This window comes from Callorhinus ursinus, unplaced genomic scaffold (assembly GCF_003265705.2).
Source record: "Callorhinus ursinus isolate GAN/ISIS: 27379988/994484 unplaced genomic scaffold, GSC_fseal_2.0 scaffold12, whole genome shotgun sequence".
NCBI classification, from domain to species: domain Eukaryota; kingdom Metazoa; phylum Chordata; class Mammalia; order Carnivora; family Otariidae; genus Callorhinus; species Callorhinus ursinus.
The window spans coordinates 37,716,426-37,967,758 of record NW_027397074.1 but is presented as its reverse complement, the minus strand read 5'-3'; the positions used below and the strand labels follow the sequence as shown (position 1 = coordinate 37,967,758).

General features: G+C 38.0%; 1 protein-coding gene, 2 long non-coding RNA genes and 1 pseudogene across 5 annotated transcripts; 1 reads left to right on the top strand and 3 right to left on the bottom strand.

The window, feature by feature from the left end:
* Positions 1–8,796: 8,796 nt before the first annotated feature.
* SP4 (Sp4 transcription factor) lies at positions 8,797–95,464 on the bottom strand. 2 transcript variants are annotated; one of them, XM_025872996.2, is made up of 6 exons: positions 95,271–95,460; positions 94,738–94,865; positions 92,673–94,227; positions 50,376–50,604; positions 42,824–43,023; positions 8,797–12,218 (listed from the first exon to the last, which is right to left on the bottom strand). In XM_025872996.2, exons 1-6 carry the CDS (start codon positions 95,275–95,277, stop codon positions 11,971–11,973), a joined length of 2,367 nt encoding a protein of 788 aa, XP_025728781.1. In that variant the 5' UTR covers positions 95,278–95,460; the 3' UTR covers positions 8,797–11,970. The 2 variants fall into 2 exon arrangements, with proteins under 2 accessions (XP_025728781.1, XP_073755042.1); XM_073898941.1 differs by lacking the exon at positions 50,376–50,604 and having other exon boundaries at positions 95,271–95,464.
* A 14,168-nt stretch (positions 95,465–109,632) lies between these two features.
* On the bottom strand, positions 109,633–147,452 carry LOC141373870 (uncharacterized). 2 transcript variants are annotated; one of them, XR_012380246.1, is made up of 3 exons: positions 147,263–147,452; positions 144,451–144,633; positions 109,633–109,899 (listed from the first exon to the last, which is right to left on the bottom strand). It is a non-coding gene; the product is annotated as an uncharacterized lncRNA (long non-coding RNA). The 2 variants fall into 2 exon arrangements; XR_012380247.1 differs by lacking the exon at positions 109,633–109,899 and adding an exon at positions 139,749–139,793.
* A 9,153-nt stretch (positions 147,453–156,605) lies between these two features.
* On the top strand, positions 156,606–206,038 carry LOC112824966 (uncharacterized). Its single transcript, XR_003208578.1, has 3 exons — positions 156,606–156,774; positions 205,465–205,674; positions 205,775–206,038. It is a non-coding gene; the product is annotated as an uncharacterized lncRNA (long non-coding RNA).
* On the bottom strand, positions 196,584–197,572 carry LOC112824965 (5'-AMP-activated protein kinase subunit gamma-1 pseudogene; annotated as a pseudogene).
* Positions 206,039–251,333: the final 45,295 nt, after the last annotated feature.

Genomic DNA, 251,333 nt, shown 5'->3' with positions numbered 1-251,333 from the left:
GGAGCCGAGGCGCGGGCTCTCAGCTCAGGGTTGCCATAAACTGTGATAGGTGACAGTTGGGCCACTGCTCCTCCAGCAGGGACCCAACACGCGGCATAGCCAGGGAGACTCCCCTTCCTCCTCTGGGGGGAGCGGTGCGGGAGCGCACCGCAGGAATCTGCTGGGTTTGGAGACTCCACACGGGGTCGGGTGCCAGAGATAGAAACGCTCGGTCACAGGCCGGGTGAGCACGGAGTGCGGCTGGAGACCGGGGAGACGGGAGTGATTGACTGCTTTTCTCTGGGGGCGCACTGAGGAGTGGGGCCCCGAGTTCTCGGCTCCCCCGGGGCGGAAATTGGAAGCCGCCATTTTCACTCTTGTCCTCCAAAGCTGTACCGAGAGCTTGGAGGGAACAAAAGCTCCTGAGAGCAAACCCAAGCAGCTTGCTTAGCCCGGACCAGCAAGGGCGGGGCAATTCCAGCTCCGGCAAAGACATTTGGGAACCACGGCAACAGGCCCCTCCCCCAGAAGATCACCACGAACAGCCAGCAAGCCAAGACCAAGTTTACCCATCAATGAGAACGGGAGAACTCCAGCGCTAGGGGAATACTGCACATAGAATTCATGGCTTTTTTTTTTACCATGATTCATTAGTCTTTCAAAGTTAATTTTTTTAACTTTTTTTTTGAATTTTTCTTTTTCCCTTTTTCAACCAACATCTTATCAATCCCTTTTAAAAAAAATTTTATTTTTCATTTTTAGAGTCATATTCTATCCCTTCATAGTAGTTACCCTTATTTTTGGCATATATATATGTTGTTCTCTCTTTAAAATTTTGAGATACAGTTTCTTCTAACAGATCAAAATATACCCTAAATCACTAGTGTACGGCTTTGTTCTAGTCTCCTGCCTGATCACATTCTCTCCCTTTTTTTTAAAAATCTTCTTTCTTTTTTCCAACAACTTCTTATCTTATCAATTCCTTTTATAAAATCTTTTTTAATTTTCATCTTTACAGTCATATTCCATCCCTTCATTGTATCAACCCTTATTTTGTACATATATAAGTCTTTCTTCCTTTAAAATTTTAGGAGGCACTTTCTTCTAACAGACCAAAATACACCCCAAATCTAGTGTGTGGCACTGATCTATGCACCAGCCTGATCATATTTGATCCTATTCTGTTTTTTTTGTTTTGTTCTGTTATCTTTATCTTTTTCTTTTTTTTTTCCTCTTTCTTTTTTCTTTCTTTCCCTTTCTTCTCCCCTGGTTTCAGGTCTTTTCTGATTTGTTTAGAGTATATTTGCTGGGGACGTTGTTAACCTGTTAGCATTTTGTTCTCTCATTCATCTATTCTCCTCTGGACAAAATGACAAGATGAAAAATATCACATCAACAAAAAGAACAAGAGGTAGTACCGTCTGCCAGGGACCTACTCAATACAGACATTAGCACGATGTCGGACCTAGAGTTCAGAATCATGATTTTAAAGATACTAGCTGGGCTTGAAAAAAGCATGGAGGTTATTAGAGAAACCCTTCCTGGAGAAATAAAAGAACTAAAATCTAACCAAGTCGAAATCAAAAAGGCTATTAATGAGGTGCAATAAAAAATGGGGGCACTAGCTGCTAGGATAAATGAGGCAGAAGAGAGAATTAGCGATATAGAAGACCAAATGATGGAAAATAAAGAAGCTGAGAAAAAGAGAGATAAACAACTACTGGATCAGGAGGGCAGAATTTGAGAGATATATGATAAGATGAAACAACATTAGAATAATTGGGATCCCAGAAGAAGAAGAAAGAGAGAGGCAGAAGGTATATTGGAGCAAATTATAGCAGAGAACTTCCCTAATGTGGTGAAAGAAACAGGCATCAAAATCCAGGAGGCACAGAGAACCCCTCTCAAAATCAATAAAAATAGGTCAACACCCCGACATCTAATAGCAAAACTTACGAGTCTCAGAGACAAAGAGAAAATCTTGAAAGCAGCTCAGGAGAAGAGATATGTAACCTACAATGGTAGAAACATTAGAATGGCGACAGACCTATCCACAGAGACCTGGAAGGCCGGAAAGGACTGGCATGATATATTCAGAGCACTAAATGAGAAAAATATGCAGCCAAGAATACTATATCCAGCTAGGCTGTCATTGAAAATAGAAGGAGAGATAAAAAGCTTCCAGGACAAACAAAAACTAAAGGAATTTGCAAACACGAAACCAGCCCTCCAAGAAATATTGAAAGGGGTCCTCTAAGCAAAGAGAGAGCCTAAAAGCAGCATAGACCAGAAAGGAACACAGACAATATAGAGTAACAGTCACCTTACAGGCCATGCAATGGCACTAAATTCATATCTTTCAATAGTTACCCTGAATGTAAATGGGCTAAATGCCCCAATCAAAACACACAGGCTATCAGATTGGATTAAAAAACAAGACCCATCAATATGCTGTCTGCAAGAGACTCATTTTAGACCCAAAGACACCCCCAGATTGAGAGTGAGGGAGTGGAAAACCATTTACCATGCTAATGGACACCAAAAGAAAGCTGGGGTGGCAATCCTTATATCAGACAAATTAGATTTTAAAACAAAGACTGTAATAAGAGATGAGGAAGGACACTATATCCTACTTAAAGGGTCTATCCAACAAGAAGATCTAACAATTGTAAATATTATGCCCCTAACATGGGAGCAGCCAATTATATAAGGCAATTAAAAACAAAAGCAAAGAAACACATTGACAACAATACAATAATAGTGGGGGACTTTAACATCCCCCTGACTGAAATGGACAGATCATCTAAGCAAAAGATCAACAAGGAAATAAAGACTTTAAATGACACACTGGACCAAATGGACTTCACAGACATATTCAGAACATTCCATCCCAAAGCAACAGAATACACATTCTTCTCTAGTGCCCATGGAACATTCTCCAGAATAGATCACATCCTAGGTCACAAATCAGGTCTCAACCGGTACCAAAAGATTGGGATCATTCCCTGCATATTTTCAGACCACAGTGCTTTGAAACTAGAACTCAATCACAAGAGGAAAGTCGGAAAGAACTCAAATACATGGAGGCTAAAGAGCATCCTACTAAAGAATGAATGGGTCAACCAGGAAATTAAAGAAGAATTTAAAAAATTCATGGAAATCAATGAAAATGAAAACACAACTGTTCAAAATCTTTGGGATACAGCAAAGGCAGTCCTGAGAGGAAAGTATATAGCAATACAAGCCTTTCTCAAGAAACAAGAAAGGTCTCAAATACACAACCTAACCCTACACCTAAAGGAGCTAGAGAAAAAACAGCAAATAAAGCCATAAACCCAGCAGGAGAAGAGAAATAATAAAGATCAGAGCAGAAATCAATGAAACAGAAACCAAAAGAACAGGAGAACAGATCAACGAAACTAGGAGCTGGTTCTTTGAAAGAATTAACAAGATTGATAAAGCCCTGGCCAGACTTATCCAAAAGAAAAGAGAAATGACCCAAATCAACAAAATCATGAATGAAAGAGGAGAGATCACAACCAACACCAAAGAAATACAAACAATTATAAGAACATATTATGAGCAACTCTATGCAAGCAAATTAGATAACCTGGAAGAAATGGGTGCATTCCTAGAGATGGATCAACTACCAAAATTGAACCAGGAAGAAATAGAAAACCTAAACAGACCTATAACCACTAAGGAAATTGAAGCAGCATCAAAAATCTCCCAAGAAACAAAAGCCCAGGGCCAGATGGCTTCCCAGGGGAATTCTACCAAAGAAGAATTAATACTATTCTCCTGAAACTGTTCCAAAAATAGAAATAGAAGGAAAACTTCCAAACTCGTTTTATGAGGCCACCATTACCTTGATCCCAAAACCAAAGACCCCATCAAAAAGGAGAATTACAGATCAATATCCTTGATGAACGTGGATGCAAAAATTCTCACCCAAATACCACCCAACAGGATCCAACAGTACATTAAAAGGATTATTCACCACGACCAAGTGGGACTTATCCCTGGGCTGCAAGGTTGGTTCAACATCCACAAATCAATCAACGTGATATATTACATTAATAAAAGAAAGAACAAGAATCATATGATCCTCTCAATAGATGAAGAAAAAGCATTTGACAAAGTATAGCATCCTTTCTTGATCAAAACTCTTCAGCGTATAGGGATAGAGGGTACATATCTCAATATCATAAAAGCCATCTATGAAAAACCTACAACGAATATCATTCTCAATGGGGAAAAGCTGAGAGCTTTCCCCCTAAGGTCAGGAACGCGGCAGGGATGTCCACTCTCACCACTGCTATTCAACATAGTATTAGAAGTCCTAGCCACAGCATCAGACAACAAAAAGAAATCAAAGGCATCCAAATTGGCAAAGAGGAAGTCAAACTCTCACTCTGCAGATGATATGATACCGTATGTGGAAAACCCAAAAGACTGCACCCCAAGACTGCTAGAACTCATACAGAATTCAGTCAAGTGGCAGAATATAAAATCAATGCACAGAAATCAGTGGCATTCCTATACACCAACAAGACAGAGAAATTAAGGAGTCGATCCCATTTACAATTGCACCCAAAATCATAAGATACCTAGGAATAAATCTAACCAAAGAGGCAAAGGATCTGTATTCAGAAAACTATAAAATACTCATGAAAGAAATTGAGGAAGGCACAAAGAAATGGAAAAACGTTCCATGCTCATGGATTGAAAGAACAAACATTGTGAAGATGTCAATGCTACCTAGAGCAATCTACACATTCAATGCAATCCCCATCAAAATACCATCCACTTTTTTCAAAGAAATGGAATAAATAATCCTAAAATTTGTATGGAACCAGAAGAGACCCCAAATAGCCAGAGGAATGTTGAAAAAGAAAAGCAAAGCTGGCGGCGTCACAATTCCGGATTTCCAGCTCTATTAGAAAGCTGTCATCATCAAGACAGTATGGTACTGGCACAAAAACAGACACATAGATCAATGGAACAGAATCGAGAGCCCAGAAATGGACCCTCAACTCTATGGTCAACTAATCTTCGACAAAGCAGGAAAGAATGTCCAATGGAAAAAAGACAGTCTCTTCAACAAATGGTGTTGGTAAAACTGGACAGCCACATGCAGAAGAATGAAATTGGACCATTTCTTTACACCACACACAAAAATAGACTCCAAATGGTTGAAAGACCTAAATGTGAGATAGGACTCCATCAAAATCCTAAAGGAGAACACAGGCAGCACTCTTTGACCTAAGTTGCAGCAACTTCTTCCTAGAAACATCGCCAAAGGCAAGGGAAGCAAGGGCAAAAATGAACTATTGGGATTTCATCAAGATAAAAAGCTTTTGCACAGCAAAAGAAACAGTCCACAAAACCAAAAGACAACCGACAGAATGGGAGAAAATATTTGCAAATAACACATTAGATAAAAGGCTAGTATCCAAAATCTATAAAGAACTTATCAAACTCAACACCCAAAAATAATCCAATCAAGAAATGGGCAGAAGATATGAACAGACATTTTTCCAAAGAAGACATCCAAATGGCCGACAGACTCATGAAAAAGTGCTCAACATCGCTCGGCATCAGGGAAATCCAAATCAAAACCTCAATGAGATACCACCTCACACCAGTCAGAATGGCTAAAATTAACAAGTCAGGAAATGACAGATGTTGGCGGGGATGCGGAGAAAGGGGAGCCCTCCTACACTGTTGGTGGGAATACAAGCTGGTGCAACCACTCTGGAAAACACTATGGAGGTTCCTCAAAAAGTTGAAAATAGAGCTACCATACAATCCAGCAATTGCACTACTGGGTATTTACCACAAAGATACAAATGTAGGGATCCAAAGGGGTACGTACACCCCGATGTTTATAGCAGCAATGTCCACAATAGCCAAACTGTGGAAAGAGCCAAGATGGCCATCGACAGATGAATGGATAAAGAAGATGTGCTATATATACACAATGGAATATTATGCAGTCATCAAAAGGAATGAGATCTTGCCACTTGCAACGATGTGGATGGAACTGGAGGGTGTTATGCTGAGTGAAATAAGTCAATCAGAGAAAGACATGTATCATATGACCTCACTGATATGAGGAATTCTTAATCTCAGGAAACAAACTGAGGGTTGCTGGAGTGATCGGGGGGTGGGAGGGACGGGGTAGCTGGGTGATAGACATTGGGGAGGGTATGTGTTATGGTGAGCGCTGTGAATTGTGCAAGACTGTTGAATCACAGATCTGTACCTCTGAAACAAATAATGCAATATATGTTAAGAAAGAAAAAAGAAGATAGCAGGAGGGGAAGAATGAAGGGGAGTAAATCGGAGGGGGAGATGAACCATGAGACGGTGGACTCTGAAAAACAAACTGAGGGTTCTAGAGGGGAGGGGGGGGGGGGGATGGGTTAGCCTGGTGATGGGTATTAAAGAAGGCACATTCTGCACGGAGCACTGGGTGTTATGCACAACAATGAATCATGGAACACTACATCAAAAATTAATGATGTAATGTATGGTGATTAACATAACAATAAAAAATTTAAAGTAAAATATAGGGAACATTGGGACACCTGGGTGGGGCAGTTGGCTCAGGTCGTGACCTGTGTTGTGGGATTCAGCCCCAGGTCGGACTCCACGCTCATCACGGAGTCTGCTTAAGTTTCTCTCTCCCTCTCCCTCTGCCCCTGCTCTTTAATAAATAAACCTTTTAAAGTATATATAGAGAACAAAAAACCCCTATGAATTATGTTTACATTGAACAAAAATTTGAAACAGTGCCAGCTATGCTAGGGGAGTATTGTTAATTGGGGGAAATCCAGCTACTGTTTCCCTGAATAAAATTTTTTATTATGGTATTTTGTTTTTATGGAATATTTCACATATAAGGTTACATGGAAATTTTGCTTGACTGTCACCCAATTTTCCTGGTTGACTTCACTAAGCAACGTACAATGTACTTAAGGCTTCAGTATCTGCACTTGACTGTGGGCAGAATAGTGATACATGATTTATCATAAAACTACCTTTTCTGTTTAAAGAGAACAGATTTTTATGTCTGTATGGTCTAATACATGCACTGCTAATTCAAATCCTTATTGTAAATAGTTGCACTGTATGTACATGCATACTTAAATTCCTTTTCTGGGCCAAAGTATTACAAGCAGCATATGTATTTTTTTAATACATGAAAACTTGGGAGTATTATTAAGATTCTGAAATCTAGTAACCTAAACTTAATTGGACATTTTTTCTTCCAGGAGAAATTATCCAAACTATTACGTTAGACAAAAATACAAGGTTTACAAGATCTATCTTCTTTCCTCTCTTCCCCTCTCCTTTTATTTGTACTTGAGATTACTCGCAGGTATCCAAAAATAAATTATTTCATTGCCACCTGCTATTAGGAGGAACACAGCCAAAGATGCTTATTAGCAAATCTGAAAAGAATGAAAATACATACCTTAAAAATCCTGCTACACAATTACAAATTGGTTGTGTGTATATCAAACATATTGCTTGGGTAATAAATACAGTTAACACGGTTCAGATGTATTTAAGAATAATTTCGCATTTCTTGCACACACGTTAAATCTCTGCACCCCTTAAGCATGTGAGCTTTTAAATACTAAACAAATGATACTCTCTCTTTCCCTGCCTTGCGGTTATCCTCACCACCAGCACTGTGAACCACACCGTATTATAGTGCGGTCTTGCTCTCAGCATTGCTTCAACTTTCCCAGCTTATTATACCCATGTCCACAATCTAGGAGAAAGTAAAAAGCATTACTTTCGTGGTCTTTTCTTTCACCCATTTTTGTTCATAGTTATGTGGCTGAAGTTCCTAGAAATCCCAAGAATCCATCTGGTACTATCATATTAATAATTAAACAAAATTTTAATTCTCTAATTTCATTATCACCTCTTTTATGTAGTATCCTGAAGCTTCCAAATGTGAATTTTTCTAATAATTTTATCATCTTTCGTTTTGATATCAATTTTTTGAAAAATTTCTTAGTGGTCTTGTTTGGCAGAATAGCATAATTTAACTGTTTCTCAATTCAGGCATTGTTATGAACACATATTACATTACACGGAGTTGTGACATAAACATACCTTTACCTTCGGGCTTTCCTGTACAAGGCAATCTCCCCACACACTATTTAGCTCCCGATTACTATAGATGTAAAAAGACTCTTTGTGGAATCTTCTATCAGTGAGTCAGTGTACTTCCCCTGCTGCATAACATCCCCGGCCCCTCGCGTGGCTATATCATCTAATCTGGCCTGGGCTTGGAAATCTGATAACTGAAGTTGTTACAATAATGTATTCATTATGTTAGCAAGGTTCTTCATGGTATTTGCTGGGTTCTCCCCTGAGGAAAAGACAACAGCTTTTGCTTACAGATTTTGTGGCATTTATGTGGCACACACTGCTTCTCAGTGTTTCTTTGAGCTTAAATATTTTAATTATGTTTTCATTTTTAGCTCTTCCTACAATGTCCTAACATTTACTGCTTAAAAATATTTAAGTAAAAAATGTCCCTAAATCAAATTTTAATTTCCATAAATGTCTAGAGCAATGGCTACAAATTAACATGAAATCTGCATTGGTGTTCTTTGGCAGTATGTTCAGAGAAATGGTGACCAGATCTTAATATCAGGCATTACGAAGAGTTGCCAATACGTTTTCTAGTGAGAAGCATTTTACTTCCTAGTGTTCATCGTGATAAGAAGGTTGATACTTCAAATAATTTATTGCTGCTTTATAGTATACATAATTAAATGAAGAAACATGTTAAACTCAAGGGAATTTTTAATAGTTACTTGCAATTGTTATTGCAGGCAACAACTTGTACATGATTTTATTTCCAAATCCACAAAAAACAAATTTTATACAAATCAGCACTGTAAAAATGTCAATTACAGCCCCAGAGGCTTTGCTGGCAGAATAATTGTCTAAATTCTAGGATATGGGAAACAGGTTTTTTCTGGATTCATTTTTTTCATTTTCAATTTTTTTACAAAAAAAATTTACAAGTGAAATGTTACTACAAAACTTTTTATAAGGAATTTTTGTAAAACATTTACATTTTACCATCAACTATCTGTTTTAAAATCATTATGTAGATTTAATACCCTATGCTGCACATCAATTTATGTGGGATGACAACTTAGTGACATGCATAAAAAAACACCACAAGGCATTAAAATGAAGACTTAAATACAAATATTGTTGCAATAAAACAGTTATAAAATTGAAAAATAGGACCTAAACATCATGCTTATCTAAGTTTGACAAATTAACTTTTTCTCCTAGATTACACACTTTTATTACTGCTCTCATGAGAGTGTGATAAATAATGACTTAACATCAAGTTCTAATGTAATCAGCAACACATACACAAACCTAACCAAAGAAAGTATACTGTAAGAAAAAACTATTCTAACACTGGAGTTCTACCATGATAAATACGTATCTTTGCACTGATAATTACAATAAAGAAAAGTTTTATAACGGTGGCAAAGGGAATGAACAGTGAAATGCCATTAAATATGACTCTACTGCACATCTGTGCCCTATTACTTATAACAGCTATATCCCACTGAGTCAAATAAAGGACATTGAAATTTACGATTCTTATAAGACAGAAAAGTGGATTCAGAATGGTATGCAGAACAGACTGTCAAAATATTTCTAATTTCAGTGGTGAAATGTGCACCTGCTAACACAAATTAATATATTTTATATGCTATAAAGCTATCCAGATTCAGTTTGTTAAATTTATAATAGGCCTCATTGTTGATTAAAAAATAACTTCCATTTCTGATGAGCATACACAGGTATGTATTAAAACTGGTTCATGGAATAATGGTGCAGAGAGCTCATACTTGGTATTAACAACAACAAAAAGTGTCACTTTGAGGAAACATGATTCAAACATTAGGAAAGTTTCTTTGCATAAAAAAATTTATAGCACTGATTGTGTAGCATAATGATAGATAAAATATATATTTGATGTTTCAGCTCCTATATAATAAAATTAAAATTAACACTACCAAATGCTCCTCTGTACCAAACAAAACAACAAACTGATTCTGATGTTTTAAAGCCAGATACATCAGTTGTTAAGAGTACATTAAATAAAATATACAAAACAATTTACAAAATCCAACTAAAATTTAAAGACTTTGTTACAAGTCTACAAAAGCTTTAAGAAACTTGAAATTTATAACCACAGTGTAAAAATTTTTTTTCCTTTAATCTCAAAGCTTTTTTATACAAACTGAAAGCACAAAAGACCTTCAGTTTTATATAACGCTACAAAGGGCTGGCCTAAAGTGTACATAGTGTAAACAGTGATCATTACAGTATTTCTCCTTCATCAAAAATACAAGAAACATTATAATTTTGGAAGAGAATTCGCATGAGTAGTACTTTTCCTGAAATAATAGAGAATGCACAAGAAAACACGTACCTTTATTCAAACGGTTCCCAAACTAATAATGTTAATAAACCAGGCAGTTAAAAATTTTAGTTTTCCAATGGTCAATTCCAGTTCCATTAATGTTTCCATGTAAATACATTTTTAAAGTAAGAGATATCTTACTAATACATAAGCTGTTGGTATAATCCAAATTTTTTTCATGAGACTTTTGGCCATCTTTCCTATAAGACCCTTGCATAAACAATAAAATACAATTTTTTCCTTTAGTCACTTATTTGAACATTATTCTGATTTTTTAAAAATAACTTGCTTCGTAATATCACATTGTTATATATTTGTTAGGCTGTCTTTTTAGGGAAAATTCAGTTATCGGCATAACATAAAGACATTTCTATGTTATAAATTCGTAACCAGCCTTCTAACAGAGTTCTAGAAATAAATGAGATTGGCTAAATTTTAGTAGAGAGGAAAACAGAATTTGAAATGTAGTTAAAAGATAATTTTCTGCTGGCCTTAAAAAAAGGTGTGATAATTCCTTCTTTGGCTACCAAGTCAAAGCATAAAGAATTCTGCACATTGTCAACATAAATCATATTTACAGAATATGAAACTACAGAATGATTTATACTCTATGCAAATATTTCCAATATAAACATTTAAAATGAATTTTGTGGTTCAACCTAGGGTTAGGAATATAATCAATCCTAACTTCAAAACCTTACATGTTAAGTTGCCTCATTTTATTTTTCTGAAGCTATTATGAGTTTTGTTTTAACCACCCTCCCCACCCCAGTATTTTTCTAAGGTTTCAATCTAAAATTTAACCTAAAGTTTAGCTCTAAGTTCCTCTTGTGTCTCCAAATGGAGAAAGTAATTGGACTTCACTGATTGTCTGCATACACACTACTATAATGTAGTGGTCATAAAGATCTGAGCTGCATCTCAGATTACTTTTTTGGAACTTACTCTAATTCAAATGTTGAAGAATTTCTAACATTTAGAAAAGACGGCCAAAACTATTTTCAGTTGATTTTCCAAAAACAAGCTAAGGAAATAAAGTATTATCCCTATCATTAGTTAACTGTTTTCTGTGCTATACGGAAAAAAAAAAAACCCTACATAAAAATATTACTGACTGAATTTGTAACAAAGTACTTCCAAAGAAAACAAGTCCAATTAAGGTCCAGCCTGCAAACACTGAGGTCTGTCTTTTTAAACATGTTAACACATGATGTTAAGAGAGGGGGAAGATTCAGTTTAAGGATTATGTGATCTATTTCCAAATAACTACAACTTATAGTATGGAGGAAATACTTTTCTGTTTCTAGTACATCAGTTTGCTTTTTGTATTTTTAAAAATTCAACATTTTATGTGTTGACCCAAAATCTTGGAATACTTAAAAGAAGCCAAGAATGAAAACATGATTTCCTACTCTGTAATCCACTTGACCAGCCCATTTCCAGATTTTCAAAGGTGTGTAAACTTAAGTGCAGCACTAGAGGTCTCTGTTATAAATAACTTTTCAGAATTCTTCCATGTTGGTTGAAACATTGGGAGTTGCTGGGTTTGAATCTTGAGAAATGGCTGCAACTGTGACAATTCTTGGGGAGCCAAGCACCTCTGTAACAGATGAGTCCAGTTCTCCCGAGGTAACAATGGCAAGAGCTGTCCCACCACCTTTCTTATTCTGGTGCGTTTTGACATGTTTGGAGAGATGATCACTCCGCATAAACCTTTTGGAACATTCTGGGCATTCAAATCTCTTTTCACCTAAACAAAAAAAATAGTAATGAAATCATACACATTTTATTTAAATGAAATTATAATTTTAAATAATTTCTCTTCAGATCATACTTTGCTTTTGTTTAACTTTTGACTAGTTGCAAAATACCTTCTTTCTGTTTTTATTTGAAAATGCCATCAAACAAGGGGTGCCTGGGTGGCACAGTCAGTTAAGTGTCCACTCTTGGCTCCGGCTCAGGTCATGATATCAGGGTTTCTCTCTCCCTCTCCCCACTGTGCTCCCTGCTCTCTCTCTCAAATAAATAAATCTTAAAAAATTAATAAATAAAATGCTATCAAACAAGCAGTGCAGTATAGAAGAGCATGTGATGGGGAATAAATGACCTGTGTTAAAATCCTGATTCTACTAAGGCCTGGAAGTAAAAGCTGGAGCAAGTTAAGTACCACTCAGTTTCCCCATCTACGAAACAAGAGGATTTCTCTTTTTTTAAAGATTTTATTTATTTATTTGAGAGAGACAGCGAGAGAAGGAACACAATCAGGGAGATTGGGAGAGGGAGAAGCAGGCCTCCCGCTGAGCTGGGAGCCCGATGTGGGCCTTGATCCCAGGACCCTGGAATCATGACCTGAGCCAAAGGCAGACGCTTAACGACTGAGCCACCCAGGTGCCCAAAACAAGAGGATTTCTAACAGATGATCCCAAAAATCTCTTACAGGTGTAACAATATATAATGTTCGAGGCTTATGTCCACTCTTCCTTAAAAACTACTGTCTCCAGGGAACCTGGGTGGCTCAGTTGGTTAAGCAACTGCTTTTGGCTCAAGTCATGATCCCAGAGTCCTGGGATCGAGTCCCACATCGGGCTTCCTGCTCAGCGGGGAGTCTGCTTCTCCCTCTGACCCTACCCCCTCTTGTGCTCTCTCAAATAAACTAAAATCTTAAAACAAAACAAAAAACAAGCTATTGCCTCCATTTTAAGTATAATACCTAGAGGCATAAACTATCTTAGAACTACTTAAAATCAGTTAACAATTTAATACTGTACCAAGTTTCTTCACAAGGGAAAAACGAGTCTGGCAAATACTCCATTTCAGATTTAATAGAGTTTTGAGGTGTCACAGAATAAGGCAGTTAGGCTCTTGTATACAAATTGATCCTTACATACGCTCTCCTTAAGATGTAAGATAATTCCACTGGAACTAACTACTTCGCTATTTTGGAATAAAAACTAAATTTTAACTAAAAAGAAAAAATGCATTTCACTTCTGTATATAACGGGTGGAGTGCACAAAAATTTGGTTAAGTGGTATATCATCATGTTCACAACAGATCAACTATTAGCTTTACTCCTTCCCTCTAAAACTTGTTACTTAAGGGAAAGAAATGTTTTCAATCTGATACTAGAATTTGAATCCTAAGAAAATTGAGTTTGGCTGACTTCTTTACTTAGCCCTACTTTTGACTTATCAGTAGAAAATCTAGAGGCTCAACTTTGTCCATATCAGATAATCCCCTCTTCTTTGTGTTTGCTTTTATTTTTAAAAAATTACACTGACAGTATTTCATTAAATTTTTCTCTTTCAGTCTTGAAAAATTAAATGAAAGGATAAATATATGGTTTAAGCAAAATTCTCAAAAACATTTGCATTTTCTGAATGCTGATACTTAGACAAGGGCAAAAAACGATTAAATGCGGGTGTTAAGGTTAAGATAATCTTGAATTCCCCAACCTTTCAAGTCTCCCATTTTATTACAAAAGAAAAATTCACAACTTACAAATTTTAAAGTTAAAAGAAATCTTAAAGATCTTATTTCACATTTTTCATTTTATAAGTTGAGGCTCAGAAATTAATTAATCTTGGGAATCATACAACTTATTAATATCACAGTGGGATTCAAGGCACTGTACTTCTGGTTTGTGCTTTTTGTTCTAATCATCAAAGTGCAATTATAGACCTCCTTTCTTTATAGCAACAATGGCCAAGGATAATCAGAAAAAAATCAGGTGGTGATGGCTCCAAGACACAACATCATTTAGTAAGCACTGAATCAACTGGATGATTAACCTGCACATAGCTGTTTAGTAAGTCTTCGTTAGCTGTGATGCTCATGAACTCAATCATTTTGAACAAATATTTGTGCAACATCTACAATGTACCAGGCACCAGTGATACAAAAATGAACAAGTGAGAGTCTGACACTTTAAGAAGATTCTATTATCTTGAGATAGTCATTTGCAACCATGTGGAGCTATCAACACCAATTAAGAAATTTAAGTCCCAGCCAATCTAGTGGCAAACTGGGATATCATGGTGACAGGGTATGTATGTGGACCTTTTAGTCTGTCTATTCCTAACTGATGTGGGTGTGAATTAATTTTAAGCAATAAAAGTTGGCTAGAATCTCAAATTAAGTAAATTACATTGCACAATTAAACTAACATTATGGAAATGACATTTCAGTTTGCTACCCTTTTCCACAAAGAAGTGCGTTTTCTGTAGTATCAATTTCTAAATTTCTTACTATTAGCAAACATTATTATCCTTTATCTCAAGGTTAGAGTTCTTATACTAATAGACTACAGTATCTTCCTTATATTTATAATTATCTTATTTTATAATTATTCTCAGGTTAATACTTCTGTAATTAGTATAACTAATTATTGAAACTTGATACTAGTTACTTATGATAAGCAGGAATGGCCATGCCTTAATCCTTGGAATTTGTGAATATGTTTTATTACAGGGCAAAGGGATATAATGAAGATTACAGATGTTAATACAGAGAGATTATTCTGATTTATCTGAGTGGGCCCAACCTAATCACATGAGCTCTTAAAAGCTGAGTTTTCTTCAGCTGGAGTCAGAGTTGCAGCAGGAAAAATCAGAGAGATTAGAACTGAAAGGGACTTGACCTGCTATTGCTGGGAGGGTGCCACATGGAGAATATGACAAAGAATATGGACAGCTTCCAGGAGCAAACAACAGCCCCCAGGTGAAAGCCAGCAAGGAAACAGGGAACTGCGTCCTACAACAGCAAAAACAATTTGGTTGAAAGTGTCGATGAGTTTGGAAGCAGATTCTCCCCTAGAGCCTTTGACAAGGAGTAGCCCAGCTGACACCTTGATTTTGACTTTGTGAGATGCTAGGTGGAGGACCCAGGCCAAGCCTACTCAGATTTCTGACTTGAAGAAATTGTGATATAATAAATGTTCTTTTAAGCTGTTAAATTTGAGATAGTTTGTTGTTATGGCAGCGACAGAAAACTAAGAGATATATATGCTATAATCTTGAAAAAAGTAAGGCCTAATAAGGAAATAAATGATAAATGATCTATCACATGATCCAAAATCTGTGAAGTATTTTCATTACAAGTATCCAAAGCATGTCAAGGACAAATCCCATATTTTACTTCTGTAAGAAAATATCAAGAACATAACCCAAACAATTTTGGTTTAATAAACTTGAGTATAGAAAAAAAGAACTGCTTGGGGTGCCTGAGTGGCACAGAGTCAGTTAAGCGTCTGGACTCTTGATTTGAGCTCAAGTCGTGATCTCAGGGTTGTGGGACTGAGCCCCAAGCTGGGCTCTGTGCTCAGCGCGGAGTCTACTTGAGATTCTCTCCCTCTCCCTCTGTCCCTCCCATTCATGTTTTCTCTCCCTCTCTCTAAAATAAATAAATAAATGAATGAATGAATAAATAAATCTTTAAAAAAAGAAAAAAGAATTGTTACTTTGACCTAGGTTATCAAGAGAATGCCATGTTGTATTACATGACTGTAAAATATAGTCTTTAAGGGGACGTAAATAGAAGACTCATATTTAGAAACTACTTTAGATTACTCCCTAGCATAATATTAAGAGTAATTTCTCTCAGAAAAGCTGCTGAGATTGTCAATGGAATCACGGATTTGAATAAATGCAACAAATCAGATTTTTTTAAGCTTTATTTGAAGTACCATCAAGAGCCAACTATCTTGCTGTCACAGTTCTGCCTGTATTCTGGTTTTCAACATGTTGCCCTCAAATCAAGCTAATACAATGTATAAAACATACCTTATGAATTATTTGTCATAACATATTTATAAATTAAAATTAATTTTTATTATATTTATAAATTAAAATTTACAAATTAAAATTAATTCCAGGAGCAAACTAAATGACTGTATTAGTTTCCCTGGATTTTTTTTTTAAGAAAGTAACACAAATTGGGTGGCTTCTAACAATATATATTTATTCTCTCACAGTTCTATATGCTAGATGTCCAAAATGAAGATGTCAGTAGGACAATGCTCCCACCAGACTCTAGAGAAGAATCCTTCCATGCCTCATCCTAGCTCTGGTGACTTCTGGGCAATCCTTGGCATTCAGTGGCTTGCAGCTGCATCCCTCCAATCTCTGCCTCTGTCTTCACATAGCCTTTCCCTATGTCTCTGTGTCTTCTTCCCTTCTTACAAAGATTATCAGTCATTGGATTTAGGGTCCACAGGTCCTGAATTTTAGGCACTAGGCATGGTAAGACCTCATCTTTAATTTTATCTGCAAAAAACCTATTTCCAAATAAAGTCATATTCATCAGGGATTAGGACTTTGAACATCTCTAAGAGACACAATTCAACTCACTACACAGGGACACTTTTAAATGTCTGGCATTTGTTACAGCTAAGTAAAAAACATACCCCTTGGCTCATGAATAACTTTCACCAAATATCCATGTATAGCATATACAGTTGACCTTGGAACACCAAGGGGTTAGAAGCACTGACCCCCTATACCTGCAGCACAGGTGAAAATTTGTGTGTAACTTTTCACTGCCCCAAAACTTAACTACTAATAGCCTATTGTTGACTGGAAGCCTTACCAATAGCACAATTAACACATATTATATACTGTATTCTAACAATAAAGTAAATCAGAGAAAAGAAAACATAACTAAGAAAATCATAAGGAAGAGAAAATGCATTTGCAGTTTATTTAAAAAAAAAAACACAAATCTACGTATTAGTGGACCTGCACAGTTCAAACCTGTGCTGTTCAAGGGTCAACTATATACAATTTTTAAGTAACAATAACCACTTTTATAACCCACATTAAAGAAGTAATTTTTTTATTTGTTCTAAGAAGCCTAGTTACTCAAACTGTGAGGCTTGTTGGATTCCTCAAGCCCACCCCTCCAACACCTTCAACTTATTAGTCTCTCCTGGACACTCTTCTTTTACTTACCCAGCCTAGATCTAAATGAATCTTTTCATGAGTACCCTCAATTCTATTTTTACCTGTGGATAAAAGTAAATTAAAAGGGGGAGCAATGGTAATTTCCAAGAAGTTCCATGGCTTATATTCTTGATGTAGAAGAACTGGGAGTAAAGGAAGGTTGAGTGGGAAGGGCAATGGAAATAAGACTTAAATATTTTTAAGTAATCTCCACCCAACACAAAGCTCAAACTTACAACCCCAAGATCAAGAGTCACATACTCCACCAACTGAGCTAGCTAGGTCCCCCAACAAAATTTAGATAATTATTAAAATAATGAGGAATCTGACCAAAAAAATAATGTAATGCTATTCTGACTGATGGGCTGAGATTTGAGTCTATGACTTTATAGGGACATCAATTTGCAAAATGAGTAATTTTTCATTTACTTCTTAAGCAATTATCTATTTGAATATAGAAATCATTTGATCAATTTTATCACAAATGCTTTTTAAAAGTAATCTTATCCACTCTAATAGTTTTAACTATGATCTATAAAATGGATAATGGCATCAAGATTCAGATTCCTAAATCAAACTTAATTTCACATCTCTTATATGTGCCATACACATCATTCAATGTGTCACAAAATTCATCACTGTTTATTAAAGGAAAATGGCTGAATCTTGATTAGTACAGCAAATTTTATGGTATTTTAACTTCCCTAATTCCATTTTAAATTCCCCAGAAGCTTAGCAGCTACCAGAGGGAGAACAGAGCTGGAACTCTTTCAAAACCTCATTTCCAAGGAAATGATAATGGGATCTGTCTGTGGTTCTTCAGAAGACCTCACTTAAAAGACTATTGTATTGACCCTGACTTGGAGACAGCCCAATGTGAAAAGTCTTTTTCCAGGGATGGAAAAGAACGCGTGTTTGTCTAAAACAACTGTAGGTAACTGTTTTAACTTCATGGATGCCCAGGGCAATGGATAATACTTGGGACAAACAATAAAAAGACTTAACAAAAAGCTTAAAAGGAAAAACTGGGAGTTAAAAATATCCCATAGTGGCTTTGAAAAGTTCTGGCACACTCCCTGGAATCTAGATGACCACATACATGCTTTAAAGCTGTGAGCATGCTCAGGAAAGACCTGAGAAGGCCCAAACTCTCATGTGTGCTTAACTGTTGAGGGTCTGCATAGGCAGGAAGTGAAAGCTAAGGCAGAGTTGTCAATTGAGGGCTGAGGGCATTCCAACATACACACAAAACCTCTCAGCAAGGGGGAGAGATTTACTGATCCAAGATATTTAAGAATATCTGCAGAATATTTACAAATATTTGCAGAAAGGATAGCCAAATACTTCTCAAATTGATGAAAAACATTAATGTATACATCCAAGAAGCTCAATAAACCCCAAGTAGGTTAAATGCAATGAGATTAACACTGAGATATATCATAAACTGCTTAAAGTCAAAAAACAAAGAGAATCTACAAAACAGCAAGAAAAGTGATGCATCACTTACAAGGGATTGTCAAATAATAATAGCTGATTTTTTACTGGAGTTCATAGAGGCCAGAAGCAGTGGGATGATACCAGATGAAAGGAAAATCTTGTCAACCAAGAATTCTATATACAGCAAAACTATCTTTCAAAAATGAGCATGGGGGGGGTACCTCAGTTGTTCAGTCAGTTGGGTGTTTGACTCTTGATTTTGGCTCAGATAGTGATCTCAGAGTCACGGGATCAAGCCCTACATTGGGCTTCTCACTCAGCAGGGAATCTGCTAGAGATTCTCTCTCTCCTTCTGCCCCTACCCCAGCGTGCTCCTTCTCTCTCTCTCATATAAATAAATCTTTAAAAGAGATGAGGAGAAATTGAGACATTTCCAGATTAATAAAAACTGAAAGAATTTATTGCTAGCAGATTTGCACCTAGACTATTTTAAGATGTGAACTGTAATCCCCAAAGCAGGCAACCACTAAGAAAATAAAATATTATATTAGTATTATAGAGAAATAACAAGGGGATTAAAATAACACACAAGGAATATTTAACACCAAATGCTAATAACATAGGAATACAGGAACAAAAAAGAAGACACGTAGAAAACAAATACCAAAATGGCATTAACTCCTCATCAGTAATTGCATTAAATGTGAATGTATTAAATGTTCCAATTAAAAGGAAGAGGTTGCCAGAAAGAATTACAGAAAAATATGATCCAACTATACACTATCCTAAAAGAGGTTCACTTTAAACTCAGACATGAATAGGCTAAAAGTAAAAGTTAGAAAAAAGATATACCATGCAAAAGAGAGCTGAAATAGTTATATTAATAACAGACCAATATGATAAAAATAGTTACTACAAAGACACTTTACAATGATAAAAGACTCAATCCATCAAGAAGATATAGCAATTATAAATATATGTGCACCTAACAACAGAGCCCCAAAACAACCATGAGAAACAAAACTGAGAGAACTGAAGGAAGGTAGACAATTCTACAATATACTTATCCTTCTGTAGTCTCCATTTCAACTGGTAGCAGTTATCACTGGTACCTATTATCTCTTTTCTCACATTTAATAATCACCAAGTCCTGTCAATTTTATTACACAATCATTTCTTGACCTGGTCCCACATACTCTTAAAACTTTAAAAAAGAAAAAGAAAACCTTTTGTTCTAGTTAGGATCGTCAACAATAGCTATTGTCTTCACTAAATGGTCTCAAAATTATTCCCTATAAATCTATTCTTCCTATATATACCAAGTGGTCTAAAATAAAAAGATGACCAATCTGATTAACTGCTGAAAACTTTCAGTGGGTCCCCATTTCCTAAGGCTGTGAAAAAAACAAAGTTAAATAGTTTATAACATACAATGGTAACTAACCTCTGCCTATTTTTTTTTTTAACCTATTGTCACAAATATTATGGTTCCAAACACTGAACTGCTTGCAGGTCCTGACATATGATACTTTTGTTTTTCGTAGGAATTGGATTCTAGCTCAGGATTAAAATCTTGACTCTGCTCTACCTACCAGCCATGTAACTTTGGGCAACTTCTCTCGCCAATTCTCAGTTTCTTCATTTCTATTTTTTATTTTTTTAAAAGATTTTATTTATTTATTTGACAGAGAGAGACACAGCGAGAGAGGGAACACAAGCAGGGGGAGTGGGAGAGGGAGAAGCAGGCGTCCCGCCGAGCAGGGAGCTTGATGTGGGGCTCGATCCCAGGACCCTGGGACCATGACCTGAGCCAAAGGTAGACACTTAACGACTGAGCCACCCCGGCGCCCCAGTTTCTACATTTTTAAGTAGGAATAACAGAGATACCTATTTTGTGTTACTGTTCAAAGGATTAAATGAGAAAATGAATGAAAAAGAGCATTTAGAAAAATTCCCACACAATGAAAGGACTCAGAAATGTTAGCTGTGACTGTTATTGCCTGTCTTAATTTGTTTACTCTATGAATCCAATGGCTCATTCTTACTCATCACTAATCACTCAACTTAGTTCAAGAAACTAAGTTTGGGCCTTAGTAAAGAAATCAATCAACCTCCTAAGACTTCAGTTTAGTCCTTATTTATAAAATGATAGGGTTGCACAAAATCGTTTTTAGGTATTCCTCTGGCTCTAAATACTATTATTCCTGGAAGAGTTAAGAGAAGTACTGTATGTTACTGAGGCATATATATGAGGCTGAAAAGAAAATGGTTTTGGATTCTCAAAAAAGAAGAAAAATCTCTCTCCCTTTTTACATTAGAATTTCTCAAAAATGAGTTTGTCTCCCACTTTAAAACCTTATGTTTTCATTTATACAAAGTAAAATTATTCTTTTTGGGACACAGCTCTATGAGTTTCGACAAATATATGAAATCATTTAGTCATCACCAAAATAAAAATATGGAAGTTATGGCTTTCAAAAATTCCTTCACGATGCCTCTAGTTGAATTCTTTTCTCCCTTATGCCCTAGAAAACAATAATCTGTTCTCTGTCTCTATGGTTTTTATTTTTCCATATATTGTCATACATAAATAGAATCATACAATAGGTAGATTTTGATGCTGGGATCATTCACTTAACAACGCATCTGAATTTCATCACTGTGGTTGTTTATATTAATAATTCATTCTTCTATGTTGGAGAGCAATACTCTGTTGTATATATCTATATGTTGGTACACCAACTGGCCCTGTACACAAAGGGTAAGGAGAAAACAAAAGAGGCAGACCATTCCACATTGGTAGGTGGCAATTTTATAAGAAAGGAAACTTGGGGCGCCTGGTTGGCTCAGTTGGTTAAGCGACTGCCTTCGGCTCAGGTCATGATCCTGGAGTTCCAGGATCGAGTCCCGCATTGGGCTCCCTGCTCAGCAGGGAGTCTGCTTCTCCCTCTGACTCTCCCCCTTCATGTACTCTCTCTCTCTCAAATAAATAAATAAAATCCTTAAAAAAAAAAAAAAAGGAAAACTTATGAGGCTTGTTTTGGATGGCCACCAGATGAATATATCTCTACATCTACCTGCCAAATCTTAAAAGTTTACAAAGCGGTCTTAACGGGGTTCAGTCATATATACTGTCCAGATGGTTTCAACATCTTTCTCTCTCAAGGTTACATCCTTCTAACAGCTCCCATTATGGGAACAGTGGGCAGAAAGTATATTCTAAGGACAGGGGACGGGGTGAGAAGCCTCTGATTACCCAGGTCCAACCTGCAGGTCAACCAGCAATCAAGTCTGTTGGATTACCTCCTCCAGCAAAATACCACAGTTCTTTAGCCATTCAACCAGCTGAAGAATATTTGGTTGTTTCCAATTTGGGGTGATTATAAATAAAATCTGCTATATATATTCATTGCTTTTTGTGTGAACATTGTTTTTATTTCTTTGGGGTGAATACTCAAGAGTGGATTGCTAGATCATAGCCTAAGTATATGTTTAAACTTTTATAAGAAAATTCCAAAAACGCTGTGCCATTTTACATTCCCACCAGCTTGGCATTCTTGCCGGTTCTTCTAATTGTCAGGATTTTGGTGTCCTTGTTTTTAATTTTAGCCATTTTAATAGATGTGTACTGGTTTTTCACTGCAGTTTTAATTTGCATTCCTCAAATAAAGGTGATATAAAATATCTTTACTGTGCTTGTCAGATGTACATCCTCTTCAGTGAAATGTCCAAATCCTTCGCCAATTTTTAAAAAATTGGGTTGTTTACAAATTGTTGAGTTTTGAGAATTCTTTATAGATTCTGGATGAAAGTACATTGTCAGGTATGTTTTTCAAATGTTTTCTGTCTCTGTCTTATGTTTTCATTTTCTTAACAGAATCTTTAACAGAGCAAAAGTTTATAGTTTTTATCTAGTCCAATGTATCAGTTCTTTTATGGATTGCGCTTTTGGTGCTGTATTAAAAACTCTAGCATACCCAAGGTCACAAAGATTTTTATATTTTATTAAAAAAATTTATACTTTCAGGTTTTAGTCTGAGTAATTTTGAGTCAGTTTTTGTAAAAGATATGAGGTATGTAGCTCAAAGTTCTTTTCCTGCATGTGGCTTTCCAATTCTTCCAAATCATTTATTGAAAATAATTTCTCCATACAATTATTTTTGCATGATATGTGTGTGGGTTAATTTCTGAATTCTCTATTTGGTCTTATCTATGTGTCCTTTTTTTCACCAGAACCTCATACTCATAGCATTGAAATACTGTAGCTTTATAGGAAATCTTAAAATCATTTAGTGTCAATCGGCTGACTTTTTGTATTTCTTTCAAAACTGTTTTGACACTCTAATTGCTTTGCCTTTCATATAAATTTTAGATCAGCTTACTATTATCTACAAAATACTGCTGTAATTTTGAGAAGAACTGCACTAGATTTGTATATATATCTGGGAGAACTGACATCAAAACAATATTGGGCCATGGAATCCACTAACATCATCTTCAATTCTCTCATCAATATTTAGTTTTCAGTATACATATCTTGCATATATTTTGTTAGAGTTACAGCAAAGTGTTTTACTCTTTTCACCTTATTAAAAATGACAGTATTTATTAAGCTACTTGTATCCAGTTGTTCATTGCTAGTATGCAGTAAGACAATTCATTGTGTATATTAACCTTGTAATCTTGAAATATTACCAAACACTTATTAGTACAAACAGCTTTCTTGTAGATACCAGGGTGTTTCTAAATAGACAACCAGGTTGTCTGCAAATAAAGACACTTATTTCTTTCTTTAGAATCTGTGTTGTGCCTTTTTTTTTGCTTTATTGCACTAGGTAGGACTTCCATACCAGTGCGAAGAGAGTGATAAAAATCAGTCATCTTGAGGCACCTGGAAGGCTCAGCTGGTTATGTGTCCAACTCTTGATCTCAACTCAGGTCTTGATCTCAGGGCTGTGACATCAAGCCATGTATTGGGCTCCATGCCAACTTAAAAAAAAAAATCAGACATCTTTGCCTTGTTCCTGACCCTATGGATAAGTATTAGGTCCTTCATCAGTAAGTATGATGCTAACTATAGTATTTTAACAAATGCCCTTTACTTGGTTAAGGATATAACCTTCAATTCTTAGTTATGTGAGAACTTTTATCAAACTGAATGCAGATTTTCCCAAATACTTTTTGTATATATATTTAAGTAATCATGTGATTTTTTTACTTCTCTTGTTCATATGATAAATTACATCAACCGATTGATTTTGGAATGTTCAGACTTCCATTCCTGGAATAAACACAACTGAGTCATGATAAATTATTCTTTTAATGTATTACTGGACTTGGTTTGCTATTTTGTTGGGGATTTTGAAATTTGTATTTATGAGGATACTGATCTGTTAAGTTTTTTTCTTTTTCCCTAGTAATGTCTTTATCTGGCTTTGGTATCATAGTAATGAAGGCCTCATAAAATAGTTAACAAGTGTTCCTTCATTTATTCTCTAAAAAAGATTGTGCAGAATTGGTATCATTTATTACATAATAAAGAACTTTCCAATAAACGATCTGAGCCTAGAGTTTTCTTTGTTGAAAGTTTTTTGCTAAAATTCAATTTCTTTAATAGATACAGTACTATTCATATTATCTATTTCTTCTTGAGCAAGTATTGGTCAATTGTGTCTTTTAAGGAGCTGGTCCATTTCACCTAAGCTCTTTAATTCAGAGTGTAGAGTTATTCATAGCATTCCTTTATTATTATATTGTCTATAGGGGCTCTAGTGATATGCCCCCCCCTTCCATTCCTGGCATTGACTGATAAATTTTCTTGGCCAGTCTAGCTAAAGACTTATTAATTCTATCTTTTCAAAGAAAAACAGATTTTGGTTTGACTGATTTTCTCTATTAGATCATTTGTCTATTTTCAATTTCATTTATTTTTCCTATTTATTGCTTCCTAACTTCCTGTTTTGGGTTTAATTCGTTTGTTTTCTAGTATTTAAGATAGAAACTTATTCTACTTAAGAATTACTGAGGGATGCCTGGGTGCCTCAGTTGGTTAAGTGTCTGCCTTTGGCTTAGGTCATAACCCTGGGGTCCTGGGACTGAGTCCTGCATCGTGCCCCTTGCTCAGTGGGGAACCTGCTTCTCCCTCTCCTGCTGCTCCCCCTGCTTGTGTGCTCTCTCTCTCTCCCTGGCAAATAAAAAAAATCTTAAAAAAATAATTACTGACTAAAACCTTTGTTACTAATAAAAGCACTTACTGCCATAAATTCCCTCCAAGCACTGTTATACCTATATCCCACAAATTTTGATATGTATTTTCATTCAGTTGAAAATATATTTTCTAATCTCCCTTAAGGTATCTTCTTGACCCAGGGGGTTAATCAGAAGTGCGGTGATTAATTTCCAAAATATGGAATTCTCAGTTATTTTTGTTACTGACTTCTAGTTTAATTCTATTAATATCTGAGAATATACTTTGTTAAGGTGTAACTTATGGCACAGAACAAAAGTTTGAGAATGTTCCATGTATTTATGAAAAAAAGTATTCTGTTGCAATTGGCTTGAGTACTCCATGAATGTCAGTTAGGGTAAACTGATAATGTTCTAAACCCTTTCTACTTTTCTGTCTACTTGTATCAATCACTAAGAAAAGAGTGTCAACTCTACAAGAGTAACTGTGGATGGCTTTATTTTACCTTTTAGTTCTGTCAGTTCTTGCTTTTTATATTTTAGAGCTCTGTTGTTAGGTGCCTATTACAATCAAAATTGTTATCCCTTCATGTAAAATGAGCCATTCCATCATTATAGAATGTCTTGTCATATCTAGTACTTTTCATTGTTTTATCAAGTCTATTTTGCCTGTTATGTTAATATAGCAACTTTGGTTTTCTTTTGATTAGTCTTTATATGGCATGTATGTTTTTCCTATCCTTTTTAATTTATCCATATAATATTTAAAGTGGGCTTTTTGTACACAATATATAATCTGGTGTTTTTTTAATGCAATTCAACAATATATATCTTCTAATGTTAGGTTTAGACCATTAACATTATATATAATTACTGATTTGTTTAGATTTAAGTCTATTATTTTGTTGTCTGTTCTCCATTTGTCCTCTGTTTTTTTCATTTTTGTTTTTCCCTTCTCTCCTTTCTTTTGGATTATGTGAATATTGTTTAGCATACTATTTTAATTTATTCCCCTTTCCCCCCTGAATCTCTGTATTTTTGGTAATTGATAAAGGGATTACAATATACATAGCTAACTTTTCACAATACATATACACTGTGTTCTATATTTTCACCTGAAAACAACCATACGGGTTTCTTTACCCTCCCCACTTTATTTTATATTTTATATTCACATACATTGAAAATCCACCACTACTAAAATTTTTTACTTTAAAAAACATATTTTTTTAAAACTTAAGCAGAGGATTAACAGCCTGCTATATTTACCCAGGTATTCACCATTTATTTTGTTCTTCCGTATTAAATTCCCAATTTCCCGCTGGTATCATTTCCCTTCAGCCTAAAAAACTTCTTTAGCCTTTCTTTTGTGGCGCAGATCTGATGACAAGAAATTCTTAAGTTTCTCTTCATCTGAAAATCCCTTTGTTTTGCCTTTCTTATTGAGGACACTTTCACTGGATATAAAATGCTGAGCTGGCAATTCTTTTCCTTTTCTGTCCTTCATAGTTTCTGAAGAGAAATGATTCATCATTCAAATTTGTATTCCTCTATACATAATGTGTCATTATCTTTAGGCTCCTTTCCAAATTTTTTCTTTACCTTTAATTTTTAGCAGACTGATTTTCATGTATCTGGGCATGACTTCCTGTCAATTCCTGTTTGGGATTCAATAACCTTAAGTCCATAATTTATACCTAATATAGGAAGTCTCAGCCATTATTTCGTCAAATATTTTTCTACACCGATCTTTTCCTTTCTTCTGGACTCAAATGACACTAATTTTGTAAGTTCCACAGTTCCCTGAGACCCAGTTAATGTTTTCCTCCTGATCTTTTTCTTCTTTGGTCTTCAGACTGTATAATTTCTAGTGATCTGTCTTCAACTTCAGTGACGCTTCTATTATCTCTGTTTGCTCCTGAGCACACATAAGGAATTTTTAACTTTGCAATAATGCATTTTTTTTTCAGTTCCAAGATTACCATTTAGTTCATTTTTAGAGTCTCAATTTTGCTTCTGAAAATTTCTGCCTTTCTTTTTATTTCAAACATGTTTACCTTTACTCCATGGCTGATGGTTATAATAGCTGCTTTATAGTCACTGGCTGGTAATTCCAACATGGGGATCATCTTGACACAGTCAGATTTACTTGGATTCATAGTCTGTTGAATAATTTTGGGTTGTATCCTAGATATTTTGGATATTATATTGTGGTGACTCTGGGTCCTGTTAAAGAATCCTCTGCAAAATGTTAAGTTTTTGTTTTAGCAGGTAATTGATCCATTCAGTTTCATACTAGTTCTATCTTGCCTTCTTTGGGCATGAGTTCCAATATTAATTCATTTTCAAGGACTTTGTTATGTTTACGTCTGCTCAGCATATGCTGGCAATCAGGTGATGGTTTATAAGATAGTTGAATTCTTGAAGCCTTTGCTATGGTTCTTTGGGTCTGTTCTGTGCATGTGCAGCTCAGGAATGAGCCCTGTATTTTTGTTCCATTAATGAAATTAGGGATCACCTTTTACAGATCTCTGCAAAATTTTCCTCATGCTTTCTCAACCTCCAGGTGTCCCTTCTTCTTGGTTCCTCTGGCCAGAAAGAATTCTTGAGGCTTCCTATACCATTCTCCACATACATATGACTGACATAACTGTCAGAGTAAAATGGCAAGAGAAAAATAATAGTGATTCCCTAACATTCAATGGAAAAGAAGGTTCTGGTTCCTTTGGCCAGAGATATGGGTATTTTCTCAGGTTTTTAGTGTCTCTGCTGCCACTACTGCAGTGGAAAGTACAAAGAGGGCTGGCCTTAGAGCAAAGGGGCCTTTTTTCTCAGTCCTCTGGCTGGATATGTATGGTGTTTACACCTGCTATTCAGGGCCCACAGGGTCAATGCTAGGAGACAAAGGAGGAAAAAAATCCTGTGAAACTCACTTGTGTTATGCAATGTTATACAAGTTTTGATTGCATCAAATTTCTGCAGACTAGAACAGAGATTATTAAGAGGATATATCTAAAGAGAGCCAATCTGTCTTCTGCAGAATTATGTAGAAGTCTCAGACTCAAAATGGTGAGAGGGGGATATAAAACATAGAAGAGTAAATTAAAGTCTGTACATGGATTATTAATCCTACTATCGAAAAATTGGGTCGGAATATTTGATGATTTGTATCCACAGAAATGTGGTCCCACAGTTTATTACTGTATTTTGGTAATTAGGTATCTTGCAGCATAACTCACAGTGTCCCTGCCCAATTGTCTAAAATGAAAGTCACCAGTCCATAAAGCTTTCTCCTTTACTTAAACATAGTTATCAATCATCAGCATCAACTTGAATAAAAGCCAAGGACCACTGCACAATTCAGGAAAGCCTATAACATCAGAAAAAAGCAAGGTACAGAGAAAAAAATTACCTTGGAAGAAACATAAGTATTAAGAAAAAATATCTAGCTGGAAAACTCAGAGATTTTCAGTGAGCTCCTGCATCTCTACAATGAGAAGAGTATGCTATAAAAAAGGAAACAATAGGGGCGTCTGGGTGGCTCAGTCGTTAAGTGTCTGCCTTCGGCTCAGGTCATGATCCCGGGGTCCTGGGATCGAGCCCTGCATTGGGCTCTTGCTCGGCGGGAAGCCTGCTTCTCCCTCTCCCACTCCCCCTGCTTGTGTTCCTTCTCTTGCTGTGTCTCTCTCTGTCAAATAAATAAAAAATCTTAATAAAAAAAAAAAGGAAACAATAGAAAGCACTCTTGGAAATTAAGAAAAAATTCAAAAGAAATATCTGAATATAAAGTTTAGAAATCTCACAGAAAATAAAAAAAGTAAAAAGACAAAAAAAAAAGAAAAGCTGTAAGATATAAAAAAAAATCAATATAGGGAGGTCAACTTACACAAAGACCGCAAAAAGAATAAATAAAAAAGGGAGAATGGGGGGTTAGGAAGGGGATGGGGGAAAAAGAGTTGAAGAGCCCAACCAGTTTGCACAATAAATGAAAAACTACGCAATGTACATAATTATGAAATTAATAGAACATAAAGATTAACAGAAGCTCTTATGGTTAAAACAAACAAACAAACAAAAACCCAGGAGTATGTCAAAAGGACAGAGGAGGAAATCTAAAACGACTTCCAAATGACCAAAGATGGAACAATTTGAGCAAGAAAATAATGACAATATTGAATTATAACCCAAAAAATAAAATACTCATGGGTCCATAATGGATTATAAATAAATGATTAAATACACAAATAACTGGGGAAGAAGGTATAAATCTTCCCTGCACAAGAATCAAAACTAAACTGTACAAGCAAAGAGGGAAAGAGAAAATGACCTTTAAAACAAGGTAATTGCTGTAGGCAGGAAAACAATGAGGAATGCTAAAAGGGAAACCTTAGAATTATCTTGACAGAGAAACAGGATATTTGCATAGACTCAAAGAATCCACCCTCTCCACCCTGCCCCACACATTTACTAATCAAAGTGGTTGTTTTACAGTACATCCATAAATTCCTTGCCACTCCTCCCTCCAAGAGGTGGAGCTTACTTCATTGCCCCTTTAGTATAGACTGGACTTTAGTGACTTGCTTCTAATAAACAGTGTATGGAAAGGAAAAAACAATAACTTCACAGTGGTGATACCTGGCGCACACTATCTTAACCAATTCACCAGCAGTAAGACACTGACATTGTCTACTTCCTAATATGACGAAATGAAGAAGGGCAATGGTGTCTGTGATATTTTTCCTAACAATTCATAATCTCAGTCTAATCATGAGAAAATAAACCCAAATTGAGGGATATTCTACTAAGTACCTAACTTTCAAAACTGCCAAGGTAAGAAAAAACAAAAACAATAACAACAAAAAGTAAAAAGAGTAAGGAAATTTCAGATTACAGGAGATTAAACAGCCATGATTAATAAATGCAATATGGTATTCTGGATTGAATCCTGGAACAGAAAAAGTATTATTTGTGGAAAAGTCAGTAATTTAATTACTAGTATTATACCAATGTTAACTTCTTAGTTTTCATAAATTATGTGGATATGGAAGTGGTGTAGTATTAGAGGAAGCTGTGTGAAAGGGATAGATGAACGCTCTATACTATCTTTACAACTTCTTCTGTAAATGTAAAATTATTTCAAAGTAAAAATATAAATAAATAAGTAAATAAGCTCTTAAAAGTTGACAGGGGAAAATTAGCTCACCTACAAAAAAGGAAGAAATGGACTTCATATTAGTAAAAGAGCTGCAAGAAAACGACAGAGCACTGCCACTAATATTTTGAGTATCATTTTCAACCTAAGATTCTGTATTAGCCAAGCCATCTATTAAGTTGGAAAGCAGTATAAGGACACTTTCAGACCAATTTACTCCCTAGAGCTTTACTGTAGGAAGTATTTCACAATGTTTTTCAGCAAACAAGTAAACCAAGAAAAATGAAGGCAGGAGATCTTGAGAATAGTGGATCAAAACCAATACAGCAGGGAAGAGAAGTCTCAAGATTATACCTATGCAGCAAGAAGAATCAGACTGATTAGAAAGCTGGAACCTCCAAAGAAAAGGAAAAATTGGATGAAGCTGATATTATTCTTTAAAAGGCGAAATAACAAAAGGAGGTGACAAAGTTAGCCAATGCAAGGGGGAAAAAGGCAATTAGAAACTTCAAGAAAAAAGAGGAAAGGATATGTAATTACACTCACCACATCAGAGTCATATCGTAATTATTGTTTATTGGTTTTCCATTTTACGAACTAAGCTACTAGGGTGCCTAGGTGGCTCAGTCAGTTAAGTGTCTGCCTTCAGCTCAGGTCGTATCTCCAGGGCGAGTCTGGGATCAAGCCCCAGCCCTGAAGAGAAGCGGGGCTCCCTGCTCAGCAGGCAGTCTGCTTCTATCTCTCCTTCTGCCCCTCCGTTCCCCCCTCACCTCCCCACCCCTGCTGCTCATGCTCTCTCAAATAAATAAAAGCTTAAAAATAAAAAAGAACTAAGCTACTAAAAAAAGGAACAGTGCTTATTGGAGAGAAAGTAAACATTTTAACATCAAGAGAAAGAGAAGAGAGATAGTAAAATTTATGTAATTCTCGAGAAGTTAAGAGGTGAAACAATATGGAATTAAGGACATACATGCTAATATCTGTACCACAGAGTGGTGAGTCAAGAGATAGTGTTAGGCCTGCACTCAGTTAAAAAAAATGTGAATGTTGTCGGATGGTGTAAATTGAGGTAAATTCTTAACTCGCAATGCAAGAAGTCAAGAGACAGTGTCTACTATTGATAGATCAGTAACAATAAGCATATTTAGCTATATAACAATCATCACAGGAAGAATACAAATGCAAAAACAGTTACAAAATTAAATATGGTTCTCTTGGGTATTAAAACAAGGGATGGGACAAAGAGTCCCCTAAATATTTATAAATGACATATCTAAAATATATAAAGAATTCTTAAAATTTAACACCAAAAAAAAAATCTGATTTAAAAAATGGGCAGAGGACAAGAATAGACATTTTTCCAAAGACAACATACAAATGGCCAACAGATACATGAGAAGATGCTCAGTATTACTAATCATCAAGGAAATGCAAATCGAAACTCCAATGAGCTATCACCTCACAACTGTCAGAATGACTGGCATCAAAAAGACAAAAAATAATTTTTGATGAGGATGTAGAAAAAAGGGAATCCTCGTGCACTGTTGGAGGAAATGTAAACTGGTGAGGCCACCGTGGAATATAATATGGAGGTTCCTTAACAAACTAAAATAGAAATACCGTACAATGCAGTAATTCCTCTCCTGGGAAGAAAAGGAACACTAACTTGAAAAGACATATGCTCCCCTACTTTTACTACAGCATTATTGACAACAGCCAAATCTGGAAGCAACCCAAGTGTCCACTGACAGATAAATGAATAAAGATGTGGTACAGACTGACAACGGAATATTACTCAACCAAAAAAAGAATGAAATCTTGCCTTTTGCAAAAGATGGATGAAACTAGAGGACGTTATAAGTTAGCCCGAAGACAAATACCACAGGATTTCACTTATATGTGCAATCTAAAGAACAAAACAAACAAAACAAAACAGAAACAGAATCATAAATCCAGAAAACAAACTGGTATTTGCCAGAAGGAAGTGGGGTGGAGAGAAATAGGTGAAGGAGAGGCAAAATAAGTGAAGGGGATTAAAAGGCACAAACTTACAGTTATAAAATAAGTCACAGGAATGTTAAAGTATAGCAGAGAAAACAGTCATAACTGTACAGTGACAGACAGTAACTACTTACTGTGGTGAGCATTTCATAATGTATACAAATGACAGATCACTGTGTTGTACACCTAAAACTAATATATAATGTCAACTCTACATCAAATAAAAAAATTAATTAATTTTTAAAAGCCCCTTAACATTGTAACCTCTGATTTAAATTTTTTTGTATATTTTATTTTTTAAGTAAACTCAACATGGGGCTTGAATTCACCACCCTGAGATTAAGAGTCCTGTGCTCTACTGAATAAGCCAGCCAGGTGCCCCAATGATTTGATTTTTAAATACCAGGTACATGTATCATTTGGAAATTAAAAAACATTTTTTTCCTAAAAAGCAAAAAAATTGGCATTATTTTCAAAAATGAATAAAAATAACTCATACCTTCATTCACAGTAGGTACTGAGTTTCTACTCAGTGTAGTGGTTGGCCTTTAAATAAAACATCGTTCTTGCAATGAATGGCCAAGGCTTTCAATTTAACTTTTAAATGCTTAATCAATACTTATTTGTTTCAAAAGATACTGTTTCATATTCTCTTCAAAAATTTTAATAAATACTTAGAAGTTACTATATTCAGTCACTAGAAGTCATTTAAGTATACTGACATAGAGCTTAACAGTTTTCAACATAACGTTTAATTACACAATTTTGTGTATGATGTATTCAAGATGTTTGAAACACTGAAAGTAAGCTTAAAATACATTCAATTCTGAATTATTCCAGCTTGTAGATTATAATGGTGTGAATCATTAAAAAAAAAAGAAAATATGCCTTCAAATCATTAGTAATTTGATATTGAAGTATATGTGTTTATAAATCCTTGGATAAATTTTTGTGTATCTCTATGAGTGTGGACAGGGATAAGAGAGACTTTAGAGTCTCATATTTCTCAAATAAAATGATGAAATCACAATGTGAGTTTCCAAATCAAAGAAAGCAGCAATTTTTCTTGTCTTCCTTAACTTGTCCCACTGCTAATCCAGAGTGGAAATATTGCATCCTAACATAATGACATAAACAGCGGAATATTTTTTTTAAAAACAGACATCAATACTGTTATGGGATTAATCACAATATATGTGCCAATATCAATGGTGAGGTGGCATTATTAGAAGCCCCAATGCAATACCATAAGGAAACCTTTTAAAACTTAAAAAAAAAAACAAACTAAAATTCTTAGTTTTAGTATTATGCTAACTCAGGAATTCAGCCAGTATACTGAGACTCATTTGCCTATTAATTTATTTACATATCAAACTAAACTTTTAATAAATTTAACATCTATTTTTTGTTTTCTGAGACAATTATCTGATCTGTAAAATGAAGCTAATTATCTATCTCATAGTGTTACTGTTAGAATCAAAGGAGATAATTTATTTGAAACATGTAATGCATATTAGCTGATCAATACATGTCAATTCTATTTCCTTTTCTATCCCACATGTACCTAGGTATAAGTTAAAGGTTAAAGTCTAATTAGAAAATTTATCCAAGGGGAGGAGCAAGATGGCGGAGGAGTAGGAGACCTAAATTTCGTCTGGTCCCAGGAATTCAGCTAGATAGGTATCAAACCATTCAGAACACCTATAAACTCAACAGGAGAGCGAAGAAAAGAATAGGAGCCACTCTCTGAACAGAAAAGCGACCAGTTTCTGGAAGGTAGGACGAATGGAAAAGTGAATCCGAGGCGATATTCGGGAAGACAGACGGTGGGGGGAGGGAGCCTCCATCAGCCAGCTACCGGCAAATGATAGAGCAGCGGAGCACAAAATCGGAACTTGTAGAAGTTTGCTCCACTGAGGGATGTCGCTCCAGTGACTAAGCGTGGGTGAGGGGTGGAATCCTCGCTGGGACAGTGTGGTCTCAGGACCCTCGGGGTCACAGAAAGACTGGGGTGCCTGACTGTGGCAGAGCTCCCAGGTATCAGAGTGGGGAAGCCGGCTGCAAAGACGGAGCCGAGGAGTGGGCTCTCAGCTCTGGGTTGCCATAAACTGATCCGTGGCACAGTCGGGCCACTGCTCTTCCAGCAGGGACCCAACAAGCAGCCCATCTGGGGAGACTCCCCTTCCTCCCCTGGGAGGAGCAGCAAGGGAGCGCCAAGCAGGAATCTGCTGGGTTTGCAGACTCCAAATGGGGTCATGTGCCAGAGACAGAAACGCTCAGTCACAGGCCGGGTGAGCACGGAGTGCGGCCGGAGACCAGGGAAACAGGAGTCATTGACTGCTTTTCTCTAGGGGCGCACTGAGGAGTGGGGCCTGAAGCTGTTGGCTCCACCGGAACCAGAAATTGGGAGGCCGTCATTTTCATTCTCGTCCTCCAAAGCTGTATAGAAAGTTTACAGGGAACAAAAGCTACTGAGAGCAAACCCAAACAGATCACTTAGCCTGGCCCTGGCAAAGGCTATGCAATTCCGACTCCCACAAAGACATTAGAGAATCACTGCAACAGGCCCCTCCCCCAAAAGATCAGCAAGAACATCCAGCCAAGACCAAGTTTACTGATCAATGAGAATGGCAAAACCCTAGCGCTAGGGGAATATAGCACCTAGAATTCATGGCTTTTTTCCCATGATGCCTTAGTCTTTCAAAGTGAATTTTTAAAAATTTTCTTATTTTTTTCTTTTTCTGTATTTTTTATTTGAATTTTTCTTCTTTTTCAACCATCTATCAATTCCTTTTTTAAAATTTTTAATTTTTCATTTTTACAGTCATATCTCTTCATTGTATTTAACCTTATTTTTTGTATAGATGTAAGTTTTTCTTTCTTTAAAATTTTGGGATACAGTTTCTTCTAATAGACCAAAATATACCCTAAATCTAGTGTATGCCGTTGTCCTAGTCTCCTGCCTGATCACATTCTTTTTTTTAAAAAATTTTCTTTTAAAGATTTTATTTTTTTGAGAGAGAGAGAGAAACAGCATGAGAGGGGAGAGGGTCAGAGGGAGAAGCAGGCTCCCCACTGCACCGGGAGCCTGATGTGGGACTTGATCCCAGGACTCCAGGATCATGACCTGAGCTGAAGGCAGTTGCTTAACCAACTGAGCCACCCAGGCGCCCCTCTTTTTTAAAATTTTTTTTCATTCTTTTTTCAACTTATCAATTCTTTAAAAATCTTTTTAATTTTCATCTTTACAGTCATATTCCATCCCTTCATCGTATTTACCCTTATTTTTATATATGTAAAAGTTTTTCTTTCGTTAAAAATTTGGGAGGCAATTTCTTCTAACAAACCAAAATATACTGAAAATCTAGTGTGTGGCTCTGTTCTATTCACCAGCTGATCATATTCTCTCTCTTTTTTTCCCCTCCTTTCTTTCCCCTGCCCGTTTTGGGTCTCTTCTGATTTGTTTAGTGTATATTTTTCTGGGCTCATTGTTACCCTTTTAGCATTTTTTTTAGCATTTAGTTCTCTCATTCATCTATTCCCCTCTGGACAAAATGACAAGATGGAAAAACTCACCTCAAGGAGAAGAACAAGAGGCAGTACTAACTGCCTGGGACCTAATCAGTACAGACATTCGTAAGATGTTGGAACTAGAGTTCAGAATGACGATTATAAAGATACTAGCTGGGCTTGAAAAAAGTACAGAAGACACTAGAGAATCCCTTTCTGGAGAAATAAAAGAACTAAAATCTAACCAAGTCAAAATCAAAAAAGCTATTAATGTGGTGCAATCAGAAATGGAGGCTCTAACTGCTAGGATAAATGAGGTAGAAGAGAAAAATAGTGATATAGAAGACCAAATGATGGAGAATAAAGAAGCTGAGAAAAAGAGAGATAAACAACTACTGGATCACGAAGGGAGAATTTGAGAGATAAATGACACAATAAAGTGAAACAACATTAGAATAAATGGAATCCCAGAAGAAGAAGAAAGAGGGAGGGGGGCAGAAGGTGTATTGGAACAAATCACAGCAGAGAACTTTCCTAATTTGGGGAAGGAAACAGGCATCAAAATCCAGGAGGCAGAGAACTCCCCTCAAAATCAATAAAAATAGGTCAACAACCTGACATCTAATAGTAAAACTTACGAGTCTTAGAGACAAAGAGAAAATCCTGAAAGCAGCTCAGGCAAGAAGTTGGTAACCTAAAATGGGAGAAACATTAGACTGGCAGCAGACCTATCCAGAGACCTGGCAGGCCGGAAAGGACTGGCATGATATATTCAGAGCACTAAACGAGAAAAATATGCAGCCAAGAATACTATATCCAGCTAGGCTGTCATTGAAAATAGAAGGAGAGATAAAAAACTTCCAAGACAAACAAAAACTAAAAGAATATGCGAACACGAAACCAGCCCTACAAGAAATATTGAAAGGGGTCCTCTAAGCAAAGAGAGAGCCTAAAAGTAACATAGACCAGAAAGGAACAGAGACAATATACAGTAATAGTCACCTTACAGGCAATACAATGGCACTAAATTCATATCTTTCAATAGTTACCCTGAATGTAAATGGGCTAAATGCCCCAATCAAAAGACACAGGGTATCAGACTAGATTAAAAAAAAATAAGACCCATCGATATGCTGTCTGCAAGAGACGCACTTTAGACACAAAGACACCTCCAGATTTAAAGGGAAGGGGTGGAAAACCATTTACCATGCTAATGAACATCTAAAGAAAGCTGGGGTAGCAATCCTTGTATCAGACAAATTAGATTTTAAAACAAAGACTATAATAAGAAATGAGGAAGGACACTATATCCTACTTAAAGGGTCTATCCAACAAGAAGATCTAACAATTGTAAATATCTATGCCCCTAACATGGGAGCAGCCAATTATATAGGCCAATTAATAACAAAAGCAAAGAAACACATCGACAGTAATACGATAATAGTAGGGGACTTTAACACGTCCCTCACTCAAAGGGACGTATCATCTAAGCAAAAGATCAACAAGGAAATAAAGGCTTTAAATGACACACTGGACCAGACGAACTTCACAGATATATTCAGAACATTCCATTCCAAAGCAAAAGAATACACATTCTTCTCTAGTGCACATGGAACATTCTCCAGAATAGAACACATCCTGGGTCACAAATCAGGTCTCAAACAGTACCAAAAGATTGAGATAATTCCCTGCATATTTTCAGACCACAATGCTTTGAAACTAGAACTCAGTCACAAGAGGGAAGTTGGAAAGAACTCAAATACATGGAGGCTAAAGGGCATCCTACTAAAGAATGAATGAGTCAACCAGGAAACTAAAGAATTTAAAAAATTCATGCAAACCAATGAAAATGAAAACACAACTGTTCAAAATCTTTGGGATGCAGCAAAGGCGGTCCTAAGAGGAGAGTACAGAGCAATACAAGCCTTTCCCAAGAAACAAGAAAGGTCTCATATACACAACCTAACCCCTACACCTACAGGAGCTGGAGAAAGAACAGCAAATAAAGCCTAAACCCAGCAGGAGAAGAGAAATAATAAAGATCAGAGCAGAAATCAATGAATTAGAAACCAAAAGAATAGTAATACAGATCAAAAAAACTAGGAGCTGGTTCTTTGAAATAATTAATAAGATGGATAAACCTCTGGCCAGACTTATCAAAAAGAAAAGAGAAAGGACCCCAATAAATATAATCATGAATGAAAGAGGAGAGATCACAACCAATACCAAAAAATACCAACGATTATAAGAACGTATTACGAGTAACTATATGCCAGCAAATTAGATAATCTGGAAGAAATGGATGCATTCCTAGAGATGTGTAACCTACAAAAACTGAACCAGGAAGAAATAGAAAACCTGAACAGATCCATAACCACTAAGGAAATAAAACCTCCCAACAAACAAGAGCCCAGGGCCAGATGGCTTCCCAGGGGAATTCTACCAAACATTTAAAGAAGAATTAATACCTATTCTTCTGAAGTGGTTTCAAAGAACAGAAATAGAAGGAAAATTTCCAAACTTATTTTATGAGGCCAGCATTACCTTGGTCCCAAAACCAGACAAAGACCCCATCAAAAAGGAGAACTACAGACCAATATCCCTGATGAACATGGATGCAAAACTTCTCACCAAAATACTAATAGGATCCAACAGTACATTAAAAGGATTATTCACCACGACCAAATGGGATTTAACAACTGCAAATCAATCAATGTGAAAGAATACATTAATAAAAGAAAGAAAAAGAACCATATGATCCTCTCAATAGATGCAGAAAATGCATCTGACAAAGTACAGCATTCTTTCTTGATTAAAACTCTTCACAGTGTAGGGATAGAGGGTGCATACCTCAATATCATAAAAGCCATCTATGAAAAACCCACAGTGGAGTATCATACTCAATGGGGAAAAAGTGAGAGCTTTTCCCCTAAGGTCAGGAACACGAGAGGGATGTCCACTATCACCAATGCTATTCAACATAGTACTAGAAGTCCTAGCCACAGCAACCAGACAACAAAAAGAAATAAAAGGCATCCAAATCGTCAAAGAAGAAGTCAAACTCTCACTCTTTGCAGATGATATGATACTTTATGTGGAAAACCCAAAAGACTCCACCCCAAAACTGCTAGAACTCATACGGAATTCAGTAAAGTGGCAGGATATAAAATCAATACACAGAAATCAGTTGCATTTCGATACACCAACAACAAGACAGAAGAAAGAAAAATTAAGGAGTCGATCCCATTTACAACTGCACCTAAAACCATAAGATACCTAGGAATAAATCTAACCGAAGAGGCAAATGATCTAGACTCAGAAAACTACAGAATACTCATGAAAGAAAATGAGGAAGACACAAAGAAATGGAAGAACGTTCCATGCTCATGGATTGGAAGAACAAATATTGTGAACACGTCTATGCTACCTAGAGCAATCTACACATTTAATGCAATCCCTATCAAAATACCATCAAGTTTTTTCAAAGAAATGGAACAAATAATTCTAAAATTTGTATGGAATCAGAAAAGACGCCAAATAGCCAGAGGAATGTTGAAAAAGAAAAGCAAAGCTGGTGGCATCACAATTCCAGACTTCAAGCTCTATTACAAAGCTGTCATCATCAAGACAGTATGGTACTGGCACAAAAACAGACACATAGATCAATGGAACAGAACAGAGAGCCCAGAAATGGACCCTCAACTCTATGGTCAACTCATCTTTGACAAAGCAGGAAAGAATGTCCAATGGAAAAAAGACAGTCTCTTCAACAAATGGTGTTGGGAAAACTGGACAGCCACATGCAGAAGAATGAAACTGGACCATTTCCTTACAACACACACAAAAATAGACTCAAAAGGAATGAAAGACCTAAATGTGAGACAGGAATCCATCAAAATCCTTGAGGAGAACATAGGCAGCAACCTCTTTGACCTCAGCCGCAGCAACTTCCTCCTAGAAACATTGCCAAAGGCAAGGGAAGCAAGGGCAAAAATGAACTACTGGGACTTCATCAAGATAAAAAGCTTTTGCATAGCAAAGGAAACAATCAACAAAACCAAAAGACAACCGACAGAATGGGAGAAGATATTTGCAAATGACATATCAGATAAAGGGCTAGTATCCAAATCTATAAAGAACTTATCAAACTCAACACCCAAAGAACAAATAATCCAATCAAGAAATGCGCAGAAGATATGAACAGACAATTCTGCAAAGAAGACATCCAAATGGCCAACAGACACATGAAAAAGTGCTCAACTTCGCTCGGCATCAGGGAAATCCAAATCAAAACCTCAATGAGATACCACCTCAGACCCGTCAAAATGGCTAAAATTAACAAGTCAGGAAAACACAGATGTTGGAGAAGATGTGGAGAAAGGGGAACCCTCCTACACTGTTGGTGGGAATGCAAGCTGGTGCAGCCACTCTGGAAAACAGTATGGAGGGTCCTCAAAAAGTTGAAAACAGAGTTACCCTATGACCCAGCAATTGCACTACGAGGTATTTACCCCAAACATACAAATGTAATGATCCGAAGGGGCACATTCACCCCAATGTTTATAGCAGCAGTGTCCACAATAGCCAAACTATGGAAAGAGCCTAGATGTCCATCAACAGACGAATGGATAAAGAAGATGTGGTGTATGTGTGTATATATATATATAGGTGTATATATATATACACACCTATATATATATAATAGACACTATGGAATATTATGCAGCCATCAAAAAAATGAAATCTTGGGGGGGGGGTGCCTGGGTGGCTCAGTCATTAAGCATCTGCCTTTGGCTCAGGTCATGATCCTGGGGTCCTGGGATTGACCCCACATCAGGCTCCCTGCTCAGCAGGAAGCCTGCTTCTCCCTCTCCCACTCCCCTATTTGTGTTCCTGCTCTCGCTATCTCTCTGTCAAATAAATAAATAAAATCTTATAAAAATTAAAAAATGAAATCTTGCCATTTGGAATGATGTGGATGGAACTAGAGGGTATTATGCTAAGCAAAATAAGTCAATAAAGACAAGTATCATATGATCTCACTGATACGAGGAATTTGAGAAACAAGACAGAGATCATAGGGGAAGGGAGGGAAAAATGAAACCAGACAAAACCGGAGAGGGAGACAAACCGTAAGAGACTCTTAATCTCAGGAAACAAACTGAGGGTTGCTGGAGTGGAGCGGGGTGGGAGGGATGGGGTGGCTGGGTGATGGACATTGGGGAGGATAGATACTAATGGTGAGTGCTGTGGACTGTGTAAGACTGATGAACCACAGACCTGTACCCCTGAAACAAGTAATACATTATACGTTAATTAAAAAAAAAAATTATCCAAATTATTAATCTATTCAACAATTAAATAGTGAAACCCAAATGTATATCAGACACGTTCTAAGTAAAAGGTAGTTGTTCTATGCAAAACTTAGAAAAAGAGACGAAACTTACAAAAAAGAAAACTTTAAAGCCATTAGAAGAAAATGTTTTTAAAAAGTTTACGATCTTGAGGGGCACCTGAGGGCTCAGTCGGTTAAGCATCTGACTTCAGCTCAGGTCGTGATCTTAGGGTCCCAGGATCTAGCCCCAAGTCGGGCTCCCTGCTCATGCTCTTGCCTGCACGCATTCTTTCTCTCTCTCTCTCTCAAATAAATAAAATCTTTAAAAAAAAAAACAACTTTATGATCTTGGGATAAGAGAGGATTTCATTAAAAATAAGGAAAGCAAAGGACAAGAAAACATATCTGACTAAATAAAAATGTACAACTTCCATGTGGGAAAAAATAGCAAAAGGACTAGCAATACAGGGGGAAATTTCAACATGTAAATCAGTAAGAAAAAGGAAAACAACCCAAAAGAAAACTGAGCGAGGAAATAATGAACAGAAAAAAATATATAAATGACCAATAAACATGAAAAGATGTTTTAGCTCATGGATAACCAAGAAAACTGCTACTTTAAAAAATGAGAAACCATTTTAGATTTACAAAAACTTTTTTTTTTAAGCAATGCACATGTTTTTATTTGTTTTTTAAAGTAGTTTCCACACCCAACGTGGAGCTTGAACTCACCACCGTAAGAGTTCCATGCTCTACCGACTGAGTCAGCCGGGTGCCCAGACAACAATTTTCAAAGGCTAACACTACTGAGTACTGGTGAACACACAGAAAATTGGAAACTCTCAGTCACTGCTAGTGAGGCAGAGGTGGTTAACAGCCATTTTAGAGATTCTTTAGCAGTTATCTAGCAAAACACATAAATTCTCTGTGATCCAATAATTCTACTTCACATACATGTTCACTGTATGTTCACATCAGCAAAGTTTGTGATAGCAAAAAGCCTAATCATAATAAGCAATAGAGGGAATGGATTAATACAGTATGGTAGAGTCAGGTAACAGCATACTATATAGCAGTAAAAAAGTACTACAAACATGTATATATTCATTTATATGTATACATATATGAGCTCAGATCTTAAAACATAATGATAAATGAAATTATACTATATCATTTATGTAAAATTTCATAACACATAAAATAATATTTTACACATATGTCTATGAATCATATATGTAAGAGTATTAAAAACAGTACTAAAAACTTACACTTTAAATTCATGGTAGCTATTTTCCTTGAGAGGACAAATATAATGTCAACTTTGTATAATTTGCCTTATTAAAAAATAACACATAGATTAACAGCTGTCACTTCTAGGGGAGAGGTATATATTTGTTATATTAATCTTATACTTTAGTCAATTTTCTAAATTGTAAAAAAATGCAAAAATTAATAAAGGTAACCAATAACATTATAATTCAACTCTCTTAACCTATTTAAATACTGACAAAAACAAATATATGTGAATTCAACCTGCTAATACAACAAGATAAGCAAATGGAAATGAATATATTTCATGTTACATAATTATGCTGATAAACCTTACAAAAAGTAGAATAAAATATATCTCAGAAATGTTGTAAAAAAATTTGATCTTAAACATCTTTCATAAAATCACTAAAGTGAATTGTCTTTAATTTGTATATTTCCAATTTGATAGCTAAACTATCTTACAATTTTCACTTAAACACTAAAAAATAAGTAAAATGTACAAGCCCTAAAAAATAAAACAACTAACCTGTATGGGTTCTTCTATGTCTCTGAAGCTCATCACTCCTTGTGAATCTTTTGCCACAAAACATCCAGTTGCATACAAAAGGTCTTTCTCCAGTATGCCAGCGAAGATGTGCTCGTAGGTGAGATGTTTTGCCATAAACTTTTCCACATCCTTCAATATGACAGATATGCTGTTTCTTTTTTCCTGGTTCATTACTGCCTCTAACAAAAACAAAAACCAAACGTTAATTACACCCCCAAACACCAAGCTTGTAATTATGGAAAAAAAATAAAAGGGAATCAAGGTTCCTAAATGATGCATTTCTGAATGGGTTTTTAAAATCATGATGCCACAACTGTAATTCAAAATCAGAAAATTTTAAATTAAAAAAAGTTATGTACTAAACTCAAAACTGCTATGAAAACATGTTTATCCCACAGAGTTCATGTTCTACCATGGACTTCATGTTCCTTCCCTAATAGGCTCTTCCCTTGGGGGGAAAAAAATCTCTAAGCTTTTCAAGACACTTGAAAATTCTTCTCTAAATACCCAAAGAATGGTAATCCCCATTTAAAAAAGTAAGATTCAGAGTTTCACTTCCAGCAAGACAGCCTGAAGAGTTTCATGGGCCTAGTCCCCAGTGAAAATTATTAAAAAACAAACAAAACAAACAATGAATCATGGAACACTGCATCAAAAACTAATGATGTAATGTATGGTGATTAACATAATAAGGAAAAACAATTAAAAAAATTTTTAAAATAAAAAACAAAACAAATACCATATACAATCTCTGGAAATGGTTCTATTAGCATACAGCACATAAATAAATAAATATTCAAGAAAATAAGAGTAAGAATGGTGAGGGTCTGTAGTAACTGAACCAAAACCCAACCCTCTCTGAGGGTCTGTCCCGTCACCTCCTCCGACATAGAAACACTCTAGATGGTGCAGCCAAGAGCAGGGTTCCCTTTTCTCACCTCTCAGTTGGAGGGTTATCTCCCCAGGAAGGGGCAAGATGTCAGAACTTCTCATTCTACTCCCAGTTATCTGTTGCTAAGGCTAAGTTCCAGGCAAGTATGGCTGACAGATAGGGAACTCTGTTCTCCATCCAAACCCAACTCCTGAGACCTCGGCTCTGCCTTGGATAGGGCACAATGAGCATAGTGCAGTACAGATCATCCTTGACTCAGCTCATTTTTAGTGTATACAGTAGAACTGCCAAGTCAGCAGAGGCAAGGCAAGAAAACCCGAGGCTACTGCTGCTCACTTGCCACCACTCAGCTCCTAGAGCAGGGATGCTGCTCAGAGAGAAATGTGCCACTATCCCAACCCCAAGTTCAGGAGCCATGACAAAGAGATCTTGGCCAGGGAGAGAACACAGCATAAAATATAACTCCAAATCTCTTCCCAAAGGAATTGAATTCATTTGCAAACAAAGTGTGAAAAAGTTTGAGCCTAAGGGCGCTCACAGCGGAGACTGCTGCAAAACACAAATGGGAGGAGACTAATAGATACACTGGAGAAACAGGCAAAACTATAGGCCGACTAGGCTGTCAGAAAGAAGGGAAAAAAGAGGCAGCTGGGAGTGGCCTTCCAGAGTCAGAATAAATCTCAAACACAGACCTGTTGATCTAGTCCTTAAGAAGAATCTGCATAGATCGGTCTGTAGAGTAATATATGTTACAGGGCACTGTTGAAAACAGTAGAACAATCAGCTGACAGTGGAGTTTAATAGCTGGGTGTGGTCAGGGACAGGACAGTCAAAGTCCCTCCCGAACCACTGTCATCCAGGGTCACTAAGCATACCCAATTCTGCATCCACTGAGGAGCAACATGCTTCATGGGGCGGGGAGGGGGGGCAGTAGGGGGCATTCACCAAAATAACCCAGCCAGTCACTAAATAAGCAAGCAAACAATAACAATAAGCCAGGGGTGGGGAAAGGCAGGGGAGGCAGTACAAAGTTGCTACAATATATTAAACCATCCAGTTTCCAACCAAAAGTATGAGACATGCCAAAAGTAAAATAGGGGAATATGACCCATACACTAAAAAAAAAGCAAGTAAAACTATGAGAGCAAACAGATTTAACAAGACTTCAAAGCAGCCATTAATAAATATATTTAAATAACTAAAGGACACCATGATAGAAGCGAAGTATAATGACAATATCACATCAAATGGAGAATATCAATGAAGAATTACAAATGATTTAAAAAAAGGGGGGGAAATTGTGGAGATGAGAAGTACAAGTGAAATGAAAAATTTACTAGAGGGACTCAAAAGAAATAGCAAAATTCAACACAGATCCATAGAGATTATGCAATCCAAAAACAGACAAGAAAAAGAACAAAGGAAAATGAACAGGGTGCCTCAGAAATGCAGGACACCAAAGTAATGAGTGAGGGGAACAGAGAGGAGAGGAGGGGAGAGGGGGAAGAGAGAATGCAGCAGAAAAAATATTCAAAGAAATAATGGCTGAAAACTTTATTAAACTTACTGAAAAACATGGATCTACATATGCAGGAAGCTCAACAAACTCCAAGTAGTATAACTGCACAGATCCACAAATAGACACTTTATATGCTAAAAATCCTGAAACCCAAAGACAAAATCTTGAAAGCAGCAAGGGAAAAATAACTCCTCATTTACAAAGGAACTGCAGTAAAAGAAAGAACTGACTTCTCAGCAGAACAATGGAGGTCAAAAGGCAGGGTGAAAACGTGCAAAGTACTCATGAGAAAAAAACTGAAACAAGAAGACTCTATCCAGCAAAACTACCTTTAAAAAATGAACGTGAAATAAAGATATTCAAAGATAAACACAGAATTTGTTTTGAGCAGACCTACTTTGCAAGAAACTAGACTAAAGAAGTTCTTCAGGTTGCATTAACTGAACCCAGAAAGTAATTCAAATGTACACAAAGAAACAAAATAGCACCAGCAAGGGTAATTGTGTAATTATAGAGGACAGTGTAGTGTGTATTTCTTGTCTTACCAGATTTAAAAAGTAGTTTTATAAAACAATATGTGTAAAATGTATTGTCAAGCCCATAACATAAAAATGTATATATTTAATACATTTGCAGTAACAGCACAAAGCATTGGGAGATGGGAGCAAAGCTGTAGTGGGCCAAGAATATGATGCCAGAAAGGAACTCAAATATCAGGAACAAATAAAAAGAACTAGTGATAAAATTAACATAGCAAAAGTTATATATACTTGCTCATCTTCTCTCAACTTCTTGCCCCCCCCCCCCACCCCCAATGTCAGAGTTCTTGGTCAGGCATGAAAACACTTTAAAACAAGTCCTTGGCAACCTCCAGATTATTCTTGGTGATCCTATATCCCTCTGGCCTCTCAACTTCTGTTAAAGATACAACATTATATAAAGTAGTAATTTATAACAATATACTGTTGGATCTGTAACACTTACAGATATAATATGTATTATAATAATATACATATTACACTATAATAACATCACAAAAAGAAGCAAAAGGGAACAGACTTATAAAGAAATAACTTTTCTATAATTCACTGGAATTAAGTTACTATTATTATGACAAGACATATATGGTAAGGTCAAGAGCAACTACTATGGAAATAACTCAAAATAATATAGTGAAAAAAATCATTAAAATTAAAATGCTACTTTACAAATTAAAGTGCTATATTATATTCACCTAACGCAAAAGAGGGCAGTAAAGGAGGAAGAGAGAAAAAGACATGAGACACAAAAAAAAACAAAAAGCAAAATGGAAGACATAAATTCAACCATATCAATAACATCAAATGTAAATGGATTATATAATCCAATCAAAAAACACATTTTGTCAGACTGGATTTAAAAAAAAAAAAAAACAGGAGCACCTGAGTGGCTCAGTCAGTTAAGTGCCCATCTGACTCTTGGTTTTGGCTCAGGTCATGATCTCATGGATCATTGGATCAAGCCCACATCGGAGCTCCACACTCAGCAGGGAGTCTGCTTGAAGGTTCTCTCCCTCTGCCCCTCCCCCCACTCTCATCCTCATTCTCTCTAATAAATCAATCAAAAAAAAAAAAAACCAAAACTAAGATCCAATTCAAAGACAAAAAAATACAGTGAGATTAAAGTAAATCAATTAGGCAGAAAAGCAACAAGGAGACAGAAGACTTTATGATAAACTTGACCTAACAGACATCCATAAAACACTCCACCAAACAGTAGCAAAATATACATTCTTTTCAAGTGCACATAAAATGTTCTTCCAAGATAAATCATACACCAGGCCATGAAACAAACCTCAACAAAAGACAGAAATAATGGCACAGTATGTTTTCTGACCACAGTGTCATGAGAGTAGAAACCAGTTATAGGAGGAAACTGGAAAATTTACAGATATCTAGAAATTAAATACACTCCTAAATAACCAGTGGGTCATAAAAGAAATCCAAAGGTAAAGCAGGAAATACTCTGAGAAGAATGAAGATACATCATACCAAAATTCATGGGATACATGTAAAGGCAATACCTAGAGAGAAATTTTTAGCTGTAAATGCCTACATTAAAAAAGATCTTAAATCAATAACCTTCCATCGTAAGACAATGGAAAAAGCAAATTAAATCTAAAATAAAGCAAGCGGAAGGAAATAAAGAATAGAGCAGGAACTAATGAAATTGAGAATACAGAAACAACAGAGAAAAATCAATGAAACCAAAAGCTGATGTGACTTGATTTTTGAAAAGGTCACCAAATTGAACAAGGCTTTATTTAGGTAGACTGACCAAGAAAAAAAGAGAAGACACACATTACTAGAATCTGAAATGAAAGAAGACTCATTACCAACCTTACAGAAATAAAAAGAATTATAAAAGAATACCAAGAATAATTGTATGCCAATTACTTAAATAACTTAGATGAGATGGATAAATTCCCCAAAAGACACAAAGTACCAAAACTGACTCAAGAATAATCAATCAATCAATCAGAAAAAACCCTTACCAGTAAAGAGATTAAATTAGTAGTCAAAAAAATACCCGTAAGAGAAGCCCAGGACCTAGACAGTTTCATTGGTGAATTCCACAAAACATTTAAAGAATTATTACCAGTTCTTCACAAACTTTTTCAAAAAATAAAACTGGAGGGAACACTTCCCAACTCATTCTATGAGGCCCATATTACCCTTACCAAAAGCAGACAAAGACATTATAAGAAAACTACAGACCAATTATCTCTCATGAACACAGATGCAAAAATCCTTAAGAAAATACTAGCAAACTGAATATAGCAATACATAAAGAATTATGTACCACGACTAAGTTGGATTTATTCCACAAATGCAAAAGTACTTTAACATCTGACAATCAATTAATATAACACACCATACTGACAGAATAAAACACAGAAACTATGTGATCATCTCAACAGATGCAGAAAAGCATCTGACAAAATCCAACAACCTTTCATGACAAAAACACAATGAAGTAGGAATGGAAGGGAGCTTTCTTCATCAAGGGCATATATGAAAAGCTCAGAGCTAATACCATACTTAATGGTGAAAGACTGGACCCTTTTCCCCTAGGATCAGGAATAAAACAAGGATGTTTGCCACTTCTATTCAACGTTATACTATAGGTCTGGACAGAATAATTAGGTAAGAAAAAGAAATAAAAATCATCCAGAGTGGAGAGGATGAAGTGAAACTATCTCTATTTGCAGATGACATGATCTTACATATAGAAAAACCCTAGTGAATCCACTTAAAAACCATTAGAACTGATAAAAAGAGTTCAGTAGGTTATGGGATACAAGATCAATAAACAAAAATTAACTGTATTTTTATACACTTGCAATGAACAATAAAGAAAAAGGTTCCATTTACAATAGCCTCAAAAAGAATAAAATAGGAATAAATTTAACAAAACAAGTATAAAACTTATAATCTGAAAACTACAAAATAGTGTCAAAGGAAATCAGAGATCTAAATAAATAGAAAAACACATATCATGTAAAAGGATCAGAAGACAATAGTGTTGAGTTGGCAATATTCCTCAAACGGATCTAGAGATTCCATACCACCCCCCCATCAGAATCCCATCTGCCTTCTTGGTAGAAAGTGACAAGCTGATTCTAAAATTCACAAGGAATTACAAGTGTCTCTGTCACTATCAAGAAAGTAAAAAGACAACTCTCTGAATGGGAGAAAATATTAGCAAATCGTGTAACTGATAAGGGACTTGTATCTAGAATATATAAGGAGCTATTACAATTTAATTTAAAAAAGCTAATTTAAAATGGGCAAAAAAATCTTTTTTTTTTAAGATTCATTCATTGTAGTGAGAAAGAGAGAGCACCCAAGCAGGGGGAGGGGGAGAGGAAGCGAAATCCTCAGGCAGACTCCCCACTGAGCGTGGAGCTCCACACGGGGCTCAATCCCAGGACCCTGAGATCATGACCTGAGCTGAAACAAGAGTTGGATGCTCAACCAACTGAACCATCCAGGCATCCCTCTTTTTTTTTTTAAAGATAAAATGAGCAAAAGATCTTAACAGACATTTCTCCAAAGAAGATATACAAATGGCCAATAAGCACACGAAAACATACTTGACTAATGAAGTCATCAGAAAATGCAAATTAAAACCATACTGAGATACCACTTCACATACACACCAGGAAAGCTGTAATCAAAAAGCCAAATTATAACAAGCGTTGGCAACAACTGGAACCCTCATACACTGCTGGTGGGAATGCAAAACAGTACAGCTACTTTGGAAAATAGTCTGGCAGTTCCTCAAATGGTTAGACCTAGAGTTACTATACGGACCATTAATTCCATTCTTAGGTATACACCCAAGAGAAATGGAAAACCTATGTCCACACCAAAATTTGTATAAAGAAGTTTAAAGCCAACAGATGGGAAAATTCCAAGTGTCCAACAACTGATAAATGGATAAGTAAAATACTGTGTATCTATACAATGGAATGCTATTTGTTCATTTAAAAGAATGAAGTACCAATACCTAATACATGCTATAATATGGATAAACCTCAAAAATACTATGCTACGTAAAGGAAACCAGGTCATGAAAAAAATCACATATGATTCCATTTATATGCATGTCCAGAATGGCAAATACATAATGAAAGCAATTTGTTTAATGGTTGCCTAGAGTTGGGAGGATTGGGAGTGAGGGGGTGATGGCTAAGAATACAGGGGTTTCTTTTCGAGGTGATGAAAATGTTCTAAAATTGTGATGATAAATGCACAGCTATGTGAACATACTAAAAACCAATGAAATGTAGACTGAGGGAATTGTATGGTATGTGAATTTTATATCAATAAAATTAAAATTTTTATATAATAAATGAAACAAGAAAACCATTAAGAAAAAGTATAAGGTACATGGTAGAAGACCACTAAAACTCCATTCCTAGACTAGTTCAATTTAATCCCTGTCAAAACAACACTGTATCTCAATTTTGCGCTACAAAGCTAGTGACATTCTAGTGATCAAAGTACCCAGCCAATGGCTTGGTTTTAACTATTTTATGCCTTCCAGAGAGATAAAGTTGGTAACAGAGCATTTACCTTCCTTCTCCTTCCCTACAATTAGGACAGGAACAGGCAACTCTTCGAAGCCTCTTGCCAGGCTGCACCTCTTGATCAGAAGCTTGCTGGCCTTGCTGCAAATGCACTTGTGTGAGTTGGTCAGGACTAACAGCACCTATCGTTGCGTTAGCAATTCCTCCAACTGCTACAGTTACAGGAGCTATCGTGGCTTGTTGGACCTTTACTCCATCTTGTCCTTGCTGCTGACCTAAAAATTGGGGGGGGGAGGGGGAAAGAGTATTATAATGTTTTCTATTTCTAAAGAAAGGATTAAAAAAAATTCCATGTGGACATTTTAAAGCTAACATATTTGTTCTAACAGTTAATCTGTGTAAAATATAATAGCAAAGGGGTTAATGATTTTTACTATGCAAATCCTCCTAAAATATAATATTCTCATTTAAGTAGCTCAGGCTGCCTCTATATCGGGTTGGTGGGACTATACATAAATCATTTAACCCTCTGGTGGCTTCAGTTTCTCCATCTGTAAAATGAAGATAGTAATACTTGCCACCTACCTACCTCACCAAAGTGCTGTGAGGATTCATGAGATATTATTTGAAAAGCACTCTGAGATCCTCAGATGAAAGATGTTGTATCCATTTCCACAGTAAGCAACATATCTCATTCACTCCAAGAATATAGGAATGAAAAGTAACTAAAATGATTAAGTTTTATAGATATTTCTCATTCCTCCATACTTTAAAATTAAGCAAACCTCTTTTTGAGGAATCTTTTTTTTTTATAATGCACAGTGAGTTAAGTAGTTTTTTAAAATGTAAAACCATCCATGATTATTACATACTATCACTATAATCATAAAACAGACATTTAGGGTATTACTACTTCATTCACTCATGTTAGGTAGCTTAGACTTACTTTACTTTTCAGGTTAGTACGAATACCAACTTGGCATCTTCACTTAAAGAAAACTATGATAAATAATACATAATATGACCAAAAGACCCCATCTACTTTATCTATGGTTTAAATTGATCCTGAAGTGCAAGTGAGTATGCCTTATAATGAATGATCCTTTCTTTCAACATGGTTCTCTACATCAGGTATGGAACAGCAGAAAACACCAATTTATAAAGTAATGCTCTCACCTCTGAGAGTTGATGTAAGAATTAAGCAAGTTAATTTTTATAAACCCCTTACCACAGTGCCTGGTACAGAATTGTTCATTTGTTAGCTATTATTGCTGAGTCTCCACTGAGTTAGGTGGCAACACAAGAATAAAATATGGTAGCAGAAATAAACATGTGAGTACTGGGTGTAAAATAAAAGGGCTTATTTTAAAGCTGCAAATGTAGTACTTTAAACATGGAGAGCAACCAAGAAAAGAATAAAAATTAACGAGTGAGCAAAGAGTATACCCATTTTCTAAACAGAGCTAAACTTCTGATTGTCTCAGCCAAAGTCAATCTCATTCACCTCTGTGTATTGAAAACACTCTGAAACCTTTGGAATAGCACCAATAACTATAATACAAATAAAAAAATGTCTTTTGCACTGTTTTAATAAGGATACATATTTTAGTTTTTCTACTAAAATTTAAATTTCTGATCATCTTTGAATTAACATACTGTGATAGGTAAAGCAATGCAAGTAAAGTCAGATGTGAATTCATGTGCCATTCGATGACCATGCACTTGAGTATCCTCAAGTTTCCTCACCTCTTAATAATGATGACCTCCCTAAAATTCCTGTCTCCTACTTCAGAGAGTTCTTTATGAAGATCAAGGTGATTTCCTAAAGGGTAAAGACTCTGTAAACTGTGAAACAATACACCATGTAGAGTGTAACTCTTATACCCCTATGTATCTTCTGAATACTTAATTTTTCCAGCTGTTGTTCATACAATACTAGGTCATTCCTTTCAGGCTGCAAAGGTATTTAAGATGTCCTTCATTATGTGAAAGAAGTGCTAGGAATCCCCAATCAATGGCTCATCATTCTCAGATCCCTTGACCATTTCCTTGATAGACTCCTCAACGCTTCACACTATGAACATTTATTTGTTCAATGCCTAAACAACTTGGCAAGTTATTCCAATGAATAATACCAAGCCAATCATATTTGAATTTATATATTTAAGCCTGACAACTCTCTTGACTTCTTCACCTAGCTGTCCTAGACAGTTCAACATAGCTCAGTATCACTTTTCTTTCATTTCCACTACCAGTCAAGTATAAATCACCAAATTCTTTTTATTTAAAAAAAATTTTTTTTAAGATTTTATTTATTTATTTGGCAGAGAGATAGAGAGCACAAGTAGAGAGAGAGCACAAATAGGCAAAGTGGCAGGCTGAGGGAGAGGGAGAAGCAGGCTCTCAGCTGAGCAGGGAGCCCGACGTGGGGCTTGATCCCAGGACCCTGGGATCATAACCTGAGCCTAAGGCAGCCGCTTAACCGACTGAGCCACCCAGGTGCCCCTAAATCACCAAATTCTTTACCAAGGCTTCCAGGCCCTCCTGCTCCAGTTTAACCCTACACCCTCAAACCTCATCACGTATTATCAGTCTCTCCCCTGTTCACTCTGCTCCTGACACATTGGCCTTTTCCCCTAGCCCTCAAACAAATCAAGCTCATTCCTTTCTTAGGGCCTCTGCACATCCTCTCCAGTCTGGGTAGGAATGCCTTGGCACCCAAATCTTTGCACAGCTGATTCCTTAGTAATATTCTAAGTTCAAAACTCTCCTCTTTAGAAATACCACTCCTGATCACATCATCTAAAATGGTACCCTTTAGTCCATTTCTGTATCATCACCAAGTTTTTGTCTTACTTGGATTAAATTATCTTGTCCTTTTTAACTTTTTTGTCTTTGCCTCACTTCTGAATGTTAAGTTCCATGAGAACAGGGATCTTGCCTGTCATGTTCACTGCTGTCTCCAGCATGTGGAACACTACTCAACACCCAGAAGCCACTCAATAACATAAGCTTAATAAAGGAATGTTTAAAAATTAATTCATCTTCAAAACTTACTCCTATTAATGATTCTGTTTTGGTAAATGCTAAATACTACTCTCCCTATTAACTACAATCAAAACATTAAAACATCATCTTTTAGGCTAAAGTTCTCCTTTACCCATTAATTACATCCATATGATAGCCAGGTTAAAATGTACATAAAAGCATAATGCTCCTGCATTCACCTTACCTTTCTGTTGCCAGAACCATCACCCTGGTCCAGGTCCTTATTATTTCATGCCTCTAACAGCCTACATGGGACCCACACCTCCTATCTCATCCTTCAAACTGTTGCCAGAAAATTTTTAAATGCTGTTCTGATCATATCACTTCCCTGCTCACTAACTTTCAATCATTCCCCATCAGACAAAGTCTAGCATTCAAAGGACTCCACCACAAAGACCTAACTCCTGGCTCTCAGACTTCCTCCTTATGGCCAAATCCAATCTGTATTTTCTCACTGCTGCATGTGACACAATCAACCATTCTGTTCTTCCTAAAACTTGACTGAATGAGCTGTAATTCCTTACATTCTGAGAAACCCCTTACTCGCTATTAGCCATTATCAGCATTTAAATCTAAGCTTGTATCACATTTTTAGTTTTTTGAAAGATTTTATTTTTAAGTCATCTCTACACCCAAGATGGAACTCAAACTCACAACCTCGAGAACAAGAGTCACATGCCCCACTGACTGAGCCTGCCAGGTGCCCCTGTGTCATATTTTTAAAAGATTTATCCACACTGGTTGCCTTTAGTCCACACTTCCCTTTCCTCAAACTACTAAAATTGTATGTCCAACCCATTACTCTACTAAAATCATGACAGAATTATCAATTCGTCTAGGAATGAGACCAGTTATCCCACTCTCCTAAACTAGTTCCTTCTCATTGCCCAAACTGAAAACTTGAAGCCATTCTTAACTCTCCTCCATCTCCTTCTACCCCTACAATAGCAGCTATCATTTTATACTTAGCTACTGGATGTCTTACATCTGTTATTTTACCTATTCCTCACATCCCTATGGATTGAGTACTGCCGTCCCTATTTTAAGTTAAGAAAACTAAAGTTCTGGGGGAGCCTGGGTGGTTCGGTCAGTTGGGCGTCCGCCTTCGGCTCAGGTTGTGATCCTGGAGTCCTAGGATCAATCCCAACGTTGGGCTCCCTGCTCAGTAGGGAGCCTGCTTCTCCCTCTCCCTCTGCCCATTCCCCTATTTGCGCTCTCTCTCGCTCACTCTCTCAAATAAAAACTTAAAAAAAAAAAAAAAAAAGAAAACTAAAGTTCTGAGAGGTACATAAAACACCCAAGGTCACAAAATAGCTAAGTGACAGAACTGGGATTTGAATCCAGGTCTAGCTAACTCCAAAAGCTATTCTCTTTCCACTGCATGTATTACTTATATTGATCAGTAGTCCTTGTTGAGTATATCTCTTCAAAGTATCTCAAGTTTGTCCATTTTCTCCATCCTTATTGCCTATACATTAGCACAGGTCCTTTTCACCATTATGCCAATTCTGCCCTTTCCAATCTCATAATGCAGATACAAATCTGGTTCCCCAAAAGTCAATGAGTCTTCAAAGCATTCACAGTAAAGTCAACATTTCTTGGCACAGGATGTAAAAAGCTCTTCATAATCTAGCTTTTGCTTACTTTATTATAGCTTCATCTCAGTAATCCTCCTCCATCCCCACTCTCAACACCAGCTACACTGAACTCCTACTTCCTCTAATGTTCCATGCTTGATTGTCTCTGGGCCTTTGACTAATGTAGCCAGTATCCAACATATTTTCCCATTCCAAATCTCCATCTCTGTTGGTCTGACAAAAGCCAATTCATCTTACAGAACTCAGTTCATGTGTCATTCCCTTTGGGGAGTCTTCCTGAAAGGTGTCTTTCTGAATCTAGGTCAGAAAACTCTTCTTTCTTTTCCCATAGATATCTTGTGCATAATTTTATTATATCAACAGACAAACTATATAGTGAACGCATACTGTAAATGCTTGTTTTGTCTTTCCAAAAGGTCATATACTCTTGTCTCTGAGGAGCTAAATACACCTCCCTTTTTTCCATTCCTAAAAATGGATTGCCTGAGTATGTTAAGACTTAAGAACAGATGATTGGCCCATGTGGTAGTGGATGCTGTCACTGTGTCGAGTTGAAATTATGAGTACAAAAATTTCTCAAGTGTCATTTATAGGGTAAGTTGGGTATAGGATGACTTATAAACCAGACAATGAAATTTGCATCAATGAGACCACTACTTTACTTACAATTCAATCTGGAAAGTTAGGACTATAATAAAAAAAATAAGCACAGGAAAAAGCTCTTATGTAGGAAAAATAGTTGGTTTGTTGCAATGACTTTGTGTTCAATTTGTCAAGGAAAAGTTAATAATAAAGATGCCCAAAAATATAAGAAGCTGTGCTAATGATATTGCTGGTGAAAATGGGAAAGACAAGTAATTATAGAAACTACACATTTATAGTTATTAAAATGTCTGAAGGAAAAAGTTATTAATGCTCTTTTAAAATTCTAGTCTCTAACCTCTGTGTTATCACTTAAACTGTTTTATAACATAATCTTACAAATAACTCAAGGTTTCTTGGTCCTATAACTATGCATCATGATGGAATATAGAATGACCCTTCTTTTCTTTTCCTTACATGCTGTCAGAGGTAAAAAACATTTCAAGGCTGCCTGGAACAACCAAGCCATCTTTCCTATTTCTTTCCTTTTTTGTTCTGCTCCCCGTTTTCAAATACAAAAACTGGGCCAAGGGTAATGGGGGCCAGATGCTTGGTAGGTGACATGATATTAGATCGCTAGATACTCAAGAACATCTAGAATGGGTATTTAGGAGAAACTGTTTCTTGCACATTTTCCTTTAGCAACAGCTGGAGTGGTCTTTTGTCTCAAAATGGTACTAAAAGACTTGACTTTAAACTTAGAGGAAGAAAGGAAAAAGGAGATTTAACGAGTAAAGAAAAACAGCATGTTCCATATAGACTAACCTAGTTCTCTGAATTTTGAGACGGGGGCCTACACCTAAGCCAGTAATGTATTACTCTGACTTGAGTTTCAGTATATTTAGATCCCTAAGAGACCTTAGGGATTGAATTAGAATCTCAGTATTCCTGGTTTCTTTTATCAGATACCCTCTCATTCCATCACAGTATTAATCACAAATTATTCCTAACAAAAGCTGCTCAGGACATAGGGCCTCTGTGTGGTTTTCCGTCCTTTGGCTAGCAAAGTTCCTGGCACACTGGGAGTACTCAGTTTCTTAAATAAAGTGGATGGCAATCTAAAATCCATATAAACACAGCAAGCTTTCTTATTAAAGTAGGCCAACATCAGGTCACAAGGCTACTAGATGATACCAAGCTTGCAAAAGACCTGTAACATGGGTGGCAAGTCAGTAAGAAAGAGAGTAAGTGTACATTTACCACAATCATCTCCTGCTTCATTGATACAGAATTCAGATCATTCAGGAGTACATCCCAAAGTATAAGTCACAACTGCCACTGAAACTACTGTTTCTTTTCTCTCACATATATGTTTTACCATATGACAGGTGTTACCCACATTCAGCAAAACCTTTTTTTGAAGAGTATAAGAGTATACTTTAAAAAAATAATTATAACCAATCTTGACATTTAATGAAATGGGCTAAGATTTCTTCCTTTGCACATTATTTTGAAGAGGGTAAATACAGTTTTGTATTACAGATATATACACTTTTAAGTTTTTTCTTCTGATTTTAACAATGCATACTCACCACAGAAAAATATTAGGAAAATAAAATCATCCATATATTCATTATTCACAGATTACTATTACCATTTTGATGTATCTGCTTCTAATCTATTCTGCATTTTGATAATGATGCAACCCTACTACATAAAAATTCTGTTGTATTATGTTCTTTTTTACTTATTTAATAATGTAAGTGCCTCCAAGTTATTACAAATTCTTTTAAAATAGTATAATGATTGTATAATATTCCATCATACACATATATCAGAACTTACAAAACCATTACCCTAGTATTAGACATTAAGGTTATTTTGAAACACACAAGTAACCCATAGCAATATAAATAATGAGCAACTTGAACAAAAATATTTGTTCTTATTACTTCCAAGAGATGGAGGCCTAGAAGTGAGATTACTTGTTCAAAGGATATGGAAACACTCTTAAAATTTTATATACAAATTAAAAAATCATAGGAGCATATATAAAGAGCTGCAGTCATTTAAATTTCCACTAGAAGTATACAAGAGTACTTTTGCATCTCATGTACAAGAGAAATTCAGTAAGATTTTAAAAAAACACAATAGAAAAAAATTGGTATCTCACTGTGGTTTTTAATATAAGTGATTCCTACTCTTGTCTTTAATCTTCTATATATTGTGAAGGTGCAAGTCAATGCAATAAGATAAAGGAATAACAAATCTATATGAGAAAAGAAACTCTAGAAAATCAACAAATTATTAGAACAAATAAGACATTTCAGCAAGATGGCCAAATACAAGATCAATATAAAAAATCAACAGCTTTCCTCTATAACAGCAATAACCAATTCAAAAAAATAAAAGAAAAAATAAACCACGAATACCCAAGAATCAATCCAATTAGAAATGTGCAAGTTCCATGTGGAGAAAGAATGGGGAAGCCTCTTACACTGTTGGTGGGAATGCAAGCTGATGTAGCCACTCTGGAAAACAGAATGGAGATTCTTCAAAAAGCTAAAAATAGAGCTACCCTATGACCCAGCAATTGCACTATTGGGTATTTACCCCAAAGATACAAATGTAGTGATCCGAAGGGGCACCTGCACCCCAATGTTCATAGCAGCAATCTCCACAATAGCCAAACTGTGGAAGAATCTGAGATGTCCATCAACAGATGAATGGATAAAGACGACGTGGCATGTGTGTGTACACACACACTAGAATATTACTCAGCCATCAAAAAGAATGAAATCTTGACATTTGCAATGACATGGATGGAACTAGAGGCTATTATGCCAAGTGAAGTACATCAGTTAGAAAAAGACAAATACCGTATGATCTCACTCATATGTGGAATTTAAGAAACAAAACACTACTGGCTATCTGGGTGTGCTTTGGGGGTGGGGTGGGGTAAGGAAGTTCAGATCTCAATCTTAGACCATTCACAAAAGTAAACTGCAAACAGGTATTAAAAAAAACGCAACTAAATATAAAAGCAAAACGAAACTACAAAAAATATTAGAAGAAAATACAGAACTACAGGGTTTTCTTAAACAAAATTCCAAAACAAAGACAAAGGAAAATATTGATAAATTTGATCATTATCAGAATTTTATATTTCTTAAGACAAAAATACAACTTCACCTATGTAACTCCACCTTTGCTTAGATCAAAACCTGTGGAATAATCCTTATTCTTGATTCCTGTCTTTCTCTCATACTTTATTCCCTACCCTGCTGAGTGCTCCTTCAAAACAGAGCCAGGATCCAAGCACTTCTCCACCACCCTCTACTACTTGCACCTTAGTCCAAGCTACAGTTAGTCCAAGCTTTTCTCCTGCTTGACTACTATTAATTGTTAACTGCTACCACTGCCCTACTCTATAAATTCATTCTTAACATAGTTCCCAGAAAGACAGTGTTGCTCTTCTGACTACAATCCTACAGTGGCATCCTACTGTATTCTGAGTAAATGCCAAAGGCCTTATAATCACCTACAAGGTCCTATATATAAACTAGCCACCCATCACCTCTTTAATCTCATCCTCTGGCTCACTGAACTTCAACCATGCTGGCCTCCTTACCATTCCTTGAACACACTAGGCATAATCCCAATTTAGGGCCCTTGAACTCTGTTCTTTCTGCCTAGAACAGTCTTTCCTCAGCACATGTATGTTCAACCTTCTTACTTCTTTCAAGTCCTTATTCTAGTATCACCTTCTCAATGTGTCCTATACCCAGACTACTCTATTTATAAATAGTTATGGCCCTTCCTCCCCAGCAATCCCATTCTGCTTAATTTTACTTTTCCCATAAACTATGAAAAGATGAATACACTGTATCAGTGTTTAGAATAGTAAAAAATCAGAAACTACCTAAATAGCTATGAATTGGGGAATACTTAAATAACTGTAAAATAGTTATACAATAGCAATGTTATATAGTAGTTAAAAAGAATGAGAAAAATCTTTACAGACAAACCTAAGACAGACCTCTAAAAAATATGATTGAGTGAAACGATCAAAGTTCCTGATGTTTACATTACAAGCATTATAGATTTCCTACAATGATATTCACATGTAACAAACTGGAAAAGGTCTGAAAGGACATGTAACAAACTGATTAAGAGTGCTTACTTCAAAAAGGGGATCTGAAGAATGGAATGTAATCAGCAGGAGCTTGTTTAGCTTTACTTATACTAGGTGCACTTTTTTTTTAAAAAAAACAAGGGAAATGTTTCCATGTATTACTAACATAGTAAAGATTTATTTTAAAATGAAAAAAAAAGTTGGTAATTCATAAACCCAATATGGCATTTCATTATTGTTTTATCTGCATTTTTAAAAATTCCTAATGGAGTTGAAATGTTTATTGGTCATTTGAATATTCTTTCTGAATTAAGTGCTCATGACCTTTGCCATTTATCTACTAAGATTCAGGCCTTTCCTTTTGTGTAGTTCTATTTATTAAGGACCCTTTGTCTTATTTGTTGAAAATATTTTATATAAGTTGTAACCATATACATGAAAACCAAAGGAAATGTGGCTTGGTCAACCTCTGTGAAGTCAGCTATAAATGACATTTTAAAAAATTATGACCCCTTAATAACATTTAAACATAATAGGAAAATGAGGGGGAAATAGAAATAAAAAAATGAAGGTACAATCTTACCATCCACTTCCTTCAACTATTACTGATTTGATTTTTTTAGCATTTCACACCAACCCTTTGAGGTAAGTAGGGCACTTATTAGTATTTCCACATTAATGATAAGAAACACTCAAAATAATCCAATTGGCCCTTACTTCTTATGGGAAAAAAATGTTTTACATGTTTTTTTCTCATAATGAGTACCACGTTAACATTTCTGTGTAGGTAAAATAGACCCACAAATTTGGAAAACAAAGGAAACTATCTACCTTTTTAAAAAATTAACCCAATTACCAATTCACTGAAAATAATCTACTTAATAATAGTGAAGCAACAGGTTCACGATGCTATTTTAGGTATATGCGTTTCATAGTTGTGTTTTTTACACATAGACTAGGAATGTTTATCTACTAGAACTGATCAGGAAAAACAAAACTTCATTTCTATAACGTAAAACTTGCCATGGAGGGCCAGGGAGACTTCTTACTTTTCTGAATAATACTAAAATGATTCTTAACTCAGCCTATTTAAGGTTAATTTCCTCTAGAGACTAAACTTGGAGTCTACCTAAATAAATCTAAGGGCCTCTAAAGGTATACACAGGAAAGAATAGAAGTCTCTGTACCTTTCAAATGATTTTCACTAAATATACTCTGAAATAGAAGTTGATTTGCTTTATAATGACTTAATACAGACAAGGAGAATGTATATTCCTAAACATAAAAAGAAAACCAGGTATGTCTAGGGCTGGAGGACAGGAGGGAGAAATGGGAAGTGACTACTTATATGCCTGGGGTTTCTTTATGAGGTTAGGAAAACGCCCTAAAATTATGGCTGTATTGTATATGAATCATACCTCAATAAAACTGTTCTAAACAGGGAATAACTAGAAAAAAAAAGTACTTTTTTTGGTTCTAAATCTCTTCAAAATAGTGTTCTCAACTGTAGGTAATTTTGTCTTCTAAGGGATATTTGGTAATGTCTGGAGATATTTTTGGTTGTGCAACTTGGTGGATCATTACTGGTATTTAGTGAGTAGAGCCAGGGATGCTGCTAAACATTTTACCATATACAGGACAAATCCCCAAATCAAAGAATATCTAGCCTAAGATGTCAATAGTGCTGAGGTTAAGAAACTCTAATTAAACTGAGCTCCCAAATAACTAACGTTCATGGCTCTCATATATTCATATCATTATAAACAACTATAACCAAAATTAAAATTACAAAAAAGTAAAATATGGTACATTTGTATGATACCCATAAAAACTATAAAAAACTAGATGATGGACTCTGAAAAACAAATTGAGGGTTCTAGAGGGGAGAGGGGCGGGGGGATGGGTTAGCCTGGTGATGGGTATTAAAGAGGGCACATTCTGCGTGGAGCACTGGGTGTTATGCACAAACAATGAATCATGGAACACAACATCAAAAACTAATGATGTAATGTACGGTGATTAACATAACAATAAAAAATTTAAAAAAAAAACTAAAAAACTACATGAGTCTCCATTAAAAAAACAAAACAAAACAACAAACTACATGACCGAATTAAAGTCTTTACAAAGAGAGTAATATAAATTTTGGAATGGGCTTGGACAGCTTTGACAAATGACTTGGATAGATTTCATAGTACAGTGGCAATACAAAGAATAGTATCCTAAGTTTGGTAATTCTGCTCATTAATTACAAAATACTTCTTTACTTTATTCAAGAACTGTAATAAGTGTTTCCTACAGAGAAACTATAACTTGAGAATATTAAGAAGTAACTTAGTGCTCTCTGCATTCTTTAAATGAAGATGAACGATATTAGCCAATACTTCTGAGACTATTTACACATCATGGAACATGTATAATTTTTAAACCAATACTGAGTTTCTGAGTAGGCATAACAGACAGTTTAGCAGAGCATATAAATTTAACAAAGCTTTGGAGTCAGGCAGACCTGTCTTTGAGTTCTAATCCTCTCTACAGTTTCTTTTTTTGAGGACCTGGGAGTGGTGGGAATTAACTGAGATAATGTATGTAACACACTTAGCACAATGCCTACAATAAGATGAACACTCAAGAGGAATGTTAACTCCAATACATTTGAAATTGCATAATTTATTAAGTACAAATAACTAGTAACAGCCATCCTGATTTTTGTAAGTCTTAGAACTTTGAATGAGAACTTAGGGTACAAGTGAGATTTATTCATTCAACAAACATTTCCTGAGTACCCACTGTGTGCTTAACACTGCTGGGTAAATAAAGATGAGTAAGATCTGACCTGAAACTCTCACCTGTAGGGAAGACAAGCAAGTAATTATAATATGTACAACAAAAAGCATAAGATGCTTAAGTAGTAGAGAAGAAAGTAATCCACTGTCAAGAAGAAACATGAAGGCTTCATGGAAGAGAAGAAACCACTGACTGGTGGAAACAGTAAAGGCAAATAGGAAGGCCATGGGAAGAGTATATTTAAAGGCGTAACTCTGAGACAACATACTGCCAGAGATTAAAGTTCAAGGAAATGAGGAGCTAAAGACAGAGTTGGAGAGAGAGGTCAAGAAGGACCTTATTCAATAATTTCCTAAAGCAGTGACTTTTGGGGGTAGGTGAGGAGTGGGTTCTTATTAAGGTATCATGCTCATCCCTCCCATTCCCCAATTCAGATAATACCTGCCATATAATAATTACTTATGTTTACTGAACTTACTAAATTAGGCCAGAACTGTACTCAACTACTTTACACTTACACTTTGTCATCTAATACTCTCTCCTAAGGCTCTGAGAGGTTATACAAACTTCACTATCACGTGGCAAAGCCAAGGTGTGAACCTAGGTCAGCCTAAACCCAGAGCCTTCCACTCTTCTATGGACTATACCACCCTCCCCAGGAACCAGGGATATTATTTGGGCTTTGGAGGCAAAAGAATTATAAATGGTTTTAAGTAGGAAATTAATGGGTTCAAATCCACATTATAGATACAACACTGCCAATTGCTCTGAATGGAATGGAATATGGAAGTTCTATTCATCATTTTTAAATAAAACCTGTAGATCTATCATATTCTCTACATTACATTATAGATATGATTACATCAGTGTGCTAATATGACCTTTACTTAGATTAGATAGGAAAGTTGCTTTGACCAAAATATGCATAAATTTAAGATGTGGGATTTTCATTATCTTTTATTAAAAGAGTGACTGGGTCAAGCTTGATTTACAGGCTAAACATCTCTTAAAATTAAGGATCAGAAATTCAACAATGCCTAATTGTTGTTAATACACAGTAGGCTGCATTTCTAGAGCAAATTCTCAGAGGTATACATAGGCAAAACCTGCCTATCAATTCTGATTCTTGAAGATACTGCTCTATTGAGCCTCGAACAGGAAGGAAAGGCAATTCCAGTCACTTAGAATCTGCTACTGATGAGGGGTGGGAGGTGGTACTTAAGCTTTTTTCTTCCCATTTAAAGTCCCAGAGAAGTTGCCATTATTCACGAAGAGCAGATGTGGACGTTTTTGAAAATGTAGCCTAAACTTCATGAATGATTTGATACCTATCAAATTCAAGAAAGTTTAAGGAAGAACTAACACGTTCCTAACAGAACAGATACACTTATGAGGGACATCTAAGCATAATTAAGAAGCAAGCACAGAGAATGCTGATTTTAAGAAAATAAACACCAGTGGACTCAAAACTTTCTTTACTATATAACCCCATCGTAAAAATACCTGAACTTTACAACCTAATATATTTATTACATGCATATAATAAGTGCATATCAATGCATACATTATAAAATAAACACAGAAACCAGACATTTGCAGTTATGTGATTAGAAAAATAAACTCTAGCATTTTCTTCCTACTTTCTGTTTTGGAGAGCAATGTCTTTCAAAACAACATGAATAAGATATAAACAGAGAAGTATTACAAAACAAACAAAACCCAACTAGACACACACTGGCAAAAGTTCACCCAGGGAAACTGCTAAAAGCTCACAGCTAAGTTTGCTCAAAACCCACTGTATTGATATGGTTTGAGATGGTTATGATTTGATTTCTAGATCTATCTAAAATGCTTAAGGAAAAAAAAAAAGCAGTGTATCCATGAATACAGAGAACTGGCGGTTGCCAGAAGGGAGGGGGGGTGGAGAGATTGGCAAAATGGGTGAAGGAGAGTGGGAGGTACAGGCTTCCAGTTATAGAATAAGTTAAGTCATGGGGATAAAGGTAGAGCATAGGGAATATGGTCAATGACATTGTAATAGCATCGTATGGTGACAGATGGTAGCTACAGCTGTGGTGAGCATAGTATAACGTATAGAGTTATCTTGAGAGCTGTAGGAATCACCCTGTTGAACACCTGAAACTAATTTAACATTGTGTGTCAGCTATACCTCAATAAATAAGTAAATAATGGGACACCTGGGTGGCTCAGTCAGTTAAGCAGCTGCCTTCGATCCGGGTTATGATCCCAGGGTCCTGGGATCGAGTCCTGCATCAGGCTCCTTGCTCGGCAGGGAGCCTGCTTCTCCCTTTCTCTCCCTCTGCTTGTGCTCTCTCTGTCAAATAAATAAAATCTTAAAAAAAAAATAAAAAATAAAAAAATAAAAGCAGCCCACTCATCACAGGAGATCGTATATTTCCCAGAAATGTCACACCAAGATTTGAGGACACTTGGCTAAAAAAAATCAGCATTTAAAACTGCTTCTGACAAGAAGAAACATTAGATTCAAAGAGTCAATGTGAAAATAATTTTTCCTACAGAATTTCATATGTAACATTATAACTAAAGTTTAATTTTAAGATGTTCTTCTTGAGGAAATCTAATGACATTTTTAATGTTTGATACAGAATATGGGAAAAAATATGGGAAAAAACAGTAAGAAGAATTTATCCCCACTATCACTGGAAGGCAACAATATTCTGGTTATTAGATGTAGAAAGATGGATAACAGCTTCTATCCTGAGGAAAATCATAACCACGTCAGGCACTGTGTTAAGCACTTCCACGTATTTCACACATAACCTGCTGAGACAGATTATTACTCCAAAAGACTATCTACCCCCTAATGCTCTGATTCCATGCTCACCAATTAATTCTGATTATTACTTGGTTTCTCAGGTACCTTGACACCAGAAATAGATTAACAGCATTCCAGTAATTAGAGATATTTATCTCTTAGCTTATATTAGAAAGAAAAAACAGTATTCTACTTGTCAATCTCGTCAATCCTGATTTTATAAATCAATTTCTCTAGGATCTGAACCTGAAAACCAGTTCTTGAAATTTCAAAGCCACAAACTAAATCATAAACTATTTTGACTCTATCACAGAACACTTTAGGAAGCCATACACTAAAAGAGGAAAAGCACCTAATCATCTTAACTACAAATAATTACATGCATGTGCACACACACACATACACACACTCTTCAATAATGCAGTAATAATAAATTACTTTAAAAGCAGGCTGACAACTTTTAAAGTTTATATGACCAAGTATGTCTCCAAATTATGCAAAAATACACAAAATACATATTGAGTCATAAGGATTCAATGTGCCTACAAAAGAACTCTGGGAAAACAATGGTAGAGACCCCCAAATTAATGCCTCAGGGAGTAGCAATACCCTAGTGTCATGAGAAAGTTAACAGACCTCCCTAAAATGCCTAATTTTAAAAATATGACACTGACTTTTAAATAAATTTAAGTATTTAAGTGTGTCCCACTCATTTCCTAAAGCCCATGTTTCACAGAACACCTTATGTATTTTCTTATATTTAACTTGTAGCAGTACTGTTCCTACAATCTACCACTGAAAATGATAAAAATATCTGATGTTAAGTTTGTAACAAAAATTCACATTTTCCAAAAAAAATCACATTTTCCTCTAAAATTACTTGATTATAGAATATCAGGCAGTTCTTAGGGTTACAAATTAATAACTGGCACACAAACAAAAGGACTCAATTTGTATTTTCCCTCTTCATCATTTAGAAAGTTGACACACAAATAATCCAACATAGAAAGCAGCTCCACTCCATGTATTCAGTTGAACTTATAATAAGTGTTTACTGAGTGCCTCCCATAGGTGAGGAATACATAGAATAAGGCAGGAGTTGGGGAGAAAAGCTCAGTCAAAACAAAGACAAACACTTGTCTTCAACTCCTGGTTATTTCTATTTATTCTGGCCTTAATCCAGATTAAGGGTCAACTCTTCTCAACTCTTTGTCTACATAGGGAAAAGTTTACATTATAGAAACCCTTCCCAAGAGGCAAACAACTGACCCATAAGGTTCTGAAGATTTCCTTTAAAATTGCAATATTAAAAAAAAAAAATCCAATTTCCTAGCATCCCATTCATTCTTTACTGAACCATACCCACTTAAGAAAGTAGAAGAAAAAAAAATCAAAGGAAAATCTGACTCCTTCTACACGGAATTTTAATAGTTTTTAAAGATTTGAAGCTTGTTTCAGTTCTTCAGAGGTGAACTGAGTTACCATAGATTGTCCTGAACAGATAGAGCCTCTATCACAAACTTTACTCCACATCAGGCTTTTCACTTCTTGAAAAATGTAATGTATAAAAGTTTAATAACTTGAAAAGTCTACAACTGGAAACCTAGGAAGGTTTTGAGGAAGGGAAAAGGAGTACATGACCAAATCTGGGTTTTAGGAAAACTCTGGAATGTCAAGTATATGACAGAAAAGCTAGAGGCAGAGAAGCCAGTTAAGAAGCTATTCTACCTGGGGCGCCTGGGTGGCTCAGTCGTGAAGGGTCTGCCTTCAGCTCAGGTCATGATCCCAGGGTCCTGGGATTGAGCCCCACATCGGGCTCCCTGCTCCGCCGGAAGCCTGCTTCTCCCTCTCCCACTCCCCCTGCTTGTGTTCCCGCTCTCGCCGTGTCTCTCTCTCTCAAATAAATAAAATCTTTAAAAAAAAAAAAAAGAAAAAGAAAAAGAAGCTATTCTACCTTCTAGATAATGAAGCCCCGAAAAAGAACACTAAGAGAAAGAAAGAACTAGATATAAGAATAATAATTATAATAATAATAAATAGCTGCTAACACTTAGTGAAAACTTTTCTGTTTCTAAGCACTGTGCAAAGCACTTTATGTTCATTATCCCACTAAAGCAACGTTGATTATCGCCATTTTACAAATGACACTCATATCTAGAGAAACACTTGATCAAGATTTAAGTGGCAAAACCAAGACTTGAATCAAGGTCTAATTGCAGGATTCAGACCTAAAACTAAAAACTTCATTTAAAATCACTGTTATGAAGATCAAATCAGTCTGCAAGAATTCTGGTCTGGATCACAAGGAGGAGGGTAAGCACTTCAACTGAGATAAAGAAACTCAGGAGGGAAAGCAGGTTGGGAAGGAAAATCGGTTCTATACTCAAGAAGTCTCCCAACGAGCAGAGCTCCAGCTCAAACTTTGTCACCAATTAGACTCCACCTCCAAGAAGTCAAGTTCAGCACTGTCTCTTCTCTGACCACTATCATTTAACCTTCTGCCACCTTTTCTCCCAGTACTCTTGAACTTCACCCTCACTTTGTTCTATTGTCATTTGACTGGACGCACACTCTCAATCCAGCAACCCTCCTGACTTCATTTGGCATCCTTTGCTAATCCCTTGCCTCTCTGAACTTTGTCATATCGAGTGGCAATTCTCCTCAGAAATGCCTCAGGAAACAATATGATTTCATCTCCTACCACTGCCTCAGAAAACATACTGAGTTGTTCTCTTAGTCTCCACCCTCTCTCTCTAGTCCTTCCCTCTCCTCTATGTTCCTACTGCACCAACCAACCTCCTTGAAACTAGATTAGCCTCCTCTCATCCATGTCCAAACTGTGCAATCCAAAATGTAGATTTGACCATGATATTCCACTTCTTAAGGCCCTTTGAAGGTTTCCCATTGCTTACAGAATACCACTTAAATTCCTTATCATGGCAAGGGAAGAATATCCCATCATGTGGTGCTTGCCACCATGACTACAGCACATGAACTCTTGGTCTGAACACATAAAACTGTGTTCCCTTCCCTGATCATATCTTGCTATTACATGACTCTGACCTTTTGCCTAGAATATCCCTTCTCTGCCAACCTGGCTAATTTCTACTCATCCTACCTGAGCTATCCTGTATCATTCACCTCCTCGAGGAAACCTTCCTCACAAATTCCCTCTGATTATACAGTACACTTGTATGTTTCCACAGAAGATGGGTCCTGCCGTTTAAAGCATTATCACAGTATAATCACTCATCTGATTTCTAACCCCCAACATTCCTGCTCCAATTATATGCCTATATACTCCTTAGTAACTTCTTAAGCATTGTGGTATCTATAACCTAGCACAGTACTTGGTAAATAATAGGCCCTCAATAAATACTTACTATATGAATAAACATAAATCATAGTCTTACAAAGCCTTTATCCGCTCTCAAGATACTATCCTCTTACTGTTTTCATCAAACTTTTCCAAATGTATCCTATACTTGCTAGGTCAGTATTTTCACCATTCATTCACATAAATGCTTTCAGTTTTGCTGTAGCATTCCTTAAATTTTATAAAGTAGTTCTACCCTATAGAACTTTCTACAAGAATGAAAATATTCTGAATCAGGGCTGTCCAATATTGCAGCCTCTAGCCACATGTGGCTATTAACTATTAAAATGTGGTCGGTGCCCGGCAACTCTCTTACACTGTTGGTGGGAATGAAAACTGGTGCAGCCACTCTGGGAAACAGTATGAATGTTCCTCAGAAAGCTAAATATAGAACTACCCTACAACCCAGCAATTGCACTACTAGGTATTTATCCGAAGGATACAAAAAACAGTGGGCGCATGTACCCCAATGTTTGTAGCAGCATTATCCACTATAGCCAAAATATGGAAAGAGCACAAATGTCCATTGACTGATGAATGTACCAAGATGTGTTATATATATGAAATGGAATATTACTCAGCCATCAAAAAGAATGAAATCTTGCCATTTATGCTAAGCAAAACAAGTCAGAGAAAAACAAATACCATATGATCTCACTCGTATGTGGATTTTTTTTTAACATTTTTATTTATTTTATCCATTCGAGAAAGACAGAGAGAGAGAGACAGAGCACAAGTGGAGGAGAGGGAAAAGCAAGCAGAGGGAGAAGCAGGCTTCCCGCTGAGCAAGGAGCCGGATGCAGGACTCGATCCCAGGATCCTGGGATTGTGACCTGAGCCGAAAGCAGGCGCCTAACCAACTGAGCCACCCAGGCATCCCTCATATGTGGAATTTAAGAAACAAAACAGATGAATATAGGGGAAAGGAAGGAAAAATAAGATAAAAAACAGTGAGGGAGGCAAATCATAAAAGACCCTTAACTATAAGGAACAAACTGAGGGTTGCTGGAGGGGCAGGGGGTGGGTGATGGGGTTAATGGGTGATGGGCATTAATGAGGACACTTACTGGGGTGCCTGGGTGGCTCAGTCGTTAAGCAGCTGCCTTCGGCTCAGGTCATGATCCCAGGGTCCTGGGATCAAGCCCCGCATCGGGCTCCCTGCTCAGCAGGAAGCCTGCTTCTCCCTCTCCCACTCCCCCTGCTTGTGTTCCCTCTCTCACTGTGTCTCTGTTAAATAAATAAATAAAAATCTTTAAATAAAAAAAAAAATGAGGACACTTGTTGTGATGAGCACTGGGTGTCACATGCACATGGTGAAACACTAAATTCTACCCCTGAAATGCATATTCACTATATGTTAACTAACTTGAAGTTAAATAAAATGTTGAAAGAATAAAAGAAATAGAGAGAAAGAGAGAGAGAGAGAAAGAGAGAGAGAAAGAAAGAAAGAAAGGAAAGAAAGGAAAGAAAGGAAAGAAAGGAAGGAAGGAAGGAAGGAAGGAAGGAAGGAAGGAAGGAAGGAAGGAAGAAAGAAAAAAAAGAAAGGAAGGAAGGAAGGAAGAAATGCGGTCACTGCCACTGAGGAAATGAATTTTTAACTATAATTAATTACCTTAAATAGTCACATGTGCCTTGTAGCTTTCATACTGAACAGCACTGTTCTCAGGTCTTACCAAATGATCCAAACAAAATCCATGAACTTTTCCCAATGCTCACTCTCCAAGTCATCTTTCCAACATTCAACACTCTCTGAGATTTCTCTTAGCTGTTGATATACCATCCTGTTCTCTTCCTATCTGTTTTCACTTTTCTTGACTCAACATTCTCCTTTTGTCCCCAAATGATTGAGTGTAACCCCTAAGGGTAGGTCTCATCCTTCTGCACTTCAAACCCAAAACTAACTCCTTCATCAATTTCACACGCTGCCATAATTTCAATCACCACCTGGATGTACAAGATTTCCAAATCCAGATGCTGACTCTGATCCCTCTTCTCAGATTCACACTCCAAATACAAACTGGGTACCTCTAATGGATGTCAAACCTAACAAACATAAAATTCAGGTTCATCACCTTCTTTTTCTCAATGCCATTTCTTTTAATGAAATGGTGGAATCACTCTCACAGTGACCTAGGCTCAAACTCTTAAAAATTACCTTTATTTTTCCTCTCTATATTCACGAATTAAATCTTGTTGATTATTTTCTTAAAGTCTCTTCAGTCACATGCTTTACACCCAAGGTCAGATTTCCCATCACTGATATGTGAACTAACTCTATGGTCCCAAAACTGGCTTTCCTGTATCTCCTACGTCTGCTAGGTAATAAAACGAAAACACCACTTTATACAAGAAACTTCCCTTCCCCTAACCCTCCACAAATATACACATTCACACACACCTTTAATTGTTTGTCACCTGTCTTTCGTCTGACATTGTCATTCTAAAATCAGACTTTTACCAACCTTGCCAACTTCATTTTCTATCATTTCCCTCAAAGTCTCCACTAACTCAAATGGCCTACCAATTTCAGCTTCCTCTTTTGTACCTGTTGTTTCTTGAGCCTATAATGCCTTCCTTCTTTATTCGTGTTTTTTTTGGGGGGTGGGGCACTTTCCTTTCCTTCAAGAATCAGTTCATGCTTCCTAGGTAGGCTTCACAAAGCCTTTTATTTCTGCCCTGACCCTCATTTTTCCTGCTCCTAATTTCAACACTGCTACCTTTTACCATTCAGTCTGCTTTTAGCATATATCACTGCATATTCCTTCTATGTACTATCTTTAATTTTAATGAATATTCTGTCTCCTCAACTAGAACAGAAGCTTTTAGAAAGCAAACACTGTCTTATACCACCCTTTTGTTCTAGGAAATTAACCCTGTGCCCACACTTAGTAGGAATTAAGGAAAAAATACAAAAAACAGATATGATGTTGAAAGGTTGTAAGTAATAAGACAAAGAGAAAATTGGTAACCAAGGACACTAACTACTAAATGGATAAAATAGGAAATAAGAGGGGAAATAAGTAACCTAACACAAGAGCTGAGAATATGGGCAAAGGCAATCAGAGAATCAGGCATCAGTGTAATAACCACCTAAAAATAGCAAAATATTATAATGGTCATCATCAAATGACTCTGGGTTTTTCTGTTTTATAGGCAGTTCCCTCAAACAATGCTTAAAATAAAGAGGTAAAACACAGGATTTGTGGGGTTTTTTTCCTACAATGGTATTTATTTTAATGAAATCCTATATATAAAGGCAAGCTAGCAGTTTGTGCAGGTGGGTATGAAAATTCTCAAAATATCAGAATGATAGCCTTAACTGCATAGAAATTTATAGCTGATCTGTCCAGCCCTGGAAATACAGAACTGGCACTCAGTGCTATGAGGGTATAGTATGCCCTGTCAGTTCTTAAGGTCAGAGCTTAAAATAGTTACACAATTCAGGGCCAACAGAGGCTGGGCCAACACTATTAGGCTGTCATGGATCAGTCTAACCCCACAGATGTCTATTTTAAGCTTCATCTCTAAACAGCAAATTGAGCAACCAGGAAATACTAGTTTTCTACTTTCAAATGCAGATGAACAAGCCAAAGATCGTCTCTAAAAATGTGGATGGGATCATTCCAACCATATAAGAACCATATATTGTTTGCCATGCAATCCAGACCCATCTATGGTTGTGGGGAATTCAATTCTGGTCATCTCTTTTCACTTTCAATGTAGATGAGAAAAGTATGAGCTCATCTTTGTGGGGAAAAGACTTCTTAAAATTATACTGACTTTCTCAGATACAAATTTTGGCATATTTTTTGGGGGAGGGAGGTTAGAACACCAGCAAAGAGGAAGTTTTATTTACTTACATGAATTCACAATCTTATTTAAAAGAAACCTCATTTATAGAAATAAACCTTAAGGTAAGACAACTATGTACATTTGATAGAAGAGACTAACTTAAATAAAGATGTGTGACAAGGAAAAAAATACATTTCACTGTAAAATTATAGTCAAAGCCTAATAGTTTTAGCAAATGATCTTTATATTTTCTCTGCAAAAGTTATAAGAACTCTTGGGGCACCTGGGTGCCTCAGTCAGTTAAGGGTCTGACTCTTGGTTTTGGCTCAGGTCATGGTCTCAGACACCTGAGATTGAGCCCCACATCAGGCTCTGCTTGTCTCTTTCCCGCTGCTCCTCACCCCTGCCCACAATGTCACTCTCAAGAAATAAAAAATCTTAAAAAAAAAAAGTTGTAAGAACTCTTCAGTTTAATTACTTTGTCCTCTCAGTTTCTTCATCACAATAAAAGCTCCAGAAGACCATGAATTTATAATACCTCTATTACTATTTTCTAAATTAGTGGTTTATTTCAGTAATTGCTCACAGCTAAGATTAGATCTCAAGATTATATCCACATACTTGCACTTAACCATGATATATGGCAACAGACAGAAATTATTTAAAGCAAAAGAACTACTGAAAAGAAAAAACAGTGGATCACATTTGTATCCCTTTCCCCTTTATATAAGGGAGTTTATTATTTTATATTTCTATTCTGCTGTCCCTTAGAAGAATTCAATGCGCTTTATCACAGCTTGGGCAGGCAATAATCTATTCATTATCAAAGAATACTCTTTGCCATTATCAAAGAATACCCTTGATGATTCTGAAAAGGAAAGGAACATAAACATTTCTAGACCTAGTAAATATTATATAAACTAAGAGAACAGCTTGAAAAAAAAAAACTACATTTAATTATTACTTAGCCTAAAAAGTTCTTAAGTTAGGTTCTTTCAAAGGCTACCAAATTTGGATCATATTAAAATTTTAGTTTCAATTAATATGAAAAATATTATGAATGATTTTAAAATCCTCAAAAAGAAAGTGTAAACTTTGACTAGATTTACAATATCTGGAGTACAGCTATCCAGCTGAATATCTAATGTTTTAGTACAAAAAGGAACTAAATGCTAAAACACAAGAAAAAACTTAATGTAATATTAACGTTTTATTAGCAGTTATAAAACACAAGGTCAATTTAAAATTGATAGATACCATTATATAAAATCAGAGGATTTTACAGTAACAGAATACTGAGATTTTTAATACTACCAAAGAATTAATAAAATAATTATCTTTTATTCAATTAACAAAAAAGGCAAAGCATTCCAAAAGGTGAAATCCAAAGTTTCTGTACATTACAAGTGAAATAAATATCAGTCCTTGAAATAACTGATAAATTTTAAAGAATGCCCATATACCTAGGGAAAATGAAATCAAATCATTGAATATAAAGCAATTTTTTCAAAAGAGCTATAAATATTTACCAAGTACCAACCATATGCAAGGCACTATCTATGCACACTGGAGGAGGCCAAGATGATCACAGTACGATCAGAAGTAGAAGAGTAGACCATAACTTAGTTACCTCCCATTCAAAACTGTTTTCCATTACGAAAACTGAACGCTATGGCAATAAGAGCATCTCAGGGCCTCTAGATCAGGTACAAGGGTCGGCAAGAAAAGGGTAGGTGGGAAATCTGGCAGGGAATGGAAAACTTTTTTTGAACATTCAAATGAACCAGATTATTCTAGATCACTCCTCCATGATTTAAGGTCATACTATAAAGAAGTTGTTAAGTGCTTTTCTCTATGTTAAAAAATATAATTTCTCTTATTCAGAAAATTAGAGGATCCCTGGGGAGTAGCTGACATGCAATTCTAGAACAAGCTAGAAGGCAGTAAGAATATGAGATTTTCATGGGCAGATTGAACAACCTTCCTCAATAAGTTATACCTTGTTCAATTACTTAATATACTTCCTTAATTTAACCTAAATTTCACCTCCCAACATAATTACACTTTGTTCAGTTTTCTAAGGAAATGGAGAACTATCATTAGTATCTGTATGGAGAACCAATTTAAAGCCACCTCTCATGCTTTCCTTCCTTTCTGTTTCTTTGATGTGGAAAACCAAACTTGATCCAATATTTATATAAAGATCCAGCAAAACAGAACAAAGAAAAAAACTCTTTCACCCCAAATCCTGTTCATTTACCTCTTATTATGTCTACCAAAAAGCAAAAAACAAAAAAAACAAAACAAAAAAACTCCAAGAAAAACCCATGAAAAGCCCTAACTCATTCTTTGTTAACTATAATTCACCACTCTCAACAATTTCTCCCCATATTATTTCATGCACAGTATGATTATTTAACCCAGTCAAATGTATCATAAAAGTACAAATACTAGAAAATGTTTACAAGAAAGTAGCTACTAGCGTAAAGGCCATTACAAGTTTCTAAGTTTGTGACTCTAACACCAAAAATAAAATTGGGGGGGGGAGAGCAGAGATACAAAATGGGTGAATTCTGGACATAAAACATCTGGATTTGGACATAAAATATCTATTAAAATAGTTTATGAAATAAAATTTAAATAAAGTTTTAATTTTGTTAGATGAAAAAAATTGTATCAATAGGAACAATTACTTAGCAACCAAACCACTGCCGCTTGGGACAGGAGAAAACAAAATTAACTTTAAGACCTTATTCCCCTGAGAAAGGAAGAAAAATTTGCCTGTAATTTTCTTTCTAGTAAAAAAACTTATAATACTTGCATGTCTACTTAAGCCTCAAAGAGTTAGACCTAAGTTACCTGGGGTTTGCCAACAACTAAAGGTGTGATTTGGGTAACTATCTACTGTGGGCCTTGGTTTTTTTACTTACAAACAAAAAAAGCTGAACCAAAGATGATCTGTCAAGGTAGCTTGGAAATCAGAATTTGTCATCTTTCAATGAGGTTAAAAAAAGTTGTATACACATACATACATATTTGTGTGTATATATATACATACATACACATGCACACATTTAATTACCTACACACACACATAGCTCAGTATCATCCTGAATATTCAAGTTACTTCTAAAGACAACTTCCCATTTAACAGTACTTAATACTATTTCTTTTTTTTTAAGGGAGGGGAAGGGCATACGGAGGGGGAGAGGGAGAGAGAGAATCTTAAGCAGGCTCCACACTGAGCAAGAAGCCCGACACAGGGCTGGATCTCACGATCCTGAGATCCTGAGACCATGCCCTGAGCTGAAATCAAGAGCTGGACACAACCGACTGAGCCACCCAGGAATCCCAATACTATTTCTTAGTAAGATTCTTTGCCATAAGCATTATAAAAGAAATCAGCAGCTTACTGTTTTAAAATATGTGTTAATAGAAAATGTGGGTATAGTAAGGCAGACAGATGAGAAGAATGCCTTGAAAAGACTTTTGTTCAATTCCCAAGAGGAGAGGGCAAGCCATGCCACAGGGGGGCCACACAGGGAAGCACCAGGATTAATCAGAAGGCAGAGAGAAGGGGGAATTGTGGACAAGATTCCCACAGGAAGGAAAAGACAAGACAGGGGCAAACAGGTTTAGGATTGGCTAGTTTGAGTAATTTCAGAGGGTCCTGGGGCACTGAGGCTGTCCCTGGTTGTCTGGGCAGGTAGACAGTAGCCTGAAATGGGAGAGGCTAAAAAGGATAGACTGGGGAGTGGTTGGTTTGTATTTGAAAAGCACACAAAAGGGGGAGTTGTTTACTCTCTAGGAAATGATGAATCCTTGAAGGGGCAGTCCTTTCCAGGGCCAGCAAGGCCCCAGATGTCAAAACATCAGAAGACAGAAAATAAAGCCACAGTTTACATATCCAATTAAGGTGGTAGCAGAGAAGTCTCATTTCTGCTGGGTATTTACTGAACACTCAGTATATACCAGCACTGCACTATATGCTACAGATACAAAAATGACCATGTAATAGAAAATGAGACCGCAAAATGCTAAATACACACACCTATTAATTTAGAAGAAAAGAGTAAGGGTAAATTTATAATAATAATACTTTGCATCTATTTAGTGCTTTGGTATTTATAAAACATTTTCACATACCACTCCATTTAATCCTCAGAAAAACCCTGTGCAATAGGCAATATAATCTTCATCTTACAGATGCTTACTAATCACTCAAGAAAGCTGTAGGAGGACATCACCATATCACAGATAGTAACCGGCAGACCAAGGGACTGGAGCCTGGTCTTGATTCTTGTCCTCTGCTACTTTCACCAGCATCACAACGTCTCCTTCATTTTAAGTTAAAGCTATAGTATTGTTGTGTAGAAAAAAATACTTACCTATTTTTAACCACTGAGAACTGACTGCTCAATGGCCTCTAACACACAGAAAAGCATGTAGGATTCTTAATAACTAAAGAAACATAAATAACTTACTGGGGTACTTTTAATAGTATTTGAGGGCACAATTTGTATGGGTTTTTTTTTAACTTCTGTATAATAGTAGAGTGCTAGACCCCACATAACCTAAGACATGATTTCCAAAATAGCTTTTATTTCTCAGTAATCAGGGGTAACTAAATACTTTTAAAAGTGTTTCTATAAATTTAAATTAACTTACCAAATGAAATCCAAGCAAATATTATAAGTGCTTTTGAAACTCATGTTTAAGAACAATCCATTTTATCATTATTTAATTAAAAAAAAAATACTGGGGTGCCTGGATAGCTCCCTCGGTTAATTGTCTGACTCTTGATTTCAGCTCAGGTCATGATCTCAGAGAGATGGAGCCCCATGTCCGGCTCTGAGCTCAGTGGGGAGTCTGCTGGAGATTCTCTCTCCTTCTGCTTCTACTCCTCCACCCTAAGAAAAACAACTCCACAGAAGACATTCTACAAATGCATCTTGACGTTAGTACGATCCAGCATTTAAAGTACTTTCTTCCCAAGGTAGCAACTGTAATCTATTATTAAACTCCAAGCGCCAGCAGTTGTGAGGCTGAAAATGGTGTTCTTCCTGCTATAATACTTTTAAGCTTAAAATTCTAACGTTCCAGCAGATGAAGATACTACTGCTCTCATGAGACATCTTTGGACTACAAATCAGCTGTCATATCCTCCACCTTCCAGAATGAGCAGTAAAAAGTTTTCTCCTTTGAAACTGAGATATAAAGATCCACCTAACTCTTTTACTTCTATATTCCTAGATTTGACTCTATTATCCCTGGGGCAGGCTGACTAAAAGTCTAAGTCATGAGGTGATAAGGTAATAAAATAGGTAGGCTGGATGATCACTGTTAAGTTGCAGAGCAAGAAGGCAACAAGGACTGTAGTAAAATCATTGGTCTGAAGATCAAGATCTAGCTTTTAGAAAAGTTAGGAGGTAATACTGGGTAAGAGAGCTCTCTGTGAAGTTACTGCGGCTGCAATATTTATTCTCACAGAGCTAATCTATGCTGCTTGTTAGCTAGAGGAGCTCAAGCCTAAGCAAGCATAGTCCCTGGCTTAAAGGGCAGCTGGTCTCTGACCAGGCATCTTCAATGTCTATATCCACTGGCAAGGGCATTTTGAGGAATCAGATGAGTTCCCAAATGGCAATCTGAATGCCCACGGGTACAGAGCCCTCTCATTTTTGGTGTTGCTGAAGGCTAGGCATGTGCTTAGTTTAAAAGGATGGTAGCTTATCATTTTCTATAAATTCTGCAAATCCTTAATAATGACTCAAACTTAAATGACTGACCTTTTTTTAAAGGACAACAGCATTAGACTCAATATTAGATTTGGCTTCAAAAATTTGCCACAACAAAAACAAAACCCTACACATTTAGAAATACGGACATATCTCATTCACGGTTTTACTCCCAAAAGTAATCAACTTGATTTAAAAAAGAGAAACACGGTTAAATGATACTTTTCCTGAGTTTTCCTCTTGGCTTATGGAAATAAAATCTAAGTCCAATTTGGTTTTCACATGCTTGTGCTTAAAATTTTTAAATTTTAACACTAAACAAAAATCTCAAATATCATACTTTACAAAATACATACACAAACATTTCATTATAACAAAAGGAGAAAACCAAGACTTCCATTCCCAAAGGTGACATAACTATTTAGTGGCAGAGTTAACCTGCTACCCAGCAACAGAGCTCTTTTCTTAAATATATCATGGTTACCTCTGCTCATCAAACTGCTTATGGAATGAAACATGTTTGCCTTCCAGTTTGAAAATTATACATAGTAATCATTATCTGTTCCGATAGCTACCAGAGAATCTTTTTAAAAGCACATGAAAGCTGTGAACATTTGATTTTCAACAATCAAGTTTTCTTTGTGATTTGGAGTAGGGGTGGGAGTGTGAGGAAGTATGTTAATTTTTTAGAATTACCCCAAAATGAGTTGGTATCCTTAATTAAAAGACAGTGTTGGGGCACCTGGGTGGCTCAGTCGTTAAGCGTCTGCCTTTGGCTCAGATCATGATCCCAGTGTCCTAGGATCAAGCCCCACATCAGACTTCCTGCTTGGCGGGAAGCCTGGTTCTCCCTCTCTCACTCCCCCTGCTTCTGTTCCCTCTCTCGCTGTGTCTCTCTCTGTCAAATAAATAAATAAAATCTTTAAAAAAATAAAAAATAAAAAAAATAAAAGACAGTGTTGGGAGAACAAGGAAGGTGATGATGAATAGGCCCACAAATATAGAATATAATCTCCTGAAGTTTTTACTCAATGTTTACAATGAGTAAATGTATATATGTAAATGTGTACACACACACAAACTTAGAGATAGATGAAATGAACTCAAACATATCTTTTCAAAATAGAGACTAAACTAAATTTACTCCATTCTCATAGACTATAAATTTACTCGGGTGTATCAATCTCTTGTGAAATGTAAACTGGTCTTTAATTTTCATTGGTAGTTACTTTATTTTAGTCTTTTAAAAAGATTTTATTTATTTGCTAGAGAGAGAGAGGGCAAGTGCACGGGCGAGCATGCAAGCGAGCGTGGCGGGGGGGAGGCAGGCAGAGGGAGAGGGACAAGCAGACTCCCAACTGAGCAGGGAGCCTGATGTGAGGCTTGATCTCAGAACCCTGGGATCATGATCTGAGCCAAAGGCAGAAGCTTAACCAACTGAGTCACCCAGGTGTCCCTGGTAGTTACTTTAAAAAGGAGAAAAAAAAAAACTTTTAAAACTTTTCATAAAAACTAATTTTCCCAGCCACAAGGATTTATGATCAAACTGGAGTAAGAGGTTTTTGGGCTTTTTTTTTTTTTTTGGAATAAGAGTTTTGAAGCCAGATGGAATCTGGGTTCTTTTCCCAATATGCCCATGTATTAATTCTCTAACACTGGACAAATTATTTAACCTTCTTGAGCTGTGATTTCCTCATCTATTAAGAAGAGCAATAATCTAAGACTGAGATAAAACAAAATTCACCTAAAATAAAGAATAGGACCCACGATTACAGAACATGTCTGTTTTGTTTCCCCAGCATCTAGAACAATGTCTGGTATACAGTGGCAGATATTCAAATATTTTTTATTATTTATCCCCTAGACAACAATAATAAAGTTAAAGCACCTGTCAACTGAACTAATGGTACACAAAAATGACTAAAGAATTATCTGAAGAACATAAATTCTATACATAAAATTCTTACTGTCTTTGGGTTCTCCTAAAGTCATTTCTTAACATTTCCTTCAGAAAGTAAATTCCTATCTACTGACATGTCACATGCTGATCAAGAAGCAAGTCATGAAATATAGGCCTCATAAAGCATATATTTTTTGGCATGCCTGATAATTTAATTTTTGTATCAGTATAATATAAATGACATATAAAATTAATATAACATAAATACTCATTACTATATATCAATTGTATTTAATAATGTTTAATATACTGTTACATATTAAATATTATTAATATATTATAATGAATATTAATATTACTGTATTATAAATATTAGTGAAAATGAATTGTAAGACTCCTCTATGGTTTATATTCTTAGAATGTTTTAAAAAATTCATTCAAAATTGATTTATGGTACACATATATTTAATAAAGGAAATGTTCTTACTAACCTCAAATTCCCAATCAACACAGGATACACAAAGTAGTAAAATCTTTTTTCCCCCCTAATCCTCTCTGTGGCATTTATGCCCTGTGCCCCTAAAGGGTGATAAAGAGTAGAGTGCTCAGCTAAAGATACAGGAATCAATGCCTTATTGAATATACTATGCCTTATTGAATATACTACACTAATTACAATAAGTTACTTAAAATAGTATCGCTTAGCTGTAAAGGTAGGTGATAGTCCTGTTCACCCAGACCAGCCTTAATCAAAAGTACTTTCATTTACTAGCCGACTAACATTTTGACTGTATAACCTTGGCCAAGATATTAACCTCTGATAGCCTTGGCTTCCTGTTTTATAAACTGACGTCATCTTTACCTTCTTCATAGAATTGCAAAAATTGAATGGGTTAATATACATAAAATGTTTAAGCACAGTGTCTGACACATAGGAAACAATGAATTAATTCCACTAATGATCACAGGAAACACTGTGGCACAAGGGGAGTGTCTAGTGAGAGACAATTTAAGTGGTAATGGACAAAGTACAGGGTTCTAGAGACAAAATGTGTTTAGATTATGTGACCTTGAGCAAGTTATTTACTACTCTAGGCCTTAGTTTTTGCACATGACCACAATGCTTAACTTTATACAGTGTTCTGAAGAGTAAATGAGTTAATATATCAAGTGCTGGATACAGTATCTGGCACACTACAAATATGCAGTAAATGTGAGCCAAATATAAGAGTTAAAAAACCCTTTTACTTGTTTCATTCATAAAAGAAAAATGAACTAATTTCTTTCTCCATTAAAACATTACGGAAGAGGGAGTTCAATCCCATGTTATTTGATCATATAAGGAACACATCAAGCCTCATGATACAGATGCTGAGTACCCAGCTGCTGAATTTATGAACGCAGTCTCCCAGCAAAGAGTCCATAAAATGGATAAAAGTATATTAAGAGATTACCAAAACCATATACCTGCCCTACCATTAGAATCAATACAGGTACTGAAATCCTGCCAGTGAGAACAAAGGGTGAAAGAAATTCTAGAAATAAAAATACAATGTGTTTTAATTTTATAAAACTATATTAATAAAATCACAATTGTGATAAAATTAAAATAATTCAATTACTGCTTCAACAAGCATATTATCATAATTTGTAGCATTTCTGACAAATATCTTTCAAATGTTAACACCTCAAATTGGTTCATACGTAGATTTAAATATATGCGAAAGCGTATAAGACTTACAAACCACTTTAAGTATAATAATTTCTCCTATATAAATTCAGTTAGTACTTGTCACCATATGCACCTACTCTTTTCTTCTTCCCTCTTCTTTCTCAACTCCTCAGCCTAGGCACCCTCAACTACAGCCAAAAAAGGATGTTCCACCCCCTCTCCCACCCCCACACCAGGGACAGGTACCCACTTACCACAGCACAGATCACTATTTGGTTCCTATACTCCTGTGCAAAAGCAGCTCCGCTTCTGTGAACAAAAAGCTATGGTGACTTGACTCATTATTTACAGAACTATACTAAACCATCTCTGGCTACATTATGAGGCACCTACATAATAAATTCAGAGAGACAGAAATCTGTAAACTTTAAATACCTTTGGATTCTCCTCAAAACTCCCCTCACTGCTAAGATTCTCACCTGTAACTGTCTACCACAACATATGGAACAATCAGATATAAGTTCCCTTTATTTCATTTTACTAATCAATTTTCCTTTTATGAACATAAACTCTCTCATTCCTTTTTTAAGTATGCATCTTGAATCTATTCCAAGGACCTATTGATCCCATTCTCCTATGAAATCAAAGTTCTCCGCCTGTGTCCTTTTCCCTAGTTCAGTACCAGGATTATAAGGTACCAAGCAACATTCATCAATGTGCAAGTTGAAAAATACCGTAATAGGTAAGACACAGCCCCTGCCCACAGGTTTACAATTCACCTTTAAAGTGTGTTAATATTTCTTGATCCCAGTCCGAATTTTATAACATTTGTAGAAAACTCCTTAAAATGGATTTCCAAACTGCATGTAAAATCCAACATAACCATTAAAATGGCCCTCCTCATCCTGACCTGGCAAAACTTTAGTAATCCATTAAGGCCTCCTTAAGGGTCAGTTATAACCCTCTCCATGAAAACATTTTTGGAACCCTAGAAGCAGAACCAGTTTTTCTTTCCTGTGGGCTTCTAGAACACCTCACTCATAGTCTTTATAAACCAAATGCCACATTGTAATTTAATTATATATTTATCATATCCCGTTGAGTCTAAGATGGAAGTGACTGTAAGGACAAAAAAATTCTGCTAATTAAATTATGACATGCCTTTGACTATAAGATGCATTTCAATTTCAAAGAGTTAAAATGTTTAAAAAAAAGTACGTTTTAGAAGCAAAGAAATAAAATACAGTATATCTCTGCAACAGATAATAAATTCGGTGAAAGCAGCAAACATATCTCACTTCAGCTTCAGTTTCTTAATGCCTGTTACTATACTTGGTATGGAGTAGAGGAAAAGAACCAGCAAACGTGATGTTTTTACCTAATCCCTTACCACTTCTTTCAGGTCAACATTCTCGGTACTTAAGGGAAGTCTGACAACCTGTTTTTTGTATTAGGCAAGTTCACTGCCATAGCCTTTCTAAAGTCCATTGTGAATTCATGACTAAATTACTCCAACAAGATGCTTGTTTACTGGCCTCCTGATTCTAACTTCTCCACACTTTTATCTATAAACACTTTAATAATATCATTTGCTCTGCCAATCTTTCCATTCAATCTCTTCTATCCACTAGATTCATGTTTTTCAAACTTATTTTTATTATTATTTTGGCAGAGTCCCTTCTTCAAACAACACGTTAGGAAACAATCCAATAAACATATAACTTCTCTGAAGCAGAGGTGACAGGCTGCTCACTTGGGATACTCTGAGCTACTCTATAAGACCACTGCACTGCTATGGAGCTCAGACGAGAGAATGCCACTTGCCATGTTAGCTTCCTGCTTCCACGTGAGGACTTTATGCTTTTTACTTCAGCTGCTTGGCTCAAGACATCCTCTCTCTTCACCTCTCTATCATCAGTCTCAAATGTCCACTTTCCAAACCAATCTTCAAGTCCTGTTTCAAGTCTTCACCACAGAAAACCTTCCTTATTTACTCCAATCCACTGATCTCAGCTGTCTCTGAACTCTTGTAACTTGTTTTCCATATCTCAAAACCCAGTATTTAAGAATAAACTCTCATATGCAATTGTAGCTGCTCTGTAATTGTTTCATGCATATAAGCCTCACCTCCCCACCATGAGCATCCTCTTAAGACAAGTGAGTACTTTCAGAGTCTAACACAGAGCATGCAGCAGACACTTAGCTCTTCTACAATGAAACACACTGCTTTTTTCCCCACCTGTAGATTACCTCTCTCCATCCTTAGCTGAACTTCAAAGGTTTCTGATACTCCTTTTATACAACTTTCTTTTTTGCATCTGATATTTAACTCAAGCTAATATCCACATCTAAAACTACTCATTCTCCCACTATATTTTCTCTTCCTTATGATTTTCTTAATAACATTTTCTTTTCTCTGGTTTACTTTAAGAATATAGTATATAATACATACAACATAAAAAATGTGTTAAGTAACTATGTTATTGGTAAGGCTCTCAGGCAACAGTAGGCTATTAGTAGTTAAGTTTGGGGGGAGTCAAAAGTTACATGCTAATTTTCAACTATGTGAGGGTCATCACCCTTAACCCCCATACTATTCAAGGGTCAACTGTAGAATTTTCTTTAGAATATTCAAACCTTTTTTGTATGTACTATGTCATGTATCTTTGCAACTCTATGAGGTAAAAAGGGAAGGAATACTATTTTTCAAATGAGAAAAGGACAAAACTCCGATTATAACATGTTTGCCCAGGATAGATAAGCTTATGGGGAGCAGCACCTGAGCAAAACTTAGGAGTTCTTAGTCCTGTTGTACTATAAATTTTAAAGTGTTTTCCTACAGCATATACATCTTCTCAAGCAAGCTGTAAGCACCCCGCCCAGGCAATCAGGTGCACCAGCATGATAAGGGGAGCTCCTGCAGCATAGTTTCCCTTCTTATCTTCCCCTATGACCTAGTAACATTTAAATGAAATCCCCTCATGTCTTTTCTTGTGTAGTGCATCCTGACCCCCCAATAAAAGCATGTGCCCAGGGGTCCTCCCTCTGTTCCCCAGCTGCTTAGCTAAGCCATCCCTTGGCATTCCCTCTCATGTGACCCCCTCTCTGTGTACAGTGACAGTCTCTTTAGCACATGTGAGTATAATAAACTTTCTTTTTCCTCTGCCTCTCCTGTCTCCTCTTTCAGCCACACCCGACTCTCACCTAGAACACAAAATACCTGGGCTCTAGGAAGCCTCTCAGCACGTATGTCTGCAGTAGGAATAAACCTACTACTTGAACCGCACCTCTCTGATAAAGCAGAGAGTCCCTACTCCTAACTGTATTACCATCCCTAAGGATAAGAAAACCTTCATTTATCTCAATTAATACTTTTTCTATTTAAAAGGGTCTCGAGTCTCAAATGACTTTTTTTTTTAAGACTTTCTCCTTTTTATTTTAGCAATGGATTGTGGAAAACTGTGATTTTATCTTGATGTGAAAATACAATGCATGGTGATCTTGCCTGATGGGTTTAGTATTTTCTGCATAATTTTTTAAAAAATACCTATGTGCTACATATTCTGCGCCAAAAAGAGATATTGGATCTGTTTATTCCAAGGAGTAAATTCACAAATTCGAAGCTGTGAGTGCTCCCAGAGTTTGAACTCTGTAAGAATCCTAGATTTTCCAAATGTTCTCCAATTTCACTAAAGAAAAAGTAATCACATTGTTCATACTAAAGTGACAGTATCAGAAACATAACTAAACATGGTTAAATAGCTACTGAGATAAAATATCCTAACTAGAAATGTTGGACAATGAAATGTATGTTTAAAATACTAATGCTTTGGTAGTTACCAAATAAAAGTGCAAGTAACATAGAAAAATAGCATCTAAGAGTGTAGTAAGTCTAACAAATAGTGAAGAACAGAAATCTATTTATGAATTAAATTATTATACTTATTACTTAATAGAATTCACCTTAATTATACTCCCTCTAAGAAAAACTGTAAATGTGACCCTCAAAATCCCCATCCCCAATCCCTAAATATTGGGTCAGTCATTAAGTTTAACTAAGACAGAGAACTCTCACCATATGCTGGATGGAAATACCCAGAATAGGACCATATAATCAAATATTCATAGAATCTTCAATTTTAGATTAGAAGACTTACAGTTTACCTAATCAAACTTTCTGTACAAGAAATTCTTCTACATTCTGCATTGTCTCTGATAGATGGACATCCAGCCTCTAATACAGGAAGAGCTCTACTCTCTGAAACAAACCATTCCATTATTTTACAGCACTAGTCCCTGTGTGTAAATATACATATTCTATTGGTTTCCCAGGGCCAAGCAAAACAGATTAAAAAAAAAAAAAAAAAGCCAAAGACAGTGGTCACACTTTCTCTTGTTTTAAAAATAAAACCACCCACTCTTTAATTATTGCTAATGAAATGTTTTCCACACTCTGCATCTCAGGAATCCCTCTTGATACACTTGCCAGTTTGTCAGTGTCTCATTTAAAATGTGCCACACCTAGCAATGCATACAATATTGCAGAAATGGTCTGACAAACACAAAATAAAGGAGGAGCTTTACTCTACTTAGCTCATATTAAGCCAATAAATCCCAAATCACCTTCACATGTCCTGCTGCCAACCTAGGTTTTTCATCTTGTGGGTATACGATTTCCCCTACCCCTTTAAACAGAGGATCTATTGTATTTACCTTGATAATTCTGACCCAGCATTCCAGAGTATTAAGATCACTTCGAATCTCAAGTCTATCCCCATCATAATTATTAGCAAAGTCTCCCGGCTTTGCCTCACCTTTAAATTCATTAAATAGGCCATCTTTCACTATAGTATTTGTAAAAAATATTCAACAGGACTATATCAAGGATAGAATCTTACACAATACCACCAACGACTTTCACTGAAGTAGACAATCATTTTTCATGTAATTGAGCAACCAGGTATGGGCCTTTAAAGAAATCATGACTATCAACACTGATATCAAAATACATTGTGGCGACATTATTTCTTTTCTATACTCATCTGGACACCCTAGAGGAAGAATACATAAACCTAGATTCTTAGTGAACCCATACGGGTTCCCAGTGATCCCTGAATTCTTTTTTAAATGCTCACAAGCCAACTACTGGATAATCCACTCAGGGACTCTGTTAAAGATGTTATCAAACTCATCTATCTGCAATATAGGATGTTTTCAGAAAGTGAGGTACTTAATTCATGCTCAATTCTTTCATGCTGCGTAACTTTTAAGTTATTTATACTGGCCTGAAACTGAATTTGAAAGTTCCTTCTGACCCGAGGATGGCATTTATCTGGATCATTCTGACTTCCAAAAGGCAACTAAATGTCCCTTATCTTCTCACTTACCTTGAACAAATAATTTCAGTGAATTACAGCTCTAGTCATTTCAGCTAGAAGTGCATTTTCCTTGCTGGTTAACAGAGGCACAGTAAAGCATCTCTGTCTTTTCTTCATATTGCATCATTTTGCTCAAGCAGTGTCTTTTGCTGTGATGTGAAGCCTTATGAGTTGTTTAGAATTATTTTTAAAAAGCCTACTTTATTATGAGTTTCTGCTTTCTTGACATTCTTAAAATGTCAAGCTGCTCTTTGTTTTCATTCTTAATCCTATGTCCTTCCTTCTACCTTCCACGTATAGTATTTTAAAATGTGAGTTTAACACAGAGATCTCCATGCAGCCACAATAGTTTCTATTCACCATTTCTTTTACTACTTTTAGTCATAATTGTCCGTCAGTGCCACAGAATGTTAGGACTAGAACAAACTTTAACTGCACAGTCAGCATTTCAATTTTCAAAACCACCTACCCTTTATGGGATGTAAGGACATATCAGACACAAAAGGGTGAAAAACAGCCTTTACCTGGGAACTCATCCTTTTACCTTATGTCTCCTGAACAAAAACCTCAGAATCACAGGTAATTTTAAATCATGGTTCTACCACTTACTGGAGGGCAAATTTTCTTAAATTAAAGCTCATGAGGCTATCTGTAAAATAGGCACAATAAGACCATCTTACAAAGATATTATGGGTTTTAATGAGATAACATAAAAAATACCTATCTTAGCACCTAACACACTAAGGTAAACAATAAATGTTTTCTTCCTCCACAAGTCTCATTTAAAAAAAAAAGCCATTTCTAAATATAGTTTGAGAAAAGACAGTATCTGGACAGCCTAATGATTTGCTTACCTACATACAGAATGTACTAATCTCATTAAGTTCTGAATTTGCTCTTTTAGGGACAAAATAATACCACTAAGATTCCACCATTAAACTCAATAACAAGGAGACCTAGGGAATTGTGCTTTTACCAACACTATATTCAATATACTAAAGCTGAATATCCAGTGACAATAGACACAATCCATCTGGAGAAGACCAAGTCAAGCTATTCTCCCTGTCTGGTCCCTAAACTTCAACTACATGTACTCATTTACTAGCAAAAGATTTGGGTAACAAAGCCAGCAATAGAGCAGAAAGACAACTGGAGCGGCAGTCAAGATTCTAGTCTTCACTCTGCCAAAATGTACAAGAAATTCAACCTTCTGGGCTTCAGTTTCTTCATTTTTAAAAATACCACTAAGAAATGAGGGAGGGGGAGAGACACTCAATTATCTTTAAATTACATTAGTTAACTACAATTTCATGAAGCCTTTATCTCACAACATACATACATAAGCAATTTGTGGTTCAACAGGTTTCCCTTTGCCACAATCTGCTCATTCATTAGGTAGCAAACTGACAGGCATTATGAACATCCAATCTTAAAACTAAAAAGAGTACAGAAGAGCCCACATGTCCCCCCTCAATTCTTACTGTCATCCCCAAGTACTTCATGTAGCACTCTAGAACCTCTTACCCATATTTCTGCTCTCACTTGTAACAGAAAGATACAAAATTCTTTTATAAATACTTCAGCGACGATACCAAAAGGCTACAACTGGTGAGTGATAACCTCAAAGATCCTTCCAAACTAAAATTCTATCATCCTGTAAATCTATGTTATTTAAGATCTATGTATGGCACTTTCCCATCTTCCTTCTTAATCAAGCTTCCTTCTTTTTCCTCTCCAACTTGCTTTTATGCCTGCTCCAATATTAAGTATTACTTATTATATGTTCCCTGATTCAGATTCAAAAAACAGATAATTAAAACTATTTTCCCTTGCGCCTCTCTCTATCCTGAAATCCTTCTCAAAGATGCCCTCTAAAAATTAATGTGGTTTTACAACGGATATGTTTTCATCTTCCATGAAAAACTTAAAAATTAGTAATGATACTGTTACGTCATCATCAACAAATCTTAAAGGTCATGCCACACATCATCTAATGGGTAAAACCAACTTGGTAATTCAGAACCTAAATTACTTGTACAGGGTACAAGATATAAGTTCCTCATAACAAATTCAATATGTAATAAACAGTATTATAAGATTTTAGAGAAATAAAATTGTAAGAGCAAATTGACTTAAAAAAAAAATTACCAAACACAGGAGGCATTTGTATAGTTACACACACAAATGTGTACATGTTTATATATCTGTATATATGTATGATACACGTATCTTATTTTAAGACGCCTAAGAAAATCCAAATTAACAGAACATATATAGCTAAGAAAAATCATATTAGTATTAAAATTCAAGTCAATTTCTACTTTTAGGAGCTCTGTAAAAAAGTTTGGTGTAAGAAGTTGATTCTACTAGTTAGGTTTCTAGATTAAATATAAATGTCAATTATTTTGTTTGGCCCCCATTTTCCCTAATTATGAAGAACTGGCCTTCCCATTCCTGATTCTGCTACATCCCCAGGTTTCATACTTTAAAACCCCCAAAAAGTAAAGGAAGGTTAGACAGTCAAGTTCTTGAAGAGCCAGCAACATCTTTTGAGTTGAACTTCCTTTGTGTAGGAATTAGCCTAAAAATGTGAACTGCCACTAAAATGAAAAAAAGAAATACCCATCCCTCAAGCAAAAACATGACCTGTTACAACAGATGGATGATTAAGGCCAAAACCAAATCAAATCCCCAGTCAATGCAAGTTAATTACAGATTTAGATATCAATTGTCCCTACATGTTCTAAATTTTTTAACTAAGGAGATGTAACTCCTAAAGTTAATTTTATCTAAGGCTCATTGGTTACCTGAGTACACTGTGCAAACAGGTAGTTCTCTAGAGCAAAAATCTTACTTCCGTCACTTAGTTAAAACAAAGGATGTTCTTAAACCAGCAGTAGGATGTTACCTTTGTTCTTAAAAAGAGAATTCTGCTTTTCCTTCAGGCAAAGTCAAACTCACAATCCCAACAAGGAATAAACACTAAGTATGTAGGGGGAACATGTACTTAGTTCCTACTACAATTCCAACTAATTAAATGCTAGATACTCAGCCTGGAAGTCAGGATTCTGAGAGGAGACCAAACCACAGAAACACATTATGCTGAATTCATTATCATGGAAAGAGATTCCCCCTGGGTTGTCACTAACATTCTCATTTCATAAAATCAAGTATGAAGCTCCCTAGCTTCAAGAACTGGTTTCATTTGATTAACATATAAATTTTTTTCCTATCATCCAGACCCTTCCCATGTCTCTTGAAGAGTGACATGAGCATGGATGGTAACTTTTAGCCCGTTCTTATTGAGCTAGTCATTACATTCTGTCAAAGACAACTATTAATAATTTTTTCAAGCCTGGTAATAGTTGTCATAAATATTTAGAGCAAAAATTTTCCCATTAATTAAACAAAATTAAATAATACCGTTTAGGGGGAAGGAACAGACACATGAAATAATCAAAAAGTACCAAAAGGTGGTACTTTCACAGCATGTGGCATGGTAAGTTATTTGAAATAAAAGTTCTCTCTGCCATCAAAATCCATTCCATGAGGCACACATGAACTAGCTCCAACACCCATCTGCTTCCATATTTTGCTTTACAGTTCACTACTGATGTCTAGATCCTTGGTTCTCAAATTTCAATGAGATTTAGAATGAGCTGGAAAGTTTATTTGAAAAGCAAATTCCTTGACCACACCCCCAAAAGTTACAGTTCCAGGAGGTGGATCCTGCCTTCCTAATAATGCATCATTCAAGTAAATCTGAGTTAGGTAATCAGAAGACCACACTCTTATCAATGACTTGCTCTCACGATGGGTAAGGGGGAAACTCTGGGTTGTAACTGATACCAATTACAGTACAGAAGAATTAACTATTCCTAACCTAAATTATAACTCATTCAATTCTCTTAATCATGATTCACTAACTAATGCTTAAAGGGCAAATCAAAATGTAACTGAAGTAACTTTTGATAATGCAAACTGTCATTCAACCCATCAAAAAAAGACATTTTTCATTAATACTTAAGATATTGTCAAGTTTTAGGAAAAAGTATGAACAAAGCAAGCAAGCTATGGATTGTAATCCAGAGAAATACTTATATAATTGTGCTGCAATAGCTTTAGGGGGGAAAAGTACCACACTCAAAATACTTTGATTAGGTTACTGTGCTATCAATACAGAAGCCACTAATCACATGTGGCTATTTAAATTGAAATTAAATTAAAAATTCAGTTCCTCAGTTGCACTAGCCACATTTTAAATGCTCAATAGCTGCACATGGCTAACACACTGGATAGGATATACAACACTTCATCATCACAGAAAATTCTACTGGATAGGTCTGGTTTAGAGGTAATGGGCATCTAAATAAAACACATAATCTCTGTTCTTCATCACAGAACTCTATCTGACAACATCCAATTATAAATATATACATCTACTTTAGGTATTAACTGTAAAACAAAAACCCTAGCATAATTTTTCTGAAACCTGTTTCAAGAAAGATCATTAAAAAGTGATGTGTTTATTCATTTCAGATTATCAAAATAAAAATATTTAACTAAACAGATCTGACAGTATCAAAGGTGCTAAAACCACAATTAGGTTTTCAGCAAATCAGAATCAGTAAAAAGTGTTTAATTACTAGAAAACAAAAGGTATTATTAGGTAAAAAAAGATAAATCAAGAAAATTTAAAATAATAAGACTTTTCCAAATACTTCAGAAATCCCCTTATGCATAACAAATAACCGTTTATAATTGGTTTTAAAATAACCTTTAATACAATTCAAATTAGCGACATTCTATTTCATTTTTAATTGCTTTTCAACAACTTCACACTAAAAATACCTGAAAATAATATAACAACCATAAAATTTAGGTATTATTTTATATGTAAGTAACTATTCAAAATCCTGGGAAAATCCTGGTTTTAGCAGAAAAAGACATAAAAATTAATCAATTTGTAACTTACAATTGTATCTCTAAACTGCATCAATATCTAGTTTAAAACACTAATAAATAAATAAATAAAACGCAAAAGCATGAACAACGAGATACTGAAGCAGAACTTCCAATTTAAGGAAAACTTAGCCTTATTACAAAGTAGAATTAAAACTTCAACAGATTCACAACTGTATACTAATTCAGCTTTAAACCTACTTCCTTTTAAAGAAGATATAAACATCATTTTTATCAGAGTTCTTTCTGAAGAGTTCAAGCGTATTCAAATATGATCTCTAAATTACAGAAGACAATTATGATTCTAATTAGGAAGTGTTGCTCCATGGAAGAATAACTTTATAAAAGTGTCTAGCAAATTTTACATGGAAAATCTAATATTAAAATGTACAGATGTGAATGGGTCACACTGATGATGATATTCATGGCAGTTAATATAATATTCCTGTGATTTTAGATTCCTTATGATTATGTTTATTTCAGAGGTCTACATCAAATCTAAGAGTTAGCAAAGAAAAGCAGTAACTGTTATTAAAAACTGCATGAAAGGATCTTACAGAGAAAAGATTGTAGTAACTTACCTGCAACACTAGTGATTGTAACTGGAACTCCTTGCACTTGAACACCTGCAGCACCCAGGTTGGCAACACTCACTGTCTGAAGGTTAGGCACTGATGCAAGCTGAGCAGTATTCAAAGTTATTGGGGCACCAGCAACAGCCACAGGAGCAATCTGAGCAAGAGTTGTGCCACCACTTGAAGACACTGGGGTGATGGTTAATTGTTGGGATAACCCAGCATTCTGAACTTGCAAATTTGAAAGACTCTGAATATTCTGAACCTGTACAGTTTGCCAACTGATTTGCCCTGAAGGTGTTAAAGTTGGAGCCCTGATAAGCACCTGAGTCGGATTTACTGCTTGAAGTTGAACATTCTGCAAAGGCTGCTGCTGGATGGTCTGAATTGTCTGCCCTGACTGCAGTTGAAATGACTGCGGTGGAATAGCCTGAATGATCTGTTGCTGAGGCTGTTGGATCTGGATCTGCTGTAAGATAGGCTGGCCTACAATTTGCACCTGCTGAAGAGAATTGGATTGATCCTGTGTATTCTGTATTCCATTAGACTGAAGCTGACTGGAGCTCTGTGCTTCAGACTCAGTAGCAGCAGGTGTTTGAGATTCTTCAATAGTGCGTTCAGAACTACTGGCTGATGTGCTTGCATACTGGCCCGTGTCCGCTGAGCTCACTAATGTGTCACTGCTCGTCAGAGATGTTGAAGCAGTGGTTGTGCAGGTAGTGGAGGAGGAGGGAGATTCCGGCATAGTACTGGCAGAAGCAGTGGTGGTGGTGGGTGTGGAAACTAACTGACTCCCATTGGAAGTCCCACTATCAGTAGTAGTAGCAGGCTGGCCAACCTGTCCAGTCCCTCCTCCAGGAGTCACGTTGTTTATCACTGGCAAAGCTAAAGTCACTCCTCCAATGTTAATTGGTAGGGTTGTTACAACTTGAGCCTGAGTACCAGGAAGGGTCTGTAATTGCAGTGGTATTGAAACACCAGGTCTAATTTGGACTGGAACGGTCTGATTTGCCAGGTTTTGAGCAAGAATATTCCCGGAAGCTGTCCTGTTAGCAGCTGTGAGTATAGCTTGATTATTACCTGCAGAAATGAGCTGAATTTGACCCTGCAAATCCTGTAGAGATGAACTACTAGTTGGATTGATTTGAATTTGCTGGCCTTCCACTGTCTGAAGTTGTGGGATCACTTGGTACTGTACACTACCACTTGGATTTTGTACTTGTATGACTTGAAATTGACCAGGGGTGGAAGAATTACCTGATTTAGTTTTTGTAGGAGACGCACTCCCGTTATTACTGCTGGAAGAACTAGATGAACTAGAAGCTGGTTGAGAAACGTTATTTTCTTTTGAAGCAGGAGGAGTGGAGGCAACAAGTTGCCAAGTGTTTCCAGCAAGTTGTGTTGTTACCAGTTCTAGCTGTTGTGGTTGATTTTGAAGTTGCACCAATCCTTGGCTTGGATCTATAATTATTTGTTGTTGTCCAGTTGCTTGATTTTCACCAGGAGTCCCTATTTTGCTGCAAGTAGCTGCCAGTAAAGCCAGAGGAGAGGGCTGAGAGTCCTACCCAAAATGAGATGGTAAAGGAGAGGGGAGGGGGGAAAAAGTGGGCGGATTTAGTGGAGGCCAGTAGTTGGAAGGGGTTTATTTATTTATTTATTTTGACAGCTCTACATTTCAGAACTTACTCAGGAAGTGACAGAAATCAAAAAGAAATAGTAACAAAAGCAGTAAGATAGAAGAATAAGGAAGCAGATACTGTAATATAAAGTTCAAATAAAAGGAAATGTCTAACAAACTTTCCTAAAGTATATTCTCATGAATTCAAAATGCCCTTGGGAAAATACACACCGTTTTCTACTAGTCTGAGTTCCTAATGTAATTTTAAACAACGTCATCCCTCAAACATGTGAAATCTTTATGAATTTACAATTTAACTTCCTCACTCTCAGAAAGATGCTTTGAGTGGATGAACATTTGTATTCTGTTCTTCAGTTCTGGGCAATTAAAGGACAAAACTCCCTCTCTCCCCTAACGTTTCGTGATGAATTTTTTTTATATGTTTGCTTTTACCTGGGAGCCTGAGGTTTTGGGTTTTTTATTGTTATTCTCTGGCTCAGAGGTTTTCCCTCCTTCTGTAGCCATCGCCGCTGCTGCTGCTGCTGCCGCCGCCGCCTCCTCCTCCTCCTCCTTCTTCTGATCTGCAACAAACCCCCCCCAACGACAACAGGTTATTAGGATTATTATTATTCGTCTCCCCCCCTCCTCCTCTCCCCCTCCCCCTGAACATTAATCTCCATAAACCCGCGATCCACGCACACCGGCAGGGGGTGGGGGAGAAGGAGGGAAGGGAGGAGGGGGATATCACAAAACGTGGTTTGAAACCCGACCCATCCGCTCCACAGCAACACCCAGAAGGTTGTTCTCTCTCAGACATTAAGACAAAACACAACCCTCCTTCCCACCCCCTGATACCCTCCCTTCCTCTCCTCCTCCCCTTAAAGCATCTCAGCGGCCCCGGGGGAGGGGGGAGAACCGAGCAGGGTCTGGGGAGGAGGGAGGGAGGGAGGCGGTGAAGGAGACCGAGGGGGGTGGAGAATACGTACCGCTCATCCCGCATTAACAGGACAAACCCTCAGACGGAGACACAGGGATAGAGGTGGGTGGGGGTGGGGGCGAGGCGGGAGGAGAGGCCGGTCCCGCCCGCCCGCGGTGGCTCGGAGGAGGCTGTAGCTGGCACAGGCTCTGCCTCTTTTTCCGCGAATGGCCGCCGCTGGGCTGTGGCGTAGCAGCTCCTCTCTCCGCCCGAGCCCGGCTGACTCGCCCTTGATTGACAGCGGCGGCGCGCGGCGCGGGCGGCGGCGCGGGCCGGGGGCGGGGCCAGGGCGGCGCGAGCCCGGCCGACTCCCCACCCCCCTCGGCCTCTCTCCGCCGGAGCCGCCGACTCTCCACCCCTTCCCCCAGCGGATTGGCCGCCGACCTGCCGGGGGCCGGGGCGCTGGGGCCGCCTCCTCTCCACCCCCTTTCTCGGGGTTATCCTTTCAGCCGCTTTTTTTTTCCTCCCTTGGCTTCTCCGGTGCTCCTTCTCTCGGCGTTCTAGCTCAGGCTCGCTGCCGGTAGGCCCTCCATACAGCCAAACTTGTTGTTTCAGGATATCCCGCCCCCTACTCATTTCCCAGCGCCCTCCCCTCAAAAACCTGCTCCAGCATCCCTCGGAATTGCCACTAAAGAAAAAAGTAGGGCTGTCGCTCAAGAGAAGCGAGCAGGTCGGATGAGTGGGCTTGCGAACCACCGACGACTCGGCGCGCCGGGTGAACTGCCCGCTGCCCCTGCGCAGGGAGCATGGCTTTCCTGAGGCGCATCCGGACCCGGGCGCCCTTTTTCCCTGACTCGGTCCCCATTGGCTGAGCCCCTGGTGACGCGCGCTGAGTGGTGGGAGAAAGGGGGCGGTTCGCTGCCGCAAAGGCTCTCGGCCCTTGTAGTTTCCGCTGGCCGCGGCGGCCCATCCCAGGCACCGCCTTCCCTCCCGCCCCCGACCGAGGCCTGGCTGCGGAGCGGAAAGCTGCCCGAGGGGGCGGTGGCGGCAGGGCGTGGCCGGGGCCGAGTGGGAGTTGAACTAAGCGAGGGGGAGGGGGAATGGGTGTTGTTTGTCTGGGCCTATCCGCCGCGCGGGGCTGCCCAAACCACCTCTGCCACCGCCTCCTCGGCTCCAAGCCGCTCCCCGCGGGGCGAGCTCACACCCGGAGCGCTTGGCGATTGAGCGGGCGGCGGCGTGGGGAGGCGGGGTTTGCTGTCCTCCGGGTTTGAATGAACCCGGTTTCTAGGAGCAGTGCCTTCGCCTTTCCTTTCTTTGCTCACCTCCCTCCTTCAGGCCTTCCGTTTCAAATAAGAGGCCTGCTTTGCCACAGAGAAGGATCTTCCATTTTAGTTGTTGTCTCTGGCTGGCTGCTGGAACCGAGCAGTGACCCATCTTCTAAGGTTGCATCGTGTTTTGCCAAATAGCCCCTGTGATTGGCGGACCTCTTGCTCTTACCGGTCCCCCAAGATTCTGGAAGCGAAGAAAAGCCCAGCTCCGTATGGGTCAGCCCCGGTCACAGTTCAGCATAAGCTTCTGGGCAGGTGGAATTGACATCTGGCTGCACAAAGCATTTTAATGTTAAATGCAGTTGAGTAGTCTTCAAAACTGCCCTTCAAAGTCCTGAAGTCAGGATGACACCATGGAATATAATAAGCGCCTGATTAAGGGGGAAGTGAATTGCTAATATAAACTTTGGCCCTGGGAACAAGGCGCTCTTCCACACCTAGGCTCGCAGTCACCCGCTCCCTTTTTTACCTGGGCTCCGAGCGTGTTTTGTCTCCTGCTTGAGGCCTAATGTGTTGCAAGGGTGAGGAGGTCCCAGGTGCTGCACTTGACTGGCATTTCCTTTGCTTGTTAAAGTAATTGCAACATTGGCTGATGACAAAGCCAGCAGTGCAGAAAGACAAAGCACTTCAAATAAAGAATTACATAGTATTGTCTACTATGAGACTAAGATCCTTAAATAACCTGCTTCCCCCCACCACCATGTGCAATATAGAAGCTCAAAAGTGCTCCTTGCATTTACAGATAAACCGTCTATTCTTGAGTCTTTTTTTTTTCTTCAATTCACTATGATAAATGAAGGAAGACATTTTGCAGTCTTATGAATTGGGGCATTCCTTGGCAGTTTTCTTACCTTACAAAACCTGCTTCAGAGGGACAGTGTCACTGGCTCTGAACCACAGATTTTAAAAAGAATGCTTATCCATTCAGTATAGATCTACAAAGTCTTTTAAATATTCTGTACCCTCTATTAGTGGTAATTCTGGTATTCACGAAACACACTGTAGAGGAGGAAAAACCCTCTGGTCTCTTCTGTAATAATTGACAGCAACAAACCCCCCCCCCCAGAATTTTATTAACATGTATACGTCATGTATGCATGGGAGAAGCCCAGGAAGAAATGAATAACTCCCCAAAATGGCTTAAAATTCAGTGTTAAATATCTTTTTTTTTCAGGGTTAAATATCCTAATAGGAAAAGGGGATGTAGACCTCTTAGGGGGAAGGCAAATAACTTTTAGGAAAGACAAATTGGCCAGTAGCCAAATAGTTGGAAGGTATGATAGTTTGTGAAAAAGTTTTCTGGGTATGGTTTAGTTTGTTGTCTCCTCTTCTGTGAGTCTTTCTTCCCTGGTTGATGAAACTCCCTGGGAGATTTATGATAATTGAGTTCCTTTTAGGGGATCTGTCTTTAGACAGATAAGGTGGGTTGAGAGATCCTCTCTCTGCATTTGCTGTTTGTCAAGCGCCTACAGCTCAAAATAATCAATATGCCAAAGTGCCATATTTTGGAATGGCATATTCTGCTACCCTTCAATAGTTAACCAGGCTTGCTTTTTGTGGTGAACCAAAAGCTTCTCATCCATGGCTGAGCCATAAGACCACGGCTGAGCCATTAGGGCTGGGGACCTAAATTAATCACTTCTCAGGTACCATCATTTTATCTAATTGATAGATGAGACAGTTTATTCTTATAGCACCTTCCTAATTTAAGCTATGAAACACCTATACTATGATATACTTAATATTTTCCTTTAAATCGTTATATTTTTAGTTTTAACATAATTAATTAAAGAAGCTGGTATCACCATGGTAAATGGAAAGGCAGTATCATTCTCTGTGTAGGTAAGGATAAATATAAATTCAATAAAATTCTTAACCTTAGGCCTGTCAGAGTGGTCTCTTCTTGGGAGGAAGTAGTTGCTTTAAAAGTTTCCTTCTTACGCTCATATTGCCTATAGAAAGAACAGTGGCTTTCACACCTTTTTTTTTTTTTATCATGACCCAATGTGTATACACACACACACACACACAGAAAAATGAGCATTTTTATTAAAAGTGTTTAATAACACTGAGCACTGACCACTCAGATAAAACACTGCCTCCATGATCTAACCAGTATCCCTGAGGTCCCCTGCCAGGCATTACCCCTATAGTTGCTGGGTAGAGTGCTCCAGAGGGTGGAGAAACAATGTTGGGCATGGGAGGTGACTTGGACACTCTTTATTTGTCTGGGGGCAACAGCTTTTAGAGCCATATTAATATGTATTAGTTGAATATCAATTAATTACATTAACTGAAACAGCTTCAAGAAAAAAAATTCTTAGTTCTTCCTACTTTCACCCCTTAAAAAAAAATTCTAGTAGCATTCCAGAATTTGAAAAAACAGTGTCCTATAGACTTTTTTCCCCCTTCCCTATCACCTTTGTGGAGCAGAAAGTTCACATTTCCAATTATACTGCAGAACAAGTCTAGAATCTAGGTAGGTATCCTGTGCATTGCTCTGCATTCCTAAATCAACTCTTAGTCTACATTTGGAAAAATGCTGCTGGAATTTTTAACAGGTCTCTTTCAGATATAAAATATCTCCTGGTCCTCACTTTCTAGGACCTGGCATTTCTCAACTGACCATTCAATCAATAACCCTTGAATGCTCATACGATCACAATGAAACCACCACCCTCCTCCACGCCCCCTGCCCCACTGCCCCCAGGGTAGCCCTCAGCTCTCTGAGGGCAAAGGCCAAGGCTTTAAGCCCCTACAATGCTGAGGATAGATTTAGGAAGATTTCAATAAGTATGCTTACAGATGAATGTGATAGAAGCAGCTCCAGAGGATACTTAAATATTACCGGAAAAGAAACCAAGGCCCAGACATGACAGGTGACTTGAATGAAAGAGACCAATTCCAAATGTCTCGCTTCTTGTTGAAATAATTGTTAAACTGCTTCATTTTGTCTTTGGGAAGCAGAAAGCAAAAGTTTGGAAAGGCCACAAACCAGAAAGAGATCAAAGTTTAACATGCACCTCTGCTTCAAAGTGTATTAACTGAAAATGTAGTCAATTAGGAAGTGGACATAGATGCAATGAGCATATTTTGTTGAGAACAAGTAGCTTCATTAGTATATCTAGGAGACCATGCATAGTTGCTATCATGATAAAACCGTGGTAGTGTACAAAATAACATTTAAAAATAAATGTCTTAAATACCAATAATAATTGTTTTCAAGAAGCAGAGAAAGTTTTGGAAATTTAATTGTAATGTAACTGGGACCTGGATATAGAACATTTATAGGGGAATGGGTAGAAGAGGTGACTATACATGTGTAGGCTTTTGAAAGTCATAAATAGTGTTATAACTAACATTGTCAAATAGTGAATAAAGATAGATCTTCAGGGGGCGTCTGGATGGCTCAATTGGTTAAGTGACTGCCTTCGGCTTGGATCATGATCCTAGAGTCCTGGGATGGAGTCCTGCATCAGGCTCCCTGCTCCGTGGGGAGTCTGCTTCTTCCTCTGACCCTCCCCCCCATGCTCTCTCTCTCTCTCAAATAAATAAATCTTAAAAAAAAAAGATCTTCAGACTGTGTTTTCTTTAGCAAGAGTTGATGGCATTGCTATTCCTCATATGCACTTATAGCTATTTCATGGATTGCACATATAAAATTTCAGATTTAGGGGCGCCTAGGTGGCTCAGTCAGTTAAGCAACTGCCTTCGGCTCAGGCATGATCCTGGGGTCCTGGGATGGAGCCCCACGTCCAGCTCCCCGCTCAGCAGAGAGCCTGCTTCTCCCTCTCCCTCTGCCTGCCACTCTGCCTACTTGTGCTCTCTATCTCTCTGTCAAATAAATAAATAAAATCTTTAAAAAAATAAATAAAATTTCAGATTTAACTTGATTTTTAAATGTGTAACGTTTGTGATTTTAACCAAGTTACATTTATTGTTAATTTATATGGGAACATAATATCTATTGGTAGTTAATGGGTATAGTATAAACATGTATTCAATTTTTATATTAAGTTGTATGTGTAAAGGAGTATAAAGAGGCTCATTGTTGCCACAAAATGAAAGATATTTGGTAAGTGTGGAAGTTAAGACATAAATTAATTTTCTTAAGACTTTATATAAACTTAGTGATTAAACATCATGGAAACACAAATGCCCAGTATGTTTGCAATTATTAACTTTCGAAAGCATGCCAATTCCATATACTCAGTTTATATTTTTTCTTGTTATTTGTTTATTTACTTTAAGTAGGCTCCACACCCAATGTGAGGCTTGAACTCAACAACCCCAAGATCAAGAGTCACATGCTGTACTGACTGAGCCAGCCAGGCGCCCCTTATATTTTTTTATTAATAAAAAAAATCTTTCATTGGATTTTTGTTTAAAGAGAATAAGCATTGCAAAAAAACTATGTCGATTTAAATTCTGGTCGGCCTATTACTAAAAGTGCAGCCTTGGACAAGTGACCAACCCCTCAGAGCCTCATTCCTTTGTCTATAAAATGGTGAAGATGATAATATTACCATCCTAAGAAATTAAAAGCTCTTAGGACAGTCTCTGCTACATCTTAAACTCTCATTAAATGTTAGCTATGATATTAATCATCATTATTAATATTATTCCTAAGAGATATTATTTGCAACAAGCCAAACACAGAGTAAAACCCTCTTTCCATTCACCTCCATTCCAAACACTAAGCAATAATAACTAATTGGCAAATACTTTCTCACTTTTATCTGGCTTACATGAGTTTTATATATTACACGTATATATAATGTGTGTTTTTAATGTAAAATTTCATGCATGAATGCAACATATATATGCAAACTTGCTCTTTTTTACCTTAATATATAATGATCATATCTCCAGTTCAAAATATAGAAATCAAAATCACTATTTTCATAGAATTTACTGCTCTATGGTATGAATATATTTTATTCAATAAAAATATTCCTACTGATAACCTCAAGTTGTTTACTATTTTCATCCCACCACAAGCAATTTGCAAGAAACTTGCTTGTACTGGTACTTGCAAAGATTGTCTCTTATGTTAGTATTTTTGTTTTAGTAGAAAGATTTCCAACAGTGGGAATGCTATCACTAGGTGTATGCATATTTAAAATACATAGAGTAAGATCACTGTACAGAAAGTTATTTCATTTCACAAATGCATCTGTTAAGTGTGAGTACTCGTTTCCCTATAATTTCTTCAGCACTAATTATTCCTGGCCTTGTAAATTACTACATCTCTAATGGGTGAAGAGTATACCTGACTGCTAGAGAGGTTGAGCCTCTTTGCGTTTGCTTAGTGGCCATGTGCATTTCCCACTGCAGCAAATATTCCATTCCTACCCTTGCCTCTTTAATTTCCTATGATATTGTTTTTCTGTTATCAATTCCTAGGAACTGAATATATATGATAATATTAAGCCTTTGCTTATCATTTGTATTGCTAATATATGTCTTTGGTTCTTCGCCATATATTCTGTATAATATATTTTATACCCTATTTCAGAAAGGATAATACTAACCTACATGAATGCTTTTCCTAGTTCATTAAAATATTCTTTATACATGGGATAAGATACCTTTTGTACTATTTAGGTAGAGTTGTTTTCTCCACTAGAGTAAGAATGGATTATTATCTCCCCACCCACCCTCTACACCTCCATAACCCACCCCTCTCCTATCTGGTACACATAAGCCTAAATGTGCAGAATAATGCCTGGACAATCGTAAGTATTCAATATATATTTATTCAGTCAGTGAACTTTAAAGTTTCAGTACATGATCTGTAAAAATAAAATAAAGTAACCCTGCCACAGCAAAATGGCTGGAATTATTTTACATTAAATTTGGAAGATATTTGGAACGGTTTGAATTAAAACAGACGATCAAATTCACCAGGAGTGGGGTTAGAGATATGTATACCTCTGGGAGCAACCTAAATATTATAAGCGTTTATTCTCCCTGGTAGCTGCAAGCATTGATTTTTAGTGATGGTTATGGATTCTCTCAACTATCCCAAGGACAGCTAGCAATACTAATATTCAGCTCTATTTCCTTATTTATTTTCATTGATAACATTTTTCTTTTCACAACGACCTGAGTCATATGTAATAAAATAGTGAAATATAAGTTAAAATAAAAATCAGGGCCAATGAAAAAGAGAAAGCAAATATGATCATTAATAGTGTCAACAAATATGTTTTATCTGAGCTTTAATTTTGACATTGAACTTCCTAGCAGCCAGAGCATATAGAGAAACATGATTAGGTGTACAATTCTCATTCAGAAAAGAGAAAAATGCCAGTTCCTCAGAGAAAGTAAAACCCTTCCTATCTTCAAAGATTGATAGCTGTTTTATAAACGCCACCTGCATGTTAGGGCTGTGAATTTGCCAATTTCAAGTACTTAAAATGTTTAGAAGGGGGTTGCCTGGCTGCTCAGTTGGTGGAGCATGCAACTCTGGATCTCGGGGTTGTGATTTTAAGCCCCATGATGACTGTAGAGATTACTTAAAAATAGAATATTGGGACACCTGCATGGCTCAGTTGGTTAAGTGTTGAACTCTTGATCTCAGCTCAGGTCTTGATCTCAGGGTCTTGAGTTTAAGCCTTGTGTTGGGCTCCCCACTGGGCCCGAAGCCTACTTTAAAAACTAAGTAAATAAATAAATAAATAAGTAAAATCTTAAAAAAAAAGAAAAGAAAATGTTTGGAAGAATTAATTATATTGAATTTAAGAATATGGTTTGAAATATTTAATTAATGTAATTCCTATATGAGATTATTTAGACAAGTTTTATGTGCTTGAAATTAATAGAACATTAATCAGAGATTAAATAAAAGTATTATTTTATTCAAATACTTCTAGATTCAAAAATTGACTAAGAAGATCTGAAAATTGGGCTTGAAAGCTTGAGAAAAAAATTGTGACTTTAATAAAATGAATGTTAATCTAAAACCCAAGAATCTATAAATTTATTGTTCCAAACTGTCCAAAATGCTCCCTTGGACATTGAAAAAAACTCACACACTTTAAGATCACTAAATGAATCAACTCAAAACTAGATATCTAAGAATTTGTGTCAATGCCAGAGATTTTAATTTTAGATTTTAGTTTTAGTTCTTCCTTCTATAATATCAGGAGCAGTTATTTACTGAGGCTACTCTGTTTTGTGATAACACCAAATCCTTTGTCTAAGCATATTAGCCAAATAGGGCTCAGGGGAACAAATAGCCAGGTAACCTAAGAGTGAATTCAAAGTTTAAAGGTATGGTATAAGGAAGAGGTGAGGAATGTGAAACCCTGCATTTGTTCTAAATTGCTCAGGATTGGGGCGCCTGGGTGGCTCAGTCAGTGAAGCATCCAACTCTTGATTTCAGCTCAGGTCATGAACTCAGGTTTATGAGATCAAGCCCTTGGTCAGGCTCCTCACTCAGCGGGGAGTCTGCTTGAACTACTCTCTCCCTCTCCCTCTGCCCCTCTCCCTGCTGCTTGCACATGTACTCTCTCAAATAAATAAATCTAAACAAAAAAATTGCTCAGGATAGTTCTCTAGTTTGTCAAGCTGCTATTCTTCCTGACTATCTAGATTCTCGTGGAGTTATGAAAATGCAGGTTTCTTGAGAACATTAGTAATGGAATTCATGCAGCTTGGCTAATAGCCATTCCAGAGTAAGGCAGGTCAGGTAGGGTGAGCATTGTCTGATTTGGAACCTGGAGAGAAGTGCTGCCATCTTGGCTCTCAGGCTGGTTACTTAACCGCTCCAGGTTTCCTCATCTATATGTAAAGTCTTCATAATTATTCCTACTATACAGGTTATTAACGAGATTATACGAGGTAATTTCGATGGCAGTCACTTAATGATTAATTTAGATTTCTTTCCTTTCTGGTTCACAGTGTTTTTATTATCTTCCACAAAAATTAAATCTTCATTTTGCTATTCTTCCAGTTCTAAAATATAGTGAGCAATCTAAGTGAGTAAGAAGTGTTTTCCATGAGCAAATAGTAGCTTCTGGGGTCATCAGTGGCCCTTTCAGGTCTCAGCATCTGTATGTATTTAATTTTTTTAAGAAAGATTTATTTATTCTAGAGAGCAAAGGAGAGAGAGGGAGAGAGAGAGCAGTGGGGGCGGGGGCAGAGGAAAAGGGAGAGAGAGAATCTCAAGCAGACTCCCCGCTGAGCACAGAGCCCCATGTGGGGCTGGATCTCACAACCCTGAGATCATTACCTGAGCCAAAATCAAGAGTTGGACGCTTAACTGACAGAGCCACCCAGGTGCCCCTGTATTTAATTTTTTAAAGCAATCTGCTATAAAACTTATAGAGAGCAATTTAATTAAAATTTAATAGGGAAAAAAAATCTTCACTTGTGTCCAAAAGATCCTGACCTCTGAAGTTCTAACTTCTCTACCTAAAAGACACAGTGAGGAGTTTGTCTAACAAAAATAAAAAGCATGAGAGAGATAGGAAGAAATCTTTGGGAGATATAAAACAATGTGGAAGAAAACAGGGAAAAGGGCAACAAGAATACCAAAAGCTGAAACCCTGCAGGGAATACATTGTTTGGCTTCCCTCCAAAAGGGCATATCACCTGAGTGTGATGTGTTCACTCAGTGTAGGAGATACATGGGCTTGGGGTGCTTCTCTATCCCTACATCACCAGGACAGGACAGAAGGAATCCTAAAAAAATAAATGAATGTGCAAAAAGGTGAGAGAAATTCATGTAGAAAATAATATAAATGGCAAATGGAACTAAGAGGAAAAAAAATCGTAATTATCTTGTTCAATCTTCCTAGAAAGATTTTTTCTGAATGTGACAAGTGGCTTGAGAAAACCTAGATTAAGAGTGTGAACTTAGAAGGCGGAATGCCCACCAAGAGGTATAGACATGGTCGTGTCATACACAGGGACAGCTGTAGGTGTGCTGTCTTCCCAGAACACGTGTCCGGAATGTGTCAGGAAGCCTTCTTGCTAAGTCCTGCTAAATCCAACTCCTGAAAGATCATGTGATGTGAATAATATCACCATGAGAAAAGTAGGAAGCATCTTTTGAGAAGATGAAGCCTGGGGGGTGGGCAGAGAAAGAAGAAGATGAAGACTGGGGAAAGAAACAAAACAAGGGTACAACATGATTGGGCAAACTACAACAAAGAGTCAAATATAACAGCAAAGATAAATTTCCACAGTGGGTAAATGCAAACTCTTCAGGAAATAAGAGTATCAAGGAAGTTGCTTTGTTCTGTCAGTCAAGACAGACCTAGAATGCTCTTTAAGAAGGACATCAACAATTAGAAGAGAAGGTGGGCCAAGATGGCAAGAGATGAGAAACGGTTGTAAACATCGAGGATAGCTTGGGAGAGGGTACTAGAACAGCCTTTAGGTACTGTCAGACCTATTAAATGGAGAGGAATTAGATTTACTTTATGTAGTTTCAGAAGGCTGAACTGAGATCAATAAGTGGATACTGTCAGGAGGTAGATTTTGGCACGATATAAGAAGAACTTCCAAGGAATGAGAACTCTCTGAAACGAAACAAACTCCCTGCAGAGTGGTGAGCTCCTCTTAATTGGAGAAATTCAAGTACAGGCTGAACTACTACTCATTAGGAATGTTGTAAGAGAATTCTATATGGGGACGCCTGGGTGGCTCAGTCGGTTAAGCGGCTGCCTTCGGCCCGGGTCATGATCCCAGGGTCCTGGGATTGAGTCCCACATTGGGCTCCTTGCTCAGCAGGGAGCCTGCTTCTCCCCCTCTCTCCCTCTGCTTGTACTCTCTCTGTCAAATAAATAAAAAAAAAAGAGAGATTTCTATATGATAGTAACAGAAGCAGATTCAGCTTTATGGGGCCCCAATTTTTTAAGTTTAGGGAACCCTTTTTAAGAACAAAGAACAGGGCACCTACCTGGTTTAGCTTGTAGACCATGTGACTCTTGATAGCAGGGTGGTGAATTCAAGACTCACATTGGGCATGAGTCTTGAATTTTTTGGGGAAAAAAAAAAGAATACAAAACTGTGAATAAAAATTAGAGAGCCTTGGAAGGTACTTTTATACGTCAGGAATCCTTGAAACTTAAGCTTCATTAGCTTTGTCATAAATTCACATCAAGTGAGTCCATTGATAACAAATGCATGATTTAAATTTTTTAAATGACAATTCTCCTTAATTTTGAAATAATTATTTGTTATCTATGGGACATCAAGGAGGTGGTAGAAAGAGAGAAGAAGTGAAATTAGACTTACCTGGGTTCCTAGCCTAATTCTGTTTTCACAGCTGGGTAACCTTGAGCAAATTACTTAAACTCTCTGAGCCTGAATTCCTTCATCTGTCAAATGGAAGTGATCATCTCTATTTTGAAATATTGTTTGGGAAAAATCAAATAAAGTTCTGTATGTAAAGCATTGGTATACTGAAGTTGTGTATTTAATGACAGTTAAAATGGAGGACTAATAAGATTTGGGTAGTCATAATGAAAAGGTTTTTAACAATGACAGCTGGGAGTGTCATCTGTCATCCTGAAGATAATGATGTGACATTGTGCCATGGATGCCACTTTAAGGCTTGTGGACAGACTGGAAAAATCACTCACAGGACTGGTCGGTCATGATAAACATCTTTGTCCTCCTTACCCCCTCTTCACTCTTCCAAAATTTGGGATCAGAATGAAGGACTGGGACATTTCTTGTCACTCCACTCCCAAGAAGCAGGTTGGCCAAGTTCAAGTGTACACAGATGGGCCACACTATCTAGAGGGTAGTAACTTAACAGGAGTTCCTATGCATCACACAACTCTAGGTCACCATTCATCTAGAAGACTCTTCCTACTCAAAGAGAGGTCCTCAACCAGCAGCAATAGCATCACCTGGGAGCCTGCTAGAAATGAAGAATCTTGGGCCTACCCAAGATCACCAGGTCATCTGATGCACAGCAATTTTGAGAAGTGCTAATCTAGACTCCAATGCAACTGGCTTTCTCCCAGTGCTGTGAGGTTGAGGTCCTCTCCTTTGGGCTCTCGAATGCATTTCCTTTTATGAGGTCAGAGAGGTGAGAAGAAGCGAAGAGGGCTGCTCCCCTCAATTGCCAGGGGCAGGCCCGGTCCACCTGATTCTCATTGACCTTTTATTCTTTGGATTCTCCTCCTTTCCTTTAACCTAAGAGATCAAAATAGTTCAAATTTGAAATGGCAAATTATTCTTGACAGAAGGTCCAGCCATTTCTCTCTGGCTACCACATTTCTTTCTAAGAGGTGGGGTAGAAAAGATGGGACCAGGGGTTGGCTCCCACTTCAGAAAGTCTCTAAACCACTTCTCCCCTCTTCCTTCTCATCTTTCTCCCTTCCGCCATCACCCCCCACCTCTCCTACAAGCTGGGCAAAATAAGCCAGGGAACAAATTCTTTGGGAATGATTCCACCGGCCCTGGGAGGATCCAAGTGGCAGACCCAAGCAGCACTGGGACTCAATGTCTGCATCTTCATCTAATTGGCGTGTTCTGGGTCTACCTTTCCTAGCCTTGGCTGTGGTCTCAGAGAAAAGCGGAAAGAGGAGGAGTGACCAGTTAGGCCTGTATTACTTATAAACATCTGGTCTAGACAAAATGAGTCCTCCATCTGTCCCAGGGGTGCATCGGCATTTGGAAAGGCTTATCTAGTACCAAAAGACATGCCTTTGCTGGCACTGAGTGCATATATTAATAGTAAATACTGGGGTATCTGGGTGGCTCATGGGGTTTAGTGCCCAACTCTTGATTTCGGCTCAGGTCATGGTCTCCCAGTCATGGTCACCGGGTCTGTGGGATTGAACCCCACTTGGGGCTCCAGGCTCCACTCTCAATGTGGAGTCTGCTTTAGGTTCTTTCTCCCTCTGCTCCTCCCCACTCATGCTCTCTCTCTCAAATAAATAAAATCTTTAAAAAATAGTTGATACTTATCTAGCACTCACTTATATATAAACACTTAACGTATATTTACCCACAGTAACCCTATAAGGTACACACTATAGCTGTTTCCATTTTATGGATGTGGAATCAGAGGCACTCAGAGGTTAAGCAATTTGCAAGGTCACCCAGAAAATAAGTAGTAGAACTGGGATTCAAATCCAGGCCACAGAGCCAGAGACCTTGCTCTTAACCTGCCTCTGACACACATCTCTCAGGAACCCCGGAGGGGAGGGCTGCCTGGTTTGGGTGTTCTTACTCCCCCAGCCAGTTACTGTCCCAATCGTATTACCATTCCCTACAGAGCTCCTTTGTCAAAGCACAGCAACAGATTTTTTTAAACCACAAAGATATGTATGACTGCAGTTGTTTGTTTAGTATTCCAACCAGATTTGCAAATGAGAAAAGGAAGCATATCGCGGGCACAGAAAGACTTCCCACAGCACTAGTAGTAAAAAAAAAAAAAAAAAAAAAATGAAGGCCACATAAGATAATCAGGATAATCCAATCAAAGTGAGACAAAGAGTTACTCTTTTCCTGAAGCAAATTTTCTAAGGGTAAGATTTTCAAAACAGAACCAATTAAATTTGTTTCCTGTTCTCAATCCCAGTTCCTTGCTTTAGATAAAGCAAGCTGCTATTTAAAAAGGACTTTCACAGATGTTTACTCCTTGATCTTTATGACATCCCAAAGAGGTTGAGTGTCTTGCTTAAAATAACACACGAACTAAGTGGCAGAGTTTAGACCACAGCCTGGTCTCCTGAGGTAGACACCAGAGCCTTTTAGCTTCACCCCACAATCCTTCCTTAGTGGTAAAAGTAGGGTGGAAAGAGGTATGAGAATCTCATACTTTAAATCTAGAAATTTCTAGTCACCCACAAAAAACAGTAAGTATTGAGGGCTTTATCATGCACCAGTGTCAACCTAAGAATGTCACATGGTATAATTCACTTAGTCATAAATAAGTCACAATAAATCAAAGAGAAACATATTATTATAATCTCCATTTTGCAGATGAAGAAACTGAGGTGTGGAAAAGTTAAATACCTCGCTCAGGCTCAGCCTCCTAGTAAGTGGCAGAGCTCATAATCAAACCAGGACACATGATTTTATTTATTTTTTATTTTTTAAAGATTTTATTTATTTATTTGACAGAGAGAGACACAGCGAGAGAGGGAACACAAGCAGGGGGAGTGGGAGAGGGAGAAGCAGGCCTCCCGCTGAACAGGGAGCCTGATGCGGGACTCAATCCCAGGACCCTGGGATCATGACCTGAGCCGAAGGCAGACGCTTAACGACTGCGCCACCCAGGCGCCCCAGGACATATGATTTTAGAAACTCTTATCCACCAAGCTCTCTGGACTCTGCTGAAAAATTAAGACCGAATTGTTCAACAGAGATCCCCACAGCATCAGTCCCCAGAATCATCTGTGAATGGAAAAGGGAGAGTACATAACACATTTATGGTAAGAAAAAAATAATAATATTATAGTGTTGTTATGTTAAACAATCATTTGAAGGTAAACAGAACTATCATTTGGGTGTCAGCATGGAATATTAATGATTAATAAATCAATATGCATCAATTTATATGATCTGAATATCTTCTATGTGTCGGGTCTGTGTCAGATAATGTGGGGGCTGCAAAGACAACAAAACCTGCCCTGCCTTCAAGAAACCTACAAGGAAGGGACAGAAAGGCATTATCACACACACACCACACACACACACACACACACACACACACACACACACACACACAGTGCCACCCAGAAGGTATAGGTAAGAGTTCAATGCAATCATTGAAGAGATGTCACAGGGCAGTAGGTGATTAAATGTTAAATGAATTCTACAGTCAATAAGCGCTATAGGAGTTCAAGGCAAGGAGCAATTCTCTAGGCTTGGGTTATAAAGGAAAACTGTCCTGGAGATTGGGTTTGAGTTAGGTGTTAAAGAATGCCAAAAATGTGAGTAGTTCTAGGGGAGGAGAAGGACATTCCAGATAGAGAGGGCAGTGTGAGCATAGGTGTGGAGGCAAGAAAATGCTGGAAGGGCACATTTGTGGTGAGGACAGGAAACACAAAGCCGGCCAGCACCCAACATGACTTCATTGCCAACCTCTCATCCCTCAGGGCTACTGCTGTAGAGAACTCTGGGTAGAGTGCCCTGGTAGTAACCAATCCACCTGCTCCCTGTCTGCCAGGGAGCCCTTAGTAACACATCCGTCCACAGGATGGGCAACTCCTTTCAACAAATCTTCCTTCCACGCCCCAGGGACTGCTGTTGTCCCTCACAAGGATTTCTTCAGAAGTACAAATCAATCCAGTTGTACAATCCAAGGGCTGTTGGTTCTAAGTCTTTGGGAACTCTAAAGCCAGCAAATGTCACCACAGTTCCCATCCCTGTCACTGTCTTTGGAGACTTCCCAGAAGGCAAGTTCCTCCAATCATCCGCGCTTGCTGTATTTGTGTCCCCATACAGCTCCAGGCTTCCTCTCAATGACCTGTGCCCACTGGCCCACCAACACTTCCCAGAGTTCCCACTGGAAAGCCATTGCATGGCAACGACCCCCCTACCCCTGACATGCTCGCATGCTTCCCTCTACACATTTTCCTGCGGTTTTCTCACATACATCCTTCTCACAACCCCCTGCCACTGCCTTCATTCAAAAAAATATTAATTTAGGGGCGCCTGGGTGGCTTAGTCGTTAAGCGTCTGCCTTCGGCTCAGGTCATGATCCTGGGGTCCTAGGATCGAGCCCTGCATCCCTCTCCCACTCCCCCTGCTTGTGTTCCCTCTCTCGCTGTGTCTCTCTCTGTCAAATAAATAAATAAAATCTTTTAAAAAATAAAAAATATATTAATTTATACCTCCTACATCATAAAGCAGTGAACAGAACGACCCCAAATCCTGCCTTCAAGTAACTTCTATTCTTGGGGGAGTGTTGCTAGGGGGAAAGAAAAGTAAACGTATGTCACATCAGATGGTGATGAGTGCTCTGTAGGAAAATGAAACAGAGGTGGAGAATAGGACCTTCCTGTAGGAGTGGGTACAGGAAAGCTGGAAGGCCTTGCTGAGCAAGTGACAGTTAAACAGAGAGGGGATGAGCAGGCCCCTGGGGAAGGCCTTTCCAGGCAAAAACATAAGCAAGTGCAAAGGCTCTGAGGTGGGGATAAGTTTTGTCATGTTTGGAGACAGCAAAGAAGCTGGTGGGGCTGGAGCAGGATGGGCAAGTAGAAAAGTGGTACTAGATAAATTCAGAGAGGAAAGACAGATAGCCTAGTGAGGGCCAAGGTGGAGATACTGGAGTTACTCAGAGGGAGGTGGGAAGCCATGAGCAGAAGACCAATATGAGGGTGCCTGGGTGGCTCAGTCAGTTAAGCATCTGCCTTTGGCTCAGGTCATGATACCAGAGTCCTGGGATCGAGTCCCGCATCGGGCTCCCTGCTCAGCAGGGAGTCTGCTTCTCCCTCCCTCTGCCTCTTCCCCTGCTCGTGCTTGCTTGGTCTCTCTCACTCACTCTCTCTCTCAAATGAATAAAAAAAAGTCTTAAAAAAAAAAAAAAAAGACCTACATGATCAAAAGTGCATCAAAAAAAATTTAACCCAACTCCTGTGTGAAGAATAGACCGAACCAGGGAGATAGTTCCTGAATCACTCACTCTTCCATTCTTTTATAGAAATTTTGCATCTTTAGAGATCATGTCATCCAGTTGTAGAAACCTCTTCACCAGACCATTACCTTCGTAATTCTTCTTCCTCTCCATCGTTCCTGAGGACTTCAGGCTTTCTTTCTCAGTCTTCTCCCTAAGACTTTCCACCAACCAGGGGAATTTGGCGTCCACTTGGATGCTCCATGCCACTCACTGGCTTCTCGGTTCATTGACTTCCTTGATCCCAATTACCTTCACATGGTTTTCCCAATTAGCCACTCAGTCCCACTGCCAGGTCAAGATCTTAGCATCACCTGGGTTTGATCTGCTCCTGAAGGCATAAAACAGCACATTCCACTCTCAAATGCCAATCTCTTATCTTTGCAATTTTCTTACTTATTTACTCTTAGGTTAGCTGTTCCCCAACTTCATGGAAAACACCAGTTTGTTTGCCGTTCACTCAATCATTCCTACCCAGTCCTTCTGCAGTCGTTACAGCTACTTCAAACAGTCTTCACACTCTGCAAACCATCTACCTGATTTGTCCCCTCACTGACTTTGCAAATGAAATCCATCAAATTCCTGCCATCCTATTCACCACATCCATCTTTGCTCTTTCTTCGAATCCCACAGAATGGGTCTGAAGGCTTCACCTTCCCAGCCTCTCTCACAGTAGACATCTTGCCCCAGAGCTCCTCCCCCCACCCTCTCCTGACTGGCTTCTTTCCTTCAGCACTGGAACTTGCTCACATCTCTCTTATCTTAGAAACACACACACACATAATGACCTCAAACACTCCCTCTCTTTGCCCAATCTTACTGAAGGGGCCCATGGGCAGGCCAAACTCATGGCTGGGATATTCTTCCCTCCACTACACTGCTCTTGCTGTTGGTTTCAGAAACTTCCAGCCTCAGAAAAGCCATTTCGAACACCCTTTACCCCCTACCCCAAATTACTGGGTAAGATGCTCTATGTGCTGGCATAGTGTCTTGTGCTTGTTCTTTATTGACATTTGTCACATTGTATGGAAATTTCTTATTTACTCGCGAGCTTCCCTTTCTAGACCACGAGCTAGCTGAAGTCAAGGTCTGTATCTGTATCACAATTTCTCATATATTGAATACGTGCTCTTTTGAATTAAATTTACAGAGAAAATTGAATTATGAGTAACAGCATATAGAATTTGGGTTTTCATCTCTGCACATTAAATAATAATTGAGAGTTGTCCACCAAAGTTGTGACATGACCAAAGGGATAATTTATTGAATCTATTTCATTTCCCTGTTCTTTTTGTGTCTATAAACCTCCCCATTTTGTTGGGCCCTATGAAACCACTACTCTGTTGTGTGCAAAACTGAGCTGACTCTCAAAGTCTTTCCCAATTTTCAAGATAGGGAGTAGAGGCTGATAAGCTGGATGGAGAAGGAACAATGTGGGGCATTTGAGTTGGGACATGTACGGGACAATCAGGTGGAAATGTCTAGTGGGCAGGTGAATAACAGGGGCTATGCTCAGGGAAGGTCTGAGCTGGGGACATATACTTTGGACCCAGCAAAATATGCATAGCAGTTGAAACATGAGAGAGTCTGTGCTCACCAAGAGAGAGCATGCAGAGCAAGAAGACTAGAGAGCAGCCCCTGTGTCCAAAGGACACAGATACTTGAAGGATGGCAAGAGAAAGGAGACCATGGTCAGAGAAGAAAGAAAGAACCCCAGGAAGGACATATGCTAACCAAGGTCTGCACCCTGACCTTTGTCCCCTTTGTGCAAAATCTTCTAGTCTGTTCTCTTGCCCTATCCTTCAGTCTCTGGGCTGAAGAATTCTGACTTTGTATGCTTGATATTCCTATATAGGCATATAATCTAGTTTTAACTGGTTTCTCACCAATGGACAGAAATAGTTTATCTTTGGCCAATTCCTACTACACTTACCCCAACAGCTATCTTAAACCTTCACTCTCCCAAGGACACTAATCATTTTCTACTCTCACTCTTTTTTTCAGTAACAGCTCTTTTGAGATATAACCACTCAAGGCACTCATTAAAATGTATAATTCAATTTTTTCAAAAGTATATTCACAGAGTTGTGCAACTATCACCAGAATCACAGAACATTTTCTCATGCCAAAAGGAAATCCCATACTTTTTTGCCATCACCATACAAACCCTACCCTCCACCCCTCTAGCCCTAAGCAACCATCAGTCTATTTTCTGTCTCTATAGACTTGCCTGTTCTGGACATTTTCTGTAAATGGAACCATGTGGCCTTTTGTAAGTGGATGCTCTCAAGGTTCATCCATGTTGTAGCATAAATCAAAACATGATTCCTTTTTATGAACACATACACCTGAATAAGATTCCACTGTGTGAATATACTACATTTTCTTTATCCATTCGTCAGTCGATAGACATTTGGGTGTTTCTACCTTTTGGCTATTGTGAATAATGCTGCTATAAACATTTATGTACAAATTTTTGTGTGGACATATGTTTTATTTCTCTTGGGTATGTACTTAAGAGTGGAATTGCTAGGTTATATGGTAACTCTGTGTTTAATCATTTGAGCAACTGTCAGACTATTTTCCAGAGTGAAATCCCAGTCTTAAACTCCCACCAACAGTATGGTGTTATGAAGGTCCCAGTTTCTCTACATCTTTGCCAACCTTTTTTTTCTCTTTTTTTAAAGCCATTCTAGTACCTGTAAAGTAGTATCTCATTATGGGTCTGATATCTCTCATCATTAATGATCTTAAACAAATATTCATGCTTATTGGCCATTTGTATATCTTCCTTGGAGAAATGTTTATTCAGATCCTTTGGCTCATTTTTAATTGGATTATTTTTTTTATTATTGAGTTGTATATTAGTCTGCTTGGATTAGAGCATCCACTTACAAAAGGCCACATGATTCCATTTACATAAAGTGTCATAACAAAATACCACAAACTGTGTGGCTTAAATGACATAAACGTATTTTCTCACAGTTCTGGAGCCTAAAAAATACAAGATCAAGTGCTGGCAGGTGTTGGGTTCTGGTAAGAGCTCCCTTCCAACCCTGCAAATGAATACTTTATATTCACATGGCCTTTTCTCTGAGGAAAAAGAGAAAGAGGGAGTTGTCTGCTGTCTCTTCTTATAAGGATGCTAATCCTATTGGTTCAGGGCCCTACCCTTATGATCTCATTTAACCTTACTTACATTCTTAAATGTCCCATATCCAAAGATAGCCACACCAGGCATCAGGCCTTCAACATAGGAATTTTGCAGGGTCAGAACATTCAACTTATAAAAGTTGTAACCGTTCTTTATATATTCTAGATACAAGCCCCTTATCAGATTTTTTTTTTTTTTAAGGTAGGCGCCATGCCCATTGCAGACCCCAATGTGAGGCTTGAACTCATGACCCTGAGATCAAGACCTGAGCCGAGACTAAGAGTCAGATGCCTAACTGACTGAGCCACCCAAGCGCCCCTATCAGATACCATTTTTAATATTGGGTTGTTTTTTCACTTTCTTGATGTTCTTTGAAGCTCAAAAGTTTTTAATTTTTATGAAGTCCAGTTTATTTTATTTTTTTGGTTGCTTGTACTTTTGGTGTCATATTTAAGAAATCATTACCTAATCCAAGGTCATAAAGATTACTCTTCTGTTTTTTTATGTGTTGTTCTACTGTCATAATTTGGTAGTTAGGAGCACCTACCTCAAAGTAATGAAAGACTGGATTTGAGCTGTGCCTCCTCCTTTATCAGCTGTTTAACCTAAGGCAAAGCGTACTGAATTTAAGCCTTGTTTCCTCTTCTCTTAAGTGGAGTGAGTGAATACAAGCAACGTTCTTCCTAGGAAAGTTTTCAGGCTCCATTGAGTTCATATTTGTTAAAGCTCCTAACACAGTGTCTGGTGCATGTAAGTGCTCTATCTGTGTCAGCTGTTAATGACCACCAACTGTAGCTTCTCAATATTTGCTCACCTGCAACTTAAATGTCTGTTTTCCCTTCACTTTCAAATCAGAACAAGGGTGTAATTGACTTTCAAGTTATTTATTGCTAATACTATATAATCACAATTGTATTGTTTAATGTGCATTCTTTATCTAAAACTATGATTAATACTTTCCAAGATCTAACTTTTGGGTGCATTCCTATATTTTTGTTATGCAAGATGTCACATTATATTGATCATTTTGGCATTACCATACAAGCTGTGTTTTTCATGAAATGTAATTATGGCAATTTTACATTGCATTATGTAAATCAGAATGTAATATAGCTATTAATTTGGATAATAACAACAGCGTATTTATACAGAATGAAAAAGAAAAAAACCCACCAAAACATTTTGTTTCCACATAATTATACAGTACATTTATTTATGGAATAAATGACCAGCTAACAGTATAATCTACACTGAAGCCATGATAATTCTTCATGAACTTGGTTGGGAGTTATTTGGAATAACAACTCCATTTTCTTTTGACAGATCAATAATGTGAACCATAATAAAGTGTGTTTTAAAGAGTCTGGCTAGTAATAAACAAAGGAGGCGTCTGGGTGGCTCAGTCAGTTAAGCGTATAACTCTTGCTTTCGTCTCAGGTCATGATCTCAGGATCCTGGGATCCAGCCCCATATCGGGCTCTTCACTCAGTGTGGAGTCGGCTTGTACCTCTCCTCGCCCCTCCCCCGTCCCTGCACGCCTGGACTCACTCTCGCTCTCTCTCTGGAATTTAAAAAAAAAAAAAAAATCTTAAAAAAAAAAAGTCTGGCTAATAAAGTTCATTTCCAGTCTGGTCTGGATCAGTGGTTCTCAGACTTAAGTTGCATTAGAATCAGCTGGAAGCGGGGCACCTGGGTGGCTCAGTTGGTTAAGCGTCCAACTCTTGATTTCAGTTCAGGTCAGGATCTCAGGGTCCTGGGATAGAGCCCTGAGTCAGACTCCCCACTCAGCAGGGAGTCTGCTTCAGGATTCTCTCCCTCTTCCTTTGCCCTTCCCCTGCTTGTGGTCTCTCTTTCTCTCTAAAATGAATAAATAAATCTTTTTTAAAAAATTTAAAAAAGAATCACCTGGAAGGTTTGTCAAAACAGATGCTGGGCCCCCTCCCCAGGGTTTTTGCTTCAATAATCCTGGGTAAGGGCCTGAGAATCTGCATTTCTAACAAGTCCCCAGGTGTTGCTGATCCTTATTAGAGCCCAGACTTTGGAAACCACTACCCTAGCACGTAGTTAACACACACTGGGAATATCTGGTCTACTACATTTCTAATTTGGCCAGCATCCACGGAATTCCATGGGTCTTCTTGACACCATCCAGTCTGCTAGAGCTCCCTAGAGGATCCATGGAACTCCAGACATCTCATAAATTCTTTGGACTTACTAAAAAAATTTGAGGAATAGCACTTTTTAAATTTCTAGGAAAGCATCAGGCCCTTGGAGACTCTGTTGACTCCTGAGTCCAGACCACTAACCATAGAGTTAGTCTTCAGCCTCACTAATAATGTGCTTGTTCCGCTTGATTTTGTTCTGACCTGTTCTCCACTGCAGAGGAGATCCCACAACTGGCTTTTACCCTCCTACCCCTGCCCAATTATTCCCTTGTAATATTACAGGTCTATTGTATACATTCCTAAATTTACAGCCATTTCAGTGGGTTTTATGACGATTATAATTTGCTTCCTGATCCCTCCCACATTACATTTTTTTGGCTAACAAGTTTTTATTCCTTTCCTCTTCTTCACTAGTTGTTCTGTTTTTTTCTGCCAACAGAGGTTGGTGTGTAACTAATACTTGGGCAATTGCCTTGGTAATGTTTGGAGTTGGAGTACAACCACCCCAAGCAAAAATTAGCAGGGCAAGTTTATCTTTCATATAGACTCCCAATGTGGAAAGGTATAACTCTGGGGCCCTCATTAACCATTATCTGTGTACCATGGAGATTGCCAATATACAAAGAAAAGCAGACCCAAGAAAACTTGATGATATTGTTTGAACCTTGATTAAGTCATGCCTGGCAACAGAAATCATTTCTGGGAACAGAAGTACCCTTGTCATTATGGATTATTTGAGCCAATATATTTCATTGCTAAAAAGTCCTGATTATATAGATCCTGAAATTAATTACCATAGAGGGGAAAAACACTCCTGTGTTTCTCCTCTAGTCTCAATACTACACTCTATTCACAGAATACTTCACCTCTGGCCCGTCTAGTCACCAAATGTGTGGGAATATTTCCGCATACCAAGCAATTCTCTAATTCTCCAAATACCAGCTCCGTGTCCTACAATTTAACTCAATTCTGACACTGTCTACACTATGCTACCTCGAGTTAGCATCAGATACCACACAGTATGAGTTTAGTCCCACAAGACTGCTCCTTACTTCCCTTCAGATGCCAAACACAAGTCCTGATTATCATCTGGGCTTCTGACCTATCAACTGCCTATGAACATGACCCCCTCCTCAGGTTCATTTATTTCCTAGAATGGCTCAGAGAACTCAGTGGAACACATAACTTACTATTAATGATTTACTACAGATTAAAAAAAAAAGAAAGAAAGAAAAGAAAAAGAAAGAACAGGCCCCCAGTGGCATCACTTGCTCCCCAGACAGAGAGCCAAGACTGAATTGAATGAATGTGACCTTTAACCAGTCAATGTGGAATTTCCTGATCAGCACCAGTGAGGTCATCTGCTCTTCCCCCAAAGGAAGGTGAACTTGCCTGAAATGATCCTTTCTTTTCTTTTACTAAAAACTTTCTTGTCCCACCCTGTTTCTGCCCCCATTTTGTACAGTTCCCAGAAGCAACTTTCCACTTGCTACATGGGAGGATGCATGATTTATGAATAATTGAATAAAGTCAATTAGATCATCAAATTTACTCAGCTGAATTTTTGTTTTTTAACATAAAGGATATTTCAAAAGATATGAATAAACATCCCAATGGAAGAGATGTGTAGGGCACAGTATGGGAGAAGGGCATGAAAAATATTCTTTGCTTGACCAAATTTTAGGCTCTCCTGAACCTACTCTCCCACAAGGCTCATCCCTTGGGCAGTACTTCCTTGTAGAATCCAGTTTCAGCAAGAATCCTTTTAAATCATTTTAGAGAAAATTCCCCACTCTTGATATCCGATCAAACTCTAAACCCCCACTATTCTGAATCCCCCTATAACCTCCCCTCCCCCCTCAACACACACACACATGTTATCTGATCACTCTGGCCTGCCTTCAGCAAGAATCCCATTAGATCAGTTCAGCCAGAATCCCCCAGAATTAATGTTGGCTCTTAGTAATTTCCATCCACCAATGCTTCTCCCCTCAACTAATTTCTTGGGTATAATTCTCCACTTGTTCTGGTTGTATTTGGAATAGAGCCCAGTTCTATTCTGAGGAATGTCTCTTTCTCTATTGCAATCTTTTTTTTTTTTTTTTAAATGACATCTATCTCTACCACTTTATTTATTTATTCTAAGATTTTATTTATTTTCTACCACTTTAACTTCTGTTCTCAGCTTAGGACATAGAACTCTCATGGCCTCTCCAGGCATGCTACCCTCTTAGCACCTCTCCGTTATCAACAACCCAGAAACTCCCTGAATCCCATCCTTTTGCATTCTTATGGAGGCTTCATTACATAGGCACGACTGATTAAATCTTGATGATTAATTCATTGATGATTAATTCAAATTCCAGTCACTTCCTCCTACCCAGAGGTTAGAGGGTGGGACTGAAAGTTCCACTCCTATAATCACGGTATTGGTTCCCCTGGCAACCAGATCTCGTCCTTAGGGAATTTCCAAAAATCATCTCATTAACATAAACTCAGGTGTAGTTGAAAGGGTCTTGTTATGAATAACATAAGACACTTTCACCTTTATTACTTGAGCTATTTGGAGAAGAAAGACCAAAACAGAAGATGCTCCCATTGCTCTTATCACTGAAGAAATCCTAAATGTTTTAGGAGGTTGGTGCCAGGAATGATGAATGTAGATCAAATATATATTTCTTATTATAAATCACAATATCACAACTACTAATGAAAGATCATTTTTCATGAGAAAAGGTTGAATTATGAACATATAATACAACCAGTTTACATTCATAGTCTTCAAATGAAATACTGACCACCATATTTTGAGCCTTACTTAGTTACTACTATTACTAAAAACTTTTAAAGAAATCTAAGTTGTGAGGTACCTGGGTGACTCAGTTGGTTAAGCATCTGCCTTCGGCTCAGATAATGATCCTGGAGTCCGGGGATTGAGCCCCGCATCCAGCTCCCTGCTCGGTGGGGAGCCTGCTTCTCTCTCTGTCCCTCACCCTACTCTCATGGTTGCTCTCTCTCTCTCAAATAAATAAAAAATCTTAAAAGAAAAAGAAAAAGAAATCTAAGTTGTTTGACCATGGTGGCAAGAGTCATAAAGAAGGAGCAAAAGAGGGGCGCCTGGGTGGCTCAGTTGGTTAAGCGACTGCCTTCGGCTCAGGTCACGATCCTGGAGCCCCAGGATCGAGTCCCACATCGGGCTCTCTGCTCGGTGGGGAGTCTGCTTCTCCCTCTGACCTTCCCCCCTCTCATGCTCTCTCTCTCTCTAATAAATAAATAAAAATCTTTTTAAAAAAAGAAGGAGCAAAAGATGTCAAGAGGGTCACTAATTTATTGTTAGAATTGTTAGGATAAATATTAATATGATTTCCCTAATTTGCCATTGAAAATTAATAATCCCAAATGGTGTTTGTAATATGGAATTTCTCATAATTTGAAAAAATTGTTTATCTCTACGAAGCTCTCAAATTTACATACCATTGTTTAACTGACATAAATTCATAGTACTCATAGAAGTGTCATTGGAATATTTATCTTCCTAATAGCTAGATGCTCAAACTTATATTGAAGAAATCAGAGTTAAGCTACTTCAAACACTTGGAACAACCAAATGGCAGCTACGGATGGTTCATTGAGGACTGATGATGACATCTACCATTGAAGACTGATGATGACATCTACCTTTGAATTTGGCTTTTCAAGTGCTTTCATGAATTACCAATTTTATATTTTACTCACATAATGAAAAAAATCAATGCAACTGTTTATAGAGAATTTAGGCCTTAAGCTGTTTTGTTGTATGAGTGAATACTTTCCATTTTGATTTACAGGTCCTCTCATAATACCCAGTCCTGATCTGAATTTAGTCTCACAGCCAGCTGCAGACAGAGCTGAGTACTTCTCATCCTCCCCATGTGAGGCTGTCATAACTCTACCATGTGCCATCCACCCAGCAGTTCTCATCAGTCTATAGAAAAACTTTCCTTTGATTCCTGCCTCCATGGAGCTTCTGCTCTTCAGTTACCTTGATCTAGCGTAGGGTATGAAGTAGGGGTTGTGGATAGCATGCTTCATAATTCCCAGACTGCTGTAAATCATCAGTGATGGGCTTATATTTACTTGCTGGAGGAAGAACTGGTTAACCCAATTGAGGAAAGGTTATTTGAACCTTAAAAATTCAATCATATGCCTGCGTTAAAGTAATTAAACAAGGAGGCCATTAGACTGAGATGGTCAAACCAAAACTTAAGCCAGCAAATGCCTCAAGGTTAAGAAATAAAAAACTAAGGACAACCAATCACAAACAGCCAACTAAGCTTTTCTAAATAAGGCAAATGCTTAAACTATAGCCAATTAAAGTTTCCTTGTTTTGTTTCTGCCTTTTCTTTTCTTTTTTTAAGATTTTATTTATTTATTTGACAGAGACACAGCAAAAGAGGGAACACAAGCAGGGGGAGTGGGAGAAGGAGAAGCAGGCTTCCCATGGAGCAGGGAGCCCGATGCGGGCTCTATCCCAGGACCCCGGGATCATGACCTGAGCCAAAGGCAGACACTTAATGACTGAGTCAACCAGGCACCCTTATTTCTGTCTTTTCCTTATAAAATTCTTTCCTCTGGCTCTGGCTGGTAGAGTACTCTTAACCACTTCCGGTTTGGCCCTGCCCAATTCAAATTAGTTTTTGCTCAGCTAAACTCTTAGATATTTAATACACCTCAATTTATCTTTTAACACATGTTATCAGGCCTTTTTTTTTTCAATTATGAGTTTTTGTTTCTTAAGAACACAAAATGTAAGAACAGGAAACAGAAGATAAGAAAAAAAGATCAAAATGTCAACTGTTAAGATTTAGACAGGAGGTGAAAAAAATAAGGAAAAATGTCCATATAGTTGTCTTCTTTGATTATAAGACACTTAATAGTAAATGTGCATGTCTCTCTCCATTCACAAAATGAATCAAAAGCTAATTTTCTCTGGTGCATGATAATACGCCTCAACAGATAGCCACCTCTGGTTTTAAAGCCAAGGAGAATTTGTGATTTCAAGAATTGTACACGGAGCCTCCAGAAAGGAAAGCTAAAAACAATAGTGCGTAGAGCTTGAAATAACGGAGCATTTATCCCTTCCTCCAACCCCACCCAATGCTTCTCACTTGCAAAGGCATTGTGCTGAGTGAAAGGCTCAGCTTCAACAACTATGGAGCAAGGCTTTCCTATTTCCCTTCTTGACAGGGCAGAAAGTTAACCTAAAACCAAACCAAAACAAAAAACCAACACCTTAAACTTCTCAATCATTAATAAGAATTTATACCAGGAAGGGCAAAACTTTTTGCCCTAATATCTGTGATTATGTCCTGGTCCAGTTCATTGGGGGGTAGCAGAATATTTTGAAATAAGCTTCATTGAACTCCCTAGGACAAAGAGGAGAAGGGAATTTTGGAGTATAAAATTTTTACTATAGAAACACTTTACCAGCAATAGATGGAAGTAAGGCACATATTTGCTGTAGTAGAGATATGGATAACATGCCTAGATTATAGGAGAAAGACTTAAAAGAGTTACGACTCCAAAATAAAGCAGGGGGACCTCTCTTTTTAATTTACATTTTAAATTATTTTTGCAAAGGAACAAGGATGGTATGAAAATTTTCATGATGGATTCTTTGTCAGGGTCAAAAGAGCAGATAAAATACTTAAACTCTTTACGAGGAACCACCTCATAAGCATTGTATGATTCCTGGCGAGAGACACTCCCTATAGCAGGTCAGCAAATGGCTTGAGCTGCCTAAAATAGCTTATATACTGGACTGAGAATTACTTAAGATAAATGGAATCTTCTATAAGAAAATTTAAGATTTTCGACCTATACTTGACCAGAATGATGGTACACAAGAGTAGCTAAAGTGGTGTTTTGTTTTCATTCTTGTTATTGTTGTGGTTTTGAAGAACCAGAAAGACTTTATGGAAGTTTTCAAGTAAACTAAAGGTAAGGGCTGTACTTTCTAGGTGGAATCATCACTGGAGAGACACAGGTATGGCCCCTCAACCGAATTCCTTCATCAAATTTTTCAATAGAGTCTACTAAGTGGATTCTTTTTCTCTCACAAATACATATTTAAATGAACAATTTAAATAAAGGGAATCAGTTCATTATATGTAATATTACCTTACAGAGGCTTATCACAAATGCATTCATTTCTTAAACTGAAAGCCTCTGTAATGTTTTATAACTATAACATTGACTGTATTTAATTATTTTAAGTAGCCCTGCAAAATATTTTAGAATTTAATACCATTTGGTGTTTTATAATATATTTACTTCCTGGTGATTTCCTTTTTGTATTTACTAAGGCTGGGCTGCTAACTATAATTTTGGCTTATAATAATAATTATTATTATAATAATTTTTAAAATCCATAATATGTGTCTAGATGGTTACTGTTTCCTTTTTGATAATGTCTACAATGTTCCAGTATGCCCTAGTTCTAATTCTTGAATTTTGGTCACAAAACAAGAATAATTAGTAGGATCATCAGTCAGAAAAAGAAAATGTAATAATTTCACTTATTTAAGTTTTTCTATTTATTTTTAAAAGATTTATTTATTTTTTTTAGCGAGATTGAGAGAGAGAGAGAGAGAGAGCACGCGGAGGCGCAGATGGAGAGGAAGTAGGAGAGAAGCAGACTCCCTGCTGAGTGCAGAGTCCAAAGCAGGGCTCAATCTCAGGACCCATGAGATCCTAAGCCAAAATCAAGACTCAGACGCTTAACTGACTGAGCCACCCAAGCACCCCTAAGTTTCTGACTATTTAATAAATACATTGCTAATTTAGAGCTTTTGTAATTGTATATCATCAATAATACCATCATCTAACCTGAATATTTTGATTCTTTATGTCAGGTTGATGATTTGCTTAATTCAGCTGGATTTATCCAAGCTAATTTGTGTATTATTTAACACGTGGATGAGTTAAAGGTCAAAGAAAGAAAGCAATCCACTCACTCATAGAAACAGTAAAATCATAAAATCATTAAGATAAGTAAAGTAGGTCCAAAGCAAGTAACAACTGAGGTGGCCAAGGTGTAATTAGGTGCAAGGGAACATAGCCTAAGGGAAACTATTTAAATTCAGCTAAACTTGACTTCATTTTGGGGACAGCCAATTGCAAATGAAATTGTGATGTGTTACAGACCATCCATACCTGTGTATCAAGATGAACAAACTTCCCTACTTTGTACTTCAGGAAGTATATATCCTATAGGGATCCTGATTGGCATAATAAAAGGTATTCAGAAGTTTTTTTAAGTGAAGAATAATTTTATCCCACTGAAATTTTAGTCTCACTAATGAAGAGCATAAAATGTTAACTAACAGTTCTGTGAAATTCCTACGGGGAACTACTGTGATCCATGCTGACAGATTACTGATGAATTACCTCGTTCGGGCAAAAAGCTTAGAGAACTTAGGGCATTGATCTTTAGACATTTTTGTTCATATACTAAATATCCTAAAATAAATTTTAAAAACCACATGTCCCCTCATTTTAAAATTAATATCTAAAAATTTCCATGAGAAGTTTAAAAAGTTAAAAGAATGTAACTTTAACTATGGCATTTTAAAATCAAACTTTTACAGCATATTTAAAAGTTTAAAAGAATGATCCCAGTGTCCTGGGATCAAGCCCCGCATCGAGCTCCCTGTTCAGCGGGAAGCCTTCTCCCTTTGCCTGCCACTCCTAATGCTTGTGTTCTCTCTTTCTCTCTCTGACAAATAAATAAATAAAATCTTAAAAAAAAATCTTTAAAAAAAAGTTTAAAAGACAACTAAAATACTATATAGATTTAATACCATCATTATCCACTTAAAATACATGAAGAAGATTTTCTTCAGTAGTTAGAAATTTTACACTGTTCCTTATTAAACTTAAACTCATATTTCCATTCTGCTTCCACCATCAGTTTTTCTCTGGGGATGAATTATTGAAATAACTTGGCATTCAAAACAATTGTTCAAAACAATCCAATTATATACATTTCTAGAAATTATTTTAATTAAAATTGGTAAATATGGCTGTCTATTTCCATTCAGACTTTCCTCTTCTCACACTTCCCATTGTATTGGGTATTTTGGAGTGGTTGTGGGCATTTTTGGGGAACCAGCTAAAAGGAGGTTGAGTTGGACACAAGTTTGGTGTGTATTTAATGGGTTATTTATGAGGTTGACAATTCCTTCCCTACAGGTAAGTAATAATTAGCTATCTCAGAGTATGAGGAACATCTATACAACTTAGACAACTCACCTTTCTTGACACAAAGGTGCAGGGCTGGAGGTAGAATGATGATATGAACATATCCTGTAACAGCACTAACACCAGAAGCATGTAGATGGTAGAAAAGAAACAAAGCTTGAAATTAATGGAGACAAAAGCTAGGCTATGGAAAAGGATTTGGTTTTCAAAAGCACTGGTCAAAATAGAAGTTCCCACTTAACAGAAATGTAATTAAAAACACAGGAGATGCCTCAGAGAATTAAAAATAGAGCTACCCTATGACCCAGCAATTTCACTACTGGGTATTTACCCCAAAGACACAGATGTAGTGAAAGGAAGGGCCATATGCACCCCAATGTTCATAGCAGCAGTGTCCACAGTAGCCAAACTGTGGAAAGAGCCAAGATGCCCTTCAACAGACGAATGGATAAAGAAGATGTGGTCCATATATACAATGGGATATTACTCAGCCATCAGAAAGGATGAACACCCAACTTTTACATCAACATGGATGGGACTGGAGGAGATTATGCCAAGTGAAATAAGTCAAGCAGAGAAAGTCAATTATCATATGGTTTCACTTATTTGTGGAACATAAGGTATAGCCTGGAGGACATTAGGAGAAGGAAGGGAAAAATGAAGGGGGGGAATCGGAGGGAGAGATGAACCATGAGAGACTATGGACTCTGAGAAACAAACTGAGGGTTCTAGAGGGGAGGGGGTGGAGGGATGGGTGAGCTCGGTGATGGGTATTAAGGAGGGCATATTCTGCATGGAGCACTGGGTATTATATGAAAACAATGAATTGTGGATCACCAAATCAAAAACTAATGATGTATTAATATGGTGACTAACATAACATAATGAAATAAAATTAAAAAAAAAACACAGCGGATATAATTACAGTTTTTTCCCTCTTTCTGATCAAAATCACATAAACTAGAATTTTTTTGTCAGTCATGTATCTGTAGCAATATTACAAACAGCATTTGTGCCTGTGAGTAAAGTCACACGTTTTATGCACCTAACTGTCAATAGTAATTTTTAAAATTGATCAGTCGTGTTGGGGAAATCCTGAATCATATTCCTGTTCTTTCCATAATAATAGCATATTGAAATTATCATTATACAAAGAGGCTATCAAACAGTATTTAGGCAAGAAAAATGAAAAAAATGTTAGAGATGTGTCAGCACTGATGTGGTCTGAATGTTTGTGTTCCCTTAAATTCATACGTTGAAATCATAATGTCCAATGTGATGGTATTGAGAGGTAGGGCCTTCAGAAGGTGAAGGTGTAGCCCTCATGAATGAATTAGTGTTCTTCTAAAGGAAACCCCACAGAGCTCCCCAACCCCTTCTACCATGTGAGGACACAGCCAAAAGGTACTGGCTACGAACCAGGAGGAGGACTCACACCAGAACGTGAGCACACTGGCATCTTGATCTTGAACTTCTCAGTCTCTAGAACCATAAGAAATAAATTGCTGTTGCTTATAAGCTACCCAGCCTGTGTTATTTTGTTATAGGGCAATCTGAATGGACTAAGACCAGCATTTAATTAAAATATAATATTTCTAGATTTAGAAATATTTGTGTTATTTCTTAGCATTATAAAACATTTGTAATGTTTTCCAATTTTCCATTCTAAATAAATATTTGCATTCAAACTTAAATTTCTATGCCTTTTCTTAAAGAACACTTCCCCTCTCCCCAAATTATTTAAACCTCAAGCCTAATAAAAGCTGCCTCTACTTTGATTTATGGGCTTCTGCCCCAGTGGTGATAGACTGCTTTTTCTTCTATGTTTTCAATAATTTTTTTGACTTCTAAAATTCACATACTACAATAGCATCAAAGATCTCAAGGAGACAATAATGTCTTATAGCCACCCAATTTCCTTCTCTAGAGGCAACATCATTACCAGCTTCTTTTTAACCTTCCAAGCTATCCTATATATAAATGTATGTGATTGCACACTTGGTTGACTTTTATTTATACAATAAGGTTATGTGCATTTATTTTGGATTTGCCCACATTTGGTCTAATTGTGTGCATTATACTTGAAATTTTTTGGTTTTCTGTAAAAAGGGCAAAAATAATCTATAATTTTGTATTGACAAGCACACAATTGGAATTTTCTGATAAAATCTGCATCTGTTCTTAAATCGTAGTCAGTCAGGCTACAGTAAAAGAGGCTTCTGCCCCAATCTATAGCACATTTCAATTTAGAATATCCCCAAATGCACCAAAATAGCCTGTTCTAATGTACAGTCTTCTCTTAATGGAGATAAGATTAAGTCAAAGAATAAAGCACCCTAGAGCCTTGATTAGGGATGTTTCACAGATACCAATTGTTTTGGGCTCATGAGTTTTTCCTCCCAATATTTTTTTAAAAAGATTTTATTTATTTATCAGAGAGAGAGAGAAAAAAGAGAGAGAGAGAGAGCACAAGCAGGGGTAGCAGCAGAGGAAGAGGGAGAAGCAGAAGCAGACTCCCTGATGAGCAGGGAGCCTGATGCAGGGCTCGAGCCCAGGACTCCGGGATCATGACCGGAGCCGAAGGATGATGTTTAATCCACTGAGCCGCCCAGGCGCCCCTTTCCTCCCAATTTTTTAATTTGAAAATGTTCAAATGTATGTGAAAGTTGCAAGTAAAGTACAATGAATATCCATTCATTCTTTCTATATTTACCAATTGTTAACATTTTACATTTGCTTTCTCTGTGTTTTTAATGAATAATTATTATAATAGTAAGTGTACATTACTATTATTGCTGAACCATTTGAGAGTAAGTTGCAGAGATATACCACTTGACAAACCCTTAAAATCACAGACCTATGCTTTACTGGCTTTGTCAGGTCACGAGGAAACGTTCTTATCTCATCTCATCTATTTCCTCTCAAAGCCATTGTACTTAAATGTGAAAAGGCAGAACCTTGAACTTGCTATCCATCTCTTTGCTAGGCATGCTGAAAAGAGGCTAAACAGTGATCTCATTTACAATTTTCACTACTTTCCTTAATTCTGAATTAAGATCTGGAGACATATTTTTACCTTCCTGCTGTTCTTTTCTGAGAAAGCAGCCTGGAGGTTGGCACTTGGGGAAAACCCACATTTATTCACGTACCAATGTCCTTTCTTGTTGCACATGTCATGGGTGTCTATCATACACTCTCCATTCCAGATCATGGTTTTCAAAGAGATCACTGAAACAAAACAAGACAAAACAAAAAATCTCTTCTCTAATAGCATGGTGAGGGGATCTTTGCATAATTCTGCCTTGCAATGACCATTTGTCATTCAATGACCCTTCTTTCATTTGGGAAGAGGTGGTTTTGACAAAACACACCAGGAAAAAGTGGAACCATAAGGCTCAGATCATTTCCTTGAGAAGAGATAATTTGTGTATACTACAACAAGCAGAGGGAAGACATGTATGAGATGTTCTTCAGACTTTTTATCTTTCTCTATGTCACAAGAAATTTTGCATACTAACTGCTTGGTAATATTTCTCCTAAAGAACATAGGGAAACTGTCAATCAGTGCCCCAAATGAGAAAGAAAAAGCTGTAATTGGTTGTCATATGTCAATCACCTCAGATATAAAAGATGGAGGCAGGTCACTAAATTTGGGGAAGGAAGATCTAATTAAAGCCATGAGGCTTGACACAAACTACTTTGTCTTTTCCTCCTAAGAAAAGGCAACTCTATTGCCAGAAGCATGAGCAATTCAAATCAAGGACCCTACAGCAGACAGCAAACTAAATTAGTTTACTTGAGGGCAGTTATATATATTATATATTTAAATGGAGCAAAACCATGGACAATTTCATGTTATTATTTCACAAAGCTTCATTACAGGGGATGGTGTAAATGAACTGTCTGTACAATAAAATACAACATCCAGATATTCATAATGGCATTTCCTATCTGCACTTTTTTTTTTTTTCCAGTTCCTTGTATAAAACCACTCCCCTCTATATTCATTCCTGCCCTGAAAGAGTCACCCAGGCACCCCTCTGGACATCTCCTTTTAGATGTTGATGTGTGCAGTAATCTTAAAATTGCATCAAAAATTTCAATATGTCCTAAACATGGTCACTCAATCTGTTTTTGATAACTACTCAGAAAATCGAGAATTACTTAGAAATTCTTCCCTTGCCTTCATGCTTCACTTAGATTCAGCCACCAAACCCTGTCAGTTCTACCTTCTAACTATATTGAACCTGACCTCTTCTCTCCATCCCACTGATAGTGCTTTTCTTCAGGACTGTGCAATTTCCTGCCTGTTTTACTACAATCTCTTCTACATTGGTCTAGCCCTCTTGTTCTTCTCCAACTTATATTCCATTTTGATTCCAGGACTACCTTTTAAAAAATGCAAAATTATCATGTCTTAGCTCTTCTTAAATTTCTGCAAAAGCTCTACATTGTATTCAGGAAAAAAAAAAACAAAGCCCTTTAGTATTACATGAAAATTTCATCATGATTTGGCTTTGGTCCACTTCTCTGTCACTTTCTCAACATTAACATTCTGAACTTTTGACATTTACATATTCTGCTATCCCAGGCCTTCATTGCTTGTGTGCACACTATTCGCTCCAACATCCTCCTTCCTTTTTCTCCCAAGTCTGCTTTTACTTGGCTGACTCCATTCTATAAGATACAGTTCAAAACTGATATCTCATCCAAATAGCCTCCCCTGAGATGCCCCTGCTTCCACAATATTTGAAGTAGATATCCTCCTCTCCAGTTAATAATTCTCTACATAACTTGAGGGGCGCCTGGGTGGCTGAATTGGTTAAGTGTCTGGCTCTTGATCTCAGCTCAGGGGTCGTGAGTTCCAGCCCTACATTGGGCTCCATACTGGGCATGGAGCCTACCGAAATTAAATAAATAAATCTCTACATAACCTCATCATTACATTTTAATTGATATTTATCATGTCTAAGCAGTTCTTATTCCATCTCATTTTCTTTTCTTTTTCTAAAGATTTATGTATTTATTTGAGAGAGAGAGAGAAAGCACACACGTGTTCAAGGGGGCAGAGGGGCAGAGGGAGAGCATCTTCAAACAGACTTGACAGGGAGCATGGAACCTGACTTAGGGCTCCATCTCATGAACCAGGAGATCATGACCTGAGCCCAAACCAAGAGTTGGACCCTTAAGCGACTGCACTGCACAGGCGCCCCCATCTCATTTTCTTTCACTTCTTGACTTTATAACTTCACAACATAGCTCTAGTTATGTTTTAAGATTATTAAGAGGCAGAAATCTGCTGGTTTATATTTGTGCTTTTTTAAAATTTTTATTTATTATTTTATTTTTATTAAAAGAAGTTGGAATATGAAGTTTCTAGGTGTATGTTTTTATTTTGTTTTGATTTATTGATGTATTATTTTTAAGCCTTGGGGTTTTCTGATCCCTTTAGCATAAGGCTCCTGTCCATAGGAGAGAAGAGCCTTAGTAGGGCTTCCTGTCTTTCCCACAGTGGTGACAACTTCCCTCCTCTACATCTGCATCATAAGCGAGGCTTTCACTTGTTTCCTGCCATGTCTTCAATCTCTCACATGAGCATCAAACAAAGATGTGTAAAGAAGAGCCCATGAGTGGGTGTGGATTTCCCCGTATCTGCAATTTCCATGGGTTTTACAGTATCATGCTAGTTGACACTGTGACTCGAGCATTTTGTTAAAAATTGTACAGAAATTCTTCTTACCCACCTATATGGATGTCACATATTTTCATTTGTGCTCTGCCCCAAGTAAGTCAATGATCGCATTCTGTCTCTTGGATTTCTGGTCTTTCCTTTGAGTTCAGGCTAAGTGGTTGTCCTCAGATCTCAGCTTTAGAAAAGTTATGATTTTGAGAATTTTCCACTTTTTTGTTGTTGTTTAGATAAGAGTGATACTCCTCCCATCTTTCAAAATTCATAGCAGAAACTTGAAGTCCAATAATCCAGATATTTTGGATGGACAAATTATGTATTTCAAGCAGAAAAGGATTTCATAACTTAACTAATAGTCATTGAAGAGAGGAAATAAGTGTTCTACCTCAAAATGCTGACTTTACAGAAGGGCTATAAATTTAAGTTTTAATGCTTTTCTAAAGAAAAATCTAAACATTTATTAATTATAATTATTTTTTAAAGATTTCTATGAAGGAATTTTACAATTAACCCTTTTAGAAGCAAATATCCAGTTTCTGTTGTCCATAATCTGATTGATCCGATCATAGTATTTATATATGCATTAGTGTGAGGTTTTCAAATAAACATCTGTCAATCATATACCAATAGTGATTGTCAAAATAGATTGTGAGAGAAAACACATTAAAAAAAAAGCCTCACAACAATAAGAATAAAACTTTCTCGCATTACTTAAAACCACTTTATTAAACTTCTTTGTCCATTAGAGGCCATTGCAATACTTTCTATGTGAATATCTGTCTTAAATATGTTTTTATTAATAAACAAATTAGGTAAATGAGTGTTCTATGACATTAGTACATAATTGAAAAGCCTATTCTATTGGGCATTTGCTCTATGATGCTAATCAATGAATATTCTATGGTTAAATGTTATATACTTTTGGGTTAAAGAAAGTTAAACAGGATTTGTGTTTATTTTTTTTAAATAACCAGACCAAAAGAACATGCATTGTAAATCTCATAAAGTAGACTAATTTTCAGTGTTTCCAAAATGTATTTAATTGCCAAACATTTTAGGAAATGCTGTATATTTTTAACTAGGAGAAAAATGGATGGGTATCCACTATGTGCCAAGCTGTGTGTAAGATTGTAGAGATTCTTACAAATAAATTAGGTTCTTGCCCTCATGGAGCAAACATACATTTTTAAATAGATTCTATTTCTTAAAATAGAGCTAGATAATCATTAAAGATTGTTAGATTCATTGCCATAGAAATTAAAAGAAATCATTTTAAGTATAAAATATAATAAAACTTAAATTAATAGAAAAACAGATTGTATAAGATATGAATACTGATAGGTTAATGTAATAATATATAAAGAATTAACATGAATTAAAGACAAATGTTAAGACCTAGTAGCAAATGAACAAAGACTATAAGCAGGTAAACCACATAAACGAAAATGCAAATAGCAAATAAATATTATTAAAAAATCTATTGCCCCTAGGACTCAAAGCCAAATTTTAGTATCACTTAACATCAATGAATTTGTTCAAATTAAAGAACATCCAAACAAAACAAATAAACACAATATTGACAAAATTGTAATCAAACAAGCTTTTGGGAAAGCATTAAAGGCAATTCCCATCAATATCCAAAACTAAGTCCATCTGCTCATTGAGTAATATTACTGTTGGGAATTTTTTCTAAGGACATAATCCAACAGAATAAAACTATATTCATGATCCAATACATGTTCACTCTGATTTTATTTATAATATTAAAAATTGGAAACAACCTCAATTATCGTAATAAGCAATGGTAAATTAAATATTGTTATGCTAATTTGGCAGTTGATTACAATTTCTATTATGCATCTAACGTAGACAGCTTAGACTTTCTGGAAACAATGACAAAAATGAGGTTAATTAGGTGTGCTGCAGTGGGTTTACAAAATCCTACATTTATGATGAGTAACACTTCATGCTTATGTGGAAAAGATTGTTATTGGATGATTAATTTAGATGGTCTATGGCTGGCCTTAGGGGTTGGTGGCCAGGGTAAGTAGCTGAGCTTAAACTGTGACCTAAAGGTAATTTTGATAAATTAACATGGAAACAATATTTTCCTGTGCTAGAAGCCTGATCTAAAGCAATTTATAAGCATGTTGCATACACCTGTGTAATCTGTAAGTAATCTATCATACTGTTAATAGAGTGGCCATCAAATAGTGGTCAAAGAAATAGATAATGAGTAACATATAAAAAGGGTGAAATAACTATGAAGGGGTACGAAATTCAATTAACTCTTATAATTGAAGGCAATTAGCTGGATTCCATGTGGGTGGTATAGAATTCTGTCTATCTGAATCAGTCGATAAAAAGTTGAAAAAATTAATATAAAGGTGAAATTTGAAATATACCCAGAGAATATATTTTAGAAGGGCATAAAACCATATGGCAGGTAAAAACTATTTCTTTTGTGGTTCCCCTGTTGATGTGGCAAGCAGCATTGGTTTGGAAAAAGAAGCATTAATCTGATCCCACATTCTCATCCTCAAATTCAGACTAATTACCCAGATCTGTAGCTGTATCTTAGTTTTGAATCTTTACCCAAGGAACCTGGTCCTGCTGGAGATAGTAATTTTCACTCTGTAGTTGGATAAATGACTTTGCAAACACAGAAAATTGTAAAAATAAGTAAGGAGATGATGAAATAAATCTATAGAAAATATTAATACTGCTGTGGTCCGTTTATGTGGAACATATTTTAAGTCACAATAATAATGTATTTTTCTTATACATAGTTTTGAAATGTCCAAGAGATGTCATGTTAGAGATTGTCTGACATGTTAGAGGATCTAATTTTTTGCCTTGTTCCTTTAATTAGGAACGCCTGATTGCCACTTGTGACTTAAATCTGACATGCATTTGGGAATGTAATTAATTAAGCTTAAAAACAGTGTTAGAATGCTTACTAAAGTTGTAAATTCAATTTGTTATATTTCTAAAAGCTACTTAAGAACTTACAAAGACTGCTTTAGTTTATAACCTGGCCTTATTAGGAATATGATGTACTTGAGGAAAAAAATTAAATTTGCATATGTAAGTTAAAATGTCTAAGGAAATTTAGTGAAATAAGACTTCTTGCATGGGTTTTAGTAATGACATGAGATCATTTAATATACTGAGTTTATTAAAATTAATAAAAATATAAGTAAAAGTGATTGTGCTTATTTTTAATAAAAGTGATTTAATTCATTAATCAAGTAGCAAAAATTCTAAGTTGAATTTAGAGGTTTAAGTAAAATTTAGTCTTTTAATTAACTACAGTCACAAATTGCATATTTAGACAGCTCTAAGTGGTTCACTTTGCATATAAAAGCCCTCCCTTGGACATTAAAATATTCACTGACATGCTAAGCCCAATGATAATTGTCAATTGAACATGACAACATGACAAATGCATAAGTCACTCTGGAAAACCCATTCCATTATACCATTTGCATTTACACAGTGACATTGCTTGCATTTTAAATAAATATTAAATTGAAAAGGATCATATTTGTTATAGAAAATTTGTAAGTTAAAGAAATGTGTAAGAAACAAATAAACATTACCAGTCATCTGCCCAAAGATAATCACTGTTAATATGCTGGTGTATTAGCTCTCAGTCTTTTTCTATATTTTAAGCATTAGCAAACTATAATACATTAAAGTAAATCAGCAGCCTGTAGTACATACTGCACATACAGCTTTTTGTAGATTGCTTTTAAAATTTTAACTTTTTACAATGGCAACGTTTGCAGATTTTCCACATCCAGAAGAACGAGCCAGGAGGCTTGGGTGACATTTGATGCCATGTGACGGAGGGAGCGTAGGATTTGGTGTTAGCAAATTAAATCCCGCTCTCAGTGTTTACGACAAGGCAGGAAGGCTTTGGACAAGCTCCTTAGCCCCCCTTAGCCTCAGTTTCCATGCCTGTGAAGGGAAGATGATGATGGCTGCCTAATTTGCTCGTTGGAGAACTGAGGCAGCTATATCTACAGGATACAGGGCAGCAACTGATACTTGCTAATAACAGTTATCTTGATGCTCAGAGTCCTAGAGATTGGTGTCAGTAGTGATTTTTGGCTAAATTTGTGATCTGAGCTGCCTCTGAGGCCAAGGAATTTCAGAGACAGGGTAGGAAGTCTTCCTTGTGCTCTCAGTTTCACATTCAGCTAGCCAGAGCTGTTCAGTGTGATTGTCAGCAGCTGGGGGTGGGTTTTAATAGCTATGCAAAGGGACCACAGACTGGCTCATGGCAGGAAATTCAAAATCAAGAAACAAACCAAAGAAAAAACGGTTGAGGGTCATAACACCTGGGTTTGTAGGAACGTATTTGTCCCAGCTCCTTTTATGCATAGTGAGAGACGCATGATTCAGAAGGACAAAAACAGGTGCTTTGGAAACTCAGCAAGCACTTCGGACCCTGGAGAGCAATAGTTAGGCTGGAGAAATACTAACAGGGTGGCCCTCGACTTTCAATAGGAAACTCGGAAGCTGTGTTTGCGTGAGTCCAATTAGTGTAGCTGGTCACGTCCTGTCAAAACGTGGAATTGTAAGCAGTTTTTAGAAAGAAATTATTTATGTAATCCTAACAATTGTCCATGTCCTGTTGTGTTTGGAAACAACGCTTTCTGTGAATGTTTCTTCTCAGAAGAGAAGCATTTCACTTTATGTACAAGACATTCTGTCTTCTTAAAAGAAAACAGCCTCACAGAAAGACATCCTAGCAATGATCAGAAGCCAAATTATTTTCCACATATACGTTCTGATTTCCAAGTATTCCCATCCACCTTTGCTTAGAAACCCTCCTGCCCTTCACCTGAGGCTGCCCTCACCGCCAAACTTCTTTGACAAGCTTTTTGCTCTTACTTATCCTTGTGCTGATATCCAGTGTCAGAACGTTGTGAATTGTGCTGGGAACACCGTGTAATTACATGGGCTTTCTGTGCTCCGAGTTACTTCCCCGATCTCATCACGATACTTTTCTAACGGGGGAAAAGAAACCCAAGATATAAGACATCAGTGGGAAATTGGCACCATGGATATTGGAGAACCAATGATGGTATATTAAACTTCAAAATGAAAGAAGGATACTGATGGCAAAATTCACTTGCTTCCACTTTCAAAGGTCAACAGGTAACATCCCGGAAACGGGAGTGATTTTTCAAGTGATGTGTAAATACTTCATGTGCTTAGAAATGAATGTTGTAACCTAATCATTGTGGTGACCATAAATTTCCAGACATCATTGCTCTCTGTCTTCCCCCTTATATCTGAGAATCTGCACGATGTGTAGACTACAATAGGTTTCCAGCTAAAGTAGACGATCAAAGTCATGCTTCAGCATTTTTTTATTAAATATTTTAACACAATTTTTACTATGTTCAGATTAATAGGACTGAAAGAAAGTGGGGTTTTGGATATAAATATATTCTGCTTTGTGATTTGAAAACAATATTTATCCTCACAAAGTCCAGTAAGTTGTTTTCAATCAATTAGCATTTTATTGGTAGCGGGGCTAAGTGTTGAAAGAAAAAATGGGAACAGCATTAAAAATTTAAAGCAATCTATTTTGGTATCAAATGACATTATTGAGGTTATCTGATGTTTGCACTTTTGAAACTTTCCAATTCAATGTCTTTTCTACATTGACATGCAAAGATTTATTATAGAAATTAGAGGAAAAAGAAAAACACTAAGAATTACTGAAGTGTACAAGTCATACGATTTTAGTCTTTTAAGCACGTACGAAGGGTGCTTTAAAAATGTTGCATAATAAGTAACATAGTAAAAGTAATGTTTTTTCTTTGTGTAAAAATGCTTTGGGAATCAAGAGCTTTGTCTTCTCTTAGATCAGTAAAAATAATTTTCACTTCATTAGTTAAAGATGGAGAATTTATTATTCTTACTATTGTGGCTTTGTCAAAGGTAGCTTACCCTGGTCAACTCTTAGATCATCAATTTTGATGGACTAGACTCTGAAGTTAATTAGGGATTCTTTTATTTTTTTAAAGATTTTATTTATTTGACAGAGAGAGCACAAGCATGGGGAGCAGCAGAGGGAGAGGGAGAAGCAGACCCCCCTGCTGAGCAGGGAACCCGAGGTGGGACTTGGTCCTAGGACCCTGGGAACACGACCTGAGCCGAAGGCAGATGCTTAACTGACTGAGCCACCCAGGCGCCCCTTAATTAGGGATTCAAATTTTTTTTTTTTAAGGATTTTGTTTATTTATTTGAGAGAGAGACAGAGAAAGACAGAAAGAGCACAAGCAGGGGGTAGGGACAGAAAGAGAGGGAGAAGCAGGCTTCCCACTGAGCAGGGAGTCCGACATGGGGCTCGATCCCAGGACCCTGAGATAATGACCTGAGCTGAAGGCAGAAACTTAACTAAATGAGCCACACAAGCACCCCAGGGATTCCAATTTTTAAGAGGTCCTAATACACTGGCTGCGACCACTTAAAAGTATCTTCCAATAATAATACATGTATCTTCAAATATTCATTTCTAAATAGGTTCCCTTTAAAAATACGAACATTTTTGTTTGCCTGGGTTTCTACTTTGAAGAATCAGGTTTGTCCTCAGAGGTCAACACTCATCATTGTCTTCTGGAGATGATTAACTCAAGGTCAGTTGACCTAATTGGTTAGATCAGAGTGATGACTCAAGGCAGAGGGTTCAGCCTGTGTGCTACAGCCCGTCACCTTCACAAAGAGAAGAGTTCTGACAGCCACAACCCACGAGCTCTAACACTAGCATTCTAATCTACGCCACTGGCCACTGAGAACCTAGGGAAATTGGGAAATAGGGAAAGCGAAGGCTTTGTAGATCTGCCAGAAGAAGTGGAAACCTGCTCAAGTTTATGTTTTTGTGTCATGACGGTCATTTTTAAAAAATTTTTTTTAATTTTATTTATTTTTTTAATTTAAATTTTAGGTAGTTAACATATGGTGCAATATTGGTTACAATGGTCAGTTTTGTATACAAAGAACAGCATACTCATTTATAGCTCTAGATCTGCCTCTGCTAAAGCTGTGGCTTCTAGGATGGACTACCTCTAGAAAGAATAGTAGCCTCTGGTAAATGCAAATGGTTCTTTTCCTTTGTACATAAGGCAACATTTTGACTGTATGGCTTAGTCAAGGAATAAAATAAAGAGCAGGTGCAGGGGCACCTGGGTTGCTCAGTCAGTTAAGCCTCTGACTCGGTTTTGGCTCAGGTCTGGATCTCTGTGTCATGAGATTGAGTCTCGAGTCAGGCTCTGTGCTTGGTGTGGAATCTACTTGAGATTCTTTCCCTCTCCCTCTGCCACCCCTCCCACTTCCCCCCTGCCCCGCTCACATACATACTCCCTCTCTTTCTAAAACAAATACATAAAAATCTTAAAAAAAAAGAATAAAAAGAGCCAGTGCAGCAGCAGAAACAACAGCAAAGATGTATGAAGCAATGAAAGGAGCACAGTCAGCAGGACAAAGGGTAGTTTGCATCAGGGAGTTGGCAAACTATGGCCGGAGAGCCAGCTGCATGTTTTTGTAAAATAAAGTTTCCTTTTCTTTTTTTAAAATTTAAATTCAATAAATTAACATATAATGTATTATTTGTTTCAGGGGTTAAAGTTTTCTTTTTAATTGTAAAATAGACGTAACATAAAATTTACCATTTTAACCATTTTTTAGCGTACAGTTCAGTGGCATTAATTATATGAACAATGTTGTACAATCATTACCACTATCCATTTCTAGAACTTTTCCATCATCCCCAACTGCAACTCCATATCCATTAAGCACTAACTTCCCATTTCTTCTTCCCTGGAACCCCTGGTAACCACTATTCTACCTTCTGTCTCTATTCTAGATACCTCATATAAGTGGAATCATATATTGACTCTTCTGAGTCTGGCTTACTTACCATGCTTTCACGTTTCATCCATGTTGTCGCCTGTGTAAATAAAGTTTTATTGGAACCCAGCCAGGCCCATTCACTTGCACATTGTCTAAGGATATTTTTACATCACAATGACAGAGCTGAGTAGTTGTGACAGAGACTTCAGGGCCTGCAAAGCCTAAGAGGTTTACTCTGGACCCTTTACAGAAAAAGTCTAAACCTCTGGTTTAGATGAAAGAACCACAAACACCTCCTTGTTTTTCTAAAAGCCTGTTTCTACTGTTACTTGCCTATGGTGACTTTGGCTTATTTCACAGTCTGATAAATAGGATTAATGAACTGTTTATCACAGTGTGGTCGTTCACAGACTCACATGTCAAGACTTAAATTTTCCTTTCCTGGATCCGGGTTACAGTGAAGAGGGCTCATTTTTGCGTTTTACTGATACATGTCTTACCTGAGGATGTGTGAGCCATAGCTGATTCGTGGATCTTGGGGCAGAAGTCCTAAAACATGACAGACAGTTGCAGAAGCAAAATGATCAACGTTTCACTGCCTCTGTCCTTGTTCATTGTGTGTTTGTAGGAAAGATCTCAATGTTTACATAGCACGTAATGACAAAAAGCATAGGTTTTTGCTGGAAAGTCTGAAAAATCATTTTCTACCTGAACTATTTGGTAGAGTTCATTATTTTATTGTATTATATTAAACATTTGTTAGGAGTCTCCTAATTAGTGCCACTAAATTATATGTTGACAAGTACAGACTAACCTGACAAGAACATTTCTTTCTCTGTTATCAAAGTAACCAGGAAGGAAATTTATATGGTGGTTGTAAAAAAAAACCCACTGAAATGGTGGGTAATGCTAGTTCCCATGAGATCAGGTTTCAATGATCAGTCCCAGGTTAGCAAAATGTGCAGTGTGCGTGGGGAACATTCCATATAAGACAGCGCCCAGTTTTATCCTACATAATAAACATGAAAAGATCTCAGGGATGTTTTATAGAAACCATCAAGGTAATAATAACAAAACAGTAGTAGACTGTGCCAGGCATTATCACCAAGGACTTGGCATATATCAACTCATTTGGTCCTTGGGCAAATCTATGAAATAGGAATTATCATTGTTATCCTCATTTGACAGAAGAGGTATTTGAGGTGCAGAAGTGAATATTTCTAATTTTACTCTGCAGGTAGAAGTGGCAGTTGGCTACAGAGCAGCTGCTATGTCTATTCTGTTTTGGAGGTCACGTTCTCAATCCAGAAACCCAGAATGCCCCTTCCTGTGTGGACCATGTCACTGGGTCACAGGGGAAGATCATGATGGAAGTGATGGGTTGGTGACCCTTCTCTCCTCTGGAGTGTCCCCATGCCTGTGTCTCTGTTGCTAGGCTTGCCTCCGCCAACCTTCCAAGGTATCTTCACCGTGGAGACTCTGATCCCTCCTCCTGCTTCATCCTTTGCCCTTCTTTCGCTCCTTGACATTCATGCTTCACTGCAGTCGCATCAAACAATTTGGAACTCCTGCAATGTGTGTGTTCCTACCTGATTTCAAAGGCAACTTTTCCTCGATGTGTTGTGCGGCCCTGAGCAACTTACTCAACTTTTTTTCTTTTTGACCATCTTTTTTCTCTTTTAAAACATTTTGGTAAAATACAAGTAGCATAAGATCTCCCATTAGTAACATTTAGCCCCTTCATAATGTGGTACAACCATTACCACTAGCTGGTTCCAGACATGTTCATCACCACAAAAAGGAAATGTCGAGACTCATTAAGCAATAATTTCTCATCCCCCTCCCTGCAGTCCTTGGCAGCCACTAATCTGCCTTCTCTCTTTATAGATTTACCAACTTTGGATATTTCATATAAATGGAATCATATGGTATGTCACCTTTTGTGTCTGGTTTCTTTTACCTGGCATTATGTTTTCAAGATTCACCCAGATTGTAGCATGTATCAGTACATCATTCCTTTTTATGGCTGAATAATGTTCCACTGTATGGATGTACCACATTTGTTTAACAATTCCTCAGTTGACAGACATTTGGGTTGTTTCCACTTCTTAGCTATTGTGAATAGTGTTGCTATTAATATTCATGTGTAATATTTTGTTTGAACACCTGTACTGAGTTCTTTTGGGTGCATACCCAAGAGTGAAATGGCTGGGTCATAGGGTGATTCTATGCTTAACTTATTGAGGAACCACTAAACTGTTTCCCACAGTGGCTGCAGCATTTTATATTCCCAACAATGTACGAGGGTTCCGATTTCTCCACATCCTTATCAACACTTGGAACTTTCTGTTTGTTTGTTTTTTTTAACAGCCATCCTAGTGGGTATAGAGTGGTATCTCATTGTGGTCACTTAACATTTTTAAGCTTTTGAATCTATGTCTGTAACAAGGATGCAAATAACAGCACTTAATTCATAGGATAATATGAGGGATAAATGGGGTCCTGCATGCTTGGGACTTTGCAAAGTGCTCAGCAAATGTAGGCTCTATTCTAATGGCTGCCCTTGGGGCTGTGTTATCTCTGCTGGAAAAGACACTATAGGCAAGGCTCAGATGCTCGGACTTGAACTCGAACTCTGCATTTACCAGCTGTGTGACCTCAAGCATTATTTAACTTCAGTGTGCTGCAGCTTCCTTGTCTCTATGTTCTCATAGTACCTGCATTGCCTGCTTATTTGGAAGATTCAATGATTTGCTGTATGTACAGAACAGTATGGTGCCCAGAGGAGGCACTGTTAGTGTTAACTATCGTTACCCACTCTCTCCACTTCCCAGGATAATTCCTGCTTAATCTCCAGATTTCAGCTGGGGCTTTTTTCCTCTAAGAGAATGTTCTCTTAACCAACACCCTACTCTCCCCTCCCCACCCCCAGCCTGCTCCTACACAAGGTTAAGGTAGATGCCCCTCCTATTTGCCTCCCGAGTTTATTATGTTTGTGGCACTTTACAGATTGCTGCCTATCTCTTTTGCACCTTTGTGTGCTCAATATCTAGCACGGTACTTGTCCATAGTAGTGGCTCAATTATTAGTAGTTAACTAAATAAATGGGATGAATGTTCATCAATTAGTATGATGGTAGAGTAGATTCATTCATCCATAAGAAACTAGTATTTTCAGGGTATAATCTTGGGATTACGTATGCCAGGAGAAATTTGCTCAATACCATGAACTCAAGATACTAAAGAATTTTAAATGAAGACTTACTGGAATTTAAGAAATGAAATTGTACACACTAAATTAATGCATCAAGAGAGGCTAGATACAATGTGCTTTAAGTGCTGATCACAAGGTCCATTTGTGTGGAAAAAGTCAGGAAAAACTGTTAACTGGACACTTGATGTAAATGATGTACATCCAGAAAAAAAAGCCCATAGTATACCTATTTTAAAGGGGCTCTTGAGATGTTAAATGTAGAAAACTTCCCAGAAGAGAAAAACTGCAAAGATATTTCCCGTGTTATAGTCATTACCCTTGGTTGAGTCCAGGGGCAGAGTATGACAGAGGAGGGGGAAAGAACGTTTTCTGTTATTGAAAACAATTATTTTAAAGCTAAAGAATATTACCTTCCATTAGGTTGGTAGGGACATACAGTGCATGGTATAAACTACGGAAATTTTATAATAATATTGATTCTTAGTTACTGAGGATGGGACAGCTAGTGAAATTAAAAGTTATTAAAGAGGACACATTTAAATTTCTTTTAAGAACGAAATACAAAACAAAATCTAGCTAATTTTATAGATTTTAGCGAACTTGAAATTATATCACTAAGGTGCCTGAATTATTTGGTAAACAGATTGAAGTCTGGTCATTATAGGTTAAGATGACAACAAAGTCTTTTGGGGCTGCTATAACAAAAATGTCACAGACTGGGTAGCTTATAAGGAACAGAAATTTATTTCCAGTCCTGGAGGCTAGAAGTCCATGATCAAGGTGCCAGCATCAGTGCCAACATGGTTGGATGAGGACCCCCTTCAGTAACTTCTCATGATAGAAGGGGGGCTTGGGAGCTTTCTGGGGTTTCTTTTATGCAAACACTAATCTTACTCGTGAGGACTCCATCCTCATGACCTAATCACTTCTCAAAGGCCCCTTCTAACACTCATCACAAGGGGTGGAAGATTCTAACATGAGACTTTTAGGGAAACACAAACATTTGGACCAAAACCCTTAATATACGTTTTTTTTAATTAAAAAAATTTTTAAACGATTTTTTTTTTGAGAGAGAGAGAGAAAAAGAGAGTGCTCGAGCATGGGGGGAGGGGCAGAGGGAGAGAATTTTAAGCAGACTCCCAGCTGAGCATGAAGCCTGTTGGGGGGCTTGATCCCATGACCCTGAGATCATGACCTGTGCTGAAACCAAGAGTCAGATGCTTAACTGACTGCGCCACCCAGGTGCCCCCAAAGCCCTTAATATTTGTTAAATTTATTGTATGTACATAAAATGTGCATTTTATGATCACTTTGGTGTTTATATAGTGTTAGTTCCACATGATCCTTGTTTTCTAAGATGCAGCAATGACAGTTTTCAACTATAGTGACTACTGCTTGGGAAACTAATTAGGAAAATGATGGGTAAATATTCTGTTCCGTATGATCCTACAAGGTAACTTACATTTTTGATAAGAGAGTAAGAGTAATTGGAACCCACATGAACTGAAGAGTTCCAGAAACTAAATATTAGCTTGGTGCCAATATTGGGGCCAGGAGTTGAAGTTTAAATGCCATTTCCCCTCAGCCAAAGTTTCCAGACATATCTTTGTTTTTCTTTTCCTTAAAATAAATTCCATTTTATGAAAAAAGGCTTTAGGTTGGGCAGAGTCTCTTTCTCTTTAAATTATCAAAAGTACCTAATAATGCTATCAATGATTCAGGTCCCTCTGCAGAGCAAATTAAAGAACAGTTTTTGAGAATCTATTGCTTAATTTGCTAGATACTGTTGGGGGCATACAGATTATAGAATGAGTTTTCTGCTCTGCAGGAGTCTTCTATCTGGTTGGCATATAAAACTTATACATAAAAAGGGGCACATAACATAGTGGGGTAAATAGTAGATATTTTGTAGATCACATAGATTGTGTATAAAGTAAGGAAAGGAGGGAGGAGGAAAGAACGGTAAAAGAAAGAGCAAGATTTTTATCCTTACCTAGTGCCCTTTATTGAAACAAGCCAACCTGGTTATGGGCAGTTGGAAGGAGATGATTTAGTTGACAGGCACACGAAATGCTGCCCAGTTAGGAAGCCAAAGTGGTAGCCACTGCGGGCCTGATATGTGATCAGATTCAACATCCAGGATTCTTCTAGAAAAGGCTCTGGACAACACTGAAGTCTATGGATTAAAAAAAAAAAAAGTTGTGGATTTTTCACTGGACTGTTTGGGAACTTCTTCATGGCATAGTGATATTGATGCAGCAAAAATTGTTCTGTCCAAATCACATGAAGCTATGAAGTTACTCCTGTTTGGCAGAAGTAGGATCACATATGGGCAAGCAGATAATGGGATAGTTTGAAAGACAGTCTATGTAAGAGAGAAAGACAAGATGGTGGAAGGAGATATGCAATAGGAAGTTTCAAGTTGAGGGAACCAGAATGAATTGTGGTATAAGTAAGTGAGGGATGTGGCCAAAAACATACTCACCTGTTAATAAAGGTCAAGTCAGATAAAACAGAGAACATGGTCAAAAAAAGTGATTGATCCAGGAAGACAAAAGACACCAAACATGGGGTCTTTACATTTTAGAAGAATACCATTTTGGCTTGGATGACAGAATGGATCCAGAGCCCCATGAGAAATTTCCAATGATACTCAAGTTTCAGGGTTGGTAGAGTCACCAGTGGCCAAGAGGAAGAGAAAAAGGAATACACTGGGCAACCCTCTTGGGTCCCCTCCCTCCTTGGGAGCTTTGTAGTATCACTTTGTTATCACTCAATAAACCTTGCTTTGCTGCCCACCAAAAAAAAAAAAAAGGAATACACTGTGAAAGAACGAGAGGCGTGTAAAGCTGCAAAAAGAGGAACAGGAAAATGAGCTTGTACCTTTGCAAGTGTAGTACATACAGTTTATGCCCCATACAGCTGGACACCAGCAACGAGAGAAGGTGAGATATGCTGAGAACCAAGAGATCAGTGCTAACACAGAGAAACAAAGGATAGCCTGAAAGGGCAAAGTGTGTATTTCCTTCGGGGTAGGATAATGGTGGGAAGTCTTCTGATCGGGAACACCTGCCTATTTGCTAATTTAATTTGTATATAAGTCAATTATATAAATACAGTCTTTCATTTGCTCGTATCAGGGTGGTTCTTAAATTCCAAACCCCATACAAAACTGGAGACCATGTCTAGAAATTCCCTTCATATACCATGTAGCTCCGTACAGTATTGCTAAGATACGCCCTCCATTGTTTCTCTGATGCTGGGGCCAGTATGTTGGGAATCACTCTAATATGAAGGAGAGAACACAGGTTTTACTCTCGTGGATCTGGATTTGAAGCCCCAGTAGCACAAATCGGTAGCTATAATGCTTTGGCTACATTTCCGATCTTTACACAACAAATTTCCTCTTCTGTAAAATGAAAATAGCAGTATAGTAATACTAACTATCAGTTGGTAGTTATTATAAGTGATAATTTATAGAAAGTGTGTAGGGTAGTGTCTGATAATACATAATACTCAGTAAGCAATGTTGTCTTTAGAAGTCTCTAAGGACTTCCAGTATTACTACAAAATGCATTATTGTCTCATTGTTTGAATGTACTATTTTTCTCCCCTCCTAGGAATCAGTGGGGGAAAAAATTGTCACTTTTCACATTCTTTCTTCACTGAGTACAAGGTGATATTTCCAAGACAGGTTATCATGAGTACAATTTACTGTTTTTATGGTATTTTTTTTTCTTTTTCTTCCTCTCATGGCACTGATGCAGGTTGGATTTTTTTCATTTTTGTTTTTATTTTATTTCTATTGGGCAGGTAGGAGCAAATTTGATTCCCTCTTCTTAGAAGAGAACAATAGACAACCAGGATTGTTTTACTTAGGAGTATCTTAATATTTTTTTTAAGATTTTATTTATTTATCAGAGAGAGAGACAGAGGCAGGCAGAGGGAGAAGCAGGCTCCCTGCTCAGGAAGGAGCCCAATGTGGGGCTCCATCCCAGGACCCTGGGATCATGACCTGAGCCGAAGGCAGACGCTTAACTGACTGAGCCATCCCGGTGTCCCAAGGAGTATTTTAAATTGTACTTTAGGTTCATCTTGGATATAAAGAATAAAGGCAGTGACAAAAAGTATCTAAGAATGACAAGTGAACATTTTCTCTTCCCTGTTCAGAGAGACCTCCCGACTATAAGAAATCTCAACCATCTAATCCCATTAAAATCTGTCAATCTTACTGGTCAAAATAATATGTGTCCATTGCTTCCACTTAATGTGTCCCTTCTTTGATCAAGTTTTTCACTTTTAATATAGTGACTTGTGGCAGAATTTAGTGATTTTATGAATCTCTTCTTGACTTCAAAAAAAGGACCGCCATGTTACACAGGTCATATTTTCCTGTCCTCTTCTTCAGTGATTGAATGATGGTCAGTGTTTAGAGAGAGTTGTTACTTTGAGTCCTTCATGCAGATTGCAATAATTCACTTGTGAAGTGTTTAAACAAGGCAGCTGATAAATCACAAAATTCTTCCCTTTCCCCCAGGGATTAGCTCTTGAAACTCACAAGGGAACAGAGGAGATTACTTTCTGATATCTCTTGGAATTTTGTGGCATTTTAAGGTGCTGCTCCTCAGGGGAGAAAAACAAACAAAGCTCAACATCTTTTGTGGGGAGAAGAGCAGATCCCTGAGTAGACTTCCATACACCTTGATTTACAACCATATATACATATATATTTTAAAAATTTCATAGCACACATATCCAGCAGCCTGACATTGAAGGAATTTTTCCTAGGAGTCAATTTACTGTACCTTGAAGGCCCCCATAACTTCATTTGGCTTCCAGCAGTCCCACAGAGGGGCACAAAATGAATGTGACACTGAGTAACCCAGTTATTTCAGTCTCCCGCCAAAGAGCTGCTGAAGAGTTTCATGTCGAGGCTGAGCCTCCTGTAATGATGGTTAACGACTCTATGCTCTAACTAGATGTGGCCGTGGGTTACTGCTGCTCTGAGAAAGAGAAGGAAACCATAATTCATCTGATGTGGCTTTTTTGCCGAGAAGCAGGTTAGCATTGACAAATAGCAAACGATTGTGCAAAATCCTGCATAAGTTGTGTGTAACTAGAGGGCCATCATTTCCTCTGACACAGATCCCTATTGCACTGTTAGATGTGGGGCATGGCAGAACACTGCAAATTAGCATTGGGTGACTGATTTCTTTACAAAGAGAGAAATGTTACAATACAACTTCTATAAAAATATATTTTTTAAAGATTTATTTATTTGAAAGAGCGAGAATGAGAGAGAGAGAGTACATGAGAGGGGAGAGGGTCAGAGGGAGAAGCAGGCTCCTCGCCGAGCAGGGAGCCTGATGCGGGACTCGATCCTGAGACTCCAGGATCATGACCTGAGCCGAAGGCAGTCGCTTAACCAACTGAGCCATCCAGGCGCCCTATAAAAATATTTTTAAGCTACAGTTCAATAGGGTCAGTTTGATCACCTGCATTCAAATTATGAGTACCATAACTCACTACTCTAAATCTTCCTAATTCATTCATACATAGGGGCATGCACACAGCTAATATGTACTAAAGCCCTACTGTGTGTGAATCATTGCACAAGGAACTCTGCAGGATATAAAGATGAATCAGATATAGTCCCTGATCCTGATAGCTTGGGAAGAAGTCAAAACAAGAGCTGTATATATATATATATATATATATATATGATCTCAAAAATAGTAACATAAGAGAACATGTGGAAATGCTGAAATAGAGCTTTTGAGGTTGTTAGAGATGTAGAGGTTACTCCTGGCTAGGGTGGGTGGTCCAGAAAAGCTTGCAGACAAAGCTGGTGGTAGGAGTGCAGACCTCGTGGAAAAAAATGTAACTGTGAGTCAGAGATAATTTCAACAGAGAAAGTAGCGTGAACAAACATACAGAGGTGGGTAATTGCCATTCCCAAATAAGGTCACATTCTCAAGTGCCAGGTGGACATGAATTTTGAGGGTACGCTGTTCAGTCCTGTGGTCACGTGGTACAAAAGGTGGCTCTGTAGAGTGCCCCTTGGACAGATGATATTGGCATGTTAAGGCATATTATGATCAACATATTTAGTCAAGTCGCAAAAAATGTTACTCTAACATGGTATGGATAAAAATGAATAATGCCAAATTGAGGTTTAGAGAGCTGGTATGTGATTCTTTGAGTTCCGTATCCTTCTGTGCTTTAGTCACAGACACCAGTAAGTTACAGTTGGAAGAGCTTTGCTTTGAACTCACATAAATCATTCATTTGTTCAAGAAGATTCAAGGCTGATGAGATTCCTCCCTTTATATTGAACTTACAGTTTAGCAGGGAAGTCAGATCTCAAACACTAATATGCAAATAATGATTTAAGTAGGCTTGTAATAGATGCTTTTGAAGGAGCATACAGATGCAATATGAGTGGACATATAAACCAGGCCCCCCTAAGGAAGTAATGCCTAAGCCAAAACCTTAAGAGAAGTTGGCCATGTGTGTCTGTTTGGGTTGGGCACTGTAAAAACCCCCGGGGCACCGTACAAACCCCGGGGGCACTGTTTACGTTGAAATCTATGTGAATTGCGCAGAGCAGAGTCCATAGAGCTGAACATGGTAGTTCTGCTTCACAATGGGTAGGAATTAGATGCAGAATGTTAAGCAGGTGTGTGTGTGTGGGGGGGTGGTGGTGATAGTGCTGAGAAAGAAGATAGATATTTGAGAGAGAGGGAACAACATATTACAGACCCTGTTGTGGGAAGGTGCTTCACCCTCCTAGCTACGAGACATGGAAAAAATTATCTAAACTCTCAGAATCTCCATTATTTGATTGGTAAAACTGGGGATAATAGTATCCAACTAGCAGAGATCTTGTAAGGCTTTGGTGCTCTGGGAGGAGGCACAGTGTCCAGCACTGAGTAGTTTCAGTCCCCGTGTTTCCTTTTGTCTCCGATTTCCTAGACACCAGGTGAACTTGGGGTCACCAGTGTGACACGTAATAAATAGCATCTACTCGCATACACCTCCACCACCAACACTAGAAGTTCTAGGACTGCCAATGGTTGCTAAATAGAGCTTGCTTTCCAGGCAGCCTGTGTGAGAAAGTCAGGCCTTTCTCATATCTGGCCTAAAGGAACAAACAACTCTAGGCTCGAGATGACCAAAAAGAGAACTGAAATTATGCACCGCCTGTCCCCACCACACAGCCCACACCCTCCTCGGTGCCCACACTCTGGTCTTATCTCCTGCCCCATCGGATGCCTTGATCTTCCAGGAGGCAGCTTATGCTGTTCTTTTCCTATGCTCCCACTCATTTTTTCAACGTTTTAATTTCTTTGATTGTGGGAGAACAGACATAATGTGAAGCTTACCATTTAAACCATGTTTCCGTGTACATTCCAGGGCTAGTAAGTCCATCCATTACCAATGCTGTGCAGCCATCACTGATAGGCATTTCCAGAGCGTTTTCATCATCTGAAACAGAAACTCTGAGCTCATTAAACAAGAACTCCTCCTTTTCCTCCTCCCCTGGCAACCTCTATTCTACTTTCTGTCTCTATGAATTTACCTCTTCTAGGTGTCTCATAGAAGTAGAATCATAAGGTCTTTGTCCTTTTGTGTCTGGCTTGTTTCACTTACCTAATGCTTTCAAGGTTCATCCATGTTGTGACATGTATCACAATTTCCTTCCTTTTTACAACTGAGTAATATTTTATGGTATGTACCTATCACATCTCATTGTAATGCTCCTAGTGTATCCTCACTAGATGTGAGCACCACGACGGTAGATGTAGTAGGGAGAATGTCTGTAAGGGACCCCACAAATGTCTTGCCTGAGACCCTGGGATCTGTGGATATCTGTGGGTCAGGAGCTATCGTCAGGAGCTATCACTCCTGAGATTTTGTTTTTATATAGGAAGATTAATCTGCATTAGCTAAAGAGGCCCAATGTAATCCCATAAGCCTTAAAAGCAGAAAGTTTTCTTTGGCTGGTGACTGAAGAAGGCAGAGAGAGAGAAGGCAGGGATGCGCAGTTGTTGGCTTGAAGAAGGAAAGGGCCATGCGAACAGGAAAGCAGGTGGCTTTAAGAAGTGAGAGAGGCCCTGGATGACAGGACAGAAACCTGGACCGCTGTCCCATAACTGCAGGAAATGGAATTCTGCCAACCACATGAATGCATGTGGAAATGGGTTTGTCCCCAGAACCTCCACTTGAGATCCCCCCAGCCTGGCTGAAGCCTTGATTTTTTGGCTGTGTCATCCCCTGAACAGAGATTCCAGCCAGACCCAGCTGGACTTCTGACACACAGAGTTGGGAGCTGATAGATGGGTTTTGGTTAAACTCCTACATTTGTGGCCATTTGTTACTGAGCAATAGGAAACTGCTATTGCAGGCTCTCTGCTGTTCCTTTAATCCCTAGTGTTTAGCTCAGTGCCTGGAATCGATTAGCTTCCCAGCAAACACTAACCAAATAATTAATTGAAGGAGATGTGAAGTGGGGACAATGGAAGGAAAAGTGAAAAAAGAATGGAAAAGGGAGGGGATGAAGAACAAAAGAGAGATCACGCAGAGGGTGTCTCCCCTGAAAAGTGCCTGATAGAAATATGTCCAAAAATTATCTGGATTCTTCTTCACCTTCCCCAGAAATCCTCTCTTGCCAATGCTCTTTTTATCTGCACAAGATGTTTTGATTATTCAGTTGTGTAAATCAGCTGTTTGCATAGTGTCCTGCTGATGTGACTTGTGACTTGCATGAACAGAAATCATAAACATGATTTTGTTTTAATTAAGAACAGTTCAGATTTAAGGATTAAACATTTGTTTTCTGATCTTGTATGCATCCAGAGAGTAAGGAACGGCCTGCTGGTGAAAGTCTCTGAGGGTAGTAAGTCAAGGGGAATCGGGACATTAATGTGTCTGGATTTTGAAGAAACTTGGCAGAAATAATTGTAAGTTATTTTTGTGAAATTATATGGCTTGTTCTACTCTAGGAAACAAGGAATGAGTTGATCCCTTGCATGACCACATATCTAGATTTTCAATAATGTAAAGAGATGCACAAGCTTCTAATATCTAAAATGTCACTCTTATAGCTCCTCATGTAAATAGGAGGATAATTTCTTTGACACAAAGTGTAGTTCTCCTACACACACTACAGTCCTTATAATTTCACTATGAGACAACCATTTCTTCAGATTACAAATTGATGTTAACCCTTATGAAATACAGCTATATCACTAGGAGGAGTAAAATGTAAGTTCAATAACCTTTACACATTAATAAAACATACCAGCTGACTTTTCTCTCCCTTGCACGTGAGCAGGGAGAAACTGTTTTTATGGGGGGGCAGAACACACTGAGGAGAAACTAGCACCAAAGTCAACTTCACTTTTCTGGAATTCTCTGTATCACAAGCCCTAGACAGAAGGATTGTAACTGAGTTCCAATTTTTTTTAAAAAGATTTATTTATTTATTTGAGAGAGAGAGAGCATGGTGGGGGGGAAGGAGAGGCAGAGGGAGGGAGAGAATCGCAAGCAGACTCTCCACTGAGCGTGGAGCTCCACGTGGGACTCAATCCCAAAACCCTGAGATCAGGACACAAGTCGAAACCAACAGTTGGACACTTAACCAACTGAGCCACCCAGGCAAACTGAGTTCCAATTTTGATTTTGCATCCCCATCTTCTGCCCTGTCAAAGTCGTGTTCAAATGTCAAGGCAAGGAAGGCTGCTATAGAGCTTAGCTGCTTCTTTTATCTGATTAGACACATAAAGTGATGATGTTCATCAGGATGTTTATTCAAAAATATATAGGAGCGCCTGGGTGACTCAGTCAGTTAAGCATCTGACTTTGGCTCAGGTCATGATCTCAGGGTTCTGAGATTGAGCCCTGTGTGGGGTATCCCACTCAGCAGGGAGTCTGCTTGTCCCTCTCCCCCTGCTCATGCTCTCTCTCGCTCAGATAAATAAAATCTTCCAATTATATATATATATATATTTACCATTGATGCCATTTTTAATTTTCTTATTAAAAATTATAAATCATATTCCCCCCCAGCCCCCAGCGTTATTAAGGTATAATTGACAAATACAAGGATTATTTCTCACAGTGATGGAATGATGACCTCATGGGGCTAAAGAAAAACAGGACTGTCTTTGGGCCTGTTAACTGAAGAGTCCAGAAGAATGCAGATTTCAGAGATGGAGGGCCCTGGTGTCAATGTTCACAGAACTTGCTCCTTGCTCTCTTTCTTCCTCACCATCTCTCTCTCTCTTCTTTCATTCTTCCTTCATCCCTCCCCACCCCCAATCTCTTCTCCTTCTTTTTTTTTTTTTTTAAGATTTATTTATTTATTTATTTGACAGAGAGAGACACAGCGAGAGCAGGGAACACAAGCAGGGGGAGTGGGAGAGGGAGAAGCAGGCTTCCCGCTGAGCAGGGAGCCCGGTGCGGGGCTCGATCCCAGGACCCCGGGATCATGACCTGAGCCGAAGGCAGACACTTAATGACTGAGCCACCCAGGTGCCCCTCCTCTCCTTTTTTCCATGTCTCAAATTCTGCTTCACCCTGGGCTGGCTTTAATTTCTGAAATTTGTTTTCCCCTGGTAAAAGAGATGGTGTCCTACAGGGCTCCAAGGAAAGACATCCTGCTTTCAAGCTTAAATAACTTCACAGAGAAAAAGTGCAGCACAAGTACTAGGAATGACCCTCACTGACCAAGGTTTGATGACTGACCTCCTCATCCCTGAACAGGGCAATTGGTTTCCTGTTTGCCATAGGAGAGGGAGGTTCTCTTTATCAGAAGAGGAGGGAAAAGAAAACTGTTTTATGCAGATGAATCTCTGTTTCCACCATCTAATTTCAGGGCTCTACCAGGACTGGTGGGATGAACCAACACTTGGCTTCATTTCTTTACAGCAGAGAACGAAGTTTCTACTTCGTATCAATGACCAACGTCATAGTCTTTCAGCACTTCTATATAGCAGAGATGGAAGAGGAGAAGGAGGCGGGCGGGGGGGGCAGTCGTGGAAAGCAAAGCTGAAATGTGATTGTTCTCTCTTCTAAGAAGGCAACGGCTGAATCACTGCCCTTAAAGATACAAAATTTTTTTTTCAAAAATAGATGCATGTGCTATTTTGATGAAGTGGGAGTTCCAAATTCCAATTGACTCCCGTATTTTTAGAGTTAAAAGGTAGTGACATCTTGTCAAGAAATAAGTTCTGAAATAAGATTTTTAAAGTAAAATGAAGAGTGGTAGGTTTGGATCTGACTCCAAGTGTTTTTTTTTTTAATATTTTATTTATTTATTTCAGAGGGAGAGAGAGAGCGAGCATGAGCGGGGGGAGGGGCAGAGGGAAAGGGACAAGCAGACTGCCCCGCTGAGTAGGGAGCCCAACGCAAGGGCTCTATCTCAGGACCCTGAGATCATGACCTGAGTGGAAGGCAGATGCTTAACAGACTGAGCCACCCAGGTGCCCCCTGATTCCAACTGTTTAAGAGATCTTTGTTGCTTAATCTTTTTTCAAATAAAAAATACACAAATACTAGTGCCCATTTATAGGATTAATGAAGATCAAAGACCTCTACATCAATAAGACTAGCATTATAATGCTTCCAATGCAGAAGAAAAATGGATTTGAATCTTATCTTTTTCCTCCTCAAAGTGCTTCTTGTGGACTTGCTGAGGGACGTGTTTGGTACACTCCTAGTGCTGAGTACAAATATGTAAGTAGAGAGGGGTCAGGGCTGCTCCAGGGAAGGATGAAATAAAGTTTAAATCCTCCCAGAGAAGATACCACCTCCCATCCTTCCAGAGTGGTCCTTTTTAAAAAGAAGCCCCAACTAAAAAAGAATTCAATCCAATAGACTTAAAATTACTGCTAAAAGAGTTACTAAATGTTGACTCTCCTGTACTTTGAGTTGTACTGACAAAGAGCATTGCCCTCTCATTTTAAAGATACTTTTATTTTAAAAGAATTTTAAGATTCTTAGAGTTGTAAAAATAGTATGGATTTTCCATATAACTTTTACCCAGCTTACCATAGTACTGTATAACCATAGCACAATGAACAAAACTAAGAAAGTAACATTGGGATAATACTATTACGTAAACTACAGACTTTATTTGGATTTTCTGTTTTTCATCTAATGTCCTTTGTCCTCAATTGAACTGAAGATCCCATGTTGCATTTTACTGTCATGACCCCCTGATCTCCTCCAGTCTGTGGTAGTTCCTCAGTCTTTCCTTGTCATTCATGATCTGGATACTTTTGAAGAGTCAGTGATTTTGTAGAAAACTCCACAATGGGGGTTTGTCTGATGTTTTCTCATGATTAGATTGGGGTTATGTAGTTTGAGGAAGGATATAACAGAAGGTTTTCCATCTTAGAGCACATCAGAGGGCACAAGATGTCCGTATGTCTTAATTCTAGTAATGTTCTCCTTACTTACTTGGCTAAGGTAGTGTGTGGTGGTTTCTTCACTATAAAGCTACTATTTTTTATTTTTTAAAGATTTTATTTATTTATTTGCCAGAGAGAGAGAGAGAGCACAAGCAGGGGGAGCAGCAGGCAGAGGGAGAGGGAGAATCAGACTCCCCGCTGAGCAGGGAGCCCGACATGAGGCTCAATCCCAGGACCCTGGGATCATGACTTGAGCTGAAGGCAGATGCTGAACTGACTGAGCCACCCAGGCACACCTAAAGCTACTATTTTTTATTTTATAGTTAATACAATCTTTTAGTTTAAGGCCCCACAAATATCCTGTTTTTCCTCAAATTTGCCTACTAAATTCGGTATCCATTGGAGGATCTTGTCTGAACAATTATTACGTATTAATTGATTTGAATGCTTCTGTAAAGAACAGCTGTCATTCTTTATTTATTAATTTGTATTGGCATGGGCTTATGGATATTTGTTTTGTTCTCTGGGTTATGACCCAACACCCTAGTTATTTATTTTGTTGCTCAAACTCTTCTAGTTTTGGTCATTGGATGTTCTTTCAGGTTGTCCTGTTCTACACTTCTTGTGACAAGGAATGAAGGGAGGAAAGGGGCCACATGTATTTTGAACACTAGAAAGCCATCTGATGAGAACCTTACCTGAGTTTCTCATGTAATTTTCACAATAGCCCCATCAAGTAAGCAATAGCGTATCTAGTCTACATGGATTATAGATCTAACACTCAGGCTAAGCAGCTTGCCTAAGACCACCAAGCAAATTTGGGGTACAAATAGGATTTACATCTGGATTTGACTTCAGAGCCTCTTTTTGATACACGACACTGCCTCACTGTAAGACTCAGGCTTTGCCTTAGGGCAACATTCCAGTAACTGAATGTTTAGTATATGCGCTCTCTCTGTATCAATGCCCCCAATTCTGGACTTCTGTCTTCCTTTCCTGAGCCTCTTTTTCTTCTTCCCCCAGAGGGACTGAAGTCAGAATCACAAACAATGAGGGCTCTAGAGGACCTCAGAGATATTCTGTTCCAAATCTCTTACAAGGCAAGTAAGAAAAACAAGGCTCACTCTGGCGGACACGGGTATGTCGTGAACTAAGTTTGGACCCCGGGTCCCCTGAACTGTAGTCCAATGCTCTCTCCCTCACAAGATCGGAGCCCAGCTCTCTACGGACAGAGTCAGTTCTCTGTTTCTGAGCTTAGAGAAATGCATTCTGGAAGCTGAAGGCTTTCCAAGGCACATCAGAGCTATAAACATCTGTTCATTCATGTCACTATACCAGTATCTCTGTAAGAATAGAGCCCATAAAAGAACTTTTTAACAGTACATTTTTTTGAAATAAAAAGTGTCCCGGTTTTGATCCAGAGGGGATCAAATGGACCCTTCCTGCCATCTGGGAGAACTGACTCCTTGACATCTTGGAATCTTCCTGCCTCATTTGAGTCTGGGAAGTCCCAACTGAATCAGATGTAGAAAGAGGAAGCCAGACAGGTGGGGGGGGGGGGGCCGGAAGGAGAGAAGACTTGTCTGTCAGTTAGAACAAGACTGCTAACGTTTACATCACGTACATTAAAGCTGTCAAGTATTTCATGCAGGCTCTTTTACTCCTCCCCCACCAACCAAAACCAAAACCAAAACCCAAAACTCCAGAACATTTAAAAAATGCTAATGTTATATTTAGAGAATAGAAACCAGACCCAACAATTACTGCCTATTGTATCTCAGGTTTTCAGAACCTGAATGATACTTTTTCTAATAGCAGAGAATAAACACAGTCAAGGAAAAAGCTGGAGGCTGGCAAGATACCCAGCAACTGATGGCCGGGAGATAAGCCCAGTGAATGGGGTGAGTAGAGCTGCTAACTGCACTGGCAAAAACGAGGATGGGACCACTCACTGTCTGAGCATCTAGGGACCTAGGTACTAGGGCAGGGCCTTTACTTATAAATTCTCAGTCATCTACCTGACAGAAGTGCATGATCACTACCATAATATTCATTTGCAGAGAGGCCAAGTTACTCAGCTAAGGTCACATGGTTTAAGTGCCAGTACCCCAGGGTGACTCAAACCACTCAGCATTGGAGGCCGGTGGTTCCTGGAAGAGGTTGTGGTCTCAGCCAGGCAGACAGACTGTGACACTGGGGTAGAAGGGCAGGCAGTGTTCTGGAGTCTTTCGGGCTGCTGGTGTTACCAGGGAAGTCTGTCTTTGGTGTGTATTGGGCTTGGATTCAGGGGAAGGCTCTGAGCCTTCAAGGAGAGTGACAAAAACAGGAAATTACAGCCTGGTCGATAAAAGTTAGGGCTCTCGAGTGAGCCACATCTGGGCTAGAGATGAACACGACAGTGATCTGTGTCCCCGGACGGGGCACCTGACTTCTTTATACTGCAGTATCCTCGTCTGTCAAATGGGAATAATGGTCATATCTTCTCACAGGGCTTTGTGAAAATTAAGTGAGATAATAATATATGTAAAAACATAAGAAGGCCTCACAATAATGCACATTTCAGACACAATGCAATTAGTAACTGTCTCCCGGGCCCCAGAACTCCAGCTGCCTGGCTCAGAGGTGGGCTGACTCTGATCAGTTTATCAGCCTTGCAAGAAAGCACCTCACATTTTATGTGGCTGAATTTTTGGAACCCCCACTTACAATCTTAATGTGGGTATTTACTCAATAGTACCTGAAACATTGCACACCTTTAATAAACCCACCACGGTCATGATAATAACAATACAAGAAAAAGGAGGAGAGAAAAAAATTTCTCAGGAGCCCGGGCCGGAGTTCATATACATGGGCCCAGGTTTAGAGAAAAGCCCTCTCCTATCTCCTCGAAGCCAGAACTTTAATTTAGGAGAGCCTCAGGGGCCTGGAATTCAGTATTGGGATGAGAGGCTGTTTAAATCCTCTTTGCCTTCTGTCAAGAATGACAGAGGAGATGTGGCTGGTGACCCTTCAGGAAGCAAAGTCAGCGCCACTGAGGGGAGTCAGAAAACAGACCGAAGAGAAACGAGATGAAGATTGATAAGTTCATCAGTGCTAAAGACATTTTAAACCAGGGAGACGTTGACGGGGATAAAACTACTCCATGTATCACAGCACAAAATTCTCCTGACAACAGTTTTGAGGCTCCTTGACAATTGCTCAAATAGAATTGATACTTGATTATACATAATCTGCCTAATAAAATCTATTTAAACTGACGTGTTAAAAATTACCTATCATACCTCATGTAGCTAAAAAGGAGAGTTTTCTTTGGTAGAGCTAAATCACAATAATTGGTTTTAAACTGAATGGAAATGCACTGATTATCAATTAAGCAATGGGGTTGATAAAAATGCAGTACTTGGCTATTTGTTTTCAAGCTTTTTCTTTCTTCCTGATACTCCACATTTACTTCTATCAATCTAGTGATTAGAAAAACAAAGTTCTGGTAAATGATGAAAATACTATACAAACAAGAGCTATGGAGCAAAAACTGTATTGTGCCAAGTAATGATGCTCTGTTCATCTCAATGTGTTTGTCAGCAAGTGCACATAGCAATTTTCATTATGAGCTTTTACTAGAAATAAATACGGACCCAAATTTAGGGAAAAGCCATTGCTTATTTCCTCTTCCCGGGAACCCCATTTGGCTGCATCTTCAAATATGTGACTTCCACATTCTGTTGCTACTGTTAGAGCCAGAAACCTACAGAGTAATTAGCTTAGGTTTTGTCTACACAGCACCAACATAAGCAATTGGAAAGTGAAAAATTCAGCCAAATAATTGGGCTTTGTGTGCGGAGGTTCCTACATGACTTTAAATAGCCAGTTAGCTCTGTTTTGTTCACTAACAGGAAAATGCATTTGGACTAATTGGCTCTCTCTGCACCACATGGACCACATTATTGGTGATTGGCCTGGGAGAGTGCAGTCCATTTGAGTAGGTCCTGGGGATGGGGTGGGGGGAAGGACGGATAAGCCTGCTGAGAAACAACGGAGGGGGGAGGCAAGTGGCCTGAGGGAAGCTGGAGGCGTGTGTGAAGGGGTAGGGGTGATGGGCAGAGTATGAGATCCACCATATGCTAACAACGCTGTCCTTTGTTCTTCACACTTCTATATCTCTTTTTTTTTTAAGATTTTATTCATTTATTTGAGAGAGAGAGAGAGAGAGAGAGTGCGCACAAAGCAGGCTCCCCAGGGAGCAGAGAGCCCGATGCAGGGCTTGATCCCAGGACCCTAACATTATGACCCAAGCCAAAGGCAGACACTCGACCGACTAAGCCACCCAGGCGCCCCACTAAAGCATTTTAGATGTCATTTTAAAGAGGAACAGGTGGATGAGAGCCTAACTTGTCCAGGGCCACACCTATCCTGAGTAGGTAACGGAGCTAAGATTGAAACTCAAATCTCTCTGATGCCATACCTCTGCAGCCTCCCTAGGTATAAAGGTTGGTAGGGACCTGATAATTTAAGCCAATAGGCATTTAAAAATCTGTCTTACTTTACACCTTGTTCCTGAAAATATTAACTCTCTGGTGTTCTAGGAGTCCATTCTCTTCATTTCTACACCTTCTCTTTAAATGCTGATGTCTCCCAGGGCTCCATCTTTGGCCTTGTTCTTCTACTTCAATAAGATATTATTTTGGTATGTGAACAGATGCTGCTTTTCTGGTATTTGGTGAGCGATCACCCTTGCTGAGAGCTATACTTGAGGTACTTACAGCTTCATGGTGAGTTGGCACCGAGAACCAGAGAAAAAAGTCATCAAATCCTTAGTTATTGAATTTCAAAAGCCAAGGTTAAGGTGTGGGGAAAAGAAGGTTTGAAAATCTACATGACAGGTAGAGTGCTTATTTTATGGTCTTACTACATGAAGACAACATAAATTGGTCAGATGGTAGGAGTGGGGAGGGGAAAGGAGTGACAAGGTGGAGCCAGGATTTGAAAGGACCACCCAGACGGAGTTGAGTCAACACGCAGAGACTGTCCAGCCTCTACTCCAGCATGCCCCATTGGGAGCTAGTGCTAGGAAGTCAAAAGGGATGAATCAGTGACCCAGACCAGCTGGTATCCATTCAGCTGACAGGCCTGAGAAGGCTCCTTTGATGACCTCCCTGTTGGTTAGCAGAAAGAGGACCTCTCATGGACAGGAGCTGCATACATCTCACTGGCCCACATGCTGGACATTTGGTCCTTGACCTTGCTTAGTCCCTATTCTACCACTTTATGGGGTCACTCCTTTCAGTGGCCTAGGACACTTTTAAAACATGGTGAAGGTATGGTTTTGGGCTCTCAGATATGGATGCTGCTGGACAGAAAGTTGGCCCACCACACACAAGTTAGAAATGCTGACCTGCCTTAGTTTAGTGTAAAGAAGGGAATTTCAGAAGCTGCCGAGGATTGGAATGTTAGAGTGAATTTGTCATTTAAGACCTACTCACCCACACTGGGAAGATCCAGAAAACATACCTTTCATCATGACTGTGAGAAATAAATTCTTGAGGGTAGTCCTGTGATTGCTCTTCTCTGTAGGCAAGATCTTACAGTGCAAATTGTGGTCAGTGAATTGGGACACCTAAACACAATGGGGTGTTGGAGATGCAGGGGCCAAGTGGAATGTTGCCAAAGGCAAGATGGGAGTGGTTACCGTAATGGGCAGCAGAGTCAAAGCAACCCTCAGGATCATCTGGCTCCCATACACCTCTGGGTTTGGCTAGTTAATTGTGGTGTTCCTTGAAGTTAAGGGATAGGAAGCCTACTGCATTTTTACTTGATTTGTATAAACAAAAGAGTGGCAAGTCAAGCAAAGATCTAACCTGCATCATAAAAATAGAGTCACAGCCCCTCAATCAATTCCCAGACCTGAGCCAGTTTACATATCCAGAATCCCTTGAATGAGAATTTACATATCCAAAATCCCTTGGTACACTGCCAAAAATTTATGCTGTTACTCTTTCTTCCAGCTTTCCTCAGAGGAGCCTATGGCCTTTCCTTGGCTAATTATGCATTGGGGAAAAGGAAATAATCAGACCTTTAGGGGACTACTAGACATGAGCTCTGAGTTGACACTAATCCCAGGAGACCCAAAAGGTGACTATGGCCCACCAGTCAGAGTAGGGGCTCATGGAGGTCAGATGATCAGTGGGGTTTTAGCACAGGTGTGTTTCTCAGTGGACTTAGTGGGTCTCTGAACCCATCCTGGGGGTTATCTCCCCAGTTCTGGCATGCATTATTGGAATAGACATACTCAGCAACTACGGCATCCCTTCCTTGGTTTCCTGACCTGTGGAGTGAGGGCTATGACCAGGAAAATACTAAGCCAAAAGCAACACTGAACTCCTACAGGGACTAGACAGATTAGTGCTACCATTAGGACTGAAGGAGGCAGGGGTGGTGGTTCCCATCTCATCCCCATCTAACTCACCTGTTGGGTCTGTGCAGAAGACGGATGGATCTTGGAGAATGACAGTGTATTCTTCTAAGCTTAACCAGCTCTGACTCTAATCACAGTTGCTATACCGGATGTGGTTTCATTGCTCAAGCTAATGAACACATCCTATGGTAGCTAGTATACAGCTACTGATCTTGCAAATCCTTTTTTTCCCCCCATTCCTGTTAATAAAGACCACCAACAGTAGTTGGCTTTCAGCAGGCAAGGCCAGCAATACACCTACACTGTATTACCTCAGAGGTATGCAAACTCTCCAGCCCTATGCCCTAATTTAGTTCACAGAGATACTGGGCACCTTCCCTCTTCCCAGAATATCACACTGGTCCATTAGAGTGTTGACATTATGCCTATTGGACCTAGGCAGCAAGAAGTAGCAACTATTCTAAACTTATCGGTAAGACATTTGAATGTCATTGGGTGGGAAATAAATAAAAAAAAAAATTGGGAGCCTTCTACCTCAGTAAAATTTGTAGGGAATCCAGTGGTGTGGGCCATGTTGAGATATCTCTTCTAATGTGAAGGGTAAACTGTTACATCTGGCCCCTCCAAGAAAGAGACACATAGCCTAGTGGACTTCTCCAGAGTTTGGAGGCAACATGTTCCTCATTCAGGTGGGTTACTCCAGTTCACTTAGTGAGTGACCTGAAAAGCTTCTAGTTCTGAGTGGGTCCCAAAACAAGAGAAGGCTCTGCAGCAAGTCCAGGCTGCTGTGCAGGTGGCTCTGCCACTTGGGCCACATGATCCGGCAGATCCAATGGGGCTTGAAGTGTCTGTGGCAGGTCAGGATCCTGTTGTGAGCTTTTAACCTCAGTAGGTGAACTACGGCGCAAGTCTCCACAGATAATTCCTCTCCTTTTGAGAAACAGCTCTCAGCCAGCTACTGGGCCTTAGCAGTGGCTGCATGCTTAATCATGGACCACCGAGTTACGAGGCAAGCTGAGCTTCCCATCATGAACTGGGTGTTACCTGACTGAGGAAGTCATGAAGTTGGGTGTGTCCAGCAGCACTGCATTATCAAACAGAAGAGATGTATTTGTGATTGGGCCCAACCAGGTCCTGAAGGCACAAGGAAGTGACAGGAAGACCAAATGCCCATGGGCCCTGCTCCTGCCACATTACCTTCTCCTTCCCAGCCTGCACCTATGGCCTTATGGGGAGTTCCCCATGATTAGTTGCCAGAGGATGTGAAAACTCAAGCCTGATTTATAGATGGATCAACGTGATATGTTGGCACCCCTTGAAAGGGAACAATTGCAGCACAATCACAGAACTTTGGGAAGTGCACCTGGTTGTTCACTTTCTGGAAGGAGAAATGACCAGACATGTAATTATATACATATTCGTGGGTTGTGGTCAATGGTTTGGATGGATGGTCAGGGACTTAGAAGGAACATGACTGGAAAATTGGTGACAAGGAAATTTGGAGGAGAGGTCTGTGGATAGGGCTCTTTGCATGGACAAAAAAAAATGAAGATATGTGTGTTACATATGAATGCTCACCAAAGGTGACCTTAGCAGAAGAGGATTTTAATAATCAAGTGGATAGGATGACCCATTCTGTGGATACTAGTAAGTATCCAGTTACTAAGATACTAGTAAGTCTCTTTCCCCAGTCACCAGCGTTGCTGTCCAATGGGTTCATAAACAAAGTGTCCATGGTGGCAGAGAAGAGGTTATGCATAGACTTAGCAAAATGGACTTCTCTTCATTAAGGCTGATCTGGCTATGGCTACTGCTGATGGAGCAATCTGCCAGTAGCAGAGACCAACACTGAGCTCCCAAGATGGCACCATTCCCTGGGGTGATCAGCCAGCTCCCCGGTGGCAGGTTGATTACATTGGACCACTTCCATCTTGAAAGAGGCAGTGTTTTGTCTTTGCTGGAATAAACACTTACTCTGGATACAGATTTGCCTTCCCTACACACATGCTGTGTCATTTCCCTTTAGCATGAAAATTTGCTTTTGGGTTTTTTAGTGCAGATCTGCTGGTGATGATTTCAGGTTTTTGTTTATCTGACAATATCTTTATCTTCATTGTGGAAGAATATTTTTGCTGAATGTAGAATTCTTAGTAGGAAGTATTTTCCTTCAGCACGTTGAATATATCATTTCATGGCCTTCTGGCTTCAAATGATATGTCAGCCATTAATCTATCCTTGTTTCTCTGATGGAATGGACTGTTTTACTCTGACCTCAAGATTTTCTTTATTACTTGGCTTTTGGAAGTTTGACTTACAATGTTTTTAGGAGTGGTTCTGTGTTTATTACTTTTTGGTTGAGTTTCTTTGGCCAATAAGTTAGTATTTCCTATGGAATTTGGGAAGTCTTCAGCCATTATTTTTCAAGTATTTTCCCCCCTCCTCTCCCTATGGGATTCCAGTTTTTCCTTCCATCACTTGCCATTGTCGCATGGGTTCTAAGGCTCTGTTCATTTTCCTTCAATCTCTTTTCTCTCTTCTTCAAATTGGATACTTTCTATTAACTTCAAGTAATAGATTCTTCTGTTAATCTGCTTTTTAAAAACTGCTTTTAATTTTTTGTAAGTTTTTAATGTTTAATCTATTATTGGTAAAAGGGAATCATCGTGTAAAATTTTGTTTTAATTTTCACCTATAGAATTTCAGTTTTCTGCTGAGATTCCTGTTTTTTTTTTTTCGTTGATGTTATGTTATTAATTCTTTGGATATCTATACATATGTAGATGCTGCTTAGAAGTCTTTAACTGCTAATTCCAACATCTGGACCCACTTGAGGTCACTTTCTATTGACTGCTTTTTTCTATTTTTTGGTCTTTTTTTTTTTAAGTTTTATTTAAATCCCAGTTAGTTAACATGCCATGTAATATTTGTTTCAGGTATACAATATAGTGATTCAACACTTCCATATAACACCCGGTGCTCTTCACAGCAAGTGCACTCCCTTAATCCCCATCACCTGTTTTATCATCCCCCCCCCCACCCACCTCCCCTCTGGTAACCATCAGTTTGTTCTCTACAGTTAGGAGTCTGTTTCTTGGTTTACCTCTCTTCCCCCCCCTTTGTTCATTTGTTTTGTTTCTTAAATTCCACATATGAGTGAAATCATATGGTATTTGTCTTTCTCTGACTGACTTATTTCACTTAGCATTATACTCTCTAGCTCCATCCACATTGTTGCAAATGGCAAGATGTCATTCTTTTTTATGGCTGAGTAATATTCCGCTGTGTGTGTGTGTGTGTGTGTGTGTGTGTGTGTGTGTGTGTAGAGAGAGAGAGAGAAAGAGAGCACTACCCTATGATTCAGCAACCATACCACTAGATATTTATCCAAAGAATACAAAAATACTAACTCAAAGGGATACATGCACCCCTATGTTTATAGCAGCATTATCGACAGTAGCCACATTATGGAAACAGCCCATACAGATTTCTGTACATTGATTTTGTATCCTATGACTTACCTAAATTCATGTAACAGTTGTAGCAATTTTTGGTGAAGTCTTTTAGGTTTTATGTATAGAGTATCATGTCATCTGCAAATAGTGAAAGTTTGATTTCTTTCTTTCCAATTTAGATGCCTTTTATTTCTTTTTGTTGTCTGATTGCTGTGACTGGGATTTCCAGGACTATGTTGAATAAAAGTGGTGAGAGTGGACTGCTTTTCTCTTAACTATGGGTCTCACGTTGCTGTTTGCATGACAAGTGTTTTTTGGTTGATAACTGGACATATTGGATGATCTGTTTTAGCAGCTCTCAATTCTTTTGTGTTCTGCTGAAGATTGTTGATTGTTGTTGTTGTCGTTGTTGTTCTAGTAAGCAGTCAGCTTGCCTGAATACAAATTACAAACTCTGTCTCCCCTACGGTTTATAGTCAGTGATGTTTCTGCCCTGTCCCTTTTGGTTTCCCATCACTGCTTTTTCAGCCTGACTTCACAGAATCTCCCCTGTGTTTACATAATTTGCTAGTCAGTTAAGGGTGGGGCAGAGACCGGCTCCTCCTTGCTGTATTTTCCTTGCTTCTAGGGAAGGAATTTCACTGCTGGTCTTCTGCTTTGTCCTCTGATACTTCAAGTCTGGAGCTACCTTCAGGTTTCTACTGCCTGAGCCATGCTCTCAGTTAAAAAAGAAAAAAAACAAAACCAAAACAAAAGAGGTAGCAAACTCCCAGATCAAGCCTTGTGTGGATCTATTTTGCAAGAGTCAATTCCTCTCTGGTCTCTGGTCTTTGTTTTTGTTTTTCCTGGGCCATGCGAAACACTCTCATGATGCATAATTAAGCTGTCAGCCAGGGATTTTTGGCAGAATTTGAGTCTTACCTCCTTTTCTAGTTCTCTTGTTGCTTGGATTTCTCCTTTAAAGTTCCACCTGTTTTTCCAGCCTTGAACTTTGATCTCTCACACCTTGAGCTGGTAGGGACTGTAATTTCCACTGCTTCTGTTTTCCACAATGATAGCTTTGGGTACTGGCAAGCGCCCAGTCCAGAAAGCCACAAACTGAGAACTGTTATCTTTCCCAATTGTAGTTTTTAAAAAATAAACCATCCAATGGCTTCTATGTGCTTTAGGATGCTTTTTAGCATTTTAATTTTTTTAAAAATTCAGTTAAAAAAATTTTTTTAATGTGGGATAGTTTCTACAACCACCATTACCAGAAGTCTAGTGAGTTGGTTAATTTTAGAAATATGTCTACCAGGGTGCTCTAAATTCATTCTCTGCATGGAACATAGGCCATCTTTTATTTACAGATAAACCAACAGATTCTGGAATCATGTAAGAGGATTTACAGGATGAAGAATTTTCTAAGCTTTCTAGAGATATCTTGGAATTAACACTGATCTTCATGTGTACATTGTACTCTAACATTATAGGCCTTATAGGAATGCCTACTACACAATAATTTCAATGTGGAATTTATCAGGAAAGTTTCCTATTGGTTATATTCTGCACTATCTCCATTATAATTAGTTTTTAGGTCATTAGAATTTGAAATATAAAACAATATCTTCCTTCATAGGGAGTATCTTTCCTTTTTTAGAGTTGGATGCTTTGACTATCACAACAAAAGTATAAGGTATACCATTCCTCTTGGGATCTCTTAGTTTCTTGAGATTGTATTTTCTATTTGTATAGAAATTGGCTGAGCCTTAGCCAACAGCCTTATTAAGACTGATAGGACTTGTCATTCATGGCTGAATGTTCTGAATGAGCTGGCCAGGAAGGCAGATTATAATAGTCAAGAGTGAATGCTTCTATAATAAGGAAAATTCTTCTGCATCATTTGATCATTCCCCAACATGCCAATCTACAACCATCTTAAACCACAGAATTCTAACATTGCTATTGCTTTAGAGTTTTTCAATTTGTAGATTTTAAGGCTAGCATTGCAGAGAACTATTTTATTTTTAACTTACTGTTCTAAACATCTGGGTATCATCTCTTTGAAGTACCTTTGAAACTACTGGAAAAATACTAACTCCATGACCTATTCCACCTAGAGATAATGAAATCAGTTTTGGAAGGTATTGTAAACTGGATGCAGCCTAAGATATATCTAAAGCCAGGTGAGTTATGTGAATGTTAACAATGACCAAGCACTTGTGTTAACTGTAGTGTATGCCCCTTGGATTGTTTTAAAAATTGAAACCTCAAGGGTCTTCAAATTTTCTAGACTTCAGAGGTCACCCTTCCCTTTAAGATTTAAATATTAACAATCAGAGGTCCTATTCTGTAGGTTATCAAGAAGTATAGCTGTGCCCCCAAATGTTTATTAGGATCCCTGAGAGGGGCACAGAAACAACTCACCATACCAGTCTTGGAATATAGCTGTGCTAGAGATGCATTAAAAATGGTTTAATCAACTATAGGATAGTCTGCACAAAACTGTTAGTGTCTTAGGGACAAAACCAATACAAGTTAGCTCCCAAAGTATGTCAATTCAAATACTGAGGTTTATCTTACATTTGCGAAAATGTAGGGAAATGGTAGTAAATAAAAGATACTTACTCAGTGAAATGATTGACAAGAAAAAAAAAGGCACTATTATGGTAGGCAGAGAAATAAGCCTTAGTAGAGATGCAATCTGGCTTAATGAATGTTCAAGGAACCCAAAGGACTCTGCTTCACAACTCTGGGGAGAGAAGTGACTTAAAAACAGCAAGGTAAATTTGAAGTCACCATCTTCCCTACCAAAGAGCATATTTCAGCCTTATAATCCTAATTTAAATGAATGCTTCTATGAAGAAATGCAATACCATGTGCCATAATAGCCTTGTGATTCGGATTCTCATGGCCTCACATAACACTTGGATTCAGAACTGAGCTGTGTGGGGGAAGGAGCACAGGGCAAAAACATTCATTTTGCTGGCATGGACCGTGGCAGCAGCAACAGGCCTCTGGAGCTGGCATCTGTGGCGGCTCATCATTGGGGTTCAGCAGTTTCCCAAGTGTGGTAGGTGCAGCAACATTCTTGGGGAGGGGGGGCGCTCATTGCGCTATGTGGCTGTGCGTATCCCTGCTGGAACACAAATCTCTAGTTTCTTTCTAGAGCTCCTCCAGTGATTTTTATGGGCTACCTACATTCCACAATAAGTCCCTGTATTGAACCTAGAAAGGAAGAGATTCTGTTATCTACAGCTGAGAACCTAGCTCATTATACTTGCCAATTCTCAGTATGTCAGCCCGATCTAATCTGGTATTCATTTATAACCTTGACAAGTACTATTGGAAATCACATAACCAAGCTCATCAAGGCAATAAACTTAAAATACATCTGGAAATCAAGTTTAGTGAAGTGTCAGTGTTTCTCTATTTCAGAGTAAAGTGCCAAGTAGTTTTTGATATTATTTTTGTGCTTTACTCTGATGTAGATCATTAGGGCCGTAGTTCAGGGAAGTGATGGTTAAAGATGTCTTGAGAAGCAGAAATTACTTTAATACAAACTGGAGATATAAGAGTGAAATGTATACACTAAAACCCTTCAACTTGAAAAAGGTAAGGAAGTGCTTATATGAAAAGAAAAATTCAAAATGTTCAAACATATTCCACAATTTTCTACATGATTTTCAAATCTTTTCCCACAAAATGTATTTTCTTTTAAATAGCATTATTTATATTGTTTATCACAAATCTTCTTCCATGATGCCGCCCATAAGTTAAGTTAAATGTAAACTGGGATGTACGCTATAGGGTTAATATTGAGACTTAATAGTCTGAAGATCCTAAATCCCAAATATACTAGCATCAGTAGCTCATTATAAAATTAGAGCTGTCTCGGTTTCTACTTTCTGACTGAATTTGAAAAGCAAAGTAAACATGGAAACACAGTTTGTGGTAAACATTTGATAATTGATTTATAAAGTTGATAAAGATTAGGTATGAGTATTAGCATTAAAAACAAAAAGGAACAAATAAATAGAAAACTTTACCATGTAGCATAAATCTTAGATAATTTTAGATTTTTTAAAAAAATCCATGAATAATAATGAGAATATGGAAATTACAGAGACAGCTATAGTTAACTCTAGATGTTTAATTCCAGTATTTATTCTATAGTTTTTATTATATAAGTACATGAGAATCCTATGAACTGTTTCTTTCACTTAGTTTTATAAACATATTATTTTTTTATTATTACATAATTCAGATAATTTTATGGGTGTATATTACTGGTTAGCATACAATGGTTTAAGTTAGTCTCCTATTAACTACTACCAAACTTTGGGTTGTTTTCAGTTTTATGGTAACATACACAATTGCATAATAAACATCTTCATGCATGCAGCTGTTTTTCTTATTTAGGATTCCTTAGGAGAGATCCACAGAGTACTAATTAATAGAATATCCTGATTAAAATTAGCTAAACTCTTTCTAAAACAAATATTCCCAATTATACTCCCCTTGAGGTACCCAGTCTTTTGATTTAACACCCCAAAGAACAAACCAAACTCCTGGGAGTGAAAGAGGGTGGTGCAGAGACCATTGTACTCATAGATTTCCTTTGAATTTTGTAATTACTAATGAAATTGAACAATTTCCCATATACTTGTGAACTAGTTGAGGCTTCTCCTTCACCGATGGTGGTCTTTAAAAAATTATTAATTGAGGTCTTGAAAAAACCCTAACATTTAGGAAGACAAAATTTCAATATGTGGCCTTAGACAAGGCCACAAGGTAGTTGAGGGAGAGACAGATCTCAGAGTCCAAGTAACAGCTAGAGATACGTACGCCCCTTAAAATAGACGTCTGAGCAGCAGGAGAGACCAGAGAAATAAAGATGTAAGGAATGAAGGCCTATGTCAAAAGTCAGCTTGTTGGTGTTCTTGTGGCCTCATAAAAGAGTTAGTTCCACTAACTCATATTCTTGGGTGCTTCCTCTGGAAGTGTCAGTGTAGTATGATGGACAGCTGGGAAAGTTGAAAGACAAAGTCCCAGCTCTATCCTTCAGTCAGGTGTCCGTATGTGGTAGATAGCACTGCTGGTCACATTCGTTTTGACTCTATGCACCTGCCCCTGTGCAATGTGCTTTTGCAGCTCCTTCCATTAGAGATAAAGCCTATTTTCCCAACACTTGAATTAGTGCTTTGTCACATGACTTGCTTTGGCCAATGGGTCCTTAACAAACAAATCTGGGCTGGCTGTGGGAATCACTGTATGTTTTTAAGCAGAACCGGGGATGTTTGAACTGTGATTTTTATTTTTTATTTTTTAAAAGATTTTGTTTATTACAGAAAGAGTGGGAGAGAATGCATAAGCAGGGGAGTGGTAGGCAGAGGGGGAGGAGGAAGCCAGCTCCTTGCTCAGCAGGGAGGGCTCCATCCCAGGGGACCCATGAACTGTGATTTTTAAAGTAACTCTGATAGTGGTATAAGAAAGGGATCATGGAGGGGCGCCTGGGTGGCTCAACTGTTAAGTGTCTGCCTTTGGCTCAGGTCGTGATCCCAGGGTCCTGGGACTGAGCCCTGCATCAGGCTCCGTGCTCAGCAGGGAGTCTGCTTCTCCCTCTGCCCCTCACCCCACTCATGCGGGCACTCTCTCTCTCTCAAATAAATAAATAAAATCTTTAAAAAAAAGACAAGGAGGATGTGCAAACAGACAGTACAAATGGCACCACCACTGAGGGGAGTTACAAGTTATTCTGGAGGAAACACTGATAGGGGCTTTGAAAGTGATTAGATAGACATATGGGGTGAGGGAGAAAACTGAGTGAAAAATAACAGAAGTTTCTAGATGGTCCTGGGAAGGTAGTATTGCAGGACTGAGGTGCTGGCAGGTCATTCATCTGGAGATAATCCGGAGGCACTGAAGATGGTGCCACAAACACATTATAGCCCCAAGTCAGTTTCTCATTTTTCAGCTGGCTTACTTGATTGTGTTATGTGGCTGCTCCATGACTCTATTCTGGGACTCAAAAGGCTCAAAGGACATTTGTGGGAAAAGAAGGCATCATTATAACTCCAACTTATATTTCAGAAGTATAGAGTTAATTTGTTCTATGGCTCTTATATTATGACTAATTAATTTTCCTCATTACTATGTAACACTCATCAACATATTACCTGTTATAATAGTTATATGGTATGAAAAATAAATAAAATTGTGGGCATGCTTTAGAGTTTCTCTTCTTACATTGTATTATTCATTGAGTAGCTACAGAAAAGGAAAGACAGTAACCAGTAAAGACCAAGGTTAGGGCTACCAGATTGAGCAAATGAAAATACAGGACACCAGTTAAATTTGAACTTCAGATAAAAAAAAACAAATAAGGGCGCCTGGGTGGCTCAGTCAGTTGGGTGGCTGCCTTCGGCTCGGGTCATGATCCCAGAGTCCTGGGATCGAGTCCCATATCAGGCTCCCTGCTCAGCCTCCCTGCTCAGCGGGGAGCCTGCTTCTCTCTCTGCCTCTGCTCCTTCTCCCTGCTCATGCCCTCTCTCAGTATCTCTCAAATAAATAAAATCTTAAAAAAAATAATTTTTCTGCTTAAATATATCCCATAATGTATTTGGGATATACTTAAACTATTAAGTTTTTTTTAAAAACTGAAATTCATACTTAACCCGGTGACCTATATTTCACCTGGTGGTCTACCTGAGGTATCTTTTACTGAACATTCCTCTCTGAAATGCTGATACATGTTAAGCGGAAAAATTTTACTGGGAACTAAAAAATTAGAGAAGGGCTGGAAAAAGCAAGCTGAAACAGAATTCCTTTCTGTCAGGACTTCTCAGAACCTTTAACCAGCTACTACATAGTAAGTCTCCTAAAGGAAGATAGTATGAAGCATTTCCCACCTTTTATTTGACCAGATGTTTCCCTGATGCTTTGTAGATACTGTGTGGAGGAAGGTGGTTAATCTACTACTCTGCTCGCGTAAGTAACAGGTCATGTGATGCAGTCGACATGGCATAAAATATAAACTAAAAAATCTGGGTTCAAGTCCCTGGTCCATCAATCACTGGGTGTTTGCAAGTTGCAAACTGGACTGAGCTTCAGTTGCTTCTCTAGGGATAACATATATCTAACTCACAGGATTCTTCTGCGGCTTAGAAGGCATCACCTAGCAGAGCACGTTGCATACCAAGAAGTATAATACAGATGCCCCGAACAATGTAATAAGAGGAGAGAAACAAAATGAAGGATTAGATCTAAGGAGGAATTTCCCAGCAGGTACTGGAGTTACATGCTTCACAGCACACCTGTCTTTGGGGTCCTGGCCATACGATTCGAATTTGCAGGCTGTCTGTCTGATTTAGTGCATTTTAGGCACACCACCAAGCCTCATCATTGTCTGATACTGCTGGGTGTTTGGGAATTGTACTGTCTGAGGGGAGTTTCCATCTCGTGGTTGTGACTAATAGTTGCTACCCGGTACAGATTTCCCCCAGTTCTGTCCCTGAACATAGCTGTAGCCTATGAGGATTGATAAGAACACACAGGATGCAGTCTGTCGAATTCTCTGAAAGCTAATTTAGCTAATTTACTTGTTTCCATTAATTATTTAGTTTCAGTTGACTGCTTTTCATTGTCATAACAACTGTGGTTGTTTTTGTACAAAAAATCATAATAGAATTTTGAGGGATGTTCAGTTTGTCTTGCCCCAGCTTCTTCCTGCAGCTGGAAACTGAAGGGGATTGAAAAGAGAATTGGGCCAGAGAGAAGGGAGATACGAGGGGCTTACTTGAATATGAGGGATCCTTATGAAACTATTACATTACTAATAAATTATTATTTGTAAAGATTCTTCGGACCTAATATTGATAAATGAGTCATTTGTTAATGGATTTTAGGAAACTTGGGGCTTCTTGGCCCCAAGACAGCAATTGATAGACATGTACATTCTTAAGCTTTTCTGTCGTTAATACAAAATCAGCAAAGTGACCGGGGAACATTGATTCCTGAGTACATTTCTAAAGAGAAACGTGGGGCTTTCAGGCTTCTTGTGATAGTTAACATTTCCACTGTTTATTTCTTAACATTTCTCACCTGCTCATCATTTCGTGTTGACTCACAGATGATGATTTCGGTCTCTGGTTCCATTGTCTATGAAATGCTGAGACTCAGAGGGACTTCCTTCCTCTGAGTGTTATTAGAGACTTAACAGAAAAGGGTGTCATTTAACTTGCCAGCTAAATGCATAACTGTAGCTGCATAGAACAAACGAGGGGAGTGTGTGCTACAAGCTGGTACTCACGTGACCTTTAACATTTTAGTGATTTATGGTTGCTGTGAGCATAACTGAACTATAACCAAGAGAAAAGAATTTATTTTCTCTTCAGAGTATCATACTCCTAAAAGCCTTCTCTCACCCAATTTGTTAGCAGTAAGAGCTTACAACAGTAAGAACTTGCAAAAGGACGACAGAATGAAAGAATTTTAATGCGTTTTGCCAAAGGGAAATTTACCATCTGCCTGTCTTCATGAATCACATATGCTGAGAATAATATTTTAGAAGATTCTGACAACAAGATGCAGTAATTTGTAAATGAATATTACTGATGCTGCCCTTTTTAAAGCAATCTGTGGAATAAATCAGTACAGTAATCTATAGGATTACAAGTCAAAGACTTGAAATAGTAGAATAATAAACTATATTATTGACTTTTTGTAATTGTAATAAAGATCCCAAATCTTTAAAATGTAATTACTTTGATTCAAATTTCACTGTTCCCATATGCATCCTTTCAATGTGTTGCTGTGTGAGGTAGGATAGGAAAATACATTATTAGGCCAAGACACAATAAAGTCTTATTGGCAGACATTGTCAAACATGCAATTAAAGAACACAGAAATGTGTCACTGACTGGTCTGATTTCTCGGAAAGCATCCCATACAGCACAAATCTTGAAGGTGTCATCAGTGGAAGACTTCATTTTTCAACGTGTAGAGCTAACTCAAAAGACTTGATTTTAACTCTCAGAAAAAGCAAAACATAATTTAAAATTATGGAAATTCAGTTTGGAACTTGAGAATAACCAAATATTTTCAAGCAGTGGTCTAATGATGTTCTTGCTTTATCTATCATACATTTAGAATGAACACTCTTTACAGTTGATGAAAATTAGGAATTAGGTATTGTCCCTTAAAAATTGGTTTGGGGAGCACTGGGGTGGCTCCGTAGGTTAAGAGTCTGCCTTTGGCTTAGGTCATCTCAGGGTCCCAGGATCGAGCCCCCGTCCCCTTCCCCCTACTTGCATGCTTTCTCTCAAATAAATAATAAATAAATAGCATCTTAAAAATGACTGGTTAGGAAGAGGGGCACCTGGGTGGCTCAGTAGGCTAAGCGTCTGACTTTGGCTCCGATCATGATATTGGGGTCCTGGGATCCAGCCCCACCTTGAACCCCGCATCAGGCTCCCTCACCCCACTCATGCTCTCTTTCTCTCTCTCTCTCAAATAAATATAAATAATAAAAATCTTTAAAAATTGTTTGGAAGAATATAAAGAAAATGGAAGAAAAGGGTTGTATAATCAGTGACAATTGTTCTATCATAAGTCAGGTGATTTGAGCCTGATTGTATATGACCTGAGAAAACAAATTTCATACCATTTTCTCTTCTCCCACTATGTCAGTGGTGGTACTGACACTACCACAATTTCTTATTGGCTAATAGAGGATCTTAAACATGATTTTTTAATGATAGAGGCATTACAAGAAAAGCAAGTCTATGGTCAGTAAGGAGGAGGGGGATTATGACAATTGTCATTTTCCAAAACAATAAGTAAATTTTTTCTTCTCTGGAAACCGAATAAGAGGAAAGCTTATGAAAATGAAAATATTCATGCAATATTTATGCATGTTTCTGCCATTATTTCCTTCTTCCGTAAGGCTAAGTTTTTTTTCAAAGAATAAAAGCATGTTAGTTAGGTATACTTATCTCTTGAATCTGGCAAAGAAAAGTCTAGCAGTTTCATAATTATCACTATCATATGTGGTAGAATATATGGTATATACTTATCACATATTGTAAATAATATAGTCATAGTTCCTTTCTGAAAATAACCATTTGCATGACAATTAAGTGGCACTTTGGAAGCTATTTTCTGTTTTCGTAGTCCCTTGAGGAGTAGTCTCAAGTGATTAAAAAAAGTATATTTTCATTTTACCTTCATTTCCCTCCCCCTATAATTTTTAAGGAGGAAAGATACTTAATAGTGTCTGGATGTGACACTGAATCAGTATGAATTCCAAGCTGTTAGACATTCCAAAGGAATCAAAGTGCCTGTGGAAGCTTTTTGCTTTTTCCTGAGATCTAAGAAGTACTAGGTCATATTTTGGAAGCTTCCAGAAAGAAAATGAGGGAAAACACTGTTCTCAGAGAAGAGTGCAATTCTCAGATTACTGTCTCAGATGATAATTAAAAAAAAAATATTGTGGGAACAGAGCTGTAGGCAGAAGAAATGTGAATATTTTACTCATCATTTTCATTTTGCTTATTTCTAGTAAATGTGGAAATATGGTCACAAAATTTACTTAGGAACAGGCTTCCCAAGCATATGTGGGTTGTAGACTAAATCCTCAGCCTGGCAAATTATTTGTATTCACCTAAAATGGCAATAATAAGGAGTAAAGATTAAATACAGGAGAAACACTATTTCTAGGTTAATCTGGTGTATGATAAATATACGAAGAAAAGGTGAAGAAAGAGCAATCTGGAAAAATTGTGGCCCAATGTATGGTGGTAAATTACAAGCTATTTATGATTTTGACATTAGAAGGCATGACAAATTGTTCTATTTTAAGGTTTAAAAATATGCGTAACTGGTTCAGGGTAATAAGATTGGATTCTTATTTCAGTCTATGTAACAATAAACTGTGCTTTATCTAATAGTACCATAGAACGCAATATTTAAGTCAAGCAAAAAGTAATATTTTGATGAAGTCATAATAAAAATCAAAGGAAAATTAAGTGAACATTTGAATATTTTATGACCTTGAGGGTGGAGAAGGCTATACATACATAAATGCAGAGGAAGGGACCCCAAAGTAAAATACCAATGATTTGGCAACATAGAATCTTACATACCTTACACATGTCAACAGACACCATAAATAAAGACAAATGACTAACTGGGGAGGGCGGAGGGGGAAGAATATATAAGCATGAGCCTGTGATGACTTCATTGATGCAACCTGGTCAATTTGTTTATAAACTCCCCTTCATAAAAAAAGGATGGCTAGGAAAAGAAGCTGGCATCATAGGGTGGGCCACTGTATTTACCTGATGATTTGATTAATGATCATGTTCCTTACAGCTATCATCACGTGACACAAATATTCTTACTTTGTGCCCATCCTTCCTGTAACTAATTTTCCAGTTGAACTTGTACAGATCTCTGACTATTCATCTTGACCATTAGCCCTACCAATGCTGTGTCCCATAAATTTTGATATATTTTTTTTTCATCGAGCTTAAGGTATTTCCCATTTTTCCTTGTGATTTCTTCTTTGATCCATGAGTTATTTAGAAATATATTGTTTAATTTTCAATTATTTGGGGATTTCTGTTGCTGCTTTCTAATTGAATTTCATTGTGGTCGGAGAATATCCCTTGTATGATTTCATACAAGGGATGCTTTAAAGTTACCGATTTTTTTTCCAGCATAGCACATGGTCTATCCCAGAGAATGTTCCATGTGTGCTTGAAAAGAAAGTGTATGTTATTGTTGCATGATGTGTCCTATACTTATCAGTATGGTCCAGGAGTCTGAGAGTGATGTTGAAGACTTTTACATCCTTACTGATTTTACTTGTAGTTGTTCTCTCAACTGGAGATGAGCAATGAAATCTCCAATTACAGTTGTTGAATTGTCTATTTCTCCTTTCAATTCTCTAAGTTTTTGCTTTACATACCTTAAGGCTTTTTAAGGTACATAGACATTTATAATTTTTCTATCTTTCTGAGATATTCTTTATCATTGTGAAGTGTCCCTCCTTGTCTCTAGTCATATTCCTTGTCTTGAAGTCTGTTTTTATGACATTATAGTTACTTCTGCTTTTATGGTTACTAGTTGCATGGCATAACTTTTTTTCATCCTTTTACTTTTAACCTATTTGCATTTACAAAATTTTTTTGAGATATAATTGACCTATAACATTATTTTCATCTTAATATAATGATTTGATATTTCTATATATTGTGAAGTGAGCACCACAATAGGTCTAGTTAACCTCAACACCATACATAGACATTTTTTCCCTTATGATGAGAATTTTTAAGATTCTCTTAGCAACTTCCAGATGTACAATATAATATTTTTAAGTATAGCCACAATGCTGTATATTACATCCCATGACTTTTTAACTGGAAGTTTGTACCTTCACCCATTTTGCCCACCCTCTACCCCCTATCTCTGGCAACCACAAATATGTTCTCCGTATCTATGAGCTTGGTCTTTTTGTTTGTTTGTTTTGTTTTGTTTTAGATTCCACACATAAGTGAGATCACATGGTATTTGTCTTTCCCTGACTTACTTCACTTAGCATAATGTCTTCAAGATCCAACCGTGTTGTCACAAATTGAGAGGTTTCCTTTTTTATGGGCTGACTAGTAATCCATTATACATTTTATATATATCACACCTTTTTTATTCATACATCCTTTGGTAGACACTTAGGTTGCTTCCCTGTCTTGGATATTTTAAATAATACTGCAGTGAACATGGGAATGCATATATTTTGAATTAATGGCTTTATTTTCTTCAGATAAATACCCAGAAATGGAATTGTTGGGTCATATGATAGTTCTATTTTCCATGATTGGAGGAACCTCCATACAGTTTTCCATAGCAGCTGCATCAATTTACACTCTCACCAACAGTGCACAAGGGTTCCCCTTTTCCTCCATATTTTCACCAACACTTGTTATTTCTTGTCTTTTTGATATTAGCCATGCTAACAGTTGTATGGTGGTTTCTTATTGTGATTTTGTTTGCATTTCCCTATTTATATCTTTAAGTCTACTAAAGTATGTCTCTTGTAAATGGTGAGCCCATTCTAATTTAATCTAATTATTTGATATTACTGAATTTATACCTGCAATTTTCCTATTGTTTTCTCTAAATATCATACCTTTTGTTCCTCTGTTCCTTTTTGACTGCCTTGCTTATATTAACAAAATATTTTCTATTAGGCCATTTTACTTCCTTTGTGAATTTTTTAGCTATAATTTTTGTGTTGTGTTGTGCTGTGTATGTGTGTGTGTAGTGTGTGGCTATTTTAGGCATTAACATATGTGCTTTTATCTTATCACAATCTATTTTAGGTTTGTTCCAATAAATATACTTAATAAATATACTTACTTTCTGTAAATAGAGTAAATTTATTCCAATATAGTTCCATTAACTTTTCTCACTTTTGTGCTCTTATTGTTATATATATTACAAGTGCACATGCCATAAGCTGAACAATACAGTCTTATAGTTATTACTTTATATAGTCTTATGGTTTTAAAAAATATTAAGATAAGAATATGTACATATACACTTTTAAAAAAATATATTGATCCATTGTACACTTAAAATTAATATAGCACTGTATGTTAACTGGAATTAAAAGAAAAACTTAACAAAATCTATTAATCCCCATATTAACCATTTCTGATGCTCTCCTGAATTACCATCTGCTCTCATTTCCCTTCAGCCTGAAGGTCTTCCATTAGTATTTCTTGTAGAAAACATCAATTGTCAATAAATTCTCTTAGATTTTTGTCTGTAGGTAATTTCACTTGACATAGAATTATTGGTTGACACGGTTTTCTTTCAGCACTTTAATATGCTATGCAGCTTTCCTCTGACTTCCATTGTTTCTGATAAGTCACCCATTAATTGTACTGTTTTCAGTATGTGGTGCAACATTTTCCCCTTGCTTTTTCAACAGTTTGTCTTTCAGCAGTTTGACATGACACTTCTGTGTTTTGGTTTCTTGTGTTTATCCTTTTTGAGACTCATCTGGCTTCTGGAATCTTTAGGCTAATGTGTTTCAGCCAAATGGGGAATTCTCAGCCATTATTTCTTCAAATGTATTTTCAGCCCTTTTTTTCAATCTCCTCTTTTTCTTCACTCTTGTTATATGTATGTTGGAATGCTTGATATTGTCCCAAAGATCCCTGAGACTCTGTTTATTTTTTCTTACTTCTTTAGGCTGGATGATTCCTATTGATTTATCTTGAAGGTCACTTATTCTTTCTTTTACCATCTCAAATCTGCTCTTGAACTCATCTAGTGCATTTTAAAATTTCAGTTATTGTATTTTTCAGCTCTTGAGTTTTTATATGGTTCTTTTTAATTTTTTAATTTTTAATTTTTTTTAGGGGGGGTTTTTCCTTTTGTCCAAGGGCAAGTAGAAGTTGCTGAAGGACTTTAAGCACGATAGTGACATGATCTAATTCACAGATTCCATCACTTTCTCCTCTTCCTTTGTTTTTTTTTTGTTGTTGTTTTGTTTTGTTTTTTTCTTACTGGGATGTGACTTCACTATCAGGTCCTGCAGTATGTGTCTTGTTGTAGAGAGTATATGGTTCTTTTCTTAGTTTCTACTTATTGAGATTCCCCATTCATTGGTTTATTGCCATGATATTTTCCTTTAATTCTTTAAATGTATTTATAATATCTGCACTGAAGTATATAGTATATGTCTGATAATTCCAGAATCTGGGCCCACTCAGGGTCAGTTTCTATTGACTCCCCCTTTCTCTCCACCCCAGATCCCCTGTGTATAGGTTATATCTTTCTTTTTCATGTTTAGCAATTTTTGGTTGAAAAGTGGACTTTTTAGATAATATATTGTAGCTGCTCTAGAGTTTTTTTCTTTTTCTGGGGGGTTGTTAGTTATGTTTAGTAATGTGCCTGAAGTTAAACTTCAGAATATGTGTATCCCATACTGTTCATCTGCTTATGTGTTTTTAGTGTTTCTATTTTTTTTTTAGCCTAACATCGTAGAAGTCTCCACTGTGTCTACATAATTTAGGGGTCAGATACTAATTTGGGCAGAGTTACTCTCAAGTATCTCTAGCGCATAGAGTTTCCATTCTGTACTGAAGTTATCTTGGTGTGGACTGAGGAATACTTTCAAATTTGCAGCCAGTTCTCAGCTCCCCCTTTGCTTACACTTTTTGCTAACCTCTTTCAAGTTGCTTTAGGCATGAATTATATCCCAGTGAACCAGGGATGTGTGAGGAGCTGAACTCAGACAACTTATTTCTCTCTTATTTCTAGGATCTCCCTGTTAAGTTTTTTGGCTGGTTTACTACTCACCCCAGCTAGAGCTGCAAACTTGGCCCAGTGAAATTAGGTTTTTCTCTGCCCATTTCCATTCCACACCACCAACTTTAGCTGGAAAAACCACCATCATTTTGTTTTCTACTCTAAATAAAGTATAGATATCTCTGGCAGCAAACCTGGGTTTCATGGTCTGCTTCAGGTTGGTAATGTTGCATTCCTGTCAACCAAGCCAATTACAAAAGATGACACACTATATGATTCCATCCATATGAAAGTCGAGAATGGGGTAACCAATAGAGACACAAAGTAGTTTAGTAGTTGCTTAGGACTAGGAAGGGACTGGAGTATGGAGATGTGGAGTGGTGGGGGAGATAGCTAAAAGGTACAGGTTTTCTTTCTGGGGTAATGAAAATATTCTAGAATCGTATTGATGTTGGCTGCACATATCTATGAACATAGTAAAAATTACTGAATTGTTCACTTTGATGTGTGAATTATATGGCATATAAATTATGTCTCAATAAAGATGTTAAAAATAAAAAGGATAAGCAGTTGTGGCCAAGAGCTATATAAGACAAAAAGAGCAAGATCAGAATATAGACTTCAATCAGGCAGTGAAGAAATTTGCAGAATCCAAATAAAGACTGTAAGAAATCATCTGCAAACTGAAGGGAAGCATAATATTCTATTAAAAGATGTCAGGTGCTAAAATTAAAAGAGATTATGAATGAATTATGAAAGGTATAAAAACTCAAGAGGTATAGGTTATTAAATTAAATTCCAGCTATATGGTACAGACTTGGAGTCTTCTACTGACACAATGGCCTTTCAAAACAGTTCACTGTAAGCCTGCCATTCAGATAAAAGCATTCTAGACTAACACAATCCTTGATCCCATGTCTCAGTCTTGAGTGTCTCACTGATGAGTAACCATACCTAGGTTCCAAGTTCTATGGCAAATCTGTTCCACTAATTAAATGACATTTCATACAGGGAACATAAAGAAATAACTACAGAGGGAATATAGTGTGACACCATTGTATTAAAGTCAAAAGAGTGGCACCTGGGTGGCTCAGTTGGTTGAGCGACTGCCTTCGGCTCAGGTCATGATCCCGGGTTCCTGGGCTCAATTTCTGTGTTGGGCTCCCTGCTCAGTGGGAAGTCTGCTTCTCCCTCTCCCTCTGCCCTTCACCCCTGCTCATGCTGTCTCTCTCAAGCTAATAAATAAAATCTTAAAAAAAAATAAAGTCAAAAGGATCTGGTTCTAATTTTAGGATGTTTTAAAATTCTTATCCATTTGAAGCAGAAAGGTGTGAGAAAATTTTATTAAGCTATAAGAGTATCAGAAGGAGACAACTTGAAATTTTTATTTGTAATTTTAACTTATTATATTTAAAAGAGAAGTATTTGCTCATTAAGTTCTTTTTTTCAAGATTTTATTTTTAAGTAATCTCTATACCCAGTGTGGGGCTCTAGCCTACAATCCTGAGATCAAGAATCGTACACTCCACTGAATGAGCCAGCTAGACACCCCTTTGCTCATTAAGTTTTAAGTTTATCTTGTCAGATATTTGCAGTACTTAAAAAGAAAATGTTCAAACTAAGTATAGTTTAAAATATTTAACTAATTAATTATGTTTCTAAAAGGGAATGATTATATAATGAGATTTTGGTTTGTTCAACTTGAATTAAACAGTGATCAAAAAACCAGCAAAAGTAATCTAACACAAATTTTTATATATTTTTTATATTTCATCATATTTAAATTGATGACAATTGGTAGGTTAAGACATTTAGAGAAGTAGAATTTGTCTAAGGTGGTTGTGTGGCCAAATTAGAGGGTTTTTTTTTCCTTCAATGGTAGTGACCACAAGGACAGAGTATGCTCAGAGCATATTCTAATGCACAGATGACAAGAGGAAAATGTATAGCATCAATGCATTTACAACAGCAGCAATGATACAAGTAGGTAAGAAAGATCACTAGCTGTATGTGAGTTCATAATTAAGGCAGAAAATCCACACATTTCATTAGTGGAATTTGAGAAGCTGCAGAAAATCACAGTTAGTATTTTAGTACCGATAAGAAAGAAAATTCTCAACTAGAGAATCAGAAGGAGGCTATATTGTGGTACAGAGGAAGGCAGCTCAATAGGAAAAAGGAGAAAAGTTGAGAAAAAATGATTCTGGAGGCATCGCACTCCCTGATTTCAAACTACGTAACAAAATTATAGTAATCAAAACAATGTGGCATAAAAACTGGCATAAAACTGGCATAAAAACAGACACATAGATCAATGAAACAGAATAAAGAACCCAGAAATGAACCCACATATATATGCTCAATTAATCAAGTACCTCAATTAATTTATGACCAGGGAGACAAGAATATACAATGGGGAAAGGACAGTTTCTTCAAAAAATGGTGTTGGGAAAACTGGGCAGCACACACAAAAGAATGAAACTAGACTACTACCTTACAAAAAATCAACTCGAAGTGAACTAAATATTTGAATGTAAAACATGAAACCATAAAAATCCTAGAAGAAAATATAAGTGGTGAGCTTCTTTTTAAAAATTTTTCAATTTTATTTAAATTTAATTTAGTTAACATATAGTGTATTATTAGTTTCAGGGGTACTGGTAAGCTTCTTGATGGTGGTCTTGGTGACGATTTTTAAAAATCTGACTCCAAAAGCAAATACAACAAAAGCAAAAATAAACAAGTGAGACTATGTTAAACTAAAAAGCTTCTGCACAGCAAAAGAAATCATCAACAAAATGAAAAGACAACCTACTGAAGGGGAGAAAATATTTGCAAATCATATATCTAATAAGGAGTTAGTATCCAAAATATATAAAGAACTCACAAACAACTCAGTAGCAAAACAACAATCAAATTTAAAAATGGGCAGATGATCTGAATACACATTTTTCCCAAAAAAAGACATATGAATGGCTTACAAGTACATGAAAATAGGCTCAACATCCTTAATTATCAGGGAAATGCAAATCAAAACCATAATGAGGTATCACCTCACACCTGTTATAGAATGGCTATAATCAAAAAGAAATAGCAAGTGTTGACTAGGATGTGGAGAGAAGGGAAAGGAACCTTGTGCACTGTTGGTGAGACTATAAACTGGTGCAGCGTCTATGGAAAACAAAAATTAAAGTAGAACTGCCATATGACCCAGCAATTCCATTTCTGGGTATTTATCTAAAGAAATGAAAATATTAATTTGAAAAGATAGATGCACGCTTATGTTAATTATAGCATTATTTTACAATAGCCAAGATTTGGAAACCACCTAGGTGTCCGTCAATGGATGAATGGACAAAAAAAGATGTATCTACACAATGGAATCTATTCAGCCCTAAAAATGGAGATCATACCATTTTGATAACATGGTTGGACCATGAGGGCATTATCCTAAGTGAAATTGATCAGACAGAGAAAGACAAAGGCTGAATGATCTTACTTGTACATGGAATTAAACAAACAAATCGCAAGCTCAGGGATACAGAGAACAGATTGGTGGTTGCCAGAGGCAGGGGGTGGAGTATGGGTGAAATGGGTGAAGGGGGTCAAAGGCACGCACTTTCAGTTAAAAAATAAATAAGTCATGGGGATGTGACATACAACATACTGATCAGAATTAATAATCCTGTATTGCCTATTTGAAAATTGCTAAGACTGTAAACCTTAAAGTCACTCATCACTGTAAATGTATGGTGACAGATGGTAACTAGACTTGTGATCATTTTGCAATATATACAAATATCAAATCATTATGTTCTGTACCTGCAACTAATATAATGTTATGTGTCACGTATACCTCAATTAAAAGAAAAAAAAAAGACAGCCATGTGAAAACACAGAGACATACAGGGAGAATGTTATGTGAAAATGTTGGATGGCAAGGTGAAGGATTGGAGTGATGTATCCTTAAGCCAGGCTTGCCCAGAGCTACGGAGAGATGAGGAAGCATTGTCCTACAGGTTTCATAACAAGCATGGCCTTGCTGACAGACTTCCAGCCCCTGGAAATGGGAGACAATAAATTGCTGTTTTAAGCCAGCACATGTGTGGGACTTTGGTACAACAGTCCTAGGAAACTGACACAGTGACCTTGATCAGTTTAGTTTTCTCATTTTTAAAATAGGAATAACAAATTTACCCACCTTTTAGGATTGAAATAACCCATACAAGCAATCAAATATGTTAGCTCTTTTTCTAATCCTGGGTGTTTAACGGTTGTTGGCCTACAAAAACTGACATGAAGGTCCGAATATACTTCTGAGCACAAGTTGGATGCCCAAAGGCCTTAGAAGCTGTCAAAACAATACTGAGAATAATAATAGAGTAAAAATACCATGATCATGTGAATTAGGATATTATGCAATTGCTGATTGGCTTTCATTCTCTGCCCAGGTTCCATTCTCAAATTGGGATAGATAAAGCAGGCAACTCAATCTTGGTAAATGACAGAAAAAAGAAGAGCCTTGTAAAACTCCAGTATTTTTCTTGTGCAGTCTCCGCAATCATACAAATGAATTGGGCACCAGCCAATGGGGAGATTCTTGGAATGAGGCTTGAGTCCTGGAAGTCCCAGGCAGACACAGGAGCCTGATTGTTCTGTTGATATTTAAGCTGGAAATGGCACAAAATTTTAGCTGGAACCAGAACATTGTTGATTCAGGTAGCCGAACCCCTACAACTGGGCTGACTATGTGGGTATGTTTGCCCTTGAAATAACGCAACTCTGAATTTTCTGCAATTTGAGCTTTTGGATTCTTCTCATCATTTAATGTTTAGCAAAATTCATCAGTTTATGAAAAGCCTTGAATCGGTATTTACAGTATTAATCACTTTATCAAGTGAGTGTTTGGAAATACCTCATGTGAATCATTTAGCTGGTGTCTTTCTATTTTGAAATGGAAACCAATTACGCAACTCAGGGATGTGAATACCTGTATGTGTGCAGCTCTTTTCTTTAAATATCAACAGATATGCATATTGCACTCAAAATTAGAAAGACTGACATAGGACTTTTTTTTCCCAAGGAAAATGAATTGCAAATAAATGGTCCATTAGCACGCAGATGAGTGTTTCTGATTCATGCAGCATTTCCACCTGCTTAGATATTGTGCTCTCTGACACGAATCATCCAGATATTTGGTAGATTTCCTTCCCCTCCCCCAACTTGTCTGGATATTTGGACATAACATGGACCCGGGCTTAAAAGGAGATGTTTGATTTGGAACTTAATTTTCAAGGAGCAAATTAGCCAGATTATATGTTACTAAAATAAGACAAATTAAGAGTGACTTGGATTTTCACTCAAGTGGCAGAATTAGAGGAGGAATAAATAAGTGACTAGGGCTATTCTAGTTTGTTGGAGCAGGAACCATAAATGATTAGAGGGAGACTATCTAAACAGTGAAGAGGTCTCTATTCTCCCTCCCAATGCTCTTGGATTCTTTTTATTTTCTAGAGTCATAGAGACTAAAGGCACTCGACAAATATTTTGGAGTTCTAATTTTAGCTGTGTGACTGGTATTAGAATCCTGAAGACCGAGAGTCTATTCTCAAATGGTTGATAAATTGAAAGGATAGGTAAAATAAACCACCAACGACTGAAAACAACCGTGTGTGAGGGCCTGGAATCTCATTGATAATGCTCCTCAGAGAAGGCTCAGTTTGTTGAACTTCACACTGTTGCCTTCTACTAACATATAAAGTGGTGTGCAAATTACATTTCACAGTAATACCAAGTACTTGATCCTTCCCTTTGATATGCTATGAGCAAAAGGACATTCTCCAAGATTCACTGGGACATAAATGAGACAGGGCAAGGCTGAGCCCTGGTGGGTCTGTTGCTTCTAGCCTGCCACACAACACGTCAGAATATTTTGAAAACAAACGTGGAGGATTATTTTGTGTCTTGATACTCCGCTTGGCTTTTCACTTATCCCTGCATTACTGCAATTGTCATTGCATGAGAGCAAGACAATGGTACATTCTTTTAACAGGAAATACATCTCCACATGGATAGTTCCAAGAGCACAGGTGGCTCTTCACAAAGCCCAGAGCCTAAAATGTTCTAGTTGACATGGTCTTTACACAAAGGGGACACCTGGTCATTTGTATACAACGTGGGCAGTATCTTAGCTCAGATATTCTAAAATTTCATGATTTGAAAGAAACCACTGTAAAGTTTGAACCATATGAAATTGCTAGTTTCAAGTTTGTCTGACTTAAAAAACAGTCACATGTAAGATTCAACCTAATACTGTTCAAAGTTTGGGAGAAGCAAGGGAGAGAGGGCAGTTCATTTGCTGATGCTTTTTTATTCTTTTTTAAGATTTTATTTAACCATTTGAGAGAGAGAGAGAGAACACAAGCAGGGGGAATGGCAGAGGGAGAAGCAGACCCCCCTCCCTCCCCCCGAGCAGGGAGCCTGACGTGGGCTTGATCCCAGGACCCTGGGATCATGACCTGAGTTGAAGGCCGATGCTTAACCAACTGAGCCACCCAGGCGCCGCCCCCCCGCCATTTTTTTTTTCATTGAGAACACGTTAACAAATTGAATGAAATATTCAGTTTGGTTCAGAATCACATTACTAATTCTACACATGAAGATGTTTACTCTGCCTACCTCAATTAAAAAATTTAACAAATGGGGGCACCTGGCTGGCTCAGGCTGTGGAGCATGAGACTCCTGATCTTGGGGTTGTGAGTCTGAACCCCACGTTGGGTGTAGAGATTACTTTAAAGAAATAAAAAAAAAACACTTTTTTTTTTTACAAACTTTATTCTGTTTTGGGTGCTTTTCTAATTTCTACCTAAACAAACCATAAACCTGATTTATAATATTTGTGTTTTCAGTCTTAGAATTGGTCATCTTTCCTTATTTTAGAAGACTCCAAATCCACTAAACAAAGGAATACCAATATGTCTGAGAACAAATGCTCCACTTCCAGCTACATATTAAACTATTTAAACCAGTCACAGATTAAAAAGAAAAAACCCCAGATAATTTGTGCTTTTCTGTAGTACCTCTGCCAAGACAGAATATAGAAAGTTTTATCTTTCTCATCTCTTTTAACTCAGCAAATGTCCTATGGGCCAGCTGTGAAAAAGGAGGCAGACTGTCCTTAGTGCCACCTCGTTAAAGGAGCTCTGCGAGGAGATGACATGCTTTGCGGTCCCGTAACACTCACATTAATAATAAAAAACGGTATCTGCTATGTAAAGGACTCCTATTAAGGACACATTTCTGGATTAAAAATTAAATTCCATCTAGCCTTTCAGGTAGCTCCATTTTCCCCAGAGACTGTCTCCAAGAAAAAATATTTGATTTGCTAAGGCTATGTGGCATTTCTTGCTGCCAGCTAAGACGAGGATTTTCTGAGGGGAGTGAGGGAAAGCAAACAGGAGAGAAAAAAGGAGATAAGATTTCAGATACCCTTTTGGAACTTGTTCCAAGTGGCTGTAATCTATTAGATTTTCTTCTTTTACTTTTTGTTTCTTTAAAAAAAAAAATCAACTGGACTCCGAATTGGCAGTTTTTATTGCTTTAAACTAATCTCCATTTGTCTCTTCTTGGCAAAATGGCGACCCTGTTTATGGGAATACTAACTTCGGAATATTCAGATGGAGCGTGGAAAAAACAAAACCAAAATTTTAACTGGGTTGGATATATTTATCTTCTACATAATTAAAAAATATTACTCATTTTTTAATTGCTTACTTCATGAGTTTTTCTTTTCAGTCCATACCCTATTGACCAGCTTTCATAGCATGTGATGGTGTTAAGTATGATTTACCATGTGAAGGACAGTAGGTATTAGTCACAGTAATAATTTTTTTCTGCTTATACAATATCAGCTGAAGGATCTTAAAGCACATTCTAGCTATTTTTGTTTGCAAGTACTGTTGTCTTTATTTTGATGATGCTAGAAAATCACAGCGAAGTTAGGCATCTTTCCTAGGGCTTCAGATAGAAACATGGATAGTCACGGAAATGGAATTTGGAAGGCAAATTATTCTAAAAGACTGTATGCGATCAAGGACACTCATAGAATAGTAGGATTTAAAGGCACTTAAATGTTGGATGGTTAAAAGCCCAGACTGAGTCAGCACTTACTCTTTTCTGTAACATCCTGGTCTAGTGTTTGTTTTATCTCTACTGATAACCTACTCCTTTGGAGCAGTCCATTCTATACAGTGACTCACCACACAGAAGATCAAAGCGTTGCAGTCACATATGCGCGAGCGCTTGCACACAGAGAGAGCTGGACTCGGGGTCTCAAACTGGAGATGGATTCCCATGGATTCATTAAAATAAATAAAACCTGGCAAAATGTACACACCCTAAAATTTACCACTGTAGCCATTGGTAAGTGTTCAGTTCGGTGGTATTCATTACATGCACGTTGTTATGCAGGCATAGCCAACGGCCATCTCCATCCACACCATTTTCCGGAGCGACTGTGCCATTTTACATTCCCACCAGCAATGCACAAGCGTTCCAATTCTCCACATTCTTGCCAATACTTGTTTATTTTCTGTCTTTGTTTGTCTTTTAATAAGAGCTTTTCTACTGTGTGTGAAGTGGCATATTCTTGTGTCCTTGGATTCATTTTGTTTGGCCATGTGGGTAGGCCTTCACAGTGCTTTATAAAAATTTGATTTAGTTGGCAACATTGAAAATCAGCAGCATAGGGATGGAATTTCCAATTTCTGCCTTTTCATAAAAAATCAGATGACCTGGTAGCACTCACTGGGTTCTAATTCTTGCATGCCTATCATTGGCTAGAGTTGAATGGCTGGGGTCCCCTCTGGATATGGTAGGAGATGCGCTCTCAAATTTTCCACAGACCACACCATTCCTTATTGCAAACTTCCTTTAGATCCCGCATGCTAATTTATTTAACTGCCTAAATTTACATAAGCGTTCGAGTTTGAATTATGACCTGAAGGGAGTGTCTTAGAATGTGAAATATAAAACATTGAGTAGGAAGCTTTTATTCTGGATTATGCTCCTCAAGAGTGAAGAATAGAGTTTACCCAAAGGAATAGTTAGGAGACTATAGCAATATGAAAAGATACATATGCTATATTCAATGTTAAATCAACAAAAGGACTTATTGAGCACCTATAATGTATCAAGTATTGTTTCAAGCACTTGAAAAATACCAATGAACAAAATAAGCATCACTCCCTTGTCCTGTTCTTGTAACATTTATATTCTAATAGAAGGGCAGAACATAAATCATAAGTATAATTAAATAAGTGAATAAGTAAATTATAATTAAAGAAAAAGCAGTATACAATATTGTGAGATTTAATTGTATCAGGTAAAAATCAGGCTGATTTAAAAAAAAGGAAAAAAGAAAAAAGTTAATAATTTATTAGGGTTTAAGATTTTATATTTTTTAATGTATTACAAAATTACAGTGACACTATTTTCACTTGGTAATGTAAAAATAAATATAGATTTTTGGAAAAGAATAAAGAAAAGTAGTTCATTCAATTGTTGGGCACCAATTTTTTGATGAGAGACTGCAAATAAATAAGAAGCTGTTGTTTGACCATCTGGTGCCCTAAATTCAGGGGTAGAAATTATGTTTCTGGACCCAAATTTGTGAATATTTATTTTTTCCCCTACTCAAAACAATGCAAGAGTCAATATAGAACTCGACTCTCAGGAAGACCTTATCCTCCAGAGATAGTGACCCTCAGGGTTTAGAGCAAGTCTATTTTTATTTTTCCAGTGGCAAGGCACCTGATCTGAAATCTTCATATATTTGGCTTGAATGTCTTTAATATTAATAAAAATGCGAGTCTAGTAAAGCCACTCTTAGCATGTATGGTTTTCCTTACTTTTTAATTAGCCTTTATAGTATCTATCCTTTTAAATCTTGCTGAAAAACATTTTCATTGAAGCATAGTATATTTATAAAGGTATGTGTCTGTATCTATAGACATGTGTATATATATATATGCTAGGCTTCATCAAGTCATATATATGTATGTGTGTGCACATATATGACTGGACGAATTCTCACAAACTGAATGCTCTTCCCTTTGACATTCTCACTACTGTTCTTTCTCATCACTTGCTTCCTGAGCTAAATGTCGTAGCTTCAGAGAGACCTTCTCTAACCTCCCAATGCAGAGTATCAAGTCATTTTCCATCAGAGTGATTCTTGAAATATGGTCTGGGGATTCCAAGAGTCCTTGAGATCTTTGCAAGGGATCTATGAGGTCAGGCTGTTTTCATAATCGCACTGTCATTCTTTGTCTTTTTATCCTCATTTCCTTATGAGTGCATGGTGGGGTTTTCCAGAGGCTACTTGGTAGGTGACCACATCTCTCTGATGGCTATTAATGGAATGGGTGCTCGAGTGTTCCTGTGTATTAAGAATTTTTTGGTTTTTATTTTGAATACACTAAATGTTGACAGATACAGCCCACATTGGCGCCCTCAGTAATTTAAAAAATTGTAAAGGGCTCCCGAGACCAAAACTTTTAAGAACTATGCTCTATTGTTTTACATTACCACTTTAATTAATTAATAATTTTTAAGGATTTTGTTTATTTATTTGGCAGAGAGAGAGATGGCAACAGCAGGAACACAAGCAGGGGGAGTGGGAGAGGGAGAATCAGGCCTCCCGCTGAGCAAGGAGCCCGATGCGGGGCTCCATCCCAGGACCCCGGGATCATGACCTGAGCCGAAGGCAGACGCGTAACGACTGAGTCACGGGTGCCCCTACATTATCCCTTTTAAATAAATGCTTTGCATAGCCCTTTCTGATCGGATTTAAGAAAAAAAATTTTTTAATCCATTTACTATATGACTTTCCCTAGTCTGATAGCACCATGAGATCAGAGATCTTGCCTTTCTGGTTTACTGCCATTATTCTAAAGTTTCAAATAGAAACTGGTGTGTAATAGTTGCTCAATAAATATTTGTAAAATGAATAAATAGGTGAATGGATGAGGGACAGAAAACGAAAATTCTTTTAAAGATAAAAACAACCTCAAAGGTATATAACAATGTTAAATGTTGTTTGTAGCCAAAAAATAAAAATAAAAATTATTAAAAGGATTAAAATTATTAATAGAGCTTTAAAAGTGATAATACACAGTACTGGTGAAGGTATGAGGAAGCAGGAATTCTTATTTCCTGTTGATGAGAGTGTCTATTGTTTCACTGTTTTTCAAAAATAGTAAGAGCCATAAAAATGTGACTACCCTTTTGAAGCAATAATTACACTTCTGGTAATACATTTAAAAGAAATAACTTGAAATACCACATATGTTATTTATAGCAGTAGGAAAATGAGAAAAAAACTAAATGTTCAAAATGTGTGAATGGTTACATCAATTATAATATATCCTTACAATGAAATATTTTTTAGCCATTGAAAATAACATTTGTAAATCATGTTTAATAGCGTGGAGACAGGGTTATATTTATAATTTAAATGAAAAAAAGCATGGTGAAGATGTATAAATACTGATCTGAACTAAAAAAATATGTACTGAAAAATCGTAGCATGAAATTTATCAAAATTATAATAATAGTTATCTCCAGGTGGTAGGATTATGGATTATTTTTATTTTCTTTCTTCTTTTTCAACTTTCTCACAGTAAGACTCCATTATTATAATAACTAGAAAGTTATTTTAAATCACAGTACAAATGCTAACAATTTGATACATAAAATGTTTAAAATTATATCTCAGTTGTTAAACCATCCTAGAGATAGAATTGGAAAGACGAAATGATATTAAAATCAGGATTAGAACATCAAAAGCCAATCTGTCTGAGACTGACTTCTGAGCTGGGTGATTTACCAGCAAGTCACTTAAATCCAAAATTTCAGTGTCTTTACCTATAAGATAATAACAGTACCTACCTCAGAGAGTGGTTGTCAGGATTAAATTTAACATATATTTATACGTCTTAACCCAGCACTTGGTACCCGGTAACACTCCATAACATCAATCGCTATTATTGTTACTACAATATTTAACTACATCTTTGTTTAGATATATACTGACAAGGTCACAGAGGTCTATTTCTTTTAGCTCTAGATTCCCCACATACTTTGAGAAAATAAATCAAAGACAAAAGGGATATTCAGAACACAAGCCTATGTGGAAATTGGTAAAAGCTGATAAACACTAATGAGGTGTTACTAGCCTTCAAACTCTTAGGCTTAAAGGTGGCTATCAAAGGTAGGCTCAGTGACAGAAAGCTGTGGGTGTCATAGACTCCAGCCACGTTTGGGGTGGTTAGCAACTAAGAGAGAGTTTTCGCACTGCCTTGCCTGGGACGCAGTGACAATTCTGTCTTTGTGTTCTATATGGAAGCTCCTGTTTCCTCCAGTGCCAAGTGCTGCGGAAGCCCAAGCCAGTCACTTGGGTGCCACCTTTGACACCTCTCTCTCCCTCTTCCAGTGTTCAATTTCTCACCAAGTCATGCTGTTTTGACTCCCTAAATGTCTCTAACTGTCCACTTCTGTCCTGTCACTACCCTAAAACTACCGTCTCCTTCTCCTTCACAGATTGCCTTCTCTCTTGATGCTCTCCAGTCTCTTCTCCCTACTACAAGTCCTTTTTTTTTTTTTTTAAGATTTTATTTATTTACTTAGAGAGAGAGAGAGAGAAAGGGCATGCAAGCAGGGCAGGGAGGGGTGGGTGGGTGGGTGGGAGAGAGACAATTTCAAGCAGACTTTGTGCTGAGCCTGGAGCCCGATGTGGGGCTCTATCTCATGGCCCTGAGACCATGACCTGATCCAAAGTCAAGAGTTGGACGCTTGACCAACTGAGCCACCCAGGCACCCACAACAAGGGTCTTTTAAGAATTTAGCTCCATCATGCCCCTTCTGAGGTGAAAGTCTTTCAATGGTTTCTTAATACTATTGCTCTTTGGATGAAGTCTAAACTCCAGCTTACCTTGGTAACTTGCCTCTCTCTAGTATCCAAACACCTTACCTATTGAATTATGTGCAGATCCTTGGACAGTCTCTCAGTTTTATGTTGCCTTCCTGAAATATTTTCCGTGCTCAAACCCTATTCTCCCTCCCCCTGCTTATGTGTTATGGACTGAATGTTTGTTTGCCCTCCAAATTGATATGTTGAAGCTTCAACCCCCAAGGGGACTGTATTTGGAGAAAGGGCTTTATAGAAGGTACTTAAGATTAACTGAGGTCATAAGAGGGGGACTCTTATTTGACAGGATTAGTGTCTATAAGAAGAGATACCAGAGGGTACTCTCTCTTACTTTCCACTCCCCAACCCACCATGTGAAGACACACAAGGAGTCAGCTGTCTACAAGCCAGGAAGAGAGGTCTCAGTTGAAACCACATTGTCCGGCACCTTAATCTTGGACTTCCCAGCCTCCAGAATATTGAGAAATAAATGTCTGTTGCTTAAACCACTCACACTGTGGTATTTTTGTCATGTCGTCCCAAGCAGCTTGATACACCATACCCTGAACACTGCCACTTCTTCTCTCATCTCATCTTCCAAAAGACCTCAATTGAGGCAATTTTTCTGGGGGGAGCCTTCCGTAAATGATCCATTTGGGTGTGGTACCTACCCTTCATGCTCTCAGAGCATCAGGTATTACTACCGTCCTATCTCACATCACAGTATTATCACTCCATGTTTCATATTTGGATGAAATATGGACTCGATACCACAAAGCCAAAGAATTTTGTAGCCTGAGGATCTCACACTGGGTTTGATATAGTGATGTCTCTATGAATATTTTGTTGAATTGATTTGACTGTTTGAAAGGGCAGGGTATTTTCACTCATTCTCTCTCTTTCCTAGTCATGAAAAGTCTGGATTGAAATTTTTGAAAAATACATTGAAGAAAAGACCAAGAAATAACACTCCACGGCAGTAAACTGATTTGTTTAAAAAAAAAAAAAAGTCTTTCCTATGATTTATAAATATCCATGAGACTAAAACCAAATAAAGAAAGACATTGTAGAAGTCTTTCCCAAGTATTTTATAAATCCTCTGAGTGTCATATTACACAGTGGCTAAGGCTAAGGGCTTTGTAGTCAGGCTGCCTCCAGTGGGATCCCAGCTTGCCATTTACCACGTGTGTGACCTGAAGAAGCTTTTATTTAATTTCTTTGTCACCCATTTCCTCAGCTGTACTATGGGGATAATAAATAGTACCTGCCTCTTAGAATTATTGGGGAAATTATGTGAAAACAACACAGGTAAAAGTTCTCAGACTAATATTGAGCACTTACTAAGGATGTGACAAATGTTAGCAATTTTAATTTTTTAAATTAGTAAACCAGGTTCAGGAAAAGGCAAACTGCATTTTGTTGCCCAACAAGCCCCAGATGAAGGGCTGGGGTTGTACTATTGCAGGCAGTGGTAAGAATTATTGATTTCCGTGGGCTCTCTTTCTGAAGTTGCCATGTCCAACACAGAGTATTTTATTTTATTTATACCCCACTGTGTTCCAAAAAGGATTTCGGGAAGCTTACAGATGAACATAAAATACAACAAGTAACATGAGTTAAAGGCAGAGTGAAAGAAGAGAGAAAAACACGAGTGAGAACAAAGTTGGGCTCAGAATATATAATATATTACTAGAAATTATGAGCATGTTAAAGCTTAAGATGAAGCACTAAATCAAGAGAAGCGAGGGTAGGAATGTTATTTTAATTTCTCCTTCATTCCCTCCTCCCCTTTTCTTCAAGATGATTTAAATGCTACTTTAATTTTTAAAAACCCAAACTATTTCAGTTACTTTCAGCATCAAATAAGTCTATAGTTATGAAGACTGATGTTCTGTATTTCAGTTCATGAAGGTGTATTTAAATACATGAAGGTGTATTTAAACTTATAAATAGGCATATGTATTAATTAATGGGAATGAAGGGGCTTAATATTAATTAAGCACCTATGACCTGCTGAATACCGGTTCAAGCTTTCACCCAAGTGGTTTTTTGATACCACAACCCTAGGAAATAATTAAATATCCATTTTATAGATCAGACACAAGTGATTTGCTCAACTTACCATAGTTATAAGTATGTAACTCAACCCTACATCATTTTCCCATTGAGAGATTTTCTTGGTAAGTGGTATATATCATTACTTGGCTTTGTTTATATAACTGGATACTGGTAGAAGAAGAAAAATTTAGGAGGGGTTGGGAAAAAAAGTCTTAGCCAAGATATGCAGGGCTAGAGGAATCACTCAGAAGTTCCAGATCATCTCACTTATGTGTGAAACAAAAACAAAAACAAAACAAAACAAACAAACAAACAAAAAACCCTAACAAACAGGTGTCACAGAGGCTAACAGATGTGAAGTTTCAGGAGTAAATATGGTGGACTTAAAGCCTATGGCGGATCAGAGAAGATCTTTAGAAATGTACTTGGAGTCAAGGGGGAAATGAAGATGTTAAAGTCATTATGTTCATTTTATTCACATCTGAACACTAGGGAATGACTGTAAATGGAAGTTAAGAACATTTCTTCCCCCCATAGGTAACTTAGACTCCAAAAGCACAATGGAGGAAAAATTAAAATTTTATCTAGAGATATCTCTAGTCATTCCTTCTCAAGACCCTCCTCCCCCGTCAGTAAGATAGAAAATTGTCATTAATTTATTATTACACAGGAGCAGTTTGATTTAGCCTGTGAAACACCAGGTCTAAGCATATTAACTATGGTTAGTTCAGTTCTCTGAATAGTCCCTGAATTGATTGTTTTTGGTTTCTTCATAGCTGTAATTTTCAGTCTGTTTTGGTTATATTGCTCCTCCCTTGACCCACTATCCTGAAAAATTCTTATGCACCTTTTAACTCTTAGCGAAAACAGGAAATTGGACATGCACCACACTCACCACACTTTTTATCTTTATTTATTTATTTTATCATGAAGCGGTTCCTGTCATTTTAATCAGGTTTGACATGAAAAGCAATAACCTCAGCTAATCACTCTGCCCTCCTCCTCCACCTAACCCCCATCTCCCTTCATATGCACATAGCACAGGAACCCAAAGGCCCTCCTCCCCACGATCCTCCCCGCTCCCATTATGGGAAGAAATGTCACTAAATGGCCTCAGCCTCCTCCTTATAGCATGGAACAGGATGAATGAAAATACCATTAGGAAGAGTTTTTTTGTGCTATTATCTTAGGATGGAGTCAAGGGCAGAGATAGAGGCCAAAGGCTGGGTGAGGTCTGTGGATCTCTCAGAGATCTGAACTGGCCTGAGGGGCAAAAGCCCACCCCTCACCCAGAAGGGCGGCTACCTCTAAGAGGGCTGGGGCTAGGCTGGGCTAGGCCATACGTGTGAGGATAAGGACCGCTAAAAATCCATTCTCCTTCCTCCCCCCACACCTTCCCCAGCTCCCGAGCAGGGAACAAAGTCATACTTCTCACAAGGTTTCATCTGTGGTTCCTAGAAACCCTGGGCAGGCAGTGAGTGGGGCATATCCCCTGGTGCTGCCTGACCCCCCATCCCCAGCTCAGGGCTTGTCTCCTGTGGGCACCGAGGCCTGCAGGATGTCAGGCAGGGACACAACCGCCCTGACCACGCCATTCTCACCTACCACAACAAGCCAGTGAAGTTCTGCTTCCACCAGCCTGTTGCTGCTGGCCTCCAGGGTCTCATGCAGGTGGCACTTGAGGACACTCTCAAAATAATGGGATCGATGTTGCAGGGCTTTGGTCCCAGACACTTCTAGTTGTTGTAGGTCTTTGCCGCTGCCAGAGTGATAACATCAAACTTGGAGTAGATGTCCGCCACACACCTCTTCTCACCTACCACTGGCAGTGCTGAGACTCGGTGTTGTACAAAGATGCCCAGAGCCACGTAGACAGTGGTGGTGGTGCAGACCATAACAATGTTGGCAGAGGTACCAATCTGCAGGTCCTCCAGAGACTTAGACATGAACTCTGGCTTGGGAAACTCAGTGATAAACCATTGGAAGAACCTGAGGACGTGCTTGTCAGTGAAGATGTACAAGGTGTTGCCTGATTCCGGGTCAATAACTGGCAGCCTGTGCATCTTGTTTCAAGGTAATGAGGAGACAACATCACACAAGCTGGCATTAGGAGAAATGCAGGTGAGCGGTTTGAAGGGGTCCTGTCGGTACACCTCTCTCCAAGTTTCTATCTTGTGTTCTTCCAGCTCATAGATCTGTTCTGAGGCTGATTTATAGTAGTGATGCAGGATATGGATGAAACTGGTAATGGCCAGCATGCCTACAAAACTTCGCTTCTTACTATCCCACAAAGGGGCAGCTCATACACCATTAGTCACCAAAGCAAAGACAGCTTTCTTCACCTGCAGGGAAGTATCAAACACAACCAATTTGGAGCTCGTGGGAATTAGGTCATCGCAGCGGTGAGACTTCATGAAGGAAGTATACACACTTTTGTTGGATTTTGGGGTTTCTTGAGGATGCTCATTTTCCAGGGCTGGGGACCTGTCTGAAGAAGTGACTGTCTCCATTTTAAGAGTTGCTGACTGGGTTGGCTCGCTTTAGGAAGCTCTCGCACCACACTTTTTATTACAGATCTCTGAGGTTTGGGGTAAGGCAAAAGTTGATGAACTAGGACTGAATCCAGTTGGTTGCCTATTTTTGTAAATAAAACTTTATTGGGCCACAGCCACGCTCATTCGTCTGTGGATCATCTGTGGCTGTTTTGTGCTACAGTGGCACTGTTGAGTGGCTATGACAGGGGCTGTCGGGACCACAAAGCCTAAAATATTTACTATTGTGCCTTCTACAGACGTTTGCCAATCCTAAAGGTAAGAAGGGAAAGGCTTTTCTTATTTTCCCATGTGAAAAAAAAATAAAATTACAAAGAGGTAATGGAGGTGTTGTTTTCTTTCTGGTGTGTTTCTCAGTATTACAGGAAATTTCTCTAAAAACGTATTTTTAATTTAAAAATATTTTTAAAGATTTGACTCACATGGTATTTCATCCATGGAGCCTTTTTTTTTGGCAGCAAAACTTGAGCAATAGCAAAATGATAGTATAAAGCTCCCAAGGAGGGAGGGAACCTGAAGTAGTTGTCCCAGGAGTTTCTAAGTCTAGGGGTTTTTATGGGCTTGTTAGCGGGGGCTGTTTTAATCTGATGAACCCTCCCTGTGCCTATCATCCAATCAGATTTTTGTCACCTACCTATCACCTGTGAAAGGATGGAGGACTCCTTCCAGGGTGGTGGAAGATCCTTTTAAGGGTGGTTTCCTCTTAGGGTGGGGGGCCCCTTGTCCCTGCCTGCCTTCCTTCCAACTACCCTTCATCATTCCCCCCTGTGAAGAGGTAACCCTAACTGCTGTTAGGGAAGAAAGGTGACGACCCATCGTAGCTACTTCCTGCTGGTCAGGGGCATTGGATGGGGTGGCAGTCAGGGTTCCTCTCATCCTGATCAAGGATCCCCTGTAGATGTTTGGTTTTGACCTTCAGGTGAGGCTCCATCTGAACCACCATTTGGAGTTTGATCTTTATTGGTTAGTTGTCCTTAACGATGGTGGAGATCCCGGAGGAGCCCCCATAAATGTTGCAGGATTTTTTCTCCATTGGTGCCCACGGTTCTTGGTCTCACGGCTTCGAGGAATGAAGAGGTACACCAGACAGAGTGGTGGGCAGCAAAGCAAGGTTTATTGAGCAAGAGCAAAGTGATAGCACAAAGCTCCTGAGGAGGGAGGGGACCCGAAGGCGTTGCGTCCCTGAAGCGTTCTGCTATGGTCTGCTTCCTATATGTTTCCATGGTATGTTAGACTTTTCTACATTAGTACTTATCATACTGCATAGCAATCATTGTTTACATATCTGTCTCCCAGACAAGCCCATGAACTTCATAATGACAGAGACATTGGGCTGAGTGCTTTTTTAGGGCCTAACCCAGAACACGATGATTTTATAGCATGTTGAAAGAAAGTACGTCTTTACCTTTATAGTTTACAGAATATTTTCATCATGATTATTTAATTACCTTACTAATTTTACTCAAATATTGCCTAATCAGAGAAGGCTTCCCTGAACATCCATAAAAAATAGTAGCTCATTATACTCTAACCACTTTATTCAATTAAATTATTTTTATAATGCATATAACTACTTGATATAGTAATTGTTTATGGATGGTTCTTCTCCCCGCACGTCCCTAGAATGTAGGCTTCCCATGGCTAAATACTTGGGTATCTACAGTTCACTGCTCCATCCTATTGCCTAGAACACTGCCTAGAACATAAACTCCTTACAGAAGAGCTCTCCCTATCCTCATTTTACAGATAGTAAGGAAACGAAGATGGAAGACATCATTTTTTGTTTTTAAGTAGAAAGGATCTTATTTGAATTACATACAATTGTCTTGTTTCTTTTTCCTTGGAAAATAAAGACTAACTTGCACATTTAAAATTTCCTATATGTTTAGCATTTTTGAGGAAGATAATTTTATCAAGCTATGGCCTCTTTTCTAAAAGAACATCTTTTCTTTTGCATTTAATGATCTATTATCTATTTTTATTATTTTTGTGGTTTTAAGCAAATTTTTTCAGCTTTACTGGGTACAATTGACAAAGCTGTATGATACTGAAAGTAGAAAGACATGATAGTATGTATACGTATGTATATATGGTAAAAGGATGAACACCTCCATAACCTCACATATTTACCTGTTTTGAAGGAGTTTAAAATGATTGCTTATAGTCACACTGATGGTGATTGTTGGATCAAGGAGTAACAAATGAGGACAACAAGAGACAAGAAACGGGGGAGGGGGCAAAGACAGAAGAAAGAAATTACATTCTTTGAGGATCAGATGTGTCAGGAAGAACATTTAGCTAAAAGGACAGAAAATGAAAACCGTCTATGTCTTCATAGTAAGAGTAGTGATAATAGTACCAGCAATACTGTTATTTCATAGACTATAAGTAGCTATTGTGTATAAGATGCTCATTTTATGTACCACTAAGAAAAAAATATTTCCAATTAATCTATGATATGCCATTGATTAGTATGTGCATCCTAATTTCAGAGTTGCTAAAATGGAAAAAAAAAACCTGTAAGAATCGATGTAATGAAGTTAACCACCTGCTCCACCCGCTGCCCTACCAGCAGTGACTATCATTTCTCAGTTGTCTGCTGACTTTCACAACTGTTCTTGGAGTTCATAGTCCTTATAACAACTTCTGCCTTCTTTTTTTTTTTTTAAGATTTATTTCTTTTAGAAAGAGAAAAAAAGAGAGAGAGAGCAGTGTTGGGGGGAGGCCAAGGAAGAGGAGAGAATCCCAACCAGACTCCCTGCTGACTGCAGAGCCCGAGGTGGGGCTTGATCTCATGACCCTGAGATCATAACCTGAGCCGAAATCAAGAGTCGAACGCTCAACCAACTGAGCCACCCTAGTGCTCCTGCAACTAATTTTTAAAAAATTTATTCATAAGTATTTAATGATCATCTTTGTATAACCTGTTTTGAAAACATTACCATATTATGTCAAAAATTAAATTTTGTGCTAAAAAATTTAAAATAGTATATCAAAAATTAACAATAATCCCTTTATATCATCTGATAGTCAACTTTCAAGTCCTTGATGTAAACATTTAAAAAATAACTTTGAGATACAATTCACATGCCATAAGAGTCATTCTTCTGAAGTGTACAGTCCAATGACTTTTTAGTATATTCACAAAGTTGTGCACACACCACCATTATCTAATTTCAGGACATTTTTACCACCCATTAAAAAAACATCCCATAACCATTAGCAGTCACTCCTCATTTACCCACAAACTCCCCAGTCCTAGGAGGCCATTAATCTTTGCTTGTTTCTGTGGATTTACTTACTCCGGACATTTCAACATAAAAGGAATCAAGCAGTATCTGGACTTTCATAGCTGGCTCCTTTCACTTAGCATGCCTTTCAAGGCTCATCCATGTTATAACAGTTATCAGTACTTCATTCCTTTCTGTGGCTGAATATTAATCCCTTGTATGGATTTACTACATTTTATTTAACCACTCATTCATCAGTTGATGGACATTTGCGTTGTTTTGATTTTTTGGCTATTATGAATAATGCTGCTATGACATTTGTTTATGAGTTTTGTGTGGACATACATTCTTAATTCTTTTGGGTATATATGTAGGCATGGAACTTCTGGGTCATATGGTAACTCTATGTTTAACTTTTTGAAGAACTGCCAAACTATGTTCTGTAATGACTGTACCATTTTCTCAGCTGCAATGTATGAGGGCTCCAATTTCTCCACATCCTTACCAACACTTGTTATTGTTTGTCTTTTTTATTATAGCCATCCTAGTGGATGTGAAGTAATCTCAGTGTGGTTCCATTAATTTTTTAAGTATCAGTCTCTAAGACTGAAAAAAAAGTGTGTATATATATATATATATATATATATATATATATATACACACATAATTATATATATATATAATTGATCATCATGACTGTGTTCTCTGAAAATTTGGCAAATTGTCTTTAAAGCCACATGTGTACACATCCACCTCTCTTAAATTTTCAGGGCTTGATCTGATGGATATTAACAACTACTCCTGTGAGTAAGTTGGTAGGAAAATCATCATATCCAAGAGATATGAGCTGAGAAAGGCTGCCAGCCAAACATAAATCATCCTATTCGAGGTTCAGTGCTTTATTACCAGGTCACTCTGCCCATGGATAAGGAATGGAAGAAATAAAAGACACAGGAAAGACTCACTGAATTGTAACCTCCATTAGAATATCTAAATTTAACACAGAACCTGCACCAACAGTATGTCTTTTTATGATTTGTTCCTTTCACTTCTAAAGGCAGGAAGGTGACAATAAAAAGACTCTGTATCATGTAAAATGACACATTTTATTTTTCATATTTGTCCCCCAAAGAGGTAGCATTGCGAAGAAATAGCATCTTGCTGAAAGCCAAAGTACTTCCATCATTTATGAACTCTTCATGGCACTGGCAGAAAGGCAAATATTTCAGTTCTCAAAAATCAAGACACATTTAACTTTTAACACCGAGTCTTGTTATAAATTGTGTATGTACATGCGTATAGAGATCCGTTTTATATCAGATCCCTCAGCAATAAGAAACCATCATGTACTGCTGTTTGTCAATCAGAGCAAGACTGTAATGTTTATATAAGAAGTTCTTTTTTGATGAAACAATGGACAGAAGCAAAAGGACAACAAAATATCAGCCCCCACAAAAACCCAAACTAGTTGACCCAAACACCCACATTCTAATCCTTCAAATATCTATTGCATGAGTTATCTCTTTGATACCTACTCTAGGAGAAAAGGAAGGAAACAAAAGGAGATCTTTTAAGTTGTTAAGTTGCAACCCTTAAATGTATATTTTATTGATAAGGTATTCCTAAATATTTTTTATTTTTTTCCAAATCAATCTACTGTCATGCCCATATATTGATTGAGATTCTAGAATCAGTCGATTACTTGATACTTTTATGAATATCCACTGTGCTAATTCATTGCACGTATACTGAGGACCTACTATGTGTAAGGCACCAGGCAAGGCTATTCTTCTCTTGTTGGTCTAGCTAACATTAACAACGAGAACTTTCTTGCTGTCTAGAATGTTCTGACAAGGTAATTGTATCACTTCATTCTTCATGTACTTTAAATCATTTTGCAAAGCTCACTTCATAGTTGAGGAACACCCTATCTAAAAATGAAAAAATCTCCCTCCCTTCCATACCTTCCATTCTCCTACACTGTCTTGTTTTTCTTCAAAATACTTATTACCACTTAATCTCATTTAAGTTAGTTGTTCATTTTATTATTTGTTTTCCCCACTATAATGTAAGCTTTAGGGGGGCAGAGATTTTTGTCTCTTTTCTCCCCCCCCCATTATTTTATTTCCAGGATCTGAATAACCCTTGGCACTTAGTGCTCAATAAATAGTTCCTGAATAAACAAATGAGTGACAATGGCCACTATTTACTGGGCAGTCATAGTTTTTGACTTCCGAGATGTCTTAGATTTTTTTTTTTATAGCATGCATTTATTAGTCCTTTCTTAACTTCGATTTTGACTTTGGATAAACTTATACTTTTTCATTTTTCCAGTTTCTTCTTTTCCAGTTTGCTTCTTTGTTCAGGAGCCCTTCTCTCTCATCTCTATGTTGTCCTTTGTTATCTAAGGTGCTTTCCTGCTTTCTCCGTGTTGATGAGGTTCAGCACTAACCCTCTCCATTTAATCCTGCACTCTACTGCCTATAGGTCATCTCTACCTTGAGCACCACAAATAGAATATGTCCCAAACAGAAATTATCACCTTCCCCCCAATACCTGCTGTGGACTAATAAGTTCCATCTTCACTGATAACATCATTAATACTCAGTCTCCTAAGCTAGCAATGTCTGAATCCTCAGTTCCTCTTTCTGATGATCTGATGAATGTGACCTCTTCAACATCCTGGACCCTACTTTCTCCACATCCACACTGTCACTGTCTTAGCCCAGACCCTTACCCTCCCACTCTGAGGCAACTGTACCCTTCTCTAAGAGAGGAAATCTCAGGGACTTACTTACCACACCTAGCTACGTTTGGAGGAGAGAGGATTATGTCTCTCCATGGCAAGTTACAATAGCTTGTGCAGCATTTGCGGGGAGGAAGCTGTATCGCTACACAATCCTATGATCAGAAAAAAGCTCAACATAACCATATGTGGGCTAGTCACGGAGGGGTAGGGGTGCAGTCATCTCTGAGATGGCTGGTGAAAATGAGAAAAGCAACCCCTGACTTGGGGATCTGGCCTAACAGCTGGGTCTCTATGTGGTTAGCAGCTGACCTGGCATTCATAGCTAGGTCATGGTGTTCTCAGAATCTCCCAGCACCCTAAAATCTGATAGGGTCACTGTTTGATTGTGATCAAGTGACACCAAAAAACCACACACACACACACACACACACACACCCCAAAAAACAAAAACAAATTTCATAACCTTATCTAAGCACAGATGAAAACAAGGTCATGGTATAAACCACAAAATGCCACATGTCCCTTCTTCCAGTTCATCCGAGTGACTGCTGCTGCCATAACATTTGCAGCTTTAGCCTCATTCTAGTCTTCCCTTATCCTAGATATGATGGAAGATACCCAATCAGAGAATTACCTCCACTTCTGGAGAGCATCCAATCCTCCGAAAAGACCTCTTCCTTGAGGGGCGCCTGGGTGGCTCAGTTGGTTAAGCGACTGCCTTCGGCTCAGGTCATGATCCTGGAGTCCGGGATTGGGTCCCATATTGGGCTCCCTGCTCGGCAGGGAGTCTGCTTCTCCCTCTGACCCTCCCCCCTCTCATGCTCTCTCTCAAATAAATAAATAAAAACTAAAAAAAAAAAAAAAAGACCTGCTTCCTTGAGCCCTTCCCAAATCAACTACCACCAGCTCAAATCCCATAAAAAGTGCTTTCCAACACTGTCTTACTGAGATGGCTCTCAGATCCTCACAGTGTGCTTTCTCCCTTGCTGCAAGGAACCACAGCCCCAGCTGGGCTTTATTCTTGGTAGTCTCTGGCTGCAGGGCATGAACTCTGGTATGGGGAATTCCATTCCATATTCGAATGAACCAGTCAAGTCATTTCTTTTAGGCAATATTAGAGGCTGAGTAGGCAGAGATAAGATGGGTGGCTCAAATTCAGGCTGTAACTCAAATGCCTGAGAACATTTGAATTAAGCAGTCTTGAGAAATCTAGTTCCGGAGTAAATATATGGTTAAAGAAAAGATATCACTTGCTACTTTAGAATCCCATGGATTATTGAAATAAATCCTTAAGACTTCAGATAATGTACACCTTTAAAGAATGTGTTCTGAAGTTGGAAAGAGGAAGCAATAGCTGGCTACCTTGGATGTTGGTATGATGTTCTGGCTTTCCTCATTAATATGAAAAATATTTCCCAAGTGCTCACTATGCTCTGAGCATTTTTCTAGGTGTTGGAGACATAGTAGTAAACCAAATATACAAATTCCCTCTTGCTGTCTTGGATTTATATTATAATTGGGTATGAAAGGCAATAAAAATAGATATATAAGTCTGAAAAAAAGGAAAATATCAGCAAGTACCAAGTAATATGAAGATTGTTAAATTAGGGAAGGTTAGAGGGTGTCTTGACAGTTCCTCTAGAATGGATGATATTAGTGAAGGCTTTTCTCAGGAGGTGACAGTCAAGCAGAGTTCTGGATATCAAGAAAGAGCCAGGTCCGCATAGATCAGAGTGAGGGCATTCCAGGCAGAGGGACTGCATAGAGCAAAACCTCTAAGGAACTATGAGGACTGTCTTAGTTTGCTTGGGTTGCTGTAACAAACTACTATAGATTGAGTGGTTTAAATAACAAGTATTTATTTCTCACAGTTCTGGAGGCTGGGAAGTCCAAGAGCAAGGTGCCAGTGGATCTGGTCTACTTTCCCTGATCGTTGGTTAAACTGTCAACGGTGGAAGGCTAAGACATACAATGACAATACACAATGAAGACCTCTCCCCCGGGAGCATGAATAGGAAGTTCTGTCTCAAGTCTGTGGAACTATGTGGTAGTCATAAAACTGATTTTCATCACAGTTAAAGGTAGGAATACTGTATCTGTTTAATTTTTTCAATTAAAATATTGTAAATCACAGACCAGAAAAATTCCCCTTCCCAGTCTTAAATTTTGTATTTTCTCCAGGAGATGGACATTGATACTCTTGGCTTCCACTTAAGAAACCTCTCATAGTGGTTTCGGAGTCTTTCCCAGCCTTGCTGAAGACAATGAGCAAACAGGAAAATGGAATCTGAAGGCAGTCAACTTATTTCTGGAGCCAACAGCCCTTATGTTTGTTCTACTTAAATTTCCACGTCCACTTGACCCGAATGTACTACCTTGAGACTCCTCCATGCAAAAGATTTGGATGCTGCCATGTACCCAGTAAACATACAAGAGTGCCACCAACTATTTGTGGGAAAACTTACGTTTGACTTTACTGATCAGTCAGAAGGGAACAGCAGCAGTGCTTAAGTAATAAGAGTGTACCAAATGTGAAGTTTATTTCTCTTTGCCAGGTCTCTGGGTGTGTAGTGGTGGGTTAGCCACAGATATGGTCTGGGGTCTCTGTCATGAGGTCAAGCTCAGTCAAGTCCAGTTATTCTAGAAAAACAGCACAATGAACCCCTTAGTTGGAGAAACAAAAACCACCTAAATACCAAACTGAAACCTTATTGTATCTAAGTATGCAACTTCCTTGAGGTTCACATGGTAATATGCAGATATTTAAGCCTGATCCTATAGAGATTGTGGGATGATTGTCTGAGAAGATGGGTCTTAATACTGTGGACACCCTGAGAAGAAGAGCAACACCTTTGGACAAGGGTTTTTTAACCTGGTTGAGTATCAGATTCCCCGAGGGGCTTTAAAATCAATCAGTTAATTTAATATATACATTGCAGCAGGCTGAATTATGCTCCCCAAAGACACCTACTTCCTAAACTCCAAACATGTGATTATGTTACTTTAGGGACGTCACAGATGTGATTAAATGAAGGATCTTACGATGGGGAGATTATCCTTGTTTACCTGATGGACCCAGTGTAATCACAAGGTCCTTATCAGAGTGAGGTAGGAAGGTCAGAGTGAGAAAGGGACAGGAGACTGAGGCAGGAGTCCTAGTGATATAGGGTCATGAGCCAAGGCGTGTGGGTATCTTCTAGAAGTTAGAAAAGGCAAGCAAATGGACTCCCCCCCAGGACTTCCAGAAAGAACATAGTCCTACCTACTCATTTAGACTTCTGACCTCTGAAATTCTAAGAGAATAAATAAGTTTTGCTTTATGTTACTAAATCTGTGATGTATTACAGAAGCGCTAGAGAGCTAATAGATACACTTTACTAGATTCCATCTCACACATCATAAAGGTAACGGTTGTTTGTCACCACAGTGACATAAAATAAAGATACAAAGAAAAAAAATCCCCACCTACTCCATTCCGTACCTCCTCAAACCTCATTTCTAGCTCTTTAGTTAACCAGTTTTTAATTTATAGCAGTTAAGTATTAAGTATCAAGGCCTTTTAATTAGCTTATATTGCCCTACTACCATGTTCTTTCACTGAAAATGGCAGATTGCACAAATGGCCAAAAATCACTCCCCTCTCTCCATCCAGGTCCCTTTGAAAAGTGATTTACAGCAGTTCCCATCAAGAGGTGGATTTTACCTTCCATACTAACACTGGGCTTAGTCAGGTGACTTGGTTTGGCCAATGGGACAACAGCAAATAGAGCTCAAGCAGAGGCTGTTGGGAATTCTGCTATTATGTGACTAGGCCAAGCCAGGCCAACCCACATATAATTTATTATAAAACAAAAAGTAACTCACCAATTAACTAAAGCTTTTGACACCTTTTCAGGTGCCAGAGGATTTTGATTTTTCTCTCTGGGTCTGAATTTCTGAATAGAATGATACACAGATAAAATCTACATCAAGCTGAGGCACCCTATAGTTCAGTGTCAATAAGCAGTCACATTCAAAGATACAATGGTAAAACAAACAAGCAAATAAATATGTAGGTTAAATGAAAAGCAACTAAAATATTTTCTGAAGGTTCTTGAGCGAATGCCAAAGGGGAATTACATTCATAATGCACTGCAAAACTTCTTAAGATCTTTGGTGCCAGGTTTTTTTTTTTAATTTTTAAAAAAAATTTTATTTATTTATTTGAGAGAGAGGGAAAGAGAGCACAAGCCAAGGGAAGAGGCAGAGGCAGAGGGAGAAGCAGGCTTCCCGCTGAGCAGGGAGCCTGACGCGGGGCTCAATCCCAGGACCCTGGGACCACGACCTGAGCCGAAGGCAGATGCTTACGACTGAGTCACCCAGGTGCCCCAACCCAGGTGTTTTTCTTCTCAGTAACTCCCACACATGCCAGCTGCTTCCAAACCCAAAAGCTCCCTCTTCTCTCTTCTAAAGTCTCCAAAATCTCTCTTACACCAGGCGCATGCCACTCACTGCTCAGGTCTACTTCTTTGGCCCTTCTTTCTAGAGTAACTCCCTGTCTTTTCCAATGTAAATTAGCAAGCCAGCAAGTACTCATCTGTTTTTGAATTTGTCCATTACCCTGATGTCAACTTCGTTATCAACTGACATCAGGAATGAAGTTGGAAAGATGGAATAATCTGTACAAGTGTGTGTGGTGGGGGGCGGGAGGGGGGAGCCATGGAATGTCTGTGACTATTCCTGCTTCTGTCTGACAAGAACCTTTGGTGAATAAAGACACTGATAAAACTTATAGCTCAGTTTGAATGAAGTGGCTAAGATTATGGCAAATTAATTTAAAAGCTTTCTGGGAAAAAAAAACAGTAATATACAATGAATACTTCAGAGGATCTCAGGTGAACCTGGAAATTGTTGGTGATTGTGGGTGATGAATTAAAATAAGCCATAATCTTGATATTGGTAGACAAACATGTTATTATTAAACATGTTTTGTTAAAAATTTAAGGAACCATGCTAGAAGAAAAGAGTAATAGACATAATTTCTAAGTCACTCGAGTAGGAAGACCTCTAAGATTATTCAATCAGTCCAGTTCAAGAAAAGAACTATTTCAATTAAAATAATGTTAGTCTTATAAACTAATTTGGGATGAACTGGTATCTTCATAGTGTTTGGGCTTTCATGCAGACAAATCTTTCAATATTTCCAAAAAAAGCTTGTAGTTTCTTTCTTATAATTGCTGCATTTTCTTTTGCGTTTATTCTAGGTATGTTGCCATACATTGCCATAAATAAGAACAGAACCTTAGCTTCTGATATTTTTAACATTTTTATATTTATTTAAAATAGTATGTTTTCACATTGCACTATCACTTTAGCGAATTCTTAATGATTCTAAGAGATTTTCACTGGCTTTCTAAGTATATAATTCTATTGATTAAAAATAATCATTCTTCTCCTCCTTCCACTAGTTATGCCTCTTATTTTTATTTCTTATCTTATGAATTGGCCACAATACTCAGAAGAATGTTATGTAATATTTGAGACAGGACATCCTTTTCTTTTCTTTAAAATTTGAATGGAAATGCCTTTGGTATTTCACCATCAAACATGATGTTGGTTCTTGGCTAACGAGAGAAACTACTTATTCAAGTTGAGGAATTTGGCCAAAACTTAAAAAAAGTTTTACAAAACTAACATTAAAAAATTAATGAATATTGAATGTTGAATTTACAACAAATCTTTAAAGCAACTAAAATAGATCAAAACATATTTTAATATAACTTGAGTGTGTCTAGTTAGATTAAAGTCTTTCATAAGTAGTACACAACAGGTAGGAAATCTCTCCACAACATGTAGGAAATTTATAATAAATAGCCGTGTGAAAGTACAACAGGAATGTCGTGTTCCTGCTCTTTTTCTCTTCATTTAAGCATAATAACTCAAGTGCATGCTTTCTAATATTGTGCTTATTCAATTATTTTTGAGTTTCTGTCACAAATATTTTTCCCCAGTAGGTTACAATACATCAAATTTGATTAATGCAGAAAGATCTGACAGATATTTTAGTGAGTTAATTTGTACCTCTTAATGTTGAAATTTATATAGTTAGTTGACATCCTGGCTAAAGCAATAAAACACTGAGAAATAAAAACACAGGCTCATATGTTTTTTTGTATCTACACCATAAAATTCCACACGTATGAATTCTGTTCATATGTTGTCATCTCATTGGAAGTAACAAATTGTTGTAATATGGATTTCTCTGAGTTAAAAAGTAGCAATCTAAAGACCTAGTTTTGTTTGCTTAGCTTTTCTGGCTTCCACTTTAGAAAAGATCCTTAAACCAAATCTCTGTTTCAGGATCTCCGTTTGAAGATTTGCCTATGTTAGTTTTGCCAAAAACATGTAGATTCTCTCTATTCTTTAATTCATTGATTGACAGCACTTACTGAAAACCTACTATGTGCTCTACATGCTTGAGATGATTCATGAAGAAAACAGTTTCCCCACCCTAGAGGTGTATATGCCCAAAGACAATAAACAGGAAATATTACATGTGAATTACGTGCTGTGTTAGAGTCCACATGTTAAGTGATAAGGGGTTGGGGGCAGGGAGGAAGTGCAGAGTGCAGTATAAAAAAAGTCCTCGGTATAGCCCACTGGGGTGGGGTTTGAGGAGACTTGACAATGGCAGGGAGTTAGCCAAGTAGATGTTTAAGGGAAAAAGGGTTCCAGAAAGAGAGAGAGCTAAAGCCAATATTCTAAGGCAGAATTACACTGGCTTGCCCGAGAAACAGTAAAGAGACCACTGTGGCTGAGACAGTGTGAGCGAAGGGAAGATGACAAGAATGCAGAAAGGTAATGGAGGGTGATTGAGAATCACTCTAAGGATTTTGACTTTCATGGGGGCCATTGGAGGGCTTTGGGCAGAAACCTGACATCATATAACTTACATTTATCAAAGGTTCTGGTTACAGAGCTGAGAATAGCCTACAGGGGTGAAAGGTAGAGGCTGTAAGATTTGTTAGAAGTTATTTCAATATCTTGAAAATCAAGATGGGGAAGGCTGCAGGTGGAGCAGGTTTATGCAGAGGAGTGGAAATCAGGATTTCAGTTTTGGACTTGTTGAGCTCCAAAGTAGAGATGCTGAGTAAAGGGTTGGAGATACATGCATCTAGAGCCAGATTTATAAATTTGTAGCCATCAGCATTTAGAAGATATTTAAAACCTTGTTTCAAATCTTAATCCTGTATCCTGGACGATGCACAGAATCGTGTTTCTGCACACTTAACAGATGCAGAAATTGCGGCACAAAGGTAAAAGTATAAAAATGCCTAAGCCAAATAGATGCAGGATTCCTCCCTGGCAGGGACAGAGAACATGCTTAGAGGACTAAATTGTGTGTGTGGTAAGCAAGCAATATAATCAAACATCATAATCAATACAAATTCATCAAAATAAAACTTTACCCACAATCCCACTCAGAAGTCTCAGTTGTCTGCAGTTCCTACACTGTCCTCCAGATCTAATCCATTCTTTTTTATTTTAAACCAATGTTTTCAGGTAACATTGTATAACATTTCCTATATTATCTTTCAATTTCCTAATTTTCACTTGGATAGCTGCATATTCTATTGAGTTGACATACCATCATTTCCTTACCTCCAAGCAATAGACAAACTTGGCTAAAAGTGTTCTTACAATTGTGCAAAAATAACAAACCAGGCTTAGGAGGAAAAGACTGCAAGGAAATGTGTCAAAGGTATTAGTCGTCCTTGCTGTCACAGCCTGGAAGCGACATCCTCCGGGAAGTTTTCCTTGAAATTTTACCTGGGTTGATTGCCCTTCCTCTAGGTGTCTAGCACCTCCTACTTTCTGTCACACCGTAGTGGCAGCCTGTGGGATTGCATCCCTCACACACTACCAGTGCCGTGGGTGACATGACTGCTGTGAGCTTGCTCACCGTTGTCTACCTGTGGCTCAGTGAACCTCTACACGATCACATACATTGATCAAAGAATGAACGTTGGATGCTATGATAGGAATGGGTGGTAGAACATCACCATCTCAAAATGTGTGTTCCTGTTTCCCAAATGTCCTTTAACATACATTTTATAATATTTAAAATAGTTCTCACATGAGCACGTACATGCAAAAGACAAGAGTCAGAAGAACAGAAAATCTTGAAGAAACTTTTCTCCCCCTTCCTAAAACACAAACAGTAGCTGTGAGCCCCAGCCGTGAGTAGGAGATACTATTTCTAGCTTTCTGCTCTTCTGGGACTGTATTTCCGGGCCCTCTTGTGGAGGGGTGGGATAGAGCCATGTTACTTGTTCTTAAAAAAGAGATGTAAGAAGTAACACATCACTTCCAGACTAGAGTAGTGCTGGTGTGACTCCCTGCAGAGTTTGCTTCCCAACTTCGGACAGTGTCCAGAATGTTCCAGATAGTGGCTTATCTGTCAGCCAGGTCCCAGCATGAGAATGACATGAAGCAAAATTCCCAGTCAGTTGGAGATGGACGTGTTCTATGCGTAAGCAATTAACCTTTGTAATGTGAAGTCATTGAGATTTGGGGGTTGTCTGTTATTGAATTATAGCTTAGCTTATCCTCTGACAAACTTTGCTTCATTGTGCCACAAAGAGGGACAGTCATTGAGCTCTAGAAACTTAAAATCTAAGCACAGGAAAATTAGCTGTCTCTCTAAGGACAGAATAGAATGTAAATGCTGTAAGATGATAAGAGGAAGCATTCCACGGAGCAACCACGGAACCTCGGCGGAAAACCATATAGCCGTCTCTCCTGTGGTTTTCACTCAGAGGGAGTTAGACCTACAGTTTTGCTAATAGATTAGTAATTGGAGGCAGTTCTTGAATGTAACACTGGGGCCTTCTGGACATTTTCTACTTAAGTCCGGAAGTTGTAGTATTGACAAAAATAGGATGTGGCCCATCGGATTACTTCAGCATTTTTTTCCCAGTAGCTAGATTGATACTTATCACTTTCTGAAGTACAGGCAGTAAAAATAAGAGTTGTAAATGTCAGTTTTGATGTGTGTTTTTGTACCTCTGATGATTCCCGGTGGAGGAAACCAGCCGACTCTTAGTATGGAAGTGCCTTGCCTTACTTAAGGCCCTACGAGGACCTGCATTAATTGGTAGCTTTTAGGGGATCTTTAGAGGAATGCAGCTCCAAGATCATTGTAAAGTACCAAGCTTGGTGTCAAAAGAGCTGGATCTGAGCATCAGCTCTGTCACTCTGAGTTAGGATACCATATGAGCCAACTTTGAGAACTTTGGCAAATTTCTTAACTTGTACCTCAACTGCCTCAATGATAAAATGCCAGATTAAAAGGATTCTTGTGAAAAGTGCATGAGATAAGGCCCATGAGAACTCAGAGCTATCTGAGGGATTAACATCTTCACTCCTAAGGTTCGTTCTACTGATCATGTTCCTGACTGAGACTGTCAGCTGTCAGAGATGCATTCAGGGAGAGCTCAATGCTAAATTCATCTTTTAAAAATCTCAAAGGATGAGTATCAAGCAAGGGCCATTTTGGGTGTTGACTCGGAGCTCTCCCATGAATAAATGGAAACAGTCCATCACATAATTGGCCATCGGTATTCATGGCCAAGCCTCAGACCACGAACTCTAGTGATACCTGTCACTCTGTGCCATTTGGGCAAATTCTCATCAGCACCTTTGGTCTTTGAGAGGGAGTGGCCCACAGCCTTCCTGGTCTTACTGCTTGGCACCTGCAGATGATGAAGAGCCCTATTCACAACAGAGCATTTCTGCAGCATAAATGCTCAGAAGCATGATGCTCATGTTTTAGCTAAAACTTCTGGCTCTACCTGACAACAGCATGCCTGGGAAATCATCAGTCAACTCTCATCAGGTTCTGACATTCACTGAGCTAGGCCCGCTCACGGTGGAGCCTCACATTTGAGGCAGAAATCATTTTAAAAAACTGACTTGGAATTAGCATCTTGGTACTGGCTACAATGAAACAGTTCCCAAGCATAGGTGATGGAGCATGAGTCTTGAGCACGTACTTCAAATCTTCATAATTTAGTATTTATAGATATTCTAAGAGATTATCTAAGAAGAGGAATGATAGGAAAGAGATTTATAGTTTACTTTGCCCTCCTCCATAACTCTTGTCCTGAGGCTTTATTGAATTCAGTGGCAAAAAAAAAATCTCTCCAAAAATTTTTTGTTTGGTCTTTTAAACTTGTTTCACCTAAAAATTCCTTTTCAAATATATTCCAGAAGAGAATTCATTTCAGGTTTCCTTTATATGTGTGGATCAAGATAAGGAGAACATAATTTGGAATTCTCAGTCCTTACATACAGAAGTCTAGCATTTATTTATTTATTTATTTATTTATTTTGAAGTCTAGCATTTAAAAGAGAGTTTGTCTTTTATGACAATGCAGGATAGGCTATTTTCTCTTCCTTTGACTTTGAGGTCCCCGGTCAATTTTTTTTTTTTTTAAGATTTTATTTATTTATTTGACAGAGAGAGACACAGCGAGAACAGGAGCACAAGCAGGGGGAGTAGGAGAGGGAGAAGCAGGCTTCCCACGGAGCAGGGAGTCCGATGCAGGGCTCGATCCCAGGACCCTGGGATCATGACCTGAGCTGAAGGCAGACGCTTGACTGAGCCACCCAGGTGCCCAGGGCCCCAGTCAGTTAAGGGGGCACTTAATTCCCACATTTATTGAAAACTTACTATTTGCCAGGCACTTTGCATATGCCATCATATTCAAGACTCCCTAACAGCTCTGTGAGGTAGGTACTTTATCCTCATTTTACTAAGAAAAAAGTAGCCCAGGGAGATTAATGCCTAGGATCACTCAGCTGGTAAAGCGTATACACTGCATGCTAACAGTGTTAATCTCTGTGGTGGTGACCGTCATCATTTCTTATAAACATAGCGCCCTCTTGATCTCCTTTATCGACTTCTCCCTCCCCTCACCCTAGATGATTTTTATGATCAGAAAAAAAAAGAATTGGTTTCCATTTTGATAAAAAAACAAAATGGGACACCTGGGTGGTTCCGTCAGTTAAGTGTCTGCCTTCGGCTCAGGTTGTGATCCTGGGTTCCTGGGATCGAGTCCCACATGGGGCTCCCTGCTCAACAGGGAGCCTGCTTCTCCCTCTGCCACTCCCCCTGCTTGTGCTCTTTCTCTTTCTCTGACAAATGAATAAAATCTTTAAAAATCAGTCAATCAATAGCCCTCAGGGGGGAACAAAGATACCCCACAATTCTAGCTTCTTTGGTTTCTGAGTTCAAAGGCAAGTTAGTGAAGACACAGATGACAGGCTGTAAGTGTCAGTTCTGTTATCTTAGCCAAGTCATTTAACCTGGGCCTTGTTTCCTTGCAGGATTATTACAGAAAACCAAATGGGTGAGTATCCGAAAGCACCTGAGCTCTCATCAGGGGCTATAACTCATTGTCTCTTTTGCAGCCTTTAGAAGGAACATTTTGTTTCCAGGGCTTAGAACTATGACAACCAGCATTTTACAAATAATACTAACAACAACAACAATGACAAAATCCTGTCCAAACCTCAATGGCTCTTTATTATGTTAAACAAACTGCATGTGCAGGAATCTCAGTATTTTTAAAATCCTCTTCTAAATATTATCTCCATCTATTGAGATGATTAGAGGACATTGAATGCCCACACCCATGGCATCTGCATGAGGAAATGAACCACGGATTCTCCAAACCCCACTCATTTGTCCCAAAATTTCCTCTGTATCATTTGTACAAATATATTATTCAGCACACTGTTCCACCATTAAAACCACAGTAGACTCATTTGGAATAGGAATACAGAGAGAGAAGTAAGCAAGAAAATGGTCTCATTCTCCTTGTCTCTCTCTCTGTAAGAGCTGGTCCCAAAGTCTTTATTGATTATAAAATATTAATGTCCCAAGACATCTCAAGTAAAAATAAATCTTATTTTATAACCAAATAAATATCACAGTGGAAAAATTGAGCATGAGGGTGTACAGATGGGCAAAAGTTAGAGCTGTTAGTCTTTGGGTGGTTTTAACACAAAATGATTGAAGTCTTAGGCTTTTCACTCTTGAGTCATGACTTTTATTTTGTCCCACTCCTAGATGCAAAAAATAATACAATTTAGATAGATATTTTTTTTTAAATTCAACTATAGCAATAAATTTATCTCTTCCAGATCTGCTAGACTAAAAGCTGACTGCCCTCTGGTGGGCTGTTACTAAAATATTTAGCACCTCTTCAACAGAATTGCTTTATAAAATACTGCACAGTGCCATGAGGCTATTTTGCATTCAATTCTTGTGAATAACAAAATTACTTGGGAAAAGGAGAAAACCTTAAAAAGTGAAATGCTCTTTATTAATGTAAAAGCAAATTATAACTTGAGGTTAGCTCCTTTCTAACTTTTAAACTTGTTTTTCCTTAGGTGTAAATTTATTTTAGTTTCAAGCTGCAATTAGAGTGGTGGAGGCAAAGCAAACAATTTTGGAATTTCATTTTCATTTCTGACATAGCTGCATTTTTGATAAGTATATTGTTTTTCAGTTGTTAAGCAATGGAAAAAATCAAGTGTGAATTCACCACACGGGGGTTCTGTTTCCTGTTGCTGCTTAAGTGTAATTTTGCTGTTTGAAAGAAAGAAAGAAATAGAAGTAAGATAGTTATATTCTTGACCAAAAAAAAAAAAAAAAAGATCGGTTCAGGGAAAAAAGAGCCCTAAAAAATACGACATCAAAGTATGACAGCTAGGAGGGTATAAATAGGAAAGCATATTTAGGGAGTATTGATAAAACATTTGGGAATTAAAAAAAAAAAAACTCCAATGCTTTTGATCTTGTCATACAACAGGATCTCATTCTCCTCTGTTTGCAATTCCCCCCCAATACATAAGCTCCAGTGAGCTGACCTGTCAGGCATGCCAACTAACTGAATATTTTGGTCTTCATCTAGCTATTTGGATTGTACGTATTAACTACCTCTGAGGCATCACTAGCCTCATTTTGTCAGAACATTAGCACTAGCTGAGAATTCCAACTCACAACTGAAAATATTTCCTCAGCACATATCTCATACAAACAAATCGTATGGGGCACCTGGGTGGCTCATATGGTTAAGCGAGGGCCTTCGGCTCAGGTCATGATCCCAGGGTCCGGGGATCGAGTCCCGCATCGGGCTCCTTGCTCAGCGGGGAGTCTGCTTCTCCCTCTCCCTCTGCCTCTCCCCCTGCTTGTTCTCTCTCTGTCTCTCTTGCAAATGAATAAATAAAATCTTAAAAAAAATACAAATTGTATGACTCGTACTTGAATTCACATTAACAAAGTTATTTCAAATAGATAAAGATACCTATTTCAAACAGATAAAAGTCAAGAATCAGCAAACTACTTAAAAAAAAGAAACAGAGTTTCTGCAAGGAAAATGAAAAAGAGTACTAAGCAATTAATCTGGTCAGTTTCATCAATATCTATAACATATCTGGAAAATTCAATTTAACATTCCCCCTTCCTTTTCTTGGTAACACTGTTTTGTGGCAATGGCATAAAGATTAATTTATTAACTCTCAATTTCACTTCACATTTGCAAGTGGAATCTTAAAAAACAAAGAAAACTCTCCCTTTGTAATAATGGAATTGAAGATCGCAATCAAATTACTACATTAGGTTAATTTTGCGGTTGCAAATACTCAGGTTTAAGAGCAGCTAGAGGAGTATTTAGATACACGCAGATCCCCCAAATTCAACCTCTCAGGCAGAACACATTTGAAACATACAATAAAAACTAGAGCGTATTTCTCCAAAACAGCCAAGACAATCACACAATTTAAAATGTTACCTGCAAGTGTTTTGGTGCATGTTAGTATTTTTCAGATTTGCTTTTAAACTGACTAACGTACGAAATGGTCTTAAAAATGTAAAGATGCCACCTCGTTGAGATTTTCTTCCCAACGTCCCTCCCCAATCCAATACATAGTAAATGGAAATACAGAAGTGGTGAATGTCCATCAGTGAATTACTGCTTTAAAATTATAATAAAATTTACTGTTTTATAAGGGCTTGGTTTAAAAGCGGTAACAGCAAACCAGGCTATCCATTTTTTTTTTCTTTCCCCGCAGAGACAACACTGGGGCTAAAGGCTGCTTCTCAGCGGTTTTGCTTTCTGTCCCCCGCCCCTTCGGCACCCCCCCCCCCACCCCTCCAGCCTGGGGGAGTTAGAAATCGCCGTGCTCAGTTGAGCTGTTGGTACAGTTTTTCATTTAAAAATTATTTAAATTATAGATTCTGGGCATTGAGATCATTGTTCATGCCAAGTTTTCCATTCGGTTTCAGAAACGTGTGAATGGAAAAACATGCGTGTGTAGGTGAATCTAGGTCTATACAGAGTAAAAAGTCGTCTTACCTAGCATCTCCAGGTACATAGAAACTGAATAATTAATGTGTCCGTGTGTAAACATATACAATCCTACAATTGCCTCTGAACTTGCAACAATCTAGGCTCTATCAATGCCCATTAAATCAATATTTTTGTAGTTTTAAAATGGGATTTTTACATCACAGATGTGTACCGGCTAATTGCAGCTTTGCGACTTCTGAAGGTAAAGCTGGTTGCATCCTCCGCCACACATTCCTTTTTCCATCAACAGAGGGCACTCTGTCGTTTGCCAAGGAGCTCCGCTATGCGAGGGGCCCAGGGCTGGGAGTGCAGCATCTGACAGATGAGGTTTGCACAGAGTTTGTTCCAATAACAGGCAGAAGCTCTTCCAACTGGTCAGTGTATAATTTATTGGAAATGCTACTGATCATTGAAACAACATACCTGAATGAAAGAGAACCCCGTGATTTACGAAAGTTGGATGCAAGTGACTTTTAAGTCAGCGGTGTGTTATTATCCGAGTATCGCCCAAATGTTTGGTGTTAGAAATCATCATATGCATAAAACCCAGATGCACGCTCAAATACGAGCTCACCTTGTAGAGAGAGTGACAGCTTTATTTATGTTGCCTGCCCTTGCACTGTGTGCCGGGGTGTCTTTAGTGTGCCGGCTTCAGTACAACTTAAATATATTATAGCTGTTTTATATTTGATCCAAGAAAAATGAAATAATTCCTCATATGGTAATCAATCTGGGTCATAATTGACACATTAGAGAGGGTCTAGCTTTTTTCTCTGCCACGGGTTATAGAGAAAATTTCAGGTGCTGGTGCTATTAATTTTTTGCCAGTCAAAGTCACTAAATTTAAACTGAAAACTTGAAAGAATGAAAAAAGATGCACTTCAAGAAAATTAGATTTTCTCGGGCTATTTGTCCAAGATCTACATTTACTGATAGGTAATTTATTAGATGCTTCAACACAACAAAGTAATCATAACCAGGTAGTACAAGGATTGCATTTTACTCTCCGTGGCAGAAAAGTTTTACAAATGTCTTAAAGCCATTGTAAAAGCAACAGTGAGAAATCCTAATAGACACCAAAATCAACATATTTGACAGAAGTGTGTGCATTATCCCGGCCCATTATTTTAAATGAGAGTATTCTATCTCAAAAATTGGAATGATACCACAAATAATAGGATAAATGGGAAGGTAAAAGTCAAACAGCATGACAGAAACTGCTCAGACTTAGGGAAAAAAGGGCTTTTTAGGATACGGATGTGTTCTAAAAATCCTCTTATGAGAAAAACGTGCTCCATTATCACAGAAGGAAAGAAATGCAGACTTTCTTATGCCAAATGTATGTTTATGTAATATTAAGGAAGATGAAGCAAATATTTAACAGCTAGGATACTGCCCACGTCTAACAATAATTCCTTTATCATTTACCCGACCAGAAGATAAGTGCCGTCTTCCTTCTTTTGCAAATATATTTGCCAGCAGCTGTTTCAACACTTATAAAGACCATTTCCACGGATTGCCAAATAACCATAAATTCATTTACGCATATTTTTGCGTTGGAGGCGTAAAAATAATTACATGTCTGATTAAATCCACTTATGCCTTCATGTCTTACTAGATCTATAATAGATGTGAATTGTTACAATGTATTACATCAAAGTGCATAAATAATACAATGCAGATGTAGAGTCCAGCTCTCCTACAACAGAACGTGGGGCAGTAATTTACACACACACACAGTTGGGACACATTATTAAAAATAATTTGTTTTAGAAATTGTTATGGAATGCCTGGCACATAAAAGTAGGACTTGAGCTGCAAAACTGAAGAAACTGTCCTTATTTATCATTGCTTCACTGTCCTGAAACGCATATTAAATAATTATTGTGGTAGGCTTGTCATTAGAAGAGGATCATTAAGCCTGAAACTCCACTTCTTAATATGCAAACTGTGGGAAATCGTATATATACTTGCGATTTTGCCGTATTCTCGAGGTCTATTAGTTGCTCCTCCCACCAACCTCCTGCCCACCCCCACCCCATCACTCCACCCTCCCCCACCCACCTCCTCTGCCACTTGGAACCAAGGTAATTTAAATGATTACAGTATTTGGAGCAAGGCTCTAAGGGACTGTTCAAAGTTAAGAATTGCAATGCTTAGAAACAACAGTTTGGTTCCACTCTTAACTCCCTGCAATAAAGCTGGAGTTTTGCTTTCTTTTGATGGAGACTCAGCTTATAATAACTTTAATCAAGTAATATTTAACCATATTTGTTATACCAAAACACTTGGTAACACTTCATTTTGAGTGTCCCAGCATTATTAATTCATTTGGTATTCATTGTAATAACACAGATCATAATGAACTCATTTGGTATTCATGTGGATGTCTTAAGTACTTCCATAGGAATTCTATTGCATTTCAGCATTAATTAAACACACTCCCTAATTTCCTCAGGAAAACAGGAATATATTGTATTTCTTAAGTACTATGTCTTTCAATAGCACATACACCGGACTGTTTATTAAGTCACACATAGAATTATCTGTGCATGCCTTTATGAACCTATCATTTTATATGAGTAACAGCTAACACACCAAAAATCAGTGTCTAGATTTTTGTGGATCATATTTTCTTAACATCTGCATCTCGTGAATGCACAGAGAAGTAGTATTTACAATCACATTTCTCACGCAAAGGAGAAAACAAGCCTACATTAATTTCCAGAATCTCAAAGACGGAGGTCTTTCTTTAAAGACAAATAGACAAAAAACAAATACCCAGAGAATGAAAGCCATCTGAGCAGAGGGAGCTGCCCCTCCGCACCTGCCTCCCCCCAACCCCCGCCGCCACCCCTCGCTTTCCCAAATCCCAGTGATGCCCATGGCTCTGTGGACTTCTATCTGCTAGTGTGTATATGCCACTTGGGTGATGTCATTTACTCAGCAAGGAAAAAACACCGGCCCTCATCAGCATCCTGAGACGGCAAACCAAGTGCCTTATCAAAGAACAGTATGAAAAAATTTTAGAGAGAGATCTCCTAAAATGTACTAACCTTCAATCACATCAACTTCTCTAAAGTTAACCAGCCTCTTAATGTGTTCCTAAGAGGAGCTGATCCCCAACTCCGTTTCTGCCAGCAGAGACCAATCATATTTCTCAGCCCCATCTTACCCCTTATATTAAAGAAAAATGATAACGGATTTGAGAGAATGTGAGATCCTGTCATTAGTTTCAGCCTGAAGCACCAGGGGGTTTCTAGGTTGATATGGGGGGCGGTTGTTTTTTTATTTGATTTTTGTTTGTTTTTTGGCTTACCACTTGTCTGGAAGCTGAAATCAGGTAGCAGCATTAGGAAGTAGACCCTTACAGGGAACTACATTTTTTCCCCCACTTGATTGTGCAGTTTCAGGGTGGGGTGGGAAGGGTGGTATGGAGAATTATTTAACTCCTAAAGCATCTTAATGTGCCTTAAAATGGAAATCTCTAAATACCACTTGAACCTTGGCATTATTTGTTCATTATTTCTCAGTTAGGACAGGAGTAGACAAACATGGCTTCATGTACGACATCGTTACCAGGGAAATACTTTCTCTCACTTCTGTGATAGACATGCAACAGTTCTAGCACTTTCTATAGGAATTACAATTTAAAAAATATTTTTAAAATAACACAAGCATTGCACTATTCCAAAACAGAAAATGAAAAGGAGGACCCTGCAGTTAATGAAGACATCTATTTTTCCGGTACATTTAGACAAAATGCACTTATTTTCAATGGCACCCCATGCAGTGAGAGGAGAGAACTCACTTCTCAATTCTAATGCAGTAGAGGAGACAGACCTGGTTTTTTCTCTCATGGTTTGTAACTCCTGTTACATTTAATAGGAACTGTACATCAAGGCATGGGGGAGAGATCACCATTCCTGCTCCGGAGCCTGGAGAATTACCGACTATTCAGCATCTCCCTGACACGTGGGTACAATGGGACAGGTTAAAAATGTTGCCTCCTATGGATTCTTGGCTTTTCTTCATTTCAACATTCAAGGCAGACCCTTCGTGCACAAAAAGTACTTCACAGGGATGCATTTATTTTTGTGTTTGTTTGTTTGTTTTCAGCTTTGCAGTCCTTTCCCTGAGAATAGTTCGGATTAATCTTTGCACTGAAATATTTTTATTATGCCAATGCCACTTACCTCGATGTCGCCTGTTTAATAGTGGCAGGATCTGTTTTGCCACTGGTGGCAAACAATTTAATTAGGAACACAAAATTGCTGCCTGCTTTAATCTCCCCCTGCCCCCCTTCCCCAGCAAGTGTCTGTTCCTTGTCTAAAAATAAGAAACTACCACTATAAAAATCTCTTTCTTTGAGCTGTCTCTAATGAAACTTCCTGATTCCACTTGTTTCCCTGAGCTTTCTCTGCAACAATTTATTCTTTCTTTCTAAACAGACCTTTAGGTATGCGAGGCTGTTCGTAAATTATATGGTACCGGCAATATCATGAAATATCATGACTGCAGTTTATAGGCAGATGAAGGGGGATGAGTTGTAACAAGAATAAATTACACAAAATACATTGGGGTAGGAATGGGAGAGCACGGTGCCAGCAAAATTATTAAACTTTAGAGTGGTACTTAATGAGGACACTAAATTAAGTGACCTCACAAATGGATGGACGTAGCAAATGGGATTCTCAGGGAATTATCTTCTATTAGCTTACAAAGAAATGAGGGGACACAGTATCGCAGGCCAAGATCAGAAAAGTACAGGTGAACCGAATATTAGCAAATAAAGCAGTTCGCTGAAAACAACTACCCCTTTTGAATCTTCCTGAATGTACTGTATCGATTCAGGTGCTGGCTGGTGAGAAGAACGTAATTCATGGTTTCGGGCCAGAAGTTTTATACCTAATTGTGCCTTTTGACAAGTATGTCTGGCCCAAAGCATAAAAGCGTGCGTTGTCTCTGTAATTAATATAAAGTTATGAAGAATATCGGGAACGAACTAGAAAATAAGTCGTGTGCTAGAGAATCCCCTTTCTACCTGACAATCGGTTGGTGAAATGGGGTGCTCATTCTGACTGACCATAGAAACTAAGTGAGGAATCATTAATATGTGGCTGAATATAAATTAGAAAATACAGTCATATGTATATGAATACATGTATGTGTATGTGTATGTATTTTGCTCATGGGTACCTTTTTTAATGAGGTAAAATGAACATGCAGTAAAATGCACAAAACTTACATGTTCAGCTCAATGAATTATTGCTTACAGATACTACCTTGTGACCACTACCCTAGAAAGTACCTTCATGACCCTAGAAAGTTCCCTCCTGCTCCTATCCAGTCCATACTTCTCCAGAGCTAACCACTCTTCTGACATGTCACCAGAGATTAGTTTAGAATGTTCGTGAACGTATATACATATATATGCACATATCTATGAAATCATAGATATGTGTTCTTTTGTGCTTGGGATCTTTCAAACTCAGTATGATTTTTGCTTTGTCACCATCTTCGATTATTAAGGATTGAGAGGGTTGGGAAAAACAAGATAAGTAATGGTGAAAGCATCCAACAGCCTCCTCTCTTCTTCTTATGTATTCATTCATTCATTCATTCATTCATTCATTCTGTTCTACATCATTAGAGTTCAGAGGTTAGGCGTGTGGGCTCTGCCATCTCTCTGGCTTGGAATTTTAGCTCCCTCACTAACACTTGTGTGAACTTGGGGAACTTAAAATCTCTAAGCCTTAGTTTTCTAATTAGGAAAATGGGATTAATAACTAACCCACATGGTAGTTGCGAGGACTAAGACAATCCACATCAAGTGCTCACTATAGTTTCTGGCCACTCAGTGATAATATTAAGATTGGTATAGAATATTCTAAGTCAAGAAAAGAAGAGCTCTTTGTTGGGCTGCTCATGAGGACAACAGGCAGAAGGATTGAGACTTCTAGGCTATGAAAACAATAGTTCTATGAAAAAAAAAAAATCAACCCCCAACTGTCCTACCACATCCCATTAGAGCAAATAAGGTTGCTGACAGGGGTTCTTTCCTAGGTACATCTGTGTCATTATTAGCTATTTGTGAATAAAGGAAGCACTATTGATAAAAATGTATTTACGTGGATTTCTACAATTACCAATGTGTATTTGAGACAACCACCAGAAAGAATGGATAGATTTTTAGAACTAGAAGCAAACTTTAAAATCATCCAGTTTGTCCTCATTTTATAGAGGAGGAAACGGGCAAGTCAGGTGATTTATTTAAGGTCACTGAAGAAGTCAAGATTTCTGCCTCATACCCTGGGCAATGGTTCTCAAAGTTCCTAAAGCATTAGCTACAGCATCATTAATGCTGATGGAACTGGTTAGAGATGCACATTTTCAGGCCACACCCAAGACCTACTAAATCAGAAACTGGGCAACCCTCCCACCCCTTGGCCATCTGTGCTAGCACGCCCTCCAGGTGGTTTTTACCTGCTACCGTTGGAACCTCACTCTAGGGCCTTGTATTGTCTGTGGACTAGCAGAATCTACCTCACCTGAAAGCTGGTTAGAAATGTAGACTCACAGACCCCAGATCTACTATATTCCACACTTTAATAAGATGCCAGGGTGCTATGTATGCCCGTGGAAGCTAGGCAGCATTGATCTACATTAGCAGCAAGGTCAGAACCATCTGAGCCTAAATTGTCTACCAGAACTGATGCTGTTTTCTGCCGTCAGAACCCATTGACCCTAGCCCCATCCAGAGGATCTGCCAAAACAACTTTATTAACACCCCAAATTAGTGAGTTCCTCCTGTGTGTCAGATCCTGTGCTAAGCAACCTTTGTGGAGACATTTATGTTTCCAAATCCTCTAATAAAGAAATAATTATCTCCTTACTAATAGGAAATTCCTCTTACTAAGAGGAAGAACTCTCAAGTTCTTCCTCACCCAAGGTCATGCCATTAGTAGATGGATGAACTGGGGCAAAATCTCGGCTGTCCTGGAACTTTTCCATGACTCTGTTTTTCCAGGACTAAGCGCCATGGTAATTACCTAAACTGGGACCTGTTTATCTGTTCTGAAACCAATTTTATTTTATAGAAATCACAAAAAACCAAAGGATGCCCAAGGATATGATACTTTGAGTATTACTAGTGATCCTTTTTTTTAAAGTTTTTATTTAAGTAATCTCTACACCTAACATGGGGCTTGAATTCCTCACTCCAAGATCAAGAGTGGCATGCTCTTCTGACTGAGCTAGCCAGGCATCCCACCACTGATAGTTTCTGAGAGATTAATGACAGCACTAGGACAATAAGCCAGGCCAGTGCTTCTCAAACTATCTGTAGTGAAGGATTATTCACCCCCCAAGCCCCTACCACTGCAATCTGTCGTATACCAATATTTCTGTAACATACAATAAAACGAATAGAAAAATGAGTTTAAAAGACATAAAACATGCCAGCCAACTTTTTAAAAGATTCAATAGATGTAAAATTACACCGTCAAGGTGCTATAAAAATTTCTAAATGCTTATTCTCTTTATCTGTATTTATATTGTTATAGACCAGTAACAGTTTGTAGACCGGTATGGTTCTAGAAGTACACTTTGAATAGCAAGAAACTAGGCAATCTACAAGTCAAAATTAAGCTATATAGTCCAGACCAGTTTTAAATAACACGCAATAGGTAAAGTGAATTCTATGACTCTATCATTTCCATCCCCAGAAAGGTATGTAAGGCCACTAATACTCTCTCCCAAGTCAGCTCTACAAAAATTATTAACATTTCTTTTTTGGAGCATTCATTCATTCATCCAACCAACATTTAATGACAATTGATTAGGTGCCAGGTTCTTGGACTAAAAAGCTGATTAAAACATTGTCCCTATTTTTAAGCACTCACATGGTGGTGGGTAATAATTTCCTTTCTGTACATTGTGTATTTATCTCTCTATCGATATGTCTATATGCTTCCTCTTAAAAAAAAAGAATCTGAAGTGACTTTACAGGATAATGAGATAAGATAAAACCAATAAAAGTTTTATGTTGTATAGCATTTTAATAGTATCTCATTCTAATCTTGCCTTTTCATACTGGTGGTGTAATTAAAATAGGTCTGGGTCCATTTTAAAAATGAGAAAACAGGTTCAGAGAGATCGCCTCATGTGCTCAAAACCATGCAGCTTATGCAGGGCAAAGCAGGGAATCAAATTTAGGTTCACTGCCTCCAAACCCAGCGCTCTGTTCACCACACTCTAGCCAGGGTTGTTTTTTGCCTACAATCCTTCATCCACTGTAACCCTTGCCTTTCCTTTGAATACTTGTCCATCCCCAAGCGTGATGACCTCATGACCTTCCTGGAGGTGATCATGACCTTCCTGGAGGTGACAAAGCTTTTACCTGGGCTTCCATTTACATTTCTGTAGAGCTAAGGATCTTTTCTCTTTTTCAAATTCAGATTTAACTGGTCTATATCCTAGTCATTCTGGAGCTCACACTATGCTGGATGCCAGCTCACCAAAAAGATTGGAACACACGTTTCTACTTATTGGTATCCAAAGGCCAGTTTTTTCTTTCTCTCCGGGGGAAGACCTAGTTAAGATGATGAGGGAGGGGAAGTGTGTCTTCATTATTTCTCTTTTGGTGTGGTGTCTTCATTCTCAAATCAATGACCTATGCGTGAATACTTTTGTCTTCATTCCTTTAGTGAAATATTTTCTCAGAGCATTCATTCATGTAAAGGGGTAATGGTGGCTAGCAACACAAAGCACATCTGCATTTTGTTTTCTTTACTATTGTATTGCCTTAGCTCAACATCATGTCTCTCATGTGGTAAGTACTATGTATTTATTGAATGAATGTTAAATGAATTTGTAAGTTGGTATGAAGAAACCTTTTTTTTTCCCCTGAAGGACTGACAGAAACAGAAACCAATATGTAAGTTTCCATCATTTCCTTGGCATCATGTTCAGTGCTCTCATGCTTTTTATTTAATTCATGCCTAACTCATTTATCTCCTGGCCTCTGGTCTGCCAATCTATCCTCTGCACATCTGTCTGAATGATGGCTCTATAAAATAATTCACATCTGATTATGCCACAACCTTGCCTTAAATGTTTTCTGTGTATTTCTATTGCCTTCAGTTTATAATCTAAAAAACTTCATCAGGTAATATTCAAGAGAGCAGAGGGGAAGCAGGAAGAGCTGACCAAATGCAGGGTTATTTGGAAGATGAAATGGATAGGAATTGGGATCCGACTAGATGAGGGGGTTGATGAAGGAAGGCATTGGTGGTGATGTTAAAGATCAGGCTGATGAGGAAGGTACTAGAACAAGCCACATTAAGAAAAGCCCACTTATATGTCTGGTCCTGTTTTCCCACTCCCCTCTGCCTTTTCTCAAAATCTACAGAGGCTAGAGAAACTCTCTTAGACTCAGCTTTCTGCATGATAAGGAAGTCAGGGGCGATACAACATAATTAGAAGACGTTAGTTTTACACACATATATTTTGAAGGATGCTACCTTTCCCATGTTAGGTTAAAATATCTGGGTTTCCCACTGTGAAGGCAATGAAACCCTTAAAACCATGTGCACTGCATATTTTCTCGTAAGAAGAGGAATGAGTGGAGAGAAGATTATTTAGATGGTGTCTCACTTCTTTGTGGATGTTGGTTGTGAACAAAAGCCCAGAACAATGGGTGGTGGAAGCCCTCAAGAACAGCAGAAAAGTCCTGGAGGACTGTCTGGGGCCAAGTAAAAGGCACAGAGAAGTAGAAACTATGGAGATGAACAGCATAAGGTCTGGCATCAGAACCAGCTACGTCCTCTCTACCACTGATTTATTAACTGGATGATCTTGGACAAGTTACTTAACCTCTTCGTTATAGTTATAAAATGAGAATGATAAAATATTTACCTCACAGACATATAGGTTAAATAAGACTTTTCTCAACACAATGCTTGGCCTCCCCAAATGTTAGAATAATCAATAAAAAGAAGAACAGGTTTCTGGGGCAGTGAGAAACCAGAATTAATTTATGAAGTGTGCTTTTTAAAGATATGCCACAGAGTGCGGAGTGTTCTTCTTGCTTCTTTCTCCGTGCTCCACATGGAAAGCCACTCTGAAACCACCAGGTCATGGGGACGGAATTCTGGGGAAGCTGAGAGGGCTTATCTGAGGTGTTTTGATTCTGACAGTTTTTTTTTTTTTAAGATTTTATTTATTTATTTGAGAGAGCAAGAATGAGAGAGAGAGAGAGTACATGAGAGGAGGGAGGGTCAGAGGGAGAAGCAGGCTCCTCGCCAAGCAGGGAGCCCGAGGTGGGGGCTCATCCCAGGACCCCGGGATCATGACCTGAGCCGAAGGCAGACGCTTAACCAACTGAGCCACCCAGGCGCCTCCTGACAGATGCTTTCTCAAGCTCCAAGACAATGGCTTCAATCTATAGAACAGGGGGGGCCAGACAAGCTCGCATCAGAATCATTGTAAAATGCACATTTCTGGGCCTCAACCCAGATTCATGGATCTGGGGTGGGACCATTTTGCAATTTTTAACAAGTTTCCAGAAGTGATGCCAATGATGCTGGTCTGGGACCACATTTTAAGAACCACTGCTTTAGAACTGAGAGGTCATTCCCTAGCTAAAAAGAGTTTCAAAGTATAGGCTCTTCTTGATGAGCTGTTAGTATTATTTTTAAAATGTCCTTTTCTTCTTAGAACACCCTCTATTTATGGCCCTAACATTTCAACCCACATCATCAACATGTCCCTTTGCCCATTGTCCTTCTTGGCAGGTTAGTTTCTTCCATTTTTCCAGCATCCCTACTTTCCTCACACAAGTCTTGCCAACACATTTTGGGTTAGTGCTTTGGAAGCTTTGTATTGTTTTTCTTGCTATGTCTATATTGGAATTTGCTTGTTTTATAACTGAAGTCTGCCTTTTGCTTTCACCTTTGACCTACCAGTTCCACCAAAAGTCCTTGTCCGTTTTCTTATGTATAGAACACAAATATACCTAATAGAGCTAAGTGGAATAGTATACTTCATCAGCATATACTTACCACCTAGCACACATGTATTTTTAATCGAAAGCAAAACTGAAACTACCAGCACTCACAACTGATCATTTAGGTTATATGTAATGAACTGACTCCTTTAGCAACTGTAATGAAGATTTTGCTACTGACTCTGCTTCTATCAAGGGCTGAAAACGTACTGAAACTTTTGTTGACTTTTTTTTTACTTTTTACTTTTGTATTTTGGTTTTAGCATAAATCTTCATATTGACTTTGTTATGGCCAGGTTAAAGATTTTTAACTTTTTTAAAGATTTTATTTATTTGAGAGAGAGAGTGCAAAAGCATGAGCAGGGGGAGAGGCAGAGGGAGAGAGAAAGGGAGAAGCAGACTCTCTGCTGAGCAAGGAGACTGATGTCAGGCTCGATCCCAGGCCCCTGGGATCATGACCTGAGCTGAAGGCAGACGCTTAACTTACTGAGCCACCCAGGTGCCCCGCCAACTTAATATTTAAGTATCGATTTGCAATACTATCTCAATTAGATCCCCCATTGTGTCCAATTTTGTATTTTAACTTTTAGAATGGCCAAATACAATTTTTAAAATGTTGCTCAAATAGAAATATATGGCCAGGAATAAGAATCCTAGTCAAGTTTTAGCTTTGACTTAATTCTGCTCTCTCTTTTCAATCAAGAAGAGGAAATGGGTACTCTCATTTTACATATTACAATTGACTGCCTTCTTTACAGCTGTGAAAAAATGAACAGCTTGCCATAATCATCAAAGAGAAATCATGGTGCCTGTGTGTTTGTGTGTGTGTTTGCGTGTGTCTTTAAAAAATGCTGCATCTGCACTACGTGGTACTTAACCACAATGACAGTGACTAGCATATAATAGAAGATTACATTAATTTGTGTTCTACTTCAGAAAAGTGAGCATTTAAGTCAGCTCCACAGATTCAGAGAATAGGTCTCTTTCCTCAGAAGGCAAAGAAGGGAATAAATAAAAACTCAAGTCCAAAGGAGAATTAGCAGAGAGGATGATCTGGTAACCTGGTTAAAAGACAAACATAAATGTCCTATCTCTTAGTTGAATTTCCAGACATTCAGTTTTATCCAGTCACTATACTTGGAGTAAGCACACTCAGGAAAAAAGAGGATGCAGACTGAATGTCCCTTTATTAAATGTGGAAAAGGTCAGGGAGCACTAAGCAAAGCTAACTCAGGGGAGAGAGGATTTGGCTGGAAAAAAAGGAAAGGGAGAAAGGCTTCAAATTCCCCTTTTCTCTTTTTGGCTTATACTTCAGATCCCTCATGAATGAATTCCCCACATATAAAATTTGAAAACTGCTTTTTCCATGGGTATTGACCCATTTCAGATGATCTCAGGCATCAGACTGAGCTCAAATAAGATAATTTTCACATTTTAAAAAAGATTTCCAAATGGCTGTCTTGAAAAAAACATAAGGATTCACCCATATTTTATACTATCTGGGATCTTATTTTAACCTGTAACTTTCGCCAAGATCAGTTTTGGTCATACACTCTGTGATGAGAAATATGACGGTTCCAGCACACTTATTTCGGTGGTAGGATAAATTGGTATAATGTCTATGGAAAGTGGTTTATAGTATGCATTAAGAGAAAAGTGGATATAACCTTTGACCTAGCAATTCCTCTTTACTTATCTAAGCTACATATACAATTTCACATGTGTGCAAAGATACCCATTCCAATGATATTCATTGAAATGTCATTTGTAATATTTATCACTATGCTACTGAGTTATAAATTGTTTTATCCATCTGATGGAATACTATGCAGCTTTTATTTTTTTTTCATTTTTATTGTTATGTTAATCACCATACATTACATCATTAGTCTGTGATGTAGTGTTCCATGATTCATTGTTTGTGCATAACACCCAGTGCTCCACGCAGAATGTGCCCTCTTTAATACCCATCACCAGGCTAACCCATCCCCCACCCCCTCCCCTCTAGAAACCTCAGTTTGTTTTTCAGAGTCCATTGTCTCTCATGGTTAGTCTCCCCCTCCGACTTACTCCCCTTCATTCTTCCCACTATGCAGCTTTTAAAACAAACTCAATATGTATTGATATGGAGTGATCTCAAAGAGATATTAAATAAAAAACCCGCATGTTTATATTTGCTTTACCTATAATACCTCTGAAATGATATGGAAGCAGCTGGTACATGTGGTTAGATCAGGGAAGGTGTTAGGGAAGGCAGGGAGCCTGAGGTGGGAGGGAACTTGTACCACGTTCTCTTTGGGGTCTTTTGAATTTAATACTCGAAGCATCTATTTCCTATTCAAAGTGAAAAATTTTATTTTTAAAAGATTTTATTTATTTATTTATAGAGAAAGAAAGAGAGAGAGATTGTGAGCAGGGAGAGGAGCAGAGGAAGAGCGAAAGAGAGAATCTCAGGCAGATGCCCGCTGAGTGTGGAGGAGCCCCAAACAGGGTTTGTTCTCATGACTCTGGGATCATGGTCTGAGCCAAAACCAAGAGTCTGTCGCTGAACTGAATGAACCACCCAGGTGCTCCATCAAAATGAATTAAAAATTTTAAAAGCTCATGGAACCTCAAGTCACAAAGTCTGAAAGTGGGTTAAAGCAACTTATTTCAATGACTTCAGTAAACCAAGAACTGAAAGTCCAAATAATTTACTTATCATTAGGTCACTTACTGTAATTAATTGATTATATGTAGAATGCAGAAGTCTTACCCTAGGCCAGGCAAAATCAGGGCCAGAGAAGTATTTGTTTTTAACAACACATTTCTCAAACACACATTTGAAGAACTCAAACGGACCCAGTCTGCTTTTCTTGACATGCTTAGTAAGTTTGAAGTTTGTCTGTGTAAGGTAAAATAAAGGAAGCTTTGTAGCCATCATTAAATGTTCTCACTGTAAGATTTACGGCCATAATTGTGACAGAGCAAATGATTTTTTTTCCTGGCAGCAAAAATAGTCTTAAAAAGAAACTAGGTATTGTTTTTTCTTTTCCAAGCAAAGTATAGATACCCCCCAAATTACATGGTGTCACAGAGCATGCCATACTTAGAAAAAATGATGCACTGCCTCTTCAATCTTATTAAGAAAAGTACATAGTTAACTCTTTATATCTCTGAAGGATGTATCTGATAACCTTTGTTATAGAACAACATTCAGCTGGAAAGTGTTTACCGAAACTAACTCATTTTGGAGTTAAAGTAGATTCTGAAGTAAAACAGGAATGTCATATCGATAGATATAAATCCTACAACTGTGGCTGACCATTTCAGGGCTTTTTATGTAGTTGTGGGTTTTGGGAACAGTAAGAAATGTAAGGCTTTCTACTCTACTGAATGATTGACAAGTCAGTTATTAATGAACTAAAGGTAGGGACCATGCCATTTTCTGCATTACTATCTGCACACACTAACATCATGGGGTCCATGCTACTCCCTCCCTCCCTCCCCCCCTCCCTCCCTCACTCAGGAATTCATCTTTTTTATTTGGTCCATCAGTCACCAACCACTGGTGTCATTGCCAGGTGCTGGGAGATCAAAAAGTAAAAAGGCACAGTGTCTGTCCTCCAAGAACTTAGAGGTGAGTGAGAAGGAAGCTGGGGGCAGAAATGAACACAGAAAGAGATAAATGTAATGCCACGTAGTAAGTGTGATAAGAGAGAAAAACCCTTAGGAGCCCAGAGGAAAGTCATTTAAATCTTCTTCAAGTGTGCATGGATTTGTGTGTCTAGGAGAGGTGGGGTGGAGAGGATCCAAAACACTTATCAGGAGGCTGTGATATTTGAAGAGAGTTTCAGTGATATGTGGAGGTGGCTGTGTGTGGGTGTGTGTGTGTGTGTGTGTGTGTGTGTGAGAAGCACCAACATAACTGCAGGCAGAGAATATCGCTCTAGAGGGATATGGAGATAAGAAATGCCGGGGTGAGAGTGGGAGCGGAGGGTAGCTTCCAGCAGTTTGGAACGTATGGCGAAAGGCAGGAGGGAAAAAGTGGGTATGAGACAGAAGCAGGGTCCACCCAGAAGATTTCCAGCAAACAAGATGTTTGAATAAGTTTGGACTAGGAGAGATAGGCAGCAAGGATCCCACATGTGGTCCCCTGGAAATCTATTTACTTCAGAAATGGAAACTACAACTCTAGATGCTAACTCTATATAATTTGGGTTAGGAGGGGACAGCTAACATAATAAATCAAGACTATGATAACAATCAGGTTGCTTTGCTCATTAACTGGAACTTTAGAAAAGAAGAAGATTTGCTTGGTAGAAAATATTGCTTGTGTCGAATTGGCTACCACCACCACAGGGTGCATCTGACTCGCACAGTTCACAGAAATGTCATGGGTCTGAAGTCTGAGGGTGCTATCACTAGATAATGCTTTTCATTTGGCAACCCTCCAAAATATCTGGATTTTTCAAATAAAAAAAGCTGAGTCAACTGTAAGCAGGAAAATTCCTTATTAATACCTAAAGTAACCGTGATAGGGTAGGGTAAAATGACATGAAGTGATTTTTTTGAACATACATTTGTGCTTTCAGTGTACTTTTTTATTGTGGTAAAATATATTCTGGTAACATTGACTGCAGCCTCTGTCTTTTTTTTTTTTAAATCTTTTTTTTTTTTAAAGATTTATTTATTTATTCATGAGAGACAGAGAGAGAGAGAGAAGCAGAGGGAGAAGCAGGCTCCCAAGGAGCAGGGAGCCCGATGCGGGACTCAATCTCAGGACCCTGGGATCATGACCTGAGCCAAAGGCAGACGCTTAACCATCTGAGCCACCCAGGCGCCCTGCAGCCTCTGTCTTAAGCAGGGTAACTTGGGCTTCCTTAGAGTGGTGGCTGGGTGCCAAGAGAGCACAAACTCAAGTGGTCTGAGGCCCGGGACAGACCTGCTGCTGCTGTTCATTGGTCAAAGCAAGTCACAAGGTGAGCCCAAGATAAAGGTCAGGGAAGTTAACTCCACCTCTTGGCGGGACAAGAGTGACAAAGACTTTGAGGCCATCTTCCATCTACCACAGTATTTCTATTCAAAATTATGAATTTAGGTACCTAAAAATAAAACAAAACAAACAGAAAACCTCTTTCTATATTAGGTTGCCTGGAAGGACCACATGCTCTTCTCAGTTTCTTCAATAAAATGATCCTTCCGTAGGGCTGAGGGTCGAGGGACACGGGGAGGGGGTAGATTACTGGCATGTATTGTCAAAGTGGGCATGTTTATTTTTCTTATTTTAAGCTTCCCAATGACACTGCTAATTTTGTTTTCTATCTTCTGCTATGTACACAGTTATTCCCCTCCTGGTATTTTTTGCAGTTACTGGAAAGGGAGAAATCTTGAATTAATTCTATAGTGATCTATATTAAACTTATATTGAAGCCTGTATTTCTTTAATTCTTGAGGTCACAAAAAATAAATTTTGATTCTACGTCCTCATATAACATATGGCCAAGACCTTAGTGTTCTCTTAGGTTTTTTTTAGCCTGTCAGAACGCCAATTCCAAGTTTTTACTTCATTTAAGGTTATAAACCCAGCTTACCTTTATACATCATTTTTAATCACTCGAATCTCCTATTTCTGTAAGAGTTCTAGGCTTCTTTTTGAATTCTGATCATAATAGCTTAATTTTCTAAATTTTACACTGATTTCAATGAATCCTGCCAGTCTTTTACACTTGATGCTGCATTCTTGTTTGTTTATTCATTTCTTTATGTCAGCTGGATTCACTTTCAAGTATTATTCTTGGGAAGGACACATAGTGCTATGTCCTGAGCCCTTGCCTGACTAAGAGTCTGCACAGACATGCCATCAGATTTTATATAAAATTCTTGCTTTTCAACCTCTTATAGCTTAAAATTCTATAGATATTAGTATATTAGTTTTTTGTTTTCCTTTCAATAATTTGAAAAAGAAAGTTGAGTGCCCTTACTGTTGCATCTTTCTGAAAACTATCCTTCTTTTTAAAAATTATTAGTCTTCATTTAGATGTAGGTCCTTTTTATAATTTTGCCTAGATTCCGATAAGTCCCTTTGAGTTGTGATTTTTATTTCAGCTCAAGAAAATTTCTTCTACTACATCTTTGACTATTGCTTCACATGTATCACTCTGGTTTTTGCATTTGGAAAATTATTATTTATGTCTGACCTGAAATCCCTGTCTTTCACATTTTTTCTCATCTCTCTTACCTCTTTGCATTTTTTACTCTGCTTCTGGGGGAATAACTCAGGTGCGTCCTCCACAGTATGAATATGGATTTGCAAATTTTTTATGCTGTCTATAAACAACATCAAAGCAAATTTACACTTTACATACTAATTCGAAGGGATACATGCACCCTGATGTTTATAGCAACATTATCAACGATAGCCAAATTATGAAAGAAGCCCAAATGTCCTTTGACTGATGAATGGATAAAGAAGATGTAATATATAGATATACAACAGAATATTACTCAGCCATAAAAAAGAATGAGATCTTGCCATTTGCAATGATGTGGGCGGAGCTAGAGAATATTATGCTAAGTGAAAGTCAGCCAGAGAAAGACAAATACCATATGATCTCATTTATATGTGGAATTTAAGAAACAAAACAAACGATCATAGGAGGAAAAAAAAAAAGAGAGGTAAACCAAGAAACAGACTCTTAGCTATAGAGAACAAACTGATGGTCACCAGAGGGGAGTTGGGGATGGGGGATGGGTGAAATAGGTGATGGGCATTAAGGAGGGCGCTTGTTGTGAGGAGCATCAGGTGTTGCATGGAGCTGTTGAATCACTATATTATACACCTGAAACTAACTACACTGTATGTTAACTAACTGGAATTTAAGTAAAAGCTAAAATTTTTTTTTACAGTTTTCCATCACATTTTTTACTTGCACTGCTTTCTTATTTTAGCTGTATTTGTAGCTCTGACTTTATCACAGCTTGATTTTCCCTAAGGATGTCTGCTTTTTTTTCCAGAGATTTTTTTTCTTTTTGAATTCTTTTGAGGGATCGAGCAGAAATCTTCTTTCATTTTTACCGGCTTATTGTGTGATATATCAAGTTCTTCTTCTGAGTCTTTGGGGGAATATCCTCTTTCCCTCAAGTGGCAATATTGATTCAGCTTCTTTTCCACAAAAATGATTTGCCAGATTAGTAAAATGAAGAGAAAATCAAGTAGAGGCAGAAAAAGGAAAAATAAGGACAAAGACCTTAAACAGATCTAAGGGTAAAGCCATATAAAATGCCTACTCCAAAGGCCCATGCTCTTCTTGGTATTAGTAGACACCCATTTGGACCATCCTTGTAAGCAACAAATGGCAGTACACCAGCCACATTATCCATAAAACAGAAATGAACGAATGTCAGAAGTTCAGTTCCTCCAGACACTAAGGATGAAGAAGAAATTATCCTGAAGGTCCCAAATACATGGGACTGTGTATCATAATGACCAAAGTCCTCAACAATATTTGGAAGGGTGGTACATGACCAGTGTCATAAAAGCCTACTGACATGGGCTAACATCTACCCCAAAGGCAATTTAAGTATGGAGATTGTGCTCTGGCAATTATATGGAGTGTGATTGTTCTCTGTTCACAATTAAATTTAGAATTATACCGTTAGAAGTTTTAACCACAAGTATGGTTGATACTTATGAAGTTACTGGAGTCTAGCAAAAAACACACGACCACAAAAAAAGGCACTTTAAACTATTCTATCTTTATGAGCAGAATGAAGCCTCTTCTTTGAAAATAATTTACCATTACTTTAATGCACAGAAAAATGGGACTGGAAGCCTCAAAGTTCTACTTCGAGACCTTAGCTACAACAATTTTAGCACAGAAATCTTTAAGGCAGGTAGGTGTACTCAAATACTCCAGTGTAGCCATAAGGCCAGTTCAATAGAGTATTCAGGTTGCACTGCTTTGAGCAAGGTTACTTCCTCATGTGTCCTTTAAAAAAACTGTTGCCGAAATAAATACAAAGCAACTAAATAAATAAAATAGAGAGTATTATAAAAACACTTTAGTATTTTTAGTTGTCTACTTTAGTTGGCTTTAAACTAATCGAGAGGCATTTAGAGAAACAATCAGACAGGAGAGCCAGATGTCCATAGGGATACACCTTGATCATGACAATGAGATCCTATCTTTTCTATGTTTGAAAACTCTTATTTTTTCAACAGGACATTCTCCCCGAACATATTAGACAACAGCTGAAATGGCCTCCCTAAATCTTTGAAGAGCTTTGGAGGGTTCCTTTTTCCTCTTTAACTTTGGGTTCTCCTATCTGAAACACCAGAAATATCACGAAAACCCACTGGTGAGATCATTAGCCTCTAAATATTTATACACTTTCCTGTTTTGTGTTCTTGGGAGTATTTTCTTCAGACAGATTCCAAGATCATTTGTGAAAAAGTTTTTTCCAAACTGCTTATAGAAGTCTATTTGTCAACAGGCAGAACAGTCTCTCCTGGAGATTTGAGGCCAGGATAATCCTTCCTGGAAGAAGTCTATGGGAATATCATCCGGTGTACTTTCCCCACAGGTGAGAGAGAGAGAGTGAGTGAGAGAGAGGGGAAGGGAGGGGGGAAGGGAGGGAGGGAAGGAGAGGGAGGGGCAGGGAGGGGGGAAGAGATAATAGTGGACAAAGATAAAGTAAGTCTCATTGTGTTTGAAGCACTGCACTGTGCTTGAAGGTAAAAAGAAATCTTAAAGGACACTGCAGCCCAAGGGAGCAGTGGCAATAGGGTTAGGCTCATGGACAGAATGTAAGGCTCCCCTACTGGCAGCTTCCCTGAGTCTCTATAGAACTAACAGCAAAGGGGTAGTTTCCCCAAGAAGGGAGCCTAAAACTATTTCCCTCCACAGGGCTCTCAATTTACACCTTCAGGAAATCCTTGACTATATATGATCACAATGATTTCACTATAGCTAACCTCATAATAAATAAAAAACCTATTCGTTTCCCCCATCAGAATGGTGTGTGTCCTAAAGAATAAAATAAAATCAGCAAATTTTTCATGCATTTTCAAGTGTCAATGCAAAATATGGCAAAAGGCATCCAAATGCAATCCAATTATCCCTTTCCCATTCCAATGGGAAGATCGTTCTGGTGTGACCTGACCCTTGAGACAAATCTGAAAGAAATGGTGCACTTTAAGGAGGCTCTTCTTGAGGGGGGGACACGTAAGCCTGTGAGTGCTGCAGGGGCTGATGAGGAATACAGCTCTGAGTCTGCTCCCACTTCCAGAGATGCTACTGCTTAAGGGTGTATTTCAACATTGTGAACGTCGTTCCTATTATGTGACAAGATGACAAATACTATCCAATGAACCACAATACATAAAAGGGAAAAATAACATTTTCTCACCTTGGGAGGGCTTGAAGGGTCCATCTAGCTGCAGATACCAGCTTTTATTATTTTGCCAACAAGATTTCAACCCAGGGTTGGGTTCAAAGAGCAGAATTTTAACTAAGAAGGAGGTTGAAATAAAATAGGGTTTTCTCAACAAGCCAGCCCGGGCCACACAAGATGGACATTGATGAAATATTCAAAATCTAACTTTCTAAATGGAGCTTCTCATCCCCCCCTTCTTTAAGTCTGTATTTCCATAGGTGAATGCGTGAAAATGTTTTCTACAGTCGAAGCAGAAGCTCTCAAAATAAGAAAAAGTCAAAGAGTGCTCTAATAAACAGGCCTCCAAACATCTGTTTCTCAGTCCTAACCCTACCTGGGTATCACTTACAAGCAGATCTTTTTTTTTTTTTTTTTTTTTATTGTTTCTCCAGGCTGCTACCAGATAAAAATTTACCCTCTATATGATCAATAGTCATTTTGTAAGTCAGCTCCACTTATGGATGCAGGCTTGCAGCAAATGGGCTGTCCGTCAATTGAGCCGTCCCCTTAAACATACAGGCTTGACTGAATGATTCAGTTTTTCACAGCCTGATCAAACAAATAGCATCCAGAATGTTATTTTCTCCCACTCTGGGTTGTTTAAGTTCAACAAGTGCCAGGGGGAATTTAATGGACCAAGTGGTAGCAAAATCATCTAAGTGAGGGATGCTTCCTTTGATGTCCCTGTTCTTACAAGGGGATAATATGGAATATTGGTAGACTTCAGAATAAATCTGGGGGGACAGGGCTGGTCAAATTGTATTCTGGCAGAAACTTAGTATTATTTAGCAGCCATGATTTAAAAAAATGCACTACCTTCCGCTCCTAGGCAAGCTCCACCTCTGAAGATAATTTACAACAGAGTAGTATTTGTATTTGTGGAATGATTAGATCTTGGTTGTGTGGAGGGACAAGGGGTGACACTGAGCTCTGGAGGTCCCATTTTGTGATTCCATGGGTAAAAGGAAATTCATGTAAGGGTGAGAAAAAAGGTTCATGTTTCAGAGCATTAGGTTTTGCCTCTACAATTATAGAAAATTCACCCATTTTGAGAGCTTCCTCTTTATATAGGTTTTACATTGTTGGCTCTGTATTACTTCTTTGTGATTGCTTATTGAAACCTACAAAATAGTTTGGAATTCCAAGACTAAAAATAAAAGGTGCAGAGAAGTACTAATTTAGTGCACAGGCTCTAGACCACGCTGTCAAGTTCATATCCTGCATCTGCCCATCGTCTATTAGCACTTGACCCTGGATGAGTTACTCAACCTCTCTGAACCTCAGTGTTTGCAGCTGTGAAAAGGGGATAATAACAGCAATGCCATGGAGGAGCTCTGTGAGAATTAAATGAACTGATGCATGTACAGCTCTCAGCACGACGCCTGTTGCGTCAAGATCATTCAATAAATGATCATCACTGTGAGATGTGACAAAAGTAACCTTGAGGAATGTAATGCTTGCTCAAGAAGTGCTTTTTCTATGTGAATTAAGTAAACACTACCTGATTAAGGGTACAATTACCTGATTCCACATTTTCCCCTTGCTTGCCTTTCCTTTCGTTACCTTTCTATCACCCATCATAGCGTCAATCCCCGCACACCCAGTGCAGGAGAGTTCCGCTAGAGGAGAGCAGAGCAGAGTGGGGAGATGGTGGGGGTCCCATGAAGATGAGTAGAGTGAACAAATGAATCAAAAGAAACTTGTCATCTAGCTCAGTGTAGAATGCTCAGTAGGGGAAATGGTAGAAGTTGTTGCTAAAATATGTTTTTTTTTCTATTATGTGAGATGTCAATTATTATTTTCTTGGCCACAATTAATATGGAGCATCAAGGGGTGAGGACAGGCATGTGCCTGCATCGGCCTTACTCCCCACACTTGCACACCCATGTATGTGTGCACACATGAGCACAAAATTTCCCTCTGACATTAGTTTCCTTACATTTATAATAAATTCTGCCCTCAATTCTGCATGACATTGCTGGCAAAAGGACACAGTTGCTAGATAAGTGTTTGAGGCACTGACAGTAGCCCCTGGACTCAAACATTGATTTGCTGGTGTTCTGCCATCTTCTGTAAAGGAAAGATCATGTCCTCTGCATCAGTGATAGAAAAATCTTCAAAGAAGGGGTTGGTTAAAAATTAGCATTTTAGTAAAAAATACTTGCTATTCCTCTGTCACTACTCAAGATAAGAAGATGTGGAGTCAATTTAGCGAGCTTCAATTGCAGGTGACTTTGGAAGGAATAATATACTCATGTCTCTTTGGATGAATATCGAATAGGGAGCTCTCTCCAGGGCTGCGATTTTGCGGAATGCAACCTGATCAGACTTCCACACACATAACATCCCCTTAAAACAGTAAGAGGCAAATCCCGAGATTTTTCGAAGGCCAGTGATTTAAGGGCTTCCCACTTCATTTCTAAAACCTATGTGGGAGCTTCTCCCTTTTCGTCATTTTCTTGTCAAGCTCGACGCCAGGAAGAGGTATGAAAAAGGCCAGCTGTTGGGAGCACGCTTCCATTTGTTAGATGGGATGCTGTCCATTTCATGAATCATTAAAGAAAGCCGATCAGATCCTTACAAAAATTAAAAAGTTGTTTAAAAACGAGAAAAAGGGCCACACATTACAGGTAGGCAAGGTGTGCAGGGAGGTTGCAGAGGTGAACAAAGGCCTGGTCATGTCCCTTCGTGTCACACGCCAGACTCAATGCCTGAAGAGCCACCGCAAGCTTGCCTTCTAAAATTAATTTCTTTGGAATCCCAAGTGTGGTAAGGTGAATTAAGTAGCTGTGGTGGGGAGTGGCTAGGGAAGGGACAGGGTAGACACAGTCTGCCTCCTCAGTTTGTGCACTGCTGGCTTGGAGGTGGCATCAGTGAGTGGTCTTCAGAGAGTCAGACCATAATGACCCACTGAGTGGGTGTAATTAAAATGAGCACGACACTGAAAAGGAGCAATGGTGCTGAAAGTCGTTATTTGGCTCTATTTCGTGGGAGACCTTTGGAGAGAAGCCCCTCATGTGCCTGAGGCCCTGACACTGGCGTATAATGATGTTTCCTTCTCTGAGGAAGGGCAAGTAGTAAATAGACTGGGAATATCTCAAGCGGGGTAACTAAAGTCCTCTTTTCTGAAATTACTGGTTTGTTGGCAAGAAGAGAGAATGTGTAACACCATTAAACAGCCTGGTAAGAGCCCCTCTTCTTCCTAAAATCTCACATTTTTCTTTTGTATTTCTATAAAAGAATAGGCAGACACTTGCCCATCTGTGTTCCAAGTGAGGCATAAGAATACTGTGTTTGGCTGTCACCACAGCCTTTATTCCTGCCTTGGGTTAAACAAAAAGAGAGGTGAGGGACACCTGGGTGGCTCAGTTGGTTAAGCGTCTGCCTTCAACTCAGCTCATGATCTCAGGGTTCTGGGCTTGAGTCCTACCTTGGGCTCCCTGCTCAGTAGGGAGCCTGCTTCTCCTTCTGCCTGTCACTCCCCCTGCTTGTGCGCTCTGACAAATAAATAAAATCTTAAAAAAAAAAAAAAAGAGGTGAGAAAATCTTCCCCTCCTCTGGAGTACCCAGCGGTGACATTAGGGGCTTGGCGGGAGGTCTTGAGCAAAACCTTTGGGGTTCAGCAACATGGTCAAGTGTCCTATGTGAGCCCCAATGTGCATGACTGTCCGGGCCGTTGAAGAATCCCACCTCCAGGCGGAGGACAGGTAAGATTTCAGGAATGCTTGGCTTGGCAAATGAGAAGGAATGGAGAGAGAATGAAACCTTGCAACTGGTCTCAATTTCTTGCCCTCAGTATGTCTGTTGGAAAGCAATAAAAACTTCATGTGAAGTTTTACTGAGTGGTGGGGCTGAGTCTAGAAACCCCATATGCTAGGTCAGTCTGGAAAGGCACCATCTTGGGAGGCTTGGTCAGGATATCAGAGAATAGTTGGCAGGTAAACACACACACACACACACACACACACACACACATAACCTAGGGATGGAGGAATCTACTTTCTTATCATGAATATACCCTCAGTATAACCCTACTGAGTAATACAATGTAAGACATCACGCACACAGAAAAAAGAAAGCGTAGAAATTTCTTGCTGGGAACTGGACACATGAGAGAACAACTGGTAGTGTACCTCAAAAGGAAGGATAGTGCTCACATGGTTAAACATTGGTTTAGGGATAACCATGAAACTCCACTGCTTTCAAAGCTCTCCTTCCATCTGTGTCTGAGCGAGCACACAGTTTCATGTCTCCTGGACTTGGAAGGAGAGGTTCTCAAGAACTGGGGGCATTGAAGAATTTTTAAAGTTTGTATTTCCAATTCACTCATCCATCTATTTGTTCAATTAAGTATTTATTCATAGCCTAAACTTGTGCCAGGCACTTTCCAAGTGCTGGCGATTGTACGGTGAACAAAAAACATAACAAAAAACCAGCTTCATCTCTGCCCTCATAGAACTTACCTTCTGGAAGATGTGATGGGTATTAATAAAATCATCATACTGGGGCACCTGGGTGGCTCAGTTGGTTAAGCTTCTGTCTTTGACTCAGGTCATGATCTCAGGGTCCTAGGATCGAGTCCTGCATCGGGCTCTCTGCTCAGCGGGGAGTCTGCTTCTCCCTCTGTGCTGTCTCTCAAATACATAAAATCTTTAAAAAAAATAGTCATACTAATTATTAGAAAATTTCATCCTTGGTTAGTGCTAGGAAGGGGAGGAATATTATGTCTTGTGTGGCTGACATAGTCTGGAAGGGAAAGGGAGGTTACTCTGAAGAAACAAAAACCCAGATGAAATCTGAGGTAGGAGTTGGATTATTTAGGTAAAGAGGTAGGGAGGAAGAGAATTCCAGGCAGAGGGAACAGTATATGCAAAGAGTTTGTAGCAGGAGAGGTGGGGTGTGGAGAGTAAAGGAGTGTGGAGAGGCTTGGGCTGTGGAGAGGAAGGGAGCACCTGACAAGGTAGGTCTGGATCATGTAGGGCCTTGTAGGCTATTTTAATTATATTGTTTGCCCTTAAATTAGTGGGAAGCCTAGAAATATTACCAGCTTTTAAAAACTGGCAGTGCCATGAAAGAGGGCATTCTGAAATTTTTAATGCTGAAGACTCCATAAAATGCTGAGTATTTCCAGAAAACAGGGTTAGTCTCAGGGCTGCCACATAAGGCTCCTTGAGTTGCACACAGCATAGTCATATTTTACTCTGTTGTGACCAAGTGGGCTTCCAAGAGTTGTGGGGATGGCGCAGCCTTGGTTAGATGTTCTCTGATCAGCAGATGGGGTTGTTTTCTCTAAATGGAAAGCCAAAGGACACACTTGAAATTGAAAGTGGTGTGAAAGGAATCTAAATTGGTTAAATGTCAGATACATCCATGATTTATGTCTCCTTTACATCTCATTGCTGATAAAGCTAACACTCCTCTATTAGTTGGGTGTGTGTGTGTGTGTGTGTGTGTGTGTATGTGTGTGTGCATGTAGGAAAAATAATTTCAAGGCAAGGAGACTAGAGGTCCATTGCCTTAATTCTCCTGGCGCAAGGTCAGGGAAACATGTGACCTAAGAAAAATGTAAATTTAATTCTCTGCACTAAGCAAACTCCTTATTAATTTTTTTATTGTATAAGCAATTCATACTCATTGTAGAAAAAGTAGGAAGTTCATAGAACCAAAAAGTAGAAAATTGCAAACTCCCAATTCTATTAATGTTTTTGTATACCACCAGATTTATTCCTGAGTGTATGTACCTTTAACATTTCTAACACACCCATATGAATGCATGAGTGACATGTTCATTTTTAATAGTAAAACTAATTCCGGGCTCCTGGGTGGCTCAGTTGGTTAAGCGACTGCCTTCGGCTCAGGCCATGCTCCTGGAGTCCCGGGATCGAGTCCCACATCGGGCTCCCTGCTCAGCAGGGAGTCTGCTTCTCCCTCTGACCCTCTTCCCTCTCGTGCTCTCTCTCATTCTCTCTCTCTCAAATAAATAAATAAAATCTTTAAAAAAGAAAAAAAAAAAGAAAAACCAATTCCTATTTACAATAGAAGTTAGTCTGGAAGCAACTGAAAATGGAAAAGTTACAACCTCCCTTGTGTGTTGAGTGTTTTCCCATGAAACCCCAAATTCTACAACAAACAATTCTGACTTCCAACTTTCAACATAATTATTTCAAGTTATTAGTAACTTTAGGTAATGATGAGAATTAAAAGTATACTATGAGGAAAAGTAAGTCATTGTCTTCAGATATCTAATAATCAAAAAAGAATGCTCCAGGTACCTTAGTGGGGGTTTCTCACTTATGCTTCTGGAGGCAGGGGAAGTCCTGGCTCATTCTGACTCTTCTTTTGCCAGAAAAGAATCTGAACTGTGGGGCACCTGGGTGGCTCAGTTGGTTAAGCGTCTGCCTTCAGCTCAGGTCATGATCCCAGGGTCCTGGGATTGAGTCCCGCTTCGGGCTCCCTGCTCAGTGGGGAGCCTGCTTCTCCCTCTGCCCCTCCTCCCACTCGTCTCTCAATCTCTCTAATAAATAAATAAAACCTTAAAAAAAAAGACTCTAAACTGTGGTTATTTGACAAATTTGCATATTCTGCATGTATCCATGTCCTAGGGCTGCCATAAGATGTGATCACAAGCTGGGTGGCTTAAAACAAAAAAATGTATTCTCTTCCAGTTCAAGAGCCAGAAGTCTAACATCAAGGCGTTGATAGGATTAGTTCCTTGTGGAAACTCTGAGGGGAAAGTCCATTCCATGTCTTTTTCCTCGCTTCTGGTGGTTACCAGCAATCACTGGCATTCCTTGGCTTGTCAGTGCATTACCCCAACCTCTGCCTCCATTGTTACACAGGCTTCCTCCCTGTGTGTGGCCCTCTGTGTCTTCTACCCAGACCTGCTGCTTTTTCTCTTGTGAAACACTAGTCAGGGACGCCTGGATGGTGCAGTTAGTTAAGCATCTGACCCTTGGTTTTGGCTCAGGTCATGATCTCAGGGTTGTGGGATCGAGCCCTGAGTCAGGCTCCATGCTCAGCATGGAGTCTACTTGGGTTTCTTTCTCCCTCTGCCCCTCCTCCCAGGCTCGCTAGCACACACACTCTTTCTCTCTCAAATAAATAAAGACGTCTTTAAAAAAAAAAAATAAAAACAACACCAAAAAATAAAAACAACATTGGCTTCAGGGCCTACCCCAATCCAGTAGGACACCATCTTAATTGGATTAGATCTCTAAAGACCCTCTTTATAAATAAGGTCACACTCCCAGATATCTGGGATTGGGACTTGAACATATCTTTTTGGGGGGACACAATTCAACCCACTCGACTGATTATATTACCCAGTGGGTAATAAGTTATTTCATTCATTACTAGCAGCATATAGGAAAATTAAAATTGCAAAGCAGTTTTATTTTCATTAATAATCCAAGGATTCTACATGCAATTCTCTACCCTACACCAAAATTATTGAATACTCAGAACAAAACAAAAGGAATCCCCTCCTTCAGCACACTGTGAAGAGACCCTAGGCCAACAGCACATAAAATCTGGAAAAGAAAAGGGCCGAGAACAGATTCAGGAGTCCTAAGAATAGTATCTTCATGTATTAACTTATGGATGAATCAATGTGTTAAGTTAAGGATGAAAAATGCAGATAAGAATATCTTGTAGTGAGTGAATTTTCATTCTTAGCATTAAGAATGCTATGCACACAATACAGCAATGCACATAAAAATAAAGCAAAAACAAATGTATTACTCTACACTTTTAACAGAGTTAGGATGCTGTCTTTGAATAATAGGGTATGAAAAGGTTCATCTTTTTGGGTGGAATTTTTTTATTTTTATTTTTTTTTAAGATTTTATTTATTTGACAGAGAGAGACACAGCAAAAGAGAGGGAACACAAGCAGGGGGAGCGGCAGGCAGAGGGAGAAGCAGGCTTCCCGCGGAGCAGGGAGTCTGATGCTGGGCTCGATCATGACCTGAGCCGAAGGCAGACGCTTAATGCCTGAGCCACCCAGGCGCCCCTGGGTGGAATGTTTTAATATAAAGTCTGGTTTTTCTGAGATTTTGAGATTTAATATAATTGCTGGGAACACCAATCCAAGCAAATATTGATTGTAAGGTTTCTCCTAATCCATACTGAATTCCTATATATAACTCATTTCTCTGTAATTTTTATATAAGATGTTTTTGGAAATTAAAAACTTTCCGTAAAATAGTTCTGCAAATTGAACCACATCTGCCCCCAGATTTATACTGATTGAGAGAAATGCTGTATGATGATGCTAGCATCACGGGGGGACGTGAGATAAGGAGAGAGAGGGCCTGTGTTATTCCAAGGGATCTCCTTAATGGCTTTACTGCTCTGGCCTCGATCCTGTGATCGCTCACACACTCCCCACTTTTTCCACCCAGTCCAGGCCCCATGTCCACTGCAGCGGACCTCATTCTGTTGAACCATTTCTGCAAGAACATCATCAGCTCTTCGAACGGAGCCTCCTGGTTTTGGGAAAGTGCTGCTGGGGAAAGAGAAACCACTCAACTCCAGGGATGGGTGGAGCTCAACAAGTTCACGGTTTCCTCCCTCACCTGGGACTTCTGGGTTGAGCCGGGATGTCTCTGAACGATCCTGGCCAGGCTGCTCACTTGCTCTACGCCCATGTGGAGCGGAGGAATCCCTTTCTGCAACACAGACGTGCCGAAGGATTCCTCCCCAGGATCGCAGGATCTCTTCTCTAATTCAGGTGATATTAAATAGGCCGAAATGTCGTTACAACCTACGTTCAATAATTTTTATCATTATAAAATACTCCATTTGGGGGGGACACTAGTAACAATCGCAGAAGAAAAGAGCTGGCAAATTCTGTCATCAACGTCATACAATAAGCTGACAATTCCCTTTATGAGGCTGTCACAAAGTGCATGTTAAAATGGACCTCCGTAGAAGAGGATTGAAGTACCGAGCTGTAGTTGAAAAGTACCTGTTCACTGATGTTTAAAGCTGGCCTGTGCTTGCTCCGGCAGCGGAGATTAGCATGGGCCCCACGCACGGATGGCACGCAAATTTATGAAGCACTGCGTATTTTGAAACTGGAATTTAGATAAAAACTTAAAAAAAAATTTCCAGTGAGTTAAGAGTAAAAGAGAAAGGAAGGGAGGGAGGGAGGAAGGAAGGAAGGAGAAAAGGAAGGAAGGAAGAAAAGAAGGAAGGAAGGAAGGAAGGAAAAAAGGCAAGCAAGCAAGCAAGCAAGCAAGCAAGGTGGTCTAAGCTTTAGACTTCGTTTGTTTTGGGGCCTTACTGTTGTTTGTCTTTATAAACAGTGACATGTGCGAAAGCGTAAGTGCCACGGAGCTGTTTAAACACACTCTTTGGGCTCCTTTTCCTTTCTGATGGGCAACAGGGAAAATTACTTTCTATTGCTAGCAGTTGAGATTTCATGGTTGCCAGCCCCCCCCCCCCCGCCTCCCATAAACCATTAATTATTTTTTTGTTAGATTGCATAATTTATAGTATCAGTTGTGAATGCATAATGTAATACTGTATACTGAAGGGTAGTCCTTCTTCAAATAGGTTACTGAAAATGAAATAAATACCTAGATTAAATTTCCATACTAGGGAAAGAGAAATGAAATAATTTGCTGAGTTGCAAAAATATGTAACAGACATTGTGGAGGTAATCTAAACTCTAAAAAATTACCTCATTGTTCTAGTCATGTCAGATGGTTTCATTCTGAAAGCAATCCCTAAGAAAAATGTTGTGATAATTGTTGAACAAAAGTATTTTTCAAAAAAATGAGTTGAAAAATAATCTCTAAATATTAATAAAGCCAAATTAGTTTATAACTTACAGTGTAATACAAAAAAGTGACTGTATTTATTTTATTGTCTGCTCTTGTGAAAGAAGGGGCCACAGAATTGTTAAAATATGATTAAGAGCTGGAAAATTTTGCTTGCCTTTCGATGTAACCCTAAACTTTATTCTAAGAAAAAAAATTACCAGAGGATTACTTCTATTTCTAGAAATTTGTTGGTATTTCTAGAGATTTATCTGTAGATTTTCTGTGGTTATAAGAAATACAATTCATAAAAAAAAGAAATACAATTCATGTTTCATATTAAGAGGCATCTACTAAAATGACTCCCTGTTTTTTTTTCCAAATGACCATCTGCCCCTTTCTTGTGCCCTACTATAAATCAATAACATTATTTTGTATTTCTCCTTTTGCTATGATTACCATATTTTTCATGGATCCAAACCCCTTATTTTACTAAGCTGTTGTCTTCCCAAGACACTATCAAACTTCAACTGTGGGATTGATACTAGACCCCACGGGAATCCCAAAGAGAATTTTAATTTTCTCTGGGCATTGGGCACCATTGTTGCTTATTCCTCCAAAATGGTTTTATTTTAATTACAGTAACAGGGTTATGTTCATCTGGACACGTGTTACCTTCTTTAGTGGAACTTTACTTTTTCCCCTTTAGAAAGGAAGGAGTAAAGGGAAGGCACGGAAAGATTAATTCAAGGATAGACAGTGGTGAAATTCACGGTTGGGTTAATGACTTTGATGCTTTTAAAATAAGCACACCTCAAAATCAGCAGGGGAATCTGATTTGTAAAAGTAACAAGTTTTGATGGTATATATAAATGAACTCCATAAAATTCTTCTTTTTAGAGCCACTTAGGATCTTTTAAGGCTGTTTCTGATACATATATATTTCTACTTACACTTTCCACACAATAAATGTTTTAATACCTCCATTTGGTTAGGAGAGGCTCTTAAACATACAGAACAATTTTGCCTAGATTGTTTATTTAAGGTGACTTGTAAAAACTGTAAATCATAAATTATTCGGTGGTTTAACATTTTCCCCTATTTTGAGGTACTAGTAAATAACACTAACATCATCATCATCATAATTAATACCCTTTAAGACGGAACTCTAGGGAAAAAAAATTAAATGCTGAATTTATCTAACTTTTTTACTCTCTTCCTAAACGTCAGGTTGATTTACAAAAGCTTAGTAATTTGGCTGATGTCTGTCCATGTCTATAAATTCACTCCATTTCTAAATTTAGAGATTCTTTGCTCACATGATTAAAATATTTCCTCATTTGTTCTTATCTTCTTTGGGTTGTGCACAAAATAAAAGGACTCCAAACTCAAGCCAGACAACTCATACGTAACCCTGATAAGCTTCGTAATGCTAATGTTGTTTTGATAGAGAAAACCACAAGTAATGCAAATAGCAGCCTCCACTCCCCAGTACAGGTGTGTAATAAGCGCATATAATTAAGCCAAAGATACATAATGGTTTGTTGTTGGATACGCATTTACAACAGCTGACTACGCTCTTAATGTGTGGTTCATGAGTTAGGTAATTTTCTTATGTCTCCTCTCCTTGAGCAGAATATTCCTCATGGACTCATATACAAAATGATTCTGTGCCTTTTATACAGTAGATTCCCACTGCTGCCTGTGATTTAGCGTCTTCGTCATATCAGCATTACCTAAAGATGATTAAAAAGAGCATGTAAATTCACAAACAAGTCATTTTATTCTTCAACTTAAATAATTTAGAAATGCCCCCCAAAAGGAAAGTTATCAAAATGTAAGCCTTTCGACATGGTTTCCATCTTAGTGAAATATATCAAGTGTGCATTTAATCACTGTTATGCATAAAATATGGTTTATGGCTCTGCTCTATATATCACATAAACTTCTTTGTATATCACGAATCTGAGTCCTTTAAAGGGCATAAAGCAAATATGAAACACTAGTAAGGGTTTTTAAAAATCAGCACAGATACAGGCAACAGTGCATAAACTACTTGCAGTTTATTTTTAATTCTATACTTCCATTGAGGTTTTTTTATAATGCAAAACACGTCCACACATTCATTTATATAGTCCTGGGGTTTTGAATTGGGCAGACTAAAAATAAGAATGATGATCCTATACTAATAGCACGTGAATTTCTTAATTTTAAACACTTTTAATCCTTTTTCTCCTTTCCACTAGGATCCCATAAAACATGATACTGTAAAGAAACATTACCATACAGGCAGAGGCAAGGTGAGGCTTACTGCTTTGTACTGGAAATGGTCAAAAGAGTCTACCTCCTGAGATTGATAATGTGGAAAAAAATAGATAATGTAAATTTGTTTTTTATTTTAAAAAAAGGGGATATCTTTCACACATATTGAACTACAGTGTGGTAAAAATGGTCAGGATGATATCTGAGCTCAATAGCATTTTCCCATAAATTACTATGTAGGTACCATTAATCATTTTATTCAAGTGCTATGCATCGCCTGCTTAATTCAGTTGGTTCTGATTTGCACATCATCTCAAAGAATGAAAAAAAAAAAAAACAACCAAACCCAGAAAAGTTTTGCTTTCCACATTAGCTATACAGCTCATCCTCTTCTAGTCGTATCTCAGAACAGGAAGTAAATTATCACCCTGATTCCTTTGGTTGAATTTTAAAGCCCTGTTTACAATTAATTTTAGTCAAAAACTTTATTTTAACTGCATCTTATGCATGAACTATAAGGAATGGAATTCAGTCCCAACATAGAGTTATTTTCGTTATGGTTGTTGCTATTTGGGTTCCTCACAAAATAATCTAGGCCTTTCCCCCTCTTCTTGAGTATGTGTGAATGTATGTGTGACTGTGCCCTGAGTGTGACTGTTAATGTGTATGTGTGTGTGTGTGTGTGTGTGTGTGTGTGTGAGAGAGAGAGAGAGAGAGAGAGAGAGAGAGAGAGAGAGAGAGAGTGTGTGAAGGGGGCATTATGTCTTCATCCTATATATGTGGTTAGTATAAGAGGCGTGGACCGTTACATTTCTTTTTTCAAAAACAGAAATCTCCAAAAGGGAACTCCCATACCTTTCCATTACCATGGAAAAACCCGCCTCTGTTTCT

Bases quoted from the DNA above. Each gene is read 5' to 3' on its own strand.
- SP4 (XM_025872996.2), bottom strand. The intron at 94,228-94,737 runs GTAAAAGCAAAC...CATTTTGGGTAG, and splicing joins CCAAAACCTCAGGCTCCCAG to GACTCTCAGCCCTCTCCTCT. The intron at 43,024-50,375 runs GTAAATGCTCTG...TGTTTTTGTTAG, and splicing joins TGTAGGGAAGGAGAAGGAAG to AGGCAGTAATGAACCAGGAA.